Here is a 288,358-nt window from a genome sequence, read left to right as displayed (position 1 = left end):
GTTAAGTTTACTAAAATGAAGTACAGGAATAGGTGACACGAAGATAGAAGATGGATACTCTGCAGTAAGAATCGTAGGTGGTGAAGAAACTGGACTAGCTGCTGCAGCGAGAGGGTCCACCGCGTCCACCAACAGTCCAAGCACGAGGTTCGTCATCCGTCCAGGTAAGTGTCTGCTGCTAATAAAGCGCTGACACAATATCCTCACCTAGATAACAGACCTTGGCAGCACCGCTGTGACGTTCGACGAAGATGGAAGCTGAAAGGATAATAAGGAATACGAGGGACAACAATCTTTTTTAAGTACATCCATTTGAATTTCACTCTTGTTTTCGGGAATGGATGAACGAAAATCACAGTTATAGCAGTTAATGTTCGAAATAAATGTCAGTTCTACCCATTTGGGATTTGGCTCAGTTGTTAGCGCGGTTGACTCCACTCCCCGGGGAGGAAGGTTCAATCTTCAGTGAAACCAAAAAAGCTCGATCCACTTCCAGGTTTGCATTTATTCATTCACGAAAACAAAATCGAAATTTAAATATGTAGATGTATTTAAAAATATTAAGGCCTGATTAAACGGGAGTAAAGATACTTGATTTTGGTAAGTAGCTACCTACTGTTGAACACTTGAAAAAAGGCATCGATACATCGGAGTTACACGCTCCATTGAATCCCTTTGTACCTCGCTGCCGGCCTCACCTCTACTATCTGTTCCGAGATCGGTTCCTACCGGGCCTACTTATTCACAATGCTCGTAATAACAACTCTTGCCTTTCTAGACGTTTGCATATCTGTGTCCCTCGTGCTATTCAAGTAGGTACCTACACACTTAGCTTTGCATCCTAAAAGGTTCTATAATGGTCCTCTCTGTAATCTCTCTTTCTGTTACATGAGTTATCGATGCTGTGCCTGTACTTAGCGTTGTTTTCTAATTGCCACAAAAGGTCCCTACTCGAGTTTTTGCATAGGTATTTGAAAATAATTGCAGTTATTCCCTAATGTGTCAGACAAGGGTTGGTTCTCCTAGACAGGATTCACGCGTTGCCTGTTGTTTTTGACACTGATAATTAGATTTCATCGTTATCTTACCTAAATTTTGCTACAAAAAACACAGAAATTGATATTTCTGTGTCTCGCCCTACAAACATGACATGTTTTGAAAGACCTGGAAATGAAGGAAGCCAGTTAAAAATATTTTAAAACCACAACCCAAGCGTCCCGTTGTTAGAAATTTAGAAAGATGTTTTTTTTTTTTAATTATCATTTTAGCAATTCGAAATTTAAATAAACAGATAGGTAGAAAACTACTATTTGCGCGAAAATGTACTATTTATGTAAAAAGATTAACACTACATGAAAAAATAGTCTTTACAAAAAAATATACTATTTAAGTACGAGAAAAGAGAGAGATTAATAAAATATGGCAGTCAAATCCCTCGTTGATCCTTTCTTATAAATTTTCAAGATGTATTGTGGGAGGTTTGTTTGATATTACTATTTTCCTGTCTAACATTGAAATCACTGCAATGAAATCAATTTCCTCTGTGTTCAGACGATCATAAAAATATGTTTTCATTTCAAGACGTGTGCTTCTATTATGGCGGCAGCATTGTGTAGTCATATTCCCTTAGAATCTGAACAATACTTACAATACAATAACACAAATATTTATCCATGAATTCCAGTTTCTGATTACACAAAATATCATCTCATATAGTAAGGATAACATCAATACACCATGTCCATAGTGGTGATACTGTTGTTATAATTCTATAACGCGGGGATAAAATGTTGATCATGCAACAACTGATATCCCAATATCGGATTAAAAATTGTGAATGCACCATTACATCGCGTTTCTGGGGAAGGGAAAGAAAAAAAGGCATCAAATTGCACAGGTGGGTCTGAGCGTCTTACGTAAATTTCTCAATTTTCTCATGACTTGGAATGGGGCAACCACGACACGACTGGAAAAAAATACAAAAGTAAATAATTTAGAAAGAAATTAATTATTTTTTACATTTTACTGTTTTACTAATTACTAGTAGTCGCATTGCCCGTGTTTCAATCATCTTTTGTGAAAAAATATATTTTATAAACAATATTCTTGTTACATTTTTTTTACAGTTGTAAACAAAAAGTAACATATTAAGCAACAATAGTTCATGATGAAAATATCTATGTTAGTTTAAAATGCCTAAACTACTGTCACAAAAATAAAAATAATGAAATGATTAGAATTCTAAATTTTGAAAAAAAGTTTCAAATAGTTGTGTCGATCGCCAAATTCCAGAAAGAAAAAGATGCAAAATTTTCATAATGCTTGAATTTTCAGCCTTTTGCTTTAACTATCCCGCAGCCAAGTGGGGGAGTAGGTAGTACCCGAAATTACTATCCTTCTTATATAAGCTTAAATACTTGACATATCATTTTGGTATTTTACTTATTCTTGCGCAAATACATAAGTTACCATTAATAATTGACTGAATAATTGGAATTTCTATAGTTAAAAAGTCCATAAGACAGAAAAATGCATGGGGTCGTCTGAAGACCCACTTGGTTACAGACGTTTTGTTTGGCATCTTGGCCTGTCAAGAGTTAATGAGCTCTTACCTGGAAAAGTAATAATGAATTGAAAAATTGACATAATAATCTACATATTATTGGCGCAAGAACTTCACAAACCTGAGTGTTCCATAACTTCCAATACATCGTAGTCACCCGATCATTCTCACTGAAAAAATGAATACAGGTAATCTATCGGTGTAATGTTTTGATAGCAAAATATCATATTGTCAAAAGGAATATTATGAATGGAGTAGAAATCTACCTGCCACCCGCTCCGGGCAGCAAAAAACCTCTTCCCATTCCTGTGCTTCTGGTAACAGTGAAAACAAGGGCCTTCGAGGGACATTGAAGAATCTGTAAAAAATCTTACATTGTGCTTTTTAATCCGAGTGACCCTGGACTCCGATACCTTCGGGCTATTCATCAGTTTTACTATCAAATATAAAATTAGGAAATGTGTATAAAAAAGGTTGGCACTAAATTTATCGTTCTCGGAATATGGGCAGCGGGCGATTGTGTTTCGAAGTCTAGGCGATGGGTTTGCTAAAAACATTGATGTTTTATGTCTTCTTGGAAAGAAGGTTTTTTTATTCGGTCATACCTGTTCTCGACTCAGCGTTTGTCGTGATGTTAAAATGATATATCTCTGTCACTACTATCAAGTCACTGCATTAGCAATTTTAAATATCGTAAGCCTCAACTGTCGGTGGTAAGAATTTTATTGCATTACTTACGAAAAAGATGCAAATACCAAAGTCCCTTATGATAGTACTATGTTTACGATAGTTTGTCAAATAAAAAGAAAATGTTTCGTATTCAGTCGATTCAACAATACTGAAACCAAACAACGAAGTGAAGCTCTGGAGCTCTAGCACGACCGATAAAACTCTATGTCAATACGAAATTGACGAAATCCTTTACTTATGGTCATGTAGCGATATTTGCGAGTACGGTCATAACAAAAGCCGCTACTTTTAGCGCGGCCTCCAAGGTGTCGGAAAGCTTTCAATATTCACGACTTTTTGGATAACGTCGTTCGTTATGCAAAATAACTAGCTTATTAGGGATGAACTAACTAAGCTCTTAGAACTGAAAGAAATCGTATATAAACGATCCGAAGACTTAATTAATTTTAGACGCGACTAATTGAATCTGTTCCTGCTTCGTGAAACAAATGTTTTTTGTTATGACTGATGACCTAATGAATGAATCAACTCCATTTTTGTGTCAAGAAGTACACGCGGAATGCTATATATAAAATATTAGAGTTAGTATTTCAATTAAAAATTGTCAAATTATTAGTAATTTTCACTTTTACGTAGCCATCTGACGTTTAGTGCTCGGGAAATCGGTATAAAATCATCGGTAGTTACGCCTCCGCTAATCGATCCGATATTGTAAAGTTAACGAATCCACTGTCTAGACCCCTGGTGCTCTATCCTGTCTTCTGTATATTTCTACACGGTACGAAATAAGAAATAAACTACGGGTATTATTTTGTTTACAGCTCTCCAGGGAAATGACGTTCCTAAACATAACTTATAAAATCATCCGCTTGTCTGTCAAAACAAGCCGTAAAATATTCCAACATGTGGAACTAATTGCTTCATAAACTGGAATGGTGCTAACAAAGTAATCATGCATTAAACATCGTAAAACTGTGAATTAACTTCTAAAGGCTTCCACCGATAGACAACTAAAAAATAACAAACAATCTACTACCTACCTATATAGCAGTAAGCACGTATTTATAATAATAGCCCTTGGTATGAAAATCAACAAAAGGGTAGTCCCACATTAAATTATTGTTACTCTCTTGCCTGCTGTGTACGTACCAGAGGCGGTTCATGGTATATCTCATTGGGAGTTCGATCAGAGATTAAAAAAGGAGGAAAAAAAATCATGAATTTTCCATTACATTTGTATATTCCCCATAGATATAAAGGAATTTTATCACATTTCTTCACCACAAGCAATCTAGCAACAATAAAGATACAATTCGGCGATTCCTAAAGAATATAATATAATGTCGTAGGATACTAAAATAGTTTTAAATATGAAATACATCATTTTATTTACGAAAGAAACTGTTAAATATGAAGTTACATCTTCAGTAATTAACTTATTTAACTTACAACACAAAAAATGTGGTGAGCATAAACCGGATTCGGTAGTTCTAGTTAGAACGTTGGGAGAGTTGGAGGTCAGTTGGAGGTCAATTGGAGATCGGTTGGAGGTCAGTGGGAGGTAAGTTGGAGGTTAGTTGGAGGTCAGTTGAAGATAAAAAAGCGAAACCTATTTTTTCGCTACATGTTTCATCTAAAAATAATATCAATGGGTAGCAAATTTAATCTCATAAGGTGCTGCGCACTCATAAGTTGATAGCTACTAATAAATAATAAATTCCCAAGGTTTTCAGATCTACCGCTTTGTCGCCCATAGTGTGTTGTGTATGAAATCAAGATAATAGGTTCCGAAGGTGCTGATATTCATAACGCACCTATAGGATTTGGGATTCATTCCGGACTCGCTATTGGGCATGGGCAGTGGGTTCGACTATCGGTGATTTTTTTGTATGGAAACAGTTTTGTTTTTACGTTGTTGTGGTAAAATAAATATACAATTAACCAGATATTTACCAACCGAATTTACCTACACAAGTCCCAGAGAGAGTTTGTACACATGTCATCGACGTTCGTCCTTCACACACCTCTTGTATAAAAACGAAAAATCAGAAGATACTAGAATGATGACATCACGTACGACCTCTATCTGGGACTAGTATAAAACAAAACACCTCGACGATATTACCCGAGAGAGACCAGGGGCTCTATTCCTGAATCGAGGGCGCTCGTAATCGCCGTCGAAAGTACGTACGTTGGTCGTCGTTGCTATTCCCGAAATTGGTCGAAGGTACATACTTTGACGCCAAACGTCAAAAGTCATTCCACACAACATCTACTGGGTGCAACCAGTAGAAACAGGGCAGCGAGTGGTAGGTTGTTGGCGTTTCTATGGAATTGGCTGTCAAAATCTAGTCTAGCGGTCAATTTTTGTTTTACCGCGCGGATTCCGCAAATGTAAAAGTGGGTGAAAATTTCCCACTTACTAAGTCTTTATCGGAGCTTACAAGCTTAATTAAGAGTTGCTTTTGGAAATTTGTAATATGTCCCGCAGCCATTTCTGTTTTAAATAACGAATAACTGTTGTCTGTTTGACAGTCACACCATAGAAATCCCAAAAACATCAGTAACATAGACAATATTCACAGGGGTGCCAATATAATCATCTCTTCTACCAACTTCGACCGTTCGACGATCAAGAATACGTAAAATTGAAACATTCGAAAAAGTTAGTCGCGGCGACTAGTAGTTTTTCACTCGAAGACGGCGCATACGAAAACGATTGATCGTTTAACTCCAGAATCGCAGGCCAGGGGTGCGAAGAGTGTTATAGACACGCTAGCCAAGCCTGTCTAATAGTACCTGCCTAGTATTTGTATGCAGTTTCTCAAAATCTATATACTCGTATATAAAAATGAATGTTTTTTTTGTTTGCACCCTAAAGACTCCAAAACAACTGGACCGTTTTATTAGTGCCAGGAGTGTTTGAATGGTAGAAGAAGTAGGGGACGACCGAGGAAGACACGAATTAAATAATTTAAGTAAATACTAACTAACTAATCACAAGCCGTTTCACCCAGGGAGTATGCAGAAAGGACGCCAAATAATTCGGTCTTGGCACACACACTCCTTGCCTCATTCACATTCATATTATTCTGACTCTTGACATGGCCCGACTCTTCACTGATTCACTTGATCGTGCCATGTCTTAATTTTTTAACAAAACACGAGGTGTAAGAAGAATGTACGATGTGGAAGGGAATGGTAGAGGAAATCGGTGACGCCCGAGGGAGGCATGGCACGATCAAGTGGCATATTATAAAATAACGGCCTAGACCCGATTCTATCAAAACGATTAAACGAGGAATCTCCAATGATTCACGAATGGTCAGTTAGAGGTTGAAGTGAATAGTACTGGTTTCTCTCAGGTATAAAGTTCTCTGTAGGCGGCTTACTAAAAAATGTTCTTTTTTATCTTTTGCTTTGACCGGAAGGAAGTAGTTTGGTAATTTTTAATGAATTTTCAAATTCCCTTTAACGTATATTTTCTTAAAAATAATCTCTCTGTATAAGTATTGAAATGAAATATATGAAAATTATTATTTTTGTTAATTATGGGAATGAATTTTTTAAATTTACTTGTATTCCAATTCCAAGGTTATAAAAAAATAAAAAAAATCACTAATTATAGATATGTAGATGTATCTACCTAATCAAAATAAAATATATGTATAATATTGCAGGTATGTATTTGATTATTTGTTTCTTAAAATCTTACCCTAAACGTCTTCTACGAATTCGTTTTTGACAGCAACCCCTATTTCTGACTTTTATTTATTTTTCACAGTACTGCATTATGATATTTGGTTTTTCTGTTTTGCCAATAACATAAGGTTAGGCAGAAAATTGAGCTGTCGCTTTAAAATTCATTACTTACCTTAGTTGATTCTTCATTGTTTTGTAAACATTCAAATTATAATTGGATTAGGTTCTCGTAAATACAAGGTATTCAGGGCAAATTAACAGGAACAATACCTACATTATATTTGGAATATTGGGTTTTTCTAAATATAATTTCTGTGAAGGACAACACAGGTACCTACCGACTAATAATGTAGGGATGCAACTACATAAAGTAAATTTTTGGAATAATTCGGCACAACCATTTCAACTTATTACATTTACTAACGAATATTAAATAGGTACCTACCTTCAGGCATATCATTTCAAAATGGACATGTTTGAAAGCATCTATGCACACCGATAGTATCGATAGTTTTTCGAACTAATTTGGAACTCCCGCCCGCAGTCCCCTCTTACCCCGCAAATACCCAAAGATGGATGAAATGACACGACCCCAACGCATCTTATCATTTAGCACATTCCTAACTTATCCTATTTTATCAATTCCATTGAAATTTAGACTCATTCAGCTTCCTAAAAAAATATATATTACTAAATCAAATTATTTTTTGATTAATCTAGTCCACCATTACACAAGCAAGGGTATTTTTTTAAATACAAACCTGTACCTATTCACATAGCAAATTAAATTGTTAAAAAAATAACATTTCAGATTGTGCACAGAGAAAAACGAGCATTGCTGACTTATTAAAATCTCGTTAAAAACGGGAATGCAGGCCGATATCCCAATAAACTTATAGTACATTCATAAAATATCGGTACATGTATTCATGTACCTGCGTTTATCCTGATAATATATATTGACGAAATACGAAAATAAAATAAAAATTATGGACACGTGTTCCGACATCACGAAAACACATCTAAATGTATCGATTCATTCGTTAAAAGCCTACAATGGCGTTTTAAACCGGATTACTAATAATTTGAAAAGATTCTCAATAAATTAGCAAAAAAGTATCATCATGAAACATGAACATGAAAGTGAGATCTATACCAATTTTAAATTAAAATGTTGCTACCAATTTACATAAGACCTTTTGACTCCTAGGCCCCAGACAGGCCAATTTAATTGATTATGTGTTCGATAAATAATTTCAGCATTATTGAATTTCACCCGAAGTAGGCCAAAATTGACATCGAATACTTTTTCAAGATGGAGTGTCGCAAGATCTCTTGTGTGGTCTTAAAATATCATTTATTTATAATATTTTGTATTATTACCTAATGTATTTCAAAACCCTCGGCGCTGGTAGGTAGGTAACTACCTTTTTAAGAGCGGAAGTCGCGTGCCGAATGATGGGTCATTAGTAAAAAACAACTCCACATGCTTAGCCGCATTTTTTGCAAAAGGTAAAAGGATATTTAAAAAATATATATTATGTATTTGTAAGAATTGCAGCTCTCGTAAATTAGCTATATTTATTGACCAGGATGTCTAGCACGATCAAATTGATAACTTAACAATATCGGGTCTTAACTTCCAACGATTTTATATCAATATCATGAGCACGGTTGCGCCGTTGACAGCCAAACCGATATTGACAAGAAATTTTTTTATTTTATTTTTTATAAAAAGAAAGACAAACATTCCCGGGTTACGAATAACCTGACAATATTTGAAAATCTCCTACTACCACCACAGTAAGCTGAAAATGTTGCTTGTGTTGTGATGGAGGAGCCAGCCGAGGAATTGAACACACTACGCCCGAGTGGGACACAAACGCGATGTCAATTCGGCCACCGACCGGTCAATGAAATGAAATGGAAATGTAATAGGAAATCCTTATATGATAGCAACACTGGCGATCTGTCTATGAATTGACATTCCTAAACGTCAGATGGCTATGAAAAAGGTAAATATTCTAATAAATTGACAATTTGTGATTGAAATGTTAAGGGAAACGGCTGCGCGACCTTTTTCATACAAAACTAAAATTTAGATTTGAGGTCAAGATACCCAACCACACTTGATAATTTTTTTTAAATCAAAGGGTGTAGAAAATATATAGTAAGAATATGTGCTACTTTAAAAAAAAATTATGCTTATAGAAGCTTAATTAGTTCACCCTGTACATGCAAATACGCACTTAATTAATCTAAGTCTAGTATTTAATATTGAGACAGCTTTGTGATTAATATATAATAATATCATCTCCCTTTTTACTCTCTTTCCATGAAAGTCTTAACTATTATAAGAGGAAGAAGAAATACAAAGCACTCTTTTCAGGGTGAAATGCCTAAAACCAAAAAAAAAAAAAGAATTCAAAACTACCTATTCAACAGTGAGATGACAAGTTCTCAACATTGATGTTGTCAAGTGATTACCTACAATCGGATCAATGGTCGAAAATTGGTCATTGAATCAAACCAAATTGAATTTCATCGTGTGGTGAAATTATAAAATAGTCGTATTGTAAAAATCTACTCGTAATGAAAATGTTTATGATGTACACATCTAACAATTAAAATGGTGAAACATACGTCGTGATCTTCACAAGAAAGCACAAGGTAGCAACAAGTAAGGTAAGAATCTTAATCTCTCCACTTATCCTCCTTTTTAACCCGATCGAATGATCTTTAAAACTCCATAACAAGTTACAGACCACTTTTTAATTCTTTTGTCGTGTGTCCGCCACTTATCTGGTGTAAATTGTATTTTTATTGCGTCGTTATCAGTTATCACACAGGTAATAATATAATCAGTTAAAACTGTGGTCTCGTTAAACTCCGATTAGTTCACAGATTAGAATGTTAACGCGGGGGGTTACTTTCTTACCCAGGATAAAATAATGCTTTCTATAGGTTGTAAATATTGTAGTCTAGTTAGGTCGATAAGGTGATGTTAATTGTTAACCCCACCGAAGAGATAAAGCGATATAAGTGTGTCGTGGGCGTGTCCGATAATAGTCTATGTCTGTAATAGTCAGATAACATCTTAAACACCCGTATGAGGTAAAAATTGTGAGGCGCATATGACGCTGTTCTATTTGTGTAAAGAACATTAACTTTAAATTCAGTACATTTAAATTATTCAACACTTCATGGTAAATAAGAAACTAGAAAATAAAGAAAAAAAAAATTGTTAAAATGATGAAACATTTTCACGAATCAAAATTCTTTCACGAACAGAATATCAATTTCATTAGCCTGCCTGGGAAAGCAGGGTTAGTAGTTCAGATTTATATCTGTCAAAGATTTAGATTTTCAAAAAAAACAAAAGGAACACACATTTCAAACATAGAATTAATTATTACCTTAATTTAATAAAATAAGATAATTTGTTACCTACTTAACGCTTTTCTTTTTTCCATTTATTCCCCACAGGAGGCCCTGAGGAAAATATTTCCCCTCAGGGCTTATATCATCTTTGGGGGTGATGTACGGAGGGTCTCTTTATGAGAAGGAAGGAAAGGAAGTTAAGGAAGGGAAGGAAGGGAAAGGAAGGAAGGAAGTTGAGGAAGGAAGGAAAAATGTATGAGGGGTGGGTAGGAATTTGGTAGTCATTGGGTCCAGGCGTGTTGCATGAATCCATCCCTCGCACTGCGATATAAAGTTTTAGGGTTAGAGTCCGGATGGAGAGGTCAAAGAGCCGCCCAATCCAGCCCGCCACGCAGTTGGTGGACAGACTGTATAAATAGATCCGCCTTACCTCATGAACCCGGGCACCCCTGCTAAGTCACCAAATGTAGCGAACCACTTGAAGTGACCTATGGCAGAGGTGTGAGTTATTCAATGAATGGTTTCCAAGGCGTCGGTACCCACACCCCCCTCCACAATTGTAAAATGTCTGATATGATTTTACACTTCGTATTTTGAAAAGTAAAAGTTCATTGAACTCTCACATCACCCATGCACCGACAACCGAAATTAGGACGTTATAATACTCTGTGAAAAGTTATAGCAAATTAATTGTAATTTAATGGAAATCAGGATCTGTTCAAATTATTCAGTGAATATATAAATATTGTTGCCTCCGTGCTGATTCTCACTCGTACGTTTGTTTTCCTGGAATAAAGTGTTCTGAAAACAGGCATCTTGAACAATTTGGGTTTCCCCGCGTTGTGGTTTAGAAATGTGACGAGAATAAATACAATTAAATTGTACTGGGTTTAGAGTACACTTACTACACACGAAAGAGTAACACTTCCCAGAGCCAGTCGGACTATACACGGTGACCGGAAACTCGAGGTACACGGAGAAAAATGTGTATTGCTAATTAATTATGAATATCTTAATTAATTATTCGTAATCTGGTTAAAAACGGGAGCGTAGGCCCTCAACAAATGGATTGATAAGTTTCCTGATAAACTTTTATTAAAATACGAATGTATTTATATTAAGAATATTTTCGCATTTCGTCATTATATATTATCGAGGCAAATGCATGTGCATGAACAAGTGTTCCGATATATTAGGAATTTACTAAAAGTTTATCAGGAAATCATAGTCTTCCCGGTTTTAACCGGAATACCAATAATTTGAAGAGATTCTCAATAACTTAGCAATACTCATTTTTCTCCGTGTACAAGCGGAAAATAGTAGAATCTAAGTTTTTTTGATTTGGGCTTTGGTTTTCGAATAAATGGAGCCCGAAGTTGGATTTTTAAAATGTCACGAAGCGTAGACCTGCCTACAAAAGTCTTTTACTAGGAGGCAAAAAAGTTAAAAGTGGTTCAAAAAAGAGAAATGCTTTTATTGTTATTTTATTTTATTTATTATTCTCTGTGTGATAGAGAATCCAATAGATTAATTACCGCTTGTACTACGAGTTTCCGGACACCGTGTATTAATTATATGTTTCAGTACCTACCTACGTACCTCAAAAATATCGTAATTTTTATTCCTATTTTAAGGCGAAGCTTATTGTTAAATCACTGTTTTAATTAATCTTTATAGTGAAATGGTGTACATTATGAATACAAAAAATTATGCTTTAGATAAATTGAAGGTTTTCCTATCATTTCACTTGAGTAGAATAATTAAAAAAAATTACTCAATGAAAAATATAAATGTAAACTATTAATTTTTTTTTTCAATAGTAATGTAGGAAGGCGTAAAGGAAACAACTTTTTAAAAATACAGTATTATAGCTAAGATTATCTGTGACAGTTTCACTTGATTAACTTTTTTGCTTTCTTATAAAATTATTTACAAAATAAATAAAAACCAGTTTTTTTGCTTGAAATAGAACGTTACTAGACTCCGTTTTTCAAGCGATTTTAATGCCTATTACTTACAATATAAGGTATACCAAGAATATACACATTTTTGGCTTGCAGCTTCCTCTTATGTTTCTGGCAATAGTCGGTTATATTGTCGATTAGTGTTCCGGATTTTGAGATTGTTTTTTGTGAAATGCACATATTGCTGTTTGATATTGTTAAATATTTTTCGTTGCAACACATATGTAGGTACTAGATTTTGGATTTTACTATTCAAAGAGCGTCCCCCAATTTGAGAAGCGCTCCAAAAGCCCAAATAAGCTAGCATGGCGGCATCTCAAAGCGGAACCGACACTTTTTATCTCAAATCTTCATTTAGTGCAAAATGGACGAGTCAAGTGCAAGCACTGTAAATCTATGCACACTTTTTAGGCAAAACATTCCCAAACTTGCAGCAAAAAATGTATCAGTTCTGCCGACAAAGAACTGAGCGATCGATACTGTATTCAAAGATAAAGATTGCATCTTTTTAAATTTCTAGTTGATAGGTAGTTTATTCGAGTTTGTTGTGGGTGACACAATGTATAAATGTCGAGTTATTGTGGAAGGGCTTTTATAGCGAACGGTATTAGATGCTTGGGATTTTTGATAAAATGCCGTCTATGCAAAATGTACCCTTTGTTAGGGTTGTTCTGACGGCATGCAGGGGTGGCCAAGTGGAAACTTCTCTATTTGAAGGGATGAAGTGAATTTAGAATGGGCAAAGCAGGTATCAGTTTATGGGGAGTGTTGGTACCTACCTAAATTTTTACCTATAAAAAGCGTAACTTCATAATACCTAACAACTATAGTTTATAGAACACAAAGTACAAAAAAATTAATTGCAAAATTTTTGAATTGGAAACAACTTTAATTTTTATGAAGTTGATTAATTTCCAAATAAAAAGGTAAGACATTAAAAAAAATTATTCCTATTAATTAAATCTACAAACGTCTTATTTAGGTTCTAGCGTAGATCCGTGAAAAATCACGGCATATTATAATTCAATTTTTGAAAACTACAATTCATAATTTCTGTTAAAAATATTACATTATAGTTAGGTAGATACTCTATCGTTTGTCTAAATTATTCAAACAAAGAGTTCTAATTTTGAAAATGACAAAGCAAATTCAAGTTCTAAAGTTCATTGAACCAGAGTTACGCAGGACAGACACACAACCGAAATTAGTATTTTTGACGATGCTCTATTATCATTGGTACCGATATGTAGATATTAAAAAAAATAATTTTACCGTTTTCATTCAGAAAGATACAAAGTAGGTGTCTAAAATGGAAAAACAAAAAATATTATTAAAATTATTTATTTGTTTTTTAAATAAATAGAAGAAAAAAATAGTAAAATATTATAAAACAATTATTGTTTTTTAAAAGAAAAACAAAATTTATTATTATGTACTATAAATTTATAAAAAAATTTAATTATTTAATCTATAAGGTTATCTGTAACGTAGCATTTCGCTCTCGACTCGAGTCCAGAAGCCAATCTCAGAATGCATGCACTTTTCGATTTCCATGTATATATGTCTTCCGAGGGGTGTCTTAGTAGTAGGTGGAACTACTGGATTGCTCCCTGTATGACGGGTGTCGTGAAGATGGTCGGTGGTAGGGGTAGACGATGTTTTTGTGTATGTAATATAATTTTTCTTACGTATAGTTGCTTTACAATCAATAACTCGTATCTCTAAGCAGAATTCTTGCCTGAACAAACTATGCAATAATTACAATAGCGTATTATCCAAGGTGGATATTTTCAGTTGCGAACTTACCAAATACAAGAGGTCCATAAAGGAATATTTCTTTGATGGTTTGTGAATAGTGTTATGTCTCTAATATTTATATTTCCACTATGATTTGATTTATATCTACAACCTCTCTCCATTGCTATAAATGTATTGATAAATGTTTTGTTTTGTATAAATTTTTGAATTCATTTTCCGTTCTTACAAATTTAATTTAATTATTCCTTACTATGCTGTCTCAGTAGAGGCAAAGTCATAAGGAGGAAATCATCAATTGGTTTTATTTTGGCTATAATTAATTGTTTGTTATTAGTATTATTCATTAGTTCCCTCTTGACCGCTTGAACAGAGGGAGAAGTTTGCTAATATGGAGAAATCTTCTACAAAAAATATTATTAAATTAAGGTAGTTTGAATCTTGAAAATAAATACTATTGCATGGAGGAAAATGAATATTGCTAATTTATTAAGAATCATTTCAAATTATTCGTAATCCGGTTAGAAACGGGATCGCAGGCCCTTAATGAATAAATTGATAGGTTACATTCATTAAAAGTGGAATATATTATAACGATGTCGGAACACGTGTTCATAAAAGTCATAATGCTGTCGCATTTCTTCATTATATATTATCAAGGCAAATGCAGGTGCAGATGTTCCAATATATGAGGAATTTACTTTAAAAGTTTATCAAGAAACGGCCTGCAATCCCAATTTTTACCAGATTACGACTAATTTAAAGAGATTTTGAATAAATCAGCAATACTCATTTTTCTCCATGTGGAGTGTTCTACAGAAGTCAAAGAGATTTTTCACAGGTACTAATTCGTTTGCTACCTAATTACGAACCCGAAAACAAAACCAGCAAAGGTGTTTCATTTTGCACTCTTGAATTACTTCACTTCGCTTAACCGGGTAGGTAGGTACCCATCACTATCCCTACCCTCGAGCCCTAGCAAGCCTAGAGGGTGCTTCGCCCCAACACTTTGCCTGTGCGCAGGGCGGCGCCTTTCTAGATCGATATCGGCCCCACTAAATAGGCCCAGTTACATCGTAAAGGATAAACAGGACTTGAAGGAGCGCCGACGAAATGGATACGTGCGAGTAAGGATAAAGTGGCCCATAGATTTGTGAATTAGAAGATGAATGAATGATTCAATCACAATCAGATACTTAACGTTTTTGTTCAAGTAAAACTTACAACAATCTGTAGGTAGGTACTTCTTAGGTATAATCGGTATACTTTGTACCTACGAAGAAGGTACCTACCTACCGACAAGATAGTTTGTAAATATGTAGTACCTACCTGAGGGAAAGTAATTTGCCTAGGTAGGTATCATCAAATTATCTGTAATCGGGTTAAAAACGGGACTGCAAGCCAGTTCCTAATAAACTTTATAAATTACCAATATATCGACGAAATGTGGAAATAATTTTTATGAACACGTGTGATAATACATTCGTATTTTACTAAAAGTTTATCAGGAAACCTATCAATTTATTCGCTAACGTACGAAAATCCCGTTTTTAACCAATTTCTACATAATGCTGTAGAAATGAGCTCCCTGGGCGTATGTGTGGTAAAACCATGCATGATCGTGTGAGAAAAGTGGAGATCCGCAAAGAGTGCAAGGCTGATGTAAGCGTAATCACTGTAATCAGTAAGATCAAGAAAGGGATGGTTATATGGTTTGGGAATGTAGAGCGAATAAGGGAAGAAAGGAGTGTAAGGAGAATATATGATGAAAATGTGAATGGTAGCAGAAGTTGGGGACGCCCGAGGAAGACATGGCACGACCAAGTGAATCAGGTACTTCAGTCGGCCCATGTCAAGAGTCAGAATAATAGAAGAGTATGTGTGAGACGATGTATGAATGTGAATGAGGCAAGAAGTGTGTGCCAAGACCGAGTTGTTTGGCGGTCTGTCCTCTCTGCCTACCCCTGCGGAGAAACGGCGAGATGGTTAGTTAGTTAGTTAGTTAACCGAAAAGATTCTAAATTAATTAGTAACATTCATTTTTCTCCGTCTAAAAAAAAATAAAATGTATTTTGTCTAGGTTTTATATTTTGTATTATCTACTTGGTACGTTGCCAGAGAAATTATTTTATTAATGGATATTTCAAAAACATGAATATTTAAAACAGATTGTCAGGTCTGTACTTTATGACCAAAATCAATCCTTAAATAGGTAACCCTACCTACTAGGTAGGTAGGTACCCACTTCGGTATTAATATAGGTCATTGCCATTAAATAGATTTAAATCATCGCACATTATCGTATGACCGTATTGAATGAGCTAAAAAAATATGAATTTGATTATTTAAAAAAAATATTATTTTTTAGCTTCTACATGCAGCAACTTGCACGCGTCAGTTTGTGCAAAATTAATTGCAAACTACCTACTTAGGTAGGTACTTATTTTTTCGGCTTTTATTGGGTAAATATTAATATATCAACGAACTTGACTTACAATATAAAAATAGGTGTTGTGTGTAATTTTTTTTTATATAGTAGGTATTATAAATTTCTAAGACAGTTGAGGAATTAGCCAATTTAAAAAAATATTTTATATTTGTATCTAATATTGAGTCTGTAAATATTTTATTCTGCCAAATATATTTTATAACCGACACATTTTGCAATCCCATTATTTTCCAATCAAAAAATCCAGACAGGAGCTTTAAGGGGGTGGGCGGGGTGGCCGGAAAATTCCACCCTTCCAGAGCTTTCACTCGCCCCTCCCCCAGACCTGTCGACCAATCATCGGCCTCCATTCCCCCCACTGCCTTATCTGTCAAGCGAGGCCCGCCCACTTCAGATTCAGAGGGGACGAGGTTGTATTGTCATATTTTTCAGTGACTCGCTGGGTTTCGACTAGAGCTGATGTGTCGCGGAACGATATAAAATTTCGATCGATTTTAAATTCCATTTATCATTTGTGGTGACACTGAAATCAATATTGCTTTTTGAACCATTGTTTTAAGTGTATGAGTGAAAACAGTTTGTTTATAGTGAATTTTACTTGTTTCTGTATATTAAAAAAAGACAGTAAGTAAAAATACCACTTTCAAGTGAGGAGACAAGGATGCATTCAATGTCAGATGCTGCGGCCCTTGCGGGGATGTTGCCTTTTGACTCAATGGGGTTGTACGAACAGCCGAAGCCAAGATTTATCTTCAAGATGCCAAGGGTGGTTCCAGATCAAAAAGCGAAGTTTGAATCTGACGATCTTTTCAAACGATTAAGTCGAGAAAGCGAGGTAAGAAATTATTCGATTCAGAGCGATATTATACCAACAAACACACCCACTTTTTAATTATTTAAGAACTGAATTGAATACTGTTTTTACAATAAATGTGTAAACTTTTATAACTAATCATCATATACAATTAAATACTGTTTTGTGACAAGCAATTTATTTAATGTAACTTTAATTAAACCAGAATTGTAAACATAGAAAACATTTGTTTCTTGTTTTATTCTTACAATTGTCACCCCTTTACGAGATGTTCATGAAAACATCACGTTTCTGATGTATTTCCAAATAAATAATATTTTATAATAAATTTTCTATCGTAGATATTATATGTAGTTTCTTAATGTCACCTACCGTCGCAAACAGTTACGTGAATAGGTACAACGTACATACCTACGAAACGTTTGGTTTTAGGGTTTTAATTTATTAAACCTATTAAATTCCATGTTGTAATATAGCCAAAGTAAAACCAATTATGGATTTTCCTCCTGTGACTGTATCTCTAATAACACCATATGACACCATAATAAAAAACAAATATATATATTATGAAAATTTTATGAAAACAAAAAATTGTTCGTGTAAATTAAGAAAAACAATTATTTTAAGGAGCTTTGTGTGATGGAATTGGAGGTATCATATTATAATAAATATAAGATAGGATATATCATTTACATGTTTTTCACGGGCAGATACTAATTTATTCATGGCAGAAGTTATCATTAGGTATAAAGTCTACCATAGCTATTATTTTTTTCTGTTATCCTGATTTGAAAACAGTCTTCGATAATTATATTCGATATTATTCCGTTCATCTGTGGGTGACCTCTGCTTCTCTCACCTTATTATTTAGCATAATGAAATAATGTTTTTAATTTTTTTTATGGGAGTACCGCACAAGAGTCCCAACTACTTCCAACCCTCTGGAGATAGTGAGACTTGACTGAGCAACCCCGATTGGGGTATGTTGTGAGGCAGAAGGGGATGAGAACGAGATGGATAAGAGGAAGGTGGGGGACACCTTGAAATACAGATCTGCAGTATCTTAAATGGGTGAAGGGTGGTTTTTCACCAGGACGATACTAAAAGTATCTACCACTCTGGAACGTGCCCAAATATACTACATACTAAGCAACGAATAAATTGTTAAATAACACAACTTAATTGAATAATATTGGTGCACGCCGGGATTTGAACCCTCGTTCATTCGTAATAACTCAACCACAGAAGCCTTGCTATTTAAAATTAAAATTAATTCAATTAATGTCAAATAAATTCCTGATAAAGTCAAATAAAATTTATCTCGTAGTCCCACCGACTCCGGTAAATTCCGACGCTTGTTTGCTGAAGGATATATTTCCGCGTTACCATTAAATCTCGAAAGATGGCGTTTTTCTCCTTACAGGTAACCAGATAATTTACCAGCCTTCCATAAGATAAATTTTCTTGAATCCTCAAGAATCCTAAATATCTCCTCAATAATATTGATTGCTCAATATATGGACACCTGACACGAACCGCCACCATTATAAATGAATTTGGTTCACCTGTCCGACCATTCTAGGATTACTTTTTTCGCATTTATTTGCTCTACCTACCTGTGCCGAAACGAAAAAGGTTGGTAGCAAACCCAGTGGCGTAGCTTGTTAAATTATTCCCCCCATAATTCTTTATTTTCCAATGTCAGTATCAAAAACGAACTTGTTTTCACGATCATTCATTACAATATTATAGATATTTTTTTCATATTCCGCAACTGCTCCCAGCCGTCTGGAGCTAGTGAGACTATGGTATCCCCAATTGGGGTATGTTGTGAGGCTGAAGGTAGTGGGAAGGGGATAGAGATGGGGAAGAAGAAATAGGTACAGTACCTAGCTATTCAGATCTAGTCACCGAACACGGCCAAAGCCATTTCAAGCATCGTTTAGATTCTGATATAACTACTATATTATTTTAAGCGAATAAATAAACATAATCTCATTAGATATAAATAATGATTTAATTTAAACAATGATCTAACTTACCACTTATTCCGTTGTAAATATAATTCACATTTCATATATGTAGACACCTGCTGTATACAGGGTGTTAAGTGACGTACTTGAATTACTTTAACTAGTGTTTCCTGACATTGTTTGGAGATGAAAATGAAATTCTTGTACAAATGGCTAAAAATAAAATTAGTTAATAACAAAAGAAGAAAAGGTTTTTGGAGAAATCATCCCCTCATTTTAAGAATATGTGAGACACTCCAAACATTAAAAACAAACGATATTTTGATTACAAGACTGCAAATCAAAAACTTATTTTCTATCTAGGTACCTACCTCACCTATTTTTTTTGTTTGCGTCGGAATTGGTTCCGCAACCTTTCTGACTTTTGAACAATCACGCTACGGAAATTTTCTTTAAACGATAGTCGTATCTTAAACATACAGTTTTCAGTAAAAAAAAATTAAAAAACTCACCAGTCGCGTGCATTGCTCTGTAACCAAAAATAAGCACTATATGTAGTTTCTCAAGTTCGGGAATGAATATAATGCATCGAATGTTTAAAAATGACCAATAATTTATTATAATCTTCCGCTGATTATTGTGGCCAACTGATTGAATTGATGTACAAAATATTCACAAATTTATATTTAAAAAAATATTTTGGTACGAAAATTTTCGTAGTTTTTCCTCGTCTTTTAAATTATTTTTATGGTTCGGTTTTGGAGATAATGAGTATTGCTAATTTATTATGAATCTATTAAAAACGGAATTGCCATTTTCTGATAAACTTAATGTAAATTCCCAATATATCGTAATACGTGTTCATGCACCTGCATTTTCCTTGATAATATATAACGAGTTAAAGCGTAAATATTAGGATTTTTATGAACACGTGTTCCGACATCGTGATAATGGTCTCGTATTTTACTTAAAGTTTATAAAGAAATCTATCAATTCATCCGTTAAGGGCCTGCAATATCGTTCTTAGCTGAATTACAAATAATTTGAAGAGATTGTTAATAAATTAGCAATATTCAATTTTAGTAATTTTTATCTGCGATGAAAATAAAGCATAGGGTAAAACGTACCCATTCCTATTATGTATTGAACCTTATGATTAAAATAACATATATTCTTAGCGAAACTTAGGTGCCAGATTTTATACTACTCTTTCATTTGAAGCAATGGCTTATGAATGATGATAGGTACCTACCTTTTAAAACCAACCAACAAGAGATGTCCAGAAAATGGAATACTGCTTAACTAATTCTGTTCTGCAACGCGTTAAAGCAGAGTTCTAATTTCAAATATCCTCCAAGATCCCAACGCACACTTTTAACAATCTAACCTTTAACGCCCCAACCTAAAACCATTTAACCTTTAACGTCTCGTCCATCTCCAGGTGCGTTACACCGGCTACCGCGACCGGCCGCTCGAGGAGCGCCAGGTTCGCTTCACCAATGGCTGCCGCGAGGGACACGCTGAAGTGGCCTTCACCGCGACGGGCACCAACCTGCAGCTCGTCTTCAATCACGCACCATATGCAGAGCGGGAATGCGACTTCCAGAAAGAAAGGGGAAAGGTAAGAAGAAAAAAATTATCAATACTTATGTGAAGACTGTAAGAGTCAGATTACACGGAGAAAAAGGATATTTATAATTTATTAAAAAGATCTTCCGATTATGGTTAAACACGAGATTGCAGAAATCCCGAATGAATTAACAGGTTTCTCGATAATCTTTTTGTAAATTACGTATTACCATTAGGTCGGTAGACATGTGCATGAAAATCCGAATATTTTTGCATTTCATCACGTTTTTTGTTCATTTACAATTCACATGCAACACGATCAACACTTAAAAGAAACAAAAAACATCACTGGTCCCAAATTGTCAGAAATTCAGAGATCGTATAAAAATTCTTTGAAAATTTGATCAGTGCTGATGAGCGGGTTAAGCGACCTATTAGTAAATAGTATTATGTAATGCTAATAATGAATCAATATTAGCGAGAATCGCCCGTACGGTGGGGTTCCCCATATTGTGAGGCAAGTTTCTAACATAAAAACTATACTAGAGATTTAGTGAACGCAAATTTACCAAAACCTCCTAGATCACAAGGCCGGGACACTGAATCAAATAAGCCTCCTAACTTGTACGGGAACCTCAAAAAAAAATTTAATTAATTAAAACATTTTAAGATATACTCGAGTCGGGCCATGTCAAGAGTCAGAATAATAGAAGAGTATGTATGAGACGATGTATGAATGTGAATGAGGCAAGGAGTGTGTGCCAAGACCGAGTTGTTTGGCGGTCCGTCCTCTCTGCCTACCCCTGCGGGGAAACGGCGTGATGGTTAGTTAGTTAGTTAGTTAGTTTTAATAAATAATAATAAGAAAATCCCATACAAGTTTAGAAGCTGCTTTGAATGAGTGTCCCGGCTTTATGATCTAGGAGGTTTTGGATTTACCCACTTGCCAACTTATTTATTACATAACTTACTATTTATTATCTCTTCTAAGGTATCCCACATTAATACGATGAATTAATTTAAATATAAACATAATTACTATAATGAATATTTTATTTTGATTCTACTTTAGAACGATATTCAAATAAAACTTATAACATTTAATAACCATCTTCTAAAACGATATTTTTGTTAAATAAAAGATACAAATATTATCATACATATATTATGCAACACGTTTTAATCGCCACAGTCAAATGCGTATTGTCAAACCATGCATGTTGAATTTTAATATTTGCTCAATTAAATTAGCGTGAAGTCGTCTAAAATAAAAAGATTTTTTCCCACATTGATTTCTCAACATTTTTAATACTTAGAAGTGTTGTGTTAGTAGGTATGATCGTATATAGAGAGATAGATTTGTTCTATTACTATTAAAAACGGTTCCACGATAACTCAAGATGACAATTCAACACACCTTTAAAAAGTCATATATGTCTTGACTTTATATGACTTTTTAAATGTGTATTGAATTATCATGTTGATGAGTTTGCGAAATACCATTAAAATTACGGGTAAAATGTCCGATACTCAAATTTAAGAACTTTGTTAACTCTTGACAAGCCAAGATTCCAAACAAAACGTCTGTAACCAAGTGGGTCTTCCGACGACCCCATGCATTTTTCTGTCTTATGGTATTTTGAACTATAGAAATCCCAATTATTCAATCAATTATTATTGTCAACTTATGTATTAGCGCAGAAATACGTTACATACTAAAATGATATATCAAGTATTTAAACTAATGTAAGGAGTATAGTAATTTTGGGTACTACCTACTCCCCCACTTGGCTGCGGGATAGTTAACTGACTGGCTAGATTGTAACACCACTCGACTGAAGGTGTTAATAATCTTATTGTCCATTAAAAATTCACCGTAGGTACTAAATTTAGCATCGCTTTTATGTTCTGAAAAGCCAGGTCATGTCACTGGTACCTATTTAGGCAATCAATTCAGTTGTTGCTCGTTGGAGAAGTTAGTCACTATTGATCTTATCTTCTCCGGTAGCTAATGAACCCAGCTCACGTATTGGATAGGTCAGCACCGTTAATTTATTTTGTTTAAAACCCATTTCATTATTCCTGGTTTATATCCTGTTGCGATTCGTTGCCTTTTAGGTGATGGGCAGCAAATGAAATAAAAACATGTCATGTCGGCAATAAATTATATAAATGTTGCTTTAATGTTGTCTGAATAAGCGAAGCTAGCAGTCCATAATGAAGTGCTGGTACCCTGATGGAACTGGCAGAGGAAGGATGAAAGTGGACTGAATGCTGTAGAAATGAGATCCCTGAGACGTATGTGCTATAAAACCATGTATGATCGTGTGAGGAGTGTGGAGATCCGCAAAGAAATGTAAGCGCAATGAGCAAGATTCTGAAAGGGACGCTTAGATGGTTTGGGCATGTAGAGCGAATGAACGACGAAAGAAGTGTAAGGAGAATATATGATGGAAATGTGAATGGTAGAACAAGTCGGGGACGCCCGAGGAAGACATGGCACGACCAAGTGAATCAGATACTTGAGTCGGGCCATGTCAAGAGTCAGAACAATAGAAGAGTATGTATGAGACGATGTTTGAATGTGAATGAGGCAAGGAGTGTGTGCCAAGACCGAGTTTTTTGGCGGTCTGTCCTCTCTGCCTACTCCTGCGGGGAAAAGGCGTGATGGTTAGTTAGATGCTTCTATGTTAGTCCCACAGTCTGAAGCCAATAATTGAACTATGGAACTCCCATTTCGGTATGTTGTGAGATGAAAAGAACTGTGAGAATGTATGCAGTAAGAAAGGATACTATAGAAATATATAAGTAGGTACCTAATGACTATTCAGACCTGAATACTACATAGTTAAAGCAAGTAATTGAACAAAAAAAATCCAAGATTAAACACTAAGCTCATAAATTCGAATCAGAGACCTCGTTAAATGGGTTTTTAATTAAGTTTTTTCAATGAAGAATCCCCAGTATAGAACCAGTGAAACTATGGGATACTCAATTGGGGTGTATTGTGAGACTGAAGGTAGTTGGGAGAGGAAATAGATACGGAAGAGGCAGGCACATATTTACCAATTGCATCAAAGTGGGATTTGAGCTTGAGCGTTTGATTAAAAAAAACCTAAATGCGTTATACATAATTACAAAAAAATCGTAGATATCTACGAAACTTGTCATGGTCCATTCCGGAAAATTTGAAATTTTTTCCAAACGGTCGAATTTTTGTATTGAATCTGGAAAAGGACCAATTACAAAGCTACATAACTACGATAATAATAATATTTTTATAGCACTTTTAAAACATATATGTGGTTCGAAATGTTGTTTTTTTTAATTTTGTTAATTATGTTACGATTGTTCAGTTCTTTTTTTAATAATAATTAATTCTTCGGGAAGTATATTATGTAGGAACAGCGCATTTCATCAATGAGCGTGATGATGCGTAAAAATATACTTATATATTATTTATATGTCTTTAATATAAGTAAGTACCTTATTAAACTTGAAAAATAATAGCAACCCAACGTAGTTATACTCCAACATAATATTTCCACTCAACTAATTGAATACTAATATCAATACATAATAAAATCAATACCAATTAGTTATTATTAAGAAATGAGCTGCTGGGCAGACGCCGCGCGTCACGTCGGGGCAGCCTTCTCACCTGTGTGACGTCATTCTGGGAAACCCAGCATCCGCCAAAGAGCCCGCTACGTAGTCCCTAACTACAACAGCCCACGAGGCACAAGGTGAAAGATGTATACGGCCATCGTTCACAGAATACTGGCCGGTTCTCCTGTCATCACATCAGAACATCCTATTATAAATTTTCCGATACAGCTCTAACATACTAATCGCGCCGGATTCTCCAATGGCCATATTTTCAATAGATGCTGTTATAAAGACGATGAAACAAGTTCCGAAATAAGCAACATAGACAAACATTAACTCTTTGTTTTCCAAAGCTTTCTTGGTTAATTAAGGTTATCATAATACTATTTTTCTGCATGGGTTTTAAATAATGTATAGCAAAATTTACTTCATGATTACTATTCCACTAAAATATGTAAATCACATGTTTGTAAAAGCCCCTTTAATGTAGATAAATAAATACAGCAATTGAGAATACCAGAGTCTCACTGGCTCCCGACGGCTTGTAGCAGTTGGGACTCTTGTCCTGTACTCAAATGTAAGAGAAACACACTTTATAGCTTATGTATGATAATTAAATTTTAAATTAAACCACTCTTTGCAGATTGTTCTTATATTATACTGTCCAGGTGAAGTTTGAGTGCCACCAAAACCAATTGACATAACAGTAAAGTGATTTTCAAGAAAGTTATCTTTTTATGTATTTGATTGATTTTTTTTGTCTTTTTTTCTTGCTGTTGCTTGGGCGTTCAATCTATCTTTGTGTTATAAATCTTGTATTGATTTGTAAATAATAACGTAATAATATGATAAATAATTTTAAAAACACAGTTTTTTTTATGTCATTTTTCACAAGGTCCATCAAATCCAAAACTAGATAATAGACATATCGATAGATAGCATTCGGACAATGTACATAAATATTTTTTTCTAAATGAAATATGTCATCATGTTCATAATATGTTTTTGCACCGTGCGGAAAAAATCCCGCAAACTCATTCCACACATTCATTCAACATTCAACCTATCTACTGGTGGAGTATCCAAATCTTTGGAACATTTGCTTTTTAGGGTTCCATGATATTTAATCAAAATGACAAATAAACACACCTTTGAAAAGTGATATAGAGTCATTAAAGTGATGAAATAAAAACGAGGTTAAATAGTTACCCATTTGACTAGTTTTTTTTTCATGGCTTTATATCACTTTGTAGGTGTGTTTTTCTTTGTAACTGTCATTCTGATGATATACCCGATCACCGCTTTTTAGGTATATGTTAATTCAATTCGCTTTCCTCTGGGATTCAATCATTACAGATAAACAAATATTTCATCTTAATTTGTAGGTTGGTTCTAATGTATTATTACGCCACCGAGTATCAGCCGTTTCCAAGAACTTAACGTAGTAAATTTCTCGTTGATAATATATAATATAGCGGTAAAACCGGATTAACAAACGTGCCTCGATGATCGTGATCAACATTGAAATGATGATTAGTTGCGATATATGATGACTGATAACGATTGACAGCGATGACGCTTCTGATGGTCAGTTATTCAAATTATCATTATTAATGGAAATTACTGCACAATTATTTCTGATTATCAGCGGTAGACTGATTTCTTCTCGTAAACCAGTTTTGCATAATGCACCAACTAAAGCGTGATTCATACTAATACGATATCCATTGAAATGTGTTATAAATAAATTCACAATATATTCATGGGAAACTATTTTTAATGAATAAATGAGAAAATTCCCCGGATCTGGGTGAAACGTCGTATGAATAATCATGATATTAATATATCAGAGGTGGATATTACCCACTTAAAAATAGAATCTCGAGAAAAACAATCCGCAGATATAATAGTAAAATATGCGTACCACGTAGCAAAATTTCATTTGAAATCACAAGATTTATAAGTAGGTACTTAATATATATAAACCATAGATATTTACATATTTATTGAAATATTTTTTAAAATTTTAAATAAGAAGTATTCAAATATTTTTTCATTCTTTCTTTAGGAGGTAAGATCCATAATATTGAAAAAATGCAAATAAGAAAGTCCAAATAAACACGATGATTTTACATTCGAAAAAAGAATCTTTACTAAACCGTACTCAAAGTTAGTCAAAGTCAGCCATCTAGTCAAAGGTTTGCTTGAATAATAAAGTGAATGCTGCAAATTTTCGAAAACGGAAACAAATTTATAGAGAGACGAAAGGCAAAACGGTTTATTTAAAACTGAGTTGATTGAACAACTATTAATTTTGCATTATTGTGATCTACTTTTTCAGAGCGAAATACATTCTTGAAGTGATTTATTACAAAAATGTTCCCCGAAGAATCAGTCATTTGTTTTTTTTGCTGAGAAAAAGACTTTATTTTTCAATAAAATCAGTTTGCAAATAAACCATTGAAATTGACAAGAAATCTGCTAGCAAAAAAAAATCCATATCAACAATAAAAAGCTGTTATTCAGCCATGGGCAAAAAACACATAAAAGGTCTCTCACATTATTGGGTTATAAATGGCGGTATTGTTGCTGAAATTCCCAATCCTCTTAAGTAGGTACAATATTTTGATCTGACATTACATAAGGACCCTCTCGAGTTGAAATACATGCAGGATTTTGATATTGAGAGACACAAAAGAAATAATACTACATGGGTGCACAGCGCGTAGGGCACAGGGGTGTAATTCAATCTCCACGGGAGTCGGCTGGTGGCGTCCCACCCAGCTCTCCCCTAACTCCATACAGCCGGCTGCTGCAGGCTCGGCCCCCTTTTGCTTTTCTATACGAAGTGGAGGGGGAACCTGGGGAGCAATGTAACCGGAAACTACAGAGTGGCCATATTGAAAATTCTTTTTGATTTCTATTTATATTCTTATGTATTTTAATAGTAAGTAGGAACAATGTTTAATATTTTCAAAGTTAAAGCATTTTAGAACGTAGATAGTTTTAATAAAGGTATTATTTCTGTCTGTTTGAGATGATTATTGTTTTTAACGATTTAGAGCAATCTGAAGTTATTAAATTTAAATTTTATTTTATTAAATACTAAAGTTAGTTAAATACTGCACTCAACGAATGCGTAAAACTAGTTTTTAATTAAAGAATTCAAGGAATAGTTGGTACCTAGAATATAACAGAAAATATAATGTATATGTACCTAGACATAACATGAATTATGAATAAATAATAAAATAATACTTGGATGACTTGTATAGCGCCGTTTTTGTGCAAAAACACCTCAAGGGCGCGAAGTGTAAATAATTCAAATAAAATTTCTGATTTGTATTAGAATATCAAAATGCGTTTGTTTTTATGAAGAAAATGAAACATTATGTAGATAGTTATATTTTTTTAGATTAAATAAATTCATTTTTCTACATACTTACTTCGAGCGAGTAATTTTGCGGACCCTCCTAAAATAATATTCGCCAAAGTGAATGTTACGTATTTTATAAAAGTATATAGGTAGCTATCTACTATTTGAACTTAAAGGGGGATTACATGTGATGGGAAGAGAGGAGATGATGAAAATAATATATTCATTTCGAACCAGCACACTCCCTCAAGTAGTCTCTCATTAATGGCGCCTGTCCGCTTTACCCCACTCTCCCCGGATTTGACTTGTGTTAGGGCTGACATTTTCTAATACTAATAGATATTATGTAAAAGAAAAGCTTTATAAAATCTTGTTTTGTAGCATTATTTAAAAGTGTCTCGTATTATTTTTTTTTAAATAATCCTTTATGTCCCTGAGAAGTGAGCACAGATCTCTCCTAGTTCCGAAATTCAGAACTAATCTAGCATTATAAATGCGTCTCGGAAAAAATATCGGCTGTTAAATGAATCTACGCCTGAAGTCGACAATTTTTACGAGATTATTGTTCTATTCAAACGCCAATAATAAAGTAACGAGTATCCATCGACTAATAAAACGTAAGTCGGTTATTAGAATGTAGTTTTGTGAAAGTGTATAGTGTACACGTAAAATAAAAATCATTCCTAAATTACACTACCCTTAAGTAAAATCCTTCATTCATGTTTTCTGTGGTTGTGCTGAACATACATAGAAACTTTTTTTAAATTTTTTAATAACAGTTTTAACAAACGATTTTAACACATTTTTAATCTTTTATATCTGTATATTTTCTTCATAATTATTTATTTTGATTCACAAAAAATCATGTATAGGTAACTTCCCAAATATTTAGTCAAGTATATAATATTGGAAGACAATAAAACTATATAAAGATAGGTAGGAACTTGCATGTGTAACTTACTTGTGATTTGGTATGTATCTGAAGTCTAAACGTAAATACACTTACTGAAGAAATAAATAAATAATAATAATAACCAACCAATTCTATACATCAAATAATCTGTAGGGCTTATCCCTATAATCTTAATAAAGGACACTCAATCACGGCACGAATTAGTTTTTCAAAATTTGTTATTGGAACAAACCGAATACAGAGTTATCTGTTTTTTTGTGAGCCCTGCGGAAAACTTCGGCTTATCCAGATTTATACGTTGGGGGTCCAGCGGGTGTCGGTCTGTGGGAGGAGGCGGGAGGCTGTGGGAGGAGATCGATACGCCGGGGCGGGGCGTCGGGACGCTGCCGGCCGCCATTTTGGATGCCGCTCGAGCATCATTAATTTTCTCAGCCGAAATCAAACAAATAATAATCGCGAGCAACACGAGCCGAGATAAGCCTCGGTACATATTACCTCATTACTCTGATAAGGTATTTGAATAATTTTTTATGTAATTTTAGACTGGGCCTTATTTGCCTTGAATCTTAAACTCCAAAAATTAAAAAACCGACAAAAATTCCCCGCTTTAAAAGTTCGGAATATAGGTTATCAGATTTGAAAACTTAAATACGTAGATAAAATATAAAGCAGAAAATCTGCTTCCGAGTCTTGCTAAAAACTCTTGAAAGGTTCCCAAATCCTATCGTAATATCCGTGCCAACATTCGAATCAAAACGTAGCTTGAAATGAATTTAGCCATGTTTATTGGCCAGGTCTGCTGAATAGCCAGGTATTTCCCAACTTCCCCCTGTATCATACTTTTTCCCTCTCTTCAGCTTCTCAACATTGCCACCGCATTCTCCACCAGTTTCTGCCGGAAATTTCTACATATATCGTGTAACTTTTTTTAAGTCGCAGCTTCTTTTTCATATCCTACCTATTCCAATCAATGTCTCGATCAAAGCCAGGTTGTAAAGTTAGTGTTTCAAAATACTACATCATATAAAGATTGTTCCTCATGGAGTGTATTTTCTAAATAGAACGTTATATTTGCTTCTTTTTTAAGTCTAGTTAACCGAAGTTGTGTATTGTAGCTGTTTGAAATTCTCGCCAAAAAGTATCTTATATAAGTAATTTAGCAGCATATGTTAGGTCAGATGGTGTGTCTTGTATGCTCTGTGGAGTCCTCCTGACGCATGGACACGCAAGTCCAGCGGACTAATTGTCCCGCCTTTGTCCGCTCAACAACGTAACAGGTCCCAACGCAGAACCTTGCGTGACTCCCCACCTAAAACCTTGTGTATGTACTTCAGATTCATAAATCATGTGGATTTTGAAAAATTTTTAGCCTACTCAAACAATTGAAACGTAGGTATGTGACAAAGAATCGGTATCCCGTCTTGTGAAATTTAAAACATATATATTTCTAAGCCCCATAGCAAATGAAACCGCTCACCGTTCGTTATTCGATACAAATGATGTTATTTTACTTAATCTATCAATTTTGCTTTCGCACACGCAGAAAAATAATTACTCATTTTTCGCTGTGCAATGAAAACCGTAAAATGTAATTTGGCATCTTTGATCTGTTAGATATTTCACGTCAGTTTGAAATGATTAGTTTTCCTCATCTCGTGGGGTCTGAATTCTCAATGCTTTATGCCAATTAAGAGGCGCGAGCCATCTCGAGGAACATGTGTGTTATTGCCATAAAAACTGAAGAGATCAACCTCCCTTGAGACGGGACCGGTATCGGCAGTAATTAGTGGCACGCGCACGAGTTCTTGCTCCTTCCGCCTCCACCTTATGGCGCTAGTCCGCATTCTACCTTCCACCTGACATGTAGATGTTGAGTTTTTGTATGTAGTTACCGAACGCCTTTTTTATAACCGCTTTTTAGGGTTATCAGCTATTTGCATAGCGTAAAATAAAATCATCATGACTTCTTTTTTCGGATTATAAATCATAATATATCATGGAATGATATGAAGGCTATCGCAGATCAATTTTTTTCAGTGCACTATTTACTTAATTTATTTGCATTTTACAAATTCAAAAACAAACAAATAATAACTCATTCACCATATTTTGTCATAATTTCAAATTATTAAATTTGTCAAATGCTCTACATCGAGGAATTTTCCTCGTTTGAAACGATTTGATAACTACTTAGAATAGGTACCTACTTTATAATAACTACATGCTTCAATATTACTATTAAATTAAATGATTCTAGCTGCTGCTAATTTATTAAAAACCTTTTTACACATACCTACCTACTTGTGAATGGTCTATATTTCTCATTACTAGGATGTGTATTTTGTCACAATGTACGGAGTAAAGTGATACTAAGAGTAAAATGGGTATCTACCTACCTACCTACTTGTGAACGGTCCATACTTCTCATTACCTGGATGTGTATTTTGTCACAATGTACAGAGTAAATGGGTACCTACCTATTAGTGAACGGTCCATATTTCTCATTACTAGGATATGTATGTTGTCACAAACAGTATTTACACAAAAGTAATATGGGTACCTATCTACTTGTGAACGGTCCATATTCCTCATTACTAGGATATGTATTTTGTCACAAACAATATTTACACAAAAGCGATGATTATAACCTATAATTCAAAATAAAATACACTTGTATGCGTTATCAATATAGGTATGGCTATCAACAACGCGACCGTGCTCGGAAAATAGGTATAAAATAATCAGTAGTTACGTCCACCGATTTGATAATGTAAAGTTATTGATTTCACTGTGTAGACCCCCTGGGTTCGCGTCCTACTTGCGACCATTACCTTTTTTTTAATTTCTATGTCTGTGTATTCTATTTCTATTTTCTATATTCCATGTCTATTCATATTTTCAGTTAGAGTTGTTGATATTATCTTCGACAATGGTTAGAAACATTACAATGGGGTTTGTAAGCCTATTATCGCTAATGAAATTGGGTCACTATCTTGAATCAAGATCTTCAAATCTATATCGGTTCTTAAAGTCTTCATCAAATATCTAGAATTATCACTATTGATTTTTGGGGTAGGTATCAGATGTTTGATCTGATGATGGCCACTGCAAGGCTGTCTGAAACGTTGGCTAAAGGAGAAGGAAAAGTTTCAAATCATTTCCAAAATGTTTATTTATAAATGATTGTTCTTGCAGGTTCACCTCGTGTCCCGCTTCATAATGAACGGCGTGTGCGTGGCGTGGCGTGGCTGGCTGGACCTGGAGCGGCTGGACGGTGCGGGCGGACTAGAGCTGGACACGGAGCGCGCGGCGCACGAGGATGCGCTGCTTCGGGAGCAGATCGAGCGCTACAACCAGCGGCTGCGCGAATTCGAGGAGAAGCAGCGCGCCTACAGGGATCACGCCCATCAGGATATGGAGGTTGGTGCACATTCTAAATATTATGCACGATCAATTATTAGTTATTGTGTCTGGATCTTGAAGAGTCTAATAAATTTCTTGACGTTAGTTTGTAACGTTGTCACTTTGTACGTTGTCTGTTTGTAACGTTGTCTGTTTGTAACGTTTTCTATTGGTTACGTTGTCTGTTTCTCATGTTGTCTGTTTGTAACGTTGTCTATTTGTAACTTTGTTTGTTTGTAGCATTGTTAGTTTGCAACATTGTTTGATTATTATACATTATCTCGGCACTGGTGTGAGATGCGGAGTTGAATTAAATCGATAAAATTAACTATTATGACACTCCGAGGCTTGGATTTTGGCACCTTTTGAAAATTATAGACATAAAATTATGATAATTCTATCTGTGTTTACCAAATTTTTCCACATCTTTGTCTCATTCTGGAAAATGTAGTGTCCTTACATTGTTTAGCGTGGAAGTATTTATATCGTTGTTCTATTAACGGATTAGGTATATTTATATGAAAAGCGCCGATGTTCTCGATAGTGCCGGTGAACGGATAAAAATGATCCTGTTAAAAGAGTGATAGCATTCCAGTTTCCTGATAAAATATTAGTCCTTTAGAATATATCGAGAACTCGTGTTTTTTTCTTAATAAATATCATGACGGAATGCGACAATATCAGCGCATCATTATTTATATCAGTATTTGTAGGAACACGTGTTCCGCCGTCCTCATAAAACATTCAGATTTTTAACAGGAAACCGAATAATTTGACCAGATTTTTAATGAATTAACAGTATTTTAGTATTGGGATGGGCGAAAAATGTCTTGAGGACGTAATAACCGATGCAACCGAGACAAATCTGACCCTTTAAGCCGGTTTGGGGAATTGGTGGGTGCTCTTGCTGGTCTTGCAAGATTAATCACAAATAAATATTAATTATCATAAAACTAATGAAGGCTTTCTTCCCTTAGCAACTGCGCATGTCCGGAGGTCTCCATCAGCCCCGCTGCCATCAGCAGAGCCCTCGCCATCCGCAGCACGGCCAGGGGCTCAAGCCCCACTCGCAGGGGGCCATCCTGTCCTAGTGCCGCCGGCAGGGAGCCTCGCAACACCAAGGACCGCCCTGCTAGACCCCACTCCACCGAACCCCGTCCCCGAATCATGTACCACACCAGAGTTATCATGAAGACACACCGGAGCTTTCTAGAAGGCACACTACAGTTCGACATGAGCTTAGTTGTTATGGACGTTATCACCAAGTTATTTTTTAAACATTTATTCGACACTTGAGAAAAACAATTTCCGTTAGGGCTTATGTTATCTTTTGCTGCTGTGTGGAGGATCTTTTCTAAGGGAAGGAAGGAGAGGAAGTTCTGTGAAGGAAAAAGGCATGAGAGTTGGCTAGGAATCTATGGGTCAGTGTGTCCAGGAGTGACGTAAGTGAGAAAATATACGTTCCACTGCCGCGCAACGCTGTTGGTCGAGCGATTGTGGTTGAGAGTGTCAAGGAAAACACTGTTTTTGGTTGCCGCGGTAGTATGGCAGAGGTGTTGGTTATCCAATAAATGGTTTTCTCAAAACCCAAACCCTCCTCCTAAATTACGCCAGTTTTTGAAATGCACAACCGAGTCTCTATAAATGCATTCTAGATCCATCATCAATTCACACCCAAACTATCATGAAGACATACTCAAGTCATCATCACACGAAACGATGGATATTATGATAATTCGATATACACAAAATACATACTCGAGCCAATAATGTTCATCAAAGCACCCCTCAGTAGATTACCCGAAATATGTAACAGAGTCGTCAAAACTAAACACACTCGAGCCCATTGAAGTATTTAGACGTTGCTCGAGCCATCATTAAAGCGCGCCCGTGACATTATCAGCACAGGTCACGAAGATGTAGTCTTGATGGTACACTGAAGCCATCATCAAAGGACACTTGAACTATCTTCAAGATACAGAAATAAGGAAATCATGACAACTTAACAGGAGTCGTTTTAAGGTAGGTACACTACGACGAAAGTCACCATCAGCATACACCCTGTCACTAGAATCATCTTTTAAACAACACAGCCCAAGTGTTTTTTTATATACTATTACACATTCAAATTCAAGTCATTATCAAGAAACTTCGGGTGATATAACATGGTGGACAACAAACATCAGTTTTATAAATCTTCTTAAGAAAATATTATTGAGCAAATTTTAACTGAAAGAAATAATATTCAATTATTTAGATATTGGTGTAGAAAACAAGTTAATTTAAATAAGCCAAAGAAAAGTGATTGAATTTTAAATACAAAACACTTAAAAGGGTACTTAACCTAACAAATATTTCTAATAACGCTAAAAATAATTGATATTTTTAATCAATGTGGGAATCTGAAAACATTAAAGAAGTGTGACTGAAAAACCTATACTATGCTTAAGATGTTATTTAAGTATAAAATAATATTCACATAGTTTCTAGGAATTGTGCTATTTCATTATTCAGTGTTTTTTCCAAACTCTAAATCACATTTTTCACCACTCAACGTTATTTAAATTATTTTGATACAAATTAAGTGATAATATCAATTTGTTTAAATAAATTGAGATTACACTTTGTAAATTGTAATGTATGTAATTGTTTATTAAAATTATTTCGCCATCATGTATTTACTTAAAAAAAAAGGTAAATTCTTAAAAATAAAATTTATTTAATCTTACATAGCTGGATTATGTAGCAAATCTTTTAAATGACTCTCATCAAACTGTTTTCGTTTACTTAAAAATGTTCGTTTTAGTGCATTTATTGGTATTTGTTTAATTCGTTTGATCATTATATTTGTATAAAGTGTTATTTAATTTTAAGTTTGAACATTATTATGTATGTAATTATATTTTAATAAGTGTTGTGATACTTGTAAATAAACTATACGATTTGCAAAAGAATAAATACCCATCTTTTATTTACTGTTTTGTGAATATATCTAGTCTCTTTCGTCTTTTACATCCACTCGAGAAATTGTTGACACATTATGCCAAGTTTGCAAAAACTTTTGAGCTATCGCTTGCCATAATGTGCCTAATTTATGGAACCTAAAAATATGGGATAGACGGTGAAATCTAGGTGGATTCAATGGCTTTAACCTCCAGTAAGCAGTTTCACATGTTTCCACATTTTGAAGAAAGGTATTTGTCAAATAATATGGTAAATGTATATACTCGTATATATATGACATCAATCGCTAGTGTGGATGAGAATCAGTATAAATATACCTTAAAACAGAGGTTTTATTTAAAAATTTGAACTAATACAAGACCATCCTGCAAGTAAGAAGCATGGAGAGTATTTTTAAAACGATAAAAGAGATAAATTTGTGAGGTGGAACTAGAATAATCACTGAAAATGGTACTTTCAAGGCTATGCTGTATTTTTTGCGTAAAATGTCAACCTTGTACGTACAAGTGCTGCATGGGTACATAGGTTCTTGTATAACTCCCGGCTGATGGACACGCACCAAAGGGATCAGTTACGCTAGTTCCCCAGAACACTATTAATTTCCATTAAAAACTGGTAAAATAAACACACGATTCCTGATTATTGCCTGTGTCCCCAAGAAAAATTCAATTACTGTACAAGTATCGCAGATTAAAGAGCTCCCACTATTGCAACTACCTACTTAGTTAAGAATTATGATTTTTCCATAAATGCAACTTTTTGTAGATATTGTTACAGATTTCGATTTGGAACTTGATTCTTATCACGGTTCCAATATTTCAACCCGTTATGCACCATAGAGCCGGAAATAATGGCTTTTAAAGTTCGAACCGAAGCCTTGCAATAGTGCCCGTAAGAATTATGATTTTTCCATAAATGCACCATTTTGTAGATATTGTTACTGATTTCGCTAAAGACCATGATTCTTATCACGATTCCGAAATTTAAGCCCATTTGGCACCATAGAGCATGAAAAAATTGCTTTTAAAGTTCGAAACCAAGTGTTGCAATAGAGGGAGCCCAGAGAGAGGGGTTTTAATTTCAGAGCGCTACAAGCCTCCTAGACACCTACATTTTAGCTAACATTACAGGATTACGAATAGCCTGACAATATTTGAATAGCTCTTACACGTAATAAAAAAATAATAGGTACACGTCATTAGGAGTCAAATCGAGTACAACTCAACGGGTGGGCACCAAGTTATGCTATTCATTCAGTCAAGATAGACAGAATTATAAATGAATTAATAATAACATAGTAAATGACTTCCCTTGTTTATATAAGATCATAAATTCTATAATGACAGCCTTGAACTATTACACTTGATTTCTTTCCATGTACCTCGCAAACCAACACCGTATTATTGCAACAACCCCAATACGGAATACAAATTGTATACTTCCGTTCGCCATATACAGAATTTCGGTAAATATTATAAGGATGTTGTTGACATATTTAACGTATGAACAACAGGTATTGGTAGATTTTATATCAGCAAGCATAACAACAAATCAAATTAAAAGAACTGCCTAGATATGCTTCGACTTTTAACATTTATTTAACTATTCTTTATCCATATATTTTTCCATCTAGCATTGTAGAGTTTTTGTTTTTGTGATATCACGCCGTTTTCTCGCAGGGGTAGGCAGAGATGACGGACCGCCAAACAAATCGGTCTTGGCACACACTCCTTGCCTCAGTCACATTCATACATACTCTTCTATTATTCTGACTCTTGACATGGCGCGACTCAAGTATCTGTTTCACTTGATCGTACCATGTCTTCCTCGGGCGTCCTGGACTTCTTCGACCATTCTCCTTACACTCCTTTCTTCATTCATTCGCTCTACATGCCCAAATCATCTAAGCGTCCCTTTCTTAATCTTACTCATTATGCTTACATCAGCTTTGCATTCTCAGCGGATGTCCACATTTCTCACTCGATCATACATGGTTTTACCACATACGCCTCAGGAATCTCATTTCCACACCATTCAATACGCTTTCATCCTTTCTCTGCCAGTTCCTGAATGCCATAAATCAGAGTAGGTACCAGCACTACAACGTGGACTGCTAGTTTCTCTGTTAAAAAAATAAATATGTAAAAAGCCCGTGCTGGTCGTGAAATTCAAAATAAATCAGAGAAGAGAATCTGGTTGGATAAGATCAACGTAATAATTTATAAAGAATAGGTATCACTCTGTTTTCGTATTTTAAATTTAAAGAATAGGTATCACTATGTTTTCGTATTTCTTTTACTATTTCTTTTAAAAAGAAAGACAAACATTCCCGGGTTACGAATAACCTGACAATATTTGAAAATCTCCTACTACCACCACAGTAAGCTGAAAATGTTGCTTGTGTTGTGATGGAGGACTTAGCCAGCCGAGGAATTGAACACACTACGCCTGGGTGGGACCCAAACGCGATGTCAACTCGGCCACCGACCGGTCAAAATTGAATATATTCAAAGAGTAGGTATCACTCTATTTTCGTATTTTATATTTAAAGAATAGGTATCACTATGTTTTTGTATTGAATATATTTAAATAATAGGTATCATTCTGTTTTCGAATTTTATATTTAAAGAATAGGTATCACTCTGTTTTTGCATATTATATTTCAGAACACCGTGTACCTCCATAATACTAGGATATTGTGTTCACATTAAATGGTGCCTACTCGTCCAAGCATAGCCTAGTTTGTAGTAACACAAGCGGGCTGTAACGATAATTGCCAACGAATTAATTGTTATAATTTAAAGTATTGTGTTGCAGCTCACTAACCGTGACATCGGGGGCGTTATTTTATATGTAGGGACATGCATTAGTGTTCAAACATGATTTTAACAACACACTTCGCATACATTAGGTACCATTTACTATTCAACTCACAGCGACTACCCATCATTTACATGGTCTCCGACAATATTTATAAACATATTATGTTGACCGAATTCCCAGGCGTTGCCCGGGCTTTTCACAGTGTTTTTCGAAATCATACAGACACTCTTGTTTTGAAGGTCAGGTGTGAAAAATTTCATCACTCTCTGAATAAAACTGTAGATTTGTACAAATCCCGCCCATCGTCCGTCCGATGTACGCCACTGACACTCTTCTCTTTATATAAATATAGATCGAAGATCACAAAATAATATAATATAAAATATGTATACACAAATAACGAACTAAAGTAAATTTACTGTGTTCAATTTATAAGATATAAAATCTACATGTTTAGAAAACGATGTTCTCTTTATCGGGATGAGTCGTATACTGAAAATTATACACAGGTTAATTATTGGGAGAGGGGTTGGAGGACAGGGCGATAGGCCAGGGAAGAAGGAGAGGGGAAAATCAAATCGGTAGAAGAATTGGTGGAGGGGTAGGAGCGGTGGGTGTTAATTAGGGAATTACCATTAACACGTAGAAAACTGACTGACTATAATACTATTAATTTATTCAAAATCTGCCTAAATTATGCATTTTCCTGTTAAAAACGGAACTGCAGGCCTTTAACGAATGAATTGACAGAGTTCCTAACAAATTATCAACGTATGAACACATCTTCATACAAATACTGATATTAACATACTGATATTCTCGCATTCCATCACCATATTTATTAGCAAAGATCACGTGTTCTCGATATATTCTGAATATCATAAAATTAGCATGCTATCACTTTTTTAACAGAATCACTTGTCGGAAAATATTTATTAGTCGGATTGCTTACAATTTTTTTTCTTCTTGTTGATTTTATTTGACATAATATATTCTTTGAATCTGTGGTGTAAAAAAAGTAATTTGACTTTGAATTAATTAATTATGTCATCGCAAAGTAAAAACCTACATTTAGAAAATTAATAAAAAACCTTTAGAAGAGTGCGAGTTTCTCAGGCGGATATTGGATCACAGGTTCGTCATTTCCGGTAAAGCAACATCTTTACCTGATAACTCTACCTGCAGTTGCTAATAACTACGATTTTCCTCACTTCCACGGAGGCCGCGGCGGTCTCATCAATGAGATATAAAGGCGTGTGATTATCCTTCATAGATTCTAATGACCAAATATCCTAAAACTGCCTTAAAATTCTGTGAAAAGGTGTGTCATTTGGAGAGCCTGTAACATGGTACGGCGATAAAATTAACAATCGAACCATTCGGACTTCTAAGGCTAATTTTCAAGGCTGTAAATTTGAAAGGAAAGTTGAATTGGGGTTCTTGCCCGCCCTCTAGTCTCCAATGTTCCTGTTCCGCTTTGTTCTGTTATCTTGTACACAACAGTTGGGATATTTATCGCCAGGAGGCGTGCGTGTCAGCGATGCCCGCGCATTATTATTTGTAACGATTTAGCCGGCAATTATCGCAGACATTAGACAGGACCGCCGCGCGGAATATAGTCTCCTGTGCATGGATAAAAAATGCTAACAAAATTTTGAAATAGATAGATCCATTCTTGCAGTCTTGATAACAAAGACGTCAGGAGAATACTTGTTCTACTGGTATCTTAGCGGAAAGTGCTCTGAAAAACTAGTAGGCAGTGGCGAAGCTATAATATTCAAATGGGGGGGTTCGATCCTAGAGGGGATGTTGTAAGAGGAAAATTTTGCCTGTGTTAATAAAAGATATGGTGTAAATAATATGGTTGTACTTTCCAGGAATATAATTTACGAGTACAACTTTCATTTTTTCAACGCAATACTGAGACCGATGGGTGGGGGGGGGGTTAACCACCCTACGACATTGATAGTAGGGATCATTGATCCGTTCGGCTATTCCGAGAGATAGACAAAAATCTGCCTAATATTTTAAAACGGTTAAAAACTTGCCACATGAAAATTGCTTGATTTTGCCACTCATTCTTAAACTCGAATTTTGAAATGATTTGTCATCTACAAAATGAGACTCTTCAGGGACCATGTTCACTCCTCGTTCTCTTATTTATATAAATACTCTCCATATCGAATTCCCAAAGACAATATAGTACCCGAAGCCGGAAAAAAATGTAAGCAATGCATTTGACTCTGGTATCATATTACAGCCAACTTCCTTGATTTTACGAAACGAACCTCCATTGTGAATTTGACACAAATCCTTCCAATCAACCAATTTGCTTTGTACCAATGTGCATTTCTCTAATGTATAAATAGTTCTTCATTTTTAAATCGTTATTTTAACTTGATTGCCGACGTTAAATCGTCGCCTTGCGCCAGCTGATTCTATTTTCGTAATAACTTACTTGTTTTTGGAAAATTATGTTTTTGTAAATTGTTTCGTCTTACCAAATAATTTATTTTTATATTTATGAAAATAGTATTTGTTTTATCATAAGTGAATTTCCCAGAATAGCTAATTATATGCAGACAAATGATTTTTTAATAGTATCGCAAAGGATACGCTGGCTGAACAAGTGATTATTATGGTAATTTTTCGGTAATGCAAATTGTTAAGGTATATCATTTGTATTTATCTCATATTTGAATTATCTTTAATTAATGATGTCGATTCAACAAATCAGGAAACTGCCGAAACAAGTGGTTCAAAGGGTAAAATTAAAAAAGTCGCCCCTTGTTTCGGCCGCCCATGTGTGCCGCACGCATTGCACAAAAGACTGCTGCGCCCCTGCCATCAGACCCTTCGTTAGTTTCACCGTGAAACGTTTGAAGGTAAACAGACCCCTGACTAACGATGCGTGGACCGGAATCGAACAAAAAATGGTAGACGATCTGTAATTACGGATATACCGGGCCATTTTAAAAGGCTATAAATTTTATTGACGATAAGTGTTTTCGAACCAATTGTTAAGTGTTTTCGAACCCGACGAAACGGATAGGTATTATTTGTCCCGTGTCACTTTTGCTGACGAAGTAATAGCTATTAGTTACTTTCAAATTGAAATTAAATCTGTCGGAAGACAAGAAAAAATCACTTCAAGATCAAACAATTTCTTAGTCATTAGTTACGAATGTAGGTTTTTTTATAAGCATTTTTAAACTTCAGATAATTTCTTAAATCTGGAAAACCATTTTATGTCCTGCCAACCCAAAGTTACAAGTTTATAACTGAATTTAACCTTTTTTAAATATTTTTTCACTGCGTCTAGTTTTTGGTGTTTCAAAAAAAGATTTCACGAACATTTTAAATCTCCATGGCGGAAATGACATTGCACTCTAAAAAATCCACACAGATGTGCAATTTTTGTGAAGCCACATTACAAGTTTTAAATAAGCAGGTACTTACATTAAAATATTGTACAGGTAGGCACATTTAAGTTAGTTTTGTGTGTACATAATAAAAAAAATATAATTTATATTTTATTGAAAAAAAAACAGAAAGGATATTACCTACAGTCAGATTAGTAATTTCAAATGAAAAAGTTAGAAGTTTATTGTATGAAACTTTTAAGGAGCAAGAACTATTTTTTTATATACCGTTTTCAGTTTACATAAAAAGTACCAGTGCGCCCTTGAGATGATTTTTCACAAAAACGGCGCTATACAAATCATCCAATAAAGACGAAGTTTAATGCTAAATCACTATTTTGATTAATCTTTATAACGAATTGGTGTACATTTTGAATACTAAAAAATATGCTTGAGATAATTTGAGGTTTTCTAACGTTTCGCTTGATTAGAATACAAATAAAAATATAAATTACTCAATAAAAAATATAAATGTAAACTACTAAAAGAAGCATTGTTTCAATAGAAATGTATGTACGCGTAAAAGAAACAACTTTAAAAAATACAGTATTGTAGCTAAGATTATCTGTGACAGTTTCACTTGATTAACTTTTTTGCTTTCTTATAAAATTATAAACATTATTACTATTATTTCTTAACAAAATAAATAAAAACCAGTTTTGTCTTTGAAATCGAACGTTTGTAGACTCCGTTTGTCAAGCGATTTTAATGCCTATTACCTTCAATATAAAGTATACCAAGAATGTACACATTTTTGGCTTGTAGCTTCCTCCTATAAGAGTTAGTAGTAGTGTTTTGTGAACAACCTCACTAGTAGAACCTGTACAGAGGTGTTGGCAAGTTTTAGGTAAAGTGTTATTATGCCGTCATAAGTAAAAACACAGCATCATCCTTAAGAAATTCTCAAAGAGGATTCTGTGCTTCCACCCATGGCGGCAGTTTATTTATTGTTTAGGAACATTTACAGACATGAAAAAATGTTCCTGTTATGTACATATTGGGTTAATAGCAGTTAAGGTACATCATAATATTACATAGACAAAATGTAGTAACAATTTAATGAAATGGAAAGAGACTACATGAAGTGTACTGAATGATGCAGTTAAAACGAAAGAGAATTTAACAAAACAAAGGTATATGATAATTAATGCAATAAGTATCAATTTTTTATTGTGGAAAGTTTGTTCACATCTCATACTGAGCCAGCCTCCCATATACCACCATGCTTCGAATTTGATAATGTAAATAACTAAAATAATATGGAATTTGATTCCATTTTTAAATTTATTTTACATTTAAACTCAAAGATCAGTTTCAATTTCAAGCGGTAATATCAATATACCTACGTCGCTAACAGTCGAAAACGTTGTGGCAGCTCGGAGTGTACTCGCCAGCAAATTTGAAATGAGTTCCTACTTATTAATTTTTTACAAAAACATTCATTTTGGGAGTAGGTGATTTTGGTCGCGGTCGCGCTGTCATTCGAGCTGCGTTATGCGTTAATAGCTTCAATTGTATTGCTTTAAATTTAACAAAACCTTCTAAAATGCCAGGATATAATATGTATGAATTATTAAAGTATCATACCTACCGATGTGTAAAAAAATACATGCGTTACGAAGCAATTTCTAACCGTTCCAAGAGATTTTACGTAAGAAATAGTAGATTGAAGATCGTATTCTTGATCAGATTTACGAAACATTATTGTGTAAACTTTTGAATAGTTTTGTGTATTAGCGGACGCTTATTAAATTCACAGTCACCCAATTTAAGTTAAAACAATCGATAAATCAAAAAGACAACAACAAATTTCCCACAACATCAGATCAGCATTCAAAACTACACAAGGCAAAACTATATCGCGACATCTTCCTCTTATTCTCAAAGTATGCATGTAACAGAAATAGATGTTTAGTCATGACGTTGTAGAAACACAGAGTACATTTGACATCAGATTTGGTTCGACCAATCATAGAGCGTTTATACAGTATAGCTTTTAAATCATTTTAGTTTTTAAATTCTTAGAGTAAAAATATACAATTCTATAAGTATATTCGGAGTTTTCTGATCTAAATGAACATATTTTTTAAGTCTTAATATTTTCTACCAAAATTTCTTATTCCGTTGGCGTACCCCTGCAAATGAGCCGATGCTAGTGCTATCGTGATATCATAAAGGTGTTCCAAGAAACTGTTGTTTGAGATTTAAAATTTAAAGTTAAATTACCTACAATCCTTACGAAAAACGTTGTTTGCATTCACAAAGTGCTCTAATCAGCCCAGCCGGACTTTTATCACATTGGTAAACCACAAAATAAAACCAGATAATGAATTATAATTATCCTAAATGGTTGGAAAACAAAATAATATTATAATTTATTTTTCTGGGAGGTGTGATGTTGATAGAGGTTTCTTGTATAGAGGAACTAGAAACTAAATAATACAATAATTACTAAAAAAAAACATTATTCTATTATTATACACGGTATAAGCAGCTAATACAAGAAAACTGGTGAATCTTCATCACATTTGAAATCGAAAATGTAGTACAACTTTTTTTGATTTGAGCTTTCATTTTCGAGTAAATCAAGTCCGAAGTTGTAATTTTTAAGATCACTTTTTTAAAATCGGTCTTTCAGGGCTTACCAGCTGTTTATTATCTTTTAAAATAGCTCGACCGTTTTGCATTTCGTCTGTCTGTAAATTTGTTTGTATCTTCAGTTGTTTATTATCTTTTAAAATAACTCGAACGTTTTGCATTTCGTCTGTCTGTAAATTTTATTTGTAACTTCCGTTTCCGGTTGAAGATGGTGGTCGTTTTAATGATTCAGTAAAGATTCTTTTTCGAAGTGTGAAGACATCACAGTTGGTGCGAAATAATATATAATTTACCCAGCTTAATAATATGTTTCAATAGCTAGCCATGCTCACAATCGATTGAGTCCCAAACCTATAGAAGCATTTACACCATCCGAAATTAAATATTGAACTTACCCCCACAATTGTGAGTACAGGGTCCGAAAGGGTTATAATTAAGTTTGTATGTATTTAAGAACCTAAGTAGGTTATAAGTATAAAGCTTGTGATTTCAGAGTAATTTTTGGTTTTGATTAATTTAAAAAAGAGATTATCACAAACATACTTTTTGGACGCAAGGTCTACTGTTCACAGAACTACTTTTTTCGTAGAATGGAATGTGCAGTTGACGCAGATAATAATAAAAAACGATTTTGAAACGGTACAAATTAGGTTTCATAAATATCATTTTGAGATTTCTAATGGTACGTATACATTTGCGATCCTAAACGCGAACCGAGCCACGAATTACGGGAAATGAACGAAGCAAATACGAGCGGCGTTTCGCGTTATTTGCGGTTGCTTCGTTCCTCTCCCATAAGTTGAGATTCAGTTTGGCTCGCGTATGCATAAGTAGCATAAGAAACTTCACATTCAAAGACTGGTGCCTGAATTTCGATCCAATATCATCCATTCAGAGGCGTGAAAAAGGCTCGTGAGAAAAATAAATAAATAATATTGATAGACTTCAGAGTATCTCTTATTTTTGTTTGCCGTCAATAAGACGGACAATAGCGTTCAAGGGTGTATAGAAACTTGAAGCATATCGGCAGAAATATTGACAATGAATGAGGTTGTTTATCTGACGTTGTTATCGCTTATTGCCAAACAGATACAATAACACCCTTAACAATAGCGAATAGGTGTTAATTTCCTACTTGTTTATTCAATTTTACACACGGTGAGCTTTTCAAGGTAGTGTTGGAAACATTGTACTGCAGAAATACCTGTTCTGTCTGGACTTTCGAGGGCAGTATTAGGTAGGAGGCGAGAGAAAAGAAAAAGAAACACATAATTTGATTACACACCTATTTGATTCACACGGCTGAAATTATCTTAGTACAACTCTACTCAATTCTAATGATAGAATGAAATCAAGGAAAAAATCATTGATGACTGATTCAGAAGTGCAAAGATAAATAATTGCACACAATTGCTCAAAGATTTATGTTAACAGATATTTAAAGCTTAAGCAATGCTTACTAGGCAGATTTGAATAATCTTGTAATCATCTACAGTCGATCTCGGAACAGGAATCCTTAGTGAAGCGGACAGTGAAAAAACTTTATTTGTTGACGCCCTTTGTAGGTGATTCACATGTACGAGTAATTTGAATATTCACAATTATACAGTATATATTATACATAACTAAACTGCCTCAGTGCATATCTATTTTTCTTGTTAAGTGATATATATTGAAGATGTCTACTGACTCGTAATAATAAAAGTGTACAGTGAGGAATACATATGGTAGTTAGTCCCAGAATTTCTGCACTGAATTTAATCCCGTCATCTAGTATTTCGCGGTGAAATCCAAAAGCTAATCGATTCCGGCAATTCTGGACTATCAAGTGAATCATTTAGAATTCTATATAGAAATCCCAAGTGAAAATCCTTCTATCCGACAATTTAAGGCGATGCACTACGTCGTGTAATATTCAGACGTAGATGGCGATAAGGTTTAAATTCCTGCTTAACACCATCCACCTGTTTTGATTCATGAAAGAAAAAAACATGACCAAAAAGTGCCTTTTATTTTATTTTGTGGATGTTCAGGCATAAATATTTAAATGTTTTCCTATCATTTTATAAATAACTTAATTTTCCACATTATACAATAAAACCATAACCGAAAATGAGTTCGTAAGTAAGAGATTTTGAACTTTAAAGCAGTTTTCATAGGCCTATACATTATTTTTTCTGGGCTTATAAAAAGACTTATCTAAAAAATACTCGATTATTTCAAAGGCCAGGATGTAGACCAAAAACACATTATTTAAAATTACTACGTAGTGCATCGCCTTAAGCAGATTAATTTAATTTAAAAGAGTGTTGTAGTAAAAAAAAACTGGAATACCATTTTAAAGCTTAGAAAACGTAAGAATTTATTTTGCATTATTTTCTTCCAAAAGCTTGTACAAGAATATTGTACTGTGGGTTCCAGACGGGAGACTTATACTAAAGTTGACTTCTAAATAAACTTCTACCATACTTTCTTTGAATATTAATAGTCACTAACAAAAAATATATATACCAATTTATTGCTGTAATTGTCACGAAACGTCAAACGGAATTGAGTCACGTTGTGTATATCTATTGGTGCGTATACATTTGCGAACTTAAACGCGAACCGAGCCACGAATTACGGGAAAGGAACGAAGCAACTGTAAGCGGCGTTTCGCGCCGTTTGCGGTTGCTTCGTTCCTTTCCCATAAGTTGAGGTTCAGTTCGGCAGTTCGGCTCGAGGATTTATACGTAGAATTATACACCTACATAATTGCAGCTACCTACATTACGTCATCCGCGAATTTGCAAAATAAATACCAATATATCTTCTATTTAGATTTATATATTTCTTTTAATCGATGGATTGATAACCCATTAAATGAAAAGTAACTGTATTAAACTTCATCCGTCCCTGTGTGAAGGCTTGCGTAAAATTTAAGGGTGTCAAGTGTCTGTGCGGCCAGTGAAACCTTTAAAGGCCTCGTGGGAACTGCCCTTTGCACGCCAGCGAGCCCTACAATCAAATTACAAATGGACTTACTACTATACCTACCCTTCAATGGTAATAATGCATATCAATGTCTAGAAGTGGGTCCAGGCGCAAATTAAAAATTTTAGTAGCAGGCAACAGTTGCGTCGCTTGCTTACATCAAAATTAGTATATGGAGTTGCACAAACTATTTAATAAAATAGAGATTAAACATTTGCTTTCCTCTATGAGAACACTAGCAAATAAATTAACCAAATCAAAATATATTAGTTTAAAATTATTAGGGAGAACAAAATCTTTCAGTTCTTTCACTAATGGGGATTATATATTTTAGATAATATTTTAGGAAAAAACATTAGTATTAAATTAGTAATAAACGACGATCTTTTAAAATTATGGCATCACAACAAGAGACTACTGGTTTAATAGGATTTTTGATGAACCATATATTTTGGAGTTATGGGTTCTCAGTCTTAGTTGAAAACTTGAGTTGCTGATATCATCTTGGAAAATTGGAGTTTTACACGCTTTTAGTGTTTGTTTGACATTATCTAGAATCTTATTTGTTGGGTCTTCTATGTTATATTTTGTCTCACTCTTTTTGTATGAATAAGCACACACCATGTATTTTTTGATTAATTTAATTTTGTACCCTGATGATAGCAAAACCGGTAGGTGACAATAAATTAAATTAATTCGTGGTTACGTACAAAGTTATTTAGTGTGTCAAACCAGAAAGTTACTGCTTTTCAACAAAATAAAATGTATTCATATAAAAATAAATGTTTGTTTGTTTGATTGTCCCTATAGACTCTAAAACTACTGGAACGATGTCATTGACAAAAAATCAAAGTTTATTCTTATTAGCGTCAGGAGTGTTTAGAGAGAGATTTGAATTGTATAAAAAATGAAATGAGATACGGAGTCGAATAAAAGTAGATATAATGTAGTTTGGTTGAAGTAATAATGTAGGTAGCCCGAGGAAAACATGACACGATCAAGTAAAACCAAAAACTTATAAAAGGTTAACTTTTCAATTCTTTTGAATGATATTATTTCCACCTTAAAAATATTAAATTAAAAAGTTTTCAGGTACACGTCTGCTAGTTTATTATAAAACAGCAAAACAGAATATTATACATGCATATAAATTACAACAAGGAGGAAATTGATACAAAACAATTACCAGAAGCGTGAGAATATGTTATAAGTTAAGATTTATGAACAGTCGGATTTTTTAAAACAAAAAAATGTTTTTAATACAATTTAATTTCAGTTAAATTCTAACTACTCTGCTAAGTATGGTGATCGTGCTTTCGGAGTATCTGGGCCGAAGGCTTGGAATAAACTCCCTCCGGAACTAAGATCCATAATAAGTCCAACAGAATTCATGTCTAAACTAAAAACTTACCTTTTTAAGCTGTCGTACCCTTAAATTAAATACACCATTCCTGAGAGAAAGTCTAGTTATATCCAATTTTATATTTATGTCTAAAATCCTGTATCTAAATTTCGCTAATAAACAATTAGATAATGTTAAATAAGTGTTAATCTCAAGTGACCTACCAGGTAAGTATTGTAAAGTATATTATCTCCATAAATAGTTAGTAATAACATAGATCACTGTAGAAATGTATTATAAATTTGTACAGCGCCCTTGAGTTGATTTTGCACAAAAATGGCGCTATACAAGTCATCCAATTATTGTTATCATTTTATTATATCTCCTTCAAGTATTGGACAACCACAAATAGTCCCTGGAATAGTGATCTACACCAATCTAAAGAAGAATGATTTCGACAATTTACCGTTCAACTCCTAGTTCATTTTGATACGGCATAACAGGCAAACGGAATTGATCATCTTTCCAAGAAATAATTTCGATATTTGAAAAGGCTTGATCCAATTCATTCTAAGTAATGAAAAATTGGTCTTATCGGGCAATCGGAACCCCAGCGCACTTTGGCGTTTCTATCGATTTTTCTCTTGGAGGAGGAAGAATCGTTAAACACGTTTTTTTTCATGTTTTTGTATTTCGATATATTTTAAATTCCAATGTGTTTTGGAATTTATTTATTTACTTCGATAACTTCGAGTTTAGAAACATACAAGTCTGATAAAATTTGGGAAAATACGTATTTTCGTTACCTACTCATACATACCTAATTATTTCTGTTTTCTTACATCAAACTTAAATCATAATTGTATTAAAGAATCAAGTACAAAGCTGTATGCACGCTTACCTGAAAGAATTTCAATAAAAAGCCTCATTACAGAAACCTACAAAATATGAATAAAAAACACTTGTGGTTAAAAATTCCTCCAAGCGTATCAAGCCTTCAGCTGATCATGAACCCATAAAAATATATTTTCGAGAACACAGGGTGTGTCAAATAAATTTCTAAGTTAAGTCCATTAACAATGAAATTTTTTAAATATTAAAATTTAACAAATACGGTGAAAATTTTCAATATAACCCAAGTCTCAAAAAGTAGTAATCTGATTTATCGTTATTATAAATACACTTTGAATACAAAAATCACCACAGTCCCATGAACTGCAAAAAATACAAACATAGTCCAAGTTTAAAAAAAACTGTTTTAAATTATGCTAACATTATCATACCAACTTATTTTTTTAAACGTGATTTAATCAGACAACTTTTTTTTCGTTTTAAGACAGCAAACCGTCGTGATCGGTCTGGTAGAGTTCAAAACAACCTAACTCCACACTCCAATTTAAACTAAGGACGGGTTGTTTCGGAAAATTTTAACAATTCTTCAAATTTCAAACTTAGGATGGGTTGTTTCGGAGAATTTCGAAACGTTCATTTTCGGGTTCTGTGAAATTCCTATTTAAGTTCTACTACTATATCATTAAAGGCTAAGGCTAAGGCGTTGCTTGACAGAACTGAAATAAAAACAGAACTTAAATTTTATTTCACAGAACTTGAAAATGATGAATTGAATGAAATGATGATGAGAAAATTGATGAATTGTTCAAATTCTCCGAAACAACCTGTCGTTAATCATCCAAGTTATGTGAAAGTTCTTATCAAGTTCTGTTATTATTTCAGTTGTGTCAAGTAACTGGCCTATAATGATATATTAACAGAACTTGAATAGGACTTTCACAGAACCCGTAAATGAACGTTGAAATTTAATAAATTGTTCAAATTCTATGAAACAACCCATCCTAACAGTTCGAATCTCCTTTAAAAAATCAAGGTAGGTGGGAGGTAGGTAATACATAAGTTTTTCTCCGCTTTATTGATAAATTTCATCGAAATATTCGCAGAGAGTGTGAAAAGTTTTGAATAACAACACATAAAAGTTCGCTTAAATTCCTGAAAATTCAAGTATCAACTTTTTTATCATTTCGTGACGCTCTGTAATATGCATACGACATGCAGTATAAAAAGCAGATCGATTTCACGGAGTTGATTCGGAAACACGATACCAGGAGTTCAGGGGGACAGGAGAGTCAAGCAGCCTGTCTCGGGCTAATCAGACATGTAACCGTAAGATGCAAGAAACCATTGCACTTATATGTATATCCCTCGTAAGCAGCTAGATACTGCTACTATTAACCTGTACGTTATATTGTCGTACTAAAATATAACTGGTAATTGTAGTCATTGTAGATATCGGTCTGTGTTTGGCTATACAATAATAATTTGGAATTAATCTTATTGCACTATCCTGCAATTAGGTAACTACCCCTAAATGTTGTTCAAGATGAGCAACACTCTTTATCGACTGGCGGTGAAATTCATATAAATGTATTACCTATATATTTTTCACCCACTTCTTTATTTGATTAGAATAATAAAATGATAAGCTATCGGAAGAAATTTTCTTCGAAAAATTAAAAAAAACATTCTTTATTTGAATTTGTAATTTATATTTGCTTAATAGGTACTTACCTTATAAAAACTAAAATAGCTCAATAAATCAGGTAAATATTTTGGTACATAATTTTAAAATAACTTTGTGGCACCATTTTATTTGAATGATAATCAGTAACTTCGGTGAAAACACTAATTTAATGATACATATTATCGACTAGATTAATTTAGCTAATCTATAGAAGTTTTTGTGACATAAATTATTTAATAAATTTTACTAATTTCAAATAATACATACATAGTATATTTGCGGTACATTTCAGAGTATCTCAGGAAGATACATAAGTATTGCCCTGGTGTAAGACCACCATTCGAAATTGAAAGGTTGCTTGGTATCACTTTAGCTATGTTTAGTGACCAGATCTGAATAGCCAGGTACTTCCCCACCCTCCTCTTCCTATTATCCTTCCCCTCCCCACCCAACTTAAGCCTCACAATATACCCCATTCGTGGATGCCATAATCTCACTGGCTCCAGTGAGCAATTGGAACTCCCGTGCGGTTAATTTTTTTTTTTAATTGAAATTGCAATGTGAAAAAAATCAAATATCGTAATTTTTTATAAATTATTTTTATATGAAACAATAACGTTGTTGATTTTCGCTTCGTTCGATTTTTGATTCGTTTTAAAATGGGTGTGTTTCTCTATATATTTTTTGGTTATCGTAATTTTAGCTAAAAAAAACGTAAAATACGCATGTAGGTGCGCACGCAGGTACGTATGGGAAAATAAATAAAAAAATTAATGCCATTTTCTTTCTTTTTTATGTTCCCATTTCAAATTTTAATATTAAAAAATATATATTTTTATTTATAAATTAATAGCGCACTTTGTGTAGCAATTTGATATCACTTATATTCTTATTTTCTATGCTTATATGTAATTCTAATTTTTTAAAAGGAACCATTGGTTCTAAAACATGTAGATTATTTTATTATTAAAATAGTGATTTTTATTATCAAAGTTATTTATCATCAAAAGTATTGAATAAAATTTCATTTATAGTGTGGCAGAATTGAACATCAGATTTTTGCCAATTTGTAACTTATTTTCAATTGATTCGTAAGTGCAACTCGCGAATAAATTGGCTATGTTTTCATAAATAAACAGTAGATTGCAGAAGTTTTCAGTTCCTTTTTTACTTATACATAATTCCACCTGAATATTTGTAACCAGTAGTGTGTGTGTCCAATTAATTAACGAACCCTTTTCAAGTCACTGGGCCGCAAAGTGAAATGGTATAGATAGGAAATTCGAGAAGTTAAGAGAGTGATATTATGATGATGAAGCGTTCTTGAGGCTTCCTGATACAAACAAGTTTTCCGTTGGGTTAGGTTAAAATTCCTTTTCAGTTCGTTTACGACCTTTAGGATACCAAATCCATCGGTTTTAGTTTAGAATTGTTTCTTTGTATGGTTTTAAATGATCCATTCATTATTATGTTGGTACCTATGGAGCGTTGAAACTCCATAACATACTACCCGGCTTCGCACGTGATTCGATTGACTATATAGATATATTTGAATATTTCCAAAAATTTCGCAGAAAAGGCTGAAAATGTTGATTATAAATGATTGACAGTTAAAAGAAAGTATCTAATCTCCACACTCGATTATAAAATGACATTGCTAGCTGAAAATATTTTCCTTAGCTTAGAATTTTCTTATACAAAAATCTGATCAAATTTCATGAACCCGAAGACCACAGATTTTGGTGTTTCAACCCTTAGATATGTTGCTTTACATACACGGAGAAAAATGAGTATTGATAATTTATTAAAAATCTCTTAAAATTTTTCGTGATCCGGTTAAAAATAGGATTGCAGGCCTTTAACGAATGAATTGATAGGTATCCTGACAGGTCACAGGTCACATTTCGCCATTATATATTATTAAGGCAGATGCAGGTGCATGAACACATGTTCCGAAATATTAGGAATTAGCTAAAAGTTTATCAGGAAACGGCCTGCAATTCAATTTTTAACCAGATTACCAATAATTTCAAGATATTCATAATAAATCACCAATACTCATTTTTCTACGTTTATGATAAAGATACTGCCAAACACAGATTGCTTCTGAACAGAATTTCTTTGTCGTAATAATTCTTTAATGATACATGTGAATCAACGCGGATGATTCAATCATTCCCCACGTTAAACCAACACTACGCTAATCCTAGTACCTACCCGATAACCAGTACCTACCTCAATCGCAAACATCACAGTTCAAACTAAACAAACCTTGTATCAAACTGGGATAATCCCCTGGATTTATTTAAACAAACATCCCCCCCCCCATTGTCCCGCATTAATAAAATGTTTAAAAACGTTATTTCAAAGGGTTTAAATTTAAAATAAACTAGATTGAAAGAATGAATGGCGTCCGCACAGGAGATGAATTGAAAGAAGGCTAGGATGTTATTCAATAAATCTTCCATTATTGTAGGTTTTTGTGTTTTGCTTTTGGAAATTCATACGTTGGAATTGATACCTTAACAAGCTGTTAGATTGAATAGAAACTACCGACACTTATCTGACAAGTATTACTTTAAAATAGAAATTCGATTTTCGATGGAATTTGTTACACAATGCACAAGGGTAGGTACCGGTAAGTAGCTATATAAAATTTTTCTTATTTTACCTTCACCTCCGCGACATTGTAAATAACTAAATGTGTAAAAAATGTTATTTTTTTATTTAATTTGTTAACTTTTTGAGGTCATTTCATTAAAATTCTATTTTCAAATAAAAGAAAAATGAAAAAAAAACCTACTTTGAGTACACGACGAAAAATGAGTATTGCTAATTTATTGCAAGATGTGTAGTAAAACCATGTTTGACCGTGTGAGGAATGTGGAGATCCGCAAAGAGTGCAAGGCAGATGTAAGCGTAATGAGTAAGATTAAGAAAGGGACGCTTAGATGGTTTGGGCATGTAGAGCGAATGAGCGAAGATAGAAGTGTAAGGAGGATATATGATGCAAATGCGAATGGTAGCAGAAGTCGGGGACGCCCGAGGAAGACATGGCACGATCAAGTGAATCAGATACTCGATTCGGGCCATGTCAAGAGTCAGAATAATAGAAGAGTATGTATGAGACGATGTATGAATGTGAATGAGGCAAGAAGTGTGTGCCAAGACCGAGTTGTTTGGCGGTCCGTCCTCTTTGCCTTCCCTGCGGCGTGACGGTTAGTTAGTTAGTTAATTAGTTAGCTAATTTATTAAAAATCTCTTGAAATTATTGGTAATCCAGTTAAAAACGGTATTGCTGGCTGTTTCCTGATAAACTGTAAGTAAATTCCTAATATATCGAAACATGTGTTCATGCACCTTCATTTGCCTTGATAATAAATATTGACGGAATGCGAAAACATTATATTTTTTTGAACACGTGTTCCGAGATCGCGATAATATATTCGTAATTAAGGGCCTGCAATCCCGTTTATAACCGAGAATTTCAAGAGATTATTAATAAATTAGCTATACTCATTTTGCTCCATGTAGGAACCAACTAAATTTGTTTTGGCTTTTTTCATAGTTATTCAATATAATTTATATAATTACCGATTAACAAGAATCCAAATCCCCGATGAAGTCGATTGGTAATTGCGAGTTTATTTTTTATTTGATAAAAAAAGAAACATGTTGGAAAAACCATAAACGAGGTAAATTAGAATTTGAGGAAATAATAGTAAGGAAAAGGTTACCTAAATATTATAAATACAGATAACCTTTGCCGTTTTAGGATACAGTATAAGTCATATTTATTCTGCGGTCATGTAGCAGATAATCAAAATACCATATGAAATTCCATAGCCAATTTGTTAGGTAGGTACCTACCAATCTACAAGTAAGTAATAACGAGTAAAAAATGAAAACATTTTCAATTATTAATTTATTCTATTAAGTAAATAATAACAAAAAGCAACTTATCTCACTAGGGCACTCCGTCGTTGAGATGAGCAGTTTTATATAATGTGACAATATCTATATATAATCTAATTATGAAACCTGCTCACAAAATTATAAAAGATTGTTACAATAATATTATCACTAAACGTACTATTTTCGGTGATGTGTTTGTTATTCACTTTCAATGAACTGAATTTTGTTTTGAATTTATGTGTAGGTAATTTTCAAAATGATTTTTTGACGAATAATTCAGACAAGCGACAAACTAGGTACCTACCTATCTATCTATGTAAATAAAAATTTTAATGTCCGGTTGTTCAAAATCTTAAAGCTTTGAAAGTTATTCACCGATTGCTTTGAAATTTTGGCACAATGTTGCATTCAAATACACGTTTTTATATACCTATATTATATAAAAGTCACATTTTTTTTAAAAATGAAAACAGCGCCATCTGCTTGACGTAAAAGCAACACGTGCTATTATTTCTCTATTTGCACAGACGGGCTTAGCCACATCAACGCGTAGCGGGGTACAGCTATTAATGTAATAAAACCTTTTTTTTTTTTAAATTCGAATTATAAATTACCCGTGATTTTTCACGGGTCTGCGCTAGTCCTGTACTAGTTATAAGACGCATTGTGTAATGTGTAGATTGGTAAATTACAGTTTTCTGGTGGTTTTCAGCGTACTATGGAGCTAGGGATCCATTTTCCTTATATAAAGTAAATTGGATGCTGAAGTCTATCTATCTCTGTCTCAAAAATAAAAAGTTCATACATAATTAATTAAGCGTCGAATTATGTTTAAAAATTAACGAAGTTATAAATATTTTTAATGCATTAATTATTAGCCTGAAACACCTATGCCGCCGACGGTGATTCCTTCTGATTGCGGGTTAGGTGCTCTACCAATTGCGTTTTTATACCCTACCGTAACCATAATAAATAACAAATTCACTACTAGATCTGAGAATAGTAACCTCGCGTTTTTATACCCTACCGTAACCATAATAAATAACAAATTCACTACTAGATCTGAGAATAGTAACCTCGCGTTTTTATACCCTATCGTAACCATAATAAATAACAAATTCACTACTAGATCTGAGAATAGTAACCTCGCGTTTTTATACCCTACCGTAACCATAATAAATAACAAATGCACTACTAGATCTGAGAATAGTAACCTCGCGTTTTTATACCCTACCGTAACCATAATAAATAACCAATTCACTACTAGATCTGAGAATAGTAACCTCGCGTTTTTATACCCTACCGTAACCATAATAAATAACAAATCCACTACTAGATCTGAGAATAGTAACCTCGCGTTTTTATATCCTACCGTAACCATAATAAATAACAAATTCACTACTAGATCTGAGAATAGTAACCTCGCGTTTTTATACCCTACCGTAACCATAATAAATAACAAATCCACTACTAGATCTGAGAATAGTAACCTCGCGTTTTTATACCCTACCGTAACCATAATAAATAACAAATTCACTACTAGATCTGAGAATAGTAACCTCGCGTTTTTATACCCTATCGTAACCATAATAAATAACAAATTCGCTACAAGATCTGAGAATAGTAACCTCGCGTTTTTATACCCTACCGTAACCATAATAAATAACAAATTCACTACTAGATCTGAGAATAGTAACCTCGCGTTTTTATACCATACCGTAACCATAATAAATAACAAATTCACTACTAGATCTGAGAATAGTAACCTCGCGTTTTTCTACCCTACCGTAACCATAAAAAATAATTAATCCACTACTAGATCTGAGAATAGTAGACATCGCGTTTTTCTCGTATTTAAAAATCAAATCTAAGATTTCCTCTGAAATGTGTTTACACAAAAAATCAACATACATGAAGATGAGTAAATCATTATGTAACACATGGAGAAAACATAAATAAAATGAAAAATATTGCTAATTTATTAAGAAACTCTTCAAATTATTCGTAATCGGTTAAAAACGGGATTGTTGGTTTGTTTTTTGTTTTTGAATCTTTATTTAGATGTACACAAATTTTTTCATACATCTAGTAGGAAAATATAAAAAATAACAATTACATTTTAAGAGAAAAAGATAAATACACATAATTATATTATATAAGATATCTAGGTGACTAAAATAATATTGGTGAGTTGTTCAACAATCAAAAATTATTTTTTACATATAAAGCACATGTCCTACGAAAAGTGCTAAGGCTTGGGGCTTCCTTTATGACATTTGGTAGGTTATTATAAAGTTTTTGCCCTTTATAAAACGCGCTGTTTTGTGTGTATGAAAGTTTAGTTTTGGGAAGCCTAAAATCTCCGCGTCTTCTCGTAGGATAATTGTGAACATTTTCATGGATTTCAGGCCTTTAACGAATTAATGGATAGGTTTCCTGATAAACTTTCATTAAAACACGAATGTTATCGCGATGTCGGAGAACGTGTTCATAAAAAATTCTAATATTTCGTCATTGTATATATTAGGAATGTACGAAAAGTTTAATCCATTTTAACCGGTTTATAATAAATCGGCAATACTGGTTTTCTCCGTGCACCCATACAACAACCTGCAGCCCGCCTCGGAACAGTAATACCTAGTGAGGAGAACTGTGAAAAAACCACTTTACTTTTTATTTTTAAAATAGTCCTTAATAAAATATAAGCAGGACCTACCTGCCTACTTAATTATAAACAATATGTTTTAAGTTAAATTTTATTAAAATTCCAAAATAAGAAATTACACGATTTGTCCAAAGAAACGTTACTATTGTCCTTTCAAACATTCTTCAAATAAGTTTGTAGGTAGATACCATAATATTGAAAATATACGATTGATGAAGTAAATAAATAAACACGACGATTTCATATTTGAAAAATTAATCTTTATTGAACCATTTAAACAGCACCATCTTGAAACGGAAACGCAACATACGAACAAAATTACAGACATACGAAATGCAAAAGGAATGCGTTAAAACAGGACTTCGCTACGTCAGTCAGTCCCCCCGATGAAAGCACTCATAGGTTAAAGTGAATGAATAGAGAAGTAACTGATATTTATTATCTACTAGGTAGGTATCTGCCAGCTACCGTTCTGAAGCATTATCTGAATAATTTATATGAATTCCTATACAGACAAGAATAGAGTTTAAAACCTGATTGTATTTTATGTAAATTAGGAAGAATAACGGCCTTTTGAAAGCATCCCTTATTCCGGATTGGTTGCCGACCCCTGTTATGGTAAGTTTATTCGGGTGGAGGGGGTAATTCACACCTTGGGCGGGGGGCGGGCCGGAGAGCTGAATGTTATCAAACATTTCATCAGTTAAATAATATTATCATGCGCCGTATTCACTTCACTCACAAAGAATAACTGACGCTAGTGAAGGGGGCTTTTCATAATCTATGCCACTGGCGTACCTACCTTCATTAAAACAATAATAATATAACAATATCATCATTATTTTATTATACTTCTTTCATGTTTACATTATCTAATTTATTTTTTTATATTAATTTTGTCAGAACATCTACGATTAGTTGTGTTCATTTACAGCCTGACTGATAAAAAAATCACTTTACAACCGTTAAACGATATTTTTGTTACACATTGTACAAAGACTGTACAATTTCTATTTCGAGTTATTACCAATAAAAAATGTCTCCCAACAATGCATTTTAGCAGACTGGCGCATTTTCCCGGCAAAGTGAAAAGTATGACAGTTTTGATTTGTGCTTTGAGATGTGTGATTCAAAGCATTTTTTTATTCACAATTTCGATTTTATTGACCAATTAACTATTATATTAAAATTATTCAATGTATTTACTATTTTTTGTCAGTTTTGATCCATTGATTAATTTTTATTATTTCACAATTTATTAATTTAAAAAAATATATATTAAACTTGGACACGTTCCAGATTGGAAGATACTCTCAGTATCGCCCTGGTATAAGACCACCATTCGGAATTGAAACGTTGCTTGAAATGTCCAGGTTCACCTTCCTCTTTCCCATCTCCTTCCCCTTCCCACTACATTCAGCCTCACATCATACCCCAATTGGTGATGCCATAGTTTCCCTGGCTCCAGACGGTTCGGAGCAATTGAGTCTCTTGTGCGGTATCCACATAAAAAAAATTTAGAAGCTAAAAATTCTACCTGTTTATACAAATTAATGTAACTTATCGTAGTCACTTGCGTTCGAAATCTTTTCACTATAAAAATGTTTTGTTAACAATATGAAATGTTATGGAACAAACTTACAATAACCAATTACGTAAAGTTGTTGAATTTGAAGAAGGGAAAATTTGTGACCCCGAATAACATATTTACTATGTCAAATTATAATAAAACGTATTTTTACACAAAAAGGTTTTTGAAATAAATAATTTTCCGCGCCACTGCCGGAGCATGAAGGAATCTCGCTCTGCCGCCCTTTCTACAAAGCTGTAAACTGAAAATAGCTGCCATTCGGCTTCAGAGCCATTTATATCAATAACATTACACTAATAATGGCGTTATACATAATATCTGGAACATATCAGATGGAAATTCCTTATGCCTAAAGGGACTAGGCTGGTCCTTTGTCGCTTCGAATAACAAAGGAATGAAAAAAAATTATACATAAAATTGGAAACATCATCGTACAGTTGTACCGTCCATCAAAAAAATTGCCTTTCCTCTCCTAAATAGGCTCATTAAAGAATACAGATATATATTATTATTATAAATACCTGACTAATTAATATGTAATAGCAGTGCAAATTACATATTGTGTTTCCAATTATGTCCTCTGCGTGGATCTTTATCTAAATTTCTCTAATAAACAAAATATAGTGTTTCTCAAGTGACCTCCCAGGTAAGTATGGTCCTATATATTATCTGCCTATACAGAATATAAATACATAATAATATAATACGTACATTCTAACGCAGCATCATGTTCATTGGTCAAATGCATTGTACTTATAGTTTTGTATTAGTGATCGACGAACCGGTGGATGCACTCTGTTAGCCATAAGTTGATAATAGTTTTTCTAGTCTATAGTTAGTAATAAGAAGAACATTGTAGAATATATTATGCATTTGTACAGCGCCCTTGAGGTGATTTTTCACATAGAAAATGTTATAGTCTTGTCAACAGGCGGAAAGCTGCGTTTCTGATGATGGCCTATAACTTGTTGAACGGTCACATCAACAATCCAGAAATTTTGAATAAAATTTTATTTTACGTACCTGATAACTTCGCAAGAGCGCGTAGACACAAACCATTCATACTTCCGAGATGTAGGACTAACTTACCATTAGCAATGCCTCTCGGAAGAATGATAGTCCTTCTAAACTCACAAGTCTCTGACATCGACATTTTCCACCTGAGCATTAATAAATTTAAATCGCTAATTAGGCAATTATGATTGTGTATTTGTATAATGTATCTTTATTATGGGATTTTTTTTATTCTGTAAATTTGCATTTAAAATATAAATAAATAAAAATATTATTATTATTATTTATCATCAAAGTGTCTTTTTGTAAAAATCTTAATTTGTTAAATGTAATATTTGTAAATTAATAATACAGGACTCATAGTTTACAATGATATATATTTTGAAAGAAATCCTTCCGCAGCTTACAAGTATTTTTTTTTAAAACTAAAGATAATTCTGCAACGAAACGGGAGTAAAATTCCCCGGCATACTCTAACTGCGATTTAGTGTACCTAGTAAATCAATGAACAAATAAACTGATAAAGGTGTCTAGGTATGTCCGCAAGTCCAAAGTGAGGTCAATTTTATCTTACTTCGGGTAAAATTGATCAGATAGGTATTGAAATTCTTTCTTTAACAGTTAATGCCTAGGAGTAGGGGGGTCTTACATAAATTGGCTACATCGGTTTTCTTTAAAATCGGTATCACATCTCTGGTAATTTTCTGTTCTGTGGTGTAGGTAGGTCCCTACCTTATATGCATTACAAAATGGTAAAAAAATAATGGTGGAGCCGTTGGCGGACATAAAATTACTCTTTCAAACTAATATTGAAAGAACACGGCAGAGCTGAAGATTGTCAGGTAAGCTCAGTGATTAGAGCAGTCATCTGGATAACAAAAGATCCCGACGTTGTGATCCAGGTCGCGGCTATAACCTATTCCACACGGAGACAAATAAGTATTGCTAATTTATTAAGGATCTCTTCGAAATATTTGCATTCCGGTTAAAAACGGGATTGTAGACCTAACGAATGAACTAACAGGTTTCCTGATAAACTTAGGTATTCTACTAACTATTCGTACTTAATCAGTATAGTAATATTTAGTAAATTACGAATATATTATCATGATGTCAGAACACGTGTTCATGAAAATCTAAATATTTTCGCACATCGTCATGATAAATTATTTGATAATTAATTACGGTTTAATATTTTTTCACAGTTCTAAAGATTGAAGGAAATCGTGGTTATAGGAATGCCAGATATGTATTAGATTCATTGAACCATTCGATTCCAATTCTTGAGAATATGAATTGTCAGGCAATGGAAGATGGGAAGTTTTCAATGTCAACCAAAGCAAAACAAATTAGAGGTTAGACAAAAATACACTGAATTGCTCAGTTTAAGGCTAATTTGCTATTGACAAAAACAAGTTTCGGTAAAGGTAAAAATTTTACGAAATAAACTGTGTTTTTATCTGATTTAATTTCAATATTATAGTCAATCATATCATTATGTGGATTGTGGAACGTGTTGACATTGACACATAAATAACACTAACTAGAAATAATTTGAGCGATTTGCTCGTGGAAAAACTGATTTGAATTGAGCTTATTTTCATAGATGTTACGGACACTTAAAATCATTTGACGCATATTTTGAAAACGTGTTACCTGACATTGCCTCACAAGAATTAACGGAAAAGGAAGTAAGTCGATACACGATATTATATCTAACTGTTAAACCCCCACATACCCAATTTCTACCTATTTATAACAAATTTCTCGTTAACTCTTTGAGTTTTTAAGTTCCAAAAAAAATTGTAGTTTTAGACAAATGTTTATGTATTGAAGATAATATCTAAAAATTTGTTACGCCGAAACGCTAATTATATGAAATTTTCTCGATAGAAAAAAATCGCAAAGTAAGCCCCGAAAATTAAAACTCACAGTGTATCTTTAAATACAAATAAAGCATTTGGCGAGAGATTTTTGCTCTATTTCAAACGAGTCGTGTTTTATTAAATATTTTAACCATTTTCGCTTAATTATTATCATGTTTTAATATTAGCGCGCTCCCTCTAACATTCGTATTTACATATCTCTCTTTCAAACCATCTTTGAACGCTTACTACGGGGCCTTAAGACTCCACATTCCGAATTTCCGCCGATTTATAAAATACCCACTTCCATTGAAGTTTTTAACTCTTCAAAAATATATGCTTTCAAAAACACACCTCGTTCTGTTATTTCACATGTTTTAGGTATGAACAAATTCACAGTGTTTCTTCAAATGCTACTTAGATATTTATCGAGAGATTTTTGCTCTATTTTAAGTCTTGATTTATTAAATATTTTTGCTAGCGTCTATTAATTATATCATCATTCTAATTTACAATTATCTCCGTTTCAAACTATCTTAGTAGGTAGGTAGAGTAGGTAAGCCTTAATCCTTTAAAATAAGTGGCTAAATCACATGCTTTTACACAGTATAGTTTTATATAGATTTTTATGAAAATAAAAATCCTATAAAAAACGTACAAATTTATTTATTTATTGCATCTCACTACACTTAAAACACTTTTTTTAACATAAAAATCAACCTCACTAGGACTAAGCCTGTATCGAGGTTAACAATTTACATTTGAGTGAAGCATACATAAGAGTAATCACAAACATAAGAGTAATCACAAACATAAAGTAATTTTACATACAAACACAAAATATTTCAAAATTAAAGAAAAAATATGTATTAGATTTGTTACCAGATGGGTAATTTGACAGAATATTGTAACAATATTTGAACCATAACTAATCATTAATCATTATTCAAAAGAAGAAGCAAAGTAGAAAATAAAGACATATAAGGTGACATTCAGTTTTTAGCAAATACGACTTATATAAAATCTTATTATTTAAGAAAGGATAAGGATGAAAAAAATATTAAGATAATCGTCTGTCAATATAAAAACCTTAATTAACTTTATCAATACAAAAACCTTAATTAAAATTTATTAATTAATTTAATCAAAGCAGGTTTCGTTTTGTTTAAAAACTCTTGAATATTTAATTTGTCTGTAGGTTATATGGTTATTTCACTGCAGACTGCTTTAATCCTGGATTATTAAAATCGTTGACAGATGTAAGTTACCTACCATTATACCACGTTTAGTGTTTATACTATTTACCTATGCAATATTATAAAGATAATATCCTAAAAAGGCCACTTCACGGTTCGTTTTACCTTTTAATCTAATAAACAGCAAAAAACTGTTTTCTTAGGATGTTTCAGATAATAAGGGATTTTATGACCGAGGGTGGCGCCTTTGAGCAAACTTTGGCCGAACAATGCTCACACAAGGGTGATACTGAACAACTCTACTCAAATAGGTGGCGCAGAAGACGTAACAAAGATCCGTGAAGATTCTAAAAAACAAATTTAAGCTCTCGACCGTGAATATGAGAGACACTGACTAGATAATACACACTAAAAATTCTTTCTGTGTAGATTTTAATGGAAACTGATGTCGCTACAGACTTGAGTACGTTTTGGTTCTACACGGAGAAAACTTAACGACTTGAAATATTGTTAATTTTTTAAAAATCTGGTCAAATTAATCGCTTTCCTGTTAAAAACGGAACTAATGGCATATAAGGAATGATTAAAAAAATTTCATAACATGACATGAAATAACAATTTCATTACCTACAAGGTAAGTATTGTACTGTATATTATCTCCATATATAGTTAATAATAACAAAGATCATTGTAGAAATGTATAATATATTTGTACAGCGCCCTCGAGGTGATTTTGCACAAAAAAGGCTATCCTAATCATCCAAATATTATTATTATTATAAGCTATCATTAAAGCACGAATATGTTATGAGGAAGTCGGAACACGTGTTCTGAAAAATAATAATATTTTAGGACTCGTCCATTACATTTATTCAGACAAGGCCACCTGGGTGACCACGTATTCAGATATATCCGGATTGACTAATATTGTATTAGGAAATGGTAACGAAGTTACATTTTTAACAGTTTCCTGATAAAAAAAGCGTACTTATTTTTCTACGTGTGGCATTTGAAATTGCTCACAACCTACCTACCAGTGAGACAATGGCATCCCCTATTGGGAAGGTACGTTGTAGGCAGAAGGTAGAGTGGAGAGGAAGGAGATGGGGAAGAGGAAGGCAGAGAAGTATCTTGCTATTCAGATCTGGTCATCAACCATGGCTAACGCCGTTTCAATCAACGCCAGCGTTTAGATTGATGAAGGTTGCTATTATACCAGAGTGATAATGAGGTAGCTGCTGTATTATTTTATATGCAAGGCCGGTCTTGAGACAAATGGCACCTGGCGCTAGTAAAAACCTTAAGGCCGCTGTGAGAGTGCAGTGATGGTATGTCTAGGGAAAGCTTTCGATCACCATACAAATTTTACCAATATAACCATTCTTCGGAATTTAAATTAAAGTCTCGGTTTTTAGATAAGGTAGTCAGGCATCTAAGTCAGCAATGATGAAGGTTCAGGGTGAACCGAAACCGGTTGGTTTTATGTATTGGAAATATAAATATAAATTCGTTATAAAAAAATATATTATAAAAATTTAAAAGTTAAGTAATGGAAATAACCAAAGTGTGCCTGCATGTTTTTATTAGACCATAATTACGAAGGGGGACTATTTTAATTGTAATAAATAAAATAAATAATATTTTAACTGACATGAAAAGTCACAGCCGGTATTAATTTGGCATATATGAAGTATGTAGATCAAATAATCAAATTAATAAAACAGGTAGTTTCGTCAGGTATGATTTGAGATTTTCAGGGCCAAAAGTATTATAGAGATTTGTTTTTGGGGTATTATGCCGTATTGTGCTACCTGGTTCTTTAGCCAACGTTGCGGACAGCATTGCAGTGTCCATCATCAGGGCAGATGTGTAATCTGACCATACATCTGCCCTGATAAAAATAATTATTACAAATAACATTAATTTAAAATCAAACGACTCTGAAAGAAATAATAATTTGGTATGGAAAATATTAGAATTACATAACAACTGAAAGGGCGATCGAATTCCAAATAATATCTCGATGATTTTTCATTTAGTCTACTCGCTAATAATAATAATAATTGGATGACTTGTATAGCGCCGTTTTTGTGTAAAATCACCTCAAGGGCGCTGTACAAACTTATAATACATTTCTACAGTGATCTATGTTATTACTTAACTATTTATGGAGAAATATACAGTACAATACTTACCTGGTAGGTTACTTGAGATTAACACTTAATTAACATTATCTAATTGTTTATTGGCGAAATTTAGATACAGGATTCAGGACTTATTTGAAAAATTGAATATAACTGGACTTTCTCTTAGAAATGGTATATTTAATTTAAGGGTATGACAGCTTAAAAGGGTAAGTTTTTAGTTTAGACCTGAATTCTGTAGGACTTAATATGGATCTTAGTTCCGGAGGGAGTTTATTCCAAGCCTTCGGCCCAGACACTCCGAAAGCGCGATCACCAAACTTAGTATTTGGCTTGCGCTTAGGTTCTATCAGTCTGCCTACAGCTGATGATGTTGCTGATCTAAGAGTTGACTGCCTCAGACCAGTGTTTTCCGGGAAGCATAGTTCAGAGATGTAGGGTGGGCCATTTCATTGATGGATTTAAACACCATCCAGCACAGTTTGTACTGGATTCTTTCAGGGCACTTGAGCCAGTGAAGGTTACGAAGGTGTTCTGGAATGTGCGAATATTTTGAAACCCCGGTTATGAGCCGTGCTGCTGCATTAAACACTGATTGATGTTTGTCAATTTGATATTTTGGAAGGCTGGCATAAATACCGTTGCAGTAATCGAGACGTGAGACTACGTAGGAGTTGATAAGTAGTTTTGTTGCTTCTGTAGGAAGATTTCTTCAGACAGACTTGAGTTGTCTTAGGTGAAAAAAACCGGTGCTTACAGTCCTATTTATTTGACTTTTAAACGAAAAGTCTGAATCTAAATTGACACCGAGAAGTTTGACTGTTGTTTTTGGGATGATATCGCTGCCGGAAATAGTAACTTCGTGATTAAAATTATTTGTACCTTCCAAAAATACGAGACAAAATTCCACCTTTTTCTGTGACAATTTCAAATCTAATTATCATGCGCACATATCGTTAAATCGAATACAAAATTTTGGTAATAAATTTGGTAATGTTGTTGATATATTTAGAGATTCCGTAGCAGTGCTTAAACAAAATCTACATAAACACTTTGCTGAAATGTATGACTTCTCCACTCCATAGTGAAAAACCCATTTTTAGCTTCTGTTTTTTCACTCTTTTCTTTTATGACTTTTTAACTTTAATATATATGTTTTAACTTTACAAATTAATATTGTAATTTAAATAACAATTCGAATATGATTTTAAGTCCCTATAAATGCTGATTAATTTCAATCCATTTATTTTTCTAAGTAAGTAAAAAAAAAAAAAAACTGTTCTCCATAATGGTATTCTGTATTATTTGTAAAACATTTATATACTACAGATATAATAACTATTTTATTTATATATGTACGTAAACTTTTAAATGTCACATAGTTAATGTAATAACACTAATAACAATGTATGTAAAAGCCCAATGGGCGTTTAAATAAATAAATAAATATAAAATTATAGAAGAATCTACCAGGAGAAGAAGTGAATAGGTAACACTTATTTTTTAATCTAGAAATGTCGTTTTTGCAATCCTCTTAACTCTAGAGCTATTTACATTGCAGAATTACATATTATTATTAAAAAATCTTAAAATATTTTTTTGATTTCGTACATCTCCTCAGTTAATGTTTGCTCCTGGTATATCTGGCAATAAATAAACAACAAGTCAAAAGTTTCAACATAACGTTTTAACCTCACCATCATTCTGTGCTCTTCCTGGTAGATTTTAGAAGTATGAAGTGAAAAAAAGTTGATAATTTAAATTTTATTCCTCTCCAATATAAATATGTACATACTAATTTACAACCACCAAAAGCATGTGTCCTGTAGAGTATGTATGATAAAACAATTTATGGCCTGATTATGAATCAGAAGAATATGACGCGCAAGCGAGTTTGTGCTCCGAGATTCTAGCATGAGCTTTTAAAACCCTTTCACCCCCAGTGTTAATTCAAATTAACATGAACTTTGTGAATTTTTTACCGTAACGGTAGCGATTAATAAAAGCCATGTTTTTGTTTCCTTATAGCTTATAATCTTTTCTGCGGCTTCTATTTTTTCCGCCCTGTTGAAATTCTTATTCCCGCCACAACAACGATAAATATTTTCACATCTGCTGATTGTGACTTTCATCCAATTTCTGACGTCATTGATTACTTAATTTAGGGTGAGATATCAATATTTTCTACTCGAATTACAAATATTTTAATGAATCAAGATGTGTTCTATAATAATAACATCAGTTCAATTCACTGTTCACAGTCATTTGCCAGAATATTGTAAATGAATTTCAATGTTCATTCAAATTAACACTGGTAATGACGGACATGTTTTTGACTAGTGTGGCGAATTTTTAAAGATTTATTATCTTAGATTAGTTCTTTATTTCTGAATTAATTTTAGTTAAAATGTTATTTGTTTGTACCTTAGAGATTATCACTACATTGTAAATGTGCATTTTTGACATGAAACAGTTATTTGTATTACTTTTGTGTTATGTTTATTTTACCTTACTATTTAAAAAATACCCTCTGACGTCCAATAATTTCTAAAAAAGTAAATACCAAAAGTTTTCCCATAATTTTCTGAGGTATTATCAAGCATTACATATTTTATATATGTGGAAACAACAATTTAGGTGTGAAAGGATTAAGATTTGAAATTTTTAATCTTTGAACTTTTTTGTTTTGAGTGCCTACTTAAGAACGAATATTAAGAACTTATTAAGTAAGTAAAATACGTAAATAAATCTATAAATAAAATTCAAATCGCGTTAAATTGTTACGTATTTATTCGGTCCGAAATGATCTGTGTTTGCAGCCCTCCCCGATTAATTCAAACGATTTTTTGTCACGAAATAAATGCTAAAAGCAAATTCATGTTGTTTGTCAGTCGATTAAAGCATTCTAGTGCGGAAGGTTTTCATTCGATTAGAGTGGATAAGTTCAATGCAAACGAAGGCAAGTGCAGCAGGTCTCACGGTCCCCCTGTCTCCATATGTCTGAGTCCTGTATACACACAAGAAAGTGAGCAACTAGTATTAAATACTTCCCCTTACTTTATTATATTAGAGATAAAAAGTGAGATTTTATATATAAATAAATAAAATTGCGAATGTTTGTATGTTCAAAATCTTAAATCTCCGAAAGTTCTTCAACGATTATTTTAAAATTTCGACACAACATTCGAACCTATATTATATTATAGATATCACACGTGTTGGACACAAACTGTTTTTAAATAGCACAATCTGTTGGAAGTAAAAGCAACACGCGATGGTTCCATGATAACTAATCAAAATGACAATTCAACACACCTTATATTTGCGACCAGGTTCCTAGGTCTTGTGCTTATTCCTCATTGTATAAAACCCTTGTGAAGAGAACATATCCTGAAACATAGCTCCATTATGTTGGCTTCTTCTGAACAAAACCGTATCCTAGAAATAGAAAAAATACAAAAGAGGTTTATGCATTACCTATATATGAGAGAAAATAGTACTGTATCCATAATTCTTTTTAACAGGAATGTTCGATTTCAACACCGAAAAATTTTTAAACAATTTTTTTAAATTAATATCCCGAACTATACTTAAGAGGAAGCTAAAAGCCAAACATGTGTATATTCTTGGTATACCTTATATTGTAGGTAATAGACATTAAAATGGCTTGACAAACGGAGTATAGAAACGTTAGATTTCAAGCACGAAACTGGTTTTTATTTATTATTTTATAAGAAAGCAAAAAAGTTAATCAAATGAGACTGTCACAGACAATCTTAGCTATAATACTGTATTTTTTTTAAAGTTGTTTCCTTTACGCGATCATACATTTCTATTGAAAAAGTATTTTGCATTTATATTTTTTATACAGTAATTAATTTTTTTTTATTTGTATTCTACTCAAGCGAAATAATAGGAAAACCTTAAATTTATTTGAAGCATATTTTTTAGTATTCCTAATGTACACCAATTCGTTATGAAGATTAATCAAAATAGTGATTTAGCACTAAGCTTCGCCTTAACCCAGTGATATCTAGAGAGTTTAACTTAAATGTGCCTAACTGTAAATAACTGTAAAGCGCCCCTGAGGTGATGTCTCAAAAAAGCGGCGCTATAAAAATAAATAATAATTATACTTGTGGGAAATCCCGTGCAATTTTTTAAACTCAGAAAGCAAGGACTTCTGCCTATCGGAAAACGCCAATCAACAGAGCGACTCAACTGCCCAACGATTCTGCTTTGACCATTGACATTTTCAACGTCACTTACAGACAGTTCAGCAATTATCTTTTGACGTATGTCACAAAATAGTAAAACTGCCCCATGACCTTTTATACTTACTTGTACCTCAATTTTTGATTGTCTCCGTAATATATTGGTGAATAACCGTTTTGTGGAGAACATGAATAAATAAATTAAAAATAATATTAATTGATTACACGTATGTCCCTACCGTACTCATATTTAAAAAAAAATACATTTAAATACCAATCGTCCTTAAAAATATACGAAATAATCTTAAAGTCTCAAAAATTCGTCATTCATAAATTCACAATAAATCTTTACAAGACAAATCAAAGAAATAAGAACAACGCGACCTCTGTCTGCAGAATTAATTACTTAGAACGCCCTAACCTTTCAGTGAGAGCTGCGGGGGTCATTGTGGCGTCACGGGAACCCTCCCCCGCCCTGTGTAGGGGATTGTTCTCTAATTGTATGCAAATAGTAGGAGCACAGGCATTGTGCAAACCTCACCCTGCGAGTGGGTACATTTCCTAGCACGCGCTGTTTGGAGTACCTACCCTCGGATTTGTATTGTATCTACCCTGTTTGCAGGGTGATTAAAAAATAATTTTGTGGTACACGAACACCTACAAATTTTTAGATTCTCACGGCCAAAAGCATTTTTGTTGTTTGTTTTTGTGGTGTTATGCCGTGTTGCGCTAACTCCTTCTTTAGCCGACGTTTCGGACAGCGTTGCAGTGTCCATCATCAGGGCAGATCTTTTTACGCATCTTCGGATCTACCGGATCTGCCCTGATGATGGACACTGCAACGCTGTCCGAAACGTCGGCTAAAGAAGGAGTTAGCGCAACACGGCATAACACCCCAAAAACAAACAACAAAAATACCTACAAATTCATTACAATGCGCTTTAACATATATGTAGATAGGAACAAAAACCATAAATTGCTTTGCATTTGCATCTACACATTGGGTTTTACTACCCGGTTTCGCCAAATTAAAATAGTGAATTATTGAAAAAGTAAAATGGCGACCAGTATTTTTATGAAAAACATTATGTTTTAAAGCTCCAGCGTTCATGGTGTGAATGATGTATCAAGCTAAAAACAATTGAAGAATGCCAGAGCTCACTGTTCGAGAGTTTTGAAAATATAAAATTTCTACAAATTATTCAAATGATTATTAGTTTTGCTTCTGGATGATGACCTCCCCATGTATCTCTTTGCCATACTAAATGCGAGCTTAACGCACACACTGAAATTCAGGTAGGTAATAAGATTTTTTAAATAAATGTCGCATTTATTAAAATTTACTGATTAAATATTTAATCATCTTTATTGTAACCACCCGATATAAGTTGGAATAATGAAACTGAAATAGAAAAGCATTTGCCCCATTAGGCTGCGTTTATTGCAAACTAAATAACGCAAGACATTTCAATGTTTGAAGTTTATGAGAGCAAATGTTTGCACCACTCACTCCGGACTCCGGAACCCATCAGCCTTTGTGCTTACATTTCCCATTCCCTATTTTAGGATAATGATTTTGAAATAGGTAGGTATATGTAAATAGACGCAGGTACTATGCAATTGTACTTCATATAAAAATAACAAAACTTTCTAACACACCTAACCCCTAGACGGACCAGGCGACTACTCCATATGGACAGAACTTTACTGGGGAACTGGTGAGACCACTAACGTTACACTGACCCCTCTGAAGACACGTGCAATTGTTGGGAGTGAAAAACACCAATAGATGCAGGAAATGTGAAGAAGATGAACAGACTCCAATTAACATACGGTGTCAATATCCCGCCTTGATGGGAACAAGGCTCAGATACCTGGTAAGACACATTGTGAAACCAGGAGATATAGCCAAATATCCAATGACAACCCTAGTGAACTTCGGTAGAGGTATGGCAAAAGGTTATATTTTGCTGTTGGTGCAATTTTACACGAGGGCAAAAAAAAATGCATTTCACGTTCGATGAATTTTCTGATGGCATTAAGTAACACTTTTCAAAACTGTGTATATATTAAAATTGCAGATAAAGGTAAAAGAATATACAATTTTGTATGGAAAAAAACTTTAAAATTACCAAAATTACATACATTGTCAATTTCTTCTGTAAAAGCCCGATAGGGCGTTAATGAATGATAAGATAAAATAAACGTCAAAAATTGCATCTACAACCGTTTACCATAACACTACCGACTCTAATAAAAGAATGAGGTGAAATAGGAGACAGCACATTGTGCCCATAACCCCAGTGCTTATGAGAACTATCTATAAATTGCCTCAGCTTTGTTACTAAAAAAACTCATGTAACGCATTATAGTACTCAACGTATAATATAGAGGCATATTCATGGAAAACGATTCATAGCTTTAAAATATACATGACTGGTAGATGCAAATGCAGTTCCGCCGAGTTGTTTCTAGACACCCTCTGCATGGTGGAGATTTTCCGGAATATAGGCAACCATAGATTATTGGGACTAAGAGAAGAAGGACAGAACAAGTGTATGGGGCGTAAGTAGGTACTTGGTTTGATAAGTGAATTGGAATTATTTTTCTTAACTCTCTATGGCAATTGATTTGTTTACCATTCCTAGGTGTATGCCTTGCTTCTCTCAAGAAAACATTTTCCGCTGTTAAATGCAAAGTATCTGTAACTGATGTCAGCCTAATGAAGATATCAATTTGAATCTAAACACAACGTTATATGTGTTTAGTACGAAATACAAATTGAATCTCATCCAGAACTTTATGAGTAGCATTATAAAGCTGGTAAACACGCCTTGCAATAAATATGAAGACATTTTATGGCGAGAGTCGCCGCGTGTGCGTGGCGCTTTGGCATCCCTTTCCGCGCCTGTTTATTCTACGGACCATAGCTTCCCAACATTAACTTTAAAAATAATAATTAGGGATAATCTTATTTACTCGAAGATACTACTACTCATAAAGCAAACCAAATAAATATTCATATTCCAACAAGATCAACACGGCAATCCCATTTGTTTCATTTACCTACATATAGAACTAACTTTAGAAAAAATTCACCAATTCCACGTATAAGTGCCTAATATAATAATACTAAATTTCAAAACATAGACATTTTTAGCAATACACTTCACAAATATCGATTAGAAGTAACTCGTACGATCGAAAATTAATACAATAATATGGAATGTATCCAGAGCATCTCCTATCCTCATCCTAAATTCCTATTCCTCCCTTCCTCACCTAAAATATATATATATTTTTTTTTTATGCAATAAAACTTCATCTCCAATCAATTTTAATATAGGAGACTTTTTTGGCTTGACTGTATTTAACATGTATATATTTATATTGTATGTATAAGCTGTTTGTCTCTTACCTTTACCAATAAATAAATAAATATAAAACTAAAGTGAGACGTCATGTCAAAACCCAAAACCAGGGCCGACTCTGAGCCAAACGCCTGGTGCTAGTAAAAACCTCAAGGGCGCTAAATAATAATTAATTATAATGGGTGTTAGGCATCAACATCGCCTTGGTTCCTTGGCGCCTTGGAAAGTCGGCGCCGAATTGCGCCTACACAGGGTCAGATCGGCACAAAATGAAGAAACAAAACTTGAAGTTTTGAAATCAAAATACCTTCAGAAATGTTTGGACCTACGCAAGAGAATGCAGAAATAAAATGAACCATGAGCTCCAGAATATCGTAGCATTGTGTAGGTCTCAAATACTGTGAAGGGTCAGCACGTGGAATATATTGACCAGACGACAGGACACCTAAAATCATGACCAAGTGGGTTCTCCAGTCCCAGTGGAAGCGTGGCAAGGAAAGGGTGGACTGACTGCTTGGAAGAGGACTGGAGCAAAAGAGACAGGAAACTGAAAAAAACGAGAAGCGCAAACGCAAGTAGGTGGGATAGTAGGTAGGAACCTAATCATTAATAAATATAATACATATTTTTGTACTTATTTATTAGTCAGCAGTACATGTAAAGACAATGAAAATGAGTCTTTGATTTAAATTGTATCTCAATAAATTTTAAAAAATATATATAGTACCTACATAGTATTGGGTTGCTACTATTTTACTCAGCGACAGTTTCGTAAGCTCTGCAAAGGGGGATATGTACCTCAGCTGGTACATTCTTCATCCGTGGTGTATTCGGCAAGCTTCCGCCAGCCATGTTTGTTTTGGTACTGTCATAAAATGAGTTATTTACGATTTTATGAGAATAAAAAAACAACAAGCATTTAATGCACATTATACACGCCGGCAAGAACCAGGGAGACGATTCTGATGTATTTTCCATGGAGAGATTTCTCATTTCTCCTGATACCAATTTATGCTTTTGCTATCACTACAATAATACATTCTAGCAATGTCAGTAAGGAATTGAGCAAGCGTAATAATTTTTGATGTGAATCATTTTTTGGTGCACCTAAAAACCGTAAACCGACTCTTGCGTGGCAAGATGGGACGACGCTATTGTATGGAAAGACGTTTCATTCGGCCAGCGTTGTGACTCATCGGCTCTTTCGATCGGCCGCCAAAACTATCAACTAAATGACGATGAATTTTTCAATTTGTAATATCTTTGATGGGCGGACATAACAGTATAACTGCATTTTTGACCATTTAACGATTTATATGAGAAAATTTGTCTTGTGTATGCCAGCATCAATGGTATTAACAGTATAGTTACACCAGTACTCAAAATATATTATGTTTTGAGTACTGGTGTAACTATACTGTTAATACCATTGATGCCGGCATACACAAGGCACATTTTCTCATATAAATCGTTAAATGGTCAAAAATGCAGTTATACTGTTATGTCCGCCCATCAAAGATATATTTCTTTGTATTGTATTTTAATAATAATTGTCTTAGTATCAAAAATATAAGGACTTGTTCAGTAAAAATCAATTTCGTTTTTACACATCTGCCAGGCGTTCAGTCACAGCTATTACGTGTTTTCTTTTGTTTACTAGTAGGTAGGTACCTAATATAGTCAGTGTGATGCAGCCTTTACATCTTGAGATGGATCTTATTTGTCCTTTTAACGAGAGTTTTAGCTTTAGAACGTTTTAGATAGAGTTATAAAATACGTAAGGTATAAAGGGTGTAGAATTATCTCTCAGACTACGAGCCTAGCGGAAGACCGGTAAACATGACTCGATCCCGTTGTGTCTGGAGCCGCGAGTGTTTGTTTACCCGATGCCGGCTTTATTGAAAGTCGTTAACTTTGTTTGATATTATAATGATTTTTACACACTTCGGACTTTTTATATACTTCCAATGAGAAGAATTACGAAATAAAAGTGACCAAGCTCTCTGCATTGCACATAAAATCTCGTCAAAAGAGAGAAAAAACTTGTTTTCAATCCAACTCATAAAATTTCCCCGGTAACTTTGTACCGGTCGGTACCTACTCGTATATTAGTAATTTTTAGAAATGGCATCATTCGCCTTATTTTCATAGAGCAACATGATGGACGTAAATATTAAGGTTTTTATTTATTGATATCGAGTTTAATTTGAAGAAATCGAATTTGATTTTGGTTTTTATTTTATATATTCAATAATATTATTCAATTTATAAAAAAAACTGCTTATTTATAAACATAAACATGTGGAGTGTAATTATTATTACGGGTCATAGGTGTAATAATAATTACACAGCAGACTTATTTATAAATAGACAGTTTTTTTATAAATTGTTTAAATATTTATTGTATGTATTTATTGTAAAAAAAACCTAATGCGTAATGCAAAATTAATGAATAAAAATCTACCAGGAGCACAAAAACTTGAAGAGGTAAATCATTATTAAAATCTACGCCTGAAATAATTCGCGCATGCAACATTCACAACTTTCAAGTTGTGTACTTTATATAGAACAACTGAAATTTCGGACCTATCTAGATAACGCATAAATAAACCACTCACAGATAGTAAAAACAGTCATACATCTACTTTCTACATTCCGCGTATTTTTCCACTAATTTTAACACTAATTCTTACCATAGACACCTACGTATGTTTTTAATTACTTCGTCTCAAATAGAATATAACGTTTTGAATCTGAATAATTTATTTGAACTACTGCTTTTTTTACTGAGCTTTATTTTTGTGTAAATTGAACGGAGTTTTATTTGTTCATTTTAGGGGGTTTGATCCTTGGCAAGGGAGAGGGATTAAGCTAAAGGATAAAAATGGTAATTTATTCATAGCGTCAGACTGCTGGCAGGATAATCCCGGATTACCCGCTGATGGGGGCGATGTCGATGTATGAGCAGTTTAATTGTTTCATATTAGTTTACAATTATACCGGCAGAGCACTCGACAGTAGGAACATTTTTATTGCCTACTGAGTCGATATAAACCAAAGACTCTGCGCAGAAAAGTTCCACAATAGCTGCGCTGTAAACCGTGGCGAACTTTTTTATTCTGCGTATGGTCAGCACTCGGTTGATGTCGACTCCTTATGATCCTTGTGGATCAGCAGGCATCTATACAAAACATCCTAGATATAGGCGTTTTTTATCCATATCGGGGGCATGCACCTATGGGTGAGTAGGTACTAACGGAAAAAAATAAGCTTTTTTAATATTTTTGGTAAAAATAAGCGAAACCCGGTCAGAGTCTAAAATATAATGTAAGAAATCATCGAGGGAAGAAGAAAAAACTAAAAAATTTAAACGAAAAATGAAATCGAACAACAAATTGGGTTCGATTCCTAATTGTGACCGTTATATTTTTATTTTCTTTGTCTTGTTCGATTTCATGTTGCGCTTAGATTAATTAGTATTATCTTCTTCTTCAATGATATATTACATCACCCTATAACCATAAAAAAATATAGAAAAAGTTGTTCCTAATTATAAAGTAAGAGTTTGTTAGAACAAATTTACGTCCTACACATTAAATTAATAATACGTATCTAGTTACCTATCTCACAAACAAACTGTTTGCTTTCTATGAAAATATAGGGTTCTTCTAGTATCTTCTCATATCAGAGGTTTGCTATCATCAGGGCAACCTTCGTCCTACAGGCTACAGCCCGGAACAACTCTGCACAACTGCCTTCACCTGCCTCTGTACCATTCTCATGAAATCAAAAAATCGAAAAATCGGGTCGACAATAAAAATAATAAAATTTTGATTCTCATGACGCGTGATGATCTATCGCTTGAAGGTTGCATTCAAAATACATCAGAGCTGTAATAGGTACACGGAGAAAACTTTGTGATAAAAATTGTGACTCTCTTCATATTATTTATATTCCGGTTAATGTAGGCCGAATGAATTGATAGATATCCTGGTAAACTTAAAATAAAATACCAATGTTTTGTCACGATATCTGAACACGTGTTCAAAAAACAGGTGAATGAGAAAAATGAGTGTAACTAATTTATTAAGAATCTAATCAAATTATTGGAAATCCGGTTAAAACGGAATTGCAGGCCCTTAACGTGTTCCGAAATTATTACTAATTTACTAACACTTCATCAGGAAGCGGCTTGCAGTCCTTTTTTAACAGGAATACCAATAATTTAAGAGATTTTTAATAGATCAGCATTACTCGTTTTTCTCCATGCCTACACAAATACAAATTGCCTACACCAACATAGATGATTTTTTATCAGTAAATGAATGGAATGTTATACCTACAGAGCCCTGGTAACCTTGGTTGGCGTCTAAGATTTGAAATGTGGTATTAAAATAAAGATACACTGTATTGTATTACTTTATGTTTCTCATAAACTATTCACCATATATTACACTAAACACTTCTGACTTCACACACTACTGTAAACACTTTTTATACAAACCGCTAAGACAAATTGTAATCTTGTTTTTGTTTTAAATGCCCACAGTTTGTTTCTTTCTAGGTACAATAATATAATGTATTTAACTATATTACCCACACACAGGCTGCGCCTTAGTGGGTTCCTATTATTCTTATTGATTTTTATAATATTTTATGTAATTAATGTAAAAATTAGGAAAAATAATGGTATTAATATAAAAATTTCGCCACACTGTTTAATAATAATAAAATGTAAATAAATAACAAAGTTAGGTATCTACTAACCGTATAAAACTATAGTTTGTTATTTAGGTAGGTATTTCAATGAATAAGGTACCTTATAGCTATTACAACTTCACTGTGCTTTCAATTCCGTATGCATTCAATAAAGGGCTAACACTAATTCAAGCAATAAACCCCCAATGTGTTAAAAACTTTCACAATGTTTTAACACGTTCGGTCATAAATTACAGCAAGTTAATTCGAGGCAGAACGGATTGTTCTTATCGATCAGATCGTTGACGGCGTATGCAAATTAATTTAAAATTAACTATTACGATTTAACACCCTCCGCCCCATCAGATTGTTAGGTCAGGTGCAGCTAACGACGGCCCAGGGCCGCAAAGGGTTAACAAATAATAATAATAACATGGCATTTATATAGCGCAGTTTAGTGTCATTTCCCTTCAAAACAACTTTTAAGCTAGATAACATGAAATTATTATATTTTGTAGGCAGGTACATTTAATTTTTAAATATTTAGGTAGGTAGGTGAAAAATCACCTCAAGTGCGCTGTAACTGTATTTTTTCATAGTGCTTTCACACAAACGAAATATTGAATTCCTAAGTCTAAATAACTTGCTCGGTATCCACGTGAAAGTACCAACCTACATATTTAAAAATTAAATATCACGAAGAAAAACAATTTTTTTCTAACTTCTTACCTATTTAATTTTTCATACTAAGCAACATAGACGCGTCATAGTTTCAACCCTATATGCGCCCCTGCCACGATATTATGAAATTAAGCGGGCCTATTAATCACGGGCGGGGAGAACAAGTGTTAACAGCATTCAAATTTTCTTGCATATTATTAAAATGAAATCCGTGACTGAACATATGCGAGGTACGCGCCATACAAGGGGGGTAGGTATGCAGGGTGTCCCAAAAAGTCCAGAGGTAGCACCCCTAGGGGTACCCAAATCACCTCCACGTATGTTCGGCGATTTTTCGCAGTTTTCGAGTTATGATTTTTTTCGTATTTTTTTGTGAAAACTTGACTTACAAGAGATTATTGGTCACAGAGACATAAATTATTGAGATACATTCTTAATTTTTTTAAACTAATTAGGTGAATAATATGTTTTGTAGACACAAAAACAATTGTGGGTAGATCTGATACCATTGCGCCATAAAAAATGTTGCATTCCAAAATTAGTTGAAATTCAAAATTTATTAAATTTTCGAGCACGATTTTTAAAAAAACGTCATTGAAAATTCTGCCAAGACCTTTTTCAAAAAATTTCATTAAGGCGAAGCTTAATGCCAAATCACTATTTTGATTAATTTTTATAACGAATTGGTGTACATTATGAATACCAAAAAATGCTTTAGATAAATTGAAGGTTTTCCTATCGTTTCGCTTGAGTAAAATACAACTGAAAAAATAAATTAGTCAATAAAAAATGTAAATGTAAATTAAAAACTACTAAACTAGTAAAAAAAAAAAATCTATGCAAATGTATGAACGCATAAAGGAAACAACTTTTAAAAAATACAGTATTATAGCTAAGATTATCTGTGACAGTTTCACTTGATTAACTTTTTTGCTTTCTCATAAAATTATTTACAAAATAAATAAAAAACAGTTTTATGCTTGAAATCGATCGTTTCTAGACTCCGTTTGTCAAGCGATTTTAATGCCTATTACCTACAATATAAGGTATACCAAGAATATGCACATTTTTGGCTTGTAGCTTCCTCTTAAGCTATCTCTACGGCGTCATTCAAGTGCAAAAAACTTGTTTAAAATGGTGAGCTAAATAAAACTAAATAATAATCATCATTAATTGTTTATTATTGAATCATAAAAAGTTTTCAAAGTGATGACGTTCCTGTTCAATACAAACCCTGCATCTTCTTTAATAGTGTTAATTCAGTCGTATGAACGCTACTCTGTTAGTTTTTATTGTTTCTTCTGCCTGTCTCAATCTTGTTCTTAATTCCGCTAAGTTTCTAATTTCTTTTGGCGAAAACTAACCGTTTATAATAACCCCAGATGAAGAAATTGATAGGGTTCAAGTCAGAAGCCCCGCATCCCCTTGTGCTCCAAGCTTATTTAGCTCAACATACCTACTGTGTTCTACCTCTTGATTGCCGATTGACACTATTTTTTGGGACACTCTGAATAGATGCATAGCTTTGTAAAAAGGGGATTAATATAACAAGGCGAAATATATGTCTCTCAAAAATCGTCAAAGATTGATGAACTACTACGATTATTACTAACTAGTCTTATTACGAAACTATTAATTTCGGCTTTCTGTAACTCCTGTTCAAGGAACTCTAGAACTTGTGCTTTGAATTTTAAGTGTAATCTTTTTCAAAATTGGAAGTGTTTGGAGAATTCAGACAAACGATAAAGTACCACCTATAATATAATATTTCTTTTTTACAGAATTTTTTTTTACTTGTCAGTTTTAAAGTCTGTTACTATGCATTAAGGTTAAACGCAACGCTCGTTGTATTCTACGTGTTCACAGATGGCGTTAATTAATTAATTTTGTTTAAATACGCTTTTGCAAGGTATTGCTTTACAGTATTAAGACAAATTATTTGTTTGCGTCCTCATATACGCAATATGAATATGAATAAATAGTTTTGTCCATATAAAAACTCAATTCTATCAAGAAAGGCATACAAATACAATATTGGATTGAATCATCGGTAAAATATTGTATTTGTGTGCCTTTCTCGAAAGAATTAAGTCTTTAAACGAACAAAACTATTGATTCATATTCATATTGCGTATATACGGGCGCAAACAAATGATTTGTCTTAATATTGTAAAGCAATACCTTGCAAAAGCGTATTTAAACAAAATTAATTAATTAACGCCATCTGTGAACACGTAGAATACAAAGAGCGTTGCGTTTAACCTTAATATTTAAATAACTCATTTTGTGAAATCAGTGTCAACAGAATAGTGATGGTCATAAGTTTACACTAATCGAGATTTCGAAACATTTTAATTAGTGATTGATTGAAAAGGGGAAAAATAAAATCACAAATTATGAAGCGCCTTTACATTATCTTATTGCACTTGTCCATCAACTGCAATGTTTTCTAAGGTTGCACTTTTATAAGACCTGCTTCTCTCTGAATTCGTAGCATTTTTGTCTCAATATTTTTTTTGTTCAAAGTGGATTTGGATGGGGGACCTATTCAAATACAAATCCCCTCTTTGATTCTCCCTTCTTAAAGCCATTTACTGTTTTATAATAATTTTAAGATAAATGAAAGGTTGACCAAGGAAATAATTCTACATCCAATGCCGATTTAAAATAGAGCATTTTTCAAATCTAAGTAATAGTTTTGTCCATTATTTATAATTAAATCATATAAAATTAAATTTCCAACAAACAGTATTCCAGCCCATCTCTTCATTTTTTTGTGATGTTGTGCATTACAGACAAACAGATTTCTGCATGTGCAAAATAATAATAGGTTCCTACCCAACTTTTTTATGCCTTAATTATTTTCTGTGAAAAATCACAATTTACAAAATTTTGCTGGCGAATGAACTAGTAGTATTTTGACTCCTGAGTACTGCCCTAAAAAAAGTCACAATATAAAGAAATAAAGTTAAAAGTTTATTTACTCAAGAATTTATTTATTAAAAAATAAACAGAATAAAAATTATTAATATAATAATATTAGTCTTATAAAACACGTAAATAAAAAAAAAACACTATGCGGTAATGTCTTTGAATTGGAATGGTTCTAAACCAAATAAAAATCAGTCTAAGGGTGGGACGTCCTAGTTTATATTGAAAGTTATTGCAGATTGCTGAATTTACTAGCAAGAAAAAGTATATTGGAATTGGAAGGGTTTGGCAATTATTTAAGAAAGCTTCGAAAGAATCACATAGTTAAAGGTAAAAACTAAGCATGGTTAAAACTTCTTTGTATAACTAAAGCCACATAATGCAAAACGGATAAAAAAATATTTTTAAAAACTAACCACTATGGCAATGCACCATGTGTAACATTTGGAATCGTGCCTTTTCAATAAACACTTGGCGATAACACCTGCGGCCTTTTTTGATTCGTGCATGAAAAAATACGCAAAAAGTGTTTTATTTTATTTTGCGAAGTTGATGCACAAATATTTAAAAGTTTTACGATTATTTTGTAAAGAACTTAATTTCCACATTATACAACAAAACCATAACCGAAAAGGAGTTTTGAAGTGGGAAGATTTTATACTTTAAAGCAGTTTTTATTGACCTGATACTTTACCTGGGCTTATAAAAAGACTTTATCAAAAAAATGGTCTATCCTTTCAAAGGCCAAGATGTGTTCTACTCGCAGTATTTAATGAAAACATCTAAAATATTTCCAAGCGAACAAATTTTCAAACCAAAAAACACATGATTATGCATAACTTCGTAGTGTTAATGTTGCATTGTTAAAATAAATGCACTCATACTAATCAAATAAAATATGAAAAGTTTTGTTAAAAACAGATGAAAATGCTAAATCTCCAAATTTTGCATGGCATTTGCAATTATTTGTTTCTTTAATCATGGTTTACGTAAACTCATTGCACAATATGGAAACTGGTTAATCTACATCACATTTGGAGTCCATTTTGTAGTATAACTTTTTTGATTTTAGCGTCTTTTAAAATGCGTCGAAGAGTAGACCCGGCACCAAAAGTTCTTTTAACCCTTTAGTTACCAACGAAGATGGAAAAAAGAAACAAAAATAGAAATGTTCAGATCGACAAACATGACGAGGGGAGTGGTGCTGTTAAACGAGCTTGCAAAGAATTTGGATGTAAGTGACTGTTCTCTAAAAAACTTAAAACAATTATTGACTCCTTTGGGGTGAAGCCATTAAATTTATAAAAAAAAGAAGAGTCACCTAGCTAAATGCTGATATGACTATGTAAAATTGTACTGTAATTGGAATAAATATTTTGTTGTACAGTAAAAAATAAAAAAACATAGCGCCGTTTTTGTGCAAAATCACCTCAAGAGCGTTGTACAAATATATAATATTATTAATATTAATATATAGTATATGTTTTCTATGATCTTTCTTATTATTAACTACAGATAGTCAAACTATTATCAATTTGTGATGTAGATTCACCAGTTTCTGGCTTGTACCACGAGTTTCTAGTGATTAAAAATAAAAAAAATGGTGTGTAAAAGCCCATTAGGGCGTGTAATAATAATAATAAAATGGACAGCAACAATCTTTCTAAATGGGAAGAGGTAACCAGAAAATAGTGCTTTATTGTGATAAAGTCTACTTTTAAATAGGTGAATTTGAGTTTGATGGAAAGGGTATGAGGTACGAGAGACGCAGGTTGATAATTCAGGCAGCATTAATAGCAGATAATTTTGTAGTTTTGTGGATACAAAATCTACGAATTTTAAAAACAGTTCTGTTCTTCCTTTGGATGACTGCAAAGTTAAGTGTGTCAAGCAATAAGGTAAATTTTGTTTTTTAAAAAGGAATGTTGTGTGAATAATTGATGACATTTTGTCGTATCCTTATGTCATGCCCAAACTAATAATTGTTATTTTCTCCATGCTTCTTATATTCTTTCGTTAATTTTGGATATACATAAATGGGTTATTGATTAGGTTAGAAAGATTTTAAAAAATAAACAAAGCGCCACATGTTAAATGCTGTATTTAGTATAAATATAAGTTATGAATGAATATAAATATTATATCCATCAATATCAATTGTTAAAAAAAAAACATAATTTTGCTACAAAATCCTAATAATAAATAATAGTTAACAAAAAACCTTTTATTTTAAATTTTATATCTAATTAAGGCATGGCATAAGACCACATTAGGTAAACTCAATATGCATTGTTTATTTGTTAAAGGTATTAAGTCTAATTAAATACTGTTTTAGTAATAGATTTGAATAAAAACATACAAAATGTATTACATAGATTTTATAAAATCGTCACAAGAATAGGTGCAATTTAGTTTTATGAAGTTTGTGCTATAATAAATGGCAGTATTTTAATATTTCACTGGTTTGCCATGACAACGCTTGCTTTTGATATTCATAAGCAGCAGGCCCGGTTCTGAAAATGTCCCAAAAGAAAGTTTTACAAAATCACACACAAAAATAATTGAATACAATTTAAAAACGCCCTTTTTAATAATATCTTCCATGATTGTATTGGCAAGATAAAAGCAATATCAAGAAGAAAAACATGGCACAATGCTACATTTCATTGTAATGGTCACATAAAAATTGTATTTCACTTTTCCCCAAAACAATATTACAAAGTTAATTGAAACAATGTAATACAAATATGTATTGAATAATGACAATTAAAAAATTATTGAACCTGTGAAGATCTGTTGACATTTCATTATTAATTATAAAACATAGATTTGTACATGTTTCATTATACGATTAAGGCTTAATGGAAGTATTGTTTTAAATAATAGTTTTAGATTACTGGATTAAATTTTATAAATTCATACATACACACTGCGAGTTAAATGAAATTAGAAAGAAATTATACAGTACCTACCTAAACCATTATTATTAGAATGCAGGAAGGTACCTTTTCCATTAGGTATAAATTTTCTTGACGAAATTCTAATTTTGAAATTAGTAAAACCGTTTAACGTTATACAATATTTTGACAGCATTCCATGGAAAGACAAATTACCATGTATTTATAATAATCATTTGTTAGAAAACCCATGAAGAATTATGTAGGTCAAAGATATTACTTTACTCACACATGAATTAACTCAAATTTATCTTCAGAATAAATTGTATTATCTTGGCATTCCTGTGAATGAGTGTTTTTAAAACAATTAAAGCTATACAAACCTAACCTAAAACACAAACATTCATAAAATAACTACAGTTTTCGGTAAAGTTGTCGAATTCCGCCTCATACAGAATCTTTAAAAAACAACACTTGATTTCAACTTACATATCTAATGGAGACAACTATTTACCAACTCCGCCAACGTAAATAGTTGTTTCTTGTAGTTGTTATGTTGAAACCAAGTTCTATTTATAATTTTTTTGCTTATAAGCGTGAGGCGAAATTCAACCAGTTTTATACCAAGACATGGTCAACTGTAAAAAATTATCATTATTTACTACAAATATACTCAAACTTTTTCAATGATTAGAAATGTTAAAAAAAAATTGAACTATGTAACAATAATTCTTCAGCCTTTTTAGCCCAATTTGCAGGTTATTTTTAATTAATTATTTTCTTTTTTATACCTACAAAGATGGATTGTATTCTGATTTAATCACAAAATGCACAAAGTTGGAAACATATTATAACAATAACTTAATAAATTTCAAATACATGTATAAAAACAGTTCCAGCTATCTAAAGAGTAATTATTGAGGTTTTACAATTTTATATTATTCAAATTAATTTAGTTGGATGAAATTAACAGACCCAATATGGAATATTCTACATAATGTATTTTACTAGAGCAAACATAGAAGTTTTTTCTTCGTAGTTTTGTCATAATAATTTATTTTAATGACAAAACTACGTAAACAATTTAAATAAATTTTTGTCATAAAATGGTCCTGAAAATTTAAAAAAGACCAATTGTCCATCTATGATTTCTTTACTGACAAATCGTAAAAAAGAAACTCATACATTATACTGAAGAGTAAATTTCTTTTGAAATTCAAATTTTAGGAATATGCGACCTTTTGGTTCTGATAATGTCTCAGGACAAAACAATGTGCAATACTTATAATAAATAAATAACATATGTATAAGACCCTTCTTTCACAGGAATATGCAAGTATCCGATAATATTGTTGTGTATTCACAATGCAAACAACTTGTCACGCACAGTACGCGCATACGCTACAGAAATCGTGTAGAAACCGCTTCACCAACACCTCTCGAAATGTCAATTTCATAACCTCACTCACAAGTGTTCCTAGCATTGATTTAAAGCACAAGCATTGTTACAAGATGCCTGACACAAGTGACAATGAGACCACTATTTTATTAAGTATTTATTAATGGCTCTTTGCCAATGTCAAAGTCTCGACGACATCAGTGGTAACGACTTCAAATGGCTGGTTGCGGGAGACTGGCGTCACCAACAAATATAATAAATGTTGGCAACCTGTGCCTGTGTACAAACCTCTGCACAGATTTATGACGGTAGAAGCCAAGATACTTGAATCGTCAAGCATCGGATAATAGTGTATACCTGTGGATGAAGGGCCTTCTGTTCCCAGAAAATTCATGATAAAATGAAGAAGACAATAAAACTTTACTTAGGGTACCTACGTCTAAATAATGATTCTGCCATCATAACCTGTCAATATGACAATTTTTTTTATTAGATTGTGATAATTTAGGTTGAAAATATTGGTTAATAATAAGTGAATATATTTATACAACCAATAGTTTTAGTAATAGATAGTAGTGGTGTAGTGACTGCCTGGGCCCCGGGTCTTTAGGTTAAATGCTTTATTAAATAATTTTTTTGGGTCTGTCAGGTTTTTTTTCGTGAAAAACAAATATTATTTTGAGATTATTTTTGTTAATATGAACATAATAATATATCATCTAATGCTGTACATTAAAATCGTCTTTATAAAAGGTAAAAAAGTATTAATTTAAAATAGGATGACATTGACTTAAACACTTCCCCCCTTACTATAAAGGATGCGTAAATATATGCGGCGCACAAGGTCAGAATAGTTAAAAAATGTACTTATTTATTACACCCAGTTTAACTCTACTTACGCTAATAAGAGGGCCGGTTCAAGAATAGGTTAGGACCGGATTACCAGTCAGACCCTGGACCCGGAAGTGTATCGCCACGCCACCGTATTTGAGCAATGATTAATAAAATTAAACTATATTCTGTTCTATGAGCCCCTGTAGATCTGCAAATGTAGCAGAGAGTCGGGGGTGGTGGGGTCTCCGGTTCTGAAGGGTGCTTTTAATGGAGATGAGGTGCTCCCGGCACCGCCTGCAGCGAGCGATCCTCTCCTCGCGGGGGATGTCCACTCCTGCGCCTCCACTGCGCACATTGCTGGCAATCACGGAGGCAAAGTTGCGGAGAATCAACCGAAGAGCTGCACACCCTGATGTCATGTAACTGTCAAATATTCAAAAACATTAATACACATTGTAAACCTTGCTTCAGTAATATTATAATAATTCTAGAGTGGCCAGTTTTATTCATTGATAGATCCGTTGTTACAACAATCATTTATGAGAAATAGGGAGGAGGTTACAAGGAGGTTTTCAAATGTGATTGATAAAGTTAAATATAAATAAGCATTCACGAGATATTTTTAAATACATCTATTTTAATTTCACTTTTGTTTTTAATGAATGAATGCAAACTTTGGAAGCCCAAACTCGACCCACTTCCCAACATCTGATCGAGCTTAAACTCGGTAAATAGACTTGTTGTCGATGACAATGCATTTTATCAACTTTTGATGTCAAACACGTAGACACACAATGAACATATGTGCATTTCTCTGAAATTGGACGAAATTCCAGTAGTTATTTTATTAAAAAAATGTCAGTCCTAAACGATCCGCATCTGGCAAGGTCGGTAGCGTGGTTGACTTAGGTCCCTGAGAAGGAAGGTTGAATCCTAAGCCAAAACCTAAAAAAAACTTTGTTCTTTACGGGTTGATTTTTGATAAAATAACTTACGATTCATATTTGCTTTGTAGAAGGTTGTGAATCTGCGGAAGGAGAATTGAGCAAATATCCAACGTCCAAATAGACCTGTAAGGAAAAACATTATGTATTTATTTGATTTGTTTACTCCATCGGTTTTCAAGAGATATTAGTTAGTAAAAGTGCTCCACACTCCCATTCCATACAAAATATGTATTAGAACATGAAAAGTTTGATAGAAACTATAGAAATGTACTATGTGAACGAGCCTGGACATTGAAAGTAAGTTCAATGAACAATATCTGGATGGTTTTAGAGGATAATACTAAAGACACCATGGACAAAAGGGGCACAAAAAGAGCAAATATTATGGAAAACGTTGCCATTTAAAAAAAAATGTGGCACCCTGAAAAATAACTGTGATAGTTCGAGCTACAAGACATAGACAAGACAGGTTATAGACTTATCTTATTAATCTTATAGCCATGGTACGGTTTAACGGGAGTCTTACCAATACGGCTCATCAAAAAGAGCTAACTCAACTGTGCAATTCTCTCATGAACGACTCATCGCTACAACGCTAGATGCCTGTAGTATATAGAATCGCCCCTCCATGGTGGGTACTGAGGTACGGGGAACCTTGAGGTTTTTGAGAATCCAAGAGATTTTGAGAGCATAATAGAGAGGACGTTAGCATCCAGGCCGTCTTACACAATTGTTCCTGATTATGAGAGTTTTTAATCTAAATAAAGAAACAGTATTTTGTTGTGAAGAAAGTGTTATTATTTTATAAGAAAAAAGAGAATTATGTACTTACGGTCGCAGAACCATGACATTGAGAATATCTAAAATAACTGAAAGATCTCCAGCTGCTACAGTGGATTCCAGTGCAACCTTCAAATTCTTGCTCATCCACATAGAGTGGAAAACCTGCAAAATACAAACAATTAACATTGTAGTGTTGGTGCATTACGATAGATGGCGCTAGGTCGCTTTACGGAGGTAGCCGAATACTACCAGGTGCCTCTGAACACTAGGAGGACGGCCGCTCAGTCAACCGGCAGCGGCCAGAAGCTTTCTAACTACAGAATAGATCAGTCGCAGTGGTATCATTTTATTAAATAAATTAGTTTTTTAATTGGATTTACGTGTATAATTATTTACATCTGAAGACAAACCCTTGCTCTCTCACAAAGAAGAACATTACAACTAACAATATTTGTTAATAGTCACTAAAGGTTTATAAACTCATTAATATTGCTAAACAATTAGTGAAGTATCTGTGCATTACCTGTAATGAACGCTGTCTCGTTGCCAAAACGGCCATCATAGGTTCATGTCCTCGCATGATTACACTAAGCACTTCTTGTTCTGACAATTCACCACGGGTCGGTCCAAATCCAGGCCTTGTTTTCTGTAAAAGTTAGGCGTACATAATATAATGTGACAATGTCTATATTATAATATGATGATAATAATCACACCATGAAATAATAATATCTCAAACATATTTATATTAACGAGCACTCCTTTCCTAAGCACTGTTTAGCAAGAATATACACTGTTTAAGCAAGAATATATAACAAATAAACTACCTAATAAAGAAAAAAGAATAATAATACGAATTAACGCCTACACACAGTTCACCCAAATGGGACATACGCCCTGAGGGAAGCATTGGGGCCTCCTGTGAGGAACGGAACACGGTAACCGGATAGAACAGAACAGTGACAAAACAGAATAAGATAAAAGAATAGTTTAGATTAACACAAATACTAGTTATAGTTTCCTTTTGATAAAATATTCTTCCACACAAAAGACAAAAAGTTGAAGATGGGGAAGACTTGGTTCACATTTTTAAATACATATACATATAGTTGGGAACCTTACAAAGACATTGATATAAAATTATCAGACAGTAATGCCTTTCCCGCCATACAAGTAAGACCGGCGACAAAGGTAGAACAACTCTTCCCGCCGGAAGTGTGATAAGTTAGTTTAGGTTAGGTTAGGGGTGTTATTCGCGTGTTCTTTTCTAAATATTAATTCAATGTTCCATTTCAAAGGGACTCACAGGTAAGAACTCCTCGAGATCCAGGCCCATGGAGCGGTCGGTGCTGGTGGGGATGAATTCCGGTGAGGGGGACCTCTCCACTGGAGGGGCGGAGGGTACTGGAGGCTGGCTCACATATATTTCTACTGGGGGGCTCTTTATATTGCTGCAAAATCAAAAATTTTCCCGGGTCAGATGGACAGAGAAACTATACATCTTACATAATATGTATCAAACTACATAGCGGGGGCTTCATCACAGGGGCCTAACTACCAAAACCGATGTTTTGAGTTAAGCTAACTTGGTTTCGGTCATGCCATAATCATATTTATTAGCGACACGAAGCCCTATCTCGTACATACAGCTGTTTAAGAGATACAGTTGGGCACACAGCTAGGAATATGAGCATTCCAATCATTTTTTTCGTTTATCTCAAAACAATGTTTTTGTAGATAGGCCCCTTTGTTCCTAAACCCCCGATAATACAATATAAGTATACACATAACACACCTTCTACTATTGCTGGAATATTCCCTTGAGTTGTCGTGGCTAGTTCTGGCGGGTCTTGTGAAGGATAACGACCTGGGTGGCGGGGCGGGCATCCTGCCCAGAGACATCTCACTGGTGCTGGGCCGGAGGCTGCTAGGCCCTGAGGGCCCCGAGGAGGCGCTGCTGATGCTCTTCTTGTTCTCACCGTCCGAGTGCTGGCGCCGCAATGATCGGGAGATATTGACCATCGGGGGGGTGTCATAGATTGTCTGTCTCACCTCAAAATTGTTATCCTCAATTGGTGGAGCGTGTACACTTTCATACGATCTGTTGAAACAAATGGAGACATAAAAAACTATGTTTATATACAGTTTAAACAAGGAACTAACAAACAATTTTCACTTTTTCAATACTATGTAACCATTAGCCTGAAGAATGTTTGAAAAAAGGATATTGTCATTGAGATTGATACTTTTCTTTGGACATATTGTACAATGGGGTATTTTCACAAACTATGAATACTATTAAAAATGTGTGGAAGATTTAGAGTTTATTTTCTGATTCTGATCATTGTACTAAAAATGTGAAATTTTAATATTTTTATTCACAATTATTGATTTTAAAAAAACACCACATTTCAAAACGGTTCCAGCTGGCTACAACATTACGAAATCGTCACTGCCTGGTAAAACGGCTGTCACCAACGTTGCCCGGCGTGTCGTCAACGCCGTCAAATTCACAAATGAAAATGAACATTTCATTTTGGCGGCAAATTGAAAATGGTTTTTTTTTTTAATTTATAGAAAATTTATTCGTCAACATAAAAATACCTACATTATCATAATTTTTTTCGAGAATAAAAAATACTAATGGTAACACCCTATTCCTTATCAAAATACTGAAAATTTTATATAAAATATATGGTTTATAATTAAGCAGGTACATATAAGTGTGTCAAATTATTATTGTACGTAGTCACATGATTACAACGCTGACGGAAAGGTTAATATCTTTGTGTTATTGAAAAGAAGTAGGTTACATTATGTTGTGTCAATGATTTCAGGTTCAAAATAATTGTAAATAAATGAATGGGTTCAAAGCTTAATTATTATTTTCACCCCCTTTTCTTAAAGGCATACCGCTGATAACTTTGTTAAAACCTCTCCATCTTGCTGGTAAAAGAAGCATGTAGCAGAATGAGAGGTTACAACGGAGCTGTCAGATGCATGGCCATAATCTGGGACACATGATCAGATATATGAAAAGCTGTGCGAGGAGACACCAGTTTTACGATAAATCGAATCACTACTAATGTAGTGCAAGATAAGGTTGCCTGGAGGCACCTTAGCAAAGCTTTGAAGAATTTTATCATCTAGCATTATTTAAGTGGGTAGGTATAGACAAATATGATTTTCAGTAACTATTAAAGTACACATTATTGAAATATTGCACTAGTAGTTCAGTGAATAGTAGACCACGCATCCAAAAAGTATGTTTCTAATTTTCTCTTATTTAATAAATCAAAACCATAAATTCCTCTGAAATTATAAGATTTGAAATTAGGTACTTACATAAATACCTACTTACTTAATTATAAACCATAGATATTTTACTTGTTTTTTTTAATTTCAAATAAGAATTATAGAATTTTTCCAAAGAAATGTCACCAATGTACCATCTCAATGACATTTATTTTTTTCTTTCTTCCTTCAGGCTGGTATGTAGCGTAATATTGATCATTGAGATTTGACAGCTTGTAGGAAAACCATGATCATGCAAAATCTGGCGGGATAAAAAGGTGGTATCCAAAAAGACCACCATCGTGAACCGGAACCGAAATGTAACAATGGTCGAGTTAAATCAGGTCAAGTTTTTAGTAAAAAGTTTAAAAACTTTAGTATGTGTTTGTTACCTATGTGAATATTGTTGGGTGTCATTGTTGAGAGAGTTGGGGGCGGAGTGGAAGATCGGGGAAGGGGGGTCCAGCCCTGTGAGGGAGAGGCCCCCCATCTCACTGGACAGGGACGATGGTGCATTATCTGCAAGTATACACAACAATACATTATCAAATTTTGTAGTAAAGAGATTCTTGTTTGTATAATGGTGAATATAAAACAAACATACATAATAAATTCACCGAAGCATAGTGAAAATACTAAAGGAGGAGTTCCGAGCAGTGACGATGCATCAGTATCACCACAACAGAGCGACAATATGATGCACTATAGAAATGAAAGGGAGCGTATTCGAACACAGCGTTACTGACGCTCAGCGTATATATACATTTCTATAGTGCATGACACTGTCGCTCTGTCGCGGCGATACTGTTGCAGCCTTTCTTGACGCTACTGCCACTGTGCTCGGAACTCCATCTTAAATGTAATCTTATTTAAAACCAACACCATTACAACAATTAAAATAAACATTTATAAACATACAACAATACACAGGAAAGTTCAATAGAAATATTATATGTATATTATAAGTCAAGCAATATTTAGAGATGTATTAGTTTATAATAAAGCTTTATTATTTACACAATTATGTAGAAGAATATTTTATTGCGGAAGGAGAAAAATTAAAGCAAATCTCAAATAGTTTTGTTATTCAATACACTGATTTCCAGTTTATGCCATGTCCCAAAGTAAAAAAAAGTACCATGTATAAAGACTAATTAACGAAAGTAATTACAATATAGGTAAATACGTTTTACAGAAATTCAAATGTAGCATTGTCATCAAATAGCCAATCAGACCCATTTTGTTTTTTTAAAACTTAAAGGTTCTTGTTAAATGCCGATTCTAGCTCTGTTTCAGCTTTCTATAAAATAGTGATCATCTGACCAGCATAACAACATGGCAACAGTTGTTCATAAGCTGAAACAAAATAGAATCGGCATTTAACAGGGACCTTTTTATAATATAGTGATCATCTGACAAGCATAACAACATGGCAACAGTTGTTCATAAGCTGAAACAAAATAGAATCGGCATTTAACAGTGACCTTTCGGAAGTAAAAAAAAACAAAATGGCGCTGATTGATCATTTTGGCGAAAGTAAGTATGTATTAAGACATGGCATAGTAATAAAGAAAATTAGTCAAGATCAAAGGCAGAGAAGTGTTGTAGAAGGGTGCTAACCTGAGCTGAGAGGCGGAGGACTCTCGGGGGGACCTAAAAAGCTGGTACTGGGCGGAGGCGTGCGGTTTACTGTCAACACACCAACAATTCACCTTTACAACATGGATTCTGTCTAAATTTCTGAACAATTGCGGCCACTGTTTCCAACCAAACATAGCAATCGCGTAGCCTTAATTTGGCCTGAACCAAGTCCAAATGTACAACTCGTTGTTTCCAATATGGCCTAGTGTAACTTGCCTAAGTAAGACTACCCATTTGATTGTTAACCGCGGCTAACCAATATTCATGTTTGACCAAGTGTCAACAAAGTTTGAGAAGTCGGTCAAGTTGCATTTGTTTTCCGGATTGAATTATTATGCATTTCAGAAAAATATGTAAAACAAAATAGTACAGGGTTTTCCAATAAGAGGTGTTATTTTGATATTCAATCGTAAAAGATCAATGGTTTTGTTGCTTGTGTGGCACGTAGCGCCGTCTTGTTGAAAGTAAACGTTGTCCAGATCAATACCATCCAATTCCGGCCATAAAAAATCATTAATCATCTCTCGATAGCGCAATCCATTCACCGTAACTGTTGCTCTAGCCTCATTTTCGAAAAAGTAAGGTCCAATGACTCCGCCGGACCATAAACCGCACCAAACAGTCACACGTTGAGGATAGAGAGGCTTTTCAACAATAACTCTTGGGTTTTCCGAGCTCCAGATGCGACAATTTTGCTTGTTAACGAAGCCACCAAGGTGGAAATGGGCCTCATCACTCAAGATGATTTGCATTTGATTCACTCAACTGAATTTTAATAATTTCAATGCGTTGTTGAAGCGTGTATCGTTCCATTTTTATTAATGGCGTAGTTTCTACTTGTCAAATGTCAAAAAATGACAGCTTCAAAAGTAACATCTACCGAAATAGCGGGCTATTCAAAATAACACCTCTTATTGGAAAATCCTGTACTTAGTTTATGTAAAGAAAATTATAAAATGTTTAGTTTAATTATATATTTTTTTTAAATCTATTGATAAAGGGGCATTCTGCTACGTTCTGCAATTGATAGATTACTGAAGATCGGAAACAACCGTGTTAATACACTGTTAACAACTTCTGCATTAAACTGCTTATTTAGCTGTAGTAAAAAGATTCACAAAAGACAAACAACATCTATTTACCAAAAGCATAAGTTAAAGGTAATATTTATGTACTCTTTTGCAAACAAGTACTAAAAAAAAAACACACATTTAGAACACTGAACAAACAATAGACAGAATCAATGAAATCTTATGTGCTCAATCAAAATGAGAAGAAAGAATTGAATGAATGGGATAAATAAGCACCTCCTACATAATGCAATAAAAATAATATACACAAATGAAAATAGCAATGACTTAAGGTATGAATGATTGAATGAAGATGCAGACAAATGAAAATAAAGGGCATTAGCTATAAATAAATAAAAAAAATTATATGTAGTAATTAAAAAAAGGTTTGTCTGTTTTATGTGTGGCTACTTACAAGCTCGATTGGGCCTGAATATTTCAGTGTAATCTGTGAGGTTTTGTATGACGGCTTGTTCCTCTTCTTCTGTACCTGAAGCAGACTCCTCCACAGTTCTCTCGTCCAGTAACGATTTTCTATGTACCACTGAAAAATATAAACCAAACACATTTAACTAATATGACAGAATATCTACATACTAGCTTCTAGAGTACTCAAAGCAAATTTATGTAAATTAAAAATTACTGTATTAACTTTCAGCGAGTGAAATAAACCACATTGAAACCTGCTTAAAAGTATTCCATTTCCTTTGTTTTCCTGCCTGAGTTATACATATAAATAGTTTTAGGTAAAATGATTGTAAATAAAATGATCATATACAAAATGATCGTAATCAAATGATAGTAACTCTCAAATGATCTTAAGCAAAATGATTGTAAGCAAAATGATCGTAGATAAATAGTAAGCAAATGATTATAAGCAAATAATAGTGTCATGTTAAAGTAAAAAGATTTGATATAATTTACGTGCAATAATTTATTTATTTATAGAGATAATGTACAGTTTACGATAAAATGGTAATTTACGATAATTAAGACCTTTTACATACGATCCTTTGCATACCATCTTTTTGCTTATGATCAAAACGTCAGTTACCGGATATAAATATCCCACAAAAGTAAGTTCTCCGAAAAATTCAATACAAATTAATCAATTTATTTCCATTTAACTCTTTGCACGCGGCCATATCAACTGTTGTTACGGCAAAAAGTCGATACTCACACGCCGCTGTATCAACAGTTGATACGGAAACTTTGACGGCCGATATTCCAGCGCTCTTTCGTCATAAATGTATTTCTTGCTCACTTGGACATTCGTAGAACTATCACGATGCTGACATCTACAAGAATTTCTCAAAAATAAAATTGTATTGTAAAATTGTATGTAAAAAGATTGATAATGAAGTGCGCCTCTTCGCTCCTTTTAGTCCTTTAGTTTACATTTTTGTCAACGGATGGCGTTAGTACTAGTATGTTATTCACAACTATTCATAACTAAAAATGATAAGTAATCATGGTGTCCCACTTGTGTCTATCAACGCAGTGGCCTAAGTACACACACGCCAAGTGAATGGCGGGACCACATTTAAAAGATACGGTACGTCTTTGTATGAAATTTTATGTTTTTGTTTTTATAAACATCTAAGAGTGTTGACACACGAGGATTTGTTTTCATATTGTGGAGAATAATCTGTTCTGTCTATATAGTCCAATAAATCATGCAAGAATGCTATAATTTGACATTTAATTGCGTGCATAGGTATTTGAAAATATGTACCGCGTTCGGGTATAGATAAAACGGAGCAAATTAACGCGTTCAAAAGGTTAAATACAATACTCTCTCAGTATTCTGCCACTAGTTTCGCTGTTATTTTTACTAGTTGAAAGCACAAATTAAAGCTCTACAATTTGCCAGTTTTCGTATCTCAAATTCAGTAGTTCGTCGCATGGCTAGCCTTGAGCGCAAAGCTTTGTACCCTGACGTTTGGGTTGTCTTACCCTTACACAGGGCCGGTCCTGAGCAAAACAGCACCTGACGCTGGTAAAAACACCAATGGCGCTGCATTAGATGTTATGTATTATCAGCGCCGTGCTCCTTGGCAAGTCGGCGCCCGGAGCAGACTGCTCCAATTGTGCCTGCACAATTCCGGATCTGTTCTTACACATTCATTTGCTATACCCGTCAACACGGTTCATTATTGTTGTTTTAGGACATTTTGGTTAGTCCTCCGTGTATTCTAACAACTATCACATATGTTTCTGTTTGTTTCATTCTATGTATCAGGTTTTTTGTCGGAATGGAGTCTTCTCGCAAGCATAAACAGGACACCTTAACTTTAACCGGTTCAGTGCCAATCACTCCCATGAGCGGACTAATCATATGTAATTTTAATGGTAACAAAAGCTCCTGGTAGCGAATGTGCTAAACCAAAAAATTAGAAATTTCACGAAAGATCGATAAACTATTTTTATGAAATATCTGTTTTATTTTTGGCATAATATAAATTGTTTGTACGCACTGTAATCCGCTGCTTTCTCTCATTGGATACTTTCACGGTTTTTGGGGAGGCGAATTAGCGAATTAGAAATTTTTTTTTAATTTACAAAATTAAAACAGTTTTCATGGTAAGTAAAAATAGTACAGTATTTGTTAAGAATATTTTTAACTAACCTTGTTTGGCCGGTCTTTCTTTTGAGAAGCTTTTTCTAACGGAGGAGTTTTTTTGGAAGGGAGAGACGGCCTCCACCGGGGGCCCAGGGGGTGGCGGGCCCCCAAAGGGATGCACCTTGCCTAGCTCCACCACGTTTAACACTACATTTGTGGAGTGGAACCAGCCCACAATCTGGTAAAAAAATAATTATGTTAAAAAATCGGTCATTTAAGTTAGTTGGTAATATCACTGGAATAATAATTAAGGTAGTTGGTAATATCACTGGAATAATAATTAAGTTAGTTGGTAATATCACTGGAATAATAATTAAGTTAGTTGGTAATATCACTGGAATAACAATTAAGTTAGTTGGTAATATGTTTCACTAGAATAATAATTAAGTTATTCTTCTACTCTACTGGAATATTTGAGAGTTCATTATTTCACATGCCATATGTATTAAGCACTTATGTATAATTTTAATTTACAAAACTGTTTATTTATGCACAAGTTTTACTGTGTAATTATTATTACGCTTGATAGCTGTTTCGACATCCGAAGACATCAAATTATAAGGCATTATCAAAATACAAGCTCCCATTTAGAAATAATAAAAATAGATCTTCTCTAAGTGGTTTCAAGACAGTTTGGTATTGCCTTTGGAAGGCGAAACAGTAATAAACATTTTTTTTATTATTAAATAATGTCAAATATAAAAAAAAACTAAAATTAAAATGGAATTCTACAAAATGTGTAGTTTGAATTGGTAATCAGAACAGTTAAAATATAGCAAAAAATATTTGAATTCTTCTTGCATACAAGATGGACGCCGAAAATATATGTATTCATAAAGGGATTGTCAAATATAAACTCACAAGTTTATTATGTGCCACTGTCATGTCGTAGATCTGTCCCCAGGAGGCGGGCACATTGTCCAGCTGCCTGGTGGGCTCCCAGCCCAGCACATGCAGCCCTTCCCCACCACCCCCCAGCAGACAGAGGCCATCCTCAGAAAATGATAATAACCTAAAACATAAGAATAAGGAATTCAGGCATGCTGGCATGATTGAGGATTATAGGGGTACATGGCTACTATCAGTTTGTATAGTGGTAAGGATGGGTATCACGAAGGATTCTGGATTTACAACATGCAACTCTTTTTATTTAAGGCTTTTCCTCATTGTCGAGAATTGTGATCCCACTACAATTTCCCTGATGGACTAGACTACTCCACTCCTCACGGTCCTGCACTACGTGGACATGGATGTACGGGACGTCCGTGATACTCACGTCAGTGCATTGGTGATTTTCCTCTGCTTCTCCTGCTTCCACTTTGTCAGTGACCATAAGTTTCTTCAGGATTGAGTTCTTAGTTTTATGAGCAACAAAGTATCGTAGGATATGCTGTAGGCAGACATTTGATAGCCTGTTTTGGATGCCTAGCTCTTCCAGAAAGGATATATTGGAATTCTGAGCATTTTATTCCACCATTTACGAGTCCATGCATTTATAACTAACTATATAACATTAAAATGAACTTTCTTAAACGTACCTAATTGGCGATGCATGTTTTTCAGTGCTAGAAACCAACTGGAACTTCTCCATGTCCCAAAAGTTGACCACCCTATCGTCTCCACAGCTGGCCAGCAGGAATTCATGCGGGTGAAACTTGACACACGTCACGGATCCCGTGTGTTCAGTGAATTCCTTCAGCACCCTCCCGTTACGCACGTCCCACACCTTCAGAGTGCCTTGAAATATACATTATTATTATTACTAAAACTTTGGGGGTCGTACAACCTTTTAGGCACTACCTACTCATCACCAGGGCGCAACGGCTAAATAATCTTTTTTTTTTTTTTACGTTAGCTCAACACAGGAGGCCTATGTCATCTGTGGGGATGGTGTGAGGAGGGTCATTTTAGGGAAAGAATGGAGAGAAATTTCTGGGAAGGAGAAAGGTATGAGGGGTGGCTAGGAATCTGAGGGTGAATCCATCCCTCTCACTGCGGTGGAAAGCAGTGGGTCGAAAAAATTCATCTGGAGAGGTCAAAAGGTCTCCCTCAACCAGTCTCTCCCGATCCAGCCCACCGCGCAGCAGGATGGCAAAGACGTTTGCTGCCATGTCCTAGACAAACCTCACCCCACGAATCCCGGCACCACTGCTAAGTCACCAAACGCAGCAAACCACTTGGGGTGACCCGTGTCTAGGGTGTTGGTTATCCAATAAATGGTTCCCGGGGCAGCAGTACCCAAACCCGCCTGTGATAAACTAACACAAATTTTATATTGACAATTGCAATTTCAGAGTGGAAGATAAAACCGTAAGAGACAACCATTCAGAATCAAAGTTTGAAATGGCTTTAACAAAGTTTTGACACCAGACATACACAGCCTGGTCTCAAAACATTCAAATCAATTCAAATCGGTCTTCTATAAATATTCCGTCTACTGACATAGTTTGCAATACTCAAAAACAAAATAAAAAACTGTAAATAATATCTATAACCAACCATCATCACCACCAGAAGCGATCCACTGTCCATCGGGACTAAACTGTAGACTGTTGACGGACATCTTGTGACTGGCGTAGGTGCAGATGCAGCCCCGTTGCCGTGTGTCCCACAGTCTGATACTAGTGTCACACGACCCCGTGGTGAGGTAACCCCCGTAAGGGTGAAAGTCCATGCACTTGATGGCCCCCTTGTGCCCCTGCAGCGAGCGCATTAGCTTGGCCGCCTCCAGATCCCAGATCTTGAGCGCCCCCGACTGCGAGCCCGCACAGACCATATCTTCGGCGTGGCCGAAGCAGACGCATTCTACCGGAGACGCGTGACCACTGAGACTCTGAAATATTATATACAATATAGTCCCTATAATTCAAATAAATATTAACCTAGCCTGTTCAGTTTAACAAATTTTCAGATTACTGGAATCTTTAAGAAACAGCTGAAATTTTGGAACATTTGAGAGATGACGTTTTCCGGGACCTTTCAACGTAGACACTAAAATTTTATTATTTTTACTTTTCAAAATGTATACTGTAAATTTACCTATATTATATTCCTTCGCTAACCTTGTAGCACTCTCTCCACTATCAAGTCTCTTTAAAATTACACTTTTTATTGACGCTTAGTTAACCACCAAGCATTTAATGTACCGGCCGTACCTTATTAAATTTACATTAAATGTATTTTCTTTCATATCTATCTATAGAGGAAAGTTCATGTAAATAAACTTAAAGATTATTTTCACTATCACAAAAGGAAGTTTAGTAGCTTCCTTATTGTGAGGGTTTGATAATGGTTTCACAAGATGAAAGAGAACAATCAAGGAAAGATTAAATTGATTACGTATAACTAAATAGGATGGTTACCAATAAGTTATTTTCAATACTGGGCATCCGATGGTAAAAGCAATTTTAAGTGATTCAATCTAGATTCATTCACCACGTCAAAGTGAAATAATTCATTTTAGATTTCAGCATAAATAATCACATCTTGTATGTTTCAGACGTTCTTGTACATTGTCATTAGTCGATGGGTTTTTTTTAAATTCTTTTTAAAAATATTTTCGAATGCTGAGACAAAACGGTGGGGGGCACAATGACCACTGTCCCCATTTTGCTTCAGTAAAATCATTTGTACAATAAATCTGCTACTTCCGCAGATTTTCGGAAGCAATACTAGTAAGGCGAATTACATGTCTTTACTGTGAGTAGCGAAAAAACTTACCAAGGTTACATTTTGCCTCAGGTCAAACACCGTTTGGCCCCGTGCACAGGGATATTTAATAGACTTTTTGTCATATCACATTCAACGATTCCCCCAAATCAACGTTTTTTTTGGATATGTGTTAAAATTAAATTTGTCTCAGTTTTGCACATTTTTGGTTTGTGTGGTAGTGACAGGTTTTGTGTGGTAGTGACAGGTTTGTGTGGTAGTGACAGGTTTGTGTGGTAGTGACAGGTTTGTGTGGTAGTGACAGGTTTTGTGTGGTAGTGACAGGTTTGTGTGGTAGTGACAGGTTTGTGTGGTAGTGACAGGTTTTGTGTGGTAGTGACAGGTTTGTATGGTAGTGACAGGTTTGTGTGGTAGTGACAGGTTTGTGTGGTAGTGACAGGTTTTGTGTGGTAGTGACAGGTTTGTGTGGTAGTGACAGGTTTGTGTGGTAGTGACAGGTTTTGTGTGGTAGTGACAGGTTTGTGTGGTAGTGACAGGTTTGTGTGGTAGTGACAGGTTTTGTGTGGTAGTGACAGGTTTGTGTGGTAGTGACAGGTTTGTGTGGTAGCGACAGGTTTTGTGTGGTAGTGCGAGGTTTGTGTGGTAGTGACAGGTTTTGTGTGGTAGTGACAGGTTTGTGTGGTAGTGACAGGTTTGTATGGTAGTGACAGGTTTGTGTGGTAGTGACAGGTTTGTATGGTAGGGACAGGTTTGTGTGGTAGTGACAGGTTTGAATGGTAGTGACAGGTTTGTGTGGTAGTGACAGGTTTGTATGGTAGTGACAGGTTTGTGTGGTAATGACAGGTTTGTGTGGTAGTGACAGGTTTGTGTGGTAGTGACAGGTTTGTATGGTAATGACAGGTTTGTGTGGTAGTGATAGGTTTATTGAAATGCTAATGTTTCCATGTATACATATTCAAGAGAACATAATTCAATCTAATTTTATAGAGTTGATTCTTCCGCCCAAAACCTTTTACCTGCAATATCCTAGATATTATTTATAGTGGTATCTCAACTAATGTCTTTTTGCAGGATAGCAAAATGCCAGATACCAGAATAAGTGGAAGATTTGAGGTGGTCGATAGCCCGGTGGGTAGGAAACTCAGCTAGCAGATATCGGACTGAGTTCAATACTTACAGCGGTTAATCTACTTACCCCCTTATTAAAACACAAGTTATACTTTATGAAAAGGTCTTTACTACGAATCTTAGGGTTTATAGCAAAGTTAAAATTGAATTTAATTTAAATAATGATATTCTTACCAAGAGGCAGCCCTGTCTTCCGATAGCCCACAGGTTTACTTTTTTATCATCTCCCCCGGTGGCCAGGACTTGGTTGGACTTGTGTCCCATGGCCAGGCAGTTCACATTCGCCGTGTGAGCTGTGAACTCCTCTGCAAACAAATATACAAATAATAATAACATCTAGATGCACTGAATGCCCTACGTTTGCGTAAAATCCTTGTTGAGGAGCTGGATGCAATAACAACTTATGATGAAAATTGTACTTTTGAGTAAAATCAGAAAAATTCATCTACAGGTGGGAACTTTAGTACCATTAGTTTTATTATAAACGTATTAGCTTCTGAACAAAGATTTTGTTTAAACTGTACTGCGATAGCTATTAGAAGATTCGGGAAAGTTGATACATGCAACCCGCATCGCATTAGAACTACCAGTGAAACATCGAAGGTACGGCGCATCTACCTACTCGTGATTTGCTGGTTTGTTCTCAAATACATTTGCGCCTATATAAGCGGCTACGTCGAAGCACCTAGTCAGTTAGTCAGTCAATAATTAGCAGCTACAAGTGAGTACCCACTTCGAGCGCTCGCCCCGGGGGTCGCCACTGACTACAACCACCGTCGACTATATCAACTAAATGCGTGAGCATGTACGGAGTCATCTCTCGCTACTACACTGACTCAATAAACGCTGTGACCTCACACCTCTTTCATTCGTCTCCTATCCACAACATTCGTCTACTATCCAAAAAACAAAAAAATTAAGGAGTGATTAATAATGTTTTAAAATGCTGGTTACAATGTGATACAAAGGATCTGAAGAAGAAGATAACCCAAATGCCAATAAAATAACTGTTTCATTATTTTGAATCATTCTCTTTTTATGGCCTTAGCCAAAAATGCATGATGCAGGTGACACTATTCTTGGTTATTTGTGAAATATAACAAAGGATATTACTGACAGAATTCTACTGGACCAAGTAATTCGACATGATACATATATTAACAATGAAAAGAAGTTCGCAACTTGAAGGCCAAGTAATTTTATATGGTTTGTTACGATATAAGGCCTGTTATTGCAGTTGGTAAAAAATGTATAACAAATAACACTCACGGAGTTTCCATGTTCTTTTTACCGACGACCCCATTACGCATTAGAACTTCGTTGAAGAATACACTTTATTGGTAATCTTAAATAATAATACGAATTAATCACGTTATTTAATAAGTTCCACGAAATGTCAAAACTGGTCAAAGGCAACTTTCTGTCAACGAGATCGACAGTGGTGTTGCCAACAATGCAGACATGTTTTGACATTCCTTTTTTAGGTTAGATCTCAATAATTTAGCTAAGGGCAACACCCGCATTGTGTTTTCAAAGTTCTCATCTGTCATTTTGACATTTATATTTTTACATGTTTCGCGTTTCACAATACTGAATACGTAATTTCTTTCAAAATGTTTATTTCAAAATTTATTCGAAAATTTAAATGCAACTCTTTAATAGTGAGAGGGCTTACCTATGTGCAGGGACAAGAACCCGAACCTAGAATAAGAGAATATTTTTATTACATTGACCACCAAGGGATGGTGAGTATTTTTTACTGCGAACAATAAATCATTTATCTTAATAAGTCAATTCGTAATCTAAATAGGTTGTCTTAAAATTATACAGCTCTTTCTAGATGACTCAAAGATGAAAAATTTCACTTCCTGTTTCAAAGAAAAAAAGTTTCTGCAGTTCTTTTTCAAAAATCTCAAGATGAATGCGACTGGCAAATACGCCGATGAATTCCCCTACATATCTCTATGCGGGAGAGAGCGAAACTATATACGCTGTGACGACTACCCTATCGTTTACACACACGTCGTAAAGAAACAAGTTGAAGAGAAAAGAGTGGATCTCTTAACGTATGGATATGTAGATAACCTTCTTACTGAGTTCTTACCTCATAAGATATTCATGTTGCCGGACACGGGACGAGTTTACCATCCGGCCGATGCTAAATTTGGATCGATCGGTCTTATCCGATCAAAACTAGCCATAGAATTAAGTAAACATTTTGAGTTTCATAATGGAGAGAACTCGCCACCAACACATTTCACTTGGGAAGGAATGCATTACGTTTTGGACCAGGAATGGTTTGGAATAGCGGAAGCAAAGAACAAAATGAAAAAGTAATAAATACAGGTCGATTTAATATATTATGTAGTTTATTTGTTACATCACAGGATCATTGTTAGTTCATAATATAAACACGTTAAACCTTTGAGTGCCAGGGTTTAAAACAATTATTAAATCTTCAACATCAATACAATTAATAATGGTACAACCAACTTATTAAAGTCTTTGTATGGAGCAACAGCGAGTACAAAAACACTGTTCGCCATTCTTCCGCGACTATGAATATCAGGGTTTAACCGACACCTCCGACGGTGATCTTTGGGGTTTTGGCTTAACTCTATACAGTTAAGCAGCAGATGGTCAATCTAAATTTGTAGAAAATTTGTAGACGTTGGGGTCGAGAGTCTGGTTGGAGAGGCCAAAGAGTCTCCCCAATTCGGCCCGCCACTCACTTGGCAGATGCATCCGCCACCAAGACATAGAAATACCTCACTCCATGAACCCAGGCACCCTGCCAAGTCAGCGAACCAAATCGAATTGAATTTGCTACACTCGGTCAATAAATGTACTATTTGGAGTATGATTTTTTTTTTTTAATTTTGAATATATTTATTACCCACTAAATAAATAGTTTAAGTTTGGTTCCTTATTTCACCTGCAAGCTTTCAGTAGCAGGAATATAATATTGCCTGTGACAGACCACTCTATAAGCAGGCTATATTTTCGGAGTTTGGTAGGCCAAGAAATAGGTTTCAGCTCGCCATACATTCCCATTGGTGGTGTATGGCGAGCGATGTGCTGAAATAGACCAAGCCATGATGCGTATAGCGTAATGCGTCGCCTACCTTATAGAATATTTTGTACTTATCAATGTGATAATTGATCTGAATTTTGGTAATAGATTAACATTCCCAGGATTTTTTAAAATTTGTATTAATTTTGTACAGACATAAATAATATAAACATTTGTAAGGTTTGCAAACTAATTCGGGAGAAAAAAAAATCTTCCTAAGTTAGTTTATTTAAATAATATGAACATCCTTGTCATGGGATATTTTGTACGATTAGAATAAAATGTTGATTCTGCTGTTATAAAAGACTGAAAAACAATTGTACATACATAATTAAATGGATACTGAACAAATAAAGAATGAGGATTTTAAAATGAGTGTAATTTTTTTTTATCTCCCAATAAGCTCAGTTTTTTGTATTTGTTCAAATGTTTCCACATAAAAATATATTGACCTTAAAATCTATTTTGGCACTCTCAAGGTGTTAACATATTCAAGCACATTTATTATAATTATGTATGATTTTTTCAAGAGAATCTGTACATTTTGATTATCTATACATTAATACAACATTATTGCCAATAGTCATAATTAATCACCGAATAATATGTTTTTATTCACAAATTTACAATATTTATGTAAAGTGGCAACACAGAGATGTTTTCAGTGTAAGGCAAACCTTGGTGCTTAGCACGGGGCAATCTGAACAGAAATTCACCGAGAGGACATAACATATTATAGTCTCGACAATATGTAATTGTTTGTTTCACTTCTCCCGAATCTTATCTCTGTTAATTTATTAATATTTATTGACAAACAATATATGTGTAAACTTATAGACACAGCATGAATATGTCATGATTATCCGAATGTGGTGTAATCATAATAAGTGAATTGACTGAGGCAGTTAATACACAGTCTTAATCCAGGTTAATATTTTGCCCTGCCAACCAGTGTAAAGGTAGTTAGTTACATGAGGAATATAATATGAAAACTATAAGTGGGCGTGTATAATATAGATTATATTATGTTCACACTACACACAAACGCTATATGTACTATTTAATACATACAAGTCTGAGGGTTTACTGTATTATGGTGTTTTACTTTAATATTTAAAAAAAAAATTACTTAAGTTAAACATAGTTTTTTCTATCAATGTGTTAAATAAAGAGAGAAAAATATGGTTGAAATGTTTTCCTTAACATATTATAAAGACTTAAACTAACCTAAATAAATATAAGCAAACAAGGCATAAAAATTATTGAAATAGATACATTATTAAATACGTTTTCATAAATTCATCAAAACAATGGTGAGTATTCTCTTACATTTCAGTTCTATTTTATAAAGTTTGATCGTTTCGTAAGAATAATATAATGAAACGTGCTGGCATTTGTATCATTACAATATCAATGCAAATCCATCACAGCGTGTATTATTGACAAACCTACGTAGGTAGAAATAAAATCAGATTTTTCCAATGTATATATGGGAATGAAAAATGAAAGAGTAAACATTTAGGCAAATCTCCTATGCATAAAATAACCAGCAGTTTTTTTGTCTTTTCTAAAAAGTGTCCAAATATGACTATTGCGGAGATAGATTTGCATCAACGATAAACATAATCAAATGGCAGCTTGTACTAATTGATTTGAGCAATAAAATGATTAAATATGGCGAGATGCAGAGTGTGAAATGAATTAATCTAAACATACAAAAAAATATTAAAGTGACTAAATAAATTAAATAGAAAAGCAAATGTATAAAATTCAATATTAGAAGCGTAATCTAGGTACAATGTGTAAAGACAATAGACAAAACAATATGAAACATACTGATAAAAAATGAAAATATGTACGAACTTTTTGTTCTCTATAAAATATTACTAATACTCTATAGCAGTGGTTCTTAACCTGGGTTCAATCGAACCCCAGGGGTTCGGTGAGTTAGTCTCGGGGGTTCGGTGTTGGTCAAGACTCCCGAATTATATTTGATGAAATCATTGAAATTCAGCAGAGCCAGGTTCAACATCAACTCTTCAGAACAACATCGCTCTCAACGTATTGCTGTCAACAAATGGAAACATACCCTGTTATTGCTAAGTAAGCTCTGGAGATTTTTATACCGTTTGTTACAACATATCTTTGCGAGCAATCCTTTTCGAAGATAATGGATATAAAAACGAAGAAGAGGAATAGACTGTGTTGTGAAAATGGCATGAGATTGGCACTTGCCAAGGTAAAGCCGCGAATTTCTGAATTGGTTTCTGAAAGGCAACAGCAGAAGTCACACTGATTTAAAGTAAATAATAATTAATATGTTTCATGTTTTGATTTAACCATTAAAATTTAATGTTTTGATCTTTGTTTTTTTTTTCATTGTGTACACCTATATATAAATAAATACCATGTTTTGAATTTGTAAAAATCTAATTTTATTCTTTAAATTAGGAAGGGTTCGGTGAATGCGCATATGTAACTGGTGGGGTTCGGTACCTCCAAAAAGGTTAAGAACCACTGCTCTATAGTATAAAAATGTTGGTAATTTTTCCTTAGACAGACTCATTTGCCTTGCAATAGCAGTTACAGTATATATATTTTAACATGATTACTGTGTACTGCAAGGAATATATTTTTATAATAATTCAAAAAAATATTTATGATCAATAATTAACGCATGTGATTTTTACGTATTTAAGATAAAATGTGTAGGCCAATTTATACAGCCCAAAAATGTATTATTGCTACATATCTCCGGTTTACTGCCAGAAGTCATCAAGTGACAAAATTTTGATTCTGCAAGCTAAAATAATAATCAATATTTTGAAATGCACTTTTATTTATCTATTACAACTGCTTTTTTGTAGGAATTTAACTTTGTTGGTTTTATTCATATTCCTTCCGGCGGGAAGGGTAGCTCTACGTTTTAGGCCATTTGACTATTTAAATGGCGGAAAAGGCATTGCTGTCTATTTATTTTATCTAAATATTTTATATCAATATCTTCGTAAGGGTCCCAACTATATGTATATGTATTCAAAAATGTGAACCCCATCTTCAAATGCTTGTCTTTTGTGTGGTATAATATTTTATCAAAAGGAAACTATATTTAAACCCGTAGAACAGGTAATGCATCCTCACACTTTTCGCACCGGAAATGAGGAAGATTTTTGTCTTTTTTTTTAAATGAAAATTAACAAAAAATTGTTGTAATTTAATATGTACGTTTTTTTTAAATAAAACACTACTAAATGGCCCAACACTGATTTTAACTTCAGTTTATGGAGACGTATTACAAAAGCAGGCTTTAATTTCAGACACTAATTTTATAGTTGGGGGTATGGTGAGTATTATCAAAGACATAACTGTTTAAATAAAATCCATTTTATTGACTGGGACCCTTGTTTTCGCCTGCATAAAGTCTGTTGATAGGAACAGAATAATAGAATGTGCACTAAGGACGGGTTGTTTCGGAGAATTTGAACAATTCATCAAATTTTAACGTTCATTTTCGGGTTCTGTGAAAGTCCTATTCAAGTTCTGTTATTATATCATTGTAGGCTAGTTGCTTGAAAAAATTGAAATAAAAACAGAAATTGAAAAAATCTTTCAATTTCTGTTTTTATTTTTATACGATGAATTGTTCAAATTCTCCGAAACAACCCGTCCTTAGTGACTTTTGCGAACAAGTGGCAACGAATGCTAATATTTGTCTCGCAAGAAATCACCAAATGTTTTAGTGATTTTTAGGAATATTTTCATGTGCATTCTACACATTCTCCCACTTTCAAAAGTCGTTAAAATATTTTAGTGATTTTGTATTAACAATTCAAATAAATTTCTACAACATAGTTATTTAGATTTTTTTGAATCGTCAGATCAGCCTGATGATATTTAGTAAAACTAATTTTCTAAAACACCTCTTTAGGATGCTTAATTTAGCTATAAACAATATGCTATTCGACATAATGACTTATTTACTGGTAAAGCACAACAAAATAAGTAGATTGTGACTTCTAACACAGTTTTGACAAAATTGTCACATAACGACTTCTGGCAGTAAATCGACGATATATGTTTGCAAATAAGAAACATGTATGTATTTTAGATTCAGCTATAAAAGACTTTGTAGCTTTATTTATAAACTGAACAATGAATTAAATGCCAATTGATTAATATCCATTAACTCTTTGTATACGGAAAGAAATTCGGACATGTTTTTAACAATAATAATTGGATGAACTAATTCACAAAAAAGCTCAGTTACAACTTTATGTCTTCGATAAACGATAAATTACCAATAATCCAATACGATTGGACAATAATGTATTAAAATCAACATTATGATATGATGCGGTGATTGATGCCTCATTATAATTAATATATTGACAGGCCCTACATAAAGTAATGTGTCTACAACATTACCAACACGGCCAACTTAAAATATATATATTGGTCTAACTTTTGCCATAAATTGGACCTTTAGGATCAAATAAACATGTCAGTTTCTATTAGTAAGGTTTTTACAAACACGGTTGTTTATCAATTGTATAAAATTTACACCAGGTTTATTAGCAAGGCCGTAAGTATGTATATACCAAGAAATACTGAAAAATTGGAATAGGTATACAATGTGCAAAGTCACTAACTTTGGGAGGTGATTCTAAATGATAGTACAAGATAGTAAAATATATATAAAGACTGTATAAAAAAAAAATATGTTTTTTTTACTTCTACCACAGTGTAAAATCACCTTTCGAAGTTAGTGCACTTTAACTCCAAACACTCTCTATAATAATTACAGTCTTAAATTAAGGCGGGTCTCCAGCGCAATTTTTTTTTTTTTTTTTTAAATATTTACACAAAACAATTTTTTTTCCATCAGCCAGGAAAAGCAAAAACATGCCCCAATGTTTTGTGCAAATGTTTGAAAAATCGAAAAATTTTTTGTGCAGGCGACCCATCTTTATAAATATCGATTAGAGGATATTTTACAATATGTATTTAAAAAACATTCATTTCCAAGATTTCAATCTATAAAGAAACAGATTTGCGGATACAAGCACTCAATTGCTATATCTATTGCAACCCCTCTCTCTCATTCACTTAAATGACAGCAACAGAAAGAGAGCATACAACAGAGCTAGTACTTTATGTAGGGCACGTTGATATAATATTAAGACCACACCAGAACACTTTAGGAAATCTTCAACCGACCGTGTATAAAAATGATATTGAAGAGGACGTTAACACAACACATCTAATTTAACGAACTGAGTATCTATACGCCTGCGTTTACGATTGATAAAAAATATGAAAAAGGATGTGTTACAATGTTCATCTGCATTCGTCCTCTTCCTCGGGCTTCGTGAATGGTCGGAAGGTGCCGGGCTGGACCCACGACAGCCCCTGACTGTGGCTGGTGGTCGGGGAGACGGAGGAGCTCATCATGGAGACCTTGACGGAGTCGTGGACGGACGGGTCGTAGGGGCTGAAGCTGATGTAGTGCTTGTCATCTGTCGGGGGCTCATCGTACAAGTGATCCATGCTCAGCATCACACTCTCTTTTGCCTTCTCCGTGAAAAGTATTTTGTTCGTTTTAAATCTGAAATTTTTAAATATAATTATATAGGTTAGTGCTAGCTCAGTTAAATTAACAAAAAAGGCCCTATAATAAAGCTGAATTTTTTAATACACATACGTTTCAATATTACAAATAAGTACCTACGAATAAGTCGCCTCCTATATATTGTACGTCGATGAAAACCAAATAAAAGTTATAGAAAACCTTATTAAATACAAGATTGGTAATATACATTTTTTCCATAAGTTTGACCCTTTTCAAGATATATATTCACCATAGACATCCAAATTGATAGACTTGCCCTAACAAAAAATCTGGGTATCATTTCGACGAGCTAGAGGCAAACCGTGTGACCGTATTATTAGAACCGGGAGGGTTCCAGAATGCTGTGAATAAACTTTGACTTTCTATTTTTTCCAATATTTTCACAACATAAGTACCTAAATACATTTTAAGAAAAAAAAAATGACATATGTATAAAATACAAAACAAAGTTAAGTAAAGGTAACCCACTAAGGCACTGCCTGTATGTGGACATCAGTCGTACGTTGAACGCCAAAGAGCACAAATTGAAAAATCCAAACCCTGCGCAGAAAAGTAAAGTTTGCTAAAGTAAGGCAACGGTTTGTGGGACTTTTCTGCGCAGGATCTGAATGTTCGTGTTTAATGAAGCCGCCTAAAAATCGGGTTTCGCAGCGATGCAAAAATGAGTGAGGTGGGTAAATTATAACACATTTGTAAGTGTCTAACCAAATAGTATAACAAAATATTTAATTTTGGTAACACTCCCAAACATTCTTTTACTTGATTTGGGATTTGTTGTTGAGTTTTTTACGCAGCAATTTGTACTCCATTGTAAAAAGGACTAGTAATTTAGAAGCAGATTTTATTTTCGAGGACTTAATTGTTATATTACGATGCGAGTTACCTGTATACTGTCAGTTAAATTTATTGATAAATCACAGAAAGGGAGACTCCGCTCCGTGCAACTTGGTTCCTTTCCCTGATGGGTATGCTAACTAACTAACTAACCATCACGCCGTTTCCCCGCAGGGGTAGGCAGAGAGGACGGACCGCCAAACAACTCGGTCTTGGCACACACTCCTTGCCTCATTCACATTCATACATCGTCTCATACATACTCTTCTATTGTTCTGACTCTTGACATGGCCCGACTCAAGTATCTGATTCACTTGGTCATGCCATGTCTTCCTCGGGCGTCCCCGACTTCTGCTACCATTCACATTTGCATCGTATATTCTCCTTACACTCCTTTCTTCGCTCATTCGCTCTACATGCCCAAACCATCTAAGCGTCCCTTTCTTGATCTTACTCATTACGCTTACATCAGCCTTGCACTCTTTGCGGATATCCACATTCCTCACACGATCATACATGGTTTTACCACACATACGCCTCAGGGATCTCATTTCAACAGCATTCAATCTACTTTCATCCTTTCTTTGCCAGTTCCATGCCTCACTTCCATACATCAGGGTAGGTACCAGCACTCCATTGTGGACTGCTAACTTCGCTTCTTTGGACAATTTTTTGTTAGCGCCAACTGCGTTCAGTCCTCCATTAATGGAGTTACCTGCATTTACTCTTCTTTCAATATCTCTGTCAGCCTTCCCATCTCTCGTAAACATGCTTCCTAAATACACAAATTCATCCACCTGCTCCAAGTATTCCTCATTCACAGCTATATTGCACACTGTTTTCGTACTTTCTCTTTCAAACACCATTACTTTAGACTTACTTACATTCATCATTAACTCATTCTTCACGCATACTTCGTTCATCCTAGACACGAGAGACTGCAGATCATCCATACTATTAGCAATCAGCACCGCATCATCAGCATACAACAGGCAACATACTTTCAGATTACTCAAATTCGCGCCCAATCCCACCTCTTTCAATTCTTGCATACAATTATCCATGTATAGATTGAATAACCACGGTGACATTACGCAGCCTTGTTTAACACCTTTTGTGATATCAAACCACCCCGTAAAACCACCGTTCACCCTAACACATGCAACGCTTCCCTCATATAGAGACGCAATTGCCTGAGTCAGATTCGCATTCACTCCATACTTGGACAACACCTTCCATAGCTTTTTCCTGTCGACTCGGTCGTATGCTTTTGTAGATCTACAAAGGCACAGAAAAGTTTCTGGTTTTTTGCCAGAAACTTCTCGGTGAGCATACGCAATGAGAAGATCTGGTCCATGCACCCCCTTCCACTCATAAAGGCAGGTATGCTACCTACCCAAAAATATATTTTATATTTATGAAACTAATATCCAACTTTGCCTGAGTTTCAACAATCTTTTTTCATATTGCACAATAAGGAAGTTGAGTCCATTTTTTTTATCAATGTTCGCATTCAAACTTAAATACTGGTATTTTTTTTTTTTTTTAAAGTTTGTTTTCATAATTAAATTAATTCTCAAAGTTTAAATTTTATTAAGCCCGCCAAAACGAGCGGAATCCGAGCGGTAACAGGCGGGGTGTGGTGTGACGTCATTCGAACTGTGAAAACCACGTCGCATAAGCATTTTGTATCTAAAAATTTGTAATTCTTCAACAAGGAATTCCAGTAATTTTTTTACCAATGTTAACCGTCTATTAGAATTGATGTTATTAAAAAAAAAAAGATAATTGATTAAGATTTCATAGTTAAATTAATATTTTAAGTTAGAATATTTGCTTTTCTCGCCCGGTACGGTACTTGTACGGTATTGCCGTCGCTACTTGTTGACGTTCCCCGCGCGAATTCAGGACCACCGCGCAGAAAAGTAAAGACCAATAGTAAAATAACGGTTTACAGCCCAGTTCACTGTTTGACTTTTCTGGGCGGCCGGCGGCCTGAAGTGTATCACATGCTATGTGACATGTATAATAATAAAAACTTCTAAGTTATGCAATAAACAACATATTATTATAAAGCACTATACGAATATGTATCTTTAGAAATCCATTTCATATAATAATAACAACAAATACGTACATATATTTGACAAACCCAAATAAACCTTTGGCCTATACACCTCTCTCATCTAAACCGACCATCTCTCATGTAATAGAAAGAGATGCACCATAGGTGATCTGTTGTACGTACAATCACGACACATGTGACGTCAGAATTCTTTCGACCAATCGTGGAGCGTATACAGTCTATTGCTATTGAATGCTTTTTCAAGAACGTTTAACTAATTCTAAGAATAATAATATAGAAATATATTTATATATTTATAATCGATATTTTTTGATCTACATGAACATATTTTTTATAAGTCAAAATATTTTTTACTCAACTTCCTTATTGAAATAATATATGGGACAAACAACATGACCTCTTCTCTTATTTTTGTACAATAAAATGTTGTTTCAAAGCCATACACAAGAACTTGTTATTCAAGAGTTTTTACACTTTAAGCATACATTTTATGCTTTACGTAGTTAAGATTGGAGAGGGAAAAATTCTTCTGAATAAGGAATATAATAATAATAAGAGTTTTTTCCAGAATGTATGCAGAGGTAGTGCAATGCAATACATTCCATATTTTAAATTAACGGAGAAATAATAAGAATACACAGTTAGGCAATGCGGAATAGAAGTGAAAAATGTGTGCAAGCAGCCGTTTATGGGGGATATTTGAACATCTCCCGTCTCCAGAGGACCATCAGGGGGACTCCATCCAGGCAACCATGGCAGTGATGGTAGTGTTATTTGATTGGCGTAGTCTGCGCCATAAGCTTCTCATGTGGTGGCGGAGAAGCGCTCTGAAAGATTGCACTCGTCCCTCCAGGAACATTTCCGTAACGCTGCAGTATCTAGGTAGGCCGAATAGTTGGCGATAAGCATTTTTGTAAGCGACTTTTAGCTTATGCCATTGGGATGCCGTGTAATCTACCCACAGTTCTGACGTGTACATTGAAGGTACACCCACCCTGTCCCACCCCGGTATAGGTGACTTATGGTCACCCCTTCGGAGCTCTCGCATGAATCTAATTTTAATGAATAAACGGCTCTACAATTTATATAAATGAAGCTAGGCCTTCAATGTCCCCGCATACGGTGTTATGAAGCGGTATGCAAGCGCTTACAAGTACTAAACTAAGGACAACACAGAAAAATAAACAACAAAACAAACAAGTTCAAGTGTCAGGCAGATAGTTGGTGGAGGGGACCCACACTCCAGTACCTGTAAACACATAAAAGTAAAGTAAACAATAGAGTGACGGGGGAGTTTCGCCGAACCATGACTGGCAGTCCTGTTGAGAAATTGGTGGTGGTTGGGGCGACTGGTGCAGGTCAGGACTTCCACACTCCTTAGCCGACCACCCGGTGGTCGGTGCCGGTGTACAGTGAAAGGCAAAATGAGTTGCATGACAAGAAACCTATATATGGTAATACCTAAAAATAACAATAATACGGGAATACTTACAATCTCAAAGCCTCTGGATTGGCGGGTGATTTAACATTAATGTTTTGAAATATCCAGTGTACGTATTTCAATAGTTGCCATATGTGATTATTGGATTTGGTCCATTTGGGGAAGACTTCACTCAACGAGAGCTGTCCAGTCATCGGATCCACGGCCGGGTGGAACATTTGAGATTGAAAAGCAATAACCTGAAAAAAATTATGTTTTTTTTCATCAACTTTTGTGTACACTATATTTTTTAACAAAAAAACATGTAGGTCTTTTGTTGAATAGAACATGGTTAAGCATAAAATGTTATTATCTAATCATATAATGTATCAAGCTTAATCATCAAAGTGTTTTATCTACTAAAATACATCAGTAGAAAGACGATTCATTGTAGATAAGAATCTATTTGTCTACTCACGGGACATTCACAATCCGGGAAGGTATCGGCTAATGCAACAGTGAATCGGAAGACTCCTCCTTCGTAGCACCCACTTCTTACAAATATCACTCCAAACCATACTGGAAAAAGATCAATGAGGCCTAATTATTTACCCGCATCCCCTACATTCCTAATAATAATATGTGAATATTCCATGCTCTATTTTGCATGCAAATGGAATAGGTGGGTACTTACAAAATGAATTTTCAAACGATGGTATAACATAAACGCCATGTAGGTTTTCACTTTGGAGCATTTTGCTGAAATTAAAAATCATTACTTCAAAAAAACAGAATTCATATTCAGTAATCAACAGATACAAAATCCACAATTAAACTGCTAATAGTTTAAAAAGCGCTTTATATTATTTTCTAAAATGTTTATGTAGGTACTTGTTGCTGGAGATTACTTTCCAAATATTATAGGTTGTTAACAAAAGGACAAAGAAATATAAAGATCACCTGGTGTTGATGCTGAATCCTTTCTGATTTTATCTCCGAATATCACAACATTTTAACTTTATTTTAAATACAGACAACTGAGATTATCAAAACCAACATATTACTATTACTCACTATTCTGCAACAATGGTATATTCCTGTTGAAATAGCTTGTACAGCTTCATAGTTTCTGGATTAGTTATTGGAGGTTTTTTTTCAACTGGTGATTTGACGGAATGCAAATGTTGTTCGTTCACGCTCTCTGGTGAATTTACCATTTTGAACGAGTCCTGGTTATAATCCTCATCACTGTTTCTCCTCTGTAAAAAGAGACAATTGTTTGCATAATCGTTGGTTGATAACAATGTCCGATAATAACAGAGTTGTGCGTGCAATAAACAATTACAATATTATGATTTAGACCTTGGAACTAGCAGCGATTGCCGAGTACATTTTTGTAACTAATTTTGAAAAAAGGAAATTTAAAACTTATTTATAATTCAACTGCTTCACATTTCAAAATTAATGTTATGGGTGGTTTTCGAAGATATTATCGCGCAGATCGACAACGAACGTCAAACCGCACTTTCCGCACTTTCGACCAACTTTTGACGCAAAACCATAAATAAACCAAACACTAGATTGATAACTTCGGCCTTTAGTGGGGAGAAATTTTGTCCACGATGACGTCACATCCAGAATTGAGGCATAAACAAACCACTCAGCAAAGTAGAGGAAACAAAAAAAAAAAAACGCGGCCATAGACAATATGATCTTACCTAGGTAGGCACCCAGGGAAGACAATATTGTGCTATTCATCAGCCTAAAATATTATTTTTAAAATAAGTTTAGAAATGTTAACAGATTCTCTCAGGACGACAAGGCTCTAACTCACAAAGTGCGGTCCTGCGAAAATGAGCTATAAGGTATCTTTCCTTACGGCACATTTTCTCAGGACGGCGCTTTGTAAGAAAAATGAAAAACTTTGTTACATGTTGTAAAGTATTTTTTATTTTATTTCAGTAAGATAACAGAAAGAAACAAATAAATTTATAAGCACAAAACACATTTTAAATGATTACGAAGTCTGCGACTGAAGCTTTTTCTGGTTTAAATATTCATTTGAGTCGCTAATATTGTTTTAAATTATTAAATATTTCAATTTGAGGATTTAGTCATGAAGTTATTCAAAAAATAATATGAATACAGAAAACATGAGCACAAAACACATCTTAAATTTGTACCAAGTCTGCGACTAAATCTTTTTCTGATTTAAATATTCATTCGAGTCGCTAATATTGTTTTAAATTATTAAATATTTCAATTTGAGGATTTAGTCATGAAGTTATTCAAAAAATAATATGAATACAGAAAACATGAGCACAAAACACATCTTAAATTTGTACCAAGTCTGCGACTAAATCTTTTTCTGATTTAAATATTCATTCGAGTCGCTAATATTGTTTTAAATTATTAAATATTTCAATTTGAGGATTTAGTCATGAAGTTATTCAAAAAATAATATGCTTACAGAATTCATGAGCACAAAACACATCTTAAATGTGTACAAAAAACTATAAATATTCTTACGCAGAGGAGCATTGTGTTTCCGTGTAACGGCTGAATTACTGCCGCTGGGTCCCACAGGAACAGGAACACTGATTTCTGAAAACAAAATGATCTTAGTGGTAAGAGGAAAGGAAGAAAAGATCTGCATATTGGATAACAAGTAACATAGAACAGATTTACCTTTGTAATATTCCATGATCTTTTTGGCAGAAGGAACACACCGCTGGTACCCGGTAAGATGTTATCAAGCTCTGAAATAAACATATTTATCGGGTTAACCAAAGTTCCTGAACTAAACATATCATATTGCAAGTAATTATGGTCTTTTATGACATCACACCGTCCTGGTGGAACGCGGACGGGGTCTAAAAGTAAATTCAATTCTTAGGTGAAATTAAGTTACACATTACATGGAACACTGAAGACAAACAAAGGGATATTCACACCTGTATTTTCGTCATAACGGGTTCGATATTGTCTTAAATCTGCATAACTACCAATGCTGGGTAGATTTAAAGTCAGCAGTGCGCATCTTCGAAGGGATCCATTTGGCATTTTTGTTTCTTTTGTAACTTCCGTATTTTGGGTATTTATGACGAGTGGTCTGTCTGTCTGTACACACAACACAGCTTCATAATTTTAGACATTTTCACACAACAACAACTCATGAATTCACGAAAGCAAACAACATAAATAAACCACTCACGCAAACAATCTGAATCTGTCACGATCTGTCAGAAGGACGCAACCATGACGCAATAATGGCGTCACATTGGTCACATTGTTTCCGGGGGGAATGGAGCGTAGCCTCTCTCTCTCTGTTACACGGGAGAGAGTGAGAGATCAAACCAGGACGGCTTTTCATTGGATAGTCTGGAACTGACGTCATCAAAAAACCAAAAAAGTGTCGGAGTTATACCCCCCTGCGCAAAACCAATCATATAAAAATAAAGTTGATCATTGTCATAGATAAAATATATTTTATTAGTCTATGTTCATTCATAAACAATTTATAAAATAAATTCACAAGCCATTGGGGTGAGTTCTTACTTGATGATAGCCAACCTCCGATAAAAGAGGGCCCCAGGTGATGAAGAAAAAAACATAAATGAAGCAAGGAGTATGTGACTGATTTATTTGGCGATCCAACCTCTCAGCCTACCTCTGCGAAGAAAGGGCACGATGCAATAGTTAGTGCAAACCATCACTCGTCCATCACTAATGTAATGGTCAATAGACTGAATAGACCATAGATTTTATTTTGTCAGTTGACAGCAGACAGGAGTGGTTTATTTATTTATACGAACTCCACATGTTAGTATTTGTTTTCAAGCTTACATATGTTTCCTGTTTTGTGCTGTACATCCCTTGAAATTGACCTTTTTATTCGAATTATAGTCTAAATATAATATAATTTTAAGTACTGACAACATAACCTCAAAATGGCTAGAGAACAAAATGTGTCTAAATTATCGAAATCTATTTTGGAAATGAAATTTATGAAGAGAACAAAAGAAAAAGTGGAAAAAGAACTCGAAGATGCAGAAGGCCGAGAGATGTATTCTCATGAAATAACTGCTGAAATGAGGCAGGGTGCCGGCAGCTTCGTTATTGAACCAAGTTTTGTCCCTTGCGAAGACTTGTTGGTTGGCAGATTATCGTACAGAGGAATGAATCCTGAAATTGAAAGAATAATGGAGCTCGAGTATGCAGAGGCCAATCCATCAACCGTTAAAGAAGCTGATGTGACAGATAAAGAAATGGCCGCATTCTACAACCCACTGGTGGAGACGATGAATTCCAAATTCAAAGTAAAAAACCAGAGGCAGTTTGAACAGAGCGAAGATTCGAAGAATCACAAAAGACGTCACTCTCCAGATACCCCCAAAACCTTTAAGAATAACAAAAACAACCACTCTAAAGACTCACCCGCTCCGGAACCTAAAAGCAAGAAAGCGAGATTCATGAAGCCCTCCGAAGACTAGTGCTGAATTTGTTGAGACCAATATACTGCATGTAACATTGAATACTTACACGGTTTTAATATTTGCAAATTTAATAGCAATAACATTATAATACATCTAGAGACATTATTGTCTCACAAAATGTGGCAAGTAACAGACACACTTACGTTTCCAGTAAATCCTTCATTCAAACGTTGTTCATATATGACAAAAATAGACATTCAAAGAATGTGTTTACGAAATAGACCGGGCGGCGTTTATATACTTCAAAGTTGCACCGAATACTATATTATACATCAAGCTTGTGATTGATACGCTTACTCGCTTACACTAATTCAAATAGGGAACGCTGTATGAGACGACCTACTACCAGTAGGTCATCCTTATACTTAAGTGTTGACACATTCGCTATCTCACTTTTTTTAATGGTGCTGAAAATCTTCAGAGAAAACAATCCAAAGAATTGCAATATTGGTAAATATACCAAAAATAAAGAAGTATATACATTTTTCAATTAAAATATTAATAAGAACGAAATAAGCAGCTCAAAAACACGACCGATCTCAACTGCAGGCAAATTCAAACTGAGTAAAATACTTCGCTAACTTTCTCGAGCGTTACACGTGTTAGTTAAAAATAGAACGTTGCAAGTTGAAACCGGCGAGCGTCACTCGGGCTAGCAGAAATTGGAACGCATTTAGCGCGCGAGCATGACTCGTTTAAAAGCATGAAGCGGTTAATATCCACTTTAAGTAGTTAGATAATAATGACAAGTAAGAATTTCAGTTTCCCGAAATGGAAAATAATGCATTTAGTTATTTCATTCAAATTAAAATCGATTGTTCACTTGGCGGTCATTGTTATTGATGCGAAAATTTTAAGGTTAGTTTTTTCTTTTATTTAACCTATAATATGAACCTGTGATCCTAAAATAGATTCTCATTGGGGTTTAATTGAGAAATAAATAAATAACGAAATACCTTAAAAAACCTTTAATATTATTACGTCAAAACATAGCGTGAAGAAAAGAAGTCTAATTGACCGTTTTTTAAATGAAATAACTATTTAAATGCATTATCTTGCCTTAATTGTGTCCCCATTTTCTATATATTTACCGAATTATTTATAATAATAAGCAATTTGCGTGTATTTACGAATGAAATATTTGCTTTTACTAGTGTTTGCCGTGCAGTGATAACACTTTCTCAATACACACAAGGACATTTTGGCACTCATTATTTACGCAATTTGGTTAGTTAGTTTAGTACCCGTGATGGTTTAGTACTAAATCGAAAGTACAACAATTACCGTATCTTTTGCTTACCACTTTGAGAACTGTGCAATGTGTCTAGATGTATTATAATGTCATTGTTTAATAATGGCAAAATCTTCTCACTGTCATGTTTGTGATTTGTTTGAATGGTTTGCAAAATATTAAAACGTCTGACCATAAATCGTGAAGTTGTGAAACTATTAAATTATCAAGCACAATCTGTCAATGTTTAGTTGTTATTTTACTGTTAATTGTTAATTTCTGAAAAGTATAGTTTATTACTCTACAGATATTTTTGATTTCAGCGCATAAAAAATAATCTTGTAAATTAAAAAATATGTGCAGACCATTGCTATATGAAAAATACATTGATAAATGATAAAGACAAATATGTATTTTTCTTTATAGCGTGAATATAAGTTCTTACATGTCTTTATACAGGGTGTCCGGGGGTAGTGCGCTAACTTCGGGGGTGATTCTACATAGTTTTAGAAATAAAAAAGTAAAATAACTTTTCGAAATTCTAATATTTTAAGGTAGTTTTTAGGTAAATAAGTTGAATTGTTTGTACGGGAAAATAATAATTCTTTTATGAAAAAAATTTTTTTTAGTGGGAAAATAAACAGGAATTTAAAAAAAAGTTGTTTTTCTTTTTAACTTCTACCATCATGTAGAATCACCTCCCGAAGTTAGTGCACTTTAGCTCCAGAGACCATGTATAAAGCAATACTTGTATTCCTTCCCTTCCTGTTCATTGTTGTTGCATATAAACAATTATTACATTTCCAATTCAGTTCTTTGATCTACTGGTATTTCAATAGAACATTCTCCGAAGAACTAGCATCATCGATCCCTTCGGTAAAGGTGCACAGGTTTCGGGAAGCACGCCTCACATTTGTACCCAGTTAACATTCGCCACTTGCGAGTGGGTCGTTCCTACAACTCGTTCTCAAGTTTAGCATTTCGGCTGCGGAATGATTTTCTGCCCCCCTACAACGTTTCCTGAAAAAGTCCCTCCTTACAGCAGTCTCCAAGGTGACGTAGGCCCTGTGTTATTAATTATGTTCCTCTTTCCCGTGTGGAGTTGATGTAAGAAAAAAAAAACTTAATTCTATTTCTACACGGGGGATACGTTTTGCCTTGCAAAATACTGTATAAAAATATACAATACATAATGTATAGGAAAATGGGAGATCAGTTTATTCCTACATTGTTACAGAGGTGCGAAAAATCAGGATTCTAATAAGAATAGTTATTTCCATTATGCGATTAGTAATATAATTAAGTGTTTTATTATTATTACTGATTTATTTTCCTACCGATTTTCTCTGTACTTAGTACTATTTCTGATTTTATATGTATTATTTGCTTTTATTTTTTATCATGTCTATGATTTCAAAATAATAATGCTATATAATAATACAAGTATATATACTAAATTTTAAAATACAAAGTAGATTGTTAATAAGAACCCGTTGACAGACTGCTATCTAGCGGTTTAACCCTTGGGATACCACCAACTACAATAGCAGTTGAGTGAAATCATGACTACCTTCAGGTGCAGTGTATAGAGCTAGGTTTTAGAAGTTTTTAACGCATTTCAATATTGTCCATGAAAATTCCTAACTAAAACAGTTGACATTGTAGATGCCTGTCAATTATTTCAAATATAATTTTAAATATTATATTTGGCAAATATTAGCGGTCTTCTAAGGGTTAATGGGACTTCAGTGTAATTATGTTACATTAATCAATTTTAATCATGTAAAAACAGAATTGACTGTGTTTAAATAGCATAAACTTTAGTTTTCTTTTGCCAGAATAAAGTCTGAAAAATCACAGAATTCTTTTTAACACAATAGTCTAGGTGTAAATTAAAATATTCCTTTAATTATTTAATGATTTTATTTCAATAAACACATTATCAAATATATATATTTAAAATATATAATTTACTATTTGCTCCTGTTCACTTATCTACACAGCATTATAATAATTTACAAACATTTAATTCTTACATATTATTGAAACATACCACAATCTTAAGAGCGTTGTTTTCGCGGACGAAATTTCGACTCCCGCAAAAATAATTATTGTCCTGTGTCCCTCTCTAACGGAGCGTGCAGCGGGGAACGGAGAGGGAGTACCTGGCTTTTAGTACGGCTGACGTTGCAAGCGATCAAAAAAAGTTAGATAATATGAGATTAAATAAAAAAGAAATTAAGTTCAATGCTTGAATATTTGCACGAAGTCGGTGAAATGTCCCTTTCGTTTAGTTCATTCCATGTAGCAGCACAGACATACAAGGGCTTCCGACCTATTCTTTAATAGTATTGGTATATGCGCATGTCACGTTAGGCACTGACAATATCACGCATAAAAGGCCAGTAAAAGAGAAATGCTTTTTTTCTTTTGTGCGTGAATATATTTGCATCTAAACGGGGAATCACCCTTTTGTTTAGTTCATTTAAATTAGCAGATACGTGTATTATTGTAGGAGATACGGAAATTGTACACGTGCATCGTACATGTGGCCACAGACGAAATTATAATAATAGTAATAATAGGTGTATAAGTTTATAAATTAGAAAATTAGATAAGTACATAGAATTAACAGCAGTAAATAATATATGAACAGTAAGTAATATAATTGTAGAGAATAGAAATATACACTTACTTAAAATTTGTGTAAGTGCACCGGTAAAGGCCTTACCTTTGACATAATCTTTTATTTTTTAATTTTTACATTACCTTTGAAATTTTTGTGAATCACATTTTTTTTATTTTATCTAGAAGAAAGTTATAAAGTCGTGTCGCTGTGTATATAATTCCGAACACGCACTGACTTTATCACTGGGATTTTGGTCGAGATTATTTTTAAGTGTTGTGTAAGAAGAATATTATGTGAACAACAAAATTAAGTAATACAACTATAAATAAAAATAGCAGCACAATAACAGCAAGAATAATAGCAACAAGCATATTTTATTAAAAAATGTTCAATGAATCGGTATAATTATTTCCGTCCATTCTAGGCAGTGAGGAATACATTTATGGTAGTTAGTCCCAGATTTTTTATACTGAAAAAAATCCTATTTTATAATCTACACAATACATGTGCACAAGGTGAAAAATAAAAAAAAGTCGGACAGGTAGTAGTTGTATAGTAAGAACAGACTCCAATATAAATAAGCAAATAAATAATTGCATAAATAAAATTTAATTAAAAATTTAATTTCATAAAATTTGTCAGTCAACCACAAAATTTTCCAATTTCAATTTTCTAACTAAAGGCATTACTTATATGTTATATAATGTCGGGTGATACGTCTGACATTTTCTGCGACGATATTTCGGGTTCAATCACATCGGTACTAAAAGAAAAAAAATCAGGCATCAAACCGTGAAAACAAAAGACCGCATATTATACTGTCAAGGTATGATCAATATGTGTAGTGATTATACTTACAAATTCGACAAAATAGTACAAGCAATTATAGGCAAAAATGGAGGACGGTTTTTATTCTTAAATTTAATCACTTTTAATTAAAGATCGTCGGTGTAATACTGAATTGTACCAATGTGTAAAAACACTGTCATCAAAACTAAAAGCTGAACGGCAATAAAATGAAACTCTCACTACTAACCAAAAGATGGTATCTTGATGTTATTGTGTACATTCTCGAGAGTTTGTTCTTGTGAAAATAAAATTATTTGCTTACCGTTTGCTCAAAATCCCACAATTCACATCGATGTTTTAGCATCGAAAAAATCCTTGTTGGCAAATTTAGCCTGACAATCTTTAACATCATTTACGGAACTGAAAACAACAAAAAAACATTACATTTTTACCGTAAAAAATAAATACTTATAATAAATATTGCATTTAATTTTCACCTGTTCCGAGTTCTTTCTGTCTTTTTGACATTGCACTTCCTCTTTTTCCAGTGCATACTGGGTGGCTTACCACGTATCCACTTTCGACCTAAAACACAAATAACATTTTATAAAAATCAATAACGTAAGTACCCTAATTCATAACCTAATTATCATTGTTAAAAATGCTCAAATAATGATTACTTACCCATGTTGAATGAAATAAATTATTTGGGGATGCTTCGGTTAAAAACTGTGGAGTTTAAAAATAATATTATTCGTAAACAAAGTAACAAATTCGTCAATTATATGTCCGCGCGGGCTGACTGCGAATGTCACATATACATACACTAGCAATAATAATAATAAATGAAGGACGATTGACGTAGGTATGTATGCATGTATTTGTTAGGCAGGCGATCTCTCCGGGGCCCCTGCCCCCCGGCCCGTGCTTCACCTACTCTAGCCAGCCCGACTCAAGAAAGTGCGAATGAGACAATAACAAAAAAGCTAGTTAAATATACGTTGAATTTGTGGCCACCAAATTCGGCTTTTGAAGCAAATAAAACTTTTTTCAGTGAAGATTCAAATTTTATTGTATAGTTCATTATATGCCTGAGACGGGATATGTGAGATTTTTTCAAAAAATATCTTCCATTTGGTCACAAAAAATTGCCAAAGATGCCTCGTAAAATCATGTAAAATCGTCATCTTCTGGGGCCTATATTCTATAATTTAAGGCAAAAATCGAAAATCTGATCCATATGCGTACTTTATATTTACCATGTCTTTTAACTAAAAAAAAAAAAAACAGTTTACTCTAGTATTTTAGCCGTAAATCCAAATTAAAATTTTGTATGAAACAGGCACCGCAGCCGTTCCTCTTAACACTATTAATAATACCTTAAGCATTGTAACAGTCAATGTACTAACTATATTTATAAACTCCAGTGCCGATTTGAAGTAAAAATAAACATTCCTTGACACGCTTAACTTAGATTATCGATTTACTATTAGGCATTTTAGTAAAATATGATAAATATAAGTCTGACCATGGACGGAAAAGGCACGGATATAGATTTTATTTTATATTAATAATATTTTGTTGAATAAATCATTACCTGGCAAGGCAACATTAATGACAATTAACATTATTTGTGGCGAAGAAGTTAAAAATTAGGGTGGAAAATTCATATTGAAAAAAATCTAGATACAAACTATCTATCTGACTTTCATTAAAGCAATTTTCATCATCACAATTTACGAGGCGTATAAAAGCAAAACTGTCGCTATCCACACTTTGTTCATTTTGACCCAACGATTGATTAGTAATCTATATTTCATTCTCTACACCATACAATCTTCGAACAAAACGAAAACGTTTCTAAGACATTCAAAAACGACTTTTAAAATGATGATCAAATGCAAAACCGCCTCTCTTCTACTTTTGTTGGGGTTCAAAAGTGCCACTCTCGAGCCAGAAAACATGCAAGTACTTCGCAAATACAATATGGCCGCCGTGCTAGTTGAAGTGCAAAACCACCACTCTAACAAATGTTCAGGTTCAACTAAGTTGAGTTAAACTGCAACACCTCCCCTATTCAAAACATATTTGACTTTAGAGCAGAAACAAATCCAAAAATGATTGATTTGAAAATTCGAATCTAATAAAAATATGCATATACTTTCAATGTAAAACAAAAAAAATTTTGAAATGTGCAAATCTTTTTATTTTTTATGCTGAAATTTTGCATTGGTGGATGGTGGCGGTTTTGCTTTTGTACTCCTCAAATAGCCAGATATTTGGTAGGAAACATTCCATGCAAATGACTTAACTCGGTCACAATCGCATGCAAAATGTTATTACATAGTTACTGGAACTAAATTGTCGCTGGTGTGCCAACCTACAAACAATAATTATACATAATTTAATGAAGAGCTCATTTGAATCGTGTCCCAAACGCACTGCTTTATTTGTGAATGTTTCGCCTATCAAACTTGAAGATAATGACACATGCTCAGTGTGAATATTAAAATGCTGAACAGAGTCAGTGCCAGGCAGAGATATCTCCCAGTTATTGGCACTCTAAATAATCTGGCTGATAGCTGCAGGCTGGAGGCAAACATTAAAACTGTATTTAAATCTGCTTGAGGTGTGTCCTGATGGAGGAATGGACGCACTATTATCTCATGGCCTACTGTTTGGGTAGAAGAACAAGCTCTTGTGAGACGGGCAGCCTACAAAAACAGATAAATTAAATTAATTCGATAATTAATTATAAATTAATTGTTAACCTCGATACAGGCTCAGTCCTAGTGAGGTTGATTTTTATGAGAAAAAAAGTGTTTTATGTATAGTGAGATGCAATAAATAAATTCGACCGGTCGGTGGACGAGTTGACAAATGCACCGGGTTGACACTCGAGCTTCGTGAGTTCGATTCCTCGACTAGTTAATTCCTCCTTTATTGCACATAAGCAACATCTTCGACTTATGATAGTAGTTGGAGATTTTCAAATATTATCAGGTTATTTGTAAACCGGTAATGTTTGACTTTCAAATATTGTCAAGTTATTTCTAAACAGGGAATTGACTTTCAAATATTGACAGGTTATTTGTAAACCGGGAATGTTTGACTTTCAAAATGTTGGAAATATTTTGATTTCATAAATGATAGCAGCTAACTAACTAGGAGTGACTGCAAATATACAGATGTTTTACGTTATATACAGGGTGTCCGGAAACTCGTAGTACAAGCGGGAAACTGGTGAATCTACATCACATTTGGAGTCGATTTTGTAGTATATTTTTTTTTGATTTGAGCTTTCGTTATCGAGTAAATCGAGTTAGAAGTTGATTTTTTTTTAATCAAATTCTTATAAATTATTACTGAAGATCAAAGTACCCAACTAATTAAAACTATTTGAAAGTAAAACAAATGAAGAAACTCGGATTTGAAGCATTATTTTGAAATCACCCTTCATTTAATCCGGTGAAATCATAAAATATTTCTGCTCTGCAGGGTTAAAACATCTGTTGTTCAACCCTAAACACCAGAAAAAACTTTAACCCTAAAATAGCCGAAAAATATTTTTTTTTGGTTTTTTTTTTTTTTTTTTGTGAAAATGCTCAAATCAAAAAACATTATGTTTATTTGGGTTCCCCATGTGGTGTAGATTCTCCAGTTTCCCGCTTGTACTACGAGTTTCCGGACACCGTGTATATATATATTTTTTTAAATAAAGATTTAAATTGCAGGGTTATTAATAACCAGACAATACCACTCCCGTTAATAAAAGCTGATATTGTTGCTTGTGCAATGATGGAGGACTTAGCTTGCAGATAATTGAACCAGCGACGCCTGGGTACAAACCTGATGCTTAGGACTACTCAACTACAAGGGTCATAATAATATTATTGAAAGTGGATTTTAAATGCCCACATATTTTTATTAAAAAGGTACTTACTGAGATAAAGGGAACGACAGACGCCAAAATCCATAGAGTTTCATTCAAAAAACTTATTCCGAATATGGGTTTTATGGTTGCCTCAACTTTATCTAGATTGACGAGCCACACTAGTCCCGAACAAGCCCAAGATATGTTAACGATGGTAAATATACATATTACTGGTGCCAGAACCTCATTCAGGTGTCTCAGTAATCTTCTAAACTCTGCAACTTCCTGAAATCATCAACCAATAATTACTTACATGCTAGCGCAGACCTGTGAAATGTTGTGTTAGAATCTAGTCAGCAAATAATACTTTCTTGCAAATGGAATAGGCCTAGACCCTTGAAAAATCACAAAATCTGACTTTAATTAAAGATTGACCATAAGAAATTTAAATTAAAGAAATACACATTTCAAACAAATAAAAATATAATATATGGTAATTTTTATTTTATTATTTATCTATTTATACATTTATTTACGTCCTTCGGGATTTTACATAAAACAAGTAATAATTAATTAATTACATTATACAGGGTGTCCGGAAACTCGTAGTACAAGCGGGAAACTGGTGAATCTACATCACATTTGGAGTCGATTTTGTAGTATATTTTTTTTTTATTTGAGCTTTCGTTATCGAGTAAATTGAGTTAGAAGTTGATTTTTTTTTAATCAAATTCTTATAAATTATTACTGAAGATCAAAGTACCCAACTAATTAAAACTATTTGAAAGTAAAACAAATGAAGAAACTCGGATTTGAAGCATTATTTTGAAATCACCCTTCATTTAATCCGGTGTAATCAAAAAATATTTCTGCTCTGCAGGGTTAAAACATCTGTTGTTCAACCCTAAACACCATAAAAAACTTTAACCCTAAAATAGCCGAAAATTTTTTTTTTTTGTTTTTTTTTTTTTTTGTGAAAATGCTCAAATCAAAAAACTTTATGTTTATTTGGGTTCCCCATGTGGTGTAGATTCTCCAGTTTCCCGCTTGTACTACGAGTTTCCGGACACCGTGTATAGTGCTTTCAAATTAACAAACAATAAAATAAATAATAATATTTTCTTTCTTTTTCATGAAAGTCCTATTCAAGTTCTGTTATTATATCATTGTAGGCTAGTTGCTTGACAAAACTGAAATTAAAACAGAACTTGAAAAAATCTTTCACAGAACTTGAAAATGAACGTTGAAATTTGATGAATTGTTCAAATTCTCCGAAACAACCCGTCCTAAGTATTTACCTATAAGTGATGTTTACAAAGTTATTGTTTAATTTTAAATTAAATAATATTTTCATTCCCAGTTACATGAATGGTATTTGCAATTCAATTTAACCATATTATAGCAAAAATAGAATAGTAAAAATAAGATAGGAACAAAATGAATCAACATAATATACATAAGTACAACAAATACAAAGAGAGAAGAGGTATTATAGATTGGTAGGCACTTTATTGCTCATCTGAAGCCTTGACACGTTAGTTCCAATTTTGAAAATGACAATTGAAATATTTACTGTTAAAATATACTATACGTAGGTACATTATCGCTTGTCTGAATTCTTGACACAATCAATTCTAGTTTTGAAAATGGTTCTCAAGAAGAGACTAGGCATATTAGGCGTTTTAGTCATAAATGTATTATTTCTTAAGTATTCTGTTGTAAAGTAAGGAAGAAGTGCATAGTACAAAAATAATGAATTTCAAAGACAAACCCGCATCCAGTCAAGTGAGGAAATTGTCCTTGTTAATAATCTGTTTCTGAGGAAGTCAAGATGCGCTGTGAGGAGTTGAGCTTGCAAACAGTAACTAGTGATGATGGTGGCTTGCACCATGTCATGGGTTAGAGTTGTCATCGCCAGCAGAACCTTAGTTAAGGTTATAAGCTTATCAGATCTGAAAAATAATGGAAAAAATTCGGTTTATGGGCGAAATTCCTAAAAAATAAAACATAAAATATGTTTTTGTAGCTGACGCTGTTTTTGTTGTACATACATCAACAATCTCGTTGTATGTGCCCCGATTCATTGCTACGCTGACAACAGCACCTTTCATGAGGGTATCTTTTTGATAAGTCCCCTTCCACTTATGATGTCCGTACAGCTCGGGAAATATTGAGACAAAAGTTGACCACCACCTCGAGAAGGTTCGTGCCTGCAATAAGGCCAACCTGGTCAGTTTTAACATCTCAAAAACCCAGCATATCTGATTTCGGCAAAGAGGGAGGTCAATGACTGTCTGGTGCATTTTGTTGGAAGCATCCTCCCCAATAAAAACTCTATTGAAATGCTTGGAGTAAGTATATCAGACCAGCTCAAGTATCAGGGCTCTAAAGAAGCCGATGTAAATCTGGATTCCGAAAAACTGGGCGTCTTGTATAGGGCTGGCAGATTCTTCAATAGTAACCAGCTGCTAACCCTATACAAATCTCAAGTACGCCTTAAAATCTGAACTTTATATGTCCAAGATCACTCTTAACCTCTTGGGTGAAAAGGATATTTAAAAAAAATCATTTCTCTGAATATAATTAGTTATTCTGAGGAAACTACTTATGATAAGATTATATACTATTTTCATAATGGTCTCCGTGGTCGAGGGGTAAGGCTCTCGACTAGCAAGCCAGAGGTTGCGGGTCCAAATCCCGGCGTGTGCAAGTATATTTTATTTAATTAATTTGTGTTACTCATTTACAATTTACTCATTTAAAATAATATTTGCAGTACGTTCCAGCGTGGAAGATACTCTCACTATCGTCCTGGTCTAAGACCACCATTTAGAATTGAAACGTTGCTTGAAATGGCTTTCACCATGTTTGGTGATCAGATCTGGATATATACTTCCCCACCATCCTCTTCCTCATCTCCTTCCCCTCTCCACTATCTTCAGCCTCACAACTTACCCCGATTGGGGATGCCATAGTCTTAATGACTCCAGACATTATTCACATTTGAAAAAATATATAAACACATTATCTGGTAAGACAGTACAATTTACAAAACATAATTTAGCAAAAAAACAAGTTATTACGAAAATAGAATCAGCTAGTGTATACCGTGATAATTTAGTACTGGCGTAATTGAAAGCCAAATTTAGAACTAAAAAAATGGACCGTAGGAACGGCGGTGAAAAAAAATCGCCAAAGGAGTTTCTTGCTAAAATAGTATAATTATTTTCACAATTTTGCTTTAAAGAATTGCTGTATAAAGGAGAGTTTATTGCTAAAATAGTATTATTATTTTCACAATTTTGCTTTAAAGAATTGCTGTATCCATTACCTCGGTATTATCCAGTGGAACTCTATGATTCCATCCATCATCATTAAATTCATCGCTATGAGAGATAAAACGGTCCAAATAATACTCCCAAATATATAAAACCACAAAATCAAAACCAATCTTCTTGGACTCGTGTAAGGGGATCCTTGTGGAGGAAAAGAAGAAAGCAAAAACACCTGAAACATAAAAACCAAACCTCTTAGCAAAAGAAAATTTATAGTTTTATTTTTCAGATGTGTCAATGAGAATATTTATTACATTCTATTTATTCTGGTTGGAACATTATTTCATTACATTATTAGAAAAAAATTAAGCATATTCGATGTGAAGTATGTACGTTGGAATTCTGCAGTCATACTCGGGAACGAAAACAAGTTACCTACTGAAATAATCAATTAACTCTTTACGGGACTGACAGATTACATTATATGCACCGTGGCATAGCATGATAGCTGAAATAGACCAGGTTACGAGAATATAGCAAGGTCTGTCACAATGGTGTTGCACCATGATTGCCAAAAGATCGTAACCGACAAAAACGAAATTTTACAGGAGATGATCTTCTCAATTTTTAAGAAATATACTTAGGACAGGTTGTTTTACAGAATTTGAACAATTCATAAAATTTCGAAGCCGATTTTCAAGTTCTGTGAAGGTTCTGTTATTTTATCATAATTGGACATTTGTTTCACAAAACTGAAATAATTACAGAACTTGAATAGCACCTTCACAGAACTTGAAATTTGATGAATTGTTCAAATTCTGTGAAACAACCTGTCCTCAGAGTAGATACTAAAATTTATAGCGAATGTTTATTTTATCGAAAACCATCCACATGGCATTACAAAAATTGTTAAATTTGCGCTGCTTCGGGAATCACTTTGTTTTGCCCAGCTATTTTACAATACATTTGTTAATCTTTGTTGCTTATGATGTTTTGCATAGTATTATTATTTCCAAAATAACGTTTTGGTTGATATGCAAAACATCATAAACGATATTGTAGGAGGCAAAGTATATTTTATTAGATTTAGATTTACAAAATAATAATATGAAATAGTACAATGTATAGCTGTGTAAAACGAAAAAACTCAAATTGTTTTTACCATCCTGTGCTAAGCATATCCGGCAATGGTCACTCAACTGTTTTGCTTAAACTAAATTTTAGACCACTGTTATAAATTTACCCAAGATAAAGTGTATAGAAGAACAGAATCAAATTTGCCGTGATAATTCGGTATTCTAAGTAATTGTCGCTCGCTTACTATGCTTAAGTTTAAAAAAATGTTAATTGAGCAACACTGCCGGTTACGATCTTTTGGCGATGATGGTTCTATGTTTTGTGGTAGGGGGCCAAGTTTTATTGGTAGAAATTTCATCAGTTTAGGAAGTTGAAAGTCATTACCCTCTCCATTAAATGTTGAAGTTGCTCATTATCCGATATTCTGAATAAATAAATAGCATAAATGTATCCAGAAAAATGCAGAATATTGGGGATGACGAAGCCCATAATAGACCCATCGTAACATATCCGTGCATGGGGATCTTCTATGGCGGAGTTATTGTAGTAAAGGTCTTCTGGTAGAAAATCCACTTTATAGCAAAAACCTCGATCTCTCCTGTCAAAGTAATTGCATTATTTAGTGTGAATATAAACAAAATATTATTGTAATGTTGAATATGTAATGCATTTCACTTGTTGAAACGACTCAATATGTCCAAAAAGAAAACTTTCAGAAAAGACAAAATAATGTTAACACATTTTAGCCGGGTATTTTTTGCGCTGGCACTATGCTAAGTCCGGGTGAAAATAAAGGTCCCGTGCGAATTTCTTTAATTTGTTATAAATCGCTATATCTTCGAAAATAATAAAAATTTCTACATAGTAAGTCAGCATACCCAATTATAATATATTAAGAATATTATTTGAAATGCAACTCAATTAACCTTGTAATATGTTTATTACGGTCCACCTATCGGTATTTGCTCATACCTGCTTTCTTTAAATACGCCCGACATCTCTCGCTCGCTTGCACATAGGAGTTGTTTGGATTCGAATCGGGTGTCACGGTCATAAAAACCCTCATTCCAGGAATTGAATTATTTCACTAACAAAAAATATACTATCCTTCTGTTGAAATACCGATGTAAACGAAAGGCACGAAAACAAATTTAAAAAAAGACTTGCATTACGATTCGATAATTATGTACATATAGTTGGGACCTTTACAATGAGATTGGTATATAATATTCATGTAAAAACTTGAATAATTCCGTCTTTTCTGCCATTGAAATGAGGCCAGCGCAAAAGGTAGAACTACCCTTCCCGGCCTTAAGCATCAATCGACTTTTCCCGGCCGAAGTGTGTTAATAACAATTGAAATTGTTAATTGAAATCATGAAAAAATTGGTTTTTCAAAATAATATTTCGTGGTTGCACTATAAGTTAATGCACTTTGTGCATATTTCATCACATTACATTAACAATTTTTTTTAATTACATCTACAAATTTAATAATACTGCTGAATTTTGCTCAAAATCTTTTGCTTAAAGTGAAAAAATGGTATTATAATATCTATCATGCTAGGTATAAATACTATAAAGAGTACAATTAAAAAAACTAAATTTTAATCTCCGATATATCTTCACGTGGCATCAAAATAAAAAATCAATAAAAAATAGGCATTTTTTACAATCACCTAATAAAAGTAATCACAATTCATAAATTTGAAATCGGTCTCCTGAAAATTTGTTGTAAAAGACAAGACTTACTCTTTATACTTAACATGATAGATAAAGCTGTATCTGAAATCCCACACATATTATTGTAAAGAAATCTGTAGGTTCTTACCGGAAACATGACATGTATTGCAGAAAATATCCTAGACATATCAATAACGATATCTGTACCGTATGATAATGCCATAAATACAAAACTATTTTGGAATTCTGTAGTTGGTCAAGTGACACGGGGCGCAGTCCCATGAAGGAGAGGAACCGGAGATAAGGATACAATATCTTGGATTTGCAGTAGGACAGAACAGCTGATGTGCTCATAAGCTCCGAGTCAACTGCTTCGATTATTTCACCAATCTGAAATACATATAACTATATATTAATAACAGTAGGTACTTATAAATCAACACAAGGACCTATTAAAAGATGACTGAGTTTACGGATATATGTATGTACAGAAATAATTTGCTTTCAAGTATATAATTAAATCATTATGAGTTTACAGTTACAATTGCTTCACAGAACTTAAATAATAATTGTATAAGAGAATCGCCTTATATCAAATTTATAAAGAATATTTTATTTATAAAATTCACCCCTCAGATATCATAAGCAATAGATTCAAAACTAATGGCTCAATAGCCATTCCTATGCTTAGAACGACCACGGCTCAGCACCACTATTTGTATTTAGGTGTGAGATGGTACAATATATTATTGTCCAAAAATAAAATTAGTGTAACGAAACTGTGAATTATGAACAATTCAAAATGTTAATTAAGTCCCTCAAATTGGATAATGATATATTGTACCACTAATTTTCTTACACTTACTCAATCTGTAAAAAATATATATATTAATTTGATTGTCTTTAAAAAAAACTATTTTTCCAAATTTTTTTTTGATATATTGTACCCTTAATTTCCTCACGCTTACTTAATCTGTAAAAAGATGTATTATTTTAATTATCTTTAAAAACACAATTTCCTAATTTGTGTACCTATGTTAATATTATGTTTGTATTTATTTCAAAGTTTTTGATTATTGTTTAAAAAATCATTAGAACTAAATAAAGACTCCTCTCATAAACACGAGCTCCTGGAGCTCAACTTATGGAGAAATAGAATAATAACGAAAAAATTATATATATAAGTCTGCATATTGTTATAATTTTTAATTCTTCAAATTCTATGAAACAACCCATTCTAAGAGAGGAACAGAGTATAATAATAAAATAAAAACTGTTTTAGAACCAAGTTATTCACTTCTCGCACAAATTATTAAATAATGGCTAGGGATGAGTAAATGGGCGACACAGTCTCATCTAATGGCCGCCCTCCCTGCTCGGCCCAATTACTCAGCTGACAGTGTTAACCTGACCAGCTAGCCAGATAGCTTTATTTTAGGGCAACATAATAATTACACTGGCCAACACTCATTTTGGTGCCTGGGGTTTTTAACTGTTATTGTCTAATTTTGTCGTGCACAATCCAAAAATGCAGTCAGATTTGGTGTTTCAGCTCTAGTTTTGGAGATATGGCATGTAGGTTGGAGTTGGGGGCCATTGCTTTCATTAAAAATAATACAGTTTTAGCAAACCAAGAAAACAAAAGCATTATGTAGTTGTTAGATCAGCAAGAAATTTTGTTTTATAAGATTAAATTTTTTTTTTAAATTGTATTTGTGATTAATAATTTTTTTTTGTTTCTACTTAAATTCCATTATTTCATTAAATTCTTTATCTAAGAAGTGCAAATTTTTGTCAAGATGTACTTCAATAACTAGAGCTGCTGTGAAAAAAAAGAAGTTTTTTTTTGGAATCAGCACATCAAAAATTAATGTTTTTTTTTCCGCCACCAAAATAATATTCTTTTGTTTGGCTGTATTAATAGATATTGAAGGTGTTAAAATGGTGTTGGCTTTGAAAATTCTATTAAAATAGAAACACAAATATCGACGGCCTCAACAAATAATGTAGAATCTGCAAATTGGTAACTTTGCAAGAGATAATAAATTCAACACAATCTATCTATATAAATAAAAATGTTCATTTGTTCAAAATCTTAAATCTCCGAAAGTTCTTCCCCGATTGCTTTGAACTTTTGACACAGCGTCGCATTAGAATATGTTTTGTTTTGATGAAAACGTATCATATAAGAGTTAATTACGACACTAAAATTAGTTTATGAGCTTTCAAAGTGAACTTAGGTAAAACGTGGATGCAATGGCGTCTCGAGGCATCACATGACACACGATTCAGTACAATTCATAATTCGAACGGCATTGCTGCAGTACCGCCGCACTGGTACTGTGATTTATTTATACTGGGTTTTTACAGACGTTCTCACTTACGTGAGAACCAAAGATATTAGAAGAACGAGATATGCTATGTTGGCCGCCGGACCGTAGCCGGAGTACTACCTAATTAGGGTACTTTGAACGGTATCGGGACGTGTACGCACAGAAATCTGTTCTATGTATTAGTGCGGATACCTTAGCGTAAGCGAAGGTGTGCAGTAGTATTGGTGAACGAAACCGGCGACACTCGGCAAAACATTTCCACACGGTATGAACTGCTCATAGCACATCTCGTTCTTCTAATATCTTTGGTGAGAACTATCCAGTTATAAAAACTCAGTTAAGTTACAGGCAAAAATCTACAAATTACATACATACAGGTAAAAATGCAATTAAATACAGGTTACGTACAATTAAAAAACCAATCAAATAATAATATAAAATTATACATAAGTTCAGTAAAATGGCAAATAATACTCGGAGAGACAAGAGAGTTACAGTTGTAACTTTAATTTTTAACTTGATTTAGATGTCACACGCTTTTTGTCCAGCCGCAAATATCAGCATTTTAATGGCTTAAATATCTTTAGTACTATTCAGTATTTTCCAAAAATTCCAAAAGTTCTGTTCTTAGCATGCTCTAATTAATAAGATACCTTTGTAAAAATAATGAAATTTTATTGTAGGAGATAACCTCATTGTATAAACAAAAGCCCAACTTTCTTTGTGGACAAATTTGAAATGAAATTTAAATAACATTACACTGGAGTGAAGAGTCATTTTTCTTTGAAAAACAGATTAAATGGACTTATTTATAGTATTTTGGTTCTGTAACTGACATCCCACTAAAAGTGCAGAAAAAAAGACATCTATAGTGTATCAATTAAACAAACATTACTTACATCAATACCAGACATATCAACACAAGAAGAAGTAGTAGAGATTGTCACATTAGTTATTTCATGTTGAGGTTTTGCAGTCGAGGTAGAACACTGCGCACCATCCGTAATGGAACATTGCACTCTCCCGACTTCATCACAGGTGCCATAGTACGACATTATCAAGCGAATGGGCAGCCTGACTGTCATCACAGACTACTGCGGGTAGTCACAGACTCTTGTAACAATAACCACAAGTCAAATTCACAATAAGTGAATTGCTTACAAAACCTTAATGCTTCAAATCCATTGCAATGTTATTTTTAAGACGGGCAATATGAAATAGATTCCCACACTGTGCTGCCAGCTATTCTAAAGTTGATGATAACCTCACAAGATAATAATTATTAATCTTATGTAAGGTGTATTTTAATGCATTCAAATTATTTTCTCGTAATTTTTGTTTTCGTTAAGTGATGGATGACCTTTGAGATTTGCATTCATGTTTATTACTCTCAAATAACTACAAAGTGATGCACTGATAGTGTTTATTTTAGATTGATCGAAAGCTGTTTTTAGTTGGTTTAATCACCAAAGTAATTCATGTATACGTACAAAGTGATTCACATATGTTGGCAACAGTTTTTAACAAACAATGATAAATATCATAATATATAGTTCTAATATATGTAAGTATACATCTACTTTTTCTGTTGAACAAATGTGACTAATCCCTTGATTGTCAGTGTACAATATGAAACATCTGTGTAATTATTATTGATATACAGTACACAGTACATAACGTAAAACATCAGAGCAAAAAAAACTGAGTTTAGTTGTGAAGGCCCATAGGAATTTATAATTCCAAAGAATTAACATAACATAACCAGATAATTTTTGTTAAAGGTCAGTAATTCCAATAATAATTTTGCAAAATGGCACAATTGGTGCTCATGAAATTTTGTATTCCTGATTTCCAAAAGTAAATAAAATAACATATTAATTAATTAGAATACGCACAGAGTATTATTGATAAATTTGCAATATAGATTCAATATCAGCCTCATAAAATTAATATTGTTAAAAATGCGCAGAAAACTGATATAAAAATCCATTATTGATTGACCTTTTTTGCAACAAACATGTACATATGTAATAAATATTTTTTTTGTTGAACCGTAACCCTCTATAATGATCTGAATATGCTTAAATTATCAGACAGAAGGATATTCAGTGACTTGGCATTTATATGTAAAATTCTAAAGGATGCATTTGATTGTCCAGAATTGCTTGCACTCATAAGCTTTTGAATTCTAGAAGTCGGGATTTATTTCGGTGCAGTAATTCTGGGACTAACTACCATAACATGCACTACTCTTTACTCAGAATACTAATGGAGGGCAATACTAATGCCGAAATGAATACAACAGATTTTAGCTGGGGCAGTTCAGTTATGTATAAAAAGAACAAAAAAAAATAAATATATAATCTTACTATTCCTATGTAAAAGCCCCCAAAATGAGCATTAATAATTAAATAAAAATACCAAAAATAGTTCTTATAATAACTTTTATTACAAGATTAGTTCATTTAACAATTAATTGATAAGTTTTTGTTTGTCTATCACCGCCGCTTTCCGGTTTTAAATTTAGGTTTGGCAAGATGGTTGGTCGGTCGGCAGACCTTCTTCCTGTCTTCCCGGTGAATCCTGTCCTGGTCACGCTTCTCCCGGTCGCGTTTGTCTCCCTTCATGCTGAATGTCATTTCTCGATTTCCCACGGAGCCCAGGAGCTTGATGTTGTTGTTCTCGTATTTAACTCTGTCACCTAGACTGCTCCTAAAATTAAAACACAAAAATAATATTATAGACATGTGTCGTTTAATAAATTTAACCTAATTCTGCAGATTTCAAATTCTGCTTCTAGTATTAGAGTTATATATTCGTACTCCATCTCTGATCTTGAAGTAAACTTGTAAAGCAGGCCCTAAAGTAAGATATTAAGTTCGATGCATTTAATCTCACGTTTGCCTAGTGAATGCATTCACACGGTGTTATGTTATCAGATTAGAACACAGAAGGAAATTTTGAATTTATTTCAAGAACTAGCTGAAGTTTTTCCTGGAGTTGCCTGAGCAACCCTGAGGTTGTTAATGATTTGGAGTATAGTTTGGAGGTTGTTATTGATTTAAAAGAAGTATCACTTGCTCCATTTAATATTGAAAGGTAAGATAGAGGGTCGCAGAGGGCCTGGTAGGAGACAAATGTTTTGGCTGCGAAATATATGAGAGTGGACCGGCATTAGAAGTGTGGAGGAGCTATTCCGGGCAGCGCAAGACAAAGAGACATTTTCTAGAGTGATCGCCAACGTCGGGGGGACCTGATACGGCACATGAAGAAGAAGATTGATTTAAAATAAAGTTTTGTAGTTGTGAATTCTAGGATAAACATCGAATTTCGTCTAATTTTCTACAAATTGAATATGTAAAGAAATTACCTCATTTGCTTCTTCAAAATTATAAATGGTATTATTGATTCACCTACTCTACTGCAACTCATTCCCTTCAATATCCCCTCGCACAGACTCAGAAATAATGAACTGCTCTTCCTCAACCATCATTCGACAAATTATGGATATTATTCACCGTTGTCTAGAATGTGTAGACTGGTCAACTCAAGTCAAAACCTTAACTTTTTTGGGATAAGTCTGAATGATTTTTGCCAGTCGCTAAACAAGTGACGGAATATTATAAGTGTCCCGTGGTCCTGACCCACGGCGTAGTCTTGACTTGATTCGACTTGTCACTTTATTTTCTTATATTATATCTGCCTTATGTCTTTGCTTTTATGTACCTTTGTCTACTCCTGTATTTTTCATTTTACTGTATTCGTGTTATTATTTTGTAATTTGGACGATGTCCGTTAATAAATAAATAAATAAATGTATTATATACACAAACCTTCCGGAAGAAATTATCTTACTTATAGTGAAAATCTTTGAAAATCCATTGCATAGTTTAGAAGAACTAAGCGCACAAACAGAAAGACGCGGATAGCGAATTTATTTTTTATACTATTTAGAGATAATAATTTTGCTGTATATTTTAATGTGTTGGCATGTATTTCTTTGTTAATTGGCTTTAAAAAATATTGATCATTTAGTAAAGCTAAAGCCAGTTATTTCATAGAACCTGAACAATTCATCAAATTTCAAAGTTAATACATATTCAACTTGTGTGAATGTTCTATTTATGTACTGTTATTAGTCAAGTTCTGTGAAATACTTGCCCATATTGGAATAGTAGCATAACTTAAATAGAACATTCTCAGAACTTGAATGTCAATTTTAAAATTTGTTGAATTGTTCAAGTTCTGTGAAACAACTTAATCACAGAAGAGAAGCAGGAAAACGCCACTTAGGACAGGTTATTTCACAGAATTTGAACAATTCATCCAATTTCAAAGGTAAAATTCAAGTTCTGAAATTATCCAAGTATTGTGAAACAACCGGCTTATGATGAAGTAATAACAGAATTTGAATACAACTTTCACAGAACTTGAATTCTTAAACTTAATTAAGTGATGGTTCTCTTCTAAATCCCCATTATGAGGTTGAAAAATAAATATTATGGGATACAGCTTTCACAATAGTATCAAAGAATATATGTTTAAATAATCTTACTTGTTGAATTTTTTGGATAGACTTCGAACCCCTTTAAAACCTCCCTGGAACTCCTGACCTTCCTTAAGTTCATAGAATTTGGGTTCCGGGGCGATATTTGCTTCCCTTTCTTCCTCTTCTTTCCTCTTTCGATCTATAGATTGCTTCGCCAGCTTTAATTTGTTCTTGACATCAGCGGACCAAGTGTGTTCATCATCTGAACTGTCATCATCGGTCTCATTATACAAATCGTCATCAGAATCCACTTTTTCATCATTTTCCTGTAATGCATAATCATTAATTAATCAAAAGGGTTTGAAAAAACCATCCAAATTAATTTTATGTGCTACAGAAGAGTTCACTAGAGTGCTGCACAGCTGCTTCCAACTGTTTGGAACCAGTAAGACCATAAAATCCCCAATTGGGGTATGTTGTGAGGATGAAAGTAGAGGGGAGGAGAACGATTTGGGGAAAAGAAAGGTGGGGATACCTGGCTATTCAGATCTGGTCACCAAACAAAAACCATTTCAAGCGATGTTTCAATTCTGAATGGTCATTCACCGGGACAATTGAGAGTGTCTTCCACTTCGGAAAGTGCCGCAAATTTACTATGTATTATTTTTAAATTAATTAATATTGTGAAACAAATGAATTAAACAAAGTTTTAGTTGCACACACTGGGATTTGAACCCGTGACTTTCGGGTACTTAGTCAAGAGCCTTGCCCCTCAACCACGGAGGCTGTCAAATAGTCGTAATGTTTAGAAATGGGCATTGTTTAAAAGCACATAATAAAGATGTTTGAAGTAAAACAATTCATAGCTTACATCAACGGGATCAAATTGTTCTGCCACAGCCTTCTTGGCAGCTCTGTTCTTGTTGACTTGCAGATTTGCCACAACGGGATTGATAAGTCGATACTCTTCACATTCTTTATCCACTTCGAAGTCTGGATTTGCAAACAATTGCTACAAAAAAAGAAAACAACATGTGTTATAACATAAAATAGCAGTCAGTCAACCCCATTATTTAGAAAATTAAGGCACTGATTATTTTTAGATTGTTGCTTGGCCATCACACCAAGCGCATTTTTAATATTTTTGCTACATCAGTTTTATTTCAAATCTAACTGTTCAGTGTTGCTAGTGCTTATTTTAGAGAAGTACCTAAACAAAAGCAAGAGAATGTGTATATGAGCATAGCGAAGTCCTGTTTTAACTCGATCGTTCTGCATTTCGTCTGCATGTAATTTTTTTCTAATGTTCCGTTTCTGGTTCAAGATGGTGGCCGTTTCAACGATTCATTACTCTTTTTTTAAATGTAAAATCGTCATGTTTATTTGGACTTTCTTATTCGCATTTTTTAAATACTATCCTACCTTCTTGTCTGAAGAAAGTTTGAAAACAGAATTGTCTTTGTGACGTTTCTTTGGACAAATTGTATAATTCCTTATTTGAAATTTTAGAAAATGTAACATAAAATACCTATATGGTTTATAATTAAAAGTAGGTAGGTATTTAAGTCCCTACTTACAAATCTTATGATTTCAGTAGAAATTTAGGTTTTGATTTACTGTTCACAAAACTACTTGTAACCAATATTATAATTACCTTAAACCTGTTGTCGCCCATGATATCGCTAGCCTTGTTCTTCTTTTTCTTTGTGTATTCGTCTGACATAAGTTTGGCAGCGAGCTCTTTATTGACTGGAGGAAGGTCAACCTTCAACTTCAACCTCGAAGGTCTTTCTTGTTCTAGCTTCTCACGGATCCTGCGCTTCTTGAATTCTTCAAATGCAAATGGATCGGCAATAGACTTGGCCTTCTTGTATAATCGGATATCGATGAAGTATCTGAGAAAATTATATATGAAGTTACAACACAAAAATTAACTTAACCCATATTACGGCGACGTTGCGAAAACACAATAGTCGGTTTGCCGGGACATTTTGGAAGAATTTGATGAATCGCTGTTTAACACAATAGATAAGAAATATTATAAAATGTGCAAAACACTATTTTGTGTTGCGGGAGGTTGTTCTGCAAAATTATAGTCTGAGACATTTTTACTATCACTTCTACATTTTTACATATATTTAATGTTAGCATTTGCAAATCCAATAAAAATTTAACAGATTTTTCACTGAGCGGAAATTTAAATGTATTTATTTTTAACAAATTATTATGTATAAGCAATAATTAGTTTCTTGAAATATCCAAAATGCCACGGCATTTATTTTTACTCGGGAGATATTTTCAATTTGTATGGATATTTCAAGAGACTAATTATTGCTTATAATAATTTGTTATCCTTTGTGCTATGCATAAAAAACCTTGTCTTATAAACATTAGTTTATCATAAATTTTTTTTAAAAAAAGTATTTATTTTTCTTCTTTACACTCTGATTGAACCCCCTTTGATAATGACCACAAACTACAACTTTTCTCTAACTGTTTCCGCAGCAGTAAGCATAGAGGATGGACCGCCAAACAACTTGGTCTTGCCACACTCCTTGCCTCATTCACATTCATACATACTCTTCTATTATTCTGGCTCTTGACATGGCCCGACTCAAGTATCTGATTCACTTGATGGTGCCATGTCTTCCTTGGCAACTGTTCTCAACACTAGTTATTGAGATATCAGCATACCTATTGATGTCTTAACAAATTGGATGATAAGAGTCTTTGAAGAAAAAATCAAGAGTCTGGGTTCAACTGTCGATTATTAATTACCCGTGCATGTATGCTCGAAGCAGGTTAGTTCCCATGAGATGTCCAAGTCCCAACGTCTCTAATTCGGCTTTGGTAATGAATTTATAATCATCGTAGATGTCTTGCGCTGATGTTGTTTCTAATTCTTCTGTCAAATTATCTAAAAAGGCACACCATCTTGGTGCCGGACCTACAAAAACAATGAAAAACAAAATTAAAAATATATCTACGTACATATTAATATTTATCCTACATGGATGTGGTTATCTTTACCTTGCAAGTCAACCAAACTTTGTGTAAATACTTAACCCGTAGGGGCCAACAAGAAACTTTAAAAAATTAAAAAAATACTTTTGTTAACCCCTATGGTGCTACATTTGCAGTCTAGTGAAATTATACCTTGCGTTGGTACACTGTAGAGTTCACTGTGTAGAGCTAGGTTTTAGAAGTTTTTTACGTATTTCACTACTGTCCATGAAAATTTGTGTTTATTAATTCAATTTTGACATTTTTTTATTTTTTATATTTTCTTACATTTTATACTTGTAACTTAATACCTATGTAAATGGCACATGTTGTGCCGTATATTTTTTAAATAAATTATAATTTTCAATATTATATTTGGCTTTTAGATATTTACTAAGTTTTACCTGTTTCATAGGAGTTAACACATTTCTAGCGGGTATTTTGTGCGCTGGCGCTACGCTGTCTCCGGGCGAAAATAAAGGTCCCGCGTGAATTTTTTAAATTTGTTTTAAATTGCTTTATTTCAAAAATAATTCAAATATTTAGTAAAAATTTGTATGTAGTAACTCAGCGTACCCAAGCTATAAAAGCACTAAACGAAAAGCGAATATTATTTGAAATGCAACTCTATTAACCTTGTAATATTTTATTACGGTCCGCTCATACCTGCTTTCTTTAAATACACCCGACATCTCTCGCTTGCTTGCATATAGGAGTTGAGTGAAGCGGAACAGAGATAGAGATTCGAATCAGGTTTCACGATCATAAAAACCCTCATTCCAAGAATTCAATTATTACAATAACAAATAATATACTATCCTTTTGTTGAAATAACGATGTAAACGAGAGGCACTAAGATAAATATCAAAAGAAGACTTGCATTACGATTCGATAATTATGTACATATTGTTGGGACCTTTACAAAGAGATTGGTATATAATATTCATATAAAAACATGGAATAATTCCGTCTTTTCTGCCATTGAAATATGGCCGGCGCAAAAGGTAGAACCACCCTTCCCGGCGTTAAGCATCAATCGACCGAACAGGTAGAACTACCTTTCCCGCCCGAAGTGTGTTGATAGCAACATGTAGATGATACACTACTGGATAAAGTGAGACTTTTCATTTTGTCTTTAACTAAAACAGTAGAAGTAACATCAGAAGACGAAAATGAATGTATGAGGTCAACACTGCAATTGCAGTGCTTCGTACCGTGTATGATTCAGGGGGGTATAACTTTTTTGGTTTTTTGATAACATCTTCACAACCCTAACCAATGAAAAGCCGTTGTGGTTTGGTCTCTCACTCTCTCCAGCATAAGACCCGTGTAACAGAAAGAGAGGCTACGCTCCACTTCCCCCGGAAACCATGTGACGCCATTGAAGCGTCATTTGACATATTCAGATTGTTGTTGCGAGTTGTTGTTGTGTGAAAATGTCTCAAGATAAAATTATCAAGCCGCGTTATGTGAAAGGCTGTACTGACAGACAGTCCACTCGACATAAATACCCAAAACACGGAAGCTTTGAGGAGAGCAGGTTCTGCGAATGGGCCTGGAAAATCGACAGAATTGAATTCTTATCTTACTCTATATTAGCGAGATAAGCATTCGTTTGTGACTGCCATTTCTCCGTCAGAAACAAAAAGCCGAATGGATCATTTCGAAGTTCCGCACTGCCGACTTTAAATCTTCCCAGCATTGGTAGTTATCTGGATTTACAACAATATCGGACCCGTTTTGACGGATCATGGAGGATTACAGAGGTATAAATCCGTTATATGTTCCATGAAAAGGAATATGTAATATGCTATGTTTAGTTCACGAACTTTAGTTATGCCAATAAATATGTTTATTCCAGAGCTTAATATCTTCCCGTGTACCAGCGGTGTGGTTCCTTCTGCTAAAAGGATCACGGAAGATTACAAAGGTAAACATCTATTCTATGTTACTCGGTAAGGAATAATATTGTAAATTTTGTTCATCCAATATGCAGATTTTTTTTCTTCCTTTCATTTTTTTTTTTTTTTTTTTTAATTTGTTCTTTAATATATTTGTTATACAATGGTATAGTATATTGTCCTCCACGCTAGGAGTTCACCTGTGTAGTTCGACCACTAAGATTATTTTTTTTTCAGACATCAGTGTTCCTGTAGGACCCAGCAGCAGTAATTCAGTCGCCACACAGAAAAAACGATGCTTCCCTGCGTAAGAATATTTATAGTCTCAGTACACATTTAAAATGTGTTTTGTGCTCATAAATTCTGTATTCATATTAATTTTGGAATAACTTTATGATTAAAACTACAAATTGAAATATTTAATCATTGAAAACGACATTAGTAACTAAAATGAATGTTTAAAACAGAAAAAGATTCATTCGCAGTCTTGGTACACTTTTAAAATGTGTTTTGTGCTTATAAATTTATTTGTGCTTCCTGTTTCTTTGTCTATCTTAGTGAAATAAAAAAAAAATACTTCACAATATGTAACTGTAATACTGTGGTAGAAAAGCACAATCATTTTTTGAAATTTTTTTTCCTTTTAAAGTAAAGGAATTCAAATTTCAAGTAATTTTAAGCTATTTTTACGACGGCCTCGGCACGACAGATTTTCAACTTACAAAGCGCCGTCCTGAGAAAATGTGCTGTAAGGAAAGGTACCTTAGAGCTTATTTTCGCAGGACCGCACTTTGTGATTGGAGCCTTGTCGTTCTGAGAGAATCTGATAACATTTATTTTTCTAATAATATTTTAGGCTGATGAATGGCTAATAGATCATATTGTCTATGGCCGCACCTTTTTTTTATTGTTTCCTCTACCTTGTCTATAGGACTGTGATGACGTCATTGGTTAAATAGTGGCAGGGGGTATAACTCCGAGAAAAAAGTGGGTCAGTAAAAAGGACACGGAAATCTCTATGGCTATGTGACATATATTTTGCACAAACCAGTGCGCAGTTAATGCATGTTTATACGCCGCTGTCAAAACAAATATTTGTATGAAAATGTCGAAAACTGTTAAAGTTCAGTGTGATGTGAAAGGATGTACAGACACTACATCAATTCGACACAGGTTTCCGTGTTTTAAGGAGTGCCAGATTCAGTTTCGTGAATGGTCGTGGAAGATTAATAGATTAGACTTCATTCAGAACCCAATATTGACGACATATGCAAGAGTTTGTGCATCGCATTTTGCAATTGATTGCAAAAGGTCGAATGGTGCATTTAGAAAGCACGCATTGCCGAAGCTTAATCTTCCCGTCATCGGACAATGCGTGGATTTGCCTCGGCCTCGGTGTGTAGAAAACAAAAAACTTGATTATAACAACACTACAGGGACGAATCTCTCTTTATTTGTTCCTAATGTATTGTATAACTTATCTTAATTTAACCTCAGAATTGAATCTATTTTCGTTTTTAGACCGTACCTGTGACGAGAGTATTGTGGCAGGATTCTACAGCGCGTATAGTGATGCACTCCAAGATCATGATTACATTTTACAAGGTACAAATGTCTTCTATATTACATCGGCTTACCTTATTAATTTTATTCATATTATTATTTAACCAACGTTTTTATTTCAGAACGTAATTTCTTCCCCAAACCCAGCGGTGTGTCCGTTGCTGCCAAAAGGGTATCAGAAGATTATGAAGGTATACATTTTTTTCATATTAGGTATGTGAAAGGAAATAATATTCTTTGTTTTGCTATGTAATATGTAGATCATTTCAATAAGAATTTTTTTTTTCAGATATGTTCAGAATTGTTTCTGGACCCAGCAGCATTGTACCTACATGTAAAAACGATGGTTTTCTGCGTAAGCAAATTTATAACTTTTTTTATCATAATTTTTTGGTAGCCTTTGTTTTGAATAATTTAATTGTGTTTTTATAGGTAAACGAAGGTGCAATTTAAGATACATTGGGTCAACTGCAACCCTTTCTCCAAAGAAAAAGATGTTGCATTTGGAGCTTTTGAGGACCAGGCGTCAACTAAGAAAATCGCAACAAAAAGCTGATGATTCTACCATTCTTTTGTCTAATTTTGCTGATTTTATTTATACTCATTCCACCTCTTCCACTTTAAATTCAAATGTAACTTCCTTTTTAACTATACCTGATGTAGAAGCCCAATTTGGGAAAATTTGCAATTCATTTTCCATATAAAAATTTATTATCGACTCCTATGTTGCAGGATTTTCATTAAAAAAGATGTTAAAAGTGATCGAAGGCTTTGAGGAATGCAAGTCATCTAGCATTGGTGATCCTTATGATCCCATGAATTCTTTTATTTTAACTAGGGAATACAGCATCGCAGAGAGATATTGTCTGAACTATCCTACGAAAAGCTTTGCCCTTAACGCTTTGGAAATTCATTGTGTTGTCGAGTATGTACTAAATCATAACTGTGAAAATATTCATCTTGTTCATATTATTAAAGAAACTATTGCCAAAAAAGTATGTTTCGATTGCATTAATTGTGAGGGGCATAAAAAAATTGTAATAAATGCAATTATTAAATTCACTGTGCCCTTCATAATTAATTCATGGTGTGCAGACATCAATAAGAAATTATCTGGCAAAGATACAAGACAATATGATGGATCAGATTCCATGAGGAAAATGGCCATGCAACGTTTTTAAAAGTATACTAAATGTAGGCAGAAATGGTTGTCCTAATTAGTTTACTATTCATCATAATATCTTTCAACACCTCTTTTAAAATATGTTTTGTACTTCTACATTCTTGTATTTCCTGTTTATGTATTTTTATATTGTCTTGGTACAACTTCTAAATGTGTATCATGCTTGTATATTATTTTATTTCCTGTTTCTGTAATATCTATATTAATATACAATGTATATGAATCATTTCTCAAAAAAAACTTGCATTACAAATTATATTTTATGCGAAACAACCAAAGTAAGAATCGTGTCTCCCTTCTTATCAGGACCAAAAAGAAATTCTCTTTTCTGATGAGGAATACATGACCTTACATATAATATCTTGTAAAATATATATGTATAAATGTAACTCGTATTAAAACGAAATACAAAAATTTCTTTGTTTTTCATTTTCCTTTAAAAGCAGAGAAATATCAAAATTCGATACTGTCGTAAAAAGCACATATTCATATTTGATAATCTTATAAATGTTCTTCCTTTATTTAAAGGATTTCAAGTCATTTGAAAGTTTATTTTTACGACAGGTTGATTGTTCATCTCAGAACAAGATTTCACCTGACATGCGTTGTCCTGAGAAAATGAGCTTTAATGAAAGATACTTTAAGGTCATTTTCGCATTACAGCACTTTGTCAGATGGATCTTTTTTGTTGTGAGGGAATATTTCGACATTGCAAACATTTTTATTTTTAAAATAATATTTTAGGCTAGTGAATGGGGTAGGCTCCTAATGAGAATTATATTGTCTATGGTTACGCTTTTTTTATAGTTTCCTCTATCCTAGTCGATGGTGAGTATGACGTATATTTTGCAGACAAATTTTATTTTACAGGCTTATCTATGGTAAAATTTAGGATTATTGGCTCAGTACAAAAAACCCGAAGATATCGATCTAGTGAGTGGTTAATTTATGAATAGTGGACAAAATTTCTCCCTGCAAAAGCTCGAAGTTATCAATCTAGTGAGTGGTTTTTTATGGTATGATTCTTTAACACTGCGAATGCAGGGATGTAGCCCCTAGAGATTAAAAACTAAAATAGACCTCATACATAACTAAACATTTTTTTGGTAAAAGAGTGTAAATAAGCGAGGTACACATTATTACAAGTCTCATAAAGTCAGGATTCAATAATTCTTATAAAAGAATATAAATTTTGTAGTCTTACCTAGTGTAGGAATATAATATGTTAGCATTTTTGGATCTTCGTTCGACATAAAGAGTAAACCGGTGCCTGGGATCACGCATAAGTTGTTGAAATCATGTGTTGCCTCTATACTAGTGTATTGTTTTGCCTAAAAACATATATAGAACAAATAAAATTAATACACATAGGAATATCAAAGCGATAAAAAATATATATACATAATAAATAAAATGTCATACCGTGTTCTTATCCCATATCTTCAAAATGGATGAATCCATGGAATAAATGTAATCCATATCTCTATGGTAAACAACGTCTTTGATCGGTAAGCCATTCATGTGGTCTTTGACTATGAGAGGTTTGCTAGATCGCAAGTCATACAATATGACATGTCCTGTAGATGTTCCTACTCCAATGTCTAATGCTCCATGGCAACTAAGAGCTGTTATGGATGGCACTACATCGAGCCTATGGTTAAAACAAACAACTCAATTTAATAATGGAAAACTTATACAAATTATGCATTAAGATAGATCAACAGGGTAAGATTAAATACATATTTTTAAACAGGCTTACGAGATCTCAATATGTGATATAAATTTCTAGTTTAGAGTTTAGAGCGGAAAAAAATAAATCAGATATACGTCAATTATTGAATAAAAATAAATTAAAGAAAATCCATTACTTTTAATACATAATTAAATATGGCATTCTCAGACTATAAAAATATTACTCTTTGTTATTTCGGCTACTGGCATTATACCTAGCTCTCTCATTCAAAATTTAGGCTTATTAGATCTGTCAAAGAATTTATATGTAAAAACGCAAAAATCAGTAATTTTAAATACGTGTAGGGTTACGAAAGATTATTTAAATATTTTTATTGAGAGATCTGTAGGATTTATAGGTCCAGTTAGGAGTTCTACCGAGCCGAACCCTCCGAAATGAAATTGATCTCTGGTGAGTTGACGTGTTGTTCTTGTATTGTTTTGTATTTATTATGCTTATATAATGCACTTGCATAATGTGGGTTGACTAGATTGTTTAGTTTTTCCTGTTTAGATTTAACTCGGACATAAAGTCGGAAAAAAAAAATTATAAATATGATTAAAAAAAAAAAGTTCGAGAAAATTAACAACAGTTTACCAGAACTAGGTAACATTTTACAATTAATTTTCTTTGAAATACGAATTAAAGACTTTCAAAATGAAAATGCGCACAGGATATTATTATATGTTAAAGGTTATTGTGAGATCTGTAGGATTTATAGGTCCAGTTAGGAGTTCTATCGAGCCGAACCCTCCGAAATGAAATTGATCTCTGGTGAGTTGACGTGTTGTTCTTGTATTGTTTTGTATTTATTATGCTTATATAATGCACTTGCATAATGTGGGTTGACTAGATTGTTTAGTTTTTCCTGTTTAGATTTAACTCGGACATAAAGTCGGAAAAAAAAAATTATAAATATGATTAAAAAAAAAAAGTTGGAGAAAATTAACAACAGTTTACCAGAACTATGTAACATTTTACAATTAATTTTCTTTGAAATACGAATTAAAGACTTTCAAAATGAAAATGCGCACAGGATATTATTATATGTTAAAGGTAGGCTACAGATTACGCTATACGTATCATCTTCTCTATCGCTCGCCATATACTACCAATGGGAATGTATGGCAAGCGCTATGCAGAAATAGACCAAGCCATGAAAATATAGCGCGCTTGTAGCGTGGTCTGTAACAGGCTTAAATGTCACGCAAGCAGATATTTAATAAGTTTATTGATAACTAATGCAGGCCTGTGAAAAATCACAGGATACATGGATTTTGTCTCCGTCTTCCAGGATGTAAAGCAAATGTGCATGTGGCAAACCCTGGTATTTTAACCTTTCCCTTACTGTGCTAAAAAATACACGCGTTCCGGTGCTGTATAGTCAATACACATCTCAAAAATAAGCGATTTAATATTGGAAAAATATGAATATTCATAGCTAATCGCTTATGTTTATTATAAAATAAAACACAAACACTTTGTATTTAACCACGAATTTATTATTTCATATATCGACCGGTTTCACTTCGACCAAGCTTCTTCAGGATATAATAATAACTAAATGCTAAGACAGAGTTATGGCTTATATATAAGAGTGCTTATGTTTATGATATTTTATATCAAATGTGATAATAATTGCTGAAAACATGAAAAAACCATCGGCAGATGCTAACGAAACGTGCGAGGGGTCCACATCTAACGACGGCCCGCGTCCGACTGGCTGGCGGCTGGCACACACACAGCTGTGCGGTCATAAGTATCGATGGTCTTAATCAAAATACAACTGCGGACGTGTGGATTTCTCATATTCCCGCGTAGCGAACTAAAGCAGGATATCAATAGCGTGTCATTTCCTCGCACACTCTTCGCGTAGCAGTATCACACGGTTGATTGTATTGGTGTATCTGTTTCCGATTTTTAACAAAAATCTCTGATTTTTAATTGAATTTGAAAACTATGTAAAATATAATTTTTTAATTCAGTGCATAAATGAATAACTGAGGAATACCTAAAATCTGAACCCAGAATTTATTATATTTATAGAGTTATTAAAGTTATTAGAAGCAATGTGTAATAAATACACACCACAGATAAGGAAAGGTTAAAAAATAAAAGTAAAACTATTAAAATTTGTAATAAAAAAAATATATATAGAGGGCGTCCGGGGGTAAAGTGCCCTAACTTAGGTGATGCAACGTGATGGTAAAAGTAGAAAAAATAAATAACTTTTCGAAATTACATTCTTTTTTCCCACACAAAAATATTTTTTCATTGAAGAATATTTATTTCCCATACAAATAATTCAACTTTTTTACCTAAAAAAGTTGGAATTTCGAAAAAAGTTATTTTGTTTTTTACTTGTACTATCATGTATATTGCCATGGCCGAGAATCGAATCCCAATCAACTGCTTGGAAGGCAACTATACTGACCATTACACCACCAACTATTGTAAGAAAGGTTGCATAAATTCATTATAATATGTACTGAAAATTTAAGAATTATGTATATATGATTATTTTAGAATATTACGATTTTCAGTTTCAGTGCTGGCAACCGGGGTGTTAATTTTATTGTGATTTTTTATTACATGGTTTTCTTTACCCGCCTCTCTAGACATAGACTGTTTGTCACATCCGAAATGTTACATACAAATAACTGAAATTACTTTGTTTAACAATTAATATGAAAGTTTGAAGAAAATGACTGGATAGAACAAAACAGAACATAATTAAAGAATTAGTTAGGTACACTTAGTTTAGGTATGGTGTTAGTTTAAATTTTCTGTTTGATTACTGTTCTTTATGTCATGGAACCGAAGAAAATATATTTAAAAAATATGTATGTAATTACTTGTCATCTATATCAGAGCAGTGTACAGCGCAATCCAGCATTGCCTGGCGGGACTTGGTGCGTGGGTCCCATCCCTCTAACTTCCCCTCCTGCGTCCCCACGATGACCAGCCCGTGCTCGGGATTCACCACGCAGTTGTTGATGCCTGTGGCGTTCGTCGAGTACGGAGTCATGAACTGCCCGGCCTCCAGATTGAGACGGTATATTTCCTGTGAAAATAAATAAATAATAAGTAAAAATACATAACGAACAGCTAGTTACGACAATTTGTGTTTGAGCCATCAATAAACAGTTATATACAGATTTACAGACTATTATTTGAAATTCTCCTGCACAATAAGATACCAAGTGTTAATTTAATATTAGCCTCCTTACTGGGTACTTTGCCCATGCTAATGCCCTATTTTATAATTTAAAAAAAAGAGAATATGAAATAACAAATTGAAATAAAATAAAATACAATAATAATGGCAAATATTATGAGGTACGGTTGTATATAATGAAGTGTGTATTGTAATGTAATTTTTTTTATTTATATTAACTCCACACAGGAGGCCCTGAAGAAAATAATTTCCCTCAGGGCCTATGGGGATGCTGTGTGAAGGGTCTTTTTGTGGAGAGGAAGGAGTGAACATGGGTCTTGAAGAGTCCCATGTTGTAGGAGGGAGGAAACACAGAGGCCTGCAGTTCGTTCCACAGCCGAGCTGTTGAACTTAAGAACGAATCGTAGAAGCGACCCATTCTCATGTGACAAATGTCAACCGTGTACAAATGTTGGGCGCGCGTTTGGTGTGTATCCCGACTACGCACCGGTGCCGAAGGGATCAATGACGCTAGTTCCTCAGAGCATCTTCCATTGTAATACCGATAGAACAAGGACAGCATACCTACCTGACGCCGTGCTCTAAAGATTGCAGTCTGTTTGTTAAGATTGGGGAATCTATCAAACGGACTGCCCGTTTTTGCACAGAGTCAAGGGTTTTTTTCAGGTATTTAGGGGCTCCGGACCAGAGATGGCTGCCAAATTCGACAGTAGGGCGCACTTGCGATTTGTACAGGGTCAGCAGTTGTGTACTATTAAAGTATCTGCGGGCCCTGTACAGTACGCCCAGCTTCTGAGAGGCCAGCTTTACTCTGGCTTCGATGGAGCCCCCATACCTGAGCTGGTCACTTATAGTTACACCAAGCATATCAATGGAAGGCCTGTTCGGAAGATTGCTTCCGTTGAAGGAGACTAGATTATCATTTAGATCCCTTTTAGACGTAATCAGACAGGATTGGGTCTTTGAAACATTAAATTCGACGAGATTATTTTTAACCCAGGAGGAAATACTCTCGAGATAACCGCCCATTCTCTGCTTCAAAGCCCTCCGAGCCGTTGGAGTTTGTGTGCCCTTTGGGGGCTTGTCAAACAAAAAGCTATCATGAACTGTACTGTCATCCGCGTAACAATGAATCGGTGCACATGTCAAAAGGTCATTGATGTGCAACAAAAACAAAGTCGGAGACAGAACCGATCCCAATGAAGTGTGTATTGTAATGTAATGAAGTGTGAATTGTAATGTAATGAAGTGTGTATTGTAATGTAATGAAGTGTGTATTGTAATGTAATGAAGTGTGTGTTGTAATGTAATGAAGTGTGTATTGTAATGGTATTATGATTGATTCCTCAATTACAGAGTGAGAAAAATTGTTTTAACCCCACAGGCTAATTTGTTCGCTTTTAGATATGAATATAACTTGAAGTATGAACTTTTAGATATGAATATAAAGCATGGTGTTTTCTCTTTCTAATACCATTTCGATCATATTTCTCACCATGACAGTAAGAGAGACACAATGATTTCTATGAGACATATACGCTGTTCCAAGCAAATTGACTACGTATAATAACTGCTTGTTAAAAAAAAACGAAGAAATTAGCCTGAGGACTTATTTAATGTAAGTAAATTAGTGTTTTTATGGATATGCAATAATTTGGAGATACTTACAGAAGAAGCTCCTACTACGAACAAGTCACAAGTCTGTTTGTGGTAAGCGAGATCACGACCAAATCTGGGCACCCTGAGGCGGTAATGTCTGCCGTGTCCAACGTGAAACTCTACATAACGATCGCATTGTAAAAATACAAGCTGAAAACGAAACAAAAAAACAAATTAATACACAGTGAAAACCATTCAAGCATAATTTAAACTTTATTTTTAAGTAACAATATTTTGATATTTTTTTATGCAAGTACCGCACAACTGGTCCCAGTGTTTTTATGCGAGTACCACACAAGAGTGTTGCACAACTGGTCCCAGTGTTTTTATGCGAGTACCACACAAGAGTGTTGCACAACTGGTCCCAGTGTTTTTATGCGAGTACCACACAAGAGTGTTGCACAACTGGTCCCAGTGTTTTTATGCGAGTACCGCACAAGAGTGTTGCACAACTTGTCCCAATGTTTTTATGCAAGTACCGCACAAGAGTGTTGCACAACTTGTCCCAATGTTTTTATGCAAGTACCGCACAAGAGTGTTGCACAACTGGTCCCAGTGTTTTTATGCGAGTACCGCACAAGAGTGTTGCACAACTGGTCCCAGTGTTTTTATGCGAGTACCGCACAAGAGTGTTGCACAACTGGTCCCAGTGTTTTTATGCGAGTACCGCACAAGAGTGTTGCACAACTGGTCCCAGTGTTTTTATGCGAGTACCGCACAAGAGTGTTGCACAACTGGTCCCAGTGTTTTTATGCGAGTACCGCACAAGAGTGTTGCACAACTTGTCCCAATGTTTTTATGCAAGTACCTCACCAGAGTGTTGCACAACTGGCCCCAATGTTTTTGAGTCTGAAGATACTGGGGAGGGGAAGGAAGTGTATAAGAACGCGGGGAAGTGCCTGGCTATTCAGATCTGGTCACCAAACAAAGCTAAAACCATTTCAAGCAACATTTCAATTATGAAATGTGGGCTTTCACCAGGGCGATACTGATAATATTGGGTGATTTTAACTTAAATAATAAACCCGAAGACGTCTTAACTGATTTTTCGTATTTCACAAACTCGAATGGACTGACGCAGTACAATAAAGTGAAGAACAGTAGCGATAACATTCTCGATCTTATCCTTAGTAATATAAATGTGTGTGACGTGATGAGAAGCGAGGAACCACTGGTGAATGAAGACCAGCATCACCCGACGCTGGACATTTCCGCGCGCCTATCAAGAGCGGTTCGGTGCAGACGAAGACCCCGCCAAAACGATCGCCGCGCCCCCCGCGGGCCCCCGCCTTCACTCCACAATTATAATTTCCACCAATTTAATTATAAGCGAGCAAACATAGAACTGTGCAATAATATTCTTTCGCATTTTGATTGGACATTTTTGTTCACCATAAAATCTGTAGACGAAGCAGTGAAATATTTAAACAATGTACTGTTTAGTATTTTTGAATTATGTATACCAAATAACAAACCCAACATCACAAACGATGTATATCCGATATGGTTCAATAAGAGCATTATAGATAAACTGAAAAGAAAGGAATCGCTCAGAAAAAGATATCTATTGCACAAAAAGCAATCCGATTATCTGATATTTTCAGCGAGTAGATCCGAGCTAAAATCTGAAATAAAATTTGCTAAAAAACAATACATGGAAAATGTTCAGAATGGGATCAAAGACGACATAAAATTTTTCTGGAACTATATTAGGTCACAAAAAGTTAACCCAACCTCACCAACATGCTTGATTGAGGAAGGCGTAACTTTTACTAACCCTAACACAATTGTAAATAAGTTTGCTGACTATTTTCATTCCGTCTATAGTCAAGTAACCCCTAAACTTGAAACCAATTTCCCAACAGCATCACCCTGGAACGTTGGAGATATCTCACTCGGATTGACCAACATCCAGGAAATAGAAACTTGTATCCGGAATCTCCGACCTGATAAGGCTACTGGTCCGGACGGTATTCCTCCTTCAATAATTATAAAAATCTCTCCAAATATCTGTGTTCCCCTTGCGTACATATTTAATCTCTGCATCATGTCTTCCACATTTCCACAGTGTTGGAAACTAACGAGGGTCAGCCCCATTCACAAAGCTGATGAAAAGACTGACGTCAGAAATTATAGACCAGTTGCAGTACTGTCAACAATTCCAAAAATTTTTGAAATGATTATCTGTGATAAAATCAGTCCACAAATCACGCCTTTCTTAAGAGGTAATCAACATGGCTTCTTACCGAAGAAATCAACGGTAACCAACTTACTCTCTTTCTCTCGACGGGTAGCACAAAGCCTAGACTGTAGGCATCAGACGGACGTAATTTACACGGACTTCGCAAAGGCATTTGACCGAGTAGATCACGATATTCTAATAAAAAAGATGCATAAAATAGGTTTTAATCAACCCTTACTGACATTTTTTGCGTCATATTTAAAAGATAGAAGTCAGTATGTAAATATAAATGGATACGACTCCCATAAGTTCGCAGCTCTGTCAGGAATTCCTCAAGGATCGAATCTCGGTCCCATGTTATTCCTCATTCTGATTGATGACATTCAGGATTGCATACGTCACAGCTCATGTCTACTATTCGCAGATGACATGAAACTGATGAAGGAAATCGAATCAGATTATGATTATTCGAAACTGCAGGCCGACCTCGATTCAATCATGATATGGTCGGTAGAAAATAAACTTAACTTCAATATTAAAAAATGCGTTGTTATGACTTATAGTCGTTCACAAAATCCGGTATTCTGCCAGTATAGAATGAATGGTGAAGTACTTACACGCGTAAACATCATCAAGGACCTTGGGGTGATCTTTGATCCTAAGCTGACATTTTCAAACCACATAGTCCAGCTTACCTCGGCTTGCTCCAAAACTCTTGGTTTTGTAATTAGAACTTGCAAACAATTCAATAACAAAGAAGCAATGACCTCCATGTTCAACGGAGTGGTCAGAAGCAAGCTGGAGTACGCCAGTACTGTCTGGATACCTTATCAACTTAAATACATAAATATGATTGAACAAATTCAAAAAAAATTCCTAAGGTATGTTTACATGCGATCATACGGAATATATCCGAAATTCATGCATCACGTGGAACTGCTAAAGGAGACAAATTACCAAAGCCTGGAGACTAGGCGTAATGCCGGACTCATGGTATTTGAATTAAAGTTACTAAAAAACCTTATCGATTGCCCATATCTCCTGTCATGCTGTGGATTATTCGTTCCTGATAAATACTGTCGAAATCGTAGCCACGACCTATTCTGTATACCGCAGGGTCGGACAGATGTCATTGCCCGACATAGCATGACAAGAGGTATGACCTTACTAAATGCCCTACCAGCGGATATAGATGTGTTTAATATCACTATACCATGTTTTAAAAAATATATGTACATGTATTGTTAGTTTTAATAAAATTGTACCATAATTGGACTTACCTGTCTGTCGTACAATAATAAAAAAAAAAAAAAAAAAAAAAAAAAAAAAAAAAAATATCTTCCACTCTGAAACGCGCCGCAAATACATGTACTATACTATTTAAATAACATTCAATTTAATTAGTATAAAAGCCAACTATTTACATCCGGGGAATGTAAAATACTGCTTTAATGTTCCATTTTCGTCAAAATTTCATGTGATTTGACAGTTTGACAATGTTTTTATTCTTGTTTGACGTATCTGTATTGAGCGTGGCCAGCGATTCTAAAAGTTAACCTTTTGTTTTAACCAAAAAGGGATATGATATATATTATGGATTTTGTTAACTTGTGCTTATTCGTTCTGAATCTTCCATTAGAAGATATTTTATATTTCCACCAATTTACAAAACTTTTGAATGTTCTTAGATAAGTAAATAAAAATTGGATTATTTTGTGTATTGCGCCATTTTTGTGAATGTGTAAGAAAATGGTAGTAGGGAGAGAAAACTTACAAATACTATACAAGTACAAGTAATGTGTAAACCATGGTATATTTAATTTTATTTGACATCAACATACCTTAGTGTAGTCATCGCTCAAAGATTCAAACGTGATCACCTCCGAATCCAGACATCTCTCAAATTTCAAAGACAGATTATTAACTTCAAAGCACTTTACTCGAGGTTTGTATATTCCAGTAGCCATTATGTATTGTCCATCTTTAGATACTTTGATAGAGGTACTAAGACCTGGCATGCTAAAGTCTTGAATGAGCTCAATTCGACGACGGATATCGACATCTTTTTTTAGTAGAGCTCTTCGTTTTCTCTCCGACAGCCACTGGAAAACAGGCAGATTAAATTAACATCGTGATTTATTATTAGTTAGCAGCAGTTATATAAAAATACACTGAACACTCACATCGGGTAAAGATTTTCCAGCACTTAGGTTATATATTTTCACATTGTCTATTTCGGAAACCTGCATCTTGGAGGTTTAACGGTAAATAAACTTAACAAGAGCAATTATAAACTGGATGTTTTCATCTTTTGCTCCACATTTCGTAGTCACTATTTAACGTTTTACGAATTTAACTGAATTCACTGACGATCTGTCAACCTAAAACACGTGTGTCAGAAAGTTTGTTATTGTCATAGAAAAATATTTTTGTAGAAGTAGTGTATGTTATGTGTATGTATATATGATGATATATTAGAGATGGGCGTAATTATTCGAATTATATACCTTCGAACACCGAACCGAAATTTTCGATTGGGATAATAATCGGTTGATATGTCCCTAGGTATATACATGACTTGAATTCACAGAAAGACCAAAGCGAACACGTGCTCCAGCATTTGTCTCTGTGATTTTACACGCAGATGGAGGCGGCAGTTCGAATTATTAGACATTAAGTATTTAGTAAAGAGCCTGGCCGGAAATCGCAATAAAAATTTAGAAAGCCAACTCAAGCAATACACCCATTAGTCGGCAGATTTAGCTCCAAACCCTCATCAAGTAGTAATTCCGAAATGGGTGTATTGTTAAACCAGCGACCCGGCAATAAAAACCTTCGCTCAAGGCTAGGCCATATTGTAATAGTTTGAAAGCTTTGGACAAATGTCATTTTAGCATCTTTTAAAATAATAATAACGACTACGGTGAGAATGTCGATGCCAGCGCCACGGACTCAAACAGCGTACCGAAGTGGTGTAAAGCGGAACCACTTTAGTTCCAGCACCCCACGACAGGTGCGCTACGGTCGCCGGATTGCGCAGCTCAACACATTCCACAATCAAAAAACAGTCAAGAGTACCCAGTCAGAGAGTCATCATCTCGCCCCCCCTTGGGGCGGCCGCCGAGGCGCCTCCGCCCAGGAGGCTGCCCTCTCGGCGGTCACGATCTCGACTAGTTCTCGACAGTTCACATTTCCGCACTCGACAGTCATCATCTTGGGAGTCATCATCCTGCTCTCCCCCTTGGAGCGGCGCCGAGGCAGCTGCCGACCAGGGAACTGCCCTAGCAGAAGTTACCGTCTCGCCTCCGCCGAGAAACTTCCTGCTCTCCCCCTTTGGAGCGGCACCGAGGCTCTTCCGACCAGGGAGCTGCCCTAGCAGAAGTTACCGTCTCGCCTCCGCCGAGAAACTTCCTGCTCTCCCCCTTGGAGCGGCGCCGAGGATCTTCCTACCAGGAAGCTGTCCTCTCAGGAGTCGCTGCCTGCCGACTCCGCCCTTCGGAGCCTTGGCCCAGGCTGAACCAATTCCGCCCTTCGGATCCAACCCAAGTTGTCGCTTGTGTGATGTCGGTGATAAGTGCGAACGTGGAGATCCGCGGTTCAAGATAAGAAATATAATTAAGCTAGATTAAGACTAACCCTTCTTTATACATTTTTTTAAATAAATTTTAATCGTGTTCGAACTTAAGTAACTTCTTTTTTTTGTACTCGTTCCTCCTTTTCTTTTACATGAATAATATTAATTATTAACTTCCCTTAAGTAGAGTCGTAACACGGTGGGATCGATTTCAAAAGCAATCAATTCCCATTTTTATATGCATTACTTATAGAAATTCGAAATTTGAGTGGATCATTTTATATTTTGTCCATAGATATATATTTCATATTTGACACAATCGTGATTCCCTGTCTACGTCATTATTTGTCTGTGGTTTTTTTGACATCTTCAAAATAGTGCAATTACATCCCTTGTTGAATTTACAATGTCTTAAATTATGCACAAATACCACAGGTATTTATAGACCTCAATTAAATACATATTTTTATGTTTATAGTCCAAACATACGCAGTAAGATTATAGAAACGCGCTAATTAGTATTTTTGTTTACAGATAATTAAAATATAATGGGCCACCTTTATTTTTGGAGGGGCTTGGAATGCTTATCTATTGAAAATGAATGGATAAATCGTACAGGAGCAACAAAATTTTGTGTATTTGGAAATGAAATTGTCGTTTTATGCGACGATCGAAGTGTATATCACTCCAACCTTGAGAATTCATCAAATGTATTGCACTTCCAAAAAATACCAGATTTAATCGCCACTGATATAGCATCTTATAACAGGCAGTTGTTTTACGTCGACATATATGGACAAGTTTATAAATGCGAACCGAAATCATGGGAATTGAAAGAAGAAGTTATAATAAAAGAAGATGCCAGAAATTGTCATCATGGACACAAAACACCGAGTCATCGGGTGAAAATAAAATCTATTGCTGCCGGAGAATTTGGTATTCTGTTCATAAGTAAATGTGGACAGCTGTGGGCATCTGGCTTCATGCCCCAGCTTGCAATCGATTCAGTCGATCCAAAGAAGGTGTTATTCTTCGAAGGACGCACTGTTTACCAGGCTGCAGTTGGTGAAAAATTTGGAATGGTTATAGTTCGTAAAAAAATATGTGAAGATGAAACTGACAGTGAAAATGATGAGGATGTGTTTACCTCTTCTTGCATGGAGTGCCAAACTGATACAAGGATGTCAACTCCCTCGCAGGTGTCTCTGGTGGACACTTGTCCCCTGGGGGCCGCGGTGTACAAGTCCAGCGAGGACACCAGCAGCACCTCCGCAGCGCACACACACACAGACCTGCACGGGCCCCACACACCCACTGAAGACACCAGTCCATCCACAGAAGACTCAGAAAAAATACACATCGATGAGAATACTAAGAATAGTTCGACACCAACTAAAGAACTTACCAGTGAAGAAAAAACGAAAACTTATCTAGAAACAGTTAATGAAGAAAATGCTTCGACTTTGAGTAGAGAAGTTAGTGTCGAAGATAAACCTAATTTGATTTTTATAAATACTGAAGCAGCGAAACAATTTCTAACCAAACAGCTGTCCTGGGTGTCTGCGGGAGAGGATTATCTTGTAGAGTGCACTGAAAGACCCACAAGGATTATTAAAGAAAATGTCTCCAATCTCACCAACCTGGTGGTGGAAGGTGTGAAAACTGTTGGAGATAAAGTCGCCACTCTTTCACGTCACATGAGTGGAAGCAGTGAAACAAATGACGCTCTCGAAGCTTACGAAACTCTCATTGCGGAAGAGCTGAATCCGTTAATGTATTCACTATCTTCTAATTACAAAATGGACGAAATTCAAATGTCCTCTAGCACAGTGAGTGATAAGGAGCATTCGCAAAATTTAATATACGACCGAGCTAAGATGCTTGTCAAGATTGGCCAAAATTTGTTGAATTCAGAAATTTGGGTGTGGGGCGACGCAAATAGTGGTCAACTCGGGACAGGCGACACCGTCAAAAGATCTCAACCAATTACCATTCCCCGGCTGGCCAATCTCGGTATTCATAAAATATCTTGTGGAAAGTCACATTGCGCCGCAATCACTTTGGATGGACGAGTCTTTTGCTGGGGACACAACGAATGGCGTCAAGTCAGTACCGATTCGGATAGTGGCAAAAGTAGCCCCCAACACTTCTCCGCCAATTCTAATACAGATAGAGCGCGAGATGTAGCTTGTGGGGATTACCATACCATGGTTTATACCCTGGATGAAAATATATTCTTCATTGGAAAGTATAATTCCGCGTTTACGCATGAAGCCAAAAACCTTAAAGGAAGCATTAAGGACAAGGATACACTTATGATCGATCCAGATCTTCAGAAGAAACTGCCTAAAAGTTATCGTCCTCTAAAAAAACATAAAGATTTTTACACCACACTCTCGGCTGATCTCAATTTCAAGTGTCATATTTTATCATCCGGAGTATTGAGCGCATATCACTTGCAACCATATCGTAATCAAGAACCACCGGCTCTCCAGGACTTGGCAATAGAACAACAGTTTTTAGAAGAGATGACTCTTGTTCATCAATCTTTAATCAGGCCGCTTTTGAAGGTGACGGCATCCATAGCTTCTAATTCCACAGTATTTGAATCCTTGTGCTGTATATACGCCGACATTATGTATTTTACAGCAGTAAATGTTCTTTCCTTCTGGAAATACACCGAAGGTCATAAAAGAGCTACCGAGATTGCTTTGATTCAAAATTGCGAAGAACATATTTCATTATATGAGAAATATTTGAATGCAGTTTGTAATATAATTGTCATAAATGGTTTTCACGTAATGAGCTCGTACCTAGATGTACCGGTGCCGTTAAATAATTTATTCAATGATAAACTTCCATCCAGCAAGCAAAAGAGTAATAAAACGATATCTGAAGGTATTATATTTTATGCTATTATGCACCCACTGAGTCGACTGAATACATATAAATGCATGATACAATCACTCTTCAAGAAATATAATTCGGGCACCCCTTCTGCTGATGTCAAGGTGGGCATTGAGCAAAAGTTAGTAGATGTCCTTTCAAAGTGGGACAGTTTTATTCACACGCAGGAACGAAAAAGGAACGAAGCCAACGCTACTAAACAGTTTTGGGAAGGAACGGGGAAAACCCTCGAAGTGTATAGGTCACCCGAACGGAGATTAGTGCGAGAATCTAAAACAGACGCTCTCTCTCTTCTTCACTCCGGAAGATTTAGTTCTCATTGGTTTATTTTGCTGAGTGATGTGTTTATACACATCAATGGAAGCACCCAGAATGCGCACAACTTGATAACCCTCTGGGTGGAACCTGTCAATGATACAGATTCATTACAAAATGCAATTCGTGTAATCACTCCAGAAGAATCTTTCACGGTTTACGCCGCTACATCGCAAGAAAAATTCAGATGGCTGCTGGGCTTCCAAACTGCAATCAAAACTAGTCTGAATAAGAGCAGCAGCGTAAATGCACCTTTAGTAAGGACAGCTATTTATACGTACACCAATAAAAACCAACTATACAAAGATGCTAAATATTCAGGAAGATGGTTGAATGGAAAGCTGCACGGTACTGGCAAAATGGAATGGCAAGATGGTAAAATATATTTGGGACAATTTCACAATAATCAGATACACGGACAGGGAAGGATGGACATCCCCAACGTAGGTGTGTATGAAGGCCAATGGAAAGAAAATCTTCAAAATGGATTTGGCATCATGAAATACACTTCTGGAGACATCTACGAAGGTTACTTTAAGGATGGATTGGCTCATGGCCACGGGGTGCGCAAGCAAGGGGACTTTACCACCTCCACAGCCACCATCTACATGGGGGAGTGGGTGCAGGGGGTGCGCCAAGGCTACGGAGTGATGGATGACATCGGCAAAGGAGAAAAGTATTTGGGCACTTGGAGCGACAATAAGAAGAATGGTGGGGGATTAATAGTCACATTGGATGGAATATATTACGAGGGAGTTTTCTTAAATGATACGTTGACGGTTAGTTAATTTCAGTATTTTCCCCATAAAATGAAAATTTATTTATCAACTTGCAAGTTCCCGTCAAAGTAAATTTCCTCTTATTTTGATTGACGTTCAAAATAAGAGGAAATTTATGGTGTGCAAAATTTCATCAAGAAGTGGGAAAAGGGGATGGTGGTGGTTTTTCTAAATCTCATGTACCATTACTTTCCTCTTGTTTTAAAGGTCAAGTGTGCAAAATTTCCTCAATCTCAGAATGAAATTGTAGATTTGTATAAAAAATAAATCTGAAAAATGACACTCTTCCTTACAGCAACATAACACTGAGACTCATACTTTTTGTCAGCAACATAACTCTGAGACCTGGCCTGAGACCATAAATATATTAAACAGAAAATCCAACTTAATTTTGTTTTAGAACTGTGTGGGAATCATACCCTTCAACTCAAGTCAATGCAAATTCACTACCCTATGGAGGCTAAACGAAAGTCTTAAATTATTGTTTTTTAGGGTCATGGAGTAATGATATTTGAAGATGGCACTCACTACGAGGGGGAATTTAGATCTGCAGGAGTGTTCAACGGCAAAGGAAAGCTCACCTTCTCAAGTGGGGACTGCATCGATGGAACTTTCAATGGGGCCTGGACAGACGGAGTCAAAATAAATACGGGAACACTACACATGAACATATCGAACCCAGTGCCAGAACCTAACACCAAGCCAAAGTTTGTACTTATTTTTATATTTATAAACAACTCAATGAACAAACTCATATTGATAGTTCAGAAAGGTTTCGAGCACCTAAATCTCTTAAAATTAAAATGGATTACCTATATTATTTACTGAGCGTAGTGAAATCCTGTTTTAACTCGACCGTTTTGTATTTCGTCTGCCTGTAATTTTTTTTGTATGTTCCATTTTAAGATGGTGGCTGTTTTACGTGTTACACGGGCCCTACAAACATACTTGTCCCTTTCGCCCCATAGGACGTAGGAAACGTGGCAAGGGAGCATCGGTTCTCCCACTCTAACAGATTTCTGAGCATTGGATTGGGAGTGCCGACGCTTTCTTGCCACGGGTACTATGTCCTACGGGAGCGAAAGGGACAAGTTTATTTTATTTATTTATTTATTTATTTATATATATATACGCCTAAAAAGGCTTTTACATAGAAGTGATACATGTGATGTTTTGGACATCCACAAAAATAAACGATAAATAATAAAATAACGTGCTCTAAAAAATTTTTTGTTTAAACAACGACGGAAGATTTATTGACAGACAGGCCTTGAGTAAACAGATTCCCACGGGAAAGGAGAGACCGGAGGACAGTCGAGGTTTGAACTTGGGTGGATTGACAGCCCCGAGAAAGGGATACAAATCAGAAGTGTTGTTTGAAATTGCAGTTAATTATTGAATTCAAATGGTATTAGAGAATATTGCGGAATATTGAATTAAAGTGAAAGATTATTGATCCGGTGTTTGTGTGAAGTGAAAGTGATTCGACTCAGTGGGAAAACAATTAATAATAATGACAATAATAATAATTGGATAATTTGTAGAGCGCCGTTTTGTAAAAACCCACCTCAGGGGCGCCAGGTGTTGTGCAATCGCGATTGTGTTATAAAGTTGTGTTGATTTAAACGTGATTTCGTATACAGTTCGAACTAGATTGCTTGTCTTAAAAACATGAAAATAATAAAAACATTGATTGCGTTTTAAAATAGAGTGAATGTACTTAAAGGCAGGAAGTGTTTAATCGGGCTAAGTTATTGATTTGGCGAGATGGCATTCTATCCACGGAGACCGAAAACCAGAGAATCAAATAGATTATTAACTGTGGGTTCGAATCCTAACAGATTAGGGAGGTACAATTTTATTTACAGGAATATTTAATTACCCTTTTATAAGCGTAGGGAGGAGGTCGAAAATTAAAGTGATTTAGCTATATAGTGTAACCAGGTAAGTTTCACACGAGGATTTGGAGGTGACTAACAGGGTGAGTTTTTTTATATTATTTATTAAATTTCAGAGGACCCTTTTAATAATAATAGGATACAACCGAGGTACAGGAACCGAGTTTGCAACGCCTGCAACCCAAATAATCTTCCCATAAGTAGGGATACGCTAGACGCATTGTCAATCAGCTGTGAGCGAGAGACGAGTCAACGACCTTTTCATATATAGGCCGAGAGGCGCGGAGTACAGTCAGTCAAAGGGGAAGTTTTGCTAGCGTATGCCGTCCCAAATTGAAAGCGATCGGATACAACCAGACGGAACAAAATGAAAACTTTTCTTCTGTTATTTGACCTTCTAATTTAATACCTTTCATCTATTGTTTGACTTCCTAAGTTACGAATTGGGATGCACAAAAACAAATCTAAAGTCGAAAGAGGGAGATGGTAATCTCCGAAATAAAACTACCAACCGAACAACTTTTCTCAACAGGTATCTTTCGAGAGGTAGGCGGCCTCTTTAAATTAAATGCAAAAAATCAAACCAATTATCCGTTTATACCTTACCTGAGAGGATAGGTATTCAGTAGAAGTTACCCATACCTAATACACGAGGATGCTAGTAACCTCATAAAATAAATACTGGAACCAAATATTAAAATACAGACAGTCCTCATCCCAAATTTGGCATATCGAGTAGACCTTACATATATCTCACATGATAATTGGCTGAATGGGTAGGCACACAACCTATCGTTAATAAGCAGGCAGAATGTCGACAAGATCGTCGTGTGTTATATGTGTATTGACCTAGAAAGGGATGTAAATCCCCGACGGCGTGGGAGTTACAACGTTTTCTGGAGGTGGCACGTAACTTAGGACCTTGCGTGTCACATTTTCGCGACTAGATTCGTGATAAAGGGATGTTATGGTTTTCCCCTTCTACACTCAGTAAAGTAGTTTATCCTGGAGGTGTTTGAGATTGGGGCAATTCTGAAATTGGTGAAGAGACCTGGTTTTCTTTATTCTGGCGTGAAGGTTGCCGATTTGGAACAAGGGGAGACCCGGCCGGTTGTGATATCCAGACACGCAGATATCGATTGCCTTGTTCGAATTATCATCCATCAGTTTTGTTTGGTAAGCGGAGGAGCCAGTCTTAACTTGAAAAAAAATTCATTTCCTTTCCTCTCCTTCCCCTCACAAAATATATACATGGATGGCGCCGACAACTAACACCATGAATTTATCGTATGTATATCACATATATAAAATCTAACACTTTATTATATTCACATTACCCTACGATAGGTAGAATCGAGTAGCTAGGGGGGGGTGAGCAGGCGACTTAGAAGATAAGGTTTATAAAATGGTTTTGAAAAACAGCGGTAATGGATTCAACTCACTCTATCTCAAAAGAACCAAGGGATACCACACAAAACATAAATAACTAGGTTTCTAAACCGAGAAACAAAAACCCAACACAACGTTCGGTGAAGCCTTTTTATACTGAACCGTCACGTGAAATGAGTACGTTCAAGGTCGTACGTCACGTAGACAAACTAGGATGTACACACTTGAAGGGGTGTGTAATAAAGAAAAGACGGCAGGGAGGACCTTCCTACCCCGGATATATATATAACCAAAGCCTTATGGAAAAGTTTGAAGTAGAAAGGACAGATCATTACATCTGATGCCGCAAACCAGGAGAGATAGATATACAAGCTGGTTTGAATTCATTACTGTTGTTGAAAAAAAAAAAAATGGATTTCATAAACCTTATTAATTCACATTAACAGCAAAAGAAATGGTACCTATCGTCAAAAATGATAACAGAGACATCGTACTTCAAAGGCAAAATAGAATAAACAGACAGACCCGGAAAACATTGAATTCATTGTGACGACAAAAAACATCTAAAATGTTCATAAACAACGAAGCCAAAGGATAAACAAACATCGAAATCGGATTAATTATAACACAAGAATAAGATAGCTGGGACAAATCTAAAATAAACATTGCATTCAGATATCGTGAAGTATATGGCATATTTTATACCGTTGATATTTGAATAAATGTAAACAATTATTGTTTATTCCAGATCTAAAAGGCAGAGAATGTTTAAGACATAAATAATAAAAGACAGACAAAACCATCGGATCACCGCCGAGGACACAAAATAAAAACAAATCAACATGAAAATAAATAACACTCGAACATAATACAAATAACGTATTGAGGTGAAACAACACTGTTTAAACAAATAACTCAGAGTTTAAAAATAAACAAGTGTGACATGACATATTGAATTTCTACCCATAGAGACACAAAACACTTGAAAAAGCTGAGGGCGGAAAAAAACTCACCAGTAGAACAAGCCGATAATCACGGGAACCAAAAAAATAAACAGATGCTAGGTTAGAAACGAAGAACAGGGGCGCTCAACATTTTGGAAGAATTAAAATAAAATTTAAAATAAAAATAAAAAATAAATACAGAGGTATTCGAGAAACGTAAATTACCTACTTATAGTTATTTCTAATCCCATCGACTAACACGAGGAAGCGAGATTACCCGTTGGGCTTAGAACTAAAGGGAGGCTGTGATGTTTTGGACATCCACAAAAATAAACGATAAATAATAAAATAACGTGCTCTAAAAAATTTTTTGTTTAAACAACGACGGAAGATTTATTGACAGACAGGCCTTGAGTAAACAGATTCCCACGGGAAAGGAGAGACCGGAGGACAGTCGAGGTTTGAACTTGGGTGGATTGACAGCCCCGAGAAAGGGATACAAATCAGAAGTGTTGTTTGAAATTGCAGTTAATTATTGAATTCAAATGGTATTAGAGAATATTGCGGAATATTGAATTAAAGTGAAAGATTATTGATCCGGTGTTTGTGTGAAGTGAAAGTGATTCGACTCAGTGGGAAAACAATTAATAATAATGACAATAATAATAATTGGATAATTTGTAGAGCGCCGTTTTGTAAAAACCCACCTCAGGGGCGCCAGGTGTTGTGCAATCGCGATTGTGTTATAAAGTTGTGTTGATTTAAACGTGATTTCGTATACAGTTCGAACTAGATTGCTTGTCTTAAAAACATGAAAATAATAAAAACATTGATTGCGTTTTAAAATAGAGTGAATGTACTTAAAGGCAGGAAGTGTTTAATCGGGCTAAGTTATTGATTTGGCGAGATGGCATTCTATCCACGGAGACCGAAAACCAGAGAATCAAATAGATTATTAACTGTGGGTTCGAATCCTAACAGATTAGGGAGGTACAATTTTATTTACAGGAATATTTAATTACCCTTTTATAAGCGTAGGGAGGAGGTCGAAAATTAAAGTGATTTAGCTATATAGTGTAACCAGGTAAGTTTCACACGAGGATTTGGAGGTGACTAACAGGGTGAGTTTTTTTATATTATTTATTAAATTTCAGAGGACCCTTTTAATAATAATAGGATACAACCGAGGTACAGGAACCGAGTTTGCAACGCCTGCAACCCAAATAATCTTCCCATAAGTAGGGATACGCTAGACGCATTGTCAATCAGCTGTGAGCGAGAGACGAGTCAACGACCTTTTCATATATAGGCCGAGAGGCGCGGAGTACAGTCAGTCAAAGGGGAAGTTTTGCTAGCGTATGCCGTCCCAAATTGAAAGCGATCGGATACAACCAGACGGAACAAAATGAAAACTTTTCTTCTGTTATTTGACCTTCTAATTTAATACCTTTCATCTATTGTTTGACTTCCTAAGTTACGAATTGGGATGCACAAAAACAAATCTAAAGTCGAAAGAGGGAGATGGTAATCTCCGAAATAAAACTACCAACCGAACAACTTTTCTCAACAGGTATCTTTCGAGAGGTAGGCGGCCTCTTTAAATTAAATGCAAAAAATCAAACCAATTATCCGTTTATACCTTACCTGAGAGGATAGGTATTCAGTAGAAGTTACCCATACCTAATACACGAGGATGCTAGTAACCTCATAAAATAAATACTGGAACCAAATATTAAAATACAGACAGTCCTCATCCCAAATTTGGCATATCGAGTAGACCTTACATATATCTCACATGATAATTGGCTGAATGGGTAGGCACACAACCTATCGTTAATAAGCAGGCAGAATGTCGACAAGATCGTCGTGTGTTATATGTGTATTGACCTAGAAAGGGATGTAAATCCCCGACGGCGTGGGAGTTACAACGTTTTCTGGAGGTGGCACGTAACTTAGGACCTTGCGTGTCACATTTTCGCGACTAGATTCGTGATAAAGGGATGTTATGGTTTTCCCCTTCTACACTCAGTAAAGTAGTTTATCCTGGAGGTGTTTGAGATTGGGGCAATTCTGAAATTGGTGAAGAGACCTGGTTTTCTTTATTCTGGCGTGAAGGTTGCCGATTTGGAACAAGGGGAGACCCGGCCGGTTGTGATATCCAGACACGCAGATATCGATTGCCTTGTTCGAATTATCATCCATCAGTTTTGTTTGGTAAGCGGAGGAGCCAGTCTTAACTTGAAAAAAATTCATTTCCTTTCCTCTCCTTCCCCTCACAAAATATATACATGGATGGCGCCGACAACTAACACCATGAATTTATCGTATGTATATCACATATATAAAATCTAACACTTTATTATATTCACATTACCCTACGATAGGTAGAATCGAGTAGCTAGGGGGGGGTGAGCAGGCGACTTAGAAGATAAGGTTTATAAAATGGTTTTGAAAAACAGCGGTAATGGATTCAACTCACTCTATCTCAAAAGAACCAAGGGATACCACACAAAACATAAATAACTAGGTTTCTAAACCGAGAAACAAAAACCCAACACAACGTTCGGTGAAGCCTTTTTATACTGAACCGTCACGTGAAATGAGTACGTTCAAGGTCGTACGTCACGTAGACAAACTAGGATGTACACACTTGAAGGGGTGTGTAATAAAGAAAAGACGGCAGGGAGGACCTTCCTACCCCGGATATATATATAACCAAAGCCTTATGGAAAAGTTTGAAGTAGAAAGGACAGATCATTACATACATGATGCAGTACAATAAGAGAATATGTATTATACAGGAGATATTGACAGTAAATAGATGTAATCCATTTTAAGGAAGGAAAAAAAAATAACATAAAGTAAAAAAGAAATTACAACAACACTACATGTAAGACAAATCATTAAAACTAATTTACCAACGCTACTCTAATTTGTAGGATTCAACAAAGTGTTGGTGTAGATTATGCTTAATTCTATATATGGAGTCAATAAATAAATCAATAGCACCCCCATACTTGTTGCCCAGATCATGCATCCTATTGGTCAGTGAGTGTGTCTGATAGTTGGTCGAGTATGTATTACAGAAGAATGTTATATTTTGTCTTGTATTCCTAGTCGGCACATGTAGTTTCATAGTGGCAAGGATGGCAGGACTATCAATTAAGTTGTTAATGACTCTGTGTAACACAACCAGACAGTGTTATTAGATGCAATTGATTCATTAAACTGACATAATTAATGTAATCAATAGGAATTCCGAGCTTAAAATTTACGTACTTAAGAAATTTGTGCTGAACTCTTTCTATATTATTGGAGTGAACTTTATATAAAGGGGACTAAATAGGTGAATTATACTCCAATTGACTTCTGACTACAGTGAAACTCTCTTAAGAAGTTTTCCTAGGGACCGGGGAAAAAAAACTTCTTAAGTGGGAAAACTTCTTAAGTGGGATTCAATTTTAGCCATTTAATAACTCCAGTCCGGGGCATACGTCATTCCTATGTCTACCTACGTTAAATTGTCGTGAAAACAAGCTCATATGATCCAAGCGGTCAAAAAAAAAATATATATATACATCTTCTAGTTATCATGCGTTTCAATCTACATTTTAAATTTATGCATATGTATTTCCTAACCTTCAAACTTAATTTACGACAAATGTCAGATGAAACATGATGCACGGCAATTTTTGATGTTTGAATGAAAAAAACGTAATTATAATGCATATTTTACCATCTCCCCCGCCATATAATCATGTTGTTATGTATTTAAAGGTGAAATATTCCGTATTAACCGTGATCCGATAGATTATCAAAAGTTTTTCATGTTTTACAAATTCGATGGAATAAAAATTTTATACAATAATATTACGAAACATCTCTATGTTCATTATCAAAGGGAAGATTATTGAAGGAGGCGTCAAATGTATGCAAATGTAGATCTAGCCCACGTAAGGTTGAGTTTAATATAATCTTTCATGTTATTTCGGCCTTAAAGACGCTTGCATATTTGTTACATAATTCCGCATTTTTTATTCGTTCCATTGCTATTTTACCTAGTTAGGGGATTAGGAGACGGGGTATTTGGTTTATTTATTGGTTACGGCAGGTTACGGCTTACGGCCCGGCGGCCGACCAAGGGTTTTATGGTCTCAGGTACTAGGTATGGGTTTCAGTCAACGTCTTTCAATTTATGACTTGGAAAAAGGTTCATTTTAGATATTTTGCGACACAATATTTCGTTTGTGTTGATTTTACCGCCGGATTTCTAAAACCTCTTAAGCGGGAAGCAGTTTTAGCTCTAAAACTTCTTATGTGGGAAAAAATCGTGTTTTTTGTATGGAATTTTCAAGGGACCAAAAATCAAAACTTCTTAAGCGTGAAAACTTCTTAAGTGGGAACTTCTTAAGCGAGTTTTACTGTAATGAAATATGGAGGGTTCTCATACAATCTATGGACTTAAAATCAGTTAAAGTTCTGCAAAGGAAGCCAAGCATCTTTAAAGCCTTATTAGTTATAGTTTATGTGTTCAATGAATGACAAGTTTTCATCGAATATTACACCCAAGTCACGAATATGTGATACTGGTATTAATTTAATATTATTTAATGTATATTCATGTAATATATTAAAACGAGTTTTGGAAAATCGTATTACTTGACATTTCTGAATGTTCAAAAATAATGCATTTTGTTCACACCATTGATGAAGTTGTTCTAAATTACTCTGTAAAATTTGACAATCGTATACATTTCGTATTCTTTTATATATTTTTAAGTCTTCAGCAAATAGCAGAACTTCTACATCATTAAATTGGTCAACAATGTCATTGATAAATAATAAGAAAAATATTGGGCCGAGGTGGGACTCTTGAGGAACCCCACTTGTGGCCTCGAATATATAAGATTGTACAGAATTACTCTTTACACTAAGCACCCTATGGCTAAGATAACTAACAATCCAACTCAATAATTTACCTTTGATGCCCAACAATCGAAGTTTATAAATAAGTATGTGATGTCGAACCTTATCAAAAGCTTTACTAAAGTCAGTGTATATACTGTCCACTTGTTGTTTGAGATCCAGAGATTCAGATATGTAATTTTCATAAATCATTAAATTACTTAAGGTAGAGCGACCTGTGATGAAGCCATGTTGGTTAGGAACAATAATGTAGTTGATTTTTTTATTTTTTTTTATTTATTCACATTTAAACCCGCTAAACTACTTATGTAGTTTGTCAGCTATATAGCTTATAGGTTTTACAATGATATCTAGGACTAATTTCTCAAAAACTTTCGGTAAAGCAGACATTATACAAATTGTTGTTTGTTTTTGGGGTGTTATGCCGTGTTGCGCTAACTCCTTCTTTAGCCGACGTTTCGGACAGCGTTGCAGTGTCCGACTGAAGCCCTAAAAGAAAGTCTTATTTTGCATAAATATATTTAGTGCGATATTCAACTTTGTCCAGAAAATGATCCCACACCATTCAACACTACGAAATGGAGCCATTTTTAACCCTTCAGTACTTTTCAACACTTTTGTTCAGTTTGCAATGTTTTCTGTGTACTTCAAATGCGCTATATACATCTTATTTTTTAATTTTACCTTAAAAAAAATACTGTTTTAGAAACTAGATAAAATTATCTTTCCGGTGAATGCATTTAAAATAAACATTATTGTTTCTAAATAATAAAATTTTAATATCAAACGTGAAAAATATTGTCAAAAATGCTTACCACATTTTTATTTAATTCTTTGCTCTGAGAGAACTCGATATTTCGAAAACACATTCGTCTTGTTTGGGGAATTTGTAAGAAAACTGTAACTTCACTTTTATCTCGTTCATACAATAAAAAATAATTTTTAAAGTTTAGCCGATTGTTACGATAGCGACGCTAAATATGAATTATTAATTTTGGCTATTTTATTAATTGCATCCAGTATTGAGGCAAACTGGAAAGAATTATTATTTCTCTTTCCAACGTCAAAAAAATTACATGTTTCCGCGTGGTGTTAGGGAGTGGAAATCACCAATAGTTGTAAGAAATGTGCAGAATTAAGAATGGGAAGAAGGCTCAGTTATCTGGGGTTATGTTAAATTTAAAAATATTTATATATTTCAGATCTTTTGGCTATCTGAGTGTGCTCCCCGAGCAGAAGTGGAATGGATTATTCCGCCACTGTTTCGAGCAGCTAGGATTTCCCGACAACCTCCTTCCCGGGATGATCGACCAGAGCCTCAAAATCAACAACACCGCCTGGAACGAGAAATGCTGGAGGAACATTGCAGTCATCCTTTCCAATGCTCAGGACGAAATCATAGTCCACTCCAGTTCCATATCGATGGACATGCCAAAAAGAAGCGATAATAAATTGACCTCCTCTGAAAAATTGGATATCATACCGCAATATGGTCAGACGTCATTGACGATGGAATCTTACAATGAAATCAGACAATACATCTCCAAGGTAAGCTGATATGGCTTATTGGCTTAACCGGTTCAGTTATAATCACTCCCACAGGTGGACCAATCATATGTAACTATATATAAAAACCCCTTTAACCAACTTTTTTCTGCTAGGCCCTGCAGGTGGCTTTTTGATGGGCTTTGCACAATTTAGTCAAGTTTTCGATAGTAGTTTTGCCCCTTTGTATGAACAACAGCAATTATTGGAATGTGTGCAACAATTTACTTGTCACGTAGGTACCTATTCATTTTTCTATCCAAATAAAAACATTTTTGAATGCCTACGTAATATACGTGTGTTGTATAACTTTGTTCATTTGAAATTCACTGGACGAATCAAAATTAATTTCTTCTAAGCCCCTTATCCTATGGGTCGGTAAGCAATCGACATAAACTGAGTGCTGCAAGACCCTGCACAGAAAATTATGTTCATCATAGTAAGGTAACGGTCTGTAGCTCAGTTCAGTGTGGAACTTTTCTGCACAGTGTCTTACAGCACTACCGAAATTGTGCATTTTGACAGCAATTTAGAGAGCTCTAAAATTTCAAGTTTACCATCGGCCTATCTTCTTATATCTTCTATATATATTTATTTCATGTTTGAAAATAAAATATTACAATTTACATATATTAATGTATATTTCAAATACAAAAACTAAAAGGTGTTTTTATCTTTTTTCTAAAATGGTTTTTGTTTTTAAGACATCTTCAAAAAGAAGATATACATATACACGGTGTCCGGAAACTCGTAGTACAAGTACAAGCGGGAAACTGGAGAAAACCACATGGGGAACCCAAATAAACATAAAGTTTTTTGATTTGAGCATTTTCACCAAAAAAAAAAAAAAACAAAAAAAAATATTTTTCGGCTATTTCAGGGTTAAAATTTTTTCGTCATTCGATCTGAGACGCGCGCCGACGCAACGGAGAGAAATTATTATTACCATAGGTACTTACAATATGTAGCGATGTTCCGATCTCCAATTCAAAACACAAACGTCAAATAAATTATTTTAAATGTTCACCGTTAACTTCCAAGCACAGTTGGGTCCGTCTGATGATTGATTATCGCACTATTTTAATCATGTCAGAGTTAATTTTTACCTCGTTGAAGGCTTGATAAGTCTCAAAATCAAAACATTAAAAACGTACAACTCTTTTCAAACACTCACAACAACTTTCCAACAATCTTAAAGTATCACTATCAAAACAATAATAACGCACAATAATCTCTCCATGTATTCGATGGCAGCTCTGGTCGAGTTTCCGTTTGCTCGACCTAAGCACATGAGCATATCGTAATATTCGGCGTTACTGTATTCCATTTTAAACCACAATAATAATTAAAATTTTCAACAAACGAGTAACTCACACTTTTTTTAACATATCAAAATAACACACACTTTGATTTAATGTTTGTTAATTAATCTGAAAACAAAAAAAGGGTTAATTATAGCTTGTTGACACATAAAAGTGTTGTACGCCGTTCAAATTATACGACCACTACACAATATCGTTATCAGCAAACTGAAGTCCTGACAAATAAAATCTTGTCGCGAACATCTTGTCGCGTGGGTGGTCCGACACCGGACATCAGCCATTTTTAATGTACTAGCCCATCATTAATACGGGTACAAGTCCAAAATTTGAAGAAATTAGTTTTTGATGCAGACTTGAAATAAATTAGGTAAATTTTAGATGTCGCTGTCAATGGTTAATATGCACTTTTTTATTAAAAAATCTTTTGATACACCTTAATTACATTAAAATAATAACTATTGGCACTGGGGGCAGTGGAAAATATTTCATTCTAAATTTCGATTACGTAAACTTAAAATTAGTTTTCGTTCTGTGAAACGAGACTGTCCATTTTCAAACATTATTTTCAAATGTCATTTTGTTATGTTGGTATTCTTGTTACTTTATGAAGAAATGAACGCCTAGAGACAAAATCGCGCGGGTGTTTTTTTTTCAATGTTAAAAAACTAAAATTCCGCCTAATTAGTATTTACCTAATAAGAATGCATTGCGTGCATTGTGATTGAAATTTAATATCTTGATTTTTTTTTAATTAAAATCTCTAATCGCGCGGGCGTTTTTTTTTAATGTTAAAAAACTAAAATTCCGCCTAATTAGTATTTACCTAATAAGAATGCATTGCGTGCATTGTGATTGAAATTTAATAGCTTGATTTTTTTTTACATTAAAATCTCTAATCGCGCGGGTGTTTTTTTAATGTAAAAAAACTAAAATTCCGCCTAATTAGTATTTACCTAACAAGCATGCATTGCGTGCGTTGATTAAAATTTATTAGCTTGAATTTTTTTTTTACATTAAAATTTTATTTTTATAAGTGAAATATTTCTGCGATGTTGAGCGGCTACGCTAAGTTTGTGTGACATGATTTAGGATACAAAAGAAAGTGCCCCCTTTATACCGCCTGCTCGCGTCAAGGCAAGAAAAACATCCCAGTTTTCAAGTAGTTTAACGGCCACGCTAGGTTTGTGTGACATGGTTTTTGATACAAAAGTGAATGTATTAAAAAATAATTACCAAAATTAAAAACATGTTTTTTTACATCATTTTATTTCCAAAAGTTGATAATTTAGTACTTACCTAATTTTCCAGACTTCGTAGTATCTTCAAAATCTTCTAGCCGTTCGTTATACATTCAAGTGTATCAGGAATACCAACATACCAAAGTGACAGCGAATGAGCTAATGTCGTACAATCTCACAAGACGAAAGTTTGGCTCTCCTGAACATTTATCTTTATGGACTTGCATCCGTATGCTTCTCGGGTACAGAATTTGTTAGTCAGTCAAGGGGTGGTCATTCACGATGAAGGGCTGTCACAACATAGAAATTTAAAACACCGTTCAAAAATACATTTGTTTATTTATAAGTTATAAGTTGAGATTTTTACAGTAAGCAGATATAGAAAAAAAGCTTTATAAAATGAAGGGGAAAAAAGCTTTTTTAGGCGTATAAATAAATAAATAAATGTATCTGATTCCAGTCTAGAGTCTTGACGATATAGCGTGGTAATTATTCTGGTATAGGTACTGCATATAAATGTCTTTTAATAGTAAAAACCTGGTTACATGAAGGCAATGGATGAAAAAGCCGAGGAAGACATAATGAGTCAAATAAAGTGAGTGAAACAATACAAATAGTTTGAATTGACGGCCGGCGTGGACGAGGGGCACAGTCTCTTGACTCCCAATCCGAAGGTCGTGGTTCGAGTCTGGCGTGCGCAAATAAATTTTATTGAAATTAATTGTCTAATTTCACAATTAATTAATTAAAATAATAATAGTATATTTGCGACACGTTCCAGAGTGGAAGATACCCTCAGTATAACCCACATGTAAGACCACCATTCAGAATTGAAATGTTGCTTGAAATGGCTTTAGCGGTATTTGGTGACCAGATCTGAATAGCCAGGTACTTCCCCGCCTTCCTCCTCCCCATCTCTTTCCCCTCCCCACTTCCTTCAGACTCACAACATACCTCAATTAGGGATGCCATAGTCTTACTGTCTCCAGACAGGAGCAGACTCTTGTGCGGTATTCACATAAAAAAAAAATTACGTAATGCAAAAAAAAAAAAAAAATCGATGTGATTGAGTAACATAACACACGGTGCGGGTTGTGAAATGGTTCAAATTAGTGATCAAAGATTGACATTTAATACAAAAATAAGTTATGAAAATAAATCGAAACTTTGTCATAAGAAATAAATAGTGTGCGATTTGTTTACACAGCCCTACTGACTTTCGTCGAAAGAATGTGAAATTTGATACTGATGTGCGATCTGCTTCGTGTTATTTTATGGAAACTATAGTTCGTCTCTCTTTCACGTGTTTCTTGAACCGAGCAAATAGAGACAGCTATAATTTTGCCATATTTTGACGATTAGCTGCGTCTGTCGGCCCCCTAACAGCTGTCGAAATGTTTTTAACCGTGAAGCGACCGAATATTTTATTATTACAAAGAATTAAATGATGGTCGATTTCAAAATAATGCTTTAAATCCTCAATTCTTTGTTTGTTTTTCTTTTAAATAGTTTTAATTAGTTAGGTACTTTGATTGTCACTAATAATTCACAAGAATTTGACCAAAAAAAAAAATCAACTTCTGACTCGATTTACTCGAAAACGAAAGCTCAAATCAAAAAAAGTTATACAACAAAATCGACTCCAAATGTGATGTAAATTCCCCAGTTTCCCGCTTGTACTACGAGTTTCCGGACACCTTGTATAACACATTTTAAATACCTTGGAAATATTGCAAAATTCAATGAGAAATTTCCAAGGCTTCAAGTTTATAAAACAAATAAACTACCCTCTTCTGCTGTATAAATGAGGCATCAGCACGGGTAAGCCATCCAGTGAGGCCAACATTACTAAATCGTACCAAGAAATGTAAAATATTGTACCAAATAAAAAACAATGTGTATGTATTCCTTTTTATAGCTGTTAAATATCAGTTTAGTCAATTTTTTTATTTTTTTTATTTATTTTTTTTTATAGTGAATACCTCACAAGAGTCCCAACTGCTCCCGTCTGGAGCCAGTGAGACTATGGCATTCCCAATTGGGGGATGTTGTGAGGCAGAAGGTAAGTGGGGAAGGGAAAGAGGAAGGTGGGGAAGTACCTGGCTATTCAGATCTAGTCACTAAACACGGCTAAAGCCATTTGGAGCAACGTTTCAATTCTGAATGGTGGTCTTACACCAATTTAGTTTATTAGTAAAGTTTTTACATATGTACATGGTTGTTTATCAATTGTGTTAATTTTACACCACGTTTTTTAGTGAGGCTGTGTGAATTAATTGATTTGAACGATTTAATGAATTTAGGCCTGCGAGATAAACGCCCACCCCATCGGGCAGCTGGTGGCGGGGTGTGCGGCCGCCTTCAGCGCCTCGTACGGGGGCGTCCGGGTTCATCCGCTGCTGCTGTCCCACACCGTGGACGAGCTCAAGTGTCTCTCCCGGAGGATCTACTCGGCCATACGGCTGCTGTTCCCCGCACTGCCCACCCCCGAGAACTACATCATACTGCGGGACGGGAATGATGATGGTGATTTGAGCAAGTAAGTTTAGCCCATAAACTACGGATTACAAGCACACATGTTAACCATAAAATGGGGTATTTTCGCAAACCATGTGTAGTGTATGGAGTATTGTCGTTTTCATTTTCGGGTAGTATGCAATAATACTCTTAGGTCATCTATGTACTGGTATTTATTAGGGAGCTGTTTTTAACAAAATAGGCACACAACTTACATGCATCGCCTTTTATAAGATCTCGCAAGCATACTCTCTCGCTTGCACTCATACACATTCGCACAGACATCACACCATGAATACTGTTAAAATGTGTGGAAGGTTTAAAGTTTCTTCTTACTAATTCTGATAATTGTATTAACACATTGTAGTTGGGCGCTTCAAACAATAGACTCTAGCCTATAGGGGGTGTTTTTCGAGATTAGCGCAAAAATATATCGCTTTCTTAAAATTGACACAATTTCTAAACCAAATAATATTTTCGATTGAAATTTTTAAAGAAATCAGATATGACATTTGATCATCAAAAATAAATTATAATTGCTTTGATTACATCATAATTTCACCACATTTCAAAGCTGAATATAAAAACCTGATATTAATTTAGTAAATAGCATTCAATATTCAATATTTGAGAAATCCATGTAAAAGATAACATGTCTATTCATATCATATAGTTATATAATAAATAATAATATATATTTGCCATGCCCGCAATTTTACAATCGCTGGTTGTGTGAAATCTGATCGCGTAAATATTGAACAGTGTCGCCTAAGGCCGAAGGCGAACACTCAATAACTCATAAGTTTAATTGCTTCTTGTCATAAAAGAGTCTTTTGCGGTGGCCTCGCCTAATTGAAGAGCCCATTCCACTTATGAATCATAGTATTTATTCTTTCAAAGAATCAGTACACTTCATATGTTGATAATCCATCACACACTATAAGTGCATGTATCACATAAATTCCTCCAAGTATATGCTTGTATAACAACAATGACAATTGAGTAAACAAAAAATAAAAATAATTTTTATAGGGATAAAGTCCTATACATATTCAAATAATAAAATACCAAACAGTAAACAAAACAGTGCGAGCGGTATAAAAAATAGTCCAATACGTGAATGGACTCAACCTAAACTGGAGATTGAGATCGCATAAAAGCTCTAGATTTGTGGCGACGCCTTTACAAGCGGCACACTAGCCAATCTGGACAAGGCATCTCAAATAACGTCGACAGACTGTCGCCAGCACCCAGGTAGCAAATTTCCCGCCCAAAACCGACAGTCGACAAAAACAGCATTTGCCGTGTCCCGCAGTTGACCGACAGTCCGCGAAAAATGGCAAATGCATGTGTAAATTAAATATTTTCATTCATTGATTTTAAAAAGATCATTATGATGTAGAAAATGACACTGGCTGGTAAGATGGCTGGCACCAACCTTGCTCGGCGTGATGTCAATGCCTCCATATTCACGAATAAATATGAACAAGTCGTTTAAACGTTATAGAAAATTTATTTCAACATAAAAGTAAAATAAAAATACATTCATTATTGTAATTTTTTTCTTAATTTGTTTTGAGAGAAAAAAAAACAGTGATTAAACCCTATTACTGGCAACTGGGAATCTTTAAGGGGATTTAAACGAAGATTGGAATAATATTTCAGGGGTGAAAGGAATGGGGGACCAAAGCCCATACAAGCTAAAATAGAAATACTATAAATTGTACCCTGTAGTAATGTAAAGACCAACAAAATTAAGTTTTGTATTTGTTCCGTATTTTTTGCCTTTGCCGAATATTATCGGTGTATAGCCACAAAATCGACAATAGACAAATTGAATAATTCCTTATTTGAAGTAAAAGAAGTCACATAAAATATAGTTTTTTTTAAGAACCTACTTACAAATCTTAATGATTTCAGAAGTAATTTTGGTTGTTGAATATGAAAAAATTTGAAACATATTTTTTTGAATGCAAGGTCTACTGTTGTTGACATACATGTTGACCATAAGTAGTAATAGTTTTATTGCAGTTTATTTTAAAGTACGGAGGCCTTTTTTTTGACAAATCAACCTTTTAAGGTAGTTTCAGCATTAAAAATTTGAATTGTTGTATTTATAACAATATATATCATGTATAATTACCTCCTGAAGTTAATACACTTTGCCTCCAGACATCCTGTAAAGTATTTAAGAATAAAACATACCGCGCCTGTTAAAAAAAAAGGCTTTTTGAGATTTGTTTAATTAATTGTTAAATTTTACATAACTACTGCAGTACTAGGTATACAATAAAATAAGAACACTTTCATTCAAATGCCGGTAGACGAAGAATATTCCGAGTATTCGAAAATCTCGAGAAATCGAGATTATATTAGTTGTGACATCAACTCCGCGTTGGAACTTGAATATCTGAAATTTATGAATTTCCAAATAAACTGCCATTTTATTAATTATTCTTATTTCTTCACTGCAACATTATGAAAAAAAATTATGATGAGTTTATCTCAACGCATTTAAAATATCAGTTTTTCTTCCAGTGATGAAGTGGTTTCCGTGTCAGGAATAGTCCAACCCCTTCTACTTCCGAGGGTTCACCCCTCTCTGCATGTATTGTATGCCTTGCATCACCAAAAGGAAGATGTGGCTTACTGGAAAAGGTTGCTAAAGTGGAACAGGCAGACTGATGTTACCCTAATGGCCTTCCTTGGCATTGATCAGTAAGTATTTCACTTTTTTGTTTTATTGCAACACTTTATATTTGATTTTCACATTGTTGCCATTTGTAATATTTCTTATTCTATTGTTTCGTTATATTGAGAAGCACCTATCTACTTTTATTTTTATTTTATTGCAACACTTTGTATATGATTTTAAAATCTAAATGGTTGCCATTTTTAATATTACTGATTATATTTTTTGAACTAGCGCAGACTCTTGAAAAATCACAGGATTGTTTGAATTCTCGTTTACAAATCAGTTCCAATTTTTTAAATAATAAAATATCATATCAGAGGTAGATACAATTTTGAAAATGACACTTAAATTCAAAGCAAATTTGAATTCATTCAACCATATTTCGTGTTCACGTTGGACTAACTAACGCACAGCACAGAAAACTGAAATTAGTATGTTTGTCATGGTAAAAGTTATTAGTGATGGTTGACATTCCTGTCCGGGTTACAAAGAACCGATTCCTTTGCTGTCTCTGGATCTCTCGATATTATTTCTTTAAGAACCGGTTATTTTTGGAACGGGTTCCTTTGGAATATATATCAAAAGCCGCATTGATAAATCCTTTCCTACAGCCCCTATCTTAACCCGCCTCACAAGGCTGCCCAACCGAGTGGCGACCTAGCTCTCCTGCCTTTACACTTTCAATTTAGGAGGGGGGTATTCAATTTGAGAGGCGGGTATGGGTACCGCAACCCCGGGGAATGGAAATGTTTGTCCCTGCGATAGGTCACCCTAAGTGGTCAAATACGTTTGGTGACGTATCAGGGGTGCCCGGGTTCATGGGGTGAGGTTTGTCTAGGTCAGCGTCTTCCGGCTGGCGAGTATTGCGGAACCCAATTTATTGCGTCCAGTACTCACAGGACGCGCAATACTTAAGAACAAATACTAAGTACGAAAGTCTCTTTGAGATATCTGTTCCAAACATCTGTTCTAGTATATATGCTTCACCTCTACTAGCTCCCTCTAGCGGCTAGAGTTGTTGATATTGCCACTATTTCACTGGAGTTGGACTTATTATTAATATTATTTGCTATTGGCAACATCTCTAAAAATCATTGAATGTTTATTTGATTATTTACAGAAAATTCCTGATAAGTTACACAGCCAAGACGTGCGTTGGCACGCCGCCTTTTTCACCCGTAAAAGATCAGCTGTTTTCCGAAGCTGTTGACACATTACAGCAACTAAAGACGACATTCTGTCCAATGGAAAAGTTACTTGTCATAAAGAGTACTTTCCAGAAGATTACTGCCGCCGTTCAAAAAGAACTGGGTAAATACTGCAATAAACTTCTTGTTGTTTCAATTAAATTCTTTGTGATATGAACTGTAAATTATAACTGTTTCTTTTTTTTTTAAAGGTCCAACATATTTGTGGACTATGGATGAACTCTTCCCAGTGTTCCATTTTGTTGTGGTCAGAGCCAGAATTTTACAATTGGGTTCGGAGATACATTTCATTGAAGATTTCCTAGAGCCGTGTATGCAGAATGGAGAACTCGGCATAATGTTTACCACACTCAAGGTACATAAACTACATTAAATAAACACATTAGATAGGATTGCCATATTTCCAACATGAATACAAGAAAGACGTACCAATGAATAACTGAATGCACTTAGTCACTTAAAAAAATAAGGTGTAAATATACAGGCAAAAGAAGATTAAATTTGTAGGCCAAACCATAGTTTCTCAACCTTTAAAATCGAATAAATGATATAAGAATGCGTATAGGACAAATAAAGACACATTAATTTTAATATATTTAGATATATATATTTGTACTAATTTGTTTTATTTTTATTTACAGGCATGCTATTTTCAAATACTACAAGAGAAGGTGACAATTTGTGATTAGTTGAATAATGAATTCAACAAAGGAGACGCATTGATTGTGTCGACTGTCTCGGCATATCAAGTGATTTTTAATTGATATTTTAGTTGTATTATCATTTAGAAAAACCAAAGCCATATATCTTATTCCATGTAGAAAAATTTGCCATAGTATTGTGTGCGAGTATAATGTATAGTATATTTTTAGCCCTAAGTCCAACTATTTATCAGTTTGCTCATATTAAGTTAGAAAATAAGTGTTAATCAGTGTTAAATGTATAAAAGTTTTAATTTAGGAAATGTTGAGCCATTTTTTTAAATTATGATAGATTTTTTTTATTTCTATTCAATTTTAGCACTGTGCGTCCAAAAACTATTTGTCCATAAACAATAAATCCAAAGACTAATGAACAATCATTATTTTCTACGGTTATGTTTATCCGTAGCGATAAATAATAATAAAAAAATTGTTAAAATACGTAATTTTACTTGGAATAAGGATATTATGTGTTACTTATATTTATGGATAAAGGAACAAATTGTCTATCCCATTATATTGCGCTCTCATAAACCAAAATTATTACTTTTACAGAATAAATGCATCTAATCAATGACACTACAATACATCTAGACTTGTTGCTGTCTCGCAAAATTAAGATAAAATGTGGCAAGTAAGAAACACTCTTATGTTTCCAGTAAATTCTTAATTCAAAGGTTGTTCATTTATGACAAAGATAGACATTAAAAAATATATCTACAACGTAAAAAGGTCAGCGTTTTTGTATTCAAAATTGCGCAGAATACTACCCCAAGGCTGACCACTGTAGAGGTCTGGGCGCCTGACGGATTTTGAGGTATCAAGTGATCATGTCAGTGCCGTGCCATAATAGAGCAACGACACTTTGCAAATGGCAGCGATTGTTGATACTCGTTGTCGCTGCTGATGTTTATCCGCAAGCACAAAAATAAGTTATTAGGTTATTTTATTCAGTAAAGTTTACTTAGTGACAGCAGTTACTGTAATTTGCGCATCCGCAGACCCGTACTCTAGTCGGCCTCCTATTTTCTCTAACGACGCATAAATCTTCAGGCGGGAAACAATTGTATTATTTATAATAATCGATAATAATGAGTAATTTGCGTGTATTTACAATTATGTTATTCCTTGAATTTTACTGGTGTTTGCCGAGTAATTGAAACACTATCTCATTACATACAAGGGCATATAGTCTCTTTTGTAAGGCAATTTACTTGGAGTTAGCACATGACTTTACGTGATGTGTGACAGTTTATCTAGTACTAAAAGTAGGAAATCGAAAGCACTACAATTGACATACTTTTTGGTTGCCACTTTGAGATTTATTTAGCACATCTATGTATATTGTAACGTCATTGCATCTAATCAAAATTTAAATATTTGAGGAATCTTTATACTTAACTCATTTTCTTTATAATGTTTATGCATTATATATTATGTACATATTATAAAAAAAATGGTGTGAAATAATTAATGATTTTAGCTCAATTATGTGCAAGGTTATAATTATATTATTTAATCCGCATGTAGATTAGTTTAGCTCTAGTCCAATACAAAACGTTAAAAGATAGAAATAATGTGTTAAAGATGCAAATAATAAAAACAGTAAATAATTTTATTCCTAGGTCGTTATGAGAACTACAAAACTATGGCTGAACTGAATTTAGAACCACTGGTTAGCCAATAGGTTACTGCAAGATAGAACAAGAGTTTTTAATAGTTTCTTGTACTGTATGTGTTATTACTTCCATACGCAAGAAAAACTATTCCATTCCAAGTCAGTTGGCTTTAGCAAGTATAGTAAATTTTGGTAAATGTATAGAAAATAGAGACACGCTTAATATGCACATTTTATTTTTACAACACTTTGTGTCAGTTAAGCCGAATTTACATTACGCAACTAATTGCGCACAAGTTGTTTCATGACATTAGTTGCACTTTTAGTTTCACATGAAAACATAGTTTAATCATCCATAAACTTTAATTTTGTAGAAGTCAGATAATAAAGAAAAGTAAGTATTTTAGTTTCTGAAAATGGAAAATAATGCATTTTAGTAGCTATTTTGTTAAAAAAACTGATCATTTTAATGTCACGCCATGTTTTTACATAACTAAGAATGTGTTTTAGGATCATGGGTTCATATTTTGGCTTAAATAAGAGAAGTAAAAAACTTGCATCAATAACAATCAAATGGCCGCCAAGTAAACGATAGATTTCAATTTTAACGAAATATTCATAGACATTTTAGTAGACCTGCCCTAAGTGATTAAAAGCGTATTATTCCCCACTCCCCATACCGGTTCCATTGGAGCCGGCTGGGCTCGCGTATGGCTTCCCGTGAATCTTGAGAATGTGACGTCATCATTCTTGTTCGAACTAGCGTCGAGCTATGGTCCAGGCATTTTATGAAATAACACGGCAAAATAGTGGCTTGTGATATGAAAACTTGTAAAAATATATGTGAAAAAGAGAATAAACCCAATTGTCGTATTACATTCCATATGTAAGCATCATTTTAAGCTTATTCACGTCGTATAATATGAATCAGTTGTAGAAACATATACTATCACATCGAGCCAACATTGGTCGAATGTAGCGATTCTCAAGTGTGCGCATCGTTGTTACTGGGAAGTAAATTATGAACACTTATAAAAGTGTCTTAACTAAATACGTAAACAAAATATTCGACTCTGAAAATAGAAGAAATTTTTTTTTGCCGAATTTGGACTTCGCAAATTTGTTCATAACGTGGTGAGTAATTTGCGCTCCCATGTAAAAATGTCTATTCATTCAAAAGCAGATTTTACTTTTAAGAACTAAATGGTGATATTATAATGCGAGATGCCTATATACTGTCAGATTGATTTATTGACGAATCACAGTCAGCTTTACCCCCTTCGTTCTTCAACAGTTGATTTTACCCCTCACCTTTAATTTCTAGTCTATATATTCATATGTCTGTGGAAATATTCCATTTCTGTAAACTGAAATACTTCTCATTATTATCTAACTTGTACAGTTTTTTTTTATTTTTTATAAAAAAGTGCGTATTAAGAGTGTCTTTATTTTGTGTATATTTATGTAATGATAAACTAGCTACTTTATAAAAATGCATTTCGAAGAAGTATATAGGCCGGTATTTCATTGTACATATTCAGGAATGTTATCAGTTGGCTAATCTTGTCAAGTTGCTCTCTCGTACTAACACGAGAGAGCAACTTGATGAATGTAAATATCCCTCAAAGCAAGCTTAAAAAGCAACTGAAATACCGGTCATGTAGCAGGATTGCTATATATGGTGCTCAATCATCTAGCTTCCCTGCAAAATGATGTATGAAGGTCTACTTGAAGAAAACTTGTAAAAATTATTAGTCTTAATTTTTTTGAAGTAAAATATAGTTTGTGATGCTTTGTTAAAATATGTATGTTTCTTTATCTATGTTATCAACTTGAGCAATATTTTCTTAAGTACTTTACTTCCCCAGGCGACTGAACAAATATCACCATTTAAGTGCTACCAAACCATTATAAATTATCATGTCATCATTTTTAACTTATTGTAGACATTCCAAGAAAATGCCACGATTGGAGAACTGTAAATTTTAAATAAAATTAAATTATTCACAATTCCCGCTAACCCATTGGCATATCAATTTTAGTTTAAAAATAAGTCCCCAAGAATACACTACTAATATTTAAAAATTGCATTCTGGCATTAAATTCATGTTTTTGGTGCCTAATCAAGATTCCGGTAGTAAGTAAATAAATCTGTACTCCGCAGTTTATTTTTTATGTTCATTCAAATATACATGGTTTGGCGGAATTATTTTTGGTATCCAAATATAATTTTGGTGTTGTAAAATTATCGTAAGAAATTTGGTGACCGAAAATATTTTGGTGCTCATTTAAATAGTTCCCAAAGGACAAGTTGTCCCACCCTTTAGGCATTTTTTCTTTAATCAGCTATTATTTAAGTGAATTTAATTACCCCAATCAGAATTTAATCTGCCCCTGTAACTGCCGGGGTGTGGTATGCAAATGCATAATATATATTATAAGGTTGAATGGTTGCTTGGGCCGCGATACCCATACCCGCCTCCCAAATTAATATAAAAAAGTATTAATTATGTATATTCTTAATCATTGTATTGTGCTGTTATAAAACCAAAATAATCAAGTATTGGTCCATTCATATTCCAAGTAATTTGATGAAACAGAAAAGGTTATGCGGTAAAATGTTTACATCAAAGGAAATGTCAATTTTATTAATGAAGATATTTCAACTTTTTGTAAAAACACATTTTCAATATTATTTTTAAAGCTTAGCAATAATAAGTTCCTTTATTTCTGAAAAAAATTTTTTTTTTTAAATAATACATTGTCATGATCGCGTAGGTTTTTATTGCTGTCTCTATAAATATTTTCAAAGTCAAAAAGCAGTAGTTTGAATTTTAGTTGTTACTTTATTAACCTTTCCTTATCTGTGGTGTGTATTTACTACACATTGCTTCTAATAACTTTAATAACTCTATAAATATAATAAATTCTGGGTTCAGATTTTAGGTATTCCTCCGTTATACATTTATACACTGAATTAAAAAATAATATTTTACATAGTTTTCAAATTCAATTAAAAATCAGAGATTTTTGTTAAAAATCTGGAACAAATACACCAATACAATCAATCGTGTGATACTAATACGCGAAGAGTGCGCGAGGAAATGACACGCTATTGATGTCCCGCTTTAATTCGCTATGCGGGAACATGAGACATCCACACATCTGCAGTTGTATTTTGATTTAGACCATGGATACCTACGACCGCACAGCTGTGTTTGTGCCAGCCGTTAGCCAGTCGCCCGTGAATCGTCGTTAGATGTGGACCCCTCGCACGTTTCGTTAGCATCTGCCGATGGTTTTTTCATGTTTTCAGCAATTATTATCACATTTGATATAAAATATAATAAACATAATCGATTAGCTATGAAGATTCATATTTTTCCGATATTAAATCGCTTATTTTGAACACCGGAATGCGTGGATTTTTTTAGCACAGTAAGGGAAAGGTTAATGGCAACAATACATCTTTTAGTTAAACTAATAAACTCCACATACTACTACCGCATAAATTATGTTTTTAAACTTTCATTTCATCTGATGAGGTCGTCATTTTTAAAGTGTATGTGATTTACTGTACCTGAGAAATTGTGTTACAATTAAAACCCAAAATGTAAATTAAGCATGTCCTTAGATACTAAACATAATAGTTAAACTTCCAACATACTGTGCCGAGGGAATGTATTTATTTTTCTGAATCATTTTAATTTCCATTGTGAACATTGTGTATCTAATAAAAAAACATTCAATAATGACACACCTGTTTTTTTTTTCATACAACAAATGTCATTGTACAACATTTTGTATTGTAATGAAAATTTCGCAGTTGAACGGGTACTTTTGGTACTTTGTATCCCGGGATGTGTTTCCTTCATGAGAGGGCTAGTAATGCAACAATGCAGTTTGTTTTGGGAAAATAACTTGAGGAATTTCAGCATATTCAGTTCAACATGGAGATGTCAAATCAAAATAACAAATTGCAGGTCAAATAATTTTTTATTTAAAAAATTTTTGGAGAGGGATAATTTGGGGATTTACATAGCAGCAGTTGGAGTGCTTCCTGATTAACAGTCATAAAAGAATAGCTATAATAATTATGAATAATCTAAGAGGTAAAATAAAACATATTTATGTTAATGCTATTTATTTCATTCCTGTAAAATAACATACATACCAAATGTCTTAATTTCATTTGTACAACATCATATCAAAAATGTACACCATAAATACAAATTTCCATATAGGTAAATGTTACCTAATAAGTGATATCTCGCGGCTATTTCGTGTAAGTCTTTGTTTAATATTTATAATACATGTTTCTTTCACCACGGCCCTCCCAAACGTATCATTTTATAATAAAATAAATGTTATTAAAACAGGTTGATTAGAAATAAATATATCACCACAATTTGCCAAAAAATGATAGAGCACTGTAATATTTGGTAGAACTAAATGCTTGCTTGCTTGCTATGGAGGAATAAAAGCAGAAAGACTCGTGGTGGATATAAATGCCAGCTTTCTACGGCAATATGATAAAGCTTTGTTCTAAATAAATGTATCCAATAAAATATTACATTTAATTCCTAATGATTTAACCACAGGGTGCTGTGATTGATGGATGCTATTTACAAAACATTATTCCTATTAGACATAAGTAAAGTAAAGAGGCATCACATGCCAGACCATCTCGGGATGTATTGCTTCATTTCCATTTCAGGAGAAACCATCACTATATTGCCAATAATAATATGTATTATAAAACTATAATCATTGATACTAAAATAATATTTCTGTACAAATCTCTCACAAACACATGTTTATTCCGCATAAGTCGAGAGTTAAAAACAACATAGGATAAATAACAAGAAAAGAACATTCATTACACTCAAGTAATTAAGTATTACCTATGAATTAAGCTATGGCATAAGAATAACCCCCTCAAGTCCTTACACATAAAATACTGCCCCCGGGGCCGAAGGGTCCTTGTGACCAACCGCAACTGCCACCGCTACACTGTGCTACTTGTCCCAGTACAGTACGATACAGTACAATACAGTACAATATAGTAAAATACAATACAATACAGTACAGTACAGCACAGCAACTCTGTACAGTCCTATACATTAATATTATCTGATAAGGCCACTAAAACATAGCGCATAGGTATAAAATTAGAGAAAGTCGGTAGATTAATATTGTTCCCTGAAGTAATTGATATAGTAGACGAATCGTCCATTGGACACCACTGTTGTGGCTCACTCATATGCAACTGTTTCACTTCACCAGACTTGGTCCTGCCACCGTGCTACATTAATGGGTACAAACATTACAAAAGCCTTGTATCGTGTTGCACTAGATGCGTCCTTTCATCTATAACAGAACGGCTCCCGGTATACTTCTGATAACTTCTAGCAACGGCACGACCGCGCGTTACTCCGGAGACTGATTGTCCTCAAAGTATAATATATACATATATATATATATGCGATTATTAGTTTTGTCGTGTTAACATTATATTTTACAAGTAGTAATGATATAAATATATAGTTTTGTTACCCTATGAAAATATATGTATTTTATTAACTTACATGCATAACTGTTACAGTGTTAAAAAATCATTCAGTTGTTTGGAGATAAGAGAAGCCAAACCAATTCACAACACAATGGCAATCACAAATATAAACAAACACATCCATTCTTCTTCAAGTCTTTCATTCTTTTTAGAAATGTTAACATTATTTTAGTCAAGGCTAACAGTAACAAGCGGGTTAAGTTGCGATTAAAAGCATAAGCAACTAATATAGATTTATGATTAAATAAAATAAATAACAAATAAATAAAATAAAGTTACCAGACAAGTTAATTGAAAGGGAAAAGGGAAGTGAGTGATAAGGGGATGTTTAACATGTTTTGTACCAAATATGGATATATAATAGGCAATGAACAATATGAAGTAGTATGAAGGTGGAGGTGCGGGGATAGATGGGTAATGTAGATAGATGATAGTGAGTCCTGAATACGCACACGTCCAATGACTACGACACTCATTATATGTCACAACAAGATATTTTATAAAATGTTACTTTAAAATACACTGATTCGCATGCAATTAAATAAACATGTTTGCTCTGAGACAATTTTCCTTATGAACAAACAATAACTAACAATATTTTATTGCACTAGCTAGCAAAACATAAATTTGGACACTTCCCTTCCGAGTGCTCTGTTGATAATTCCTTGCACGTCACTAAAACTATCATTATTGAAATGAAACAACCACGTGTAGCAAGAACATTGTAAACACTGTACAGTTTGTTTGTTTGTTTGACTTGTTTACGTCCGCCGAATGACGCATAGTATAAAGTTACTCCACAATATGAAAATACAACTACTGCTCCCAAACAGACCGCCGGACGCCGTCATCTCCTATTGATAAAAATACAATATGTAATATTTTCAGCTACTGTGTAAAATAGTAAGTTATATGTATAATATATCCACAAGGCAAAATTGGCACTTAAAAAAACACCCTTTCGATGGCTATCACTCCAGTTATGATCTCACTTGTGTCTGTGAGGGGGAGAAGCCGGTGGGGGGCTACGTGGGGCTGCTCCCCCGCAACGGGGATCCCCCGTTGTACGGGTGGTTGGAGTTGCACAACACTGTATACACACTGTCCACCTTGCTCAGCTTCTCGAAGAACGGGATGAGGTCCAGGAGCTCCGTGTCCGTCATGTCGTCGAACCACGACGCCACCGGCACCTGCACAAACAAATATAAACAGACATTAAATTGCTTATCTCTAAATAGTATAAAATAAAATCGCTATCCGCGTCTGTCTGTTTGTGTGCTTAGTTCTGCTAAACTACGCAACGGATTTAGATAGGGTTTTCAGTCAGTTAGAGAATTTATTTCGAAAGGTTTATAGATATAAAACAGGATATTATATTTACAGAATGTAGAGAAAAGTCTAGCAATGCCGGGTACACATAGGCTAGTAGATGATAAATTAATCATACACAGCTGCCGGGCGACGAGAAGATTGAAAAATGTATATCTTTTGTTTGTTAAAGAAATATGTACATTATAAGTATGTATAAAATGTTGGGGAAAAACAGAGCAGTTATATACTTGTAAATAGAAGATTGTTGAAAATTCACAATAAAAACAAATATGTATAGTGGTACAATGCAGTGCGGTCCATATAAATGCTTTTCTAGGAGAATGAGTAAAATTAAATCAAAGTGTATGTGTTTAATTGAAACCTCATGGATCACATTTAAGACATAGCCATCGAGGACAGGCGCCGATGGATTACACATGCAACAGCCTCGTAGAATCAACTTCATTTGCCAGTGGTGAGCAATTCCTTGACGTGGCTTTGATGGTTTGGCCATGTCAAGAGTCAGAATAACAGAAGAGTAAGTATAACACGGTGTATGAATGTGAATGAGGCAAGGAGTGTGTGCCTCACACCTGTGGGAAACGGTTTAACTAATTAGTAATGGATCATCTGGCTTACATTTAAACACATGCATTTTGTCAAAACGTGCTTGCTGCGTGGTGGGATAGATTGCACTGAAAAGGTTAAGGAATATAGAAGAATGCATGAACTTACGGCATTGTCAGGATGGAAGATGTATGAGGCGGGGGAGTTGTCCACAATGATGACCTTCCTCAGGTCCCTGCCGAGCTTGTTGAGGTCCTTTACGTAGTTCCCGTGGTGGAAGACACAGGACTCGCGGAATAGGCGGGCTCGGAACACTCCCCACCGGTCCAGCAGGTCAGCCACGGGGTCCGCGTACTTGGCCAGCGAGGCCGTGAACAGCACACACTCGTACAGTTCACCCATCCGCCTCAGGTATTCATCCACGTGTGGCCGCTTCAACACGTACACCTGGTGCACTGTGCCGTCTATCTCTACTGGTACTACAAAGTCCGCATTGTTTATGGGCTGAAAAAGAATAACGGGTCAAACGTCTATGGCACAGAGAGAGATTCAAATGGGTTCATAATTCTTTTATTTATCGTGCAGAATGATCATAATAGTGATGAGCACAATAGAAATATTCAATTTCGGAGCAGTGTAATGATCATTCGAATCAATCACTCAGGTTACGAATGACGTCTATATTTACGGGTTACGGGAAGTCCTTGTTGTTTATAGGCTGCAAAATCAGACACATTGAGAGATTCGAATCGGTTTTTCAAACGATTCCATTATTTAGAGTGCAAAAAGGTTATAATCGTAGATAATGGAAAGGAAGGGAGATATGGCGTGGAAGCATGCCTACTGTGCCGAGTTACAACCAAACTGCACTGACTATCAAAGCGACGGAGCCAATGAAAATCCAAAAGCCAAAATAAATAAATGTTTAATCATGTCGATGTTTAGCATACCACTCGAGCGATTGGTGTTATATATTTACATTTACCACAGTATTTAATTAATACCATTCCTCGAAATATTAATATGCAAACATATGAAACTGCTTACTGTTAAAGACAATAAATCTACCTGGATTTCACCGTTTAACGCATATTTTTAGGTTCTATGAATTTGGCACATCACGGCTAACGATTGCTCAAAACGTTTTCGCAAACATGGCATAACATGCCAAAAATTCATTCAAATGAATATAAGGTACATTCTTTGTGATCTAAACAATTTTTCGGGACACGGTTCCTCAGGGAGATTTTCGAAAAATTGCAAAGTGGGTTTTGCTCCACGACTCAAATATCAATTTCGGAAAAGTGTAAGAAACAAATGATGATTCAAAATAATCACTCGGTTACGAATGACATCTTCAACGACAATGCCAAAATAAGGTTACAAATTTTTTTATCTATCTATTTTCTGAGTAATACAGATAAAGACATTAATAATGAAAACCGTGGGCCTTCTATTTTATTTCTGTCTAATTGAATATCTCGTATCCGAGCAATTCATCCTGATAATTTTGAATGAATAATTTAAAATTAGTCATTCAAATAAATTATTTAAACTGATTAATTGTAATATTTAGTATTTTGATATCAAGATTACAGCCATCACTAGTCAAAAATAAGTTAGTGTATTTTAACATTTCTATGGTTTTGTATTGTTTCTAAGTTATTTATAAAATTACTAAAGATGCTGGTAAACGAGCAAGATAATTTGCGTATTACCGAATGATTGCCTTGCCCATCAGCAATCTTCAATTTTGGGTACCGTCGCCCTGGGTTATTGTATAGTTTTCACCTGTGACAGGTGAAAACTTTCTATTTTGAAAAACAGCGCCATCTGTTGGACGTAAAAGCAATATGCGCTATTGATACTCTATCTGGTTTGTAATAAGGACAACAACATGCCGGTCATCCTAATGCATAAATAAATAATGGAAATACATAAATCCCAGGTATATTAAGATGAGCAGGTTCAATTTGCCACTAATAAATATTGATCGGAAATAATAAGGGTTTACATTATCAATTATACGCATAGATAACAGATAATAAAATATTCCCTTAGCTGGAAAAATTATTGATAAAGAACTTTGATAATTTATTATCAGAAATGTGGTATGAACCGGCAAAAATAATATAATATTATGTTATTTCATAAATCTAAGTTGTTGATATAAAATTTTATCAGATTTTATTCCTGTTTAACATTTTACCCTGATTTTGGTATGTATTTAAAATGTTGTCTGTATAAAAATAATAAAATGTGCACAGTTTATGACATGTTATTATGCTTTTATTGTAATGTTTTGTTATGCTGATATATTTCCACAACTTTTAATAATAATATAATACATTGTTTCCAAAATATGGTTACAACCAAACAATGCGTGTGGAGCAATGAATACTTAGTGTATTTTTAAGATGTAAGCAATATTATCACACTTTGTGCGGAAATGGTAGTTTGCTGTCCTATAATTTTACTTAAATATTTTATACCAATCTCTTCTTCGTATTTGTGTTTTAAAATGTAAACCAAGTGTTGCCTATCTTCAAATCCTTGTCTTTTGTATGGATATTTTATCAAAGGGAAAGTATATTTAAACCCGTAGAACGGGTAATATATATTTCCACTCACCGCACAGGAAGTGAGGAAGTTTTTTGTAATGATTTGACCAAAAATTAAAAAAAAATTGTAATGTAATATAAAAAATACATACTTTTTCCACAAATAAAACACCACTAAATGGCCCAACACTAACTTCAAGGTCAGATTATCGAGTCGTATTACAAAAGTAGGCTTTAATTTCAGACAACTTTATAGTTGGGGTATGGTGAGTAGTATGTAAAAAAATTTCATTAAAATATATGTATTATTTTCAAAGATATAGGCTGTTTAAAACATAATCCATTTTCTCGAATGGGAACCTTGTTTTCGCCTTCACAAAGTGTCTTAGTATGAAAACTCTATGTAATCATAAATATAAAAAAATTATATATATACAGGGTGCACCAACTTCGGGAGGAGATTCTACATGTAAAAAAGATAAATGCTTTCCCATACAAAAATGTTTTTCCATAGAAGAATATTATTTTTTCGAAACAAACAATTCAACTTTTGTACTTGAAGGCTACCTTGAAATGTTGAAATTTCGAAAAGAGTTTTTTTAATCTTTTTTATCATGTAGAATCTAGAATCATCTCCCGAAGTTAGTGCACTTTTCCCCCGGACACCTTGTATATCTAATAAAGAAGATTGGAGTTGGGTTATTACATTTTGTTAAAAATTCATATAATTTTATAACAAATAACAAGAGAAGGCCAACTAATAATTTAAAGAATTTTAAAACCCCTCAAAAACTATAATCAATGTTCATTATCAGTTGTTTAGCACTAAGTAAAATTTCATGTTATTGTTTGTTTAGTAGATGTAAACCACAAGTACAAGATATTAGGAGAACATTTCAAAATAAACAACTCGTCAACAATGAAGTACAATACTTCAACTTGTTAACACAGACTACACGGAAAATAGAGTAGCGTGATATCAAGTCAAGTAGCAGAGTGCAGAATATCCAGTAATCAATATTGTAATATTTATATTCGGTCATGTATCAGTATAAGATAGAGTAGCATATCAAGTCATGTAACATAGTGTAATATTTATATGCAGTCATGCATCAGAATAAGATAGAGTAGCGTATCAAGTCATATAACATAGTGTAATATTTATACATATGCACTATGCAGTCATGTATCAGTGTAAGATAGAGATGAAATCATGTAGCATAGAAATAAAGATAAAGTAATAAATTATGTACTGTAACATATTTAGTCATGTAATGATTAATGTAAGATAAAATAGCATATTGTAAAATAGAGTAGTAAATTAACAGCTTTCCCATGGTGAACTATGCCTCTCAAATTGTTGCTGACTTGTACCAATGACAGGGCTTCTGTCTTGTAGTATTGTTAGTATGTGAAGCATTCAATATAGGTACACATAAATCAATATAAAATCTCACCTTGAAAGAGCTATGTACTAGGGTTTCGTCCAGATCTATCACCATGCACTTTTTGTGCATGTCCTGGTGCCTCACGGGCGGCAGCAGAGAGCGGGCCAGGTCTGCGGGGGCCAGGGGCAGTTGCGAGCCCGGCGAGGCCCCCGCTGCCCCGGCCGGCCCCGCGGCGCCCGGAGGCCCCTTGCCCCGCCCCCCTCCCCCGCCCCAGCAGCACAGTAGCGAGCGCAGGAACCCCATCTTCTTGGAGGGCGGCGGGGGGGGGCCCACACATGCCGACGCCTCACTGTCATCATGTTCGGATGCTGTGGATCGGTAAACTGCAAAGCATTTGTAATAAACAGTTTAATTTAGGTGCATATATTCAAATTTAGTACGGTCTTTCTGTAACATTATTCCATGTATGAGATTAAACGGAGCCATCAGTGGTATGCTTATGCATGTTTTCACAGAAAATCTATTATTACTTGTGTTAACTACATTTATAATTACTGCGTTAGCATTATCCAAAGTGATACAGTAGCATGTTGTACATAAATTAATGATATTCTTCGAAGTACAGCAGCTTTAAAACATGTACAATATTTTAGTGTAAATTTGCAGATGTGTGTAACATGCGTTCACAATATTCAAATAGTGAGTGATTAGTAAAACTTAATTTTTATGAATAAATATCAATAACAGGATATGTATTACAATTACTTCAAATTAAAGAATATTTTAGCCAAACTTCATAAAAACAAGTTGATATAAACAAATCTAAAAGTTATGTATACACACTGATAGTGATATAATTATTACGTGGTGATTAAAAACACAAAAACAAAAGGATCATATTTTGCAAACATGGTAATATGTTATTAGAGAAATATTTGTGAAACACGATCTATGTAGCAGACACATTAAAGATATTTTTTGGTAAATTCATAAAAGACGTTTATAATAGATTAAAAACATGGTAGGTGCTTACAATCATAACTACTTAATAAAATAATCTATTCATAAAAACCCTAACATAATCACATTACACGGGAATTAAAGTTGTGACCACATAATGGTAGTTGCGACCTCTAGGCCACAAAGGTCAGCTTATCTTTTAGGATCAACAATGCTTTCAAATTTTGGCAGTTAAATACCATACTTGTCGGGTTGTAATACTCTTGCAAATTTAATGCTGCCTGTAAAATATTATTATTCAAGGAATATGCAAATACCATGTTTAATTTACTGAGATAATTTTAAATCGTGCACTCAATTTGTTTTTAGCTCTAATGTAATGATATCGATAAAATTCGTAAAATACGAAACAAAATTAATAAAAGGAAAAAAAAAAGATTATATCATCATTCTAACATCCCATGTCCTGTATTTAAAAGAAATTAATGAATAGACAGACCTTTAAATTATTTAAAAAAAGCTTAAATTTCACTATCTGGTGCAGTGCATAGCGTTAAACAAACATCAAGCGCACACAGGGCACATATAGAAAAGATATCGTCACAGATACTATTAGGTATAAAATATGGGGCAAAATTTTATTTCATTACTTAGTGTTTTTATTATTTATATTATCAATATAGGTCAAAAGACAATCAGCGATTTCAGTAACTCAAATTCATGCAATCTGCTTTTACATTTTGACAATAAAACCTCGGTCAAGAGGGGGTGAACGTGTGATAAGGTACTCGATGCGAGTAACTCTATTAGCAGGGTTTTAACATGGCGGCAATTTGATCAGAACATGTTTAATTCTGATCGCGATATGGAGGTGATTTCTCGCCGTGGCAACGTTGTATCGACGAAATCGCTACGTGAGACATTTAGACTACCAACCTACGGTTGGTAAAAAATTTGCAAATATGTTTTATACAAGGATTGATTAATGACAAAGTTTAAATGAATAATGGCTACCGCTGAAGTGAGTTCACACTTTTACACGGCTGTATTCTTTTGAATATTTTGCGTATACCACATGTACGAAAGAAATTAATAAAACTGATGTTGTCTTTATTACCATCAAACAAGTGATATTATTCTACCTTATCTATCAATGAATGGTCAATTCTGACGTATGGAAATCCTGTTAATTTTTCCTCAATGAAATAGCAACAGTACGTTGCAATTTGCATTTATGCAATTATACCACAGCGCAATAGTTTGAAGGTCTTTACTGATTCATTAAGATAATATTGTAATGAACGCAATGAACGTACTGCATAATGCTAGATGTAATAACACAATAATGCATCTTTGAGAAAAATATGTATTCAAATGACTTGCATTTCATACAAATTCCATGGTGGATTGGTTCATTAACTAAGTAATTGCACACTTATTTTCCTGTGCTTCTAAACATGTTCCCAAATGAAATTACTTTGCTCCATAAATATTGTCTAAGATAATTGGATTCTCGAAATAATGGCAGACCAAACAATAGATATAGACTAGAATTAAAATAATTCGTTTGTTGGATTAACAGGTTCACCGCAACTAAATTTTGATGAAGTAAACAAACTAAACCCGAACCGTCCCGTTTGAGACCGGCGGCAGTGAATGAGATAAGGATGGATGATGGCTTACTGTGGTGGTAGTAGATTTTAAATATTGTCAGGTTATTTGCAACCTGGAAATGTTTGTCTTTCTATTAAAATAAATATATATATTGAAAATTACCGGTTTTGTTCCAACTCTCTGCTCAGATGCATCATTATAATATTATTTTGATGGAATAAGAGCTAACTATAATATCCTGAACTTTCGGCATGTGTTAACGGAATAAGTACAATATTAAAAAATATTGCATTACATACTTATTCACTGCTAGGAGCAGTGCAAAATAATCTGAATTTTTTTTATTGAATTCTAAAAACGTGGCCAGATTTTTTAAAATAAATATTGTTAATGTTTGTTCATCATAATAATAGTTGAGCATGCCTGAGAAATGAGATAAAGCAATTGCCAGGCAGAGATCAAGTCTGCCCAGCGACGGTGTGTAAGCTGTTTTGTTGAGAAAGAGAAGTCACTCATACTAACAGCTTGGGAGTTTCCTCTCACAAAATAGGTCATGAGTTGCTAAATTTTCTTTATTAATTGACCCCAATGAAATGATGAATGGTTCATGCATACCAACAAGACCAAACAAGATGTGTCCAACTCAAGAAAGTCACCAAAGTGTTCTGTAATACAATTTGATACCCGACACTTCAAACCGTTATACTTAGTCAATTGAAAACAATTTCTTATAATAATTGGCCGATTGCAGGAGATGGACCACATCAATAAGCAGATACAATATATTGGCAAAACAATTACTATACTTATTAAGACTTCAAACCATTTCACGGTGTACCTATATTATCAAAGATCAGTGTGTAATTATAGTGATATGAATCACTTAGATTAGCCGGTTAATAATAATTTTAACGGCAAATATGAAGTGACATCTAGCTAGTCTGACCAAACTATCTTAGGAATTAAACACGTATATTGACATTATGATTAGACAACAATATATAATAATATTTGTATTGCGCAAACAAAATGTTGAATTCGTTATTTAGTCACAAAAAGGTTAAAAATATGGTAGAACACACAAAATTTCTGATATTTCAACTGATATTGAGAATTTATCACTTATCGATGCACGATCATTTTGCACAATTACTGAGTATATTATGTAGGTACACTAGAATCCCGTTTCACTTTTGTAAACAACATAATAGTTGCGGAGAAATACGAAAAAACAAGAATAATTCTACGTAACAAGAGTTGGCGTAAAATTGTACATACATGGACATGCGTAAAATCAGATTCAAAATAAACGAATGTGGATCCATAACATTACCACCTCTGAAAAAACAGTGCAATTCGAACTACGTTCAACATTCCTTGCGGAGATCAATGACGGCATGCTCAATTGTCATACATTGCGTAATAAATATCAATTTGTGGTAAAATAAAAACAATATAATGTTTCAAGGTTGTAAGCGCCAAGCTGTGAACCAAGTCTTGTTTACCTTAATAGCTTGAACACGCCTACCTTTCAAACGCCACAAATATATGTTTTAGGATCATAATTTATTCACATAAACATTACGATAGTTAACACTCAAATTAATTTATTTGTAAACAGTCAAAATGTTAAGTACATGTGAGGTTCCCATCGGTAACTGAATGAAAATAGATAGTTAACAGGTGAACTAGCATTAGTCTATTTACCTCTTTCTGGTGTAAAATCGTTTAGTTGTTCGTCATCCCGCGACACTTGAGTGATAATAGACGATGGGTCCATTTAAACATTTGTTTTGTAGCTTGTTATTAATGGTGACTACAGATTTGCAACGATTGTACACCATAAAATTATCTTTTATCTCCTTTCTATCTTACAAAATGGCAGATGGCTGCTGGCAACTACAAATTCCTACATTCAGTTCGGTGTTCGGTTGTGCTTGTTATTTGCAGAAGGCAGAAGCTTACTATAGCTATTTCTGTTTTTCGTATTCGACAGGTTGTTGTTAGAAAGAGATACCACCATAAATGTATACCAGTATGAAAACTTTTCCGTTCATAATAACTCACCATAGAAGTTGGTTCCTACCGAAAGATTTATTCAAGTAAGAAAATGCTTAAAAATAGATGTAAAAGTGTTTGGGTCGCCATCTTTATATCATCGGCAGCCATTGGCGGGTCAAAAGTGATAAATAAACATGAACCTAAAAAGCCCTAGACAGAGTATTAGTGCGATTTTGTATGAAATCTATGGTGAGGGGAAATTGTCTGGCAGCCATCTTGTATGACTAACTTTTGAACTGATTTGTATGATAAGTGCAAGTGGTGCATAATGAACTATTATTCTTTTAATGCAGTTACAACAGCTTTTGATTTTTGTGGCGATATTTGAAGAAACAAGGAATCGGATACGTCATTAAAAAACTTTAAAATATTTTTGTATTTTCAAACATCTTCCCCCTCACCGCGTGGCTTTAATTTGCTCTCGAATTGGGGGTCTCGAATGTCCAGGACTTTTTAGGTCCATGTAAATAAATAATATCTAAAATGAATTTGCAAACATAACTAGATAATTAGATTTTTTTATCCAAATTTAGTTTGATTTTCAAATGCTACTGGGATCGCTGGGACCTATGCAATGAAGTACCGGACAAATATTCATAGACATAGTATTTTGATAATACACTTTTTAGTTTTGGCAAAATTGAAACATAATTTGTGCGACTAAGCTAATAAAACGTTGAATTTAAAAAAAATATTGTTGACGTCGTTGAAATAAATTGTGATTATGAAAACGAAATTACAAAAAAATAACTTAATATTAAACTGGTTGGTCAGTATTGATTTAAAAAAATGGACTGCAGTATAGTTCCGAAATTGTATACAAATTTCATATCCCTAGAAACAGTTTACTTTTAATTTATACCCCCATATTATTTCATGCGTGAAAAGTTTATATTTTGAAAGAAAACGCTCAATGTTTCACAAAAAATTTATAATCATAAGTCAATAAAATTTATACTCATTTTGTCTTTTAAAAAGCATTTATAATCATATTAACAATAAATCCACTAGACAATCGTTTTTAGAAAATTTTGAATACATACAAACAAAAAACAAACAAACAGTCGAGCGCCGACTCCCTGGTCACCAGTTACCCTGGCTATCTACTCACTAGTAGTCATCACGGCAGTGGAAAATGTTCGTTAGTAAACAGCTTTGCTGCATTGAGCAGGTTAAAATAGGGACATTTTGACGTCCTCCTTGGTGGAGGGGTAAAGCTCATGATTAGCAATCCGGGGATCGCAGGACCAAATCCCGGCATACGCAAGTAAATTTTATTTGATTAAGTTGCATTATTTCACAATTTATTAATTAAATAAATATATAAGTACATCGCCTTGTTGTAGACCACCATTCAGATATCAAACATTGCTTGAAATGCCTTGTAAAGTTAAAAAAAATATATAAGAGATTAGCAGTTTGCAGGGCCAAAATGTAAGCTGGTACAAATGGAGGTATATTACATCTGTAAAAAACAGTCATAATGATTAAAAAAAAAACACCACGCTCGAAATGTTATAATTTTTATTTATTTTGAAAACAGCCATGATGGGACAAAGCCAAAAAGAATTATACATTCTATAAAAATCTTCTAGAAACATAATATGTCCTAAGCACAAATATATGATAGTCTCCTAAAAATATTAAAAACTGAACTAAAATTTAAAAATAGAAGTATGTACCAGAACAGAATAATCTGTCATCCGTTCCAGAGAGTTCAAATAATACATTGTCATATATATATATATAAATCACCTAAAAGTTTGCTGGTTAAATGTAAATAGATTTTACAATAGGTAATACTTTTAATTTCCTAATAAAACAAGTAAAAAATTAAAAACCTAATTTTAAAAAAAAATTCCCTTGATTTTTCCAGAGCACTTTCTTTGTCAATGAAAATATGATTAATTTTATGTAGGAAGAACCCTGAACGTTTGAGAGTGCAAGTCAGGTCCATTGGTCAAATTACCAAGAAAAATTAGTGGTAATTCTGTATTGAAATTTCATAATTTTAACATTCCACCGTGGAAAAAATACAATTAGAAAAAAAAATGTTTCAAAAAATTTTAAAATCATAAGGATTGCAATTGTGATATTTTTAAAAATAAAACAAAAGCTACATCTATATAATGTAATGAATTATTGAGAATATTATTCATTATTATTTAAGGTCTCTTAAGCATTGACATGCAAGATTTAGGATGGGATGTTTCCAGAAATTCAAATGCAACATTGTCATCAAATGGCCATTCAGACCCATTTGTTTTTTTGACAGTTGAAGGGTCCCCGTTAAATGCTGATTCTAGTCCATTTAAACTTTTGACAGTTGAAAGGTCCCCGTTAAATGCTGATTCTAGTCCATTTAAACTTTTGAACAAATTGTGATCAGCAGAAGAGAACAACTATCATGTTGTTAAGCTTGTCAGCTTATTAAATTTTTTATAGAAAGCTGAAACGCATCTAGAATCGGTGTTTAACAAGGACCTTTCAAATGTCAAAAAACAAAATGGCGCTAAATGGCCATTTGATGACAATATTGTTTTTGAATTTCTGCAAAACAACTCGGCTTGAGTGGCCTACAGACTATCTGAAGGAACTACGTCGGAAGGCTCAACTGTTCGATCGTTCTTAAGCCAAGCCGTATTTCAATACCTTTCCAAATGGTTACTTCAAATTGGACGGACAAATCGCATAAGTCTGTAGGCCCCTTTATGTTACATAATGCCATGTAATAGACAACTGGAATACTTAAAAATATCATAAGAATATAAAATATTTTTGACTTGAGAGACAATACATACACATAATAACCAAAGAGGTGGTCGGAATATATTGGTAACACAAGGGAACAAATTGGTTCTGATTACAACAAGTTGACAGCTAAATGGTAGCCATTACTTATTTTAAAGTGAGCATGCAGAATGGCCATTGGTTTAACAGTTTTTCTCATTTTTGGTTGATCTTAAAAGAACTTAGGTAAACACATTAGTAAAAAAATTTAAGCACCAATACAATGTTTTAAAATATGTACCTCTAAAATAAAATAAAATCTTCAAAGATAGTCAAACCGTGTTCATACTGTCCATTCAATGTTACAATAGTAATTAACATAAAAATGATTGAAGATATGAAAATTCAATTAATTTATCAACATGTGGGGTAAGTTTACTATATAATCTTCAAAGATAGTCAAACCGTGTTCATACTGTCCATTCAATATTACAATAGTAATTTACATAAAAATGATTGAAGACATGAAAATTCAATAAATTTATCAACATAATTGTGGGGTAAGTTTACTATATAATCTTCAAAGATAGTCAAACCGTGTGCATACTGTCCATTCAATATTACAATAGTAATTTACATAAAAATGATTGTAGAAATGAAAATTCAATAAATTTATCAACATGTGGGGTAAGTTTACTATATAATCTTCGAAGATAGTCAAACCGTGTGCATACTGTCCATTCAATATTACAATAGTAATTTACATAAAAATGATTGAAGAAATGAAAATTCAATAAATTTATCAACATAATTGTGGGGTAAGTTTAATATATAATCTTCAAAGATAGTCAAACCGTGTTCATACTGTCCATTCAATATTACAATAGTAATTTACATAAAAATGATTGAAGACATGAAAATTCAATAAATTTATCAACATAATTGTGGGGTAAGTTTACTATATAATCTTCAAAGATAGTCAAACCGTGTGCATACTGTCCATTCAATATTACAATAGTAATTTACATAAAAATGATTGTAGAAATGAAAATTCAATAAATTTATCAACATGTGGGGTAAGTTTACTATATAATCTTCGAAGATAGTCAAACCGTGTGCATACTGTCCATTCAATATTACAATAGTAATTTACATAAAAATGATTGAAGAAATGAAAATTCAATAAATTTATCAACATAATTGTGGGGTAAGTTTAATATATAATCTTCAAAGATAGTCAAACCGTGTTCATACTGTCCATTCAATATTACAATAGTAATTTACATAAAAATGATTGAAGACATGAAAATTCAATAAATTTATCAACATAATTGTGGGGTAAGTTTACTATATAATCTTCAAAGATAGTCAAACCGTGTGCATACTGTCCATTCAATATTACAATAGTAATTTACATAAAAATGATTGAAGAAATGAAAATTCAATAAATTTATCAACATAATTGTGGGGTAAGTTTAATATATAATCTTCAAAGATAGTCAAACCGTGTTCATACTGTCCATTCAATATTACAATAGTAATTTACATAAAAATGATTGAAGAAATGAAAATTCAATACATTTATCAACATAATTGTGGGGTAAGTTTACTATATTAAAAAACGCAATCATTGGTTCTACATTGGAAAATAATATGGTGTTGTTATTATGGTAACTTTTTTATGATACGGTCATCTGGTACCTTACATAATATTGCACCTTCGTAAATCTTCCCTTTTTAAAATTCTTTCACCATATTAGCAAATTACAAATTTCTATTGCTGGATTCCCACCTTACTCACTAAGCGCAGCGAAGCTCTGTTTTGACACAACCACGTTGCGTTTCGTATGTCTAATTTCGTAATGTAAATTTTGTTTGTGTTTTCCGTGTCCCGTTAATCCTGTCAAGATGGTGGCCGTGTTTGATAGTTCCTTTTAATTCTGCAGAGCGCATGAGCATTGCGACAGTTGCAAGCTGTCAAGTTGGAGTAATCAACATTAGGCGAAGTCTACTGTGCACAGAACTGTTGGGGTTGTTTCAGAGAATTTGAACAATTCTTTGAATTTCAAAGTTAAGTTCTGTGATAGAATTTTTCAAGTTCTATTATTATTTTAGTTTTGTCAAGCAACTAGCCTTTGATATAATAACAGAACTTGAATAGGACTTTCACAAAACTTGTAAATGACCGTCGAAATTTGATGAATTGTTCTAATTCTGTGAAACAACACATCCAGTCTATTTCGTAGAACGATAGTTGAAATCGATTCAACTTTGGGTTTCCATCACATGGAAAGTATTCTCACTGATCTAATAATAATAATAATTGGATAATTTGTAGAGCGCCGTTTTTGTGAAAAATCACCTCAAGGGCGCTGTGATAGATTCTATGAATTAGATCATAGAATATATAAGGTGGGATCCCGGCTTATAGAAGGTTACGCTAAAGAACATGAAATAATTTTTTTACCATAAAATGGTTTGGCCTTTTTAAATTTTAAGGATATGCTAACTAACATATATTATTATACATACATTTTTTCGGTAAATTGTCTACGAATAATAAATTGATAATATAAAACTTTTTTCCACTAGAAATGTGAAATACACAGAGGGAAATTAAATCTTGTATTAAAAAACGATTTCCCCTAGAGGTCAAAATTGGGTACAATAGTAATGTATATCACATAAAAAATACGAAATACTTCATTGAGATATCTTTTGGAATTAGAATGTTTAGACTTGGAAACGTGGCAAAATGATGCATTTTTTTGTGAATTCATCCTTCTTCATTTAGGTACTTTTCAGTTTCATGTTTACTGAGCTTGGACTACAGGTTAAAACGGAACTTTGTGCAAAAGCTTTAATTTTAATTTCAAAAGTCATCAAATCAACCACCAGCCAAAGATCATAACTTAAATGCAATATAACCTAACCTAGATTATCATAATTAGTGAAGTTGAGCAATTCTGCGCATTATGATACCTTTCTAAGCTAACACAAACTATGCTAACCTAACCTAGTTTATTACAATGACAGTTGTCATCGTTCAATTTGAAAATTTTTGCAAATGTGCACTGTGCTAAAAATATTGAATAATTGCCAGATTAACGAAGGTAAACATGAAATTGATAAAGACCTCAATTAATTTAATGAAAGACCGCATGCTCAAGAAATAACTTCTATGCATTTTCCGTTATATATCCCAGTCAACAGAGTTTAAAAAAAACTTTATAGTACCCAAAATCAATTCACAAAAATACTATGTATATTCACAAATATCTTTAAGTCTTTAGTTACATCCATAAATATGTATATATCACAATTATTAAAAGTGTTCACATTATCATTCCGTTTTGCACTCAGCTGTCCTTCAACAGTACTTCAAAATGAGCGTGAAACTGGCCTTTATAGTCGGCTTCGTGCCAGACTCATTTCTCCTTCATGAACTGGGCTCTCCGGATGGCCAGGGAGGTGCGGCCGCATAGCAGCCCGAAGGTGAAGATCATTCCCAAGAAGCTGAAGAAGGTTATGATGAAGTAGGTCTTGTTGGGAGAGGTGACCACTTGTGCGTATATGTCGCTTAAACCTTCAGGGACTAACACCTGTAAAAAACAGTCATTTTTTTAATTTTAATTATTAGATAACCTAAAGGCTCTGGCAAATGAGTAACTTTAAATGACAATTTCTTGCCGGTAAGGTATTTCCGTATTATCGGTCAAGATTAACTAAGATTGTCTTGTATTGCCTATTATTCTTGTCGAAATATTGTCCTGTCTTGACGGTGAGTTTGTTCGATATTACGACAATATTAAAAATAAATAAAATAACTCCTCACTGTTACATATCATGTGCGTCTCCGTTTGCCACCTAATATTTATATTTTCTTACGCGATTAAGGATAATAAATTAGTCGTGATTATATTTTCGAGTTTATACTAGTTTGGTGGAGTTATTTTAGGAGATCACTTTTTGTATTGTGAAATTGATTGAATACATTACGGCAATCTTGGTGGGACACAACAATATTGACGGCCAAGACAATAAGCAATTAATCTAGCTCATTTACCAGCACCTCAACAATTAATAATTTATTTTACTTTCATCACTAAAAAACCAATGGACAGAGTGCCTAACCCAAAATGAATTAAATACACCCTTGGCCGCAAAACCATAGAAAATGGTGACTACAGAATAAAAATTAATCATGAGTTAAAAAAATAAAACCGTTGTAAGATTGTTTGGGTCCCAACGTTTGCAATGGGATGGTCATCTTGAAAGAATGCTAGACGACAGGTCACCAAGTAGAATCATAGTGGAAATATGCTTGACAAGATCGAGGAACATGTGGAGGGATTATGTGGAAGGAGAATGGAGCAGGATAATATAAGGCCTGAAAAATATAAATATAATTAACGGAAAAAAAAATCAAGATTAATTTATTTATCAAGAAACCACAACTGCCGTTAGGCCATTTATGTCACGCTATAATAATAAAACATATTCAAGAAGGAAAATACATAAAAAATATTTACAAATGATAACAACATATCAAATTAATAAGTATCTCTGATTTTTGTTACTATGTAGGCCAATAGCAATTTTTACAGTACATTTATGAAATGTAGTAATAAAAAAAGATACTTTCTAAACATTTACATAGTAACATTCCTAATTATTAATCTAATCAAGCCTTTACAACGCTCTATAAATTTTGAATTAAAAGATAAAGATTTCAAATTTGAGCATACCGTGATGTCTTGCTTTTTTCTCGGTATCTGTAATTTCTAGAACAAAAAATTGGTTGTCATATTCGTAACAGCAAACTTTTTGTTCTAATTCAAACCTTTTGGTGTGAAACAAAACAACAAAAAAATTCGGAAGATACTTAATAGGCAGCCGCTACACTTGTAAGCTTTTTTCGTAGTAGCGATGCTACTAGAATATTCAGGAATGTTCGCCCATGCAAAACGCATTGTATCTAGAACCTTCCAGCGAACCATTGTAGGTACTGCGCATCTACCTACACGCCCGAAGATTCTCGATGCACGGGCTCCTATATAACGGAGGATCAAAATGTACTTAGTCAGTTCATAATCAGCAGTTACAGTAAGTGACCACCTGCGAGCGGCCGCTATGGCCGGCCCTCGCCCCGCTACCTATCTCACCGCGCCGCTACAGGCCACGGACCTACCCACTACGCCCGGCGTTACACGGACCTTAAAGGAGAGGCTATGGATCATCAACTCCAAGGGATCATAATTAGCAACTGCTAAACGGGCTGTTGCTAAAATTAAATGGCGTTTTTTCATATTATTTTTTTTTTCTATAAAAAGCAATTAATTTTATTATTTGACCTATCTAATAACTGAAATCGACTACTTAAAAAAAGTGACAAAGATATGTAATTTTATCCTCAAAAGAATATTAAATATATTGCTAGGTAAAACACAAACTTCAACAAAAACAAATGGAAACCGGATAAATAAATTATGTGACACCAAAAATCAAACACCTTAAATTGTGTAAATTATGACAGCTGCGACTTGTTCACGGAAACCATCTTACTGCGAATGAACTTACAAGTGTATCAGTCGCTGTGAGCACTTACTTAAGTTAAACTTCTGTAACAACTTACGTAAGCATTGATTACCATAAGTTAGACGAATATGTAAATGTACTTGTAAGTAAATTCTCAAAATTAAAAATCAAAATTCTCTACTTGAAAGTAAGTTGTGAATTTAATTTACGAGTGTAGAGCTAGCCTTATAATGATAGATTATCTTACTTGAGCGCTTTTGAACATCTCCATGCGTTTTGCAAGCTGAGTCTTACATTCTGCATCCAGGCTCTTTTGTTCATCAGCCAGTATCATCTGCAGGCATCTAATATCTGAAAAGATCATAAGAAAGAATGAATAAATGCCAGCATTGTTTATATGTGAAGAAAACTCAAAAAAAGTAAAGTCATTTTTAAGGACGGGTTGTTTCGGAGAATTTGAACAATTCTTCAAATTTCAAAGTTAATTTTCAGGTTCTGTGAAAGATTTTTTCAAGTTCCGTTTTTATTTCAGTTCTGTCAAGCAACTACCCTATGCTGATATAATAACAGAACTTGAATAGGACTTTCACAGAACCCGGAAATCAACATTGAAATTTGATGAATTGTTCAAATCCTCCGAAACAACCCGTCCTAAATGTTTTTACAGAGATTTGATATGAATAACCTGCTACCATCACAGTGTGGTTTTACCTAACCTGGCAGTTTTTACGACTAAATTTAGAAGGAGAAACTCACGTCTTCCGTTGCCTTGGTCGAGGTGATTGCACCATTTGAGCAGATCCACAGCGCAGGCTCTCTGCAGCAGGGGATCCGCGTGGATGTCGGCTCTGGATTCTCCGATCAATGTGGCCACCTCAGTCCGACACTCCTCGGAAACTATCTTCCTATTCAAGAAAGCCTGCTTCAAACACTCTTCCACCTAAAATGGGGAGTTGGAATTGATTAAATTATGGAATGGCCAGTAAAACGCAAGTATATAGGAAGGAATTCTTTTCGGTGCAATAACCTAATGGAGGTTTCAGGATCAGAGATGCATTCATCTGGGTCCATTTTTTTTGAGTTCAGCAGCTTCAGATTGTTTTCTGATTCTTACTTTTAATCATTATTTTCATAATAAGTTGTATGTCCATATGAATATTAGTAGACCTGCCCTAAGTGATTAAAAGCGTATTATTCCCCACTCCCCATACCGGTTCCATTGGAGCCGGCTGGGCTCGCGTATGGCTTCCCGTGAATCTTGAAAATGTGACGTCATCATTCTTGTTCGAACTAGCGTCGAGCTATGGTCGAGGCATTTTATGAAATAACACGGCAAAATAGTGGCTTGTGATATGAAAATTTGTAAAAATAGATGTGAAAAAGAGAATAAACCCAATTGTCGTATTACATTCCATATGTAAGCATCATTTTAAGCTTATTCACGTCGTATAATATGAATCAGTTGTAGAAACATATACTATCACATCGAGCCAACATTGGTCGAATGTAGCGATTCTCAAGTGTGCGCATCGTTGTTACTGGGAAGTAAATTATGAACACTTATAAAAGTTTTTTTTTTTCGAAGAAAACTTCTTCTAACTGCTTTTCACTTTGTGATGGCATTATTTATTTTTTATTAAAACACAAATAACTTAGTTTACATCACTTTATTTTGATACAAAATCTCAACATGTTTCGTGAACCAAGTTCACATCATCAGGAGCACAAGTATACTAAAGTTATAATTAAAAATTAGGTCTAGAAAGAAGAGGTAGAAGGAGCGGGGAGGGGTAAGAGTGGGGGAGGGTTATTCAAAGTAGGAATTAAAATGTCATTAGACGGGAAAGACCGGGTAATTGGGAAAATATTTAAAATGGGGTTTATAAAATTTTTTTGTTTATTAATAATATCTGCTTTCATATTCACGTGTTTTCTTATTTCTAAGATTTCAAAATTATTGATTTGAGATACCTTGTAACCAGAATGTAGTATTTTAAAACCTGAATTAATATCGAAAGTATGGTCGTTAAATTAAATTAATATCGAAAGTATGGTCGTTATTAAATAATTAATTAATTCGTTCGTTATTTAATATTAATTCAGGTTTTAAAATACTACATTCTGGTTACAAGGTATCTCAAATCAATAATTTTGAAATCCTAGAAATAAGAAAACACGTGAATATGAAAGCAGATATTATTAATAAACAAAAAATTTTTATAAACCCCATTTTAAATATTTTCCCAATTACCCGGTCTTTCCCGTCTAATGACATTTTAATTCCTACTTTGAATAACCCTCCCCCACTCTTACCCCTCCCCGCTCCTTCTACCTCTTCTTTCTAGACCTAATTTTTAATTATAACTTTAGTATACTTGTGCTCCTGATGATGTGAACTTGGTTCACGAAACATGTTGAGATTTTGTATCAAAATAAAGTGATGTAAACTAAGTTATTTGTGTTTTAATAAAAAACTTATAAAAGTGTCTTAACTAAATACGTAAACAAAATATTCGACTATGAAAATAGAAGAATTTTTTTTTTGCCAAATTTGGACTTCGCAAATTAGTTCATAACGTGGCGAGTAATTTGCGCTCCTATGTAAAAATGTCTATTCATTCAAAAGCAGATTTTACTTTTAAGAACTAAATGGTGATATTATAATGCGAGATGCCTATATACTGTCAGATTGATTTATTGACGAATCACAGTCAGCTTTACCCCCTTCGTTCTTCAACAGTTGATTTTACCCCTCACCTTTAATTTCTAGTCTATATATTCATATGTCTGTGGTCCATATGCATTAATTTCTAAGGATGTGACAGAGATACCCAGTATTTTATTCTTCATTATGAGAGTTTATTTTGTGCTGCTTACAAAGTATCTATGTACAATATTACAATTATTAAATTTTGTAAGAAAAAGAATCTGAAGAAAGTTGTTTTTTTATGTGTTTACAATTTTCTAATGAAAAAATAATTTTTTTAGTATTTTTCGCTAATATTTTTTATAAAGTAATTAACAATAATTCTACTCAACCGAAACGACAGGAAAAGCTTCAATTCATCCAAAACGTATTTGTTTGGTATTCATAATGTAAACCGATTAGTAGCAAAGATTATTAAGGTTTAAGGCTTTTTAAGCCATACCTATGCCGTCTTAATAAGTCAAGTTTTTAATATTTTTATATATCCGGCGTAATATTTACACCTCAATTATAAGTATGGGGCTTATAATCCAATGTACTTTTAAAATAATCCTAAATAACCAAAGTTAATAACAATTGGGCTTTAAAGAGATTTAGATAATTATATTTTAATCTAAATAGTGGTGAGAACTGTATTACTTAATCAAATAAATATTCGCAGCATAAAATAAATTGCGATTTTTGTAACCGTTACAAACCACAAACAATTGATTAGGTTACTGAGAATGTAACTGTATGTATTGTATGTATTACGACTCGGTTGATAAAAATGAATCCCTTTATCTTAACATATACGGGTGTATCGGCACTAACCCGACAAACTTTAACCAGCTATTCCTTAGCACATTTGGAGTAAAAAATGTTATGTACACTTTGCTGTCCGGTAACATTTTTTTTCTTTTAAAAACAAAAAATAAATAAAATTTCCACACTCCGCTACTGCCCACAGTATAGGGGTAAAATAATTGGCAACGCCGCGCTACTGTCATCTCTTTCACACATATTCTGTCTCAAGTCCCGTGTGGTTCCCGCCACCCCGTCTCGTATCAGTGGTCAGTGCTGTTTTGGGAGTTCGCATGTCATCAAGTTTCTAGTTTCGTTTTTGTTTTGTTATCTAAGTTTTTACTGTTGAAATATGCCCCTCAATTATCCACCTGCCGAGCAAGCAGATATTGTTTTTGTTTATGGATTTTGCAATGGAAATTCACGAGCAGCCGTAAGGGAGTATCGCATGAGGTTTCCTGGAAGACGCGTCCCACACCATGCTACCTTTGTCCAGGTTTGTACCCTATCAATTGTTTATTGAAACTATTTACATTCATTGATAATGCCAAAAAGCGCTTTTGAAATTTAAACTGGGAACATTAAAAACATAACAAGGGGCCACCAACTTTAAAAATGTAAATTGTACTTTAGGTGATTTGTGTTCAGTGGTCACTAAACGGCGTTTTAAAAAGTTAATTAATTTTAATCTCTAATAAATGCATCATTCACTGCAATTGAATTCACTCCCTTTCTCACCATGGGATTATTTAAATTACTTGAATTCAATTTCACCCCTGTGAATCCAAGATATCAACCGTACCTAGTTAAGAAAATTATAATTTAAAACACTTTGTTATACATTTTACTATAAAAAAATGAAATAAATGAAGAGAAAACGTAAGTTTTCTGATATGTGCCTAAAATAAGTGTTCTTTAAAAATAAAATGAGTGAAAAAGCCCGCGATTGTTTATTTGACATTATTACTGAGCTGAATAATAAAAGCAGTTGTTATTTGTTGTTTTGTTTCAGATGTATCAACAATTGCGTGACTGTGGCATCGGACGGATTGAAGGCGCCGGCGGAGGACACAACATCGTTCCTGTGGCAGTTGAGGAGAGAATCCTGAACTTAATTACCGAAGACCCCACGCTGTCCGTGCGTCGGGTCGCTCTGATGATAGGACACAGGGAACACATGGCGGTATGGAGAGTTCTGAAGAAGCACGGGCTCAAACCTTTTCACTATAGGCGCTGCCAAGGCCTCATGGAGAATGACCACTTTTCCAGAGTCGTGTACTGCAGAAGAATGCTGCATAATGTCATAAGAGATGCAGACTTCATGAAAAACATATTGTTTACCGACGAAGCACAGTTCACTAAAACAGGAGTGCTAAATGTGCACAACTTGCACCATTGGGCTGAACAAAACCCCAAGCTTGTTCGGGAGTCGTCGAGCCAGGACAGATTTTCCATCAACATGTGGGCAGGAATCCTGGGAAATCAAATACTCGGTCCAATCGAGTTGCCTCCCAGACTAAATGGACCGATGTATTTGGAGTTCTTACAAGTGCAACTGGGCGAGATTCTGGAAGATGTGAACCTCGAATTACTACGGAGAATGTGGTTCCAGCACGATGGAGCCCCACCACACTATTCGATTGCCGTGCGGAACTACTTGGATGTCGAGTTTCCTGGTCGTTGGATAGGCCGTGGAAGTCCGGCCATTGCTTGGCCACCAAGATCACCCGACCTGACCCCCCTGGATTACTACCTGTGGGGGGCTCTCAAGGAAAAAGTGTATGCTAAGCCAATAGCCTCAAGAGAGCAACTGCTCGAACGAGTGATGGAAGCCGCTGCAGAAATTAAAGCAAATCCTGCAAACTTAAATAATCAAAATATAACAAGACTACACGCTTGCATCGAAAATAATGGTAGTCACTTCGAACAAATGCTCCAATAAAAAAATTAACATAAACTACATGTCCGCATTTTCATTTATTATTTATTGGTAAAATTCTCACAATGTCATTCATTTACACATCAATATTACCTACATATCAATATTTAATAAAATCTGTAGAAGAGTATGCCCGTCGGCATTCAACAAGTTTTTCGACAAGTGTGTCGAAAAGCGTCTTCTCTCTTTCCTACACACTAAATATTAATGGTTAAAAATGAGACGACTGATGCTTGTAAGCGCGCCAATACGTAAAAACAACGAAACTCGAATAAGAATTGCCAGGTGGGTTTTTTAATCGCTTTAATCTGACTTTAAACAATAATTAAACACGTAAAAATTATTTAATATAATATTACAGTACAGTACTTTGAACCTTCGCAATAAATTTATTTGATTTTAAGTTTAGTTTGTAGAACTCCATTTCAATTTAGAGATTTTTTTTATTTTAACAGTCTTATTAAAAAATTTATAAAAACAGTGTGTTTATAAACAAGTTCTGCTAGTTGTAATTATTATTACGCGTGACAGCTGTTTCACCTTCTGACGGCATTATCAAACTTTGGTAAAGCCACTTACAGACGACGTAAGTGATAACTTTCTTTTTTTATTATTCTGGCTTTATTGATTTCCGAGTAAATTGTCGTAAATTATTATTTGCTAATCCCAATATTATTTGCTAATGCTAATAATTAAGTGAAATTTTAAACAATGCAATAATAGGATTATTGCATTGTTAATTTCACTTAATGTCGTTGGTATTTCCAACTGATGACTCAGGGGTTTATTTCCCTGAATAATTAAGTATTTTGGGGTCTAATTATTATGCATTTCATTACATCCGATAATTTAAACAATTTTTATGTTGAATTGGGGTAAGTTTTATGGCTAAGGGAAGGAGTGGAAGGTGAGGAAGTACCTGGATATTCAGATCTGGTCACCAAATACGGCTAGTCATTTCAAGCAACGTTTAAATTCTAAACCTGGATATTCAGATCTGGTCACCAAATACGGCTAGTCATTTCAAGCAACGTTTAAATTCTGAACCTGGATATTCAGATCTGGTCACCAAATACGGCTAGTCATTTCAAGTAACGTTTAAATTCTAAACCTGGATATTCAGATCTGGTCACCAAATACGGCTAGTCATTTCAAGCAACGTTTAAATTCTGAACCTGGATATTCAGATCTGGTCACCAAATACGGCTAGTCATTTCAAGCAACGTTTAAATTCTAAACCTGGATATTCAGATCTGGTCACCAAATACGGCTAGTCATTTCAAGCAACGTTTAAATTCTGAACCTGGATATTCAGATCTGGTCACCAAATACGGCTAGTCATTTCAAGCAACGTTTAAATTCTAAACCTGGATATTCAGATCTGGTCACCAAATACGGCTAGTCATTTCAAGCAACGTTTAAATTCTGAACCTGGATATTCAGATCTGGTCACCAAATACGGCTAGTCATTTCAAGCAACGTTTAAATTCTGAATTAATTAATCAATTACGAAAAAGCGTGGGGTTAAGAATATTTTTTTTAAATTATAGTTGTAATTTATTGTCGATTTTTTAAAAAAATTGCGATATTTTAAATAAAATTTAATAATTATTGTTTAAATAAATTAGCAATCTGGCAGCATTCATTTGCAGGTGGTCAATCCAATGCAGTCATGACGTTTGTGTGAGTGCTTTCCTTTGTCTCAGTGTGTTGCGCAGCAGTTTTATATGAACCGTTTTTTGATTCATCGGGATTGTTTTTAAAACTATACATTCTTTGTACCTTCAAATTAGTGGAAATAAACTTAAGTGTGTCAAGCTGCTCGTTATATTCCGGTAATTCTGGAAGGCTTTTAACATAAGCAATAATATTCATAAATCACATTCCGCGAAGTTGTAAATAACTAAATTTATTAAAAAATATACGTTGTAGGATAGCCTAGCAAGTAACATTTTGACAGAGCACTTACGGTGATTTAAAAAACAACGGCGCTGTTCAAATAATCCAATTATTATTATTGATAAGTACCTAAGTGAGGAAAATTGTTTTTAAAAGTGCTCAGAATTATTGGACTTCGATTATAAATTCAGGAAATCTACTAATTAGTTTCTTAGTTTCAAAATTAGACTATTTAATACGTGAAACGCGTAAGAGGTGAAACCAAAGCATTCCAGAGGTGAAACAATTTAGATACAAAAATAAAACTGATGTGTACAATACAAGAAGACAATCAGTGATTCGCATACGAAAAATGTGAATAATCATTATTGTTAAATAAAATATTTCTTTTCTGGTACTGGATTATGTAATACGGGCTTCGTTCGCAGCAACACGCGAGAGTTGCGATGTTGCTTTCAAATTTTGACAAAGGATAAAACAGTGGTGACATGTGGTGAAAATATGTTTAATTAATTTTTTATTAAAAAAAAACGTTACCGGACAGCAAAGTGCACATAACATTTTTTACTCCAAATGTGCTAAGGAATAGCTGGTTAAAGTTTGTCGGGTTAGTGCCGATACACCCATATTACTTATACATGGAATAATTGCACAATTTCAATACTATTTTCTATGGGAAAAAAAGATTAAATTATAATTAAATCTAAAGAGAAGCACCCTATCTTTTTGCATCACCTCAGTTACTAAAATAAAATGCCTGTGAAAATAAAAAAAAACGTGAGAAAGAAAAATATAATTCACAAAACATAAAAACACAAAATTTGCTAGGTGAGAAATAAACAGATGGGTCAATAAACTGGTGGTCAAAATACCGCACTGTGTAAAGTGACTTATAAATGGTCTCCGCAAGTATCCAGATTGCCAAGAGCAGTCAACCCTATCTGAACTTTGAACTGGTCAGTAGAGCAATAGATAGATGACAACGAAAGTGACTTGATTAATTGGTCTCCATTACTTGCGATCGATCGAAGTGGAAAATGATTACATAATATACAATATAAATGTCCAAATAACAAATAAAAAAAAAACTGGGACATAATTTTTCTCAGCAAATTTTCTGAAATAGTGGTTTTAGTTCTGGCACCATAAAAATTGTATAGATTTGAGGTCTGTAATTTCTAACTCAACCCAACTATGTTCAGGTCAAATGTTTTTTCCATCATGAGCTATGAAGCTTTGACACATCCTAGCTGTAAAAAAAATAAGACAACGCCAAATTGTTTCTTCCATATTTTTCAATTGTTCAATAAAAGTTTTCAAATTCTGGTATAAACTGGTAGTAGCAAATATGCCCCTACGCTGACAGCTCCATTATACCCCTCTGTTAATTGTGTCGTTTATTGAAAAGAGGAAGAGGAATCAGAAAAAAATTAGTAATTCTTACCTCTCCATCCGCATTAGTATCAGAGTTATCCGAGGGCTTGCAGATGGTTTCTATCTCAGGTCGGCACATGGTGCTGAGTAGAGGGTCTAGGTGGTAGTTTAGAGCCTGCTCTCGGAGTAGTGCCGCCACCTGATGCTCGCAGTTAGTTGTCAGCTTTGCTTCCGTAAACTTCACCTTCAGGCACTTGATGACCTTGCCCTGTAACTCTTCATCCTTTGGCTCGTTTGCTAAAATAACATAAATAAATTTTTAAAGGCTGTTTTTGAGGCTAACTAACTGACTAAACATCACTTGGCACATACTTCTTGCTTCATTCACATTCAAACATACTTTTCTGCTGTTCTGACTCTTGACATGAACCAACTCAAGTACTTAATTCCTGTCTTCTTTTGCATTATCTTTACACTCCTTTCTTTATTCATCCACTCTACACGACCAAACCATTGGCGGTTTTGAGTCCAAATTTTATGAAATAATTTATTTCAAATAAGGGGCAGTGCAAAGCAATCAATACCATCGTTGAGAGAAAAAAAGCAATATTTTAATCCAAGGTTATTTTTGATGATCTCCTGTCCAGGGTACCATCAAAAGGGTCGTTGAATTGGCCAAAGTAATTGAATGACCGTAATAATTAATAGATTATTTAAATACCTATGATATTCGAGCAGAACTTCTTGATGTCAGGTTTGCAATTTGTCTGTAATGTTGGATTGAATCGGTAGTCGGAATTTTGGTCAATCATTCTGTGAACCACAACGACTTTGCACTTCTCATCAAAAGTGGCTTCTTCCTTGTGTATCTATATTCATAAATACAAATAGATAAATGGATTATTTATAGAAAAGGGTGCAGCTACATATTACTATTATTAGATAAAACTTATTACTTGAAAACATGCAGCTGTTTTTTACAACATCATAAAATGTATGTAACAGAAAAAATAATAATTAAAGATTAATTTTTAACATACATAAGATGAAGAGAAATAGAATGAATATATAAGGAAATAATAGAAAAATACCTTTAGACAGTCCAAAACCTTAACAGGGTTCGTATCATGACAAAACAGAGTGATCATAGATCCGCAGGTGGTAATGAGGTTGTAGTCCACAGAGTTATCATTTAGTTCCTGCTTCTTGACATTGAACAGAGCGTGCTGGCAGGGATTGCTCAGAGCTCCTCGAGCGTTCTGAAGGCATTCCAGAGCTTGGGAGCCGCCGTGTTCCACATTGGAACAGAACTTCTTCAGGTCATCTCTGCAAGCCGCAATCAGTTTAGGATCAAAATCTATATTTTCTTTCTGTTGGAATAGCTGGGTCTTTAGTTGCTGGCGGCAATCTTTGGGAATGCTGTGACGGTTCCCATCGATGGTGTCATTCCTCACCGTCTCACTCAAACAAGTTATCACCTCATTTTTAGTTTTGGCTTGAGGGCAGAATCGCATCACATACGAGCGGCACGCTTCCTTGAACTTATAAGTGAAATGGTAATTTTTTAGAGATATTATCTGGAAATGTTCAATAGCCGCTCTGCATTTGATTTCGGACCGTACACTTGGATCGTTTTTGTGAGTTATGAGGCATTCCATGACTTCCCCTTCATCTTTTCCCCCTCTAAATATGGACGGACAGAATTTCTCCATTACAGTGTAGCAATTCTTCATAATAATGGGATTGAGTTCAACATTGCCGGCTTGGGTCTCTGTAAAATTGGTTACTGCAACACGGCACTTGTCTCCTAAAGATTCCAGGTTAGTTTGCAGACACGCCATTTCCTCTCCTTTGGCGGTTTTATCGAAGCAATAAAAGGCTAAGTCGTCAATACAGTTCTCTTCAATCTCGGGCTGGAGATCTACACTAACCGCACGCTGTCTCATGACTCTTCTTATTTCTTGAAAGCACAGTGGAGACAGTTGCAGATTCTGCTTGGATTGGTAGGCGTATCGATACAGACATGGAAGCACGAGAGGTCCTCGCTCAGGATCCATTTGGCCATCTTCATCATTCCAGTTACGCTTTGCATGACAGAACTTAACAGAATCGTCCTTGCAGGCTTTGTACAGCTGCGGGTCTAGCTTAAAATCCCTGGAGACAAAGTACTGCACTTGGACGAGAGCAGCTTCGCATTCTACAGTCATGATGGATGTCCCCAGCTTCTGCATGAGGCAAGACATCACTCTACCTTCTCCACCGACGATTTCTTTGCAAGCTGCATCCACTACGATCTTACAGGCTTGCCTCAGTATTGGATCAATCCTCCAGTCTTCTCCGACATCAGTTTGTTTAACTAGGTTTTCCAGAGCTCGTTGACAAACGGCTTCAACCCGCTTCTTTTTAGGTCTTGCATGCTCCATCAAGCAATGAATTGTTTTACCTCCAACTTCAATTGGGCTGCAGAACTCCACAATGTCTTTGGCACAATCGTGCATGATTTCTGGAGACAACCTGTAATCTTCCATCAGCATTTTTCTATGGTCAACCATTTCAGCTTGACACTCTGAAGATATCTTACTACTATTTTTCATGACTCCTTCCAGACACACCAATATTTGTGCTAGACGAATGTCTTTATCGTCCGACACCCCTTTCCTGCAATGGTTAGATCTAATGTCTTCCTTGCAGGCTCGGGAGAGTCCTCGGCTGACTCTGTAGTCTTGAGCAATTAGCTTTTGCCTACGCGATAATTGTTCCTGGCATGGTTTAGACATACCTGTGAAAAGGAAAAACTAAATTATAAACAATTGATAAGAAATTTGCAGTGGAGAGTGAAAGGAAAGTGAAATGCATATTTAACAGTAACAAAGTTACATAACACAATTAAAATGTAATTTTACAATGCTAAATTATTAAGCAAGATTGTTGGGCTCACTTGGGCTTGACTTGTGCAACATCAGGCACTTGTAGATAACTCCTGATCCTGGAGACAATTCGGGACAGAATCTCAGCTGGTCAGCCGTGCACGAGAGCCGCAGCTGCCTGTCCAACTTGATATTCTCTGCCTGCATTTCAGAAACGTGAAGAATTTCTTGCTTGCACTCCGGAAAGAGTGTATCGATATGAGTCTGTAAACAAGCTAGTGTTTCTCCTTGAGACAATGTGTCATCTCGCTTGTTATCTAGCCGCCCGCATTCGTGCTTGTCCACATCTTCTTTACAATGCTTAACAATAGCCGAGATCAATCTGAGATCACTGAAGGCCACATACTCCAGTTTTTGGATAAACCCTCGGCATTTGGGAGCTTTTATATTATTTCTGTTGTCAATTAAGCAGGCCAGAACGGAACCCGGCTCTCCAATCACTGACGCACATCTTATTTTAGATAAATCTTTTACACAGTATACGCTGGCTACTTTCTTAAGATTGTCGTTATCCATAAAGGATGATACGAACGTCCAAATAGTGTGCTGACACAAATCAGTTATCTCAGCTACTTGGCTGCTGCTTAAACTTTGGATGCAGCCAAGAAGGTTCAGCCCTGAATCTCCCTCTTTAACGTAGGCACCGAAGCCACCACAGAATTCCTTAAGTTGCGTACATTCCGGGTCACTTAAAACTTTGTCGAACAATACTTCGCGTTTATGCCGATTGCTATTATTATTCACACTGTATTCAGTTTGCAAGCCGGTTTGTAAATTTACGGCTAAACCACTATTTATGAAGAAGAACAAAGCACAAAAAAGACCGTATAAAATCTTTGTCTTCCCCATTTTTATTGTATAGAATGATTAGATATAAAAATCCATGAAATGTTATTTTGTTATTAGTTTAGCGACAGCACCCAGTTCGAAAACGTCATTTAATCTCATAGACAATATTCACAATATCCATAGATCCACCACTCTAGATTCTTTGAACCATAAATAAACCACTCGCCTTTGAACTTCTACTTTGAGCACCGTGGGTTCAGTTAATTTAATGTTGTCTATGATTTGATCAAAATTAAATTTCTATGACTTTTACCTCTTTATTTGGCGCCATTTACTCTAATTGACGTTTGTGTTTGGTTTGTTTGTTTCTTCGATATTGATTTGCAATTGATTTGGCGGTACGATCAATATAACTGTATTCGTTTGATATGGTTCAGCTTATTTAGTTTTGATTAACAAATTAACCGTTAAGTTTTATTTCCAACATGGATTTCACTATCAAGCGCCGAAATATTAAACCGACACACGCCGGGAGTCTCCTAGAACTTTATCCGCATGATCTCCAACTATACAGAATCCCTCCTATAAATAATATCACTCTCCAAGAATTCGAGGAGTTAGCAATCGAAAGACTTAAAGTGCTGCGAACATTGGCGACGGTCACCACATTGAAAGGATTCAAATTATTTTCTAAAGAATGGAAGGCGGCTGTTATAGAAGAGCTACAAAAGGAAGGATTGAAAGGTTATGCGCAGTCCTGCAAAGCTGCGGGCTTCACCACATCGGAGGTTGACTTACAAGCGAGGCGAAGAGATCATATCTCTCACTTTATCCTCAGGCTTGCCTATTGCAGATCTGAAGAACTCCGGAAATGGTTTACCACACGAGAGCTAGAGTTATTTAAAATGAGGTTTATGTCGCTTAAACCAGAAGGAGTCAAAAGCTTTTTAACCATAAACAACCTCCAATACATACCCATAACACAAGACGAGAAGGCAGATATTTTGAGTAATCTGTATGAGTCTACAACTTCGTGTTCGCACGTCCAAGTCGAAATGGTAAGCTTTTACAAAGTGAAGTTTAGTGAAGTTTTTGATTTGGTTAGATCGAGGAGAGTATACTTACTAGGAGGTTTTGCCTATATTCCTAGTTCAGACTTTGTGTCGGTGATGTCATCACAGTACAGAGCTCATTTAAACCAAGCTCTCGCTGTGGCCAGCCGAAGATTACCCGAAGTAGAGCACGACGAGAGATTAGTGTCCTTATTGAAAGGGCTGCACAATTCCTACACTGGCAATGATTACAGCAATACTTCTAAATCTGTATTACCTATTGAAAGCCTGGACGGTTTGTCAGTTAAGGCTTACCCTCTCTGCATGCGACAACTTCACGAGCATTTGAGAAGTGCGCATCACATGAAGCACGGGGGAAGGATTCAGTACGGTCTGTTCTTGAAGGCAGCGGGGGTAACACTAGAGGACTCCCTCAGATTTTGGAGGGAAGAGTTTACAAAGTTGATGGATTTGGACAAGTTTGAGAAGCAGTATGCCTACAATGTGCGCCACAATTACGGCAAGGAAGGAAGCAGGAAGAACTACTCGGCTTACAGTTGTATGAAGATAATCCAAGGGAACCTGGGGGCTGGGGACGTACACGGTTGCCCGTTCAAACACTCGGATCCTTCAATATTAAAAACTAAACTCCTTGGTTACGGAATGAATCCTCTAGGTGAGTTCTTATCATTAATTTATTTTATGATAAAGATTAGTGTTAACATTTTTAAAGGTTGCTTTGAGAATTCTGAATGATGTATTTTTATTGTAAACAATTCATATGCTCACAATATCTCAGTTAATTTTCCTGTACCGTAAAATGGGGTGACCAATATTTATTTTTCGAACTACATAACTTATAAAATTATATTTTTCAGAAAATTTTATGCACATTTTCAAACTATCGAAACATATCAATTTTAAACTTGATTCACACTTCTCAAATTACACCGAATCCATTAAATTTCACAACTTCTACTCTCTTCATACAAAACATTTAATTCTTGATCAAATCTTGTTATTTAAAATTCTGAATATAGGCCTGGACTCGCCAGAGCTTACCAATTTAATAAAAATTTATGTCTTGTCAAGATCGAAACGACAAACCAATTTTTTTCATTTGTCTACATGTAGAACCAATATTAGAAAACTATCTGTACCCCACCACGCGTTGTTATGCCTGTCTGTGCAGATAGAGAAACAATAGCGCGTGTTGCTTTTACGTCCAACAGATAGTGCTGTTTTAAAAGAAAGCATGTTTCATCTGTTACAAGTTATGTCTATATGATATAGGTGTATAAAAACAGTTGCGTATTCTAATGCAACGTTGTGTCAAAATTTCAAAGCAACCGATGAAGAACTTTCAGAGATTTAAGATTTTGAACGAATGAACATTTTTATTTATACAGGGTGTATCGGCACATACCCGACAAACTTTAAACCAGCGATTCCTGAGCATATATGGAGTAAAAAATGTTACAGCCACTTTGCTGTCCGGTAACATATTTTTTAACAAAAAATTTAGTATTCATATTTTACCACATTTCACCACTGTTTTATCCTTTGTCAAAGTTTTTCAACTCAACGCGCGTTTCTATTAAAAAATACCGATTCCTGACGTCGCTATGAACGAAGCCCATATTACACAATCCAGTACCAGAAATATATAAATAAAAATTAACTAGAAATATTTAACTGGTAAATAAAATATTTTATTTTACAATAATAATTATTTACATTTTTCGTATCACTTCGTCTTCTTGTATTTTACACATCAATTTTATTTTTGTATCGAAATTGTTCACCTCTGTAATGCAAAAGAATGCACGGCCAGTCATTTTCCCTACTCGTTTCACATATTAAATAGTCTAATTTTGAAACTAAGAAACTAATTAGTAGTTTTTTGCTGACTTTATAATCGAAGTCCAATATTTCTGGGCATATTTAAAAACAATTTTCCTCACTTAGGTACTTATAAATAATAATAATAGGATTATTTGAATAGTGCCGTTTTTTTTAAATCACTGTAAGTGCTTTGTAAAAATGTTCCTTGCAAGGCTATCCTACTAAGTAAAAATTTTTTACAAATTTAGTTAATTACAACGTCGCGGACTGTGATTTATGAATATTATTGTTTATGTTAAAAGCCTTCCAGAATTACCGGAACGTAATGATCAGCTTGACACACTTACCTGTATTTCCTCTAATTTGCAGGTACAAAGAATGTATACAGTTTTAAAAACAATCCTGATGAATCAAAAAACTGTTCATATAAAACAGCTCGGCAACGAACACAAAGCACTCACACAAACACATCAAGAATGCATGGGTTTGACCATCTGGCAAATTAATGCTGCCAGATTGCTAAGATATATACATAATAATTATTAAATTTCATTTTATTTAAATTTTTAAGTTATAATATTTTTTATTGGAGCATTTGTTAGAAATGACTGCCATTTATATCAATGCAAGGTTATAGTCTTGTAATATTTTGAATGTTTAAGTTTGCATGATTTGCTTTCATTTCTGCAGCGGCTCCCATCAGGCATGATGACAGGCGAACTCCCAAAACAACACTGACACTAGACACGGGACTTGAGACAGAATGTGTGTGAAAGAGGTGACATTAGCGAGGAGTGGGTAGCGCGGCATTGTCGCTTATTTCACCCATTTACACAGTGACGGAGTGTGGAAATTTTTTTTTATTTTTTTTTTAATTGAAAAAAATGTTACCTGACAGCAAAATGCCCATAACATTTTTTACTCCAAATGTGCTGAGGAATAGCTGGTTAAAGTTTGTCGGGTACATGCCGATACACCCTGTAAACCTTTTTTTTTCTGCAAATATTTCTCCCATGTACGTTTTTGAAGACGAAATTTTTGTTTGCTGTAAAAAATAACAAAATCCTTTAAAAATTGCATTATGTTGACAGAATGCCTCTTAAAGTCATTCGTTTCCATCGGTATTTCAACAAAAGGATACGGTGGCCAATTGTGATCACCTCTTCGAGAGATAACACGGTCCGGAAACTTTTCCCATTCAGAAGGGAGTCTTGAAGAGGCCTGGATATTCCCCGTATATGTGCGCAATATAAAGCAAAAATTTCACAATGTAGACGTTCTAAACAATAACGAAGTAACGCATACGATTGTAAATTAATATGCGATTATAGAATGTATCGGATATCGCATCTCCTATCCTTATCCTATATTCCTCTTCGTCTCATTCTTACCTAAAATTGGTTTTAAGACACAATAAAAATCTATCTTTATGCAACTTTAGCATAATAAACTTTTTTGGCTTAACTTCAATTGACTTAATATGTATATTTAACTTTGTATTCTATTTACAAATAAGTAAATATGGTATATTTGGTAAGCTTATAAAACAACAATACGTCGATCCCAAAAAAAAAAATAAAATATGAATTTGAATATTAAAGTAGTTATATAGAATGTATCGATGGACATTGATATATTTTGCAATAATGTAAATGAGACAAAATGTTGAGGAATTTATAAAATGTATTTACATTTTTCCCTGTCTGAAAATATATAAAAATCAGCTTCACAATTTATTCAACCATCAATATGTTTGAATATATAAAGAGACCAACTAATTTGACATTTATTTTCAAGACGTCATAGTATTACTCGAAAAAAAAAAACACTAAAAAGAAGCGAGTAATTTCTGATTGGTAGCGAGAATTAAGCAGATATCCGCCATGATCAAAGTCACCTGCTGGTTTTAAAGTCGCCCCATATTACGGTACCTACTATTGTTTACTAGCTCTTTTCTATTTTCAGCAATCAACACCATAGTAGACCTGGCCAAACAGGGGCATTACCAAGTCGCCTGCAGCAAGTACTTTGACATCACCAACAATGTCCACATAGAACTCGGAGTCAACCACCCCAACCAGTACTTTGAAGAGAGCCAAAATATTTCCGCTGGCCAAGGGAAACCTAATGTAGATAATATTGTCAAGACTGAAAGGACTTACATTTATAACACTCAAAATTCACAAAACATCTCGATGAAGGATGAATCAACAAACCATTTTGAAGATGGCTTCGATGAACAGTTTACAGAAGCAGATTTAAGCATGGTGGAGGACATGGAAGTTTAAAATATAAATATATTGTAAAATAAGGGCCTTACTAATAAACGTATTTTAAATTTTACGCAACTGATAACCCACCATTGACTCCTCAGGCTAATTTTTTTGTTTTTCGGAACATACAAATCGTTACCTCCCTTACATCATAGTTAGAAATATGAAATAAACCGTGTTAGAAAGAGAAAACACCAAGTTTTATATTCAAGTGTAGAAGTTAACCAAAGAATAATTAAAATGTACACATCTATGAAACCAAAGGTTCCAACAGCAACTTCAGAAAAAATTTATGATACTTTTGAATTTTTTATTCATTAATTTTATATTAAATTAAAATTGAGGTGGTAATAATATTTATAATACGTTTTTTTTATAAAATATGTATTTGTTTTTCACTATCAGTAATTTTAGTTCGGCGTTTAGACAAAAAAACGTAAAGCCATTTTTAAAACTTTTTTTTGTTTGGTTTAAAATATTATGTTTATTTCTAGTAATAAAATTTGAAAACCCATTTCATCACATTTCGAAAACAGTTTTTGGTTTTGTGATACATTCAGAACTATCACATTTATTTGGATTTTATTGAGAAGCAGAAATACACACAAATTCTCTGACTTTCTGACAGAACCTTTAAAAAATATAACAGCCAAAATGTCAGAGCCCTGAAGCGTTAATGTAGAGTAAATGGTTGTTTATCAGTCAAATTTAAAAGACATTTATTAGTAATGGGTAAGTTAAGAAGTAATGGAGAAAACTGCTACCTAGCAGAAAATTATTTGGATTAGTAAATATACAAATAAGCAGCACACGGTTAATAGACACATTTTATTTTAAAAACATTTTGTATTTGTTAGATAATAATGAGAAACAACTACACATTTCAGTAACTGAAAATGAAAAATTATGCATTTTAATAGTTATTTCGTTAAAATTAAAATCGATGGTTCACTTGGCGACTATTGTTATTGATGTCAGAGTTTTAAGGTTAGTTTTTTTCTTATCTAGGAGGGGTTAATAACCCAAAATAGGTTCACAGGTTCTTAGTTTGGGTTTAATTATAAAATAAATCTAATAATTGCCTTTAAAACCTATTTTTATATTATTATGTCAAAATACGGCGTGAAGAAAGATGTCAAATTACCTGTAATTTGGATGAAATAGCTAGTGCTTTATTTTCCATTACCATTGTTGAAATATTTTTTTCTCATAGTTATTTAACTGACATTAAAATAAAATGTGACTATTAATGACCGGTTGGTGGCTGAGTTGACATCGCGCTTAGGTCCCACCCAGGCGCAGTTTGTTCAATTCCTCGGCTGGCTAAGTCCTCCATCACAACACAAGCAACATTTTCCGCTTAGTGTGGTGGTTGTAGGTGATTTTCAAATATTGTCAGGTTATCCGTAACCCGGGAATGTTCGTCTTTCTTTTAAATAAAATAAAAAATTGTGTCCCCCGCTTATATTTATCTTTGATTTTCATAATGTTGTAGTGTTGATTACTACAACATTTTTCTCGAAAAGAGATAAATTTAACACTACTTTGAATGGATGCGGGAGTAGGGCCCCGTGCTGAAAGGGGGCTCTCAAATTGAAAAAAAAACGAAATCCTTAACTTATTTTCTTAAAGTAACTTTTAATTTTCTCTACAATTTAAAAGCCAGGCGACTTTACCACCCCAAGACAACAATAAATTATCAATCATGTGTTTATTGAATTACAAAAGATTGTACCATTTTTAAATACATCTGTTAGAATTTCACTTCTTTTTTTCGGTGATGTATGAATGCAAATCTTGGAAGCGGAAATTAACCCACTTTCCAGAATGCGATCGAGCTGAAACTCGGCAAATAGATTGATCTGAGACTCGTCGTCGATGACAATGCTTTGGTGACCAGATAACTCATCAAAATGACAATTCAACACACCTATAAAAGGTGTTACAAAGTTATGAAAAGTGATGAAAAAAAACTAGGTTATATATGTAACTATTTACCCTAGTTTTTGTTTCATCTCTTTTAATGACTTTATATTACCTTTTGAAGGTGTGTTGTTAATGCGTTCTATCAACTTTTGGTGGCAATCACATACACATATGCGGACATATTTTAAAATCGGATGCTATTAAAGCAGTTAATATACTAAATAAATGTCCATCCTACCCGATCGGCATTTGGCGAGATTGGTAGTTTTCGACTCCGGTTCCTGGGCAGGAATTTTGTTTTGAGCTGTATTCACCAAAAAACTAAAGGAATAAAACATCTTCATGCATTCAAAATCAACTGTTTAAAATAATTATTGTAACCTAATGCCATAATCTATTTGTGTCTTCAATAATTTATAGAATGCGATCATTCATGTAAATATAAAAAGTATGTTTTGGCTTCGCTTCCCTTCCGATGACCTGAAAAAAGTGACTTGATAAGAAAAATTAAATTAAATCATCATAAGCCATTGATTTCAACGTTTATTTTGATAATAAATTAATCATAATTATTTTAATATTTTTTCATGCACTAATTTTGTCATTGTATTGTATATATTTGTTTTATTTAATCCATTTATTTTTATTACTATTATTTTTTTGTGGGGATTTTCAGGATTCTTTCAATTAACTGTAAAAAAAAAAAACAAAAAATCAAAATTTTGGACGCCACTGGTTGTAATCCATAATACTCTTAGTATGGGTTGTTTCACACAATTTGAAGAATTCATTGAATTGAAATGTTAATATTCAAAGTTTCATGATGAAATAATAACAGAACTTAAATTTTAACAAACTTTGTTAAACAACCCGTCCTTACTCTTTTCATGTGGAGCGGTGTTGTAAAGTTTTGCAAACTGTGTGATAACAGCAAATTATTATTACAATTACTGCAATTACCCATACAAAATCAAGCACAAATCAGTTCCAATTTTGAAAACGACAGTTAAAATAATGTTATCTTAAAAAATTATAGATAGGTACTTTATCGCTTGTGTGCATTTATTACTAACAGTTCCAATTTTGAAAATGACTCTTAAATTCAAAGCAAATCCGAGTTACATTGAACCGGAGTTACAAACACAATTGAAATTAGTATTTTTAATAATTATTTTTTTGAGTCCTATTGACAAAAACAGTGGAACAATAACACCAACACAACCTAGACATATTGGGGTAACCAATAATATCCTCTAATATTGGGGAATCTTGATCTCATAAAACGTTAGAATTTCTTACTGGACAGGTGACAGAGATTCTGAAATTAGTATCTATTAAAAGTATTTTAAAAAGGATTGATTGTTAGAAATTGCCTCCTGGTCATAAGACCACCTTTATAAAACTTGTTGTAAATGTGAATAATTAAAGTAAGTATGAGACACACTTATTTGTGCAGTGGGGGGCATTGCCTCCACAGATTTTGGTGCTATCACTAAAAAAAAACTTCTGCACACCTTATTCATTTGCTATTTTCTTTTTAAGCCGGCTGCAGATATAAGTCTGTCTCGACACAGGTTTACCCTAGTGAGACAGGCATCGAAAAACCACTTATAAAAAACTTTATATAGGTAAATAAATAAAAAATAATCTGCAATATTGTTAAATAACCAGATGGTTTAGTCTGAAATAATATTTTTTTTGATTATTAACCCATTGGCATACTAATTTTTATTTGTGACATCTGTGCATACGTGAGAAGGATTATTACTGTGCAGTATTGCACCCTATATTTCCCCAAATGAAACACTTTTTATGCTTTTATATAAATTATAATTTTATTGTGAACTATCTAAGTATGTCAGAAAAGTTTTAGTCGCCCCAATGGGGCGGGCAATATGCCGATGCCAAAAAAGTGCAGCCCCCCAATCGTGGCGGTAGGTATGCCAAAGGGTTAAAGCCAACAGTTCGGAAGAAAAAGAAGTAAATATCCAGAAACACTCTTCACCTTAACATGCATAAATAATTTTTATAAAATTGTATAAATGTAATTATTACAATGAGGAACAATTGTTTCAATCACCGAGATGCAAATAATGCATTTCAATAGTTATTTTGTTAAAATTAATGTACCGATATTGTTTATTAATATACATAGTTCCAAACTATGAACCCACTTTACAAAATTTGTTCTTAATTTGAGTTTAAAAAATAAGGAAATAAACTAGCCTAAATGTCTGTTTTTATATTATGTGACATGGTAAGTAATAATATTATTATTTTATAACCATTCAAGATGGCCGCAAAGCGAAACTGACGAATTTGTAAGATTTTTATTTGTATGAAATATTAATAAAAACGCACTATTTTGTTTCTCTGGTTACTGAAGTAGTTGTAACTAGACTTGTACAAATTAAAAATTATAATTATCTGAGCGTATTGAGGATGAAGATGGTTTTTCGATGTTTATGGAGAAAAAAATTGAAGTCGCAGAATTAAAAAAAAAAAGTATTTATTATAAAATTGTTAAAGTATAAATTACAATATAAAAGGATGGAAGTTAATTCTAGCTACCACGTTGTCATGACTTCTTGTCTATGTAATTTTTCTTTACATCTCTAACCATCAGGTCCACCAATGCGTCAATTCCGTACTCGTGATGCCAACCCCAGTCCTTGCGGGCCTCGCTGTCGTCAAACACCTGCGGCCACGAGTCAGCTAGAATAAACATTTAAAAAATATTAATTAACAATAAATCGAAATTCTGAATGAGCTGAGTGAATTCATTATTTTATCTGGGAAACCAATTATTAATGAATGAATCAACTTTAAAAAAGTTGAAATATAAAACGATAAGATAAATCAAAACAATGTACCAAGACTTAAGGATCCGCATACCCAATTTCTACCGATTTATAACAAGTTTTTCGTTAAGTTTTTAAGTTCCAAAAAAAATAAATCTTATTTTTGAAAATAATATCTCTACATTTGTTATGCTGAAACGTTATTTATATGAAATTCCCTCGATACAAAAAATTATTAAAAACACGTCTGTTCTATTGTTTAATATGTTATAGGCATGAAAAAATCACAGGGTATCTTTAAATGCAACTAAAGCATTTTTCGAGACATTTCTGCTTTCGAGGTATTTCAAACGAGTTGTGTTTTATTAGATATTTTCACCATTTTGGCTTAATTATTATCGTTTTTTTTAATAATAGCGCGCTCCCTCTAACATTTGTATTTACATATCTTCCTTTCAAACCATCTTTGAACGCTTACTATGGGGCCTCAATGCAATGATTATAAGTTATAAGACATTCATTATAAATATGATACAGGCATATATAGGTATAATCCTGGTAAACGTAAGTAAGCACTATAAAAATTAAAGTGAAACAATTTCTGTAGTATGGCAAAGGTATACATATGTATAGACTTCATGTGGTTATGGTTTTAGTTTTTCCAAGATATGTTTATTAAATTGACTTGAGGATAAGTAGAAAAAATATATTTTCGTTATTTAGTTACTAATTTGTAAAAAAAATGTATGTGTGTAGTTAAAAGTACATGTAATGACGATTTAAACGAAAACGGCCGGTGTAAAGAATCAGCGACAAGTGATATTTTTCTTTTTGGCTGTAAAATGAGCCATAGACTAAGAAACCAAACTACAAGTACCTTCTTGGTACCTACCGATGTGAATTAATATTTTATTTCGATTTTCTATTTAGTGTAACTTACCGATATGCTGCCTTGAATCTGGTTTGTATGTCACCCTTAACTCGGGCACATGAGTTGACAGTTTCTCGGCCAGTTCCTCGGGCGTGAAACTCATCGCCGTAACATTGTAGACCCTCGACTTCAATTGTTCATGGGGTGCCTTCATGAACTCCCAGAGGGCCCTCAGGCAGTCATCCACGTACATCATTGGCAGCCTCGTGTCGGGCTGCAAGTAGCACTCGTATTTCTGGTTGCGGAGAGCGGCGTGGAATATGGCGATGGCGTAGTCTGGAATAAATATTTAAAATCATTGTGGGTAATCACTCGCAAGGTATTTTATTCGGATTAAATGCTAGCTAAATCTTACTCATCGATAAATATTTTGTTCCTGAGGGAAATTATTTTCCTCAGGTCCTATATTTTTATTAGTAGTACTCTTGGTTCCAAGAGAACGATTCCACAATATGCGTAAAATAATCAGATTATCGTCGAGCATAGTTGTCGCACTTTGATAATATTGCATTGTATTAAACTTACATAAACTCCAATCACTATTTCAGCAATCCAGGATGTTTTTGGTGTACCTCCACAATTGCGTCATATTTCAATAAATTATTGAAAACAAGTGTGGAATAATATTTATTTAAATGTTTTGAAGGATATCCGAAGACGACATTTCACTGCCTTCATAACCGTGACATTCACACGAGACGACTTGTTTGACGATCTATTCATTAATAGGTCTTTAATTTAATAACGCAGAAAACAGATGAGCAAACAAAAAACAAATTAATGTAAGAATCATACTTCTCAATAATAAAGTAGGTTTTATAATTCAAGATCGTTGAAACATATGTTCCAATATCAACAATTTATATATATATTAAATACCTACCACGACAAATACTCCCTGCAGAATATGTACGATGCAAAAGAAAATCATATTTACTCGCATTCGAAATTTGCAATCACGACAATAAATCACTATTATTTGCAGATGTCTGGTATTTCATGGCCCGATTCTTATTTGCCAAAGTTCACACATACTATTTGTGATATTTCCCCAACTAGACAAGATACCTACAGTTTTACGTAAATGTGCTTAATTTTATTGACCCCGTCTGTCACATAGTGGAATACCAGTATACTTTTGACTAGCAACTCTCAGCACTTTTCCAAATGTTAGATTTTATTTAAACCTGCCAAAACAACCAAAATTTGAGCGACAGTGGCGGGGGTGCGTAGCGTCACCTTTTGGCCATTTGAACTGTTGTAATCATTCAGATTACGTTGATATATAGGATTTTAAGGGACGTACTTGACTTACATTAACCAGAGATTTCTGACATTATTTCGAGTAAAAACCGAAAATGAATTTTGTTTTTTTTTTTCAAAATTTTTCAAAATTTTTCAAAAATATATATATTTTTTTAATTCTTCCACTTGTCGTCACTGGTAACTCAGTCGCGTAACCGCCCAACACCTCACAACGACCCTAGCTGTCCGATTCCTACTGATTTTCCATGATTTTTTGGTGAAAAATGTCACCTCATCTCTCCAAATAATAATAGTATTTGGGTGATTTATTTAGCGCCGTTTTTGTGCAAAATCACCTCAAGGGCGCTGTAATAATGCCAGGAATCACTGGTTAAAGTTAGTCAAGTACGTCACTTAACACCATGTATATCTATATGTGTAACTTGTTAACTATAACTATATTATATAGGTACCTTTGTGTTATTTATTATTGTTAAATCATAATATCTTTCATTGGAATTCCTTGTTTCGATTCGTTTACTATAAAATCTGTTTTTCTCAAATTCATAATTGTTATTGTAGTTTGATGATGTCTGGTATTTCATGGCCTGATGCTTATTTACCAATGTTCAGACTCCCCTAAAATATAGTTTTGTGTCGCCATATGGCAATGTTTTAAGGCGATGCACTACGTCGTGTAATTTTTTAAATTGAGGCGCTATCAATAACAACCCTTAGATGGCGATAAGGTTCAAATTCCCGCTTAACACCATCCGCCTGTTTTAATTTATGCAGGAAAAAAACATGGCCAAAAAGAGCCTTTTATTTTATTTTATGGATGTTCAGGCATAAATATTTTTTTTTTCGATCATTTTATAAATAACTTAATTTTCCACATTATACAATAAAATCATGACCAAAAATGGGTTCGTAAGTAGGAGATTTTGAACTTTAAAGCAGTTTTCATAGCCTTTTTTTTCTGGGCTTATAAAAAGACTTATCTAAAAAATACTCGATTATTTCAAAGGCCAAGATGTATTCTACTCGCAGTATTTAATTAAAGCATCTGAAACATTTCTAGGAGACCAAATTTTCAAACCAAAAACACGTGATTTTGAATTACTACTTATGGCATCGCCTTAATACCGCACATGGAATTTGAAAAAATAACAGATAGGTATGTGTATATTACAATTATTTTAGAGGCTGTGCGAGGAGAGATTCGGCCAACAAAGGACGGGAAAGGGACGCCTGGAGGCGCCTTGTAGAAGTGACTTCAAATCATATTTTCAGAATTCGCGAACCATTTAATTGAAACTAATCACTCATTTGATAAAATTCTGGAGCTAAAATATTACATAAAAATGGAATCGGAATTAGGTCAAACAATTCAGAAGCCCTCGAAATTAAAAAAAGCCGTTAAATAATTAATTATTATTCAAACATAATTAATAATCAAATAAATTTAACGGATAGTCCAATTTTGAATTTATTCCGTTAACCTCCGCTGAAACTGTTTACTTCCACCCACTACCTACCCTTCCTATAATATTTTGTCTCCCTCTATTCTTTTTGTATCTCTTTCTGTCACCAATAAGGTGCATTCTTTTCAATTTGTATCTCTTTCACTCATTGTTTTATTTTCTTAAATATATATGTCCTGTATGTAATTATCTTAAGTTAATATAATAAGCCCTGACGAAGCTTGAGATGAAGCGAAACCCGGTTGGCTTTCATTATTAATTCTAATTAAAATTGGTGTATTACAAAGTGTACTTTTTCATTTAATATGCGTAGTTTTAACTTATCTATCCATATAATATTAAAATTAGTTTTTCTTAGCAACTAGGTCATTTTGCTATATTGTCATTTTAATTTTTCATATTTTTGTTAAAAATATATTATTCACTGGTTGATGCAACCAACTAAACAACCAGTATGTCCAAATGTATAATGAACGGTATGTTGTTGATCTTAGAATAACTGATAATTGGGTATAAGTATTGATGTTTACCTGTAGTCCCACCTCCTGGAGGATCGCTGGAGATAACTCCTGGAAATCGGAGGCACCTGAAGTCTAGTCCAAACCGGTGGTAATAATATTCGCCAATCAGTTCAGCGTGAACCTTGGAGACTCCATAAATAGTCCTCGGTCTTTGTATAGTTATATTAGGAGTCGGATTCCTCGGAGAGTCTGGACCAAAAGCCCCGATGGTGCTAGGAACAAACACCCTTAGTTTGTATTGCTTAGCCAATTCAATTATATTATGGACCCCTTCAATGTTGACCCTCACAGCGAGTGGTACATTCTGTTCTCCGATCGCGCTGAGCAGTGCCGAGAAGTGGATCAGCCAGTCTATTCTATGGTCCACGACGATCTTCTGCAGACCCTTGAAGTCCAGGATGTCAGCGAAGATGTAGGGACCGCTCTCCATCACCTCCTTACTGGGCTTGATGATGTCTGAGAGAATGACGTTATCTTTTCCATATTTTACTCGTAGGAAATTCGCGCAGGCTATTCCTAGCTGACCTAGTCCACCTGGAGAAAAAAAAGGAAAAACTCATTAATAATATAGGTTCATAATTATTGGTACTGTGCCCAATACCAATACCACCTACAAACGAAAAATGATGTTAATTGTCCTTTTCAAAAATGGACCTGATGTGTCAAGAATTCAGACCAACTCGTGATTTTTCACTGGTTTCCGATTGTCTGCTGGCTGTATTACAATTAAAAATGTCGTCACGGGACACACCTATAATTAAAACTTTGATTTTTTGATTCATCGAATCACTGGACCCAGAAAGATCGATAAAATACAAATTTTCATACGAAATTAACTACTTAGGTATTAGTCCAGTCAGTGGGGGATAAAAAAGGGCTCCACCTTGCAAAAGGTTAGGTAGTAGCGATTTTCACATATGTTGTTAAGATTGGGACTCTAAAGAAAAAAAAAAGTTTTCGACCTTGGGGGGGTCGAGCTCGACCCGCCATCTTGGATTGAAGGTGCCAAAATTTGTTTTTTTTCAAAATAATTATGAAGTGGTCGTTTTTACAACCAAATTGTTCAGGGCAAACTTAAAGACAACTAAATTACCTACATTTTTTGCTGAAAGTTTTTTTTTGTAAGTCTAATAGGTAACGAGTTACGGCGGTTGAAAGAAGAAAATTTTGACAAAAAATTGTAAAACTCCAATTTTCTTGATAAATTTTGTTGATAAAAAGCTGTTGGATTGGTTTTCTCAGCATTGTCCCTTCCCCGAAATCAATTCACTTCTTTCTATCAGTACTGGAATTGTCGGGGATGAAAAGATTAATTGTCATTTATCCAGAGAAATAGGTACCGAGAGGATGTCGAACATGGTTACCACGTCTGAAAATTTTGAATCTATAAAATTTAAACGTAAGGACAAAGTTATTCCATTAATAGCAGTCAACAGCAGCAAAGGTCGGCGAAACAACTATTTCCATCAACCCGCTAATGTTGTTACAGAGAATGTGTATTGTGAAGAAATCCGACGAAGAATTGAAGGATTTCCTTAAATTCGAACTCGTCCCATTTCCTTTGTCGCTTTTCACTGAAGAAGGAATGCGCAAAGGTACGAAATCATCATTTTATGGTGTTTTCGAACAACTTCCAGAAGGCGTGCAACTTGAAGGTAGCAAAATTAATGTTGTGGATGGAGGACATCTTTTATATAAAGTTGTATGGAATCGGAATGATTATTTTGGGTCAATTTGCGAGAAGTACGTTCACTATGTAAGAAATCACTATCACATGCAGTCATTGTTTTCGATGGATATCCGCTTGATGATGGTGAAAAAAATACGAAAACCGCAGAAAGACTTCGCCGATCGAAGAAGCACATGTCTGCAGATGTTCTTTTCGATGGAACAATGCCAGTTCAAGTTTCACAAGAACAATTTTTAGCCAATGAAAATAACAAAGTCCGTCTGATTTCGATTCTTACAAAGCAATTTATACAGGATGATTTTACAGCTAAGCAGGCTGAAGAAGATGCTGATGAGTTGATTGTCAATACTGCGATTTCCTTGTGTTCATCATATGACGCTGTTTTCATGATTGGCGAAGACGTTGATCTCCTAGTTCTGCTGACAGCATTATCACCACCCAAAAGTAGTATATATCTTCGCAAACCCGGGAGAGGCAAAACTTTTGAAAGACTGTATTCCGCGAATAGTGTGAAATACAAAGAGGCTGCTGAGAATATTCTGTTTCTTCATGCCTTTAGCGGCTGCGATACAACATCGTCCTTCTTCAACCAAGGAAAAACAAAATTTTGTTCGCTTGTGCAAAACGACACAAGACTCAATGCCATGATAGGAATCTTCAAACAACATGATGCAACACCAGAAGACATAGCAGTTGCAGGAACACGTTTTCTTGTTGCTTTGTACGGGGGTGTCATGGATAAGGAAACCTTGGAAGAAGTCCGCTACAAACGTTTCGCAAAGTCGACAGCAAAAAACAAAATCAATCTTGCCTCTTTGCCACCAATGAACGACGCTGCATGGTACCATGCATTTAGAACGTACCATCAAGTCCAAAAATGGTATGGAATCCAAAAAAATCCAGAAAACTGGGGCTGGAAACGTGACACCAACGGGCTTGTTTCAGTAAGAATGACAAAGAAACCAGCACCCGAGACTTATTTTTTTCATGCAATTGTAAAAAAGGATGCGGCGTCGCATGTAGCTGCAGGAAAGCTGGATTGAAGTGTTCTATTGTATGTGGGTGCTGTAATGGTCAAACATGCCGAAATTCGCCAGAGGTTCACATCGATGTCGATGACGAAGAAGAAGAGATTTTGTCAATGGAAGCCCAGAATCTCAGTATCACAGGCAATGAGTTAGATGATGACATTGATGACGAAGACTATTATTAAGTAACATAATTTATAGTAACATAATTCATAGTAATGTAACATAATTTCGAAATCTACCATCGCTGGTATATCTGTGGAGTAGATCTACTGGGGATACCACAGTAATGAGTAAGCAAAATTATTATAATTATGTAACGAATAACCCGAAAAAATTACAAAGTTGTGAATTTCATCATTTTTTAGAAAAATATTAACATTTTCGCCACTGTAACTCGTTACCTATTAGACTTACAAAAAAAAACTTTCTACAAAAAATGTAGGTAATTTAGTTGTCTTTAAGTTTTCCTTTAACAATTTGGTTGTAAAAACGACCACTTCACAATTATTTTGAAAAAAACAAATTTTGGCACCTTCAATCCAAGATGGCGGGTCGAGCTCGACCCTCCCAAGGTCGAAAACTTTTTTTTTTCCTTAGAGTCCCAATCTTAACAACATATATCAAAATCGCTACTACCTAACCTTTTGCAAGGTAAAACTCCCCACTGACTGGACTATATGTTCGTATAGGTCAGTCACTGTTATTTTTCATTATCTACCCACATATCACCTACTTTCCCGTGATGATACGTATTTTCAAAATACATTTACGTTTAAAATGAATAACATCAATGGTAATATTATTTATACTTAAGCGAAAAAAAACTGTACAGTCAGCAATCAAAATAATTATTTCGATGGTTTCGTATTCGGATGTTACGAGTTTTTGAGTTGATAGATACAGATGAGTGGTTTATTTATGGATACAGGGTTTGAAAGATTACTACCATCAACACAATTTACAATAAACCATAAACATTTTTCATAAAATAAATAAATAATAGGAATGAAAGTTATAACTCGTGAAAATCTACAAAATCATTTTGAGAGACTACAGAGTTTGATTTTGTTCGGTGTTTTAGGAACTTATTACTTATCTCACCTGTAAGAAGGATTTTTGGTGTCTTTGAAGTGGGATTGCCGAGATACGTGAAGGAAGAATATTGGTTCTGGAGAGAGGTGTAGGTTTGTGATTTGGAGCCAAAAGTCAGTTTAGAAGCTTTTCTTGATAAAAATGTTGATAACATCAGCGTAAGAACCCTTTGCGTTAAATTTACCGCCATGCTAAGACAAAAGCAGAAAGAAAGATTTTCGTCGATTATCAGTAAATTGTTGTACTAACTTGCAGTATTTGGTTTAGCAGTATAAAATGGACATAAAAGGTCACTTTGTTGTCTGGTAACTCAAGCAATACTACAAATTAATGATTTGTCTGTAAATTCTATACGAATTGTTACAAAAATATGTAAGAACTTTCTTGCACTTTAATCTTTTAAATTTTACAAAATAAGCAGGTACATACGAAAACGTTTTACCTAAAATCCCAATATATTTATTTCATCAATCATTCAAAAATACTAATTTCGGTTGTTGCTGTTCTGCGTAACTCTGACTCAATGAATTCAAATTTGAATTGGAATTCAATTGTGTGAAGGATTCAGACACCGATAAAGTAGGTACCTACCTATTACCTATAATCAAATACCCTATAATTTATATTGAAGGGTATTATACCATATAATTAGGGTATTTGCTATAATATAATATTTTAACAAAAGTTATTATTTCTTTAAAAATTGGAATTATAGTTAGTAGGGTAAACGGTACTATCTCTGGCACCCCCCCATTGATTGGCACTCCTGAATTGAAACAGTAATATTAGTGGCTACGGCGAGAAATATATCCCAATTTTAGACGTATTGTGTTCCCACACTATCCTATTTTTAGATGGGCATAATTTATTTCATACATAGGGCAACATTTTTCAACTGTCAACTGATCCGTGATGGATTCGTGAGAAGAGTGGTATATTTATGGAGTGGTTTATTTATGTGCAGTGTTGCCAATTCAGCTCCTTTAGAGCTAGATCTGGCTTTAAATCTACGTCGCCAGCTCCAAAAAAAGTCATTTAGCTTCTTAGCTCGTTTTTCAGATTTTTCAGCTCTTATTCACGTGAAATAATATTTAAAAAAATATATATTTGCAATAATATTCCAAAATAACGAGGACTTCCCAAAAAAAGAGATTCCCCGAACTCCTGCACAAGTAAACAGTTACTAAAAATAGCGCCGTTTACACGCACACTTCGGAGCGACCGAGTCCCGCGACACTTCAGGCCGCCGCGCCGAGGTTCTAAAGTATCGTGATGCCGCTGATGAAAATCCTTTCCACGAAATCAGCTCTTTCGCAGTTTCGGTACTTGCTCTGCCGTGGTCAAACGGAAAAGTGGAACGAGTTTTTAGCCAGTTAAAATAGTCAAAAATAAAACTAGAAATAGACTTGGCAATGACATGGTTAATTCGATTTTAACAATTCGATCGGGGCTCAGGTGACACAACAAATGTTGCGAGGATTATGAACTTCACCCAGAAGTTCAAAAAAAAATTGGAACAATGGCTGTATATGAAAAAAATCCTGATGAAGCCGGTCCTAGCAGTGTTATGGTACAGGAACTGGAACCGGATGAATGCTTAGATTTTTTTAGAGGACTAGTCGCTACAAAACAAAAAAAAAATATAAAAAAAACAACAAAAATATCCTGAAGACTTCGATATTATCAAAAATAATTGTGTTTTGAAAATTAAAAAACAAACAAGTGTATTGTTGAGTGTTTGTTATGAGTTGTTCAAAAGCAGTCAACAAGAAGGACAAAAGGTAAGTTTTTTTTGTCAAAAATTCTGCAGTCCGCCCCCGAATTTTTCTTCTCTGAAATTCTCTAACAACCCCCCCCCCCCCATGCTTTATGTCACTTTCAAAATTTTTAGCTCCTTTTTGGCTCTTTTTTGGGTTTCGCCTAGCTCTACTTTAAAATTCGAGTTGGCAACACTGTTTATGTGATCCGTGGACGCGGGTAGTGCTCATCACGTTTTATCAAAATTTCTTATTGTTTTCATAAGGTAAGTCTTCCATTATATTGATAATTATTTCAAGTTTTTACAAGATATTGATATATTTTAGAGTATTGTGTTGTAAATAAAGGCCAAAGGTGAGTTTCTTTGCCATCCTTATTTAGTTTAAGCGCCTGGATAAGATAATTGCCAGGTGCCAATGATTGTGTGTTACATTTGTATGGAGGTCTATTCATTGGCATGCATGTCAATCACTGTACTTTCATATAATAATTGATAAATTGTGTTTTTTTAGACAATTGATATGTAGTTTTGCTTAAATTCAGCAGTAAAATTTAGAACATACATTTGTTTAATTAAAGTATTATTATTAGCAGTGCCAATCACTATAACCTGCACATGCCAATCACTATACTGATAGGTGTGCCAATATTTACACTGCCAATGATACACACTCTAAAGTTTACACCAAAAATTATTTATTAAAGTTAGTTTTGTTTGTGTTTTTTACAGATATCAAATTAAAATGCCTAAAGTTCCTGCTGATTTAAAGTATGTATTTAAAAAAATACAAGGAGAACGACATTCAGAAGGCTTTAGAATCTAAAGGATTTTCATGCCTTGCTGTTATGAAGAATAAGTACAGGAATAGGTTGGATCCTCAGCATGACATGCGGTGTGCACTTTCTATAAACATAACTCCACGTATACATGATCTTTGTTCAAAAATACAACACCAGGGTAGTCACTGATTATTTTGCTGTAAATTTTTTAACTGTTTTAATGCTGGTCTGATTTTAATACAGAACATTTAAATAAATTTGTTTATTTCTAATTTTACCAATACATCGTATAAATTTTATAGTATAAAATTACATAACCTGTCAATGGAAAAAAAATAAAAAATTAGATTAGGGTCGCGTACTTCAAATATATTCGTACCTTGGGTCGCCAGCCAAAAAGGTTAAGAACCACTGCTTTAGATGCTGTGAAAAGTGGTATGTCGAAAAAAGCCACTTCTAAACAATTCAACATTCCACGGTCTACTATTCAATTTAGATTAAGTGAAAAATATGTTAAGACAAGACCCGGACCAGCAACAGTTTTAACAGAAGAAGAAGAGTCTATCCTCGTTCGGTGGATTAGTACAAGCAGTCAGAAAGGTTTCCCACGAAGAAAAGAAGATATTCTGGAGAGCGTGCGATATTTTCTCAGTAAAAATCCTCGACCAAATGCATTTATTAACAACAACCCTGGGGAAGGATGGTATAAATTATTTTTACGGAGACATCCTGAAATTTGTACCCGAACTGCTGAGGCAGTAACTTTAGCGAGCTCGGTTGTTTCAGAAACAAACATAAGACGCTGGTTTCAACAAATCTACGACTACTTACATGAAAACGATTTAACTGAAATATTAAATGATCCAAAACGTATATTTAACGGTGAAGAAACTAATTTCCAGTTATGTCCCAAAAATTCTAAGGTTCTCGCTATGAAGGGTACAAGGAATGTTTACGAAGTAGAACACGCACCAAGTAAATCATGTCTAACAGTAATGTTTACTTTGTCAGCTTATGGTGAGATAACTCCACCAATGGTAATTTTTCCTCTAAAAAGAATGCGACAAGACATCATTCGATCTATACCAAGCGAATGAGGAATAGGATTGTCTGAAAATGGATGGATGAAAGGGGACATCTTCATTTCATACATAAAAAATGTCCTTCATCCGCATCTGTGTAGATCACACGTTAAATTTCCTGTAATTTTGTTTCTCGATGGTCACAAGAAACACACATGGTCACACAACTTTTGAATTAAGTCAGCTGTGTCAAGAATTGGGTATAATATCAATAGCTTTATATCCAAATGCAACCCGTATTCTGCAGCCTGCTGATGTTTCTGCATTTAAACCAATGAAAAATTCATGGAAAAGGGCCGTTTTGGAATAAAGAAGAACTAACGTTTCAAAAGTTCTTACTAAAACTGACTTCGGTCCGATCCTTCAGATTGTTTTGGAAAAATTTATTAACAAGACTGTTGTAGTTAATGGTTTTAAAGCTTGTGGACTTTTCCCTTGGAATCCAAATGCATTGGACTATTCCAAATGTTTGGGGAAATCTAACCATCCTCTCACTCGATTAACCTCACCATCACAAAAACCACAAGAAAATACAAATTTATTGAACTACGAAGACTTTAAAAGGATTGTTGGTGATGAAAAAATTAAAATATTTGAGAAACACCAATTTGACAATGAATCATCAGATTTTTTAGCACTGTTTACGATTTAAAAAAAATTAAATGACCAACGTTCACTAGTTTCGGACAACGAAGAAGCTGAAGAATTTGTCGGAATATCGGATGATTTCTTATGCTTTGATTCGGATGATGAAGTACCTTTGAACATAATAATTGCCAACGATTTTCAAAAACGAGCGAATGACAGCCACCTTTTGTCAAATGACATGCCAGATCAAGAATCGCCTCAATTGGAGCTAGCAGATAGCATCCCTTCTTGCAGCAGTGCATATAATTATTCACAAAAGTCCACAGAGATGAAAATAATAAATAACGACTTTGTACAAAACCAGCGCGTTACTCCCACAAAGCACAATACTTCATTAAATGATATCCTGAATTGGCCAAAGACGCCAGAGAGGAAAACCAAAAATATGACAATGAAAAAAACTTTTGTTTTGACTAGTAAAGAGTGACTTGATATTGAGGAGGCAAAAATGAATGCAAAAAATAAATTGGTCTTAGAAAAAGCGGCTAGAAAAACTCAAAGAGAACAAAATTCCAAAGTTAAAGCTGATAGTTCTAAACTGATTAACAAATCAAGAAAAATATCGCAAAAAAAGAATAATAATACTGCGATTGAAAATTTGCCCGTTCAAAAGCCAAATGAATGTTTGAATTTTGAAGATACTCTTCCACCAAAGATAAACAAGAATGGTTCGACTTCAACACAATTTCATTCCAAAACTTCTTATAACCTCGTGCAAAAACCTACAAAATTACAAATAATTACTCTTCCTGAAAAGGAAAAATCAATAGGAAAGGAAAATGAACCATCAACATCGAATAATATTTTCCAAACCAACAGTGCAAGCGTACATAAATCTGTTGAACCTAAAATAAAAATCATTTCATGCGTGACACTCAAAAAACCATTTAAAATTATAGTTAAAAAAACCCGTTTCTGGAAATGACAATAATATTCAAAGTCTACCAGATGACACGAAAAATCTTTCGGAAAGCGAAATTATTGAAGCTTTGCTAAAAGAAGATTGAAATGTATTAAAAGAAGTACGTAATACCCACCTACCGCAGTTTTTTTTTAATATTTGAAAAATATAATTTTTTAGTAAAATGTATCCTCTTTGTGAATTGTATCCTCTTTCAATAAAGTTTACTGAAAAAAAATGTTTTCTTTACAAAAATAATATATAACACAAAGTGCCAATGATTATACTTCTTGCAATGCCAATTAATGTATCGTGGGTGCCAATGATTGTACTTTTTATATGTTTGCGATTTGATTCACTATAGTGAGAAACGCAAGCAAAATTAAAGACAGGCAACATTGAAAATGTGCACTCAATTGTTGAACAAGTCAACTGTAATAAATATATTTTAAAAAACTTGCAATGATAACACAAAATCGGGTAACAAGTTGGAAGTTTACCATAAAGTGCCAACCATTGTACTCCTTACCCTACATAACTAAAAATCTTTTTCACTGGAAACCTTAGACATTTTCTTAACTAACCGTGTAAATTTACATACAAATCTTTAGCAGACTACAAGTGTTTATTTTTGATTGGTAACCTTTAACTACGAAAAATCCCTTCATAAGAAGGAGAACTTGCCCAACCAAAAAAACTCTCGTTATGAAGAATATATTTAAGAAGAGTACCTATATTTATTCATTTTCGGGAAATTGACAGTTTACATTTTATCAGTTTGTACGTGTGTAGTATGGAGCCAAAATAAAAAGCCTATTTAAAAAATAAAAACCCCAGGGACCTAAATTTCTTTTTAATTTTTTACTCCAAATAATGTCAAAAATCACTGGTTAAACTAAGTCAAGTACGCCCCTCAACACCATGTATAAAAAATTAAATTTATAAGAAAATGATATAAAACGAAAAGTCACTCTTGGCAAGTAGGAAAAATATTTATTTTGTGTAGCTCATATATCGTATTAAGATAAATTAATTAACAGTTAATTTAATTCTGAAATGATTACATTAGAACATATAATTTAATCATACTTATAATTGGAAATAATCGCTGCCTTTGTATGAAATGAAAAATTAAATAAATCTTCAGCGCAGAAATAGATCATGAATTTGTTGGTCCTTACTATACGAGTAAATACATAGAATAAACTGAATACAGAGCAGTCATCTAGCAGGTTTACGGAAACAAATTGGTAAGCCCCGCATACCCAATTTCTACCGATTTATAGCAAGTTTCTCGTTAACTCTGTATGTTGTTAAGTTCTGAAAAAAAAAGTTATTTTTGAAGATAATATCTATACATTTGTCATGCCGAAACGTTAATTATATGAAATTCCCTTGATAGAAAAAAATCGCAAAGTAAGCTCCGAAAATTATTTGAAACACGTTTTGTTCTGTTATTTAATATGTTACAGACACGAAAAAAATTACAGTGTATCTTTACTTTAAATTCAACTAAAGCATTCGTCGAGAGATTTTTGCTATTTCAAACGCGTCGTGTTTTATTAAATATGCTCACCATTATCGCTTAATTATTATCGTTTTTTTAATATTAGCGCGCTCCCTTTAACATTCTTATTTACATATCTCCCTTTCAAACCATCTTTGAACGCTTACTACGGGGCCGGGCCTTAAAATGTCAATATACAAGTTTCTAAATCCAAGAGTGCGATGCTATTATTTAACTGTGGATATCAACAGGGAATCTGTTCCTCGAAATCAACTTGCGCTATGGCCATTTCTATACTATCGTGACCCGATTGGAACTTGGAACGCCATTAGCATTCCCCTTCACCCGTAATATATACTAGTAAGCCTGGTATATGTATACATACACTAACTAACTAACGATCCGCCCCTGTAGCCGCCCCTTTCTCAGTACCCATCATAGGTGTGGCGAGGGCGGCTGCGGGGCGTGGGGGCGCGCTGTGTGCTGTGTGTGAACACGCTCTTGTATATCGCTATTTCGTACGTAGAATATTTAGGGACTTAGGAAGTAATTTCTTGTTATCATCTGTGACTTTTTTGTCACGATTGGCCGCCCCTAATATCTGGCCGCCCTAGGCCCGGGCCTACATAGGCCTAAGGGCAAATCCGCCTCTGCGTTTACCAGAGAGGCAGGGCCGGCCCTACGCGGGCACAATTGGAGCATTCCACTCCGGGCACCAAATCCCCAAGGCGCTGATAATACCTAACACCCAACAGTCCCAACGCATAACCCTTGAGATTATTTTTCATAAAAACGGAGCTACACAAAATACAAATCATCCGAATATTATTGATTAAAGTGATCAGTGATCACGTACCTGGAAGCCTACTGGTTTTGATAAGGCGTCGTTTGTTTCAGGGCTGGCCCTGCACAGAGGTAGGCAGAGAGGTAACACTGCCAATCAACTCCGTTCCATCATCATTCACATCGTAGATCGTCTCAATCGACTCATTGTCTGTTATTCTGACTCTTGACACGGCTCGTCTCAAGTATTCAAATCAATTGATCGTATCATCTCTTCCTCAGGCGTCCCGAACATCTTTTACCATTCACTTCCGCGTCGCATAATCTCCTTACATTTTTTCTCGCTAATTCGCTATGCATGCCCAAACAATCTAAGCGGAACTTTTTTTAAGAGGAAGCTACAAGCCAAAAATGTGTATATTCTTGGTATACCTTATACTGTAGGTAATAGGCATTAAAATCGCTTGACAAACGGAGTCTGGAAACGTTTGATTTCAACCACAAAACTGGTTTTTATTTAAATATTGAAGACAATATTTAAATATTACAATTTGAGGTTTTACTCAATAAAGTTATTCCGAAAAATAAATATGGTTTTTATTTATTTTGTAAATAATTTAACACATTGCAGTCGGGCAGTTAAAACAATAGACTCTAGCCTATAGCGGGTGTTTTTCGCGATTAGCGCAAAAATATATCGCTTTCTTAAAATTGACACAATTTCTAAACCAAATAATATTTTCGATTGAAATTTTAAAAGAAATCATATATGACATTTGATCATCAAAAATAAATTATAATTGCTTTGATTACATCATAATACGTGAAATGACTCAAACTAAACTGGAGATTGAGATCGCATAAAAGCTCTAGATTTGTGGCGACGCCTTTACAAGCGGCACACTAGCCAATCCGGACAAGGCATCTCAAATAACGTGGACAGACTGTCGCCTAGCACCCAGGTAGCAAATTACCCTTCAAGGCGTTTTATTTCACGCTGATAATAAACCTGTATAATGCCGTTTCCCGCCAAAAACCAACAGTCGATAAAAACGGCATTTGCCGTGTCCCGACGACAATGTGTTAATAAGAAAGCAAAAAAGTTAATCAAGTGAAACTGTCACAGATAATCTTAGCTATAATACTGTGTTTTTTAAGGTTTCCTCTACGCGTTCTAACATTTCTATTGAAAAAAAAGGATTTTTTAGTAGATAACATTTATAATTTTTATTCAGTAAGTAATTTATTATTTTATTTGAATTCTACTCAAGCGAAACGATAGGAAAACCTTCGATTTATCTAAAGCATCTTATTTGGTAATCATAATGTACACCAATTCGTTACAAAGATTAATCAAAATAGTGATTTAGCATTATGCTTTGCCTTATTTATTACGAGTAAAAATGTGTATTGTACGAAAAAACAAGATGTTTTTAAGGAAACCAATTAATAATAAAAATAACGATAAATGGAAAATTAATATTGCGCTACTTTTGTGAAAAATCACCTCAAAGGCGCTGTTACGGAACTTAAATTAAGTACACCACCGCCCCTTTACCGAACCCCACATAGAAGAAGAATCGTCATTAAAAGTTTTTAATTCATAACTAGTGGCAAGAAATTCCCGCAAAAAATTATAAATCAGGTTTTTGTATCTACGTCTTCATCTGTTATCGAAAACAAGTCGTCTATGAGTCACCTTCTAACCATTACATCGGTGCAGAATAACAACTCCATTGTGAAGGATGGTTTAATTGACTTACGTACGGTCAAGCAAAATAATAGCGAGTGGTCAACGAAGAGATTTTTACACAAGTCATACGAACGAATGTACTCTAGTAATGGAGTGTATTAGTCTGTATCATGGAAGTGGTCTGGTGCTGGATATAAAGTTATTACTTACTAGCTGTACCCCGTCACACGTTGCTATGGCTCTGTCAGTCTGTGCAGACAGAAAAAAAATAACGCGTATTGCTTTTATGTCTAACACATGGTGCTGTTTTTTTCAAAAAATGCATGTTTTCACCTGTCACAGGTGACATCTATATACGAGTAATATAGGCATATAAAAATACACATATTCGAATGCAACGTTGTGACAAAACAATCGGTGAAGAATTTTCGGAGACTTAAGATTTTTAATAAACGAAAATTTATATAGATTACAATCCATGACCTTCTGTGTTTGGCAGTGAGAGAGAGAGAGAGCGAGGAAGGGAAAAATAGTCTGACAATGATATCCTCGAAGCTCGTGTAAAATCATAATATAAGTATTACAAATATAGAGATTGCAACGAACAAGATAAAGAAAGGGACGCTTAGATGATTTGAACACGTAAATCGGAGGTCAGAGATACAGAGAAAGGAGTTAAGACTGGAAGACAAAGCAGGTACTTGAGTCGTGGCATGGCAAGAATCGGTATATGTATTTAATGTAAAATAAATTATCTTCTTTCTTCAATAGGTAGGAATAAGCGAGTGGGGGTGCGATGTACAATTTGCGATATTACAATACATATAGATACGTGTGATTGTATATGAATGCAGCAAGAAATAGGGTTGTTTATGTAAAGTGGTGAGTGCAATGTACAATACGCAATGTTACAGTTCATACGAATGAGTATGATTGTATGAATGAATTTGGATAAGACAAGAAGAGAGTTGTTTATAAGTGAGTGGAAGTGCAAAGTGCAAAGTGCAATATAATCCGCAATATTACAATTCACACAGATGACCGATTGTTTATAAATGAACCAAGAAAGAGAGATGTGTATAAGTGAGTGGAGGTGCAATGTACAATCCGCAATATTACAATTCATACATATGACTGTGACTGTGCATTAATAAAGCAATTAGGAGAGTTGCGTATAAGTGAGTAAGGGTGCAATGTACAATCCGCAATATTACAATTCATACATATGACTGTGACTGTGTATTAATAAAGCAATTAGTAGAGTTGCGTATAAGTGAGTAAGGGTGCAATGTACAATCCGCAATATTACAATTCATATAGATGACTGTGACTGTATGTTAATGAAGTAATTAAGAGAGTTGTGTATAAGTGAGTAGGGGTGCAATGTACAATCCGCAATATTACAATTCATACAGAGTATGATTGATGAATTTGAATAAAGCAAGAGAAAGAGTTGTATGTTCATTCTATCTGCCTTTTCCTGTGAAGAAATGCTTAGTTGTGCTGACGCATAGATAGTTAGTTTATTAATTTATTTTTTAGAATTTACACGACTTTCGGAAAGTAGGTACCTAACTAATAACATGACCATTTTAGAGAAGTAGTAATTACTGTAATTATTTGAAAGGTCGAATTCGTGGTCTAGCAAAAGCCCCTTCACTCTTACATCAAGAATTCGCACGGAGAGAGCTTTCACTTTGAACATTATTGCAGAATGTGAAGTTGCATTTTTTTATTCAAAGGCATTAAGTTATAAACTGCTGAGTAAAATATAATAGTGTAAGTAAGTACCAGATTTTTTAATAATTTTACATTAATCATATTAATATAACTGTGGAATTTTTCGTTGTGCTTTGGGTAACAACTGTTTCAATGTTCAAGGCCATTTTAAAACTGAGACCCCAAAAACGACAAATTCTTAAATTTTATAGTTGAGTATTATTTTGTAACGATAATTTTAGTTAAATGAAGTGGTTTAAAAAAAGATCATTAAAGTAATTTAATTAAAATGATGCGACAAAGCGATCATCGAAAAATTATTTTTAAATATTTATGCAATGTACAATGAATATTTTTTTGTCACTATATTTTTATTTTACACAGATTTGCGTTTACCTCCTTCCCCACCCCCCTCCCATCGACCTACCATACATCGGATACAATACTTTCACTGAATTCTTAGCAGTTGGGACTCTTGTATGGTGTTCAGTAACAAATTAATAACGCGCTGTGAAGTCGTTAGTTGACATTATAACATTTTTAGTACTGTAGTGGCATAATACCTTTTAACAATAATAAATTATTGATCGTGTACAGAATGCCTTGGTAAGAATAAAACAAAGCAATTATAATTTTTTACATTAAGCCCACACACGAGTCAAATTATTTTGCTCAGGGCCAATGTAATCTATTGAGATGCTGTGTGGAGAGTCTTTTTTAGGAAAGTAAGGACAGGAAATTCTGCACGGAGAAAAATGAGTTTCTCCTTTTTTATCAAGATACTGTTAAAAATGTAATTGCATGATCATTACCCAATTTAATTTTAGTCATTCAGAATATATCTAAACACGCAGGTGCCTTTACCGAATTAAAATAACGTACGAAATGCGAAACTATTATTATTCTGAAGAACATGTGTTCCGACTTCATCATATTTGTGTTTTACTGATAGCTTGTTATGAAATTTGTTAAATCATTCGTTATAGGTCTCCAGTCCCGTTTTTAACAGGAAAACGACTGATTTGACCAGATTTAAAAAAAATAACAATATTTCAACAGTAAGTTTTCTCCGTGTGGGATGGTAAAAGGTATCAGGGGTGGGTAGGAATCTAGGGATCAGTATGTCATCAGGAGGTCGGACATTTAAATATATCCCTTCCATCGCGGCGCAAGGCGATAGGTCGAGGACCAGTTGAAGAGGGTACCAGATGGGTAGGTGCATCCTGAACACACCTCAACTGATGAACCCTGGCACCTCTGCTAAACCACCAATCGTAGTGAATCTTGGGGTAACCTACGGCTTCCCGGGGCAGCGCTACTCAGACCCGCCCGCCAAATTGAGAATGGGTAAACTTGTCGAATACCACTGCAGGCAAAAGATCTTTTAAAAACACTTGATTTCATCTTGAATACCCAATGGAGACAACTAGTAAGTCGGGGTTTAAATAAATATGCACTAAATAGGTTTTTGGTTTGGGTTATTTAAAAATGAAACTTTTAACATCTACATACCACCACATAAATAGTTGTAATATATTCTTGTAGTAATAAAGTTCAAATCAAGTGCTATTTATATATTTTTTCGTACTAAGCCTGCAGCGGAATTGGACAAGTTTATCTTTTTTTGCGTATTAAGCGTTCAGCAGAATTCGACAAGTTTATGTTTTTTGCGTATTAAGCGTGCAGCAGAATTCGAAAAGTTTATCTTTTTTGCGTATTAAGCGTTCAGTGGAATTCTACAAGTTTATCTTTTTGCGTATTAAGGGTGCAGCAGAATTCGACAAGTTTATCTTTTTTGCGTTTTAAGCGTGCAGCAGAATTCGACAAGTTTATCTATTTGCGTATTAAGCGTGCAGCAGAATTCGACAAGTTTATCTATTTGCGTATTAAGCGTGCAGCAGAATTCGACAAGTTTATCTTTTTTGCGTTTTAAGCGTGCAGCAGAATTCGACAAGTTTATCTATTTGCGTATTAAGCGTGCAGCAGAATTCGACAAGTTTATTTATTTGCGTATTAAGCGTGCAGCAGAATTCGACAAGTTTATCTTTTTTGCGTTTTAAGCGTGCAGCAGAATTCGACAAGTTTATCTATTTGCGTATTAAGCGTGCAGCAGAATTCGACAAGTTTATCTTTTTTGCGTAGCGTGCAAGTTCGACAAGTTTATCAAACTTTCAAAATGATATGGAAATGAACTTACGACTATTTAAATTTCGTGGTTGACACTATCTCAATTGAAAATATTGTTTTAATTAGCTTTTCAATGCTGATAACGATGACATTTTGAAAACGCATGACGTTATTAACAGGTACTTCATAATATTCATTATATGGTTTTGTCAAAATACGTCAGTTTGACGAGACAACATTGTTTTATTCAATTCATTCTTTTTTCAAATTGCCAAATCTATGGCCATAAAAAAAATTGTGCTACCAAAAAGTATACGAGTATGTAAGTCCTTATTTTTAAAACAATATTTCTTACTAATTATTTATAAATATGTGTACAAAAATACTAAATGTATATTTTTTAAGGTTAATTTAATTTTAGATTTATTTTATTCACACATAAGAGAAAATTTCGACAGTCCATCCAGGAAGGGTTCCAGATTTATTTATTCCCGTTTATCTTTATCTACAGTTTATTTAATTTAATTTTAAATATACAATAAATACATGTTATTATTTTTCAGTTTCCAATGTCAAAACAATCATCAATTTGAAATTTTAAAGAACACGCAAAAATTTCTTTAATTTTGGGCGTCTGATTTGATTTGACATTGAAAATGGACAAGTTACAAGTTTATCGTTCTAACCTCTCGTATTTTGTAAAACAGAACGGAAAACCGTTAATTATTTTGATATTAGCTTCTGGAAGTCCGAACCATTGCTAATTCTATAAGAAATGTCAAAACTCACTTTCGTTACATCTATAATTTCAGAAACAACATTTAGTCGTGTAATAAAATGGAACCCCTTTTAAAACAACTAACACAGCATCGCAGATGAAAATTTGTCTATGCCTAAGATCAAACCAATAAAATAATGCTTATAATTTTACAAGAATTCGTTCGCTAGTAAGGAGGCCCGACAAATTGATTTTTTTCGTAATAATTATTGCTAGTTGATTCCTGAGGCGTATTTGTATATAACCATGAAAAATGTGGACATTCGCAAAGAATGCAAGGCTTATGCAAGCGTAATGAGTAAGTTGAAGAAAGGGAAGATTAGATATTTTGGGCGTAGAAGAAAAAAAAGAAAAGAGTGTAAGAAAAATATATTTGACGCGAATGTGAATGTTAAGTCGGGGACTCCCGAGGAAGACACAACATGATCAAGTGAACCAAATAATTGAGTCGGGCCGTGTCAATAGTCAGTATAGGACGGGAATGGTATGTATTTATGTATGAGACGATGTGTGGATATGAATGAATATGATATGAAGCAAGGAGTGTAATGTTGTTTGGCGGGGTCCGTCCTCTCCGCCTACCCTGCGCGGAAACAGCGTGATGTTAGTTGTAAAATTTAGCTTTTACTTTTCGTTAAAACCATTATGCATTTTTTATCAGAGCTATTCTAGTCAAACTACTTCTTTGACATTCATAATAACATTGGATAATGTTATTTAATAAATCTATAGATGCAAAAAATGTGCATACTCTCGATGACGTTACAATATCCTATACGCTACACTTGAAGAAGGTAAACGTAGCATAAAAAAACACATGTTTAATATGCTAACACGCAATTTCATTAATTGTTATTTCTTAAGTTACAACATCATTTCAGTCATATTGATTAAAATTAGATACATTTTCATATAAATTCCTTCGATTTGTTTGGTTTTGGGAACAAACATCCAGTAACTCATTTGGTCTTATAGAAATCGTTGTCTCCCACCGTCGTAGTTAGAAATATGAACTAAATTCAAATATAGAAGTTAACCACAGATAATTAAAATATAATCAGTAATTTAAGTTCAGTGTTTAGAAGGAAAAATGAAGGCGAGCAATTTTTTAAACTTTTTTTTTGCATTAAAAATTATCATATTTAGAAAACGAAATGTTTATTTCTGATAAAATAATTAGCAAGTGTATTTTATTACATTTTAAAAACAGATTTTAGTTTTCGGAAACGTTCAGAAATATCTCATTGATTTGGATTTTATTGAGTATTGGATATACACACGATATATACGACTTTCTTCTTCATAATCATAAAAAAATATGTTACTGTAATCCGTTTTGAAAGTGGACGAATCTACTACATAGCCCGATTTTCACAGCGCAATTATCTAAATCTATACCCAATTTAATACGATTAGTCCATTAGTCCAAGTTCGATTAGTTCATAGTTCGATTAGTTTGATTTTCGCGGCGTGGATTCCGAATTACTCCCAATTCAATACGAATACACGCTCTATTAGTTCCTAGTTTGATTTTCAGAGCGCGGATCCCGAATTACTCCCGATTAATTTCATGCTCGTAATCTTAGGATTTAAAATATTATATTATGCATGTTATAAATCAAATAAATTAAAAAATGCTATAATATATTTGACTTGTTACAGACTGCTGATAAAATCCCGTGGGTAAGGGTTTGATTCCCGTTACATTATTTACATACCCATTTCATAAAATATGTACAATAATTATTGACTCTAAAAATAAATGCTAACAAACTTTATAACTACGGGCATGAGTTATAAAGTTTTGAAACCTAATATTTTATCACAATTAGACAGATAAAAAAAATAACTTTTAATTTTAATAGTATTTACCTGTAATGAGCACTTTTGGCCTCTCTGTAGTCTGATTAGAATTCAATGACGTGGTGCTATGAAGCCCGCGACTTGCAAGAGCTGTCCATGGGTTATTTGTATAAACCCTTCCAGGAACTGCCCTTAATTCACTGTTACATTTAGTGGTGGCAATCCAAAAAGATGTATTTGATTGTATCAGCCTCGAAGGCAAGAGCCTCACGAGGGAGGCCATGCCTGCCATGCTGGGAATGCTAGCAGCTGGATTGTGTTAGATCGATTGCGGTGGATTGTGTTGGATGGATTGTGCGGTGTTGTGTTGGGTTGGTTAACACTTTGCAGAGGATTGAACTTGACTGAGAGTGTTTTATCATTTCACCGGTGTTTTGCCCGCGAGAGCGGACCAGCCTCCACGGGGCGGTTCCGAAGCTAAAGGTTGATTTCTTTCATGGATTTAATAAAAAAATTCTTGTAATCTATGTTTTAACCAATCGAGCAATCGGGTACAAAACAATACAAAATAAATGCCTTGAGCGATGGAGATATCGGTTTTGGATTCGACAGTGCTCATTAAAAAAATCATACCATCGAATATTAATAGCGAAACATATACTATAAACTTCAAACTGTGGTTAAAGCGAATGAATCCACACATATTTCATCGTTTATCCTATATTTGTAGAATTTATAATTGAGCTGTTTGTGGAAAATTAAAATTAAATTAATAAAAACAGTTTACCTAAATTTAGGCGATGAGACCTAATTATGTGTAGCCATTGTTTGACTGGACATTAATCACTTCAATAGGACGCCCACGCCGAGAGTACCTGGAGGACCTGCTGGTGGACGTGCGCTGCTCATCATATGCACAAGTCAAAAGAGCCGCACAAGACAGGGAAGAATGGAAGAGGAGATTAGATGAAATTGCTGCAAACCAATCCCAGGATTGAAACCAGAGAGAGAGAGATAGGTTACTTACATTTTCTGATATGAAACGTATCTATTTAAACATGTTGGAATAATGAGTGGGACAGTACATAGATCCCCTGTTATCATTAGAAATGAGTAAGAATCACAGTGGAGATTGAATTGAAAAAAAGCCTAAAAGCCTGTTAAAATTTATCATGACCATTTAACTTTTTTTTGTTTTTGGGGTGTTATGCCGTGTTGCGCTAACTCCTTCTTTAGCCAACGTTTCGGACAGCATTGCAGTGTCCATCATCAGGGCAGATGTGTTGAATGATGATGGACACTGCAATGCTATCTAAAACGTTGGCTAAAGAAAGAGTTAGCGCAACACGGCAACACGCCAACACGCAAAACAAATAACAAAAATACTTTTGGCCGTGAAAATCTTAAATCATATTTGACCATTTAACGTTCAAGGGACCTGCCCTTTTTGGTCGTTGTCTTTATCTTAGGTCACTTCTGTATAGGGATATCTGTGGAAAGTGACACAATATTGGTTTAGGAATAGGATAAAGAAGAAAACTAAAAGTGCCTTCCATATAAATTTGATTGGAAAAAATATGCCACTGACTTAATACCTTCTGGTTTTAGAATATTTAGCTTGCAGCCTGCCTCTCTTACACTTGCCTGAAATTGTACATTGCCATCTCTTTTTAATTTCGTAATCACGGTGAAATACAGGTTCGGATGGAAACATAGGCCAAAAGTCGGCTTATTTGGATGGCGAAAAATTCTTTGAGTTTAGGTGTAATGAGAGAAATTATAGTTTTTTTATATAAAGAGAAATTAAATTAATTTTATTAGGTATTTAAGCACCTACTTAGAAATCTATTAAATAAGAGAAAATTAGAAACATCCTTTTTGGACACGATGTCTTCTACTGTTCACAGAACTACTTATTAAGGAATTTTACTATTAAAAATAAATTTAAAAAACACCGATTCTGAATAAACTTATATATATTTCTATATTTTTACTCTCGGAATTAAAAAATAGTTCTTGAAAACTGTTTACTTTACTTAGAAGCTTTGTTTATACGCTCCATGTTTGGAGGAACTAAATCTTATTTCAAAGTACTGTGTTAAGTTTGTACAACGTAATAATTAAACATCTCTTTCTGTTACATGCGTACTTTGATAACAAGAGGGAGAGGTCGCTATACAGTTTTGTATTTTGCAGTTAGGTATGTTGATCTGAGTTTTCGAGATGATTTGTGGTTGTCTTTTTAGTTTTATCGGTGATTTTAACTTAGATCGTAGTATCTTCTGATATTTTATAAGGTTTTGTTAAATTCATTTCAAATGTACGTAAAAGCAATGAAAATAGCCCGCTGGCGAGAACCCGCCGTACTGCCGTGGCGTGACGTAGGTACATCGATGATACCGTGTAGACTTCAGTGAACGGGCTTTGTATTTGGCGAGGATAACAAAATCTAACGGAAACAATCAAATTCAGTATGAATTTTAATATTAAAAAATCCTTAATTTGGTTAGACGGTGAACATTGATAAAAATGTACTGGAATTCTTAACTAAAGAATAAAAAAATCTCAATACAAAATGCTCTACTGCTCACTAACCACAGGACGTTCAGAGCACGGATGACGTCATGCACCCTCCCGCTTCTTACTGCTCAGATTGCGATCGTTTTGGCGGACTTAAAAATATTCAATCTTGGAGAACTAATTTAATCATGAAAACGACCTTTCAAAAAATACCAGTATTTAAGTTAGAATGTGGATGTAGATATATATATTTTTTAAATGGAATTATTATTTGATAAGGAATTATGAATGAACGCCCTTGTTCCAAAACGCAGAAAATCATTAATTTCACATATTTGGAATTTGTTGCAAATAGTATTGAATGTTCTCGCGATACGTAGGCACTTGAACCCTGTTTGTTCAATTGGACATACCGCCCGTTCACCTTGATCGTACGTACCTTCCGCTCATATAATCGTACACTCCACAAACACGACATACTCTCGGTGTTCTATAACTCTATACAATCATACGATGTAGTCCGTGGCGATTTACCGAGTGAGTTGGCTAAAATATAAATTGGTTCCTCCAATTATTGCGGTAAAATATCGCGGATATGACGCGCTGCCAATCTGCGACCCAAACACGTTTCGCAAATCAGTGTAATTTATTTATCTACGTATGTTTTTGATTATTTAATACGACAATAGTATTTTGAACAAAAAAAAACGATTAACATTGTGTACACAAGCAGTGACTTAATAAAGTTACTTTTTGGTGTTCTGATGGTTTGCAAATATTTATATTTTATTTGGTTTACGTGGATTTTAAAAACAGAGTATATCTATGAAAAATTACACAAAAAAATAAGGAATATATAACAGTAAACTAATAAACTAAAATATAAAACAGTATCAGTAAAACATGTAACAGTAAAATAAAATAGTATATAAACTAGAACAATACTACATATAAGACAAATCACTAAAACTACATTACCAACGGATTCAAGAAAGTGCTGGTATAGGTTACACTTAGTGATATAAATGGAGTCAATAAATATATCAATAGTACCCCCAAACTTATTGCCCAGATCATGCATCCTATTGGTTAGTGAGTGCATCTGATAGTTGGTTGTGTATGTAATATAGTATATGATAGTCGGCACATGGAATTTATTAGTGGCAACGATGGCAGGACTGTGAATTAATTGTGAAGGACTCTGTGTAAAACAACCAGGTTTGACATAATTCTCCGGTCAGACAGTGTTATAAGATGCAATTGATTCATATTTATGTAAAAAAGCAATTGTGAAATTTAACTATAAATATCTTAATTTTTTAAAACATTACGTGAATGAAACAGAAATATAAATCACAATAAAGATTTTTAAATTGCAACTTAACCACTCGAGCGATTGGTGTCATATATTAAATTTTTTTAAATGACTTTCTAGATTCTTATATTCCATGAAGTTGTGAATCATTTAATTTGGCTGAATTTAAAGTTAATTTTCTTTATACAAATAGAACGGCGACATGTGTGCCTCACAATTTTTACCTCATATGGGTGTTTAAAATGTTACCTGGCTATTATAGACTTGGAAGCCTTGTGTTTTCTCGGTAGTTAAAAAAATTGTTATCTAAAAACCCTACTAAAATTGCATGTTTTGGAGCATCATATTATTTTTCTTCAGCATCACCAGCAGCCGACAGCGGCCATATACTACATACATGTCTGTTTGTGTTTGTGTTCAATGTTTGCTGATGACACCGCTTTGTTGTTTGAATGTAATGGAGACGTTGACGAATTTAACAAACAAGTTAACGAGTCTTGCCAATTAATAGCAAACTGGCTGTTATCGCAACATCTATCACTCAACACAAACAAAACCCAAATCTTAAAATTTTGTCCAGTGCAAGCTACACCCTTAAATATAAATGTAAACATTAATAATAATATTATCGAACCTTCCCAAACCTGTTCACTACTGGGAATAGAATTAGATACCTATTAACATAAACTGGAAAGAACATGTCTCAAAAATTGTTGCAAAAATCAGTAGTTTTTCTTATGTTCTGGGTACCTTGAGAAAAATATTAAACACCGAATCAGTAATAGCCGCATACTATGGTTATGTATATTCAATAATAAAATACGGTATTATTTTTTGGGGAAACTCGGTAAACGCTAAAGATATTTTCATCATACAAAAGAGATGCATAAGAAAAATTACAAACTCTGATCGTTTAGATTCATGTAGACCTATGTTTAAAAATCTGAAAATTCTGACAGTCACAGACATATATATAATGGAGTTATGCATGTTAGTGCGATCATCTACAGACAAGTTCCCACTAAAAAACTCAACACATAAATACGCTACAAGGCTCACAGAAAACTTACTAATACCAAAAGCAAACAAAACAATATTCCAAAAAGGACCATACTACATGACCATTAAAGTATATAACAACCTTCCACATAACATTAAACAAATACAAGATACACACAAATTCAAATCGTTACTAAACACTTTCCTTGTTAATAAATGTCACTACACGTTGAGTGAATACCTCACGTAAATGAAACGCCTATTTTTATTGGTATATATATGTATTTTTTTTATTTTTTCATTGGTATATTGTTATTTTATCTGTATAAACATTGTAATTATTATAATAAAACAAATAATATTATATAAACATTGTAATTAAATAAATGTGGTTAGCTGGAAGAAATGGGGTCTACCCATAAGCTACACCTTTTGTAATTTTTATTTTACAATAAATAATTTTTTATTTGATTTGATTTGTGTTATGTTGGTATCGGGGGGGCGGGGGGGTAGATTCAGCTGCGCCTTATTGTAGGGAATTCCTCCGCATTCGCCTGTGGGAATATGGAAAATCGAAGAAAACCATATCCAGGAGGAAACGGCCATTTGTCTATTTATATATATACATTAGCCATGCTATTTAATTAACACAATTCCTCAATATATTAATATGGAAACATATGAAACAGCTTACTGCAGTTTAAAGCCAATTAATCTACCTAGATTTCACAGTTTATCCCGTATTCTTAGGTTGTATAAATTTGGCACACTATGGCAAGCGATCGCTCAAAACGTTTTTGCAAACTTGGTATATTATATCAAATATCGCTCGAGTAATAATTGTTGAATACTTTAACATATAAATAACGAGCATAATAACACATCCCCTAAACACACAAACCTTGCTTTATTATGGTGGTACATCTTGAATATAATATTACGTTAAATTATTATTATTTTTATGTAAGCTCCGAAAATTTTTAAAAACATGTTTTGTTCTGTTATTTATTATGTTATAGGCATGAAAAAAAACACAGTCTATCTTTAAATGCAACTAAAACATTTTTCGAGAGATTTTTGCTCTATTTCAAACGCGTCTTGTTTTATTAAATATTTTCACGATTTTCGCTTAATTGCAATCGTTTTTTTTTTTAAATATTAGCGCGCTCCCTCTATCATTCGTATTTACATACCTCCCTTTCAAACCACCTTTCAACGCTTACTAAGGGGAACGGCTGCGCGAACCTTTTCATACAAAACTTAAATTTGGATTTCATACCAAAATACCTAACCAAACTAAATATTTTTTTTTGTTAATTAATATAGCAAATATGTAGAACACCATTTATTTATGTTTTATATTATAAAGTATAGACCATTAAAGAATGAAAAAAATAATAATTCAAGAACCATCTTTGGAAATTATTTATTGGTTAGTTAAAGTAATTATTAAAAAAATATTATATTTACCATTGCAATATGTTGAAATATAAAATAAAAAGGTTTAAAATGCATATTGAAGGGCATTAATTATAAAATTGGATTGGAACACAAATTTGTAGCATGAAAATTAAAAAAATTACCAAAAAACGACTATTTGCGATGTATTATTTTTTATTGTATTTTTCATTATATTAACACAGTAGATATGGTAAAATTATTTTTTTAGTCACTAAACGAAACGAACCACTTGGGGTGACCAATGGCAGAGTTGTTGGTTATCCAATGAATCGTTACTGAGGCGGCGCACAGTGGGCTGAAAATCGCCTCTCATAGACATAGAAACTTGAATTTTCAAGGGTATTTTTTTTGGCTAGAAATGGATTCTGCTGATCATTACTATGCTATAAAATGTCGTACGAAGCAATTGCGTGTACAAATGAAGGAGTTATAATTTTTTTAAGAAAAATTTGTATGGCGCTGACATTAAAAATGAGGCTATCTCTGGAATCATAAGGTTGGCCGTTCTATCCTTACATACAGATAATACTACTATTTATTTATATTTTTTTGACATACTTCATATTGTGGCGCAAGGTGCGATTTTTTTTTTAAAAATCCTAAAGTTGAAAAAAAAATCTTTTTTTTGTTGATGATTCATTTTAATGCTTAAATGCTTTACATATGAGTATGCTTTGTCTAGTTTACAATATTTTATTTACACTCCAAGCCAAAACACTGTGCACAGTGAGCTGAAAATCGCCTTTCATAGACATAGTGACTTGAATTTTCAAGTGTATTTTTTTGGCTAGAAATGGATTTTGCTGATCATTACTATGCTATAAAAATTTGTATGAAGCAATTGCGTGTACAAATGAAGGAGTCATCATTTTTTTAAGAAAAAATTGTATGGAACTGACATTAAAAATGAGGCTATCTCTGGAATCATAAGGTTGACCATTATATCCTTACACACAAATATACTATTATTTATTTGTATTTTTTTGACATACTTCGTATTGTGGCGAAACTTGTGATTTTTTTTTTTTAAATCCTCAAAGTTGAAAAAAAAACTTTTTTATGTTGAAGATTCATTTTAATGCTTAAATGCTTTACATATGAGTATGCTTTGTCTAGTTTACAATATTTTATTTACACTGCAAGCCTAAAAGCATTTAAGCATTAAAATGAATCATCAACATTAAAAAGGGTTTTTTTCAACTTTGAGGATTTAAAAAAAAAAAATCGCACCTTGCGCCACAATATGAAGTATGTCAAAAAAATACAAATAAATAGTAGTATTATCTGTATGTAAGGATAGAACGGCCAACCTTATGATTCCAGAGATAGCCTCATTTTTAATGTCAGCGCCATACAAATTTTTCTTAAAAAAATTATAACTCCTTCATTTGTACACGCAATTGCTTCGTACGACATTTTATAGCATAGTAATGATCAGCAGAATCCATTTCTAGCCAAAAAAAATACCCTTGAAAATTCAAGTCTCTATGTCTATGAAAGCCGATTTTCAGCCCACTGTGCGGCGGTACCCATACCCACCACCCAATTTTATTTTTTTATATGGAAGCGCACAAGAGTTGCAACTGCTCCCAACCGTCTGGAGCCAGTGAGACTATGGCATCCCCAATTGGGGTATATTGTAAGGCTGAAGTTAGTGGGGAGGTGAAGGAGATAGGGAAGAGGAAGGTGAGGAAGTGCCAGGCTATTCAGATCTTTACACCTATCGTTTTTTAAATTAATAATAAATTCACGCAGAAGTCACGAGGGAAACAAATCGCTCAAAAATATCTTGGAATTTTAATGTAATCAACTAAACTGATCACCATGTTTTATGGTAATATCCACCCTGAAAACAAATCTTTTTAGCAGTTTTTTATCTGTGGCAGCGATAAAATATTGATTGTGAATAGCCAGGTACTTCTCAGTCATCTTCTTTCTTATTTTCCTTCCACGCTGTCATTTCATGCGGCTTCAAATATTATGTTCCTAAATAAATAAATAAATAAATAATGTAAATACTGTACTCTTGAATGGTGTAAAACCATTTTTAACTTCTAGACAGGTTTATAGTATTTTATGCCGTGTTACGCTACCTCATTTATTAGCCAATATTTCGGACAGCATTAAAGCGTCCATCATCAGGGCAAATGTGTTCAAATCATATCAGGTTTACAGTAATTCATTTTGATGAAAACAAGTAGATGCATAAATAATAGTGCAGTGTTTTTTACTGCGTATTATAATTACTAATTATATAATGATTCCTTTACGACAAAATTAACAACTTAATTCCTCAATTAAAAACCGGTCGATCGAATAATTATTAAATATTTCCTACTTGCAAAAAATGATTCAGCTTACTACATACTAAAATAACTTAGTAATTTAGATCGCCTATTGCTAAAAGTACGCAAGTTAATAAATTCACATTGTAAGTGTTTAAAAAAAAAAAAAAAAAATCATTACAAAGGAAGCCATAAGGAAATAATTTTCCTCAGAGCCTATTTTAACTTTGGGGACGCTGTGTAGGGGGGTTTTCTTAAGGAAAGGAAAGAAAGGAAGACCTGAGAAGGAAAATATATGATGGGTGGGTAGGAATCTGAGGGTCAATGGGTCCAGGAGTGATGGATGTTTGAATTGAATTAAATGGACGAGATGCAAAAGTATTATTATTTTAAAGAATACGTGTTCCGACTTCCTCATAACATATTCGCGCTCTAGTGATTTTACTTGAAATTTGTTAAATCATTCGTTATAGGCCTCCAGTCCCTTTTTTAACAGGAAAACGAATAATTAGATCAGATGTTTATAAATTAGCGATATTTCCTATCAAGTTTTCTCCGCGTACGCAACTATCATTTTACAGCTCCAAAAGATGTGTAAGGATTTGTTAAGAAGTCACGACTTTGACCCAAAACTTATTTTTAAATTTGAATCTTAATCTGATAATCCACTATTACAGAATTCATGTTATTGGAGCAAAATATGAGCAACAGTACGATACATCATACATCATTTTTTTTTTTTTTTTTATTTTTTTTTATTTATGCTTTAATATATTTGTTAAACAATGGTATAGTATATTGTCCTCCACGCTAGGAGTTCACCTGTGTTGTGGAGGACTTTTTCAATTGTAAAGTTATATAATTCTAAAACAATACAGTGGAGTTGGTTACACAGAGAAACATTAAAAATTAAAATATAAAATCGATTTTTCCATAGTTATAACAGTAGTTTTTCCATAGTTATTCCAAAAAAGTGAAATATAAAAAATTAAATATTAACAGGATTGAAGCCAGTTCCATATGTGTTTTTTGTATTCTGTAAGATTAGATGTTTTATATTGTGTTGGAAGTGAATTGAATAGTTTTATAGCCTGGAATCTGTAGTGTTTTTGTCCAAAGGATGTGTTGGTTTTTGGTATTAGTAGTTGGTGTGCATGTCTTGTTCTGGTATTGCGAGAAGTTTGTGAAGTTTTAAATGTGTTTAGGTTCTTGTAAAGGAAAGTAAGTATTTGTTTTGAATATAGTTTTTGAATCTTCAACACTGGGAATTGTTTAAATATGGTTGAAGTGGGTGTTAGTATTGGTACTTTAAGTATTACTTTTATTAAGGTTTTCTGAGCTTTAAATAGTGAGTCTATGTATTTTTTACTGGCATAGCCCCAGGCAATAATGCCGTATTCCATTATAGATTGTGCTATTGCGAGGTATATATTCTTAATATCAAATATGTTCAGTATATTTCTCACGTTTTTGAAAAAGTAAATCAACTTATTTATCTTTCCTTTAACCGATTCAATATGTCTGTCCCATTTTAAATATCGGTCGAAGTATATACCAAGATATTTTATATTTTCGGTTTGTGTGATTGGAGGACAATTGCATGGGATGCTCGCTGAGTGACAGGAATGTATTTTAAGGTAGATGTTTTTGGCGGGTTGGCCTCTCGAGTTTATGCTAAAGGTTATGAATTTAGTCTTATCTATATTTAAAGTTAATAAGTTAGAGTCAAGCCATTTTTTTGTAATATTTAGGCCAACTTCAGCTTTTGTGATTAGTGTGTTCCAGTCAGTGGCCTTAAAAAGTAACACAGTGTCATCAGCAAAGCTTATAATTTCCCCGTCTATTTCGAGGTGACAAAGATCGTTAATATAAATAAGAAATAGGATTGGGCCAAGTACGCTGCCTTGTGGTACTCCGTAGGATACTTGTTCCTTGTCACTACAAACTAATGGTACTAGAACTAATGTTACTAATTGATAAAGACATTGTCCCGGTAAGATAGACATCCTGGGTTCCATTCCCAGTTGAGACCATTATATTTCTTTTATTTTCTATGTTTTGTTTTGTTTCATGTTTCGTTTAGACTCGTTAGTATTATCTTCTTCTTCAATAATGTTATTCTGCTTATTGCGACAAATCCTAACCTGCCCTAACCTATTCACATAATCCTAAGATTAGTGTTTTTTTTAAGCTTCGAGAATTCGGCGAACATTAATAATCAATATGTACTTAAGATTAATTTTGATTTATTGTCTGGTTTAAATAACCGATTTCTTGCGCTTATTAATTATAAATTTTGGTATCCAAAATTTACCCACTAAGCCAAGTATTTAGTTAACATATAGTAAGTATTTTGGTAACCATGGAATATACTGGTTAGTTTAGATCACCGATATTGATTGAGGACTGGTAGTTTTACATAATTTTAATAATTCATCAAATTTAAAGTTAATTTTCAATTTCTGTTTTATTTCAGTTCTGTCAAGTAACTGGCCTATAATGATATAGTAACAGAAATTGAATAGGACATTCACAGAACTCTCAAATTAACGTTGAAATTTGATGAATTGTTCAAATTCCATGAAACAACCCGTCCTTATGAATTCTTATTCTTCATAATTATGTAAATTTATCCATAGCTGGATCAACATGGATTTATTCATGAACGGGGTCAAGCTTCGAGGACCAACAATTTTTTTTTTTTGCGTTTTGCGGTAAGTATTTCTCGACAGTGGTATAGTCCTCATCAGTACTAAACCTTCAGGGCTTCAATTTTTGATACTGACAATCGTGGTGGAAATTCATTATAATGATATATTGAAACAATTTAAAACTTTTTCCACTTGTTTTATAAATTGATCATGACCGGTTTCATGTTATTATAGTCATCTTATCTTCATACTGGTGCAATTATTCCCCAAACTATGGTTTATATACACAACATTTTGGGGAGAGGTATACATTGATTTTTTTACAATATTCCCATCTTGGTTGCTAAGTGATGGTTCACGGATGAATTTGCAATTATTTGGTTACTACCAGCAGGCATTATTATTACCTCGGTATTGGAGATTAATTTAATTTAATTAGTTTTTTTTTAAATCGAGGTTAATAATATATTATAATAATCTTGCCTGCTGGTAATAACCAAATAATTGGACATTCAGCTGTGAAACACCACATCAATGATGATGGTAAAATCAAACTTGGTTATAACGAGCACGAGAGGACCGAATAAATTTGCTCCTTATAGACATTACTCGTTTCAACCAAATTTGTTTTTTTTTAAGTCTTATGTATAATATGTTTTCAAAATACGACTATGTATTACTTTTTATACTCGATGATTGTTTTAAAGTTCTCGCTTCTCAATTTCCTCCTCAAAACAATCCACGCATTATAAATATCATCACCTGGTTCAAGGATTCCAAGAAAAATATTACAAATTATTTATCTTAATATCACTAGCTTGTACCGCTTCTAAAATCCCACTTGTCATTAATAATTGGGATTGTTATGCTTTTCGGTTGTAAAAATGTACTTGTCACAAACCAGTGATGCACAACCCGAGGCCCAATTGTTGCGGCCTGCTTGCCAATTTCATACGGCCCACTGGCTATAGACACAAATCATAATGTTTGGGGTTGTTCTTGAAAATCCTGGATAGCAATTTTTTTATAGGGTTTGGGTTAATTTACGCTGCATTCTAAATGAAACTAAATTTGTAGAATCGGTTTGAAAAACACGCAATTCAAAAAAATCAACAGAAACCTTAAATCTTGAATTTCGCTGTCAACCCCTCCCCCCCTCAATGAAAACAAAACAAATCCACTTGTAGGTCGCGGGTTGTTTGTTTAAAAAATAGGCGAAGCAACCCCTCTGCTGAAAAAGTTCATCACATCACTATCATATACCCAGTGCAGGGATGTAGGTACTCGTAACTAGGTACCTTCATAAACACGTTTATTGGTTTTTAAACCAAAATCGACTATGAGTAGTAATACAAAAGAAGACGTAAAAAGAGAACAAATTTGCAAAGTTCAAATTTTGCATGACTTTCTGCCGATTTTATGAAAATTTTGATGGATGGCAATGTTTCACATAGTCTACAATCTTACACAGGTAGTGCCATAAGAATATGAATCCCTCCCTAAAGCGATAGGAAATTCCCGCTAGCCGGTCACGGTTAAGGCGATGCCATACGTAGTAATGCAAAATCATGGGTTTTTGGTTTGAAAATTTGGTCACCTACAAAATTTTTCAGATGCTTTAATTAAATACTGCAAGTAGAATACATCTTGGCCTTTGAAATAATAAAGTCTTTTTATAAGCCCAGAAAAAATAATGTATAAGGCCCATGAAAATTGCTTTATGGTTCAAAATCTCCTACTTACGAACCTATTTTCGGTTATGATCTTATTGTATAATGTGGCAAATTAAGTAATTTATAAAATGATCGAAATAAAATTAAATATTTAGGTCTGAACATCCACAAAATAAAATAAAAGGCACTTTTTGGCCATGTTTTTTTCTTGCATAAATCAAAACAGGCGGATGGTGTTAAGCGGGAATTTAAACCTTATCGCCATCTACGTAAGGGTTGTTATTGATAGCGGCTCAATTTAAAATATTACACGACGTAGTGCATCGCCTTAATAATAAAATTTGCGAAAAAAGTATTAAATTTTTTCAATAAATGATTAAACCTTAGGGGCTCCACTAAAACAACTGATAAACATCCGTCGTATGTAACAAGTATCGTAAATGGTTATTCAGTTTATAAAATTTATGACACGTTTATTATGTTACGTAAAATACTACTTTATGTCATATTATTTTGATATGCAACTTTTTTTATTACAAAAACTTCTTGACATTAATATCTTTATACGTGTGTATATACTTAGATTTAAAGTTTTATTTTAATGTGTGATTAAAAATGAGCTGAACCGTTTTACTTTACGATATTTTTATGGGTAAACTAATCTCAATACTGAAAAAAGTCGACATTCATACTTTTACACTACGCCACACAATTGTTAGGAATGCGTACAAAAAAATCTCAAGCGTAAAAGGTGTGCGCGTTTTCGACGTAATTATTGGTCAGATAATTTGGACCAGTGAGAAACTGGACGGATAAGAGCATGCTGACCTTTGTTGCAGAGCGATTAGCCCAAAGTTCACGGGTTCGTAATCCAATGCAGGCAAAAATTATTTAATTTAACTAAATTCTGTGAGTCTTAATTTAATTTACATTTCACAAATATAATTTGAATACAAAAATTATACATAGTACCTAGTCGTACATAATAATGTGTACTTCGTTCCAGAATAGAAGATTACCTGAGTTTGACCCTAGTAGGAGACTACCAATCAGAATCTATCATTGCAATGGCTCTACGAAATTTAAAATCAAGATAATATGTTTTATGGACTATAAATATGTATTTATATTAATTATTATATTATTTATATTAATATATTGGTTGTCAGCCTACCATCGTCGCCACTATTAAATTCTTTGTACCGAATAGGAACACAAGACAAAATGTAACATTCTTCTGCAATACATACACAACCAACTATCAGAAACACTCAATATCCAATAGGATGCATGTTCTAGATCTAGGTAACAAATTTTTGGATACTATTGATATATTTACTGACTCCATTTATAAACCTAATCGTAATTTATAACAGAACTTTGTTGAATCCTACAAATTATAGCAGCGTTGATAATGTGGTTTTAGTGATTTGTCTCGTATGTAATAATAATAATATTTGGTTGATTTGTATAGCATCGTTTTTTGTGCAAAATCACCTCAATCACCTGTAGTATTGTTTTAGTTTATTTTACCTTCCTGTTACATATTTAACCAATTTTGTTAGTTTATCAGTTCAACGTTATCTCATGCTTTAAAAACTTTGTGTATAATTTTCGATAGCTCACTAAGTACATTCTGTTAGAGGCAAAAGCTCAGTTAGGCGTAAAACCAAATAAAATAAAATTGTGTATATTTTTAATTAATAACATACCTACATTCAAATGTACCTTGCAGGCAGTTAAGTTGGGTTGTTATGTACGTCTTAAGACAACTTTCTACTAGCCAAATCTTGTATTGGTTAAAAAGTTTTGCAAACATCTAATCAAGGTTGCTTGCGAAAATTTGATTAATAGATTTTAATATACGTATATTGTAATGTACTTCCTCAATTTTAGTGTTGTTGATTTTAAGTACATGGCTACGTGTGATGACGTATTAGATAGCGGGAGATTCGGTTAAGCGTCCCATTATTCAAGTAATTGTCATAACCACGGGACATTCCGGCATACTATACAATACATCACGTGTGGAGCAAAAATAAGCAATCAACAATATGTTCTATTATTGAATGGATAATACAAGATTACAGTGGTAGATACTGCTAGTATCGCCATCAAAGAGAACAAGACCATTAAGAATTTTTAATATATATAGTTTCAAATAATATTAACTCCTCCCACCAGTCCCCGAGGGAAAACAGGGGCCTTTCTCTTATAAGAGAAAGGCCCCTGTTTTCCCTCGGGGACTGGTGGGAGGAGTTAATATTATTTGAAACTATATATATTAAAATGCCATGTTCGGGGATGCTGTGTGAGAAAAGGACGAAGTGAACCTGTGTCTTGAAGAGACCCGTGTTGTAGAAGGAAGGAAAAACAGAGACCGACAAATCTATCCACAGCAAGAATGACAAGCGACCCGTTTCTTGTATAAATGTTGGCACTTCCCTCTAGAAGTATGATGGTGAAAGAAATTCTCATCTGGAAATAAGCCCGTCTTCCATTATAATATATTATGTTAGTATTTGAATGCAATTTTATGAAGTATTTTTGTATATTAACTCCACAGAGGAGGCCCGGAGGAAAATATTTTCCCTCAGGGCCTACGTCATCTTTGGGGATTCTTGAAGAGATCCATGTTCACTTCTTCTCTCGTTTCTAGTCTATGTACCGGTGCTGAAGGGATCAATGAAGCTAGTTCCTAAGAGCATCTTCCATTATAATATCGGTAGAACAAGGACAGCAGACCTACCTGACGCCCGTGTTCTAAATATTGCAATCCATCGAAAAATGGACTGTTCGTTTTTTTAGGTATTTTGGAACTCCAGACCAGAGGTGGCTGCCAAATTCAACAGTGGGTCGCACTTGCGATTTGTACAGGGCCAGCAGTTGTTTACTGTTAAGTGTTAATAAAGAATATGATTGCAGATGTAGTAGATTAATTAAGTCTTAGGTTATTTTTCTCAAACGGTAAACTGGTTGTATAATATGCGGGTATTAGCAATAAGTCAATACCTAGAGCTCCATTAGAGCCTGTAAACCTGTACTAGAACAGGTCTTATAGTGTACTGCAATTACGGTGAGTAGGTATGACCTGTCTACCTGGTGCATTTCATGCCTACATTAAAAAGGTAAACATACAGCTCTTAAAAAACAATATATTAATCCATGACGTTACAGTGGTTGTGTTAAGACGAGACAATAACCTGAAATAATGCCTGAATCTTCGTGCACAAAAATTATATTTGTATCAGACTGCTGTTGAATTTGCCATGTCAAATCTCTAAAATAAAGTAGGGATCTTAACGACATAAGTGATGTCGCGTAAAAACAATTTTTGGCGCGCGGCCCGGCATAGTGGACGGACCTACGGTCGACTTTGCCCGAGCAGGCCTGGAAAGTTTATCTTTCCGTTGTGTTTATTTTTATTATTTCTGATGAACGTATTACAAAAATCACAAATTTTTCTTTGATTCATCGTCTAGAAAAATAAAATCTGGTGCTTACCGCTAATTTTATAGTTGAAAAACTTTTTATAATATTTTCAAACCGTTTTACTTAAAATAAGGTCCTGTTTTTATTAATTTTAAATATAAATAACTTACATCCGTAGGAATCCCTCTAGAAATATTCGAGATTTTAGTAATAAGTTCATCAGAAATAATTAAAATGTGAGCGTCGAGCTAACCCTCGTTATTAGAATCTTATGTCGCCTTGACCAGTAAAGTCCCTACATTAGTTTTGATTCCCTACTTGTCCCTTTTGATTTTACATTTATGAATAATCTGGCAAAGAGAACAATTGATATAAGTGTATAGTAAGCTAATTGTCATAATAAGCTAATTTTTATAGTAAGCTAATTGTCGTAGTAAGCTAATTGTCATAGTAAGCTAATTGTAATAGTAATCTAATTGTCATAGTATGCTAAAGGAAAAGAACAAAACTTAGGTTAGGTTTTTTTGATGTGTGTAATATTTCCAGTAGGTGTAATTCTCTGTGTGTAAATTCGTCCATGTGCAATTCCGTCCGTGTGTAATTCTGGCAGTCAGTACCTCAAAAGAGTCCTATCTGCTCCCAACCTTTGCCAGTTCACTGTAGATGACCTCTGTTTAGAGGATAGGAGATTCTCTTACGCTATTATTAGCATAGTCAAATCAGATTCGATTTAAAAAATAAAATTGAGTAGGTACCAAACAACAGTCCCATCTGATCCCAATCGTCTGGAGCTAGTAAATCTATGGCATCCCCAATCGGCTGAAGATGCATGGAGAAATATGATTAATTTATTGAAAATCTCTTCAAATTATTGGTAATCCGGTTAAAAACACGATTGCAGGCCGTTTCCTGCACCTTGATATGATTATTGATTACCTTGATACTATACAATGACGAAAATATTAGGATTTTATGAACAAGTGTTGTGACATCATGATGATAAATTCGTATTTTACTAAAAGATTATCAGGAAACCTATGAATTCATTCGAAGGGCCTGTAATCCCGTTTTTAACCGAATTATGATTAATTTGAAGAGATTCTTAATAAATTAGAAATATTCAATGTTAGTATTTTCTCCGAGTAGTGAGATGGGACCTAGCTATTCAAATCTGGTCACCAAACCCGGCAAAAGCCATTTCAAGCGTCGTGTGATACTTAAAGTATCTACCAACTCTTGCGACCTCCGCATTCATCGAGAATCGTAACCACTCAATCATCGAGACCTTCAAATATCTTGAAATATTAATAATTCATTACTTTTGCGTTTGTATTGTTGATCTAAATCACATTTCTAAGACCGTGTACGGAAAGAAAACGTAAACATGAAATTATAATTGATAATAAAAAACATTTTATAAATAATATATTGTGTTGTTGTCGTTTCCATAACTCGTGTAACTACATCGTAGGATGTTTATCGAACAATTGAAATGTATGCAAACAACAGATCTCTTTGCATTTTATGGCGTAGGTTACCCAGGAATTAACGCCAAACATTTGTGCACGGCTATTATCGTCACATGAGAACGGGTCGTTTTTACGATTCGTTCTTGAGTTAAATATCTTGGCTGTGGAAAGATTTCCATGCATTAGCATTAATGTTTAAGATAACCTTGTGTTTAAAAATATAAACATTTTACGATCATTCTACATTCATTTTTCAGAAGGAGGTGCAAAAATACAATTTATTTATTTATTATGTACATCTATATAAAAAGGTTTTTTTTTGGCTTTGCCTGTCTCACTAGGAAATCCTTTGCCGAGACAGACTAGTTTACAAATATTTTTTTAATATTAAAATAAAGTACATTTTTCAATAAAGCAAAAATATTTGACGAATATTTTCAGGTTGGTCAGTGGTAACAATAATGAGATAGAGGATTATATTTGGGTGAGGTGACTAATTATTATTGCACGACCTTTTTCGATGATCCATTGTTTGATCAGGATTTTGTATTTGTTAATATTATTCGATTTTCTTGTTTTTTCAGGTAGGTTATTGTATATTTTAGACGCAATGTATTTGAAATTTCTTTGACCAAATGTTGTGTTTGTTTTAGGTGTTTGTATGAGTTTTTTGGTTTTGTGCCCCGTGTTTACAATATTTTGGGTAATTTCATAAAATGTATGTGTTTTATTTTTACAAAGATGAGTTAGTAATATCTTTTCAGATGCTGATATCTTCCATTTGTCCTCAGGTCAATTTACTAAATGTATATTAAATTTTTTTTTTTTAGTGCGAACGCCAGGAGTGTGATCAATAAGTTATTCTATCATTTTCATTGTGCTGTTTTTCTTTATCTTTGATCATTATTTTCTGACGTAAGTGTGTATAATTTGTATGGGTACTTTAATTTTAAATTCTCTATCTATTTACTTTTAATGGATGTTTTTTAAAGATTTTCTTTTTCTATCAACTCCACTTTATGTACAAATTGTGCTGGATGGTGTTTAAATCCACCAATGAAATGGCCCCACCATACATCTCTAAACTATGCGTCCCGGAAAACTATGGTCTGAGGCAGTCAACTCTTAGATCAGCAACATCATCAGCTGTAGGCAGATTGATGGAACCTAAGGGCAAGCCAAATACTAAGTTTGTGATCGCGCTTTCGGAGCCTATATCTGGGCCGAAGGCTTGGAATAAACTTCCTCAGGAACTAAGATCCATAACAAGTCCAACAGAATTCAGGTCTAAACTAAAAACTTACCTGAAGTACCTGAAACTTACCTAAGCTGTCATAACCTTAAATTAAATATACCATTCCTGAGAGGAAGTCCAATTATATCCAATTTTCCAATTATGTCCTAAATCATGTATCAAAATGTCTCTAATAAACAATTAGTTGATGTTAATTAAGTGTTAATATTCAGTGACCTACCAGGTAAGTATGGTACTGTATATTATCTCCATATATAGTTAGTAATAATATAGATCATTGTAGAAATGTATTATATATTTGTGAGGTGATTTTGTACAAAAACGGCGCAATACAAATCATCCAAATATTATTATTTATATATTTATTTATTTATTTATTATTACACACCCTAATGGGCTTTTACACACTACAATGTTTAATAGTAGAGTATCACAGTTATTATAAATTCTACAAAATTAAAACAATAAAGGAAACATAATACAACGAAAAAAGAAAAAAATATTAAATGTTACAACAAAAGCATATAATAAAATAAGATACATTAGTAAAAATGATAAGAAGTCTCACATAAATAGATATTCAAAATAAAAATAAAAATATATATATTGCGGAAATTATAGATGTCTATTTGTGTCTCGATATATAAAAGAATTGAAATAAACAATATTTATATTATTTTACAAGCAATAATTGTTCGCCTGAAACACTCATCCACATTGAAAAATCTCCTGATAAAAGATACACGACGCCAACGGGACTCGAACCCGTGTCCCTTCGATTTCCGGTCGACAGCTCTGACCACTGAGCTATGGCGGCTTATCTCTTACCCGCGAAATTATTCAATATATACTAGTGTTTCATTCGACAATTACTGTTTGTTACATTTTTTCACCTGAAAACAACCAACTTTATTTTATATGAGAAAGGCATTGTAAGTGCTAACTCTCTCACTAGATGGCGTCGAGACAAATTGTCTACATTTTTAGGTGAAATACTTGAACTTGTCAAATATTAATTTTCCTATTAAATCCCTATTAAAACTTTCAGAAAGAAGAATAAACACAGATTTAATAGTACTACATAAAATACTTCATTACAAAATTGACTGTCCTGAGTTACTCCAATTAATCAGCATCCACATACCCAAAAGATCTTGCCGAAATTTACTAACCTTTTATTTTTACAACACCACGTCTTATCAAAATTCCCCGATTCAAGACTTCACAGTCTCGGAAATAAATACTCTGATCTGGGAGATATATTTCATCTTAAAAATAATCAATATAAATATTAATTATTATGTTTTGGTAAACTAATGTTTTTTAAGACAAGATTTTTTTATGCATAGCACAAAGGGTAACAATTATTTTACAAGCAATAATTGTTCGCCTGAAACACTCATCCACATTGAAAAATTTCCTGATAAAAGATACATGACGCCAACGGGACTCGAACCCGTGTCCCTTCGATTTCCGGTCGACAGCTCTGACCACTGAGCTATGGCGGCTTATCTCTTACCCGCGAAATTATTCAATATATACTAGTGTTTCATTCAACAATTACTGCTTGTTACATTTTTTCAGGGACACGGGTTCGAGTCCCGTTGGCGTCATGTATCTTTTATCAGGAGATTTTTCAATGTGGATGAGTGTTTCAGGCGAACAATTATTGCTTGTAAAATAATTGTTACCCTTTGTGCTATGCATAAAAAAATCTTGTCTTAAAAAACATTAGTTTACCAAAACATAATAATTAATATTTATATTGATTATTTTTAAGATGAAATATATCTCCCAGATCAGAGTATTTATTTCCGAGACTGTGAAGTCTTGAATCGGGGAATTTTGATAAGACAGTATCCTGGTGTTGTAAAAATAAAAGGTTAGTAAATTTCGGCAAGATCTTTTGGGTATGTGGATGCTGATTAATTGGAGTAACTCAGGACAGTCAATTTTGTAATGAAGTATTTTATGTAGTACTATTAAATCTGTGTTTATTCTTCTTTCTGAAAGTTTTAATAGGGACAATTTATCTAGTAAGTAGTTATAATCAATGTTTTCTACAGGAATATGGAATTTATAGTTTATATACTTCAGGAACTTATGTTGAATCTTTTCAATGTTATCGGAATGAATATTGTAAAAGGGAGACCATAACGTTTTACAGTACAGAGTTATACTCTAGTTGGCATCTAAAAAGGGTTTTGTACAACATGATAAATGTGCCTAAATTATTGAAGTCTTTTAAAATTCTCAAAACAAATCCAAGAGTCTTAAGAGCCTTATTGATAATGTTATTAATATGATACACAAAAGTTAGTTTGCTATCGAAAAATATACCTAGGTCAATAATTTCACTGACGCAATTTAAGTTTTTATCATTTAATGTATATTGAAAAAATATTGGATTATTTATTCTGTAAAAATTAATGAACTGACATTTCTTTATGTTCAATGCAAGTTTGTTGATAGTGCACCATTCAAAAAGATTTCTCAAATTAATTTGTAATATAATGCAATCATTTATGTTATTAATCTCTTTATAAAGTTTCGAATCATCAGCAAAAAGTAATACTTTTATGTTAGTAAATATATCAACAATGTCATTTATGAATATAATAAATAAAATGAATATAGTAAACAAAATTATATTAATTTTATTATGCGAAACTTCACTGGTTCATGCAACCATGTAACATGTAATTATTACAATAAAACTGTTTGTTTTCCATAAACTTAAATAAATCAACCCCATAGTCCAATCATAAAGATACTGGGTGCGAAGCGACGATTATCAATACAATTTAAATTAAATTTCTACCTGCGATACAATCCGAGAAGTTTCCTTTTATGTTTTTAGTTTCATTCTTCAGCTTCCTAACAAAACAAAACTTTTATTAAATGTAAATGTTTTTTATCAATCCAGTACATACATCACAGCACTACATAAGCCAGGGTATCTTCAAAATGATTAACATGTAGGTACCTACATAAAAATTAAATTTTAGGTCGATATTTGAATTCAACCAATTTGGTTGAAATTTTAAAATCATTCACCTTGTTTTAATTTTAATGTTTTTACTAAGGTTCTCGGGTTGCAAGTAGTAAAAGTAAAAAGAAATCCGTATTTGAACCATTTCGCAACATGACGTTACATTACACCTTAATAATTGAATTGTTTATGAAACAGAACCGAATAACCTTCTTTTCTGCACGGCGATAATATCCGCATCACCGAAATGCATTTCAATGTGTTTTCATTAAAATAATACAAATTCGGCGGACATTGTTCGCCGGAATTTCTGTCGTCATTTGATTGAGTAATAATTAATTGCATAATGGTGTCGTTTAAGAATTTGCAAACTATTCATTTAACTTTTGTTTTACGAGCTAATTATCGGAACTTTTTTGTCCATACTCGTATATTTACTATTTTCCTTAATTATTGTTACTTTTCTAACTCAAAAGTACTCATCTTTGATTTGTGTAGGCATATTGCCTTTCAAAAACCAAAATTTAATAACAGCTCGATACTCAATTTTTCCATTTTCACAAAAACACACACATCGACTCACTCAAACGACTGTCATCTAAAAACTGCGCGTCCAAAATGGCCGACACTTTGGTGAGTAAATGTCAAAAGATGCACAGCTATATTCACCAGCGGCGTAGCTACATAGGGGCTACGCGGGGCAGTGCCCCGGGGCCCTCAAGCTCAGGGGGCCCTCGAATCCTTACCAGAAATCTCGATCGAACTGAACTTTTGGAAATTTCTCCCATTTTCAAAATAAATATGACAGGTTACAACTTGCTACCCCACTTTAATCATGACAACTCAGTAGAGAGAAATTCAAAAGTTATGCCTAGGGAATTCCCCTAAATTCTTTCTGTAGGTTGGCAGTGTGTCAATTTGACGGATAGTGATATGTGCATTTAACTAAGCTTTGGCCTCGAAACTCATTTGAAACCGCCACGCCCACCTCAAAATTCTTATAGAAAACGAATAATATGGCTAAAAGCTCAGATCTCATTGGTGAGAACAGAAGGATTGGTTTGATCTCTCGCTCTCTACCATAATGACTCGTGTAACAGAAAGAGATGACGGAATTTTGCCGTTTGACAGTTTCAAATCATTCAAACAAAATGAGAGTGGTTTATTTATACACGCGGGTTGTCATTTTCTGCCGAAATACTATCATTTCCGTCGAAAATATTGCGTGTTAAAGTTGTTCGTGATAAAAATACAATATAAGCCAGTATAGTGTTAGCGAGTTACAAACATATTATATTCAACCTACCTACGTAAGTTCAAGTTTAAAGTGAATTAACAGTTTTAGGTTATTCGTTCGGTTTTTTGAACAATGCTTCATACTTGACATATGTCTTCCTCCACAACGTATAAATGTTATTTATTATATCGATAAACTTATTCATGTTATTGATTAGTGTTATCCTGTATTATCTTATTGTTTTGGTGAAATTAAAGATTTTTTAACATATGTAACCATGAGTTCATGAGGCTGACAAATGTCGGAATTTTTCGTCGTACTGTCGGACAATCATGTTTTGGAAATTTTCTTCAGTGTTTTTGCAAATTTCTTGTCATTTTGGGTTTCTTCTTCTCAGATTAACAAGTTTCATCTTAAGGAAATGCACTGTAAAAGTTTATTTTCTTAGTCAGATGAACCTTGCCCTTGGAAAACATTTCGACATTTTTCTGCTTCAAGGACATTTTTATTTTTATAATAGTTTTTTTGGGCTAGTGAATGAATAGAGTAGGCTGAGAGCAATTATGTTGTCTATGGTCGCATCTTTTTTTAAATGGCCTTGAGTTTCCTCTACCTTGTCTACTGCTCTGCTCCGCACGGTAGGTACTGGTTGTATATCTGTGGTTAAGTACTGTATAATTCTATTGGATACAAAAAGCCGGAAGATATCGATCTAGAGAGTGGTATATTTATGGATATGTGCGTCATTCCCCAACGACACTTGTAGCGTATTAAAATAATGATAAATAGAAGAAACCCAGTGGTGCATTTAAACGCAAACAACGCCAAGAAAGAGAAGATAGTAAACAAAAATTGCCCAAAATTGACAAGTTTTTTAGTCAGCCTTCTGCAAGTACATCTGGTCAAAATATTTCTATTGATAGTGACTAAAATAATGTGGTAACTGCAGTGTTGGTTGAGAAGCCTACTGAAGAAGATTTGAAAATTATTGCATTTGGAGATACTCCGCCACCGATCATGTGAACGTGGATGATGTTTGCATGACACACATAAGAGCGGAGGGTTTGGAGGAACCACAGACCTCTACATTTTTCGAAAATGTGTACGACAAATCTTTTTATGACTTGGGAACTTCACGAATAAAATATTAAGTGATAACGAAAAACGTCAAATTCTTGATATGGGGCCTTTACAGCCTTCAGGACCTTTTCCAACAGACATCAACCAGAACAATAGGTGTTTTTCAAAATCGTACTACTTTTCGTGTTCTAAATAAGGGCCAGTTAATCGTTTTTGGTTGTGTTCAAAAATATTCATATAGGCCCTTGTTTTTCACTTCAATTTATTAATATTTACCATCTAGTTTTACCTCAACTAACTCAGGCATGGACTGTTCACCAATTATGTAAGGAAATAATGAGTAAATATGGAGTGCTAGAATGCGACCTAACGGAAGTATTTACAGCAATGTTATTATTCTTTACAATTCCTGTCACTTCTGCAGCAGCTGAAAGGTCATTTAGCAAATTAAAAATAATAAAAAATTATTTAAGAAATAAGATGGGCCAAACTCGACTCTGACATTTATCGCTAATAGCAATTGAAAACAAAACCGCATCAAGCCTGGATTTAAACGATGTCGTTGATACTTTTGCGAAAACTAAAGCTAGGAAAATATTGTAAATATAATTGTTATTTAGTCAGTTGGTAGGCCCGACCTTTACATAATAAACTCTTAAATCTTCTCTATTTCGTTTTATTAGCCAAACCTATTTATGTTGTTACTGTTTAATATTTGTATTACCTGCCCTGCAGTCTTCAGTACACAAAAAAGAGCTTCAATAGCTTAGCATTTTTAAAGTGTTTGTATATTTCATATTTTTATTTGATAAAACCTAATCAGTTTACATAGCAGTGGGGCCCCATTTTTTAATTTGCCCCAGGGCCCTTGGTTACCTAGCTACGCCACTGATATTCACTAGCTTTTATTGACGAGTACCGCCATCTTTGCGTTGAGGTCGGAAACTTTTCAGACCACCCTCGTATGTAGGATGCCTTTCGGCATTATTAAATGTGAAATAAGCATCTAATTGTGAATCCCACTATTATTAACTTTCCAGGTTTTTCACATTTGGATACCGTGGACAATATTGATTGTTTCCAGTGTAAACTTTTCGGAATTAAAAGTGCCGCATAAATATTGCTGCGTTTCCTCTCACCTTTGTAAAATTCACGTGCTTGACTCCCCAAATTGTAATTTCTGTGGTACAGGAGTAGGAACTTTAGCACACATATTTTTGGTTCTACTGGGGCTTACAAATCCCGCACATTTTCCAATCCCGTGGTAAAGCCGGATAGAATTTAGAAATCGCTTGGATGTCTATGAAATTTTTCACTTTGCGTGAAATCGAACGCTTCTAGAATCCGTTTGTCAAGCGATGTTAATGCCTATTACCTAAAATATAAGGTATACCAAGAATTTACACATTTTGGATTGTAGCTTCCTGTTAAGGGTTATTGCTGAAATATTTTTAAAAATTTGAGGTTATTGTTGAAATATTTCATAAACATTTTTCAATATTTGGTATCAATTGTCTTTGATATTAGAATATTATGAAAAAAACCAGTCATTTTCAAAGGGAATTTTCGTATCAATCATCTTTGGTACCAGTGATATAGAAATGAAAATGTAAAAAGTATTGTAAGAAGTCTATGGTAAAAAAAATCCAGCAAATAGCGAACGACACTCATTGAAGGGAGAAAGCCAAATACTTTGGAAAATGTACCGCATTGATCCGCTTGTGATAGGACCAAATTCGACCTTGTATAGGTACCTACTTCAGAAAGTCTGATAATTAATTTACTGTAATTATGGTGTTATTACTATTATAGTCTAATACTTTTGACTAACATCTTCACTTATAAAAACATGTTTTCCAACCGTTAACCGGTGTTTTAGTTACACATTGAATAAAAATTGGAAAAGCTCAGATTCCATTTGGTACTAATGAAAAAATTCTTTAACTGTGCTCTAAGAAAACTGGCAACTTTGCATTTCTGTAGACTGTAACGTGAAATTGCTGTATTGAAAAAGTTATTTCGGACAATTTTTATTTGACTGTTACCGCGTGAATTTAATGAGAATTCTAAGAAAGTGATGTTTTTCAACAATATAAATGTTTTATGCATGAGTAGGTAATTATAAATCCAAGTAATCAACGTTTATGTTGCGCTAACAATGAAATCCAAAATTTATTTTTTTGTTATTCTCCGTGAGTAACAAAAATGATAGTTTTTTTTCTTCTTTTTTTTTACTGTATAAATGAGATTAAAAAAATACAGTGTGTGGCAAGCCTACGCACGACGGAAGTGAAACTTTTAGTATTCTTCTCTCTCTCTTTTCATTTCATATTATTATTATTCCGAATGCAATACATTATAGTTTTAAAAAGCATAAATTTATTTATAGGCGTGTTGTTAACAAATGAACGTTTAACTAGATTCCTAATATTGACATATTTATAAGTAGCATGTGATAAAAAGTTATAAACATATGGGATTCGAACCCGGGTCCTGCATAACGAAGGTCGAACGCTCTGCCTCTAGACCGCGAGGAGAGTTATCTCACGCGACGAGAACCGCGTATAGAACGTGTACTCCTATCACATAACGTCTCGTTAACGCTTTATATAGGGTCGAATCGAAGATATATCGGCAGTGTGAAGTCATATCTGTCGTTTTTCAAAATATTTCCGTATATTTGTCCGTTTTGGAAAAGATCTATCGTGTTTTAACAGTCTCATACCCGTATGGAGTCTGAATTTGAAAAACATTTCTAGATTTTGAAAAACTCACTTACGGCTGTGTTTTTTACTAAAAAAACTTGTCACGCAAGTCTGCAAGGGTAATTAATCGCGTTATCGGCCTTGATTAGTAATTTTAATGATTCAAAATAAAAATAATTAATCAAAATACCGAGCGACTCTACCGGCTCGATTTGTAAGCATTTCGACCAAAATATCATATAGTCAAAATATCTAAAAGTCGCAGCACGAGAGCATTTTGTCACTTTTCCTCGTATTAAAAAAATCACAAAAAGAAAAAAAAAATATTTAAAGCGGGGATCGAACCTCGGTTCTTCACGACGAGAGTCGGGCGCTCTGCCTCTAGACCGCGAAGCTGAGTTTAGAGAGTGACCTAAACTAGGTATATAATATTAGCTAGGCTCCTATAGCGAAATGATCACGGTTTTTCGTGACGGTCATGAGTCGGTTTTACTCCGGTCCTCGAAAATGCATAACGCGCGTAAAGAAGTTTCACTTCAAAAGTGAGGTGACAGTTTTTTTGCAGATTACCTAAATAAAAGGAGTAAGTTTTCGAAATGTCGTACTCTACAATTTTTCTACGTTTGGAGGAAAAATGTATTTTTTCTCTACTTAGGTCTGTTTATTTTTTTTTATTTTTTTTTACCGCATCTTTAAAAATCAGAAACATATAGCACATTTAAAATGATATAACTTGGGAATATTCGTGGAAAGTTCGTTGAGAAATTTCAAATTTATATGACAGATTCCACAACTTCCTTTCACTGTATAAACAATGTTTATATATTTTTCCGTGAACTATTTTATGTCAGTATTTCTATTAGTAAGGTTCACATACACGGTTGTTTATCAATCGCATATATTTTATTAGTAAGGCTGTTTATCTCTATGCTCCCCTACCTACCTACGCCTACAAACAACACTATGAAATACTAAGCTCACAGTGGTTAACGCCTACTTCTCAGAAGTATGCAACCGTTTCAACAAGTGTGTTAACCAAGAAAATGAGCCAAAAATAAGTAAAATATCACTACATAAATTATTCACCGATCTTCATTTTTTTCTTTTTTTTCCGACTTTATGTTCGGGTTAAATCTTCCCCACAGGAAAAAACTAAACCCTTCCATACACTTTTCCACAAATGATCATCTAGTCAATCCACATTATGCAAGTGCATTATACAGGGTTTTCCAATAAGAGGTGTTATTTTGATATCCAATCGTAAAAGAACAATGGTTTCGTTGCTTGTGTGGCATTTAATGCCGTCTTGTTGAAAGGAAACGTTGTCCAGATCAATACCTTCCAATTCCGGCCATAAAAAATCCTTAATCATCTCTCTATAGCGATCCATTCACCGTAACTGTTGCTCCAGCCTCATTTTCGAAAAATTAAGGTTCAATGACTCCGCCGGACCATAAACCGCATCAAATAGTCACACTTTGAGGATAGAGAGGCTTTTCAACAATAACTCTTGGGTTTTCCGAGCCCCAGATGCGACAATTTTGCTTGTTGACGAAGCCACCGAGGTGGAAATGAGCCTCATCACTCAAGATGATTTGCATTTGATTCACTTAAGTGAATTTTAATCATTTCAGCGCGTCGTCGAAGCGTGTATCGTTCCATTTTTATGAATGACGTAGTTTTTACTTGTCAAATGTCAAAAATGACAGCTTCAAAAGTAACATCTACCGAAATAACGGGCTATTCAAAATAACACCTCTTATTGGAAAACCCTGTATAAGCCTAATAAATACAAAACAATACAAGAACAACACGTGAAATCACTATTTTTTTAATTATCATTTACAAGTCTTTAGTATTGGACTATAAATATATTTTTTTGCATTTAAGCAAATCATTTAACAAAAAGATAATAAATAATTTTTTAACAATTTGGCTCGTTTGCAAATAGGGACAAGTAGGAACGCATTTTCAGTGGCGTGTTATTGCAGTCACACATCATGCTTGGAATAAAAAATGCACCTTCTATGATCATAATCACACATTACACAATCATATTATTGTATTTTGATACCTATTACCGTACCGAATAATGGCGAAAGTGTCTCGTAGCGAGTAGCAACCATGTTTGTAGGCGATTTTAGTAGACATTGTGCTTAGCGCATATTAAATAATATGAACGATGATTATAAATGATTATGTTGTTAATAATGTTGATAAAAATATATTCAAATTAGTTTTTTTTAATACCGCAACGTTTCATCTGTTCGGAGACAGCAAGAACATGGCACCCCTAAATTAAGGCAATTTGCGTGAATGAAGGCTGTGGAGAGGAAACCCATAAGATGAATGTTGGAATGTACCTGGCTGGTAGATGTTTAATATCAACGGTATAAAATTTACCATATACAGTAAATTATAAACAGTGACATCAGAAAATATATAATTAACAGAAACTCTAGATGGATATAAAAAGTTAGAGATACAAGTACATGCAAAACTTATAGGTAGACTAAGTTAGATTAGTATTGATTGAAATATATGATAGTATAGATACATGATATAATATATTACAATAGCTAAAATGTATGCATTTATTTTCAGGTTTTGGTTGAAAGTAGGTAAGTGCCAATCAAGCTGTTGGTTCACCTTATTGACCCAAGTTTCCTCAGTTGCCCCAACAGTTCATTTTATATACATATTTATTTGACTTTTTACGTAAGTATGAGTAGACTTACATTTTATTGGTCGTGATTTAAAAGATATGATATTAAAGCCTTTTTGTACCTAGCTTCTGTGCAATTAATCAGATCCGCTACATCTGCGTACCTATTACTAATTGCGTACCTATTGCTAATTAGGTGTGGGTCAGAGGAGAACATCTAGGTCAATGAGCCAGTCTAAGGCCTCAGACGTTGCCCTGTGAACCTCGTCGATCCCGCTGGGGAATGAATGCAGCGGGCATTCGTTGATCACACGTTCGGTGAACTGCGCCGCGCTGTATTCACACATCGCCGATAATTTAAGGCCCCTCTTGTGCATCATGTGGGAACAGCGTCTGTGAGAGGACCTTATCCTATTGATAGGGAACCAGAGTTCACGAGGCAGTGAGAATCCAGACTGTCTCTCAGTACCACTCAAGTTTCCACCCATCTTCTGGAGTGAGAGGTAATCGGAGGAGCCTCTCTCATTCATTCCAGAAGGTTTTTCGGGGACTTCAAGCGGTATGTTTTACCTGTGTTTAAATCCTGTCACTAAATACGGCTGAAAACGTTTCAGCCGATACCGAGATATCTAGGCACTTTCTGCAAATATAAAACCATTTTATTATTAATTAGAAAAACTTCAATAGGGTATTTTCACAGAATTATTTTTATAAAGATTTATAATATGCCATTTTTGATTCGCCGCCCAAACGGAATGTTCGTTTTTGTTCGTGAATATGGCATTGTCGACGTCACCCCCACCGTCTTTTCGGGAATTTTTGGTGAATTAGTTTTTTTTATGTACCTACCTATAATAAAAATGAAATAAAATTTAAAAAGAATCGAACCCCGAACAAAAGGCGACTACGCTGACCATTATGACTAAATTTTTATAATTTTGTACTTACCTACCAGCTCGGTATTGTTTTTGTTAAGTATGTTATGTTTATGTTATGCTAGTTTTGTGTTTATGTTATGTTTGTGTTGTGTTTATTTATCTTTATGTTGTATAATCATCTGTATATTTATAAACTCCCATATGATATATTGGTTTATAAGTTTGTCAATTTCATAGTTCTAAAAAACAATATTACTAATTTTGGAAAAATTTGTTGTGTCAAATAATGAAAAATGCCCACAATTAATGTACGCATATTTTTATAATTTTGTAATTACCTACTTTTACCAGCTCTGTACCGTTTGTATTAAGTATGTTGTGTTATGTTTATGTTGGTTTTATTTATGTTACGTTTTGTTATTTTTATGTTGTGTTTGTATATTTATATTCGGCCATTTACTGTATTTATTTATAAGAAATAATGTTAATTGTGTAAAGCCAAGGTTACCTTGGGTGAAAACCAAAATAAATCATTTAAAAAAATAATAATTTATATGTTCGAAAACATTTTGTTTTTATCCGACATTTTAATGTTTGTTGAATTATAATAAATTGTTTCCTAAGAAGGGACAAACTTGTTCGAAACATGTCGAAATATTAAAAAACAGTAGTTAAAACAAAGCGTTTTATTATAATTTATATAAATAATTAAAATTTCGTACAAATATGTTACAGAAATGTAACAGTTAACAAAAGAGTGAAAGCGGCAGACAAGACGCAGAGGCAGTTGAAGTAGCCGCGGCCGACATTGCCTTGTTCAGCCAACCAAATTAGGATGCACTCTCACTTTAATACAAATATATCAGTACCTACCGCGTAGAGGTGATAATTAATATTCGTATTGTTATTCGACTACGAGGATATTATAAGATATAACTTCCGGCTTCTAAAAAGGAAGAAAGAATATACGTTTTCACCAGTAGGCCATTAGGTACCTACCATACCCACGTATTATTATTTCAGTGTGGCAACTAGCCCCGGAAAAATATATGATAATTTTTATTGTTTTATCTTTCTAGTAATATTTATATTTGACAAATAAATGGTTGGTTATCTTCCCTCTATAGCCGATCTTGATCTTGAGAATGTTCGATTACAGTGCCACCGAATTCAGGTATTTTTTTTAGGTGAATACTACACAAGAATCCTAACTGAGACAAAGACATCTACAATTGGGGTATGTTGTGTTAGTTATAGGAGAGGAAGGA

The 288,358-nt window shown here is 34.1% G+C and overlaps 12 protein-coding genes, 2 long non-coding RNA genes and 1 pseudogene across 20 annotated transcripts; 7 read left to right on the top strand and 8 right to left on the bottom strand.

Moving 5' to 3' along the window:
• Window positions 1-16,949: 16,949 nt before the first annotated feature.
• Bgb (core-binding factor subunit big brother) lies at window positions 16,950-34,709 on the top strand. The gene is made up of 4 exons (XM_089631157.1): window positions 16,950-17,339; window positions 20,733-20,912; window positions 31,954-32,178; window positions 33,138-34,709. Exons 1-4 carry the CDS (start codon window positions 17,166-17,168, stop codon window positions 33,249-33,251), a joined length of 693 nt encoding a protein of 230 aa, XP_089487283.1. The 5' UTR covers window positions 16,950-17,165; the 3' UTR covers window positions 33,252-34,709.
• A 50,410-nt stretch (window positions 34,710-85,119) lies between these two features.
• On the bottom strand, window positions 85,120-102,799 carry kat80 (katanin p80). 2 transcript variants are annotated; one of them, XM_089631155.1, is made up of 15 exons: window positions 102,658-102,799; window positions 101,563-101,693; window positions 99,091-99,424; window positions 98,130-98,328; window positions 97,453-97,603; window positions 96,598-96,769; window positions 94,384-94,512; window positions 92,878-92,946; window positions 91,650-91,776; window positions 89,759-90,064; window positions 89,270-89,414; window positions 88,487-88,609; window positions 88,013-88,125; window positions 87,229-87,303; window positions 85,120-86,656 (listed from the first exon to the last, which is right to left on the bottom strand). In XM_089631155.1, the coding sequence occupies exons 1-15, from the start codon at window positions 102,689-102,691 to the stop codon at window positions 86,407-86,409; spliced, it is 2,358 nt and encodes a 785-aa protein (XP_089487281.1). In that variant the 5' UTR covers window positions 102,692-102,799; the 3' UTR covers window positions 85,120-86,406. The 2 variants fall into 2 exon arrangements, with proteins under 2 accessions (XP_089487281.1, XP_089487282.1); XM_089631156.1 differs by lacking the exon at window positions 92,878-92,946.
• Window positions 102,800-102,910: 111 nt separating this feature from the next.
• On the top strand, window positions 102,911-107,950 carry LOC149424086 (UPF0598 protein CG30010). The gene is made up of 2 exons (XM_089651259.1): window positions 102,911-103,133; window positions 103,219-107,950. Exons 1-2 carry the CDS (start codon window positions 103,002-103,004, stop codon window positions 103,723-103,725), a joined length of 639 nt encoding a protein of 212 aa, XP_089507385.1. The 5' UTR covers window positions 102,911-103,001; the 3' UTR covers window positions 103,726-107,950.
• A 180-nt stretch (window positions 107,951-108,130) lies between these two features.
• On the bottom strand, window positions 108,131-115,976 carry LOC149424085 (protein crossbronx homolog). Its single transcript, XM_089651258.1, has 6 exons — window positions 115,793-115,976; window positions 115,505-115,689; window positions 115,125-115,189; window positions 114,909-115,009; window positions 114,503-114,690; window positions 108,131-110,066 (listed from the first exon to the last, which is right to left on the bottom strand). Exons 1-6 carry the CDS (start codon window positions 115,820-115,822, stop codon window positions 109,799-109,801), a joined length of 837 nt encoding a protein of 278 aa, XP_089507384.1. The 5' UTR covers window positions 115,823-115,976; the 3' UTR covers window positions 108,131-109,798.
• Window positions 115,977-116,702: 726 nt separating this feature from the next.
• Window positions 116,703-117,686, bottom strand: LOC149424084 (uncharacterized). Its single transcript, XR_016302097.1, has 3 exons — window positions 117,385-117,686; window positions 117,119-117,189; window positions 116,703-117,034 (listed from the first exon to the last, which is right to left on the bottom strand). It is a non-coding gene; the product is annotated as an uncharacterized LOC149424084 (long non-coding RNA).
• A 512-nt stretch (window positions 117,687-118,198) lies between these two features.
• On the top strand, window positions 118,199-120,750 carry Mpp6 (M-phase phosphoprotein 6). The gene has a single exon (XM_089631154.1). It carries the CDS (start codon window positions 118,381-118,383, stop codon window positions 118,921-118,923), a length of 543 nt encoding a protein of 180 aa, XP_089487280.1. The 5' UTR covers window positions 118,199-118,380; the 3' UTR covers window positions 118,924-120,750.
• Window positions 120,751-125,994: 5,244 nt separating this feature from the next.
• On the bottom strand, window positions 125,995-137,275 carry GrlHz (Gustatory receptor-like Holozoa). Of its 2 annotated transcripts, XM_089651257.1 has the most exons (8): window positions 136,577-136,597; window positions 134,940-135,083; window positions 133,633-133,874; window positions 132,186-132,399; window positions 130,781-130,956; window positions 129,221-129,401; window positions 127,519-127,734; window positions 125,995-126,289 (listed from the first exon to the last, which is right to left on the bottom strand). In XM_089651257.1, exons 3-8 carry the CDS (start codon window positions 133,836-133,838, stop codon window positions 126,044-126,046), a joined length of 1,239 nt encoding a protein of 412 aa, XP_089507383.1. In that variant the 5' UTR covers window positions 133,839-133,874; window positions 134,940-135,083; window positions 136,577-136,597; the 3' UTR covers window positions 125,995-126,043. The 2 variants fall into 2 exon arrangements, with proteins under 2 accessions (XP_089507383.1, XP_089507382.1); XM_089651256.1 differs by lacking the exons at window positions 134,940-135,083; window positions 136,577-136,597 and adding an exon at window positions 136,717-137,275.
• A 969-nt stretch (window positions 137,276-138,244) lies between these two features.
• Window positions 138,245-159,109, bottom strand: l(2)34Fd (nucleolar protein 10 lethal (2) 34Fd). The gene is made up of 11 exons (XM_089651254.1): window positions 158,891-159,109; window positions 158,549-158,809; window positions 154,535-154,675; window positions 152,544-152,752; window positions 149,379-149,607; window positions 149,161-149,287; window positions 143,085-143,253; window positions 141,961-142,201; window positions 141,178-141,318; window positions 140,373-140,632; window positions 138,245-138,529 (listed from the first exon to the last, which is right to left on the bottom strand). Exons 1-11 carry the CDS (start codon window positions 158,954-158,956, stop codon window positions 138,316-138,318), a joined length of 2,058 nt encoding a protein of 685 aa, XP_089507380.1. The 5' UTR covers window positions 158,957-159,109; the 3' UTR covers window positions 138,245-138,315.
• LOC149424081 (uncharacterized) lies at window positions 143,262-148,300 on the top strand. Of its 2 annotated transcripts, none has more exons than XR_016305771.1 (5): window positions 143,262-145,517; window positions 146,732-146,815; window positions 146,896-146,964; window positions 147,063-147,128; window positions 147,206-148,300. It is a non-coding gene; the product is annotated as an uncharacterized LOC149424081 (long non-coding RNA). The 2 variants fall into 2 exon arrangements; XR_016305770.1 differs by having other exon boundaries at window positions 143,262-146,605.
• Window positions 159,110-160,655: 1,546 nt separating the features above from the next.
• On the top strand, window positions 160,656-190,002 carry Als2 (Amyotrophic lateral sclerosis 2). 2 transcript variants are annotated; one of them, XM_089651252.1, is made up of 9 exons: window positions 160,656-160,716; window positions 160,816-164,282; window positions 164,775-164,989; window positions 174,642-174,987; window positions 179,848-180,083; window positions 182,600-182,779; window positions 183,877-184,067; window positions 184,156-184,319; window positions 184,606-190,002. In XM_089651252.1, exons 2-9 carry the CDS (start codon window positions 160,830-160,832, stop codon window positions 184,651-184,653), a joined length of 4,833 nt encoding a protein of 1,610 aa, XP_089507378.1. In that variant the 5' UTR covers window positions 160,656-160,716; window positions 160,816-160,829; the 3' UTR covers window positions 184,654-190,002. The 2 variants fall into 2 exon arrangements, with proteins under 2 accessions (XP_089507378.1, XP_089507379.1); XM_089651253.1 differs by having other exon boundaries at window positions 160,671-160,716; window positions 160,801-164,282.
• A 2,064-nt stretch (window positions 190,003-192,066) lies between these two features.
• On the bottom strand, window positions 192,067-202,197 carry LOC149424078 (carboxy-terminal domain RNA polymerase II polypeptide A small phosphatase 1-like). 2 transcript variants are annotated; one of them, XM_089651251.1, is made up of 5 exons: window positions 201,964-202,197; window positions 197,752-198,065; window positions 193,902-194,237; window positions 192,848-193,045; window positions 192,067-192,709 (listed from the first exon to the last, which is right to left on the bottom strand). In XM_089651251.1, exons 1-4 carry the CDS (start codon window positions 202,034-202,036, stop codon window positions 192,881-192,883), a joined length of 888 nt encoding a protein of 295 aa, XP_089507377.1. In that variant the 5' UTR covers window positions 202,037-202,197; the 3' UTR covers window positions 192,067-192,709; window positions 192,848-192,880. The 2 variants fall into 2 exon arrangements, with proteins under 2 accessions (XP_089507377.1, XP_089507376.1); XM_089651250.1 differs by having other exon boundaries at window positions 192,067-193,045.
• Window positions 202,198-203,844: 1,647 nt separating this feature from the next.
• Window positions 203,845-223,155, bottom strand: Glg1 (Golgi apparatus protein 1). Of its 2 annotated transcripts, none has more exons than XM_089651249.1 (7): window positions 222,226-223,155; window positions 220,379-222,066; window positions 220,009-220,156; window positions 219,358-219,584; window positions 211,342-211,525; window positions 210,833-210,936; window positions 203,845-208,649 (listed from the first exon to the last, which is right to left on the bottom strand). In XM_089651249.1, the coding sequence occupies exons 1-7, from the start codon at window positions 223,061-223,063 to the stop codon at window positions 208,476-208,478; spliced, it is 3,363 nt and encodes a 1,120-aa protein (XP_089507375.1). In that variant the 5' UTR covers window positions 223,064-223,155; the 3' UTR covers window positions 203,845-208,475. The 2 variants fall into 2 exon arrangements, 1 of the variants encoding a protein (XP_089507375.1); XR_016305769.1 differs by having other exon boundaries at window positions 208,513-208,649; window positions 208,883-210,936.
• A 180-nt stretch (window positions 223,156-223,335) lies between these two features.
• Window positions 223,336-232,469, top strand: LOC149424076 (DNA primase large subunit-like). The gene is made up of 2 exons (XM_089651246.1): window positions 223,336-224,731; window positions 227,866-232,469. Exons 1-2 carry the CDS (start codon window positions 223,489-223,491, stop codon window positions 228,186-228,188), a joined length of 1,566 nt encoding a protein of 521 aa, XP_089507372.1. The 5' UTR covers window positions 223,336-223,488; the 3' UTR covers window positions 228,189-232,469.
• Window positions 232,470-232,591: 122 nt separating this feature from the next.
• Window positions 232,592-256,880, bottom strand: Tdh (L-threonine dehydrogenase). The gene is made up of 4 exons (XM_089651248.1): window positions 256,543-256,880; window positions 237,091-237,615; window positions 233,841-234,107; window positions 232,592-232,814 (listed from the first exon to the last, which is right to left on the bottom strand). The coding sequence occupies exons 1-4, from the start codon at window positions 256,763-256,765 to the stop codon at window positions 232,678-232,680; spliced, it is 1,152 nt and encodes a 383-aa protein (XP_089507374.1). The 5' UTR covers window positions 256,766-256,880; the 3' UTR covers window positions 232,592-232,677.
• Window positions 242,772-254,348, top strand: LOC149424075 (uncharacterized; annotated as a pseudogene).
• Window positions 256,881-288,358: the final 31,478 nt, after the last annotated feature.

The sequence above is a fragment of the Hesperophylax consimilis genome, chromosome 4 (genome assembly GCF_061612785.1).
Source record: "Hesperophylax consimilis isolate HC1 chromosome 4, BYU_Hcon_1.0, whole genome shotgun sequence".
Taxonomy (NCBI): domain Eukaryota; kingdom Metazoa; phylum Arthropoda; class Insecta; order Trichoptera; family Limnephilidae; genus Hesperophylax; species Hesperophylax consimilis.
This window is presented reverse-complemented; position numbering and strand designations above follow the sequence as displayed.

Coding starts and splice junctions, on each gene's coding strand:
- GrlHz (XM_089651256.1), bottom strand. CDS start 136,902: ATGACAGTCAGGCTGCCCATTCGCTTGATAATGTCGTACTATGGCACC. Junction 130,957..132,185: donor TTCAACATTTAATGGAGAGG/GTAATGACTTTC, acceptor TTTATGTTTCAG/GTGTTTTTGCTTTCTTCTTT. Junction 129,402..130,780: donor TTCCACTGGATAATACCGAG/GTAATGGATACA, acceptor ATTATTTTTCAG/ATCTGATAAGCTTATAACCT.
- LOC149424078 (XM_089651250.1), bottom strand. CDS start 202,036: ATGGACCCATCGTCTATTATCACTCAAGTGTCGCGGGATGACGAACAA. Junction 198,066..201,963: donor CGATTTTACACCAGAAAGAG/GTAAATAGACTA, acceptor AATGCTTTGCAG/TTTACCGATCCACAGCATCC. Junction 194,238..197,751: donor TAGTACATAGCTCTTTCAAG/GTGAGATTTTAT, acceptor ATTCTTTTTCAG/CCCATAAACAATGCGGACTT.
- Als2 (XM_089651252.1), top strand. CDS start 160,830: ATGGGCCACCTTTATTTTTGGAGGGGCTTGGAATGCTTATCTATTGAA. Junction 182,780..183,876: donor GCCTTCCTTGGCATTGATCA/GTAAGTATTTCA, acceptor GATTATTTACAG/AAAATTCCTGATAAGTTACA. Junction 184,068..184,155: donor CGCCGTTCAAAAAGAACTGG/GTAAATACTGCA, acceptor TTTTTTTTAAAG/GTCCAACATATTTGTGGACT.
- Glg1 (XM_089651249.1), bottom strand. CDS start 223,063: ATGGGGAAGACAAAGATTTTATACGGTCTTTTTTGTGCTTTGTTCTTC. Junction 219,585..220,008: donor GTTCTGCTCGAATATCATAG/GTATTTAAATAA, acceptor ATGTTATTTTAG/CAAACGAGCCAAAGGATGAA. Junction 211,526..219,357: donor ATACTAATGCGGATGGAGAG/GTAAGAATTACT, acceptor TCCCCATTTTAG/GTGGAAGAGTGTTTGAAGCA.
- Mpp6 (XM_089631154.1), top strand. CDS start 118,381: ATGGCTAGAGAACAAAATGTGTCTAAATTATCGAAATCTATTTTGGAA.
- Tdh (XM_089651248.1), bottom strand. CDS start 256,765: ATGGCAGGCATGGCCTCCCTCGTGAGGCTCTTGCCTTCGAGGCTGATA. Junction 234,108..237,090: donor TCCAGGAGGTGGGACTACAG/GTAAACATCAAT, acceptor TATTTATTCCAG/ACTACGCCATCGCCATATTC. Junction 232,815..233,840: donor AGATTCAAGGCAGCATATCG/GTAAGTTACACT, acceptor TGTTTATTCTAG/CTGACTCGTGGCCGCAGGTG.
- LOC149424076 (XM_089651246.1), top strand. CDS start 223,489: ATGGATTTCACTATCAAGCGCCGAAATATTAAACCGACACACGCCGGG. Junction 224,732..227,865: donor TTACGGAATGAATCCTCTAG/GTGAGTTCTTAT, acceptor TTCTATTTTCAG/CAATCAACACCATAGTAGAC.
- Bgb (XM_089631157.1), top strand. CDS start 17,166: ATGCATTCAATGTCAGATGCTGCGGCCCTTGCGGGGATGTTGCCTTTT. Junction 17,340..20,732: donor GATTAAGTCGAGAAAGCGAG/GTAAGAAATTAT, acceptor GTCCATCTCCAG/GTGCGTTACACCGGCTACCG. Junction 20,913..31,953: donor TCCAGAAAGAAAGGGGAAAG/GTAAGAAGAAAA, acceptor TTGTTCTTGCAG/GTTCACCTCGTGTCCCGCTT.
- kat80 (XM_089631155.1), bottom strand. CDS start 102,691: ATGGGGTCGTCGGTAAAAAGAACATGGAAACTCC. Junction 90,065..91,649: donor ACCCAACAATATTCACATAG/GTAACAAACACA, acceptor TTGTTTCAACAG/ATCGTATGAAAGTGTACACG. Junction 88,610..89,269: donor ATCTCGAGGAGTTCTTACCT/GTGAGTCCCTTT, acceptor TAACTTTTACAG/AAAACAAGGCCTGGATTTGG.
- LOC149424086 (XM_089651259.1), top strand. CDS start 103,002: ATGTTTATTTCAAAATTTATTCGAAAATTTAAATGCAACTCTTTAATA. Junction 103,134..103,218: donor ACATTGACCACCAAGGGATG/GTGAGTATTTTT, acceptor AAAATTATACAG/CTCTTTCTAGATGACTCAAA.
- LOC149424085 (XM_089651258.1), bottom strand. CDS start 115,822: ATGTACTCGGCAATCGCTGCTAGTTCCAAG. Junction 115,190..115,504: donor TATACCATTGTTGCAGAATA/GTGAGTAATAGT, acceptor TTTTAATTTCAG/CAAAATGCTCCAAAGTGAAA. Junction 115,010..115,124: donor ATCGTTTGAAAATTCATTTT/GTAAGTACCCAC, acceptor ATCTTTTTCCAG/TATGGTTTGGAGTGATATTT.